Source organism: Sphaerodactylus townsendi, linkage group LG08 (genome assembly GCF_021028975.2).
Source record: "Sphaerodactylus townsendi isolate TG3544 linkage group LG08, MPM_Stown_v2.3, whole genome shotgun sequence".
NCBI lineage: Eukaryota > Metazoa > Chordata > Lepidosauria > Squamata > Sphaerodactylidae > Sphaerodactylus > Sphaerodactylus townsendi.
In genome coordinates this window covers 3068495-3350185 of record NC_059432.1, presented here as the reverse complement: position 1 = coordinate 3350185, position 281691 = coordinate 3068495, and the positions used below count along the sequence as shown (strand labels likewise).

The 281691-nt window shown below is 52.8% G+C and overlaps 1 protein-coding gene across 1 annotated transcript; it reads left to right on the top strand.

Moving 5' to 3' along the window:
* Positions 1-40540: 40540 nt before the first annotated feature.
* ZMIZ1 (zinc finger MIZ-type containing 1) lies at positions 40541-258781 on the top strand. Its single transcript, XM_048505840.1, has 19 exons — positions 40541-40621; positions 46775-46888; positions 66208-66313; positions 165684-165828; positions 188563-188631; positions 196066-196180; positions 198927-199144; positions 212564-212762; positions 216384-216671; positions 232009-232121; positions 236388-236598; positions 240568-240673; positions 241440-241600; positions 242547-242614; positions 245098-245166; positions 247395-247642; positions 251972-252135; positions 254307-254555; positions 256951-258781. The coding sequence occupies exons 1-19, from the start codon at positions 40541-40543 to the stop codon at positions 257200-257202; spliced, it is 2976 nt and encodes a 991-aa protein (XP_048361797.1). The 3' UTR covers positions 257203-258781.
* Positions 258782-281691: the final 22910 nt, after the last annotated feature.

The window sequence follows — 281691 nt, the reverse complement described above, 5'->3', positions numbered from 1 at the left end:
CCCCCCCCCCCCACCCCCCCCCCCCCCCACCCCCCCCCCCCCCCACCCCCCCCCCCCCCCACCCCCCCCCCCCCCCACCCCCCCCCCCCCCCACCCCCCCCCCCCCCCACCCCCCCCCCCCCCCACCCCCCCCCCCCCCCACCCCCCCCCCCCCCCACCCCCCCCCCCCCCCACCCCCCCCCCCCCCCACCCCCCCCCCCCCCCACCCCCCCCCCCCCCCACCCCCCCCCCCCCCCACCCCCCCCCCCCCCCACCCCCCCCCCCCCCCACCCCCCCCCCCCCCCACCCCCCCCCCCCCCCACCCCCCCCCCCCCCCACCCCCCCCCCCCCCCACCCCCCCCCCCCCCCACCCCCCCCCCCCCCCACCCCCCCCCCCCCCCACCCCCCCCCCCCCCCACCCCCCCCCCCCCCCACCCCCCCCCCCCCCCACCCCCCCCCCCCCCCACCCCCCCCCCCCCCCACCCCCCCCCCCCCCCACCCCCCCCCCCCCCCACCCCCCCCCCCCCCCACCCCCCCCCCCCCCCACCCCCCCCCCCCCCCACCCCCCCCCCCCCCCACCCCCCCCCCCCCCCACCCCCCCCCCCCCCCACCCCCCCCCCCCCCCACCCCCCCCCCCCCCCACCCCCCCCCCCCCCCACCCCCCCCCCCCCCCACCCCCCCCCCCCCCCACCCCCCCCCCCCCCCACCCCCCCCCCCCCCCACCCCCCCCCCCCCCCACCCCCCCCCCCCCCCACCCCCCCCCCCCCCCACCCCCCCCCCCCCCCACCCCCCCCCCCCCCCACCCCCCCCCCCCCCCACCCCCCCCCCCCCCCACCCCCCCCCCCCCCCACCCCCCCCCCCCCCCACCCCCCCCCCCCCCCACCCCCCCCCCCCCCCACCCCCCCCCCCCCCCACCCCCCCCCCCCCCCACCCCCCCCCCCCCCCACCCCCCCCCCCCCCCACCCCCCCCCCCCCCCACCCCCCCCCCCCCCCACCCCCCCCCCCCCCCACCCCCCCCCCCCCCCACCCCCCCCCCCCCCCACCCCCCCCCCCCCCCACCCCCCCCCCCCCCCACCCCCCCCCCCCCCCACCCCCCCCCCCCCCCACCCCCCCCCCCCCCCACCCCCCCCCCCCCCCACCCCCCCCCCCCCCCACCCCCCCCCCCCCCCACCCCCCCCCCCCCCCACCCCCCCCCCCCCCCACCCCCCCCCCCCCCCACCCCCCCCCCCCCCCACCCCCCCCCCCCCCCACCCCCCCCCCCCCCCACCCCCCCCCCCCCCCACCCCCCCCCCCCCCCACCCCCCCCCCCCCCCACCCCCCCCCCCCCCCACCCCCCCCCCCCCCCACCCCCCCCCCCCCCCACCCCCCCCCCCCCCCACCCCCCCCCCCCCCCACCCCCCCCCCCCCCCACCCCCCCCCCCCCCCACCCCCCCCCCCCCCCACCCCCCCCCCCCCCCACCCCCCCCCCCCCCCACCCCCCCCCCCCCCCACCCCCCCCCCCCCCCACCCCCCCCCCCCCCCACCCCCCCCCCCCCCCACCCCCCCCCCCCCCCACCCCCCCCCCCCCCCACCCCCCCCCCCCCCCACCCCCCCCCCCCCCCACCCCCCCCCCCCCCCACCCCCCCCCCCCCCCACCCCCCCCCCCCCCCACCCCCCCCCCCCCCCACCCCCCCCCCCCCCCACCCCCCCCCCCCCCCACCCCCCCCCCCCCCCACCCCCCCCCCCCCCCACCCCCCCCCCCCCCCACCCCCCCCCCCCCCCACCCCCCCCCCCCCCCACCCCCCCCCCCCCCCACCCCCCCCCCCCCCCACCCCCCCCCCCCCCCACCCCCCCCCCCCCCCACCCCCCCCCCCCCCCACCCCCCCCCCCCCCCACCCCCCCCCCCCCCCACCCCCCCCCCCCCCCACCCCCCCCCCCCCCCACCCCCCCCCCCCCCCACCCCCCCCCCCCCCCACCCCCCCCCCCCCCCACCCCCCCCCCCCCCCACCCCCCCCCCCCCCCACCCCCCCCCCCCCCCACCCCCCCCCCCCCCCACCCCCCCCCCCCCCCACCCCCCCCCCCCCCCACCCCCCCCCCCCCCCACCCCCCCCCCCCCCCACCCCCCCCCCCCCCCACCCCCCCCCCCCCCCACCCCCCCCCCCCCCCACCCCCCCCCCCCCCCACCCCCCCCCCCCCCCACCCCCCCCCCCCCCCACCCCCCCCCCCCCCCACCCCCCCCCCCCCCCACCCCCCCCCCCCCCCACCCCCCCCCCCCCCCACCCCCCCCCCCCCCCACCCCCCCCCCCCCCCACCCCCCCCCCCCCCCACCCCCCCCCCCCCCCACCCCCCCCCCCCCCCACCCCCCCCCCCCCCCACCCCCCCCCCCCCCCACCCCCCCCCCCCCCCACCCCCCCCCCCCCCCACCCCCCCCCCCCCCCACCCCCCCCCCCCCCCACCCCCCCCCCCCCCCACCCCCCCCCCCCCCCACCCCCCCCCCCCCCCACCCCCCCCCCCCCCCACCCCCCCCCCCCCCCACCCCCCCCCCCCCCCACCCCCCCCCCCCCCCACCCCCCCCCCCCCCCACCCCCCCCCCCCCCCACCCCCCCCCCCCCCCACCCCCCCCCCCCCCCACCCCCCCCCCCCCCCACCCCCCCCCCCCCCCACCCCCCCCCCCCCCCACCCCCCCCCCCCCCCACCCCCCCCCCCCCCCACCCCCCCCCCCCCCCACCCCCCCCCCCCCCCACCCCCCCCCCCCCCCACCCCCCCCCCCCCCCACCCCCCCCCCCCCCCACCCCCCCCCCCCCCCACCCCCCCCCCCCCCCACCCCCCCCCCCCCCCACCCCCCCCCCCCCCCACCCCCCCCCCCCCCCACCCCCCCCCCCCCCCACCCCCCCCCCCCCCCACCCCCCCCCCCCCCCACCCCCCCCCCCCCCCACCCCCCCCCCCCCCCACCCCCCCCCCCCCCCACCCCCCCCCCCCCCCACCCCCCCCCCCCCCCACCCCCCCCCCCCCCCACCCCCCCCCCCCCCCACCCCCCCCCCCCCCCACCCCCCCCCCCCCCCACCCCCCCCCCCCCCCACCCCCCCCCCCCCCCACCCCCCCCCCCCCCCACCCCCCCCCCCCCCCACCCCCCCCCCCCCCCACCCCCCCCCCCCCCCACCCCCCCCCCCCCCCACCCCCCCCCCCCCCCACCCCCCCCCCCCCCCACCCCCCCCCCCCCCCACCCCCCCCCCCCCCCACCCCCCCCCCCCCCCACCCCCCCCCCCCCCCACCCCCCCCCCCCCCCACCCCCCCCCCCCCCCACCCCCCCCCCCCCCCACCCCCCCCCCCCCCCACCCCCCCCCCCCCCCACCCCCCCCCCCCCCCACCCCCCCCCCCCCCCACCCCCCCCCCCCCCCACCCCCCCCCCCCCCCACCCCCCCCCCCCCCCACCCCCCCCCCCCCCCACCCCCCCCCCCCCCCACCCCCCCCCCCCCCCACCCCCCCCCCCCCCCACCCCCCCCCCCCCCCACCCCCCCCCCCCCCCACCCCCCCCCCCCCCCACCCCCCCCCCCCCCCACCCCCCCCCCCCCCCACCCCCCCCCCCCCCCACCCCCCCCCCCCCCCACCCCCCCCCCCCCCCACCCCCCCCCCCCCCCACCCCCCCCCCCCCCCACCCCCCCCCCCCCCCACCCCCCCCCCCCCCCACCCCCCCCCCCCCCCACCCCCCCCCCCCCCCACCCCCCCCCCCCCCCACCCCCCCCCCCCCCCACCCCCCCCCCCCCCCACCCCCCCCCCCCCCCACCCCCCCCCCCCCCCACCCCCCCCCCCCCCCACCCCCCCCCCCCCCCACCCCCCCCCCCCCCCACCCCCCCCCCCCCCCACCCCCCCCCCCCCCCACCCCCCCCCCCCCCCACCCCCCCCCCCCCCCACCCCCCCCCCCCCCCACCCCCCCCCCCCCCCACCCCCCCCCCCCCCCACCCCCCCCCCCCCCCACCCCCCCCCCCCCCCACCCCCCCCCCCCCCCACCCCCCCCCCCCCCCACCCCCCCCCCCCCCCACCCCCCCCCCCCCCCACCCCCCCCCCCCCCCACCCCCCCCCCCCCCCACCCCCCCCCCCCCCCACCCCCCCCCCCCCCCACCCCCCCCCCCCCCCACCCCCCCCCCCCCCCACCCCCCCCCCCCCCCACCCCCCCCCCCCCCCACCCCCCCCCCCCCCCACCCCCCCCCCCCCCCACCCCCCCCCCCCCCCACCCCCCCCCCCCCCCACCCCCCCCCCCCCCCACCCCCCCCCCCCCCCACCCCCCCCCCCCCCCACCCCCCCCCCCCCCCACCCCCCCCCCCCCCCACCCCCCCCCCCCCCCACCCCCCCCCCCCCCCACCCCCCCCCCCCCCCACCCCCCCCCCCCCCCACCCCCCCCCCCCCCCACCCCCCCCCCCCCCCACCCCCCCCCCCCCCCACCCCCCCCCCCCCCCACCCCCCCCCCCCCCCACCCCCCCCCCCCCCCACCCCCCCCCCCCCCCACCCCCCCCCCCCCCCACCCCCCCCCCCCCCCACCCCCCCCCCCCCCCACCCCCCCCCCCCCCCACCCCCCCCCCCCCCCACCCCCCCCCCCCCCCACCCCCCCCCCCCCCCACCCCCCCCCCCCCCCACCCCCCCCCCCCCCCACCCCCCCCCCCCCCCACCCCCCCCCCCCCCCACCCCCCCCCCCCCCCACCCCCCCCCCCCCCCACCCCCCCCCCCCCCCACCCCCCCCCCCCCCCACCCCCCCCCCCCCCCACCCCCCCCCCCCCCCACCCCCCCCCCCCCCCACCCCCCCCCCCCCCCACCCCCCCCCCCCCCCACCCCCCCCCCCCCCCACCCCCCCCCCCCCCCACCCCCCCCCCCCCCCACCCCCCCCCCCCCCCACCCCCCCCCCCCCCCACCCCCCCCCCCCCCCACCCCCCCCCCCCCCCACCCCCCCCCCCCCCCACCCCCCCCCCCCCCCACCCCCCCCCCCCCCCACCCCCCCCCCCCCCCACCCCCCCCCCCCCCCACCCCCCCCCCCCCCCACCCCCCCCCCCCCCCACCCCCCCCCCCCCCCACCCCCCCCCCCCCCCACCCCCCCCCCCCCCCACCCCCCCCCCCCCCCACCCCCCCCCCCCCCCACCCCCCCCCCCCCCCACCCCCCCCCCCCCCCACCCCCCCCCCCCCCCACCCCCCCCCCCCCCCACCCCCCCCCCCCCCCACCCCCCCCCCCCCCCACCCCCCCCCCCCCCCACCCCCCCCCCCCCCCACCCCCCCCCCCCCCCACCCCCCCCCCCCCCCACCCCCCCCCCCCCCCACCCCCCCCCCCCCCCACCCCCCCCCCCCCCCACCCCCCCCCCCCCCCACCCCCCCCCCCCCCCACCCCCCCCCCCCCCCACCCCCCCCCCCCCCCACCCCCCCCCCCCCCCACCCCCCCCCCCCCCCACCCCCCCCCCCCCCCACCCCCCCCCCCCCCCACCCCCCCCCCCCCCCACCCCCCCCCCCCCCCACCCCCCCCCCCCCCCACCCCCCCCCCCCCCCACCCCCCCCCCCCCCCACCCCCCCCCCCCCCCACCCCCCCCCCCCCCCACCCCCCCCCCCCCCCACCCCCCCCCCCCCCCACCCCCCCCCCCCCCCACCCCCCCCCCCCCCCACCCCCCCCCCCCCCCACCCCCCCCCCCCCCCACCCCCCCCCCCCCCCACCCCCCCCCCCCCCCACCCCCCCCCCCCCCCACCCCCCCCCCCCCCCACCCCCCCCCCCCCCCACCCCCCCCCCCCCCCACCCCCCCCCCCCCCCACCCCCCCCCCCCCCCACCCCCCCCCCCCCCCACCCCCCCCCCCCCCCACCCCCCCCCCCCCCCACCCCCCCCCCCCCCCACCCCCCCCCCCCCCCACCCCCCCCCCCCCCCACCCCCCCCCCCCCCCACCCCCCCCCCCCCCCACCCCCCCCCCCCCCCACCCCCCCCCCCCCCCACCCCCCCCCCCCCCCACCCCCCCCCCCCCCCACCCCCCCCCCCCCCCACCCCCCCCCCCCCCCACCCCCCCCCCCCCCCACCCCCCCCCCCCCCCACCCCCCCCCCCCCCCACCCCCCCCCCCCCCCACCCCCCCCCCCCCCCACCCCCCCCCCCCCCCACCCCCCCCCCCCCCCACCCCCCCCCCCCCCCACCCCCCCCCCCCCCCACCCCCCCCCCCCCCCACCCCCCCCCCCCCCCACCCCCCCCCCCCCCCACCCCCCCCCCCCCCCACCCCCCCCCCCCCCCACCCCCCCCCCCCCCCACCCCCCCCCCCCCCCACCCCCCCCCCCCCCCACCCCCCCCCCCCCCCACCCCCCCCCCCCCCCACCCCCCCCCCCCCCCACCCCCCCCCCCCCCCACCCCCCCCCCCCCCCACCCCCCCCCCCCCCCACCCCCCCCCCCCCCCACCCCCCCCCCCCCCCACCCCAAGTAGAATTAGGGTTGCCTACCCTGGGTTGGAAAATTCCTGGAGTTTTGAGGATGGAACATGGGGGAGAGCGGGGTATGGGGAGGGGAGGTATAATACCATAGAGTCTGCTCTCCAAAGCAGCCATTAACTGTTGTCGGCCATCTCTATATCAGTTGTAATTCCAGGAGATCCCCCCTCCCCGAGGTTGACCATCCTAGTTTGAACTGGTCCATGCACAAAGAGCCCCCTGCTGCGAGGCACAATGAGATGGTTACTCCAGACTGGAAATGGAGATGGTTACTCCAGACTGGACTCTGTTGATAGGGTTGTCACCTCCAGCTTGGGACATACTTGGAAATTTTAGGGTTGGAGCCTGAGGAGGGCAGGGTTTGGAGAGGGGGGGACTTCAGCGGGGTATAATGCCATATAGTCCACCTTTCAAGGTTGTTGTTTGCTCCAGGTGAAACAATCTCTGTTGCCTGGAGATCAGTTGTAAAAGCAAGCTATCTCCAGCCACAACCTGGAGGCTGGCAACCCCACCTGTTGAGGCAGCGTTCTGTGGAATGAACAGATTTGGTCTTTCGTGCACCATCTTCTTGTGAGGTTCTCCTGAGCAAACCCATTTGAGGTCAAACAAGAGCTACCCAGGAACAGGTTTTTGTTCCAGGACAGGTCTCATAATTTGTGCTTCAACCCTCAAATGTCCCAGCCAGGTTCTGGATATGAAAATCTGATTTGCAAGACATCGAATTACGCAAGCATTTGCCTTGAAAAAGCCGTCGGCGGTTTCAAATCTTGACTATATGAAAAGTAAAACATGATGAATGCGCAGGCAGGAAATGTGACAGACTCTGAATACGCTGCATTTTTTAACTCGGCGACAAAACTCCGTAATATAATTGCTGAACTTTTAGCAAGGGGATAATGCCCTTCAGGTGTGTATGGAAGCTGAGAACCATTTGGGTTGTTCAAATCCAAATCCAAATCCAAAACCTTTATTAGGCATAAAACCGGTGTCAAGAATTTCAAATACAATAAGAAGATCATTATTGCGCAACTTGCAGTACACAGAGTAAAAATATAGCAACAGCTTCAGAGATTTCAACATTAGAGTTATTTAGAAGCTTAGCCATTTTTATCTTATCAGAAAGGAGCATAAATCCTGTTGGTAATACAGTTCTCAAGTCAGTTCTGATGTTGTTGTATTTTGAACAATGAAGCAGAATGTGAGAAAGTGTATCAGTTGTATCAGGACAAAATCGACAGCAACGCTCATTTTGTGGAACACTAGAGAAGCGACCTTGAAGATGTACTGACGGAAAAGTTGGGTTGTTTCACAGCTGATAACAAATGTTTTGTGAGGTAAATGTTGGCATAGCCGAATTGAGAGTTTCTTTACTCACGATGGCCAGCCACTTCGTAAGTGTACTCTGAAAAAAGAAAGTGTAAACTATAACGATGAAAAACAGGAGTTTTGAAAAGATGTGCCTCATGCATGTACGTTCACCAGGGAGCCGGAGTTTATTTTCCCGTAATGTTGAGGGTTGGTCTAACAACAAACTCATTTCTGGGTTGAATAAACCCCAAGAGTTCATTGATGCTGATTTCTATTGTTTGTTTCATTCCTTGCAATAATGTTCTTGTTAGGTTTGCCAGCCTCCAGGTGGAACTTGGAAATCTCGTGGAATTACCACTGATCTCGAGTTCCCCTGGAGAAAATGGCTGCTTTGAAGGATAAATTCTATGTACTTAAAAACTCCAGAATCAAAGGCCAAGGGCATGCTAGGTTCATGGACAATGAACTCCAAGCAGACACAGGATATGCATTGACTAATACTGCTGCTACTGCAGGGAATGCAAATGTGAATACAAATGTATGTAGACTGAAAACCCCACCTGCAATACAATGCAGTCAATCCCACCTTTGCAAGTTCCACCCAAACACTTACTGATTGGTTCACCACCCTGGGACAGCGGTGAAGCTACCAGGGGGAAGGGGGTGCGCCATGCACCGGGCGCATGGATTTGGGTTACGTGGGGGGTGCAAAATTCCCCCCGGCCCCTTCCCCCCGCGGCACCCCCCCCTTGCGGCGCCCACACCACACTTACTTTAGGAAACTGAGCTAATAAATGCCTAATAAAGGTTTACTGTACTGTACTGTAAACTGAGCTGGCTGGAGAGCAGGCCTGCCTGTTCTGGTGGGAACTACATTTCCCAGGAGACCCTGGGAAATGTAGTTCCCACCAGAACAGGCCTCCAGCTTGCTCGGTTTCCTAAAGTAAGTGGTGGGGGGGTGGGGGTGGCGCCCAGCTACGCCTCTGCCCTGGGATATGGACAATATATACCCCACTAAACATTCCCTTCTCACTGGACACAGTGTGTAACAGACTTCTCTCTGTGATTCACCTCTGAAGATGCCAGCCACAGATGCAATCAGATTTTTTTTTGCCGCTGACAGACTCGCCCAACCTTATCAGAACTTGGAAGGAAAGCAGTGTCAGTACTTTGGAGGGAGACCACCAAGGAAGACCTGACATTGGTATGCAGAGGAAAACAATGGCAAACCACCTCTCTTGGCCTCTTGCTGTGGAAACCTCATGAGGTGGAACTTTATGGGTGCATTCAGCACACGGGCTTTAAAACGTTTGCAAAACGTTTTGAAAACATTTTGAAAATAATCGTTTTAGGGTTTTTGTTCTGCATTGCCAAACCAAAACACTCTGACAACGTTGCAGCTTATGTAAAACATTTTGGCTCCTCCGCACAGCAAATGCTTTTTAAAAAAATACACATGTGAGAATTTGAAGATACAAAGATTTTTCAATCGAATAGTAGGAGAATATAATACTAACAACTGTGAGAATCTGCCCTGTTTCCCTATAAAGCAGCACAACAAGGATCCAGTGATTTGAATAGTGTCTCCGTGGCATTGACTCCTCCACGAACATAAGTAAAAAAATAAATAAGAGGAAAATGGGACTTCCCTGTCACGGGGAGTCGACAATGAGTTTATTACTGTATGTAGGTGAGAAAAATCACAAACAGCCCCTCTGCCAAGAAAACGTGCTTGGAGGACATCACAAAATGGCGGGTGTGCAGAGAATCGCCCTAAAATGGCGGCTGGCAGGAGAATCGGCAGTCTCAGAATAGAAGAGGGGCAAAGGAGACGGCAAAAACGGGCGGGAAAAATGAAGCATTTCGTGCTTCTTCACAGGCATGCAGGGAACGTTTGGAAAACACTTTGGGAAAGAGAAATGTTGTCAGGGAAAAAACAAATACGTTTTCACAAATGACGCTGTGCAGGAAATGTTTTATATTTCAACCTTAAAACATTTCATTTGTGCTTTGCGGAATGGACCATGGGGTCACCATGGCTCATTCAGCACATGCAGAATAATGCACTTTCAAACTGCTTTCAGTGCTCTTTGAAGCTGTGCGGAATAGCAAAATCCACTTGCAAACAGTCGTGAAAGTGGTTTGAAAACGCATTATTTTGCGTATGCGGAAGGGGCCCATGAGTCAGTTGCAATTTGATCGTACACTTCGCTTATTTAAAAAAGGTCAGCCCTTGACTTTACAGAGCTAATGGTAAGCAAATTTGTTGTATGAGGCTGACACACTGATTGCTGGTTTCTAGTCTTTGAATGGAAGAAACTCTCTCTTTTTTTGGTACATTTTTCCTGTTTTTCGATACTCATCCACTGTGTTTTATTTAGAATGCTAAATGGTATGAAAGCATTTCCTAGGGGGAATCAGAAAATCAATCCTTATTACATTTCATAGAACTCCTCATTTATGCAAGAAGTGGATTTGTTTTTGATTTAGTGTGTAACCTGCAAATAGAAAATATGATTGCTGCAGTTTCAAAAACTGTAAATGAAGTGAAGTTCTTTAAGGCACAGAAGATATGGAGTTTTGGTTGCTCTAATTCTCTGCACTTGATTGCCATAGAGCTGATTCTGGCTCACACAACAAAATAGGATTGAGTAAATCCCTTGGGGATTGGGCGGTCTATACATTTAATGAATGAATGAATGAATGAATGAATGAATGAATGAATGAATGAATGAATGAATGAATGAATGAATGAATGAATGAATGGTCGGGGTTGGATTGTGACTGCCTCTCCAGACTCCAGATGCGAAACTGAACCTTAAACAAACATGATACATGTATAATTAGGCTGACCAGCTGACCCGCTTTTGGCGGGACAGTCCCGCCTTTGCACAATTTGTCCCGCGTCCCGCGGATTCCTTCCATTGTCCCGATTTTTGGGAGGCTGCCGCGCTGCCTTCTGGGGCGCAAGGCAGTTCGGCAGCCTCCCGTGCGTGCGGCCGCAGGAGCACGGCCTTCTGGGGCACTGCCATTTCGGCGGGAAACGTCAGCGCCCCAGAAGGCAGTGTGCTCCTGCGTGCCCGCGCATCCACCTACCCCGTCCCTGGTTCACAAGGTGACCATCTGGTCACCTTATGTATAATGAAGAAGAGGAGGAGGAGGAGTTTGGATTTATGCCCCGCCTTTCTCTTCTATAAGGAGAGTTAAGGCGGCTTACAAACTCCTTCCCTTCCTGTCCCCACAACAGACATCTTGTGGGGCTGAGAGAGTTCAGAGAGAACTGTGACTAGCTCAAGGTCACCCAGCAGGCTCCATGTGGAGGAACAGGGAAACAGATCCAATTCCCCAGATTAGAGGCTGCCGCTCACATGGAGGAATGGGGAATCAAACTCCGGATTAGAATCCATTAGGGCCCATTGCTCTTAGCCACTGCGCCACACTGGTGTGTGTGACCCTGAACAGTTGATACAAGGACTGTTGTACGGGTGTAACCTGCAAATATTGTACGGGTGTAACCTGCAAATACTGTTCACAAGCTCCGTTCTCAATTAAAACCATCCTGTTGGAGATATCGGATTGCCAACCCCCTGATGTTTCCTGGAGATTTTATATTCCATTCCATCTTAATTAACAGCTTTGAAGCACCGTAAGTAAAACTAAGCACAGGTTAGCATATAACCGTGGTCGCAAACCTTTGGCACTCCAGATGTTATGGACTAAATTCCCATCAGCCTCTGCCAGCATGGCCAGTTGGCCATGCTGGCAGGGGCTGATGGGAATTGTAGTCCATAACATCTGGTGTGCCAAAGGTTCTCCAGCACTGGCATATAATGTAAGAGGAATAAGTCAATTCCTGTGCTTAGGAGTGAACTTCTGCTTTATGGTTTGCTTGGCATACAGCATAGTTTCTTTCAACACAATCCTGAACGTCAGGTGTCCTAGAAAGGGGTACCTATATTCAGGACTGCCTTGTCTATGTAAGTCCCAATTGGCCATTCTAGCAGGAGCTGATGGGAATTTTAGTCCATGAAATCCGGGGCGCCAGAGTTGGACACCCCTGATGTACGGTTTTCAGAAAAGCTGGTTTCCACTTCAACAAGGATTGTTCCTAGTGTAGCTATGAGCAACGAAGAAAAAAAAGGAAACAGTCCGCAGTAGTTTGCCAAATAAAGGCGTGTGTTTATTAATAATTTCTAATTTATTGATAATTCAGTTTATTGATAATTGCTCGCGCATCTTTGCGTGAAAAGGGGCCATTTATTTTGCTAAAGGCCATTCCCATTTAAGAACTGACAAAGGAGCCGGATCGAAAGGAAAGCCTGAAAAATTATTTGGGGCTTGTTATTTTGTTTTGGCTTTGATTACAAATGCCTATTTGACTGTTATCATAAGCCGTCTTGAACCCTTGAGGAAAGGTGGAGGGTTTAAAACATTTTAAATAACTATCCAGAGAATGATCAGGGCTAAAAGTATCTAATGGATACGGGGAAAAATAACAAACTACTTGCTTGCCGTTCAGTAAAAAGAGAGAGAGAGCGTGCGCATTTGTTTATTGTTTCCTTTTGGAGTGGCGTTAAAAGGTAAGAAATGCAATCCCACAGTTGATTAATCGGACCAGTGCCATAATTGTGGCTAAATGTGGGTGTAGCATTCTCCATCTTTGAGAGCACGCTGCAGTGTAACTAGTACAACAGAAAACCTGATTATATTACTCCTTCTTTCCACGGAGCTGTTTGGCAGAAGTCTCTCCTCTTTTTCCTCTAAAACTCATCTAAATGGAAAACACATTGTCTTCATTATACCCTGGTGTTGAATGAACACAGTTGCCATGGCAACAGTCATCCGAGGCCTTGCTGATTTCGGGCCAGTGAATGAGATAGACCAACACCACGCATGCACACGCGCACACACACACACACACACAAACACACACATAGACGCGCACAGAGTACTGTGGAAATCCAAAAGGGAACACAGTCGCTATTCATTCAAACCAGGTTTCAGATTAACCGATGTCTTCTTACCCGGAGAAGTGTGGATAGGGACAGTTCAGACTTGACCAAAGTCTAAGGAAACGACCCCGGTCTTTAAAATGTTTTCAGACTAGTGGCCTAGTATTAAGGATCCCACTTTTGGGGGACGTGGGAGTAAACATTTGAAGAGCACGGAAACAAATCGGTCAGCTTTGTCTGCAAAAGGCTGTGCGGCTGTTCGGGTTTTCCGTAACTTTGGGTTTTAAATGCACGAAGGCACTGTTGCCGGCTGGCGCATATGAAAGCTGACTGGAGAGCTGTTTGACAGTAGCGCCTCCTCCTCCTCCTTCCTCTCCTCCAAAAGAATATGTTATGAAAGAAGAGGGGATAAGCCGGGGGCATGGTACTGCCCTACTTTCCTAACTGAAGCTATTTCTCTGCTGCGTTCCGTTTGATGGTGATTAATTCTGGAAAAGATTCACCAGGTCTGTCTGTTTGGTTAGCACAAACGCAGCTCTTCCCCCCGCCCCCAGATAAGCAGATTTCCCCGTGCCCTGATTATCCTTCCCTTGGAGACCTCGGTTTTGACGGCAAACACATGTGCAAAGCATATTCTGGATTTCAGACGTACATGCAGAATTAATAGTATCCGGCTATTTGTGCATCTTCTGCGCTGAGGTGCATAAGTCACCAGAGCAAGTGCAAACAAACTGTTTACATGGGTTATTTTCCTTTTTATCTCGTAGGGTTGAGGATGGGGAAATGGGGGGAGTCATCTGGCGTTGGGGATGTTGCTGATGTCACTGTGTTACTTCTGCATGCAGCCAGGGAATCCGTGGGAACTCTGTGGTAAAACCATTGAGTTTCCAGCGATTCCTAGAGCTGTCCATTGCCACTTTCTGGTTGTACCTGGAAGTGACATATGGGGGCAGAGGGCACCAGTGGAAGGTGTCTTGCTGCAGCAACCCTAGTTTATCTGTGGCATGTTCATGTGCCGCATAATTTTAGGAAATCCTTTAAAGATGCATTACTGGCACTCTGAATTTCTGTGGAAAAGGTACTTTCAGGTAGGTCTGCAATAGAAGAGCAAGATTCAAGTTCAGTAGCAACAAGATTTCTGGGGTTTAGGCTTTCGAGAGTCAAATCTCCCTGCATCAAATATCTGACCTAATAGGGAGTTTTCGGGTGCTATTGGACTCCAATCTTGGTTTTTTTTTTGTTGGGTCTATTTATTTACTTGTTTATTTGTTTGTTTGTTTTACTTATTTATTCAATTTAATAAACCACTCTCTCCTGAAGGGCTCAAAGCGGTGTACAAGTCAGTAGATGCAAAGTACCCAAAAAAATAGAATAACATCATTAAAATATTTAAAAACTTGTTTTTTGCATTTGTTTATATTTTAGATTTATATCCCGCCCTGCCCTCACTACAGTGGGGCTTCGGGCAGGTAACAATATTGCAAATTCACTTTTTAAAACAAGAACAGTATAAAATAGATTAAGCTCCATAAAATAATACAAATAATGAGGATGGCGCTCGAAGCTCCCAGCAGAGCTGACTCCAGAGACCCTCCATGAAGTAAGTAGGGAGGGGGACGGAAGGGAGCAGATATAATGGGGAAGAGGCTCTGCCCAGTAACCGGAAGCAACTTGCATATTTTATAATTTTACATGATGAGCTCTGTACCAATTCCATTACGTTAAGCTGACCAGTCGTCCCGCTTTTGGCGGGACATTCACGCCTTGAAAGAACTTGTCCCGCATCCCGCAGGTTTTCCCCAATGTCCCGGGTTTTGGAAGGCTGCCACACTGCCTTCTGGGGCGCAAGGCAGTGCGGCAGCCTCCCGCGCGGCCACAGGAGCACACTGCCTTCTGGGGCGGTGCCGTTTCCCGCCCTGTCACAGGGTGGGAAACGGCAGCGCCGCAGAAGGCTGTGCGCTCCTGTGGCTGCGCGAGTCTGTGTGTGCGTGTGCGGATGTGCGGGGGGGGTGGGGGCGCCCACCCATCCCGGTTCACGAAGGTGACCATCTGGTCACCTTACATTACATGGAAGGACTGGGAGGCATTACGTTGTAGACAACAGCCAAGCCTGGAAACTGCGAGATCTAGGATTGCCCTTTCTGCACAAATCCCCTAAAACATTTCTAAAACCTTTTCTGTCCCCTTCTTTTATGTATATCTGCACTTGACCCCTCAAAACAATAATGTGATTTCCCCCTTTTTTGAGTTCTGTGTTGAATCAGTGCTTCCGTGCTTCACAGCGTCATGCTGCATTCTGTCCTCCTTGTATACTCAATGCCTCGAAGATTCCCCCCCACCCCAAAATAAAAGAAAAAAGAAAGAAATGCTGCAAATAAACAGGCGAGGGTGGGCCAAGTGAGCTCAGAAAATGTTGCCCAGGAGGAAATTCAGGGAAGCAGAGAAGAGTGGGATACGTAGTCAACAGATCGCACAGCAACTGGACGCATTTTCAAAACGTTTCAACCAAACCATCGTTTTTAAAGGACTTTAGTTAAAAAACATTTTTAGGCTGCAAATAACACGTATGGGGGTAAAAACAGTGTGGGCCTCCCTGTTTTATTTCCAGCCTCAAAACGTTTTAAAAGGTTTGTGCGGAAATGGCCGTTGTCTTACCCTGTGTTGCACCGAATGACTCCAGGCCCGAAGACCATGTCCAACTGTGTTTGTTCGGCGTGCTTAATTTAGAAATGCACTGTGAAATGTAGACACAGCCTTTATTATTCAGCAGTGGGACTTTGCAGTCTAAAACCACTGATGGAATTTTAATGCAGAGCAAATAAGCATGTTGGATGATATTTTTCCTGACACCCGGCATTGCAAGCATATTGAGCCAAACGCAGGGTCAGGAAGATTAAGGACACAATCCGCTGGGAAATTGTGCCACGCAAGCCCTGTCTAAATGACTACGAGCCGCGCAAGAGCCCCGCGTTTCATAATATTACTTCCCGAGGGCTTCCAGAGGCAAAATTAAGCAGGCAGGCCGCAAGAAGCAGCAAAGCAAAATCCTTAAGCAATCTGGCGAAAAGGAACACTTTTTTTAAAAAAAAGATGTGTATAAAACCATCATGATGGTTTTAAAGGTGCTTTAAAAATAATTAAAACATTTCCCAAGCAAGTCAGTTTTACAGAATTACAAGAAACCGGAAAGATCTCCTTTCTTTCCTACCCACTTTCCACCCTCCAAGAATAATGGTTTGTGTGATTGTAAGAGAGTTAAAGCTGATGTACAGAAGGAATGATTCTGTTCATTCATAGGAGCAGCAGTGGCGTAGTGGCTAAGAGCAGTGGCTAAGAGCAGGTGCACTCTGATCCGGAGGAACCAGGTTTGATTCCCAGCTCTGCCACTTGAGTTGTGGAGCCTTATCTGGAGAATTCAGATTAGCCTGTACACTCCCACACACGCCAGCTGGGTGACCTTGGGCTAGTCACAGCTTCTCGGAGCTCTCTCAGCCCCACCTACCTCACAGGGTGTTTGTTGTGAGGGGGGAAGGGCAAGGAGATTGTCAGCCCCTTTGAGTCTCCTACAGGAGAAAAAAGGGGGGATATAAGTCCAAACTCCTCCTCCTCCTCCTCCTCCTCCTCCTCCTCCTCCTCCTCCTCTTCTTCTTCTTCTTCTTCTTCATAGTGCATGGATTTACTGCACTTTTGAAAGAGATTCGTGTGCCTCCAGTCTGAGAAGGTAAGGTGGGATAGAAATATTTTAATTAAACTATTTTAATTAAACCAATAAAGCAGGGGTCCCCAATGTGGCACCAATCACCATTTTTTTCTGGCACCTGCCGTGGTTTTAGAAAGTGGATGGGGTTAGCTGGGCCCTTTAACCAATAGGGCTCCTGATCGGCTGTGCAGATGAAAAGGCGTCTTATTGAACAGAACTTCTGCCTGTAATGTTAAAGTTATACATAATCTTGCTCCATGACATTTTGCGGATGGTTTTTTGTTGGTTGTCAGAATTCAGAAGGTACCCAAAGTTTCAAAAAGGTTGAGGACCCCTGAAGTCAGGTGTCTTTTTTCCACGTTTTGTTTTGAAGGGACTAGATATTTTCTGAGTTTTTGCAGGGTCCATAAATACAGCCATCAGATTTCTTTTAGCAACTGTAAATAAGACTTCCGAAAACAGTAAAACAGTATAGGGCAGTGGTGGCGAACCTATGGCACGGGTGCCAGAGGTGGCACTCAGAGCCCTCTTTGTGGGCATGCGCAAACAGAGTCCCCCCCCCCCCCAACATCTAGGCTGGCCTGGGCCGCTGGCCTCGATTATTAGCATTAAACCTAAGATCTAGTTTTGGGGAACCCCACTGATTTTCATTCAAAGAACAAAAACGCAATCCTTTACCTGGGAGTAAGCTCGGTTGCTGGCAATGGGGTTTGCTTCTGAGTAAACCTTCCTAGAGTTTTGATTCACCCGTTGGAAGAGATGCACGGTTGCTTCAAAGCAAAGCCACCAACTACCCCCAAGCTTACTCCTGAGTAACGCACTCCTCAGAGCCAACCGTTTTTTCTAATCTAAAACCTCAGTATTCAGGTTAAATTGCCGTGTTGGCACTTTGCAATAAATAAGTGGGTTTGGGGTTGCAATTTGGCCACTCGGTTTCGAAAAGGTTCGCCATCACTGGTATAGGGACTTCTCCTGTTCCGCACAACATAAATTTCAGTCTCTTCTTCGCCTTGCCAGAGCTTTAGCATTGGTTTCAAAGTCATTGGTTTCAAGAACAGAAAGTCCCCCAGAGCAGTGGAAGGGAAAAGGCGAAACATGTGGAAATCCTTCTACCCATGGAAACTGAGCTGGATTCAAGCTCCACAGTGGACTATCTCTAGTGTTTGGAGTAACTCTGTAGGTCGCAATCACGTCTTGGCTGTTGTCCACGGTGGACATAACAGAATTTATCCATTGTTCCTTATGGCTGACAGACTGTTCTAACTTGCCTCAGAGTTGGACGAAGAGAGGTTCAGAGGCAGGCCAACACATCGGTCATCAGTTGTTTGACAGAGACGAGGAGACGCATTCCATTGGGGGACGGTGTCCTCTCTTATCTAAGGTGCCTGCTCTTGACACGAGGTTATCTGGAGAACTAAACCAGATCCCTGCATCCCACTCCGGAAACTATCCGAGCAATTCCTTTGACTATAGGTAGCTCTTTTTAAAAGGGGACTGGGGTGGGGTGGGTGGGGTGGGGGGAAGTATGAGGAGACGAAGTGAGACTCTCCACTTGGTACTGCCGAGGTAAATCCGCCTGTGTGAGAATAACATAAACCACTTTCCTGTGACAGTTGGGAAGTCGGAGGCAAGGTGCCTTTGTAGGAAGGAGATCCAGCTTCTCCGTAATGATAGGCAAATTGTTATCTTGGGAGATTCATCTGGAAGATGGAATCTGTCAGTTTTTAATTAGTTTGCCTACCATATTTCATGTGGGCTGCATGTGTCGGAGGGTGGGTGGGTGGGTGGGTGGGAATCGTAATGAGTGGATGGCCCCGTTCCATCTCTGCTCCCTGCCATAAACAGTGATCTAATGCTTAACGGCGTTCTAATTGGCAGTGATTTGGGGGGAGCGGGGGGCTTGCGCGGAGCAGCTCAGGTGCAAGCACAGGTGTCGTTTAGGGGCTGAACCGAAGCCACGTCTGTGGAACGTGCCGCGATAATGGGATGTGATCCTTCCTCGGGAACAGGAGTGAAAGGGGAAACATGCGGGTATGGTGGTCACCACAGAGCCTCCATTTTGAAAATGGTTTATGTGTGTGTGTGTATGTGTGTGTGTTCCCACCCCCCCCCCCCCCCACCCCCCCCCCCCCCCACCCCCCCCCCCCCCCACCCCCCCCCCCCCCCACCCCCCCCCCCCCCCACCCCCCCCCCCCCCCACCCCCCCCCCCCCCCACCCCCCCCCCCCCCCACCCCCCCCCCCCCCCACCCCCCCCCCCCCCCACCCCCCCCCCCCCCCACCCCCCCCCCCCCCCACCCCCCCCCCCCCCCACCCCCCCCCCCCCCCACCCCCCCCCCCCCCCACCCCCCCCCCCCCCCACCCCCCCCCCCCCCCACCCCCCCCCCCCCCCACCCCCCCCCCCCCCCACCCCCCCCCCCCCCCACCCCCCCCCCCCCCCACCCCCCCCCCCCCCCACCCCCCCCCCCCCCCACCCCCCCCCCCCCCCACCCCCCCCCCCCCCCACCCCCCCCCCCCCCCACCCCCCCCCCCCCCCACCCCCCCCCCCCCCCACCCCCCCCCCCCCCCACCCCCCCCCCCCCCCACCCCCCCCCCCCCCCACCCCCCCCCCCCCCCACCCCCCCCCCCCCCCACCCCCCCCCCCCCCCACCCCCCCCCCCCCCCACCCCCCCCCCCCCCCACCCCCCCCCCCCCCCACCCCCCCCCCCCCCCACCCCCCCCCCCCCCCACCCCCCCCCCCCCCCACCCCCCCCCCCCCCCACCCCCCCCCCCCCCCACCCCCCCCCCCCCCCACCCCCCCCCCCCCCCACCCCCCCCCCCCCCCACCCCCCCCCCCCCCCACCCCCCCCCCCCCCCACCCCCCCCCCCCCCCACCCCCCCCCCCCCCCACCCCCCCCCCCCCCCACCCCCCCCCCCCCCCACCCCCCCCCCCCCCCACCCCCCCCCCCCCCCACCCCCCCCCCCCCCCACCCCCCCCCCCCCCCACCCCCCCCCCCCCCCACCCCCCCCCCCCCCCACCCCCCCCCCCCCCCACCCCCCCCCCCCCCCACCCCCCCCCCCCCCCACCCCCCCCCCCCCCCACCCCCCCCCCCCCCCACCCCCCCCCCCCCCCACCCCCCCCCCCCCCCACCCCCCCCCCCCCCCACCCCCCCCCCCCCCCACCCCCCCCCCCCCCCACCCCCCCCCCCCCCCACCCCCCCCCCCCCCCACCCCCCCCCCCCCCCACCCCCCCCCCCCCCCACCCCCCCCCCCCCCCACCCCCCCCCCCCCCCACCCCCCCCCCCCCCCACCCCCCCCCCCCCCCACCCCCCCCCCCCCCCACCCCCCCCCCCCCCCACCCCCCCCCCCCCCCACCCCCCCCCCCCCCCACCCCCCCCCCCCCCCACCCCCCCCCCCCCCCACCCCCCCCCCCCCCCACCCCCCCCCCCCCCCACCCCCCCCCCCCCCCACCCCCCCCCCCCCCCACCCCCCCCCCCCCCCACCCCCCCCCCCCCCCACCCCCCCCCCCCCCCACCCCCCCCCCCCCCCACCCCCCCCCCCCCCCACCCCCCCCCCCCCCCACCCCCCCCCCCCCCCACCCCCCCCCCCCCCCACCCCCCCCCCCCCCCACCCCCCCCCCCCCCCACCCCCCCCCCCCCCCACCCCCCCCCCCCCCCACCCCCCCCCCCCCCCACCCCCCCCCCCCCCCACCCCCCCCCCCCCCCACCCCCCCCCCCCCCCACCCCCCCCCCCCCCCACCCCCCCCCCCCCCCACCCCCCCCCCCCCCCACCCCCCCCCCCCCCCACCCCCCCCCCCCCCCACCCCCCCCCCCCCCCACCCCCCCCCCCCCCCACCCCCCCCCCCCCCCACCCCCCCCCCCCCCCACCCCCCCCCCCCCCCACCCCCCCCCCCCCCCACCCCCCCCCCCCCCCACCCCCCCCCCCCCCCACCCCCCCCCCCCCCCACCCCCCCCCCCCCCCACCCCCCCCCCCCCCCACCCCCCCCCCCCCCCACCCCCCCCCCCCCCCACCCCCCCCCCCCCCCACCCCCCCCCCCCCCCACCCCCCCCCCCCCCCACCCCCCCCCCCCCCCACCCCCCCCCCCCCCCACCCCCCCCCCCCCCCACCCCCCCCCCCCCCCACCCCCCCCCCCCCCCACCCCCCCCCCCCCCCACCCCCCCCCCCCCCCACCCCCCCCCCCCCCCACCCCCCCCCCCCCCCACCCCCCCCCCCCCCCACCCCCCCCCCCCCCCACCCCCCCCCCCCCCCACCCCCCCCCCCCCCCACCCCCCCCCCCCCCCACCCCCCCCCCCCCCCACCCCCCCCCCCCCCCACCCCCCCCCCCCCCCACCCCCCCCCCCCCCCACCCCCCCCCCCCCCCACCCCCCCCCCCCCCCACCCCCCCCCCCCCCCACCCCCCCCCCCCCCCACCCCCCCCCCCCCCCACCCCCCCCCCCCCCCACCCCCCCCCCCCCCCACCCCCCCCCCCCCCCACCCCCCCCCCCCCCCACCCCCCCCCCCCCCCACCCCCCCCCCCCCCCACCCCCCCCCCCCCCCACCCCCCCCCCCCCCCACCCCCCCCCCCCCCCACCCCCCCCCCCCCCCACCCCCCCCCCCCCCCACCCCCCCCCCCCCCCACCCCCCCCCCCCCCCACCCCCCCCCCCCCCCACCCCCCCCCCCCCCCACCCCCCCCCCCCCCCACCCCCCCCCCCCCCCACCCCCCCCCCCCCCCACCCCCCCCCCCCCCCACCCCCCCCCCCCCCCACCCCCCCCCCCCCCCACCCCCCCCCCCCCCCACCCCCCCCCCCCCCCACCCCCCCCCCCCCCCACCCCCCCCCCCCCCCACCCCCCCCCCCCCCCACCCCCCCCCCCCCCCACCCCCCCCCCCCCCCACCCCCCCCCCCCCCCACCCCCCCCCCCCCCCACCCCCCCCCCCCCCCACCCCCCCCCCCCCCCACCCCCCCCCCCCCCCACCCCCCCCCCCCCCCACCCCCCCCCCCCCCCACCCCCCCCCCCCCCCACCCCCCCCCCCCCCCACCCCCCCCCCCCCCCACCCCCCCCCCCCCCCACCCCCCCCCCCCCCCACCCCCCCCCCCCCCCACCCCCCCCCCCCCCCACCCCCCCCCCCCCCCACCCCCCCCCCCCCCCACCCCCCCCCCCCCCCACCCCCCCCCCCCCCCACCCCCCCCCCCCCCCACCCCCCCCCCCCCCCACCCCCCCCCCCCCCCACCCCCCCCCCCCCCCACCCCCCCCCCCCCCCACCCCCCCCCCCCCCCACCCCCCCCCCCCCCCACCCCCCCCCCCCCCCACCCCCCCCCCCCCCCACCCCCCCCCCCCCCCACCCCCCCCCCCCCCCACCCCCCCCCCCCCCCACCCCCCCCCCCCCCCACCCCCCCCCCCCCCCACCCCCCCCCCCCCCCACCCCCCCCCCCCCCCACCCCCCCCCCCCCCCACCCCCCCCCCCCCCCACCCCCCCCCCCCCCCACCCCCCCCCCCCCCCACCCCCCCCCCCCCCCACCCCCCCCCCCCCCCACCCCCCCCCCCCCCCACCCCCCCCCCCCCCCACCCCCCCCCCCCCCCACCCCCCCCCCCCCCCACCCCCCCCCCCCCCCACCCCCCCCCCCCCCCACCCCCCCCCCCCCCCACCCCCCCCCCCCCCCACCCCCCCCCCCCCCCACCCCCCCCCCCCCCCACCCCCCCCCCCCCCCACCCCCCCCCCCCCCCACCCCCCCCCCCCCCCACCCCCCCCCCCCCCCACCCCCCCCCCCCCCCACCCCCCCCCCCCCCCACCCCCCCCCCCCCCCACCCCCCCCCCCCCCCACCCCCCCCCCCCCCCACCCCCCCCCCCCCCCACCCCCCCCCCCCCCCACCCCCCCCCCCCCCCACCCCCCCCCCCCCCCACCCCCCCCCCCCCCCACCCCCCCCCCCCCCCACCCCCCCCCCCCCCCACCCCCCCCCCCCCCCACCCCCCCCCCCCCCCACCCCCCCCCCCCCCCACCCCCCCCCCCCCCCACCCCCCCCCCCCCCCACCCCCCCCCCCCCCCACCCCCCCCCCCCCCCACCCCCCCCCCCCCCCACCCCCCCCCCCCCCCACCCCCCCCCCCCCCCACCCCCCCCCCCCCCCACCCCCCCCCCCCCCCACCCCCCCCCCCCCCCACCCCCCCCCCCCCCCACCCCCCCCCCCCCCCACCCCCCCCCCCCCCCACCCCCCCCCCCCCCCACCCCCCCCCCCCCCCACCCCCCCCCCCCCCCACCCCCCCCCCCCCCCACCCCCCCCCCCCCCCACCCCCCCCCCCCCCCACCCCCCCCCCCCCCCACCCCCCCCCCCCCCCACCCCCCCCCCCCCCCACCCCCCCCCCCCCCCACCCCCCCCCCCCCCCACCCCCCCCCCCCCCCACCCCCCCCCCCCCCCACCCCCCCCCCCCCCCACCCCCCCCCCCCCCCACCCCCCCCCCCCCCCACCCCCCCCCCCCCCCACCCCCCCCCCCCCCCACCCCCCCCCCCCCCCACCCCCCCCCCCCCCCACCCCCCCCCCCCCCCACCCCCCCCCCCCCCCACCCCCCCCCCCCCCCACCCCCCCCCCCCCCCACCCCCCCCCCCCCCCACCCCCCCCCCCCCCCACCCCCCCCCCCCCCCACCCCCCCCCCCCCCCACCCCCCCCCCCCCCCACCCCCCCCCCCCCCCACCCCCCCCCCCCCCCACCCCCCCCCCCCCCCACCCCCCCCCCCCCCCACCCCCCCCCCCCCCCACCCCCCCCCCCCCCCACCCCCCCCCCCCCCCACCCCCCCCCCCCCCCACCCCCCCCCCCCCCCACCCCCCCCCCCCCCCACCCCCCCCCCCCCCCACCCCCCCCCCCCCCCACCCCCCCCCCCCCCCACCCCCCCCCCCCCCCACCCCCCCCCCCCCCCACCCCCCCCCCCCCCCACCCCCCCCCCCCCCCACCCCCCCCCCCCCCCACCCCCCCCCCCCCCCACCCCCCCCCCCCCCCACCCCCCCCCCCCCCCACCCCCCCCCCCCCCCACCCCCCCCCCCCCCCACCCCCCCCCCCCCCCACCCCCCCCCCCCCCCACCCCCCCCCCCCCCCACCCCCCCCCCCCCCCACCCCCCCCCCCCCCCACCCCCCCCCCCCCCCACCCCCCCCCCCCCCCACCCCCCCCCCCCCCCACCCCCCCCCCCCCCCACCCCCCCCCCCCCCCACCCCCCCCCCCCCCCACCCCCCCCCCCCCCCACCCCCCCCCCCCCCCACCCCCCCCCCCCCCCACCCCCCCCCCCCCCCACCCCCCCCCCCCCCCACCCCCCCCCCCCCCCACCCCCCCCCCCCCCCACCCCCCCCCCCCCCCACCCCCCCCCCCCCCCACCCCCCCCCCCCCCCACCCCCCCCCCCCCCCACCCCCCCCCCCCCCCACCCCCCCCCCCCCCCACCCCCCCCCCCCCCCACCCCCCCCCCCCCCCACCCCCCCCCCCCCCCACCCCCCCCCCCCCCCACCCCCCCCCCCCCCCACCCCCCCCCCCCCCCACCCCCCCCCCCCCCCACCCCCCCCCCCCCCCACCCCCCCCCCCCCCCACCCCCCCCCCCCCCCACCCCCCCCCCCCCCCACCCCCCCCCCCCCCCACCCCCCCCCCCCCCCACCCCCCCCCCCCCCCACCCCCCCCCCCCCCCACCCCCCCCCCCCCCCACCCCCCCCCCCCCCCACCCCCCCCCCCCCCCACCCCCCCCCCCCCCCACCCCCCCCCCCCCCCACCCCCCCCCCCCCCCACCCCCCCCCCCCCCCACCCCCCCCCCCCCCCACCCCCCCCCCCCCCCACCCCCCCCCCCCCCCACCCCCCCCCCCCCCCACCCCCCCCCCCCCCCACCCCCCCCCCCCCCCACCCCCCCCCCCCCCCACCCCCCCCCCCCCCCACCCCCCCCCCCCCCCACCCCCCCCCCCCCCCACCCCCCCCCCCCCCCACCCCCCCCCCCCCCCACCCCCCCCCCCCCCCACCCCCCCCCCCCCCCACCCCCCCCCCCCCCCACCCCCCCCCCCCCCCACCCCCCCCCCCCCCCACCCCCCCCCCCCCCCACCCCCCCCCCCCCCCACCCCCCCCCCCCCCCACCCCCCCCCCCCCCCACCCCCCCCCCCCCCCACCCCCCCCCCCCCCCACCCCCCCCCCCCCCCACCCCCCCCCCCCCCCACCCCCCCCCCCCCCCACCCCCCCCCCCCCCCACCCCCCCCCCCCCCCACCCCCCCCCCCCCCCACCCCCCCCCCCCCCCACCCCCCCCCCCCCCCACCCCCCCCCCCCCCCACCCCCCCCCCCCCCCACCCCCCCCCCCCCCCACCCCCCCCCCCCCCCACCCCCCCCCCCCCCCACCCCCCCCCCCCCCCACCCCCCCCCCCCCCCACCCCCCCCCCCCCCCACCCCCCCCCCCCCCCACCCCCCCCCCCCCCCACCCCCCCCCCCCCCCACCCCCCCCCCCCCCCACCCCCCCCCCCCCCCACCCCCCCCCCCCCCCACCCCCCCCCCCCCCCACCCCCCCCCCCCCCCACCCCCCCCCCCCCCCACCCCCCCCCCCCCCCACCCCCCCCCCCCCCCACCCCCCCCCCCCCCCACCCCCCCCCCCCCCCACCCCCCCCCCCCCCCACCCCCCCCCCCCCCCACCCCCCCCCCCCCCCACCCCCCCCCCCCCCCACCCCCCCCCCCCCCCACCCCCCCCCCCCCCCACCCCCCCCCCCCCCCACCCCCCCCCCCCCCCACCCCCCCCCCCCCCCACCCCCCCCCCCCCCCACCCCCCCCCCCCCCCACCCCCCCCCCCCCCCACCCCCCCCCCCCCCCACCCCCCCCCCCCCCCACCCCCCCCCCCCCCCACCCCCCCCCCCCCCCACCCCCCCCCCCCCCCACCCCCCCCCCCCCCCACCCCCCCCCCCCCCCACCCCCCCCCCCCCCCACCCCCCCCCCCCCCCACCCCCCCCCCCCCCCACCCCCCCCCCCCCCCACCCCCCCCCCCCCCCACCCCCCCCCCCCCCCACCCCCCCCCCCCCCCACCCCCCCCCCCCCCCACCCCCCCCCCCCCCCACCCCCCCCCCCCCCCACCCCCCCCCCCCCCCACCCCCCCCCCCCCCCACCCCCCCCCCCCCCCACCCCCCCCCCCCCCCACCCCCCCCCCCCCCCACCCCCCCCCCCCCCCACCCCCCCCCCCCCCCACCCCCCCCCCCCCCCACCCCCCCCCCCCCCCACCCCCCCCCCCCCCCACCCCCCCCCCCCCCCACCCCCCCCCCCCCCCACCCCCCCCCCCCCCCACCCCCCCCCCCCCCCACCCCCCCCCCCCCCCACCCCCCCCCCCCCCCACCCCCCCCCCCCCCCACCCCCCCCCCCCCCCACCCCCCCCCCCCCCCACCCCCCCCCCCCCCCACCCCCCCCCCCCCCCACCCCCCCCCCCCCCCACCCCCCCCCCCCCCCACCCCCCCCCCCCCCCACCCCCCCCCCCCCCCACCCCCCCCCCCCCCCACCCCCCCCCCCCCCCACCCCCCCCCCCCCCCACCCCCCCCCCCCCCCACCCCCCCCCCCCCCCACCCCCCCCCCCCCCCACCCCCCCCCCCCCCCACCCCCCCCCCCCCCCACCCCCCCCCCCCCCCACCCCCCCCCCCCCCCACCCCCCCCCCCCCCCACCCCCCCCCCCCCCCACCCCCCCCCCCCCCCACCCCCCCCCCCCCCCACCCCCCCCCCCCCCCACCCCCCCCCCCCCCCACCCCCCCCCCCCCCCACCCCCCCCCCCCCCCACCCCCCCCCCCCCCCACCCCCCCCCCCCCCCACCCCCCCCCCCCCCCACCCCCCCCCCCCCCCACCCCCCCCCCCCCCCACCCCCCCCCCCCCCCACCCCCCCCCCCCCCCACCCCCCCCCCCCCCCACCCCCCCCCCCCCCCACCCCCCCCCCCCCCCACCCCCCCCCCCCCCCACCCCCCCCCCCCCCCACCCCCCCCCCCCCCCACCCCCCCCCCCCCCCACCCCCCCCCCCCCCCACCCCCCCCCCCCCCCACCCCCCCCCCCCCCCACCCCCCCCCCCCCCCACCCCCCCCCCCCCCCACCCCCCCCCCCCCCCACCCCCCCCCCCCCCCACCCCCCCCCCCCCCCACCCCCCCCCCCCCCCACCCCCCCCCCCCCCCACCCCCCCCCCCCCCCACCCCCCCCCCCCCCCACCCCCCCCCCCCCCCACCCCCCCCCCCCCCCACCCCCCCCCCCCCCCACCCCCCCCCCCCCCCACCCCCCCCCCCCCCCACCCCCCCCCCCCCCCACCCCCCCCCCCCCCCACCCCCCCCCCCCCCCACCCCCCCCCCCCCCCACCCCCCCCCCCCCCCACCCCCCCCCCCCCCCACCCCCCCCCCCCCCCACCCCCCCCCCCCCCCACCCCCCCCCCCCCCCACCCCCCCCCCCCCCCACCCCCCCCCCCCCCCACCCCCCCCCCCCCCCACCCCCCCCCCCCCCCACCCCCCCCCCCCCCCACCCCCCCCCCCCCCCACCCCCCCCCCCCCCCACCCCCCCCCCCCCCCACCCCCCCCCCCCCCCACCCCCCCCCCCCCCCACCCCCCCCCCCCCCCACCCCCCCCCCCCCCCACCCCCCCCCCCCCCCACCCCCCCCCCCCCCCACCCCCCCCCCCCCCCACCCCCCCCCCCCCCCACCCCCCCCCCCCCCCACCCCCCCCCCCCCCCACCCCCCCCCCCCCCCACCCCCCCCCCCCCCCACCCCCCCCCCCCCCCACCCCCCCCCCCCCCCACCCCCCCCCCCCCCCACCCCCCCCCCCCCCCACCCCCCCCCCCCCCCACCCCCCCCCCCCCCCACCCCCCCCCCCCCCCACCCCCCCCCCCCCCCACCCCCCCCCCCCCCCACCCCCCCCCCCCCCCACCCCCCCCCCCCCCCACCCCCCCCCCCCCCCACCCCCCCCCCCCCCCACCCCCCCCCCCCCCCACCCCCCCCCCCCCCCACCCCCCCCCCCCCCCACCCCCCCCCCCCCCCACCCCCCCCCCCCCCCACCCCCCCCCCCCCCCACCCCCCCCCCCCCCCACCCCCCCCCCCCCCCACCCCCCCCCCCCCCCACCCCCCCCCCCCCCCACCCCCCCCCCCCCCCACCCCCCCCCCCCCCCACCCCCCCCCCCCCCCACCCCCCCCCCCCCCCACCCCCCCCCCCCCCCACCCCCCCCCCCCCCCACCCCCCCCCCCCCCCACCCCCCCCCCCCCCCACCCCCCCCCCCCCCCACCCCCCCCCCCCCCCACCCCCCCCCCCCCCCACCCCCCCCCCCCCCCACCCCCCCCCCCCCCCACCCCCCCCCCCCCCCACCCCCCCCCCCCCCCACCCCCCCCCCCCCCCACCCCCCCCCCCCCCCACCCCCCCCCCCCCCCACCCCCCCCCCCCCCCACCCCCCCCCCCCCCCACCCCCCCCCCCCCCCACCCCCCCCCCCCCCCACCCCCCCCCCCCCCCACCCCCCCCCCCCCCCACCCCCCCCCCCCCCCACCCCCCCCCCCCCCCACCCCCCCCCCCCCCCACCCCCCCCCCCCCCCACCCCCCCCCCCCCCCACCCCCCCCCCCCCCCACCCCCCCCCCCCCCCACCCCCCCCCCCCCCCACCCCCCCCCCCCCCCACCCCCCCCCCCCCCCACCCCCCCCCCCCCCCACCCCCCCCCCCCCCCACCCCCCCCCCCCCCCACCCCCCCCCCCCCCCACCCCCCCCCCCCCCCACCCCCCCCCCCCCCCACCCCCCCCCCCCCCCACCCCCCCCCCCCCCCACCCCCCCCCCCCCCCACCCCCCCCCCCCCCCACCCCCCCCCCCCCCCACCCCCCCCCCCCCCCACCCCCCCCCCCCCCCACCCCCCCCCCCCCCCACCCCCCCCCCCCCCCACCCCCCCCCCCCCCCACCCCCCCCCCCCCCCACCCCCCCCCCCCCCCACCCCCCCCCCCCCCCACCCCCCCCCCCCCCCACCCCCCCCCCCCCCCACCCCCCCCCCCCCCCACCCCCCCCCCCCCCCACCCCCCCCCCCCCCCACCCCCCCCCCCCCCCACCCCCCCCCCCCCCCACCCCCCCCCCCCCCCACCCCCCCCCCCCCCCACCCCCCCCCCCCCCCACCCCCCCCCCCCCCCACCCCCCCCCCCCCCCACCCCCCCCCCCCCCCACCCCCCCCCCCCCCCACCCCCCCCCCCCCCCACCCCCCCCCCCCCCCACCCCCCCCCCCCCCCACCCCCCCCCCCCCCCACCCCCCCCCCCCCCCACCCCCCCCCCCCCCCACCCCCCCCCCCCCCCACCCCCCCCCCCCCCCACCCCCCCCCCCCCCCACCCCCCCCCCCCCCCACCCCCCCCCCCCCCCACCCCCCCCCCCCCCCACCCCCCCCCCCCCCCACCCCCCCCCCCCCCCACCCCCCCCCCCCCCCACCCCCCCCCCCCCCCACCCCCCCCCCCCCCCACCCCCCCCCCCCCCCACCCCCCCCCCCCCCCACCCCCCCCCCCCCCCACCCCCCCCCCCCCCCACCCCCCCCCCCCCCCACCCCCCCCCCCCCCCACCCCCCCCCCCCCCCACCCCCCCCCCCCCCCACCCCCCCCCCCCCCCACCCCCCCCCCCCCCCACCCCCCCCCCCCCCCACCCCCCCCCCCCCCCACCCCCCCCCCCCCCCACCCCCCCCCCCCCCCACCCCCCCCCCCCCCCACCCCCCCCCCCCCCCACCCCCCCCCCCCCCCACCCCCCCCCCCCCCCACCCCCCCCCCCCCCCACCCCCCCCCCCCCCCACCCCCCCCCCCCCCCACCCCCCCCCCCCCCCACCCCCCCCCCCCCCCACCCCCCCCCCCCCCCACCCCCCCCCCCCCCCACCCCCCCCCCCCCCCACCCCCCCCCCCCCCCACCCCCCCCCCCCCCCACCCCCCCCCCCCCCCACCCCCCCCCCCCCCCACCCCCCCCCCCCCCCACCCCCCCCCCCCCCCACCCCCCCCCCCCCCCACCCCCCCCCCCCCCCACCCCCCCCCCCCCCCACCCCCCCCCCCCCCCACCCCCCCCCCCCCCCACCCCCCCCCCCCCCCACCCCCCCCCCCCCCCACCCCCCCCCCCCCCCACCCCCCCCCCCCCCCACCCCCCCCCCCCCCCACCCCCCCCCCCCCCCACCCCCCCCCCCCCCCACCCCCCCCCCCCCCCACCCCCCCCCCCCCCCACCCCCCCCCCCCCCCACCCCCCCCCCCCCCCACCCCCCCCCCCCCCCACCCCCCCCCCCCCCCACCCCCCCCCCCCCCCACCCCCCCCCCCCCCCACCCCCCCCCCCCCCCACCCCCCCCCCCCCCCACCCCCCCCCCCCCCCACCCCCCCCCCCCCCCACCCCCCCCCCCCCCCACCCCCCCCCCCCCCCACCCCCCCCCCCCCCCACCCCCCCCCCCCCCCACCCCCCCCCCCCCCCACCCCCCCCCCCCCCCACCCCCCCCCCCCCCCACCCCCCCCCCCCCCCACCCCCCCCCCCCCCCACCCCCCCCCCCCCCCACCCCCCCCCCCCCCCACCCCCCCCCCCCCCCACCCCCCCCCCCCCCCACCCCCCCCCCCCCCCACCCCCCCCCCCCCCCACCCCCCCCCCCCCCCACCCCCCCCCCCCCCCACCCCCCCCCCCCCCCACCCCCCCCCCCCCCCACCCCCCCCCCCCCCCACCCCCCCCCCCCCCCACCCCCCCCCCCCCCCACCCCCCCCCCCCCCCACCCCCCCCCCCCCCCACCCCCCCCCCCCCCCACCCCCCCCCCCCCCCACCCCCCCCCCCCCCCACCCCCCCCCCCCCCCACCCCCCCCCCCCCCCACCCCCCCCCCCCCCCACCCCCCCCCCCCCCCACCCCCCCCCCCCCCCACCCCCCCCCCCCCCCACCCCCCCCCCCCCCCACCCCCCCCCCCCCCCACCCCCCCCCCCCCCCACCCCCCCCCCCCCCCACCCCCCCCCCCCCCCACCCCCCCCCCCCCCCACCCCCCCCCCCCCCCACCCCCCCCCCCCCCCACCCCCCCCCCCCCCCACCCCCCCCCCCCCCCACCCCCCCCCCCCCCCACCCCCCCCCCCCCCCACCCCCCCCCCCCCCCACCCCCCCCCCCCCCCACCCCCCCCCCCCCCCACCCCCCCCCCCCCCCACCCCCCCCCCCCCCCACCCCCCCCCCCCCCCACCCCCCCCCCCCCCCACCCCCCCCCCCCCCCACCCCCCCCCCCCCCCACCCCCCCCCCCCCCCACCCCCCCCCCCCCCCACCCCCCCCCCCCCCCACCCCCCCCCCCCCCCACCCCCCCCCCCCCCCACCCCCCCCCCCCCCCACCCCCCCCCCCCCCCACCCCCCCCCCCCCCCACCCCCCCCCCCCCCCACCCCCCCCCCCCCCCACCCCCCCCCCCCCCCACCCCCCCCCCCCCCCACCCCCCCCCCCCCCCACCCCCCCCCCCCCCCACCCCCCCCCCCCCCCACCCCCCCCCCCCCCCACCCCCCCCCCCCCCCACCCCCCCCCCCCCCCACCCCCCCCCCCCCCCACCCCCCCCCCCCCCCACCCCCCCCCCCCCCCACCCCCCCCCCCCCCCACCCCCCCCCCCCCCCACCCCCCCCCCCCCCCACCCCCCCCCCCCCCCACCCCCCCCCCCCCCCACCCCCCCCCCCCCCCACCCCCCCCCCCCCCCACCCCCCCCCCCCCCCACCCCCCCCCCCCCCCACCCCCCCCCCCCCCCACCCCCCCCCCCCCCCACCCCCCCCCCCCCCCACCCCCCCCCCCCCCCACCCCCCCCCCCCCCCACCCCCCCCCCCCCCCACCCCCCCCCCCCCCCACCCCCCCCCCCCCCCACCCCCCCCCCCCCCCACCCCCCCCCCCCCCCACCCCCCCCCCCCCCCACCCCCCCCCCCCCCCACCCCCCCCCCCCCCCACCCCCCCCCCCCCCCACCCCCCCCCCCCCCCACCCCCCCCCCCCCCCACCCCCCCCCCCCCCCACCCCCCCCCCCCCCCACCCCCCCCCCCCCCCACCCCCCCCCCCCCCCACCCCCCCCCCCCCCCACCCCCCCCCCCCCCCACCCCCCCCCCCCCCCACCCCCCCCCCCCCCCACCCCCCCCCCCCCCCACCCCCCCCCCCCCCCACCCCCCCCCCCCCCCACCCCCCCCCCCCCCCACCCCCCCCCCCCCCCACCCCCCCCCCCCCCCACCCCCCCCCCCCCCCACCCCCCCCCCCCCCCACCCCCCCCCCCCCCCACCCCCCCCCCCCCCCACCCCCCCCCCCCCCCACCCCCCCCCCCCCCCACCCCCCCCCCCCCCCACCCCCCCCCCCCCCCACCCCCCCCCCCCCCCACCCCCCCCCCCCCCCACCCCCCCCCCCCCCCACCCCCCCCCCCCCCCACCCCCCCCCCCCCCCACCCCCCCCCCCCCCCACCCCCCCCCCCCCCCACCCCCCCCCCCCCCCACCCCCCCCCCCCCCCACCCCCCCCCCCCCCCACCCCCCCCCCCCCCCACCCCCCCCCCCCCCCACCCCCCCCCCCCCCCACCCCCCCCCCCCCCCACCCCCCCCCCCCCCCACCCCCCCCCCCCCCCACCCCCCCCCCCCCCCACCCCCCCCCCCCCCCACCCCCCCCCCCCCCCACCCCCCCCCCCCCCCACCCCCCCCCCCCCCCACCCCCCCCCCCCCCCACCCCCCCCCCCCCCCACCCCCCCCCCCCCCCACCCCCCCCCCCCCCCACCCCCCCCCCCCCCCACCCCCCCCCCCCCCCACCCCCCCCCCCCCCCACCCCCCCCCCCCCCCACCCCCCCCCCCCCCCACCCCCCCCCCCCCCCACCCCCCCCCCCCCCCACCCCCCCCCCCCCCCACCCCCCCCCCCCCCCACCCCCCCCCCCCCCCACCCCCCCCCCCCCCCACCCCCCCCCCCCCCCACCCCCCCCCCCCCCCACCCCCCCCCCCCCCCACCCCCCCCCCCCCCCACCCCCCCCCCCCCCCACCCCCCCCCCCCCCCACCCCCCCCCCCCCCCACCCCCCCCCCCCCCCACCCCCCCCCCCCCCCACCCCCCCCCCCCCCCACCCCCCCCCCCCCCCACCCCCCCCCCCCCCCACCCCCCCCCCCCCCCACCCCCCCCCCCCCCCACCCCCCCCCCCCCCCACCCCCCCCCCCCCCCACCCCCCCCCCCCCCCACCCCCCCCCCCCCCCACCCCCCCCCCCCCCCACCCCCCCCCCCCCCCACCCCCCCCCCCCCCCACCCCCCCCCCCCCCCACCCCCCCCCCCCCCCACCCCCCCCCCCCCCCACCCCCCCCCCCCCCCACCCCCCCCCCCCCCCACCCCCCCCCCCCCCCACCCCCCCCCCCCCCCACCCCCCCCCCCCCCCACCCCCCCCCCCCCCCACCCCCCCCCCCCCCCACCCCCCCCCCCCCCCACCCCCCCCCCCCCCCACCCCCCCCCCCCCCCACCCCCCCCCCCCCCCACCCCCCCCCCCCCCCACCCCCCCCCCCCCCCACCCCCCCCCCCCCCCACCCCCCCCCCCCCCCACCCCCCCCCCCCCCCACCCCCCCCCCCCCCCACCCCCCCCCCCCCCCACCCCCCCCCCCCCCCACCCCCCCCCCCCCCCACCCCCCCCCCCCCCCACCCCCCCCCCCCCCCACCCCCCCCCCCCCCCACCCCCCCCCCCCCCCACCCCCCCCCCCCCCCACCCCCCCCCCCCCCCACCCCCCCCCCCCCCCACCCCCCCCCCCCCCCACCCCCCCCCCCCCCCACCCCCCCCCCCCCCCACCCCCCCCCCCCCCCACCCCCCCCCCCCCCCACCCCCCCCCCCCCCCACCCCCCCCCCCCCCCACCCCCCCCCCCCCCCACCCCCCCCCCCCCCCACCCCCCCCCCCCCCCACCCCCCCCCCCCCCCACCCCCCCCCCCCCCCACCCCCCCCCCCCCCCACCCCCCCCCCCCCCCACCCCCCCCCCCCCCCACCCCCCCCCCCCCCCACCCCCCCCCCCCCCCACCCCCCCCCCCCCCCACCCCCCCCCCCCCCCACCCCCCCCCCCCCCCACCCCCCCCCCCCCCCACCCCCCCCCCCCCCCACCCCCCCCCCCCCCCACCCCCCCCCCCCCCCACCCCCCCCCCCCCCCACCCCCCCCCCCCCCCACCCCCCCCCCCCCCCACCCCCCCCCCCCCCCACCCCCCCCCCCCCCCACCCCCCCCCCCCCCCACCCCCCCCCCCCCCCACCCCCCCCCCCCCCCACCCCCCCCCCCCCCCACCCCCCCCCCCCCCCACCCCCCCCCCCCCCCACCCCCCCCCCCCCCCACCCCCCCCCCCCCCCACCCCCCCCCCCCCCCACCCCCCCCCCCCCCCACCCCCCCCCCCCCCCACCCCCCCCCCCCCCCACCCCCCCCCCCCCCCACCCCCCCCCCCCCCCACCCCCCCCCCCCCCCACCCCCCCCCCCCCCCACCCCCCCCCCCCCCCACCCCCCCCCCCCCCCACCCCCCCCCCCCCCCACCCCCCCCCCCCCCCACCCCCCCCCCCCCCCACCCCCCCCCCCCCCCACCCCCCCCCCCCCCCACCCCCCCCCCCCCCCACCCCCCCCCCCCCCCACCCCCCCCCCCCCCCACCCCCCCCCCCCCCCACCCCCCCCCCCCCCCACCCCCCCCCCCCCCCACCCCCCCCCCCCCCCACCCCCCCCCCCCCCCACCCCCCCCCCCCCCCACCCCCCCCCCCCCCCACCCCCCCCCCCCCCCACCCCCCCCCCCCCCCACCCCCCCCCCCCCCCACCCCCCCCCCCCCCCACCCCCCCCCCCCCCCACCCCCCCCCCCCCCCACCCCCCCCCCCCCCCACCCCCCCCCCCCCCCACCCCCCCCCCCCCCCACCCCCCCCCCCCCCCACCCCCCCCCCCCCCCACCCCCCCCCCCCCCCACCCCCCCCCCCCCCCACCCCCCCCCCCCCCCACCCCCCCCCCCCCCCACCCCCCCCCCCCCCCACCCCCCCCCCCCCCCACCCCCCCCCCCCCCCACCCCCCCCCCCCCCCACCCCCCCCCCCCCCCACCCCCCCCCCCCCCCACCCCCCCCCCCCCCCACCCCCCCCCCCCCCCACCCCCCCCCCCCCCCACCCCCCCCCCCCCCCACCCCCCCCCCCCCCCACCCCCCCCCCCCCCCACCCCCCCCCCCCCCCACCCCCCCCCCCCCCCACCCCCCCCCCCCCCCACCCCCCCCCCCCCCCACCCCCCCCCCCCCCCACCCCCCCCCCCCCCCACCCCCCCCCCCCCCCACCCCCCCCCCCCCCCACCCCCCCCCCCCCCCACCCCCCCCCCCCCCCACCCCCCCCCCCCCCCACCCCCCCCCCCCCCCACCCCCCCCCCCCCCCACCCCCCCCCCCCCCCACCCCCCCCCCCCCCCACCCCCCCCCCCCCCCACCCCCCCCCCCCCCCACCCCCCCCCCCCCCCACCCCCCCCCCCCCCCACCCCCCCCCCCCCCCACCCCCCCCCCCCCCCACCCCCCCCCCCCCCCACCCCCCCCCCCCCCCACCCCCCCCCCCCCCCACCCCCCCCCCCCCCCACCCCCCCCCCCCCCCACCCCCCCCCCCCCCCACCCCCCCCCCCCCCCACCCCCCCCCCCCCCCACCCCCCCCCCCCCCCACCCCCCCCCCCCCCCACCCCCCCCCCCCCCCACCCCCCCCCCCCCCCACCCCCCCCCCCCCCCACCCCCCCCCCCCCCCACCCCCCCCCCCCCCCACCCCCCCCCCCCCCCACCCCCCCCCCCCCCCACCCCCCCCCCCCCCCACCCCCCCCCCCCCCCACCCCCCCCCCCCCCCACCCCCCCCCCCCCCCACCCCCCCCCCCCCCCACCCCCCCCCCCCCCCACCCCCCCCCCCCCCCACCCCCCCCCCCCCCCACCCCCCCCCCCCCCCACCCCCCCCCCCCCCCACCCCCCCCCCCCCCCACCCCCCCCCCCCCCCACCCCCCCCCCCCCCCACCCCCCCCCCCCCCCACCCCCCCCCCCCCCCACCCCCCCCCCCCCCCACCCCCCCCCCCCCCCACCCCCCCCCCCCCCCACCCCCCCCCCCCCCCACCCCCCCCCCCCCCCACCCCCCCCCCCCCCCACCCCCCCCCCCCCCCACCCCCCCCCCCCCCCACCCCCCCCCCCCCCCACCCCCCCCCCCCCCCACCCCCCCCCCCCCCCACCCCCCCCCCCCCCCACCCCCCCCCCCCCCCACCCCCCCCCCCCCCCACCCCCCCCCCCCCCCACCCCCCCCCCCCCCCACCCCCCCCCCCCCCCACCCCCCCCCCCCCCCACCCCCCCCCCCCCCCACCCCCCCCCCCCCCCACCCCCCCCCCCCCCCACCCCCCCCCCCCCCCACCCCCCCCCCCCCCCACCCCCCCCCCCCCCCACCCCCCCCCCCCCCCACCCCCCCCCCCCCCCACCCCCCCCCCCCCCCACCCCCCCCCCCCCCCACCCCCCCCCCCCCCCACCCCCCCCCCCCCCCACCCCCCCCCCCCCCCACCCCCCCCCCCCCCCACCCCCCCCCCCCCCCACCCCCCCCCCCCCCCACCCCCCCCCCCCCCCACCCCCCCCCCCCCCCACCCCCCCCCCCCCCCACCCCCCCCCCCCCCCACCCCCCCCCCCCCCCACCCCCCCCCCCCCCCACCCCCCCCCCCCCCCACCCCCCCCCCCCCCCACCCCCCCCCCCCCCCACCCCCCCCCCCCCCCACCCCCCCCCCCCCCCACCCCCCCCCCCCCCCACCCCCCCCCCCCCCCACCCCCCCCCCCCCCCACCCCCCCCCCCCCCCACCCCCCCCCCCCCCCACCCCCCCCCCCCCCCACCCCCCCCCCCCCCCACCCCCCCCCCCCCCCACCCCCCCCCCCCCCCACCCCCCCCCCCCCCCACCCCCCCCCCCCCCCACCCCCCCCCCCCCCCACCCCCCCCCCCCCCCACCCCCCCCCCCCCCCACCCCCCCCCCCCCCCACCCCCCCCCCCCCCCACCCCCCCCCCCCCCCACCCCCCCCCCCCCCCACCCCCCCCCCCCCCCACCCCCCCCCCCCCCCACCCCCCCCCCCCCCCACCCCCCCCCCCCCCCACCCCCCCCCCCCCCCACCCCCCCCCCCCCCCACCCCCCCCCCCCCCCACCCCCCCCCCCCCCCACCCCCCCCCCCCCCCACCCCCCCCCCCCCCCACCCCCCCCCCCCCCCACCCCCCCCCCCCCCCACCCCCCCCCCCCCCCACCCCCCCCCCCCCCCACCCCCCCCCCCCCCCACCCCCCCCCCCCCCCACCCCCCCCCCCCCCCACCCCCCCCCCCCCCCACCCCCCCCCCCCCCCACCCCCCCCCCCCCCCACCCCCCCCCCCCCCCACCCCCCCCCCCCCCCACCCCCCCCCCCCCCCACCCCCCCCCCCCCCCACCCCCCCCCCCCCCCACCCCCCCCCCCCCCCACCCCCCCCCCCCCCCACCCCCCCCCCCCCCCACCCCCCCCCCCCCCCACCCCCCCCCCCCCCCACCCCCCCCCCCCCCCACCCCCCCCCCCCCCCACCCCCCCCCCCCCCCACCCCCCCCCCCCCCCACCCCCCCCCCCCCCCACCCCCCCCCCCCCCCACCCCCCCCCCCCCCCACCCCCCCCCCCCCCCACCCCCCCCCCCCCCCACCCCCCCCCCCCCCCACCCCCCCCCCCCCCCACCCCCCCCCCCCCCCACCCCCCCCCCCCCCCACCCCCCCCCCCCCCCACCCCCCCCCCCCCCCACCCCCCCCCCCCCCCACCCCCCCCCCCCCCCACCCCCCCCCCCCCCCACCCCCCCCCCCCCCCACCCCCCCCCCCCCCCACCCCCCCCCCCCCCCACCCCCCCCCCCCCCCACCCCCCCCCCCCCCCACCCCCCCCCCCCCCCACCCCCCCCCCCCCCCACCCCCCCCCCCCCCCACCCCCCCCCCCCCCCACCCCCCCCCCCCCCCACCCCCCCCCCCCCCCACCCCCCCCCCCCCCCACCCCCCCCCCCCCCCACCCCCCCCCCCCCCCACCCCCCCCCCCCCCCACCCCCCCCCCCCCCCACCCCCCCCCCCCCCCACCCCCCCCCCCCCCCACCCCCCCCCCCCCCCACCCCCCCCCCCCCCCACCCCCCCCCCCCCCCACCCCCCCCCCCCCCCACCCCCCCCCCCCCCCACCCCCCCCCCCCCCCACCCCCCCCCCCCCCCACCCCCCCCCCCCCCCACCCCCCCCCCCCCCCACCCCCCCCCCCCCCCACCCCCCCCCCCCCCCACCCCCCCCCCCCCCCACCCCCCCCCCCCCCCACCCCCCCCCCCCCCCACCCCCCCCCCCCCCCACCCCCCCCCCCCCCCACCCCCCCCCCCCCCCACCCCCCCCCCCCCCCACCCCCCCCCCCCCCCACCCCCCCCCCCCCCCACCCCCCCCCCCCCCCACCCCCCCCCCCCCCCACCCCCCCCCCCCCCCACCCCCCCCCCCCCCCACCCCCCCCCCCCCCCACCCCCCCCCCCCCCCACCCCCCCCCCCCCCCACCCCCCCCCCCCCCCACCCCCCCCCCCCCCCACCCCCCCCCCCCCCCACCCCCCCCCCCCCCCACCCCCCCCCCCCCCCACCCCCCCCCCCCCCCACCCCCCCCCCCCCCCACCCCCCCCCCCCCCCACCCCCCCCCCCCCCCACCCCCCCCCCCCCCCACCCCCCCCCCCCCCCACCCCCCCCCCCCCCCACCCCCCCCCCCCCCCACCCCCCCCCCCCCCCACCCCCCCCCCCCCCCACCCCCCCCCCCCCCCACCCCCCCCCCCCCCCACCCCCCCCCCCCCCCACCCCCCCCCCCCCCCACCCCCCCCCCCCCCCACCCCCCCCCCCCCCCACCCCCCCCCCCCCCCACCCCCCCCCCCCCCCACCCCCCCCCCCCCCCACCCCCCCCCCCCCCCACCCCCCCCCCCCCCCACCCCCCCCCCCCCCCACCCCCCCCCCCCCCCACCCCCCCCCCCCCCCACCCCCCCCCCCCCCCACCCCCCCCCCCCCCCACCCCCCCCCCCCCCCACCCCCCCCCCCCCCCACCCCCCCCCCCCCCCACCCCCCCCCCCCCCCACCCCCCCCCCCCCCCACCCCCCCCCCCCCCCACCCCCCCCCCCCCCCACCCCCCCCCCCCCCCACCCCCCCCCCCCCCCACCCCCCCCCCCCCCCACCCCCCCCCCCCCCCACCCCCCCCCCCAATCTGTGTCATCTGGAGACCAGCTGTAATTCCAGGAAGATTTCCAGCAACCGCTTGGAGGTTGGCAACTGCGCAGCATCAAAAAGGCATCCAGGGCAATTGGGCGGCAGCATTCTTCTTCATAGGGTTTTTCTCAGGCCACCTTGCAGACGAAGGCCTGGAGATCTGCCGGATTTGCACCAGAGGCGTTCCGAGAGAAAATGGACCTGTAGGTCTCTGGTTGCCCCCCGCTCATGGGCGTGGCCATGCCCCTGAGGGCCCCCCCCCCACTGGGCTCCCTAGAGCCCGGCTGCTGCTCTTCCCACAGCCTGGGGAAGGAGCACTTGCCGGCCTCCCAGATGTGCTTTTGAAAGCGCAGCATCCGGCATACTCTCTTTTTGAAATGTCACCACCTGGCGGACGATATAGGATGATAAAAACAAGGACAACTAGGCTCAGAGACAGCTTCTGTTCTAGAGCTGTGGCTATGATGAACTCCGTGGTTTTGGGCTGATGTGGTTGGGGCTGTGTAGTGATGGTCAGAGGAAGGGGAATATGAGGATAGGGGGTGAGGTCTGAAATAGTGTGCATCAGGGAATGCTTGTAATTTTCATTGTGCATGCACAATGACAATAAATGCTTATCATAATTATCATCATCATCATCATCATCATCATTATTATCTATATATATAAAAAGCTAACAGTGTTTTTGTTGATGATAGTATACCTCAGTAACTGCTGGGCCAATTCCTCTGAAAATTCCCAGCCACTATAGTCAGCCAAGCGAGAGTGTTTTTAGATGTTCTCATTCCTAAAATTTCACACCTGGCCCTGGTAAACCGCCTTTTTCCTGGCTGTTATAGGGAACAGTCCAAGAATAGGGCTATGGTCAGTTTTAGTTTTCGGGTCTTTGTTACAATTTTGGGAACAATTCATGCCTAAATAAAGCCACAGCAACGCGTGGCCAGGCCACGCTAGTAGTAGTTGTTGTTGTTGTTGTTTTTGTTGTTGTTGTTGTTGTTGTTGTTACAGGAGAAAAAGGCAGGGAATAAATTCAAACTCTTCTTCTTCCTCCTCGAAGTACTCTCTCTGATAAAGGTGGCTTTGATTTGCACTGTTAAAGGTGTTCACGGCCAGAATCAACTAGCTGCAGTGGTTTTTCCAGGCTGTGCAGTTGTGGTCTGGTAGTTTTTGCTCCTATCGTTTTGCCTGCAAATGCAGGCAAAATGTTAGGAGCAAAAACTACCCTCAACGAGCGAGGTTTAAAGCGGTGCCTTCACTCCACTCCCGGGTGGCCAAGGTGGTGTGCGAACAGCGTTTTTGCCGTCCCCGGGCTGCTGTATTTAGCCCGTGCGGAAAGGGCCTGAGTGTTCCTCTTTGTGGTTTCAGCTGGGTTGATCTGCAGTAGAACCTTAGAGGCAAGCAAGATTTTCAGGGCCAAAGCTTTTGTGAGTCAAAGCTCCCTTCTTCAGATCTCCTGCCCTGAAAATCTGCTTGGTTTCTATGTGCCTGGGCTCAAATCTAGCGATACGTCTTTGTCGTCAATCAAGCTGCTTCCAGGGTGCCCTTTGCCAGCCAGCGGGCCGAACACAACAACATCTGCCACTCTTCAGCGGGTGTGTGGTGGGCTTGATAGGAAAGCCTCGGTCTGTATGACATAACAGAGCATTTCCTCTTGAGCAGGTTGGAGTCCGGGCTGGCGGCAATCTTGCCTCACACTCGCTGCGTTAGGATATTGGTTTCTAACTGACACAAAAGTTGAGATAGCAACACCCCCCACTGAAATGCACAGAAACCTGAAGAATTAAATAGTGCTTCTTTGCCGGGGCAGGCCGGGGTAGGGGCTTCCTGTTTGGATAAATTGCTTTCAGAAAAACAGCAAAGAAGAGGTTCTCTTGCTGTTCAGCACTGTATTTTCTTTCTCCTTCCCTGGTTTGAGCTGCTGATTGTTTTGAAAAGGGAAAAGGGGAAAGTATGGCATCAAAGAAGAGAGGTGGTAGGGCTTATCGGCAGCCTGCTCAGCAGGGAACTTTGGCTGCTTGTCCGTGCCCAAAGTTGCCCCTCCAGCTGCCAGAGCAGACTGAGGACATGCCTGGGCTCAGAAGCATGGGGGCTCCAGATTACCGATGCCCCGAAGAGCAGGAAAGTCTGCATGTGATCCATGTTTTGGAGGACAGCCTTGGGCGGGTAAGCTTCGTTCAGGGGGCATTTTCTTTTGCATAGAGAAGACACCAGGAAGGATGGGTGTGAAGCTATGTTTGAAGCAAGGACGTAGGTAAGGGGGGAGGGGTTCTCGGGTTCAACCCCCCATTCATGGCCGAAGCGCCCCCCCCCCCCCCCCCGTTTGTGGGTTTTTAAAACATTTTTAGTGTTTTTTTTTGTTTTTGGCTTGCAGGGGGCGCATTGTTTAGGCTAGCAGCACCAAACTTTCAGGGATTGTTTCGGGTACTCTTCTGATGTGACTACCCAGGTTTGGTGAGGTTTAGTTCAGGGGGTCCAAAGTTATGGACTCCCAAAGGGGGTGCCCCCATCCTCCATTGTTTCCAACGGGAGCTAATAGAAGATGGGGGCTACACCTTTGAGGGTCCATAACTTTGGACCGCCTGAACCAAACTCCACCAAACCTGGGTGGTATCATTAGGAGAGTCTCGTAAAGATACCCTAAAAGTTTGGTGCTTCTAGCTTAACAATTGCACCCTGACAGCAGGCACCCTCCAAATTCCCCCAGATTCTCCTATTAAATCCACCCGCTTCAGCATGGATTTAAAGGGAGAATCTGAGATTGTCAGTTTAGAAGAAGAAGAAGAGTTTGGATTTATATCCCCCCTTAATCTCCTGTAGGAGACTCAAAGGGGCTTACAATCTCCTTGCCCTTCCCCCCTCACAGCAAACACCCTGTAAGGGGCTGAGAGAGCTCCGAGAAGCTGTGACTAGCCCAAGGTCACCCAGCTGGTGTGTGTTGGAGTGCACAGGCTTATCTGAATTCCCCAGATAAGCCTCCACAGCTCAAGCGGCAGAGCAGGGAATCAAACCCGGTCCTCCAGATTAGAATGCACCTGCTCTTAACCATTACGCCACATTGAAAGTGATGCTGTTTCAGCGTGGGGGATAATCCACCCCAAAACAGCATCACTTTCAATGTTGTTTAACCAGGGACCCCAGATTCTCCCTTTAAGGTGGATTTAAAAGGAGAATTTGGGCTCTCTAGTTTAAACACCTTTGAAAGTGATGCTGTTTGGGGGTGGATTCCAGCATCACAGCGGCTGCCGGGGGGGGGGGGGGGGCAAAACTCAGATTTTGCACCGGGCTCCATTTTCCAGGATCCTTTTCCCACTGACAGCAGAATCTAAAAGTGACGGTTTCCATGTAGCATCCTGGGACAGTAGGGGTTCCCTTCGTACGTCACCCCAGCATCCTGAAAAGAGCTTCCCCGGATCATCTTTTAACGCCTTCGCTGTGAATATTTTGAAGGGTGGAGCCACGTGTGTGGGACCAATCATCTGCGCCCTTCCCACCTGACCCCATGTTCTCCACCCCCGTGGTTTCGAATTCCCAAAGCAACCGTATGACTGCGTGGCAGAAAGCCACGGAAAGCCGCTTGTGTGCCTTCGTGGCACTATATGCAGGGGGCCCTAGGCAACCTTTGATTGACGTAAACACAGAGGCGTTCGTTCGGCACCCCCTTCATTAGATGCCTTGCTGTTTAGCAGCCCAATTAAAGCAAGAAGCAGAGCAGATGTAACCGGGCAAAACAAACAGGCAGTTTGAGCCAGCCTTCATAATTTGGCAAGACGTCCCATAAATAAATGCAGTAACTCACTTAGCATAGTCAAGTAGTTTGCTGCTCGGAATGGGCTCCGTTCGCGTGACGTTCCTTTTGAGGAACGGTTAAGATGTGGCAAATTACCTTGACGTCTTTGGATCCTGGCACATTCCAAAGAAGAAGATACATTCTGTTTGTTTTCCACCCCCACCCACCCCCAAATATGCATTATCTTAAATTAAGATCCTGCACTTATTTTCTCTGGCGACATCTCAGACTCAATGGAGAGCCTACACTGAGATGATTTTGTTTCCACCTTGTTAGTGTCAGTCTCGCGTGCTGCAGTGAGACAACCTCAGCCTTGAATGCTCTTCGTTGAGAATCGCTGTTGCTCTTGTGTGGAACCCAAAGCGCACCGGTGTTTAACGATGACATCTACGTTGTCTTCTCGGCTTAGAAAGTCATAGTCTTGGTACCCTTTTTCTCACACAGTATGCAGAGGTTTGAAGGCGAAATCTTTTTCCGTACCCTACATTTCTTGATCCTTTTCACATTGAGAACACTGATGTAAAAGGGCGGCAGTCGGGCTCCTTAAAACAGGGATGTGATTTGATCAGCCCATTAACTCTGCAGGTTTCCAGCATAATTCAGTTTATCCTCCAATGATAATAGGAGATAAAATCTCCTTCCTACCAGGATAGAAGAGTAATGATCTCTCTTGTCTGTACTTTCAGAGGGTAGCTGTGTCGCTCTGCAGTAGAACACCTAGATTCAAGTCCAAGAGCTTCTTAGAGATTGACAGGGGGGGGGGGGATACGTTTTTTGAGAGCCCAGCCTCCCTTTAGCTTTGTTCTCCCCTGTATTCTTCACTGTGTTCAGTTTCAGCACAAACATTTGCATATCTTGGTGTCATAAGAGCCATCTGTGTCATGAGCTGCCCAGTTCTGGTTTGATCGGGCCGCGTCTCCCAGACGGGACGTGGGATCCTCTTTTCCTCCTGCAGTTTGCTTTTGCTTTAGTTTTGTTTTCCAGGCAAAGCTTAATCTGCATATTAGGCACCTGTTTGCTGTTGTTCTCCACAGCATTGAGCAGTGTGGGTTGTTTTGACCTAAGTGAAGGCCGCACTGTCTCTGGATCGTGGGACTGGGGGTGGCCCAACCCCAGTGGTGGGATCCAAAAATTTTAGTAACAGGTTCCCATGGTGGTGGGATTCAAACTGTGGCATAGCGCCAATGGGGCTGGGCGAGGCACGATGGGGCCGGGGCTGGGCATTCCTGGGCGGGGCTGTGGCAAGGACGCAGCCACCGCACTGGTCCTTGGGCGGGAAACGAATGCGCGCAGGCTGCCACGCACGCCGGTGCACCTCCTGCTAGACTGCTTTAAGTTCTGCACGCTACTGCTGAGAGGAGGGGCGTAACTAAGGCAAAAATCGCATGGCAAAGTCACCAATTAGTAACCCCCTCTCGGCACACACAAATAATGAGTAACCTGCTCTCGGGAACCTGTGAGAACCTACTGGATCCCACCTCTGCCCAACCCCCCCTAGTTTCTGACATTCAGGGTGTGTGTGACATGGCGGGGCATGACGTAGGGCATAATAGAAGGTGTTTTGGCCCTTAACCTTTAGTTCTGGCAGTAGAAGTCGAAATGCTTTTCCCTGATGCTATTTCATAATAAAAAACTTTTTGAATACAGAGTCTGGTTATTAAACAGTCCAGGGACACAACACGGTTGTTTTATGGGATTTTCCATTTCTCGCCCCTGGTTGTATCTGTCCCTTATAACATTTCTTCCTGCAAGAAGCTTAAGGCAGCCATGCTGGTAATCTTTTCCCTCACCATTTTATTTTCTCTTCTAAGCCAGGCATGTCAAACATGTGGCCCTGGGGGCAGATTTGGCCTCTTGAGGAGGCTTATTAGACTTGCAAACCAGCTGAGGCACCCCCCACCCCGCTGTGGGTTTGCCAGTCCAGGCACCCCCAGTGCCGTTCTGGGGCCTCCGACCCAGTCTGACCAAGCCACATTTATGTCATATCCAGCCCTCTTAATGAATGAGTTTGGCACTACTGTTCTAAACAGCTTGATTAGTGGGGTGCTGTATGGTTTCCGGGCTGTATGGCCGTGGTCTAGCAGCATTCTCTCCTGACGTTTCGCCTGCATCTGTGGCTGGCATCTTCAGAGGATCTGATGGTGGGAATGGAAAGCAAGTGGAATATATATACTGTGAGGTCAAAAGGTGAGGCCATCTGAATAGAGTAGCCTGGCATGTGAGTCACAGAGAAGTCTGTAGCATGGGAGTAACAATGAAGATAGCAAGGTCAATAGGTGAATGGATCTGAATAGAAGTATCATGGTCTTTGTTTCCTTTGAGTGCTATAGTCTATAGTTGTCCTGTGTTTGTGTGGAGCTGATCAGTCACTGTCTTGATTCTAGAGTTTTTCAACACTGGCAGCCAAATTCTGTTCATTCCAGGCTACTCTATTCAGATGGCCTCACCTTTTGACCTCACAGTATACTCCACTTGCTTTCCATTCCTACCATCAGATCCTCTGAAGATGCCAGCCACAGATGCAGGCGAAACGTCAGGAGAGAATGCTGCTAGAACACGGCCATACAGCCCGGAAACCACACAGCACCCCAGTGATTCCGGCCGTGAAAGCCTTCGACAATAGCTTGATTAGTGTTGGGCTGAGATATAGTGAAAGAGGCCTGAGCTCTTTACCCAGTAAGCGTCACACTCGAGGAGGGATCTCCAGTGAAAGGCCACCACGTTGTGTGGAAGCGAAGCAAATGCTAGTGCTAAACAATGTCACCAGCGGTCAGGGCTGTGCTAGATAAGTACAAGAAGAGAGTGATGTAGAGAAACTTTGTGCCATGGTGTCGTGTACTGCACATAATGTGAATTTCTTCATCTTGACGGGTGATCTGTAGGCACAGTGTAGCAACTGGACATTAGTTTAGCAATCCTAAGGTCTACCAAGGAATAGGTCCCATTTTAGTCAATGGGACTTACTTCCATTCCAAGAAAGTGTCCTTGGATCTAGCAAACCAGTGATGGCGAACCTATGGCACGGGTGCCAGAGGTGGCACTCAGAGCCCTTTCTGTGGGCACACGGGCACAGAGTTCATAGTGGGGGGCGCGAAAAATCACCCCCGCACACACATCTAACCTGACCTGGGCATGATCCTTTACCCAGGAGTAAGCTCGGTTGCTGGCAATGGGGCTTCCTTCTGAGTAAACCCTCCTCGGGTCATGATTCACCCATTTGAAGCGTTGCACGATTGTTCACCAAGCTTACTCCTGAGTAACATGCGCCTCGGAGTCAACCGTTTTTTCTAAACTAAAACCTCAGTATTCAGGTTAAATTGCCGTGTTGGCACTTTGTAATAAATAAGTGGGTCTTGGGTTGCAATTTGGGCACTCGGCCTCAAAAAGGTTCACCATCACTGTAGCAAACTGTCAGCAAAATGCACTAATTTATGTGGATCTTTTCCTTTCTTTCTGGCCCCAAGAACCACGATGGCTGGAGTCACAGGACTAAGAACTGTGCGGAATAGAAACTACTGGGTCAAGAGGCTGTAGCAAGGAGGTGGGATGAGGGCAAAATTGCAGTCCCACTGATGGAACAGGTGGAGTGATTTTCCCCCTGTACCTCCTCCTCAGAGCATCTCCTGATCCCTGTGGCAGAACCTTTACATGGGTCCCAAAACACTGCAATTCACCTTTCCTAGGCTTAGAACAGATTGCTGGGGGCGGGGGAGCAAGGAAGATAAGAAAAAAATCCATCATCCTTTTTTTTTTACCTGTGACTCCCAGATCCCCCTTTATTTGTTTGTTTGTTTGTTTGTTTGTTTGTTCGTTCGTTTATTTATTTATTTATAGTTAAACTTATAGACCGCCCTCCCCCAGAGGGCTCAGCGCGGTTTACAACAACAACAAAACAGTTAATACGGCGGCACATAAGTACCGGTACAAATTAAAACATATTCCTTTTCTTAACTTTGAAAATAAAGAAGTCTAACAAGCATTTTGCAAGTGACATAACTTCTATGCTGCATATGTTCATCCAATAACAATATTCTAATAGTTCCAAGTTTCAATTGCATTCCTCCCTTATGCCCTGTTCAACTATTCTCTCTTACTATCTTCCTTGAGAAATTATCTATTCCAGTACCCAATGAATAGAGTATATCGTTGGTTGAATAGTACCTGCATATTTTTCTTCTTCTTATACATTTGTTTCCATATAGAAATTTTGTCCATGATCATCGACAACCTATATTTATTTATTTTTCACTTGTTTCTTTGTTCCTTAGTTTTGAGACAGAGGGAGGGAGGGAAGGAGGTAGTAGGTTGGTTCTACAAGGGGGAGGGCGGGTTATCAGAGAAGCTCTTAAACTGCCCTTGAATTTGCACGAAAGGCAAGGTTACAGATTTCGGTTCCCAATAGGAAGAGGGAAATTATATACTGTGTATCCATTGCTTATGTCTGCCATGCTTATAAAATGCCCAATAAAAGAACGCACAGCTCAGAGAGCAGGTTGTCAGCTGATTGTGTTTGATTTCCTCTCTTCCAGCACTTACAGAATCCTGCCAACTTCCACAATGCGGCGACAGAACTCTTGGACTGGTGTGGTGACCCAAGAGCGTTCCAGAGGCCCTTTGAACAGAGCCTCATGGGGTGTTTGACGGTACGTCAACCATTTATCCAACTCAGTTTCTCTTTGTAGATACCCCAAGAAACTTGGTGGGTGAAGGTTTTTTTTGTGGAGGGCAGGCAGTGAGAATATGTGAGGGATGTGTCCTTAATGATAACTTTTATCTCTCTCAACAACTAATTACCAGCATGAATTATGATAGAGCTAGGGATCTTGTTAAACTTAGAATCATAGGTGTCGAGAGGCAACATGATCTGAATAAACTTAAACACCCAATTTTCAGTAAAATAATGCTGAATAAACTTTTAATAATGACTTATCTTACTTCTTTGTTTAACGTTAACTATCGAAGAGCCTACAGCCTACTCCGTTACAACGCCCTTTCGTCTAACTATACCAGGGGTAGGGAACCTGCGGACTCCAAGAGTCAAGACGCGCGCTCTTTCCGCTCCTTGCACTGGGCGGCTCCCACGAAGGTCACTGGGAGCTGCCGCCCCCATTGTCTCTTTTGCCCGCCACTCTGCGAGGCAGCGGAGGGTGGGCGCATTCTCATCGGCTCCGTGGCCGGCTGGGCTTCGCCATGGCTTTTCCCCTGCCGTCTGTTCGAGGCAGGGCGAGCATGCCTTCCCAGCAGCTGATGTGAGGCCTGGAGGCCGCTGGTCTCCATCCTTGGTTCCAGCCTCTGCAGGCAGCAGGGCAGACTCATCCATTCACTTCTCAGAATGAGCGGAGTAAAAGGTAAAAAAAAAACCCAATATATATAGTGTTATCTTTATTTTAAATGTCAAAAATTATTTGCGGCTCCAAGTGTTTTCTTTTTCCATGGAAAACAGGGTCCAAATGGCTCTTTGTGAGGTGTTAAAGGTTCCCTACCCCTGAACTATACCAACAGGAGTTTATAGTACAAAGTACCAACCTGAGGGTAGAGATTTGCAGTCATTGTCAAATAGGAGGTGTTGAAAACTCCAAGGAACATATATTATTTGAATGCTCATACTATGATGAGATACGTTGGATGCTTCTGTCCTCTGACCAGATAAACTCTCCTTTGGCTAAGAAAGAAAAGGTTAAAATACTGTTATCAGATACCAATGGTAAAATCCTAAGCGTATTCTGTGTTGCCAAGTTTGCCTGGATATCAGAGTAAAGATCAGGGAAGGCCCGACAGAGCACTACTGGCTCTGCCAGCTAATACTTATTATTAATTATTATTAGACTGACATTCCACTCATGATCTTGAGCTGATGTTCTGAGTTCCTGAGGTCTATTAACGGCATTTTGTTAACTGTTTTAATCTGTATATTTGTAATATCTGTACATTTTATGATTTTAATTCTTTTGGATCTTGCTGGTGAATGACCGTAAATAAACTATGATGATGATATCTTTTATACTCCCCCCCCCTTTCATTTTCCATTCCCTGAAAGTCTGGACTGGGAGATCTTAGAAGGGTGGCCATTATTTTGAAGGGCCAGGCGCTTTCAAAGCTACAGCACATTTTTATTAAAAAGCATCTTAGAGGAGAGAGGCCCTGGTGAAGTAGTCAAACAAATGCTTTGCCTTCAGAAGGCTCCAATGTCTCCAGTTAAAATAGTCAGGTTTCAGGTGATACAGAAGATCTTTTGCCTAGATCCCAGAGAAGCCATTTCTAGCCTGAATAAATACTGCTCTTGATAGATGAATGTTTTGCTCCAATAGAAGGAAACTTCATAAATTAATCTATTTAGAAGAGCATCTTGAGTTTAGAGGAGGGCCGTTTATGTCAAAGGACGTGCTTGGCCTCATGGCTGCTACTGCAGGCCCTCAAAAGAAATGCCTGGTCGTGACAACTTTTGGGTTTATCCAGAGGTGGGATCCAGCAGGTTCTCACAGGTTCCTGAGAGCAGGTTACTAATGATTTGTGTGTGCCGAGAGGTTACTAATGGGTGATTTTGCCACGTGATTTTGGCCTTAGTTACTCCCCTCCTCTCAGCAGTAGCGTGCAGAACTTAAAGCAGTCTAGCAGGAGGTGCACTGGTGTGCGTGGCAGCCTGCGCCTGTGTGCATTCGTTTCCCGCCCAAGGACTGGCGCAGCGGCTGCATCCTTGCCACAGCCCCGCCCCGGAATGCCCGGCCACGCCCCCGTCGTGCTCCGCCCAACACCATTGGCGCCACGCCACAGTTTGAATCCCACCACCATGGGAACCTGTTACTAAAATTTTTGGATCCCACCACTGGGTTTATCTGACCAGCCTGGAAGACGTTCAGAATGTTCACAAAACTGAACAGTGGGATGAAGGGTCAGTAGTAATGGTTTGTCCAATTAATACTGCATCCGGAAGCGTCTTGCTCTGAATTGCAAGGTCAGAAGTAGGAACCCCATGGAGCCCCAATGCCCAAGAGGCCGGCTGAAGAGCATCTGTTGGTCACAGTGCTGCAGGCCGGTGCAGGACTAAGGCCAACCAGAAGATGCCTGAGATAATGGCGGCCCTGGGAGGATGGGCTTCCTCAGGAGGATGGGGCCAGATACCAACCACTGGGTGGACTAATGGGCACCTATCATTCCAGCTGGAGATGGGGAGGGGGGGAGGGTGGCTTTGGCTGCCAGCCAGCAAACAGGCAGGACCAATGACACAGGGGAGATGGAGAGGGCCTGCCTGCTTTCAGTGGGGGGTCCTCCCGCCCTGCAGCGTATCCCAGATGCCTCAGCCACATGGCCGAGTTCTGAGCTCCAGCATCTTGCAGCAGTTAATGTACAGAGGGATTTGCTAACTGGCAGAGAGGACTGAAAATGTAGGAGCATGTTCCTTTGATCGCCGCATCAAAGGACGGCGTGACTTTCTGAGCCTCTAAATGATGGCCATGTGATCACTGAATATATCATTGTTTCTGGCTGGAATCAACCTTTGCCACCCACAAAACCGTTGTTCTCCATTACCTGGATCTGGATCGGGATTCATGATAAAGCTGGAAAGAGCTTCCCACCCAAAGGAGCAGCAGTGGCGTAGTGGCTAAGAGCAGTGGCTAAGAGCAGGTGAACTCTGATCTGGAGGAACCGGGTTTGATTCCCAGCTCTGCCGCTTGAGTTGTGGAGGCTTCTCTGGGGAATCCAGATTAGCCTGTGCACTCCCACACACGCCAGCTGGGTGACCTTGGGCTAGTCACAGCTTCTCGGAGCTCTCTCAGCCCCACCCACCTCACAGGGTGTTTGTTGTGAGGGGGGAAGGGCAAGGAGATTGTCAGCCCCTTTGAGTCTCCTTCAGGAGAGAAAGAGGGGATATAAATCCAAACTCCTCCTCCTCCTCCTCCTCCTCCTCTCCTCCTCCTCTCCTCCTCCTCCTCTTCTTCTTCTTCTTCTTCTTCTTCTTCTTCTTCTTCTTCTTCTTCTTCTTCTTCTTCTTCTTCTTCTTCTTCTTCAGAGCAGCACAGAGTCGTCCCGGGTGTCAGGATGTAGCCGTGGTTCTTAGAACTTGAATTCTCACCCGATGATACCTTTTGTATGTGCTGCTGAAGGCCTATAATTTTCTAGCCAAAGTGTCCCAGAGGAGGAAGCTTTTGAAACTCTCTGATCCCCTGGTTGCGTGTTGCCAGCATGGTATAGTGGTCAAGAGCAGTGGACTCTAATCTGGAGAACCGGGTTTGACTCCCCATTCTTCCACATGAGTGGCTTGACATTTATCAGAAGAACTGGATTTGTTTCCCTGCTCTTTCACGTGATGCTTGCTGCTTGGGCCAGTCACAGTCCTCTCAGAACTCTCTCAGCCCCACCTACCTCACGAGGTGTGGGAAGAGAAAGGGAATGGAGTTTAAGTCTTCTTACAGGAGAGAAAGGTGGGGTATAAATCCAAACTTCTTCTCTTCCTCTCCTCCTCCTCCTCCTCCTCCTCCTCCTCCTCCTCCTCCTCCTCCTCCTCCTCCTCCTCCTCTTCTTCTAGAACCAGCGTGGTGTAGTCAGACTAGAATCTGGTAGATCCAATTTCAAATCCCCACCCTGCCAGCAAAGCTTGCTGGGGGATGTCCAGCCAGCCATACACCCTGAGCTACTTCATAGGATATTTGTGAAGATAAAATGGAGCAGAGGAGAATAATATAAGTCCCTTTGGGGTGCCCATTTAAGCAGAAGAGTGGATTATAAATGAAGTAAATAAATACACTAGTACCAGAACTTTTTTTTTTAATGAAGCATCTCTTGGTAATACTGCAAAATGACCAAGAGATTAAGGGGAATGAGACAGGCTTAGTTTTTTAGCTTTACCCCTGTCCATCCTTTGCTTCTCCGGTATTGTTTGATACTTTCGGGGTGGGGGGAGGGCGGAGAGAGACGTGACTTGTTCGAAGCAGTGTTTGTTTCTTTAATAGATGTTTATACCCTGCATCTGTTTCAAAGGGGGATTCCAAGTGGCCTGCATGGTTCTTCTGTCCTCCAACCTATCCTCACAACAATCCTGTGAGGTAGGCTAGGCTGTGAGCACGTGACCAGCCCAAGGTCACCTGGCAAGCTTCCGTGGCAGAGTGGGGTTTTGAACCTCGGTCTCCCAGATCCCAGCTCGACACGATAACTTCAGCATTATACTGGATTTCCTTTCTCTTTTATTAGAACAGGGAGGCAGCCTTGAATGCTTCGTTAAGAGTTCTTTTTTTAATAACTGAATTGATCTGTTCCTGATTGTGGAGGAGGAGGAGGAAGAGGAAGAGGAGGAGGAGGTATTTGAGGCTTTGAGGAACGGGAAAGTGGGGCTGCAGCCACAACCGTTCTCTCCAAACCTTGTTTAAAACAGAATATGGGCAACTTAACTTCCTTTTCTGCCTCAGCAGCCAAAGCATCCCTGTTAAATCTTCTAACGCTCTAATCGAGTGATGTCCTGACTACTTTCGGGTTACTGATTTCTCTCCCAAGATCGTTTTCTGAAGCAAAGTTCCCCGTTTGCCACTGAGATATAATTATTTTTTTCCTCCTCGTCCATTGCCAAAAGGAAAACGAAATTACCATCCAGTCTGCAGAATTTTAATTGCAAATATTAATGCTCCTATCGACGAGTGCTGTTTGGGGTGATTTCGAGTGTGTGCAAGTGACACAGGACACTCAGAGTTGGCAATCGATGTTGTTTTAGTAACCGAGAAGATAGCAAAATTGAAATGCAGGGAGGGGAGGATGCATTGGGGGGCCAGCCCCCGGCCCAGGGGTGGGGCATGCCCACGTCTCTTTCTGCCAGTTGTGAGATTCCCCAAGGGACATTGCTGTCATTCAAAAGGAATTTTGTAATGAGCAGTTATGGAGCCCTTGATTAGCAGGAGCGTTGGGGTTAAGAGAGCGACGTGGTCCTTGTAATGTCAGACCCCGGCAAAGGATGCTGAGCTAGCAGGAGAAAGTGATCGCTTTGTACAGCTTTCAGGAGGGAAAGAGGAGGAGAGATGGTTATTCAGGGACAAGGGAAAGATAGCAAGTTGAATATTTGGCCCTTTGTTAGTGGCTGTCAGAATGTCCATCCGATCCAGTCTCTGACACATTTTGAGCTTCAGTCTAGGACCGTGGTGGCGAACCTTTGGCACTCCAGATGTTATGGACTACAATTCCCATCAGCCCCTGCCAGCATTGCCAATTGGCCATGCTGGCAGGAAATGAAACGAATCCTGCTATCTGATACCAGAACAAATCACCACTGGTCTAGGATTTCCTTACACAAGGATCAGGCAGAGCATCAACTCCCATTCTCGTCCTTCTGAGATCTGAGCTGGAACCCGGTTCCTGGAATTCTCGCTCCACTTCTTGGCTTATTTATTACTTCATTTATACTCTGGCCCTTTCCCCACTTACCTTGGCAGCTACTCTCCTCAAGTAGCCAGGGTCCCCGGCCTCCCACTACAGGGGCAGCGACAGCCGCCCGGCGGCTGCGCTCTCGGCGCTGGCGCGGCTTCCTGGCTCGGCGGCAGCACGGTATTGCGCAGAAGCGGCGGGGTGGGTAGAGACCGGGCACCCAGCCAGATGACACGCGCTGAGAGTAGCGCGCAGCAAAGGGCAGCAAAGGTAAGTGGGGAAATGCCCTCTGTTTGTCTCCCCAATGGGGACCTAAAGCACCTTCTCATCTCCTCCATTTTTGTCCTATCAGAGCAGTCGGCTAAGAGTGTCTGACTGACCCAAGGGCACCCAGCAGGTTTCCATGGCAGAGAGAGGATTCAAACCTGGGTCTCCCAGATCCTACCCCGGCACTCTAATGACCACACCACGAGGGCTTAGGGACTCTCTTGGGCGCAAGGAGTTTGATCTCATCCCTTTGCTCCATTCATCACTATTCCCAATCATATTGAAGAAGAAGAAGAAGAAGAAGAAGAAGAGGAGGAGGAGGAGGAGGAGTTTGGATTTATATCCCCCCTTTCTCTCCTGCAGGAGACTCAAAGGGCTGACGAAATCTCCTTGCCCTTCCCCCTCACCACAAACACCTGTGTGGTGGGTGGGGCTGAGAGAACTCCGAAGCTGTGACTAGCCCAAGGTCACCCAGCTGGTGTGTGTGGGAGTGTACAGGCTAATCTGAATTCCCCAGATAAGCCTCCACAGCTCAGGCGGCAGAGCTGGGAATCAAACCCGGTTCCTCCAGATTAGATACACGAGCTCTTAACCTCCTACGCCACTGCTGTAGTGGTTTGATTCCCCATTCCTCCACTTGAAAGGTAGACTCTTATCTGGGGAACTGGATTGGTTTCTCCGCTCCTCTGTATGAAGCCTACTGGGTGACCTTGGGCCAGCCACAGTTCTCTCTGAACTCTCCCAGCCCCGCCTGCCTCACAAGGGCTCTGTTGTGGGGAGAGGAAGTGTAAGCCGCCTTGAGAGAGAAAGGTGAAGTATAAATCCAAACTCCTCCTCCTCCTCCTCGTTGTCCTTCTTGTCCCCTCCCCCCTGTGGATTCCTCACACGTACTGCTCACGAATCCCAGCTTTGATTCTCCTTGTCTTTTCTGCCCCCTCTCCTCTTCTTTGCCCTGCAAACCTCTCCTCAACATCACTGGTCCTGCCGTCACGCTCAGTTTCCTAATCACATGCCTCCGCTCAGCCTGCCTTTTCAGCTTCCGACGGTTTTTCTCTGTTTATCCGGACTACCAGGGTTAGAAAGAGAGCATCGTGGTTGCCAGATAATTTTTAATAAGGGCTGTACTCTGAACTGAAAGAGGCTTGGATCACCAGCAGTGCTGACTCTGGTCACTGGCTCACTCCCACTTTCGTGGGGATAAATTGGACCGCGTCTTCTCCGGCACGGACATCAAAAGAAGCGCTTATTTCTTTTGTATTTTGGAACGTTCAGCAGAGGAGCCGATGCTCAGAATGTACAATGAAGAGACAACCTCTGTTGCTGTTCAGACAGAGTGAGCACAGAGAAAGCATCCAAAGAATCTTTTACTGATGTCTTGGCATAGGAGAAAGATGCATTAATCACTTCCTTTTGCTGAAGGGTTCTCCCTAGACCACAGGTGGCATCTCCCTGCCTTACAGGTGTCACCCTCTTTCGACTGCAGAGTCCTCCCTACCATCTCAGGGTGTTCCAAAGGGTTTACACGATCTAGAATTAGTTTCCCCTTACCTGGGTGAGTGTTGCTGCCTTACTCCCAGTAAATCATTTTTTTCTCAAGCGGCGCTCCCAGGCTTCCCCGCGACCCTCTGCGTGGAGTCATCAAAGCGCCCGTTTCAGAGGCCAGGAGTGTAGCCAGCTGGTAGCGACAGCAGCAGTGTCGAGGCGGCGTTGCTGTCGCCGCCCTGTAGTGGGGGGCCGGGGACCCCAGCTACCTGCTTGGGGAAATGGCCAGCGCTTGGCAGCAGGTAAGTGGGGAAACGACCTAGGAAAGCAGCAAGTGGGGCATCCTCTTGTGAGTTGACTCTAGATGTGGTACACCGTGGACTGTTTGTGATATTACCAAAGTAGAGTGGGAGCGACTGCTCTTGATCCCTTCCCTTCATGGCTCTAGTAACATAAGAAGCATCCAGAGCCCATATGAAGATTTCACACCATTACTGGGAAGGGAATGGGAGGGGCCCCGGCAGCTGGTCATGGACCACCCACCTTAGGGGGAAGGTTAGGGAGAGGGAGAAAGGAAGGAGACCGCCATCTGGTCAAGGTGGAGAGGATAGGGACCTGGCATCTGGTCATGGCCCACCCACCCTAGGAGGAGAGGGAGGGGCACTTGTGGCCAGGCTGATATAGAAACCAGCTGCTTTGTGGATTCCTTCATGAAAGGGGGACCTTCTGAACTTACTGGAAAGTGGAGGTTGTTGGTTTTCCCGGCTATGTGGCCGTGGTCTGGTAGTTTTTGCTCCTAACGTTTGGACCGCATCTATGGCTCACATCTTCAGAGGCATGTCATGGTGGGATCCAGCAGGTTCTCACAGGTTCCCGAGAGTAGGTTACTAATTATTTGTGTGTGCCGAGAGGGGGTGACTAATTGGTGACTTTGCCACGTGATTTTTGCCTTAGTGACGCCTCCTCTCAGCAGTAGCGGCGCCAGAACTTGAAGCAGTCCTACAGCAGGAGGTGCACCCGGCATGCGTGGCAGCCTAAGCCTCGTGCATCGTTTCCGTCAGGACCGGTATAGCCGGCTTCGCGTCCTTACCCACAGCCCTTGAGAATGCCCGCCCAGAATACCTGGCCATGCCCCCGTCGTGCCTTGCCCAGCCCCATTGGCGCTACGCCTCAGTTTGAATCCCACCACCATGGGATGGGAACCTGTTACTAAAATTTTTGGATCCCACCACTGGGTAAGATGTACATACATCTTACTTTGACATTCCTTTGAAGATACCAGCCATAGATACAGGTGAAATGTTATGAGCAAAAACTATCAGATCATGGCCACGCATAACCGGCCCTGTACAGTTGATTTTGGCGTGGCTTTGACAATGCATGACTGGACAGTCGCAGGACAAACACGTACAGTATTCACTCCCACATTCGCCCTGTTTGCAGGTTACACTGAATGTACTTACAATCGGCTTATGTTCCACACTCGTTTTATCTTCATGCCAGTGTTGAGCCTTCCTTCTGTTACATTCCATGCATGCGCAGTTCAGCATGTGATTGAAACTCCACACTGACCCACGTGCGCATGCGCGTTTGAAGGGGACAGCCAACAGTTTCATTTGTAAAGCAAATGCATGTTGGCAGTTCCTTGCAAACCCACATATGCGTGCATGTGCAGGTTGTGTTTGTGTTCACAGTAATGTGTGTTCAGGGCTATTGTGAAAGCATTGTTCAGAGGAGGTCTCAAGCTAGAAATGTGTGTGTGAAATACTGTCAATAGATCTTAGAAGTCTGGGCTTTCCTGGGCCATCCAAGTCAAGGCGCCAAAAACGCAGTTGAGTTATAGCAGGGGTGTCCAACTCTGGCGCCCCAGATGTTTATGGACTACGATTCCCATCAGTCCCTGCCAGCAATTGGCCATGCTGGCAGGGGCTGATGGGAATCGTAGTCCATAAACATCTGGGGCGCCAGAGTTGGACACCCCTAGTTATAGGATTGTACTGGAGGAAACGGAGGGCTGATGACTTCATAAACCAAAGATACGCAGAAAACCTAGCGATTGGGATGTTGGACAAACTCATACCTTCTTATGCCAAAAACAAGGGGGAGCTGATCTGGGTAGTGAGGGTCCTGCAGGATTCTGTGGCAAAACTAGCATAAATGGGTAGTATTGCCTGTAGGTGAGACTCAGCACAGCTCATTTGTGCATTGAATGCCGGGCTGTAACTGCTGTGAAAAGATTACTTATTGTCTGGGGCAGCCATGTTGTTGTTCTTTGTGTTGCAACTGGGGGTGGAAATAGTTTCCAGATTTTAACTCCTGGGTGGTTTTAAGTGGAAGTGAGAAGGTTCTCCGGTTTGCTGCGCAAATGGAAATCAATCACAACCGCATGCCTGGTTTTAGTTGTTAAATTCGCCCTCCTATTTTGCTTCGATGCCTCTGACGGGACGTTGCTGCAATTATAGGTCAGGCCTTGGTGGTTTTGTTTCCATGAGTTCAATGTGCAATACTTGCTTCCTAATTGAAAAAGGGTTTCTTCAAAGGCCCTGGATGGGGGACATCTCAAAAGATGCAGGGGATCATTTGCATGAGACTGGGAGGAACATTGTCATGCAAAAACGTTCTGCTGTTACATTTAGTGAGGCGTCCTCACCTTTGTTCCTCTGCAATTTAAAAATGTAATAACGTGAGTAATACGGTGTTGGGTAGCGCAGTTAAGTAAGGTCAAAATAGCAAGAGGGGATCTTGTCTTTATTTTTGTGCAACGCGTATGTGATGCTAAAAGAGATGGTGCCAAAGTTATCTTTGCACATAAGCAGGGTATACTTGGGAACCATTTACGGTTGAATAGAAAGGAAAGAGTGCAGATTTCAGGATAATCCAGAATGTCTCAAAGTCCAAACATGAAGCTCACGCAGAGAGGTCAGGTGGTCCTTTCTATAACTACGTGTATGGAGAGAGAGTCTGAGAAGGAGGAGGAGAAGAAGAAGAAGAAGAAGAAGAAGAAGGAGAAGGAGAAGGAGAAGGAGAAGGAGAGGAGGAGGAGGAGGAGGAGTTTGGATTTATATCCCCCTTTCTCTCCTGCAGGAGACTCAAAGGGGCTTACAATCTCCTTGCCCTTCCCCCCTCACAACAAACACCCTGTGAGGTAGGTGGGGCTGAGAGAGCTCCGAGAAGCTGTGACTAGCCCAAGGTCACCCAGCTGGCGTGTGGGAGTGCCCAGGCTAATCTGAATTCCCCAGATAAGCCTCCACAGCTCAGGCGGCAAAGCGAGGAATCAAACCTGGTTCCTCCAGATTAGAATGTACCTGCTCTTAACCACTTCACCACTGGTGTAGCACCAGGGGGGGCATGATGCACCAGGTGCGGGGCAGGACCGGCGCACAAGGTGCTTGCATGCCTGGGTGCAGCTCCCCCTCGCTCCAGCCATGCATCTAACACTGGAGTCCCCAGTGGTTATTGCCCAGGGGCAATAGGTGGTTATTGCCCAGGGGCATAACGAGGCAAACTGTAGCCCTGGGCAAAACCTGAGTTGGATTGCCCCCCACCCCCACCCCATGTGCGGCCACTCCACCATGACCAATTTTTTTTTTGCACCAGAACATTCGTGCCTGCAGGGGGTGCATTTTTAGACATATCAGCGCCAAAATTTCAGCGTATCATCAAGAGACTGTCCTTATGCTACTCCTCAAGATTGGTGAGGTTTGGTTCAAGGAGTCCAAAGTTATGGACTCCCAAAGGGGGTGCCCCATCCCCCATTGTTTCCAATGGGAGCTAATAGGTGATGGGGGCTACAGTTTTGAAGGTCCATAACTTTGGCCCCCCTGAACCAAACTGCACCAAACCTGGAGGGTATCATCAGGGCAGTCTCCTGATGAAACCCTGAAAGCTTTGAGACTGTGCCTTCAGAAATGTGCCCCCCCCAGCCTGCAACCCCCATTGACAGCAATACAGAAAATTCAATGCAAAACAAAGATTCTTGGGCAAATTTCTGGGATGTTCCTGCAGGGGGCGCATTTTTGGATGTATCAGCACCAAAATTTCAGGGTATCATCTGGAAACTGTCCTGATGGGACCCCCCAAGTTTGGTGCAGTTTGGTTTAGGGGGTCCAAAGTCATGGACCCTAAAAGGGGGTGCCCTATCCCCCATTCTTTACTAAGAAGATGGGGGCTACCCTTTTGCGGGTCCAATAATGAACCCTGCATTTTGATGCCCCCCAGAAGGTGATGCCCTGGGCAGCTGCCCACCTTGCCCAATGGGCATTACGCCCCTGGGTACGCCCATCTGTCATTGTGAATTTTCTAAGTGAGGTATTCCTGAAAGCATTCCTAGGAATGCTTGGAATCACCTCTTGAAGCCCACTGGCAAGGGCTGGCACCCCATTAGCCAAGTTACGTGTCAATCTACAATTGCGTTTTGGCAGGGGCAACTGGCTACTTTGCCTGAAATAGCGTAGGCTAAAGACTAAGTAAATTAATGCCTGAATTGAAGAATGCAAATTATGTCCCTGGGCCACAACCCAACCCACCCAGGAAATTCTCCTCCATGAAATGAAGGGAGAACCAGAGCTCTCTTCCAGTGCCGTTGCTGGAGAGAAATGTCCCAGCTGTTTCTGCTCCAGCGTTCAAGTATGCCTTTATTGCTCTTTGGGGCAGCCATCCTTTATTTTTATCAGAGTTTCCAAGGCAAGTCACATTTGTTTTGCCATTGCCTGCCTCCACAGCATGACCTTCGTATTCCTCGTATGGCTAGAACTCCTGATAACCCAGTCCCCCGTTGGCTGTGGTGGCAGGGGCTGATGGGAAATGTAGTCCATGAACATCTGGAGAGCCGCAGGATGCAGACCACTGGGCTAGCCTAACCCATCCAAGTCAGGGCAGATGAACATAGGTGGTTTGCCGTTGCCTGCCTCTGCTACCTTGGACTTCCATTCCAACCAGAACAGACCCTGCTTACCTTCCATGATTTGACAAGATCAGGAGAGCCTGGGCCATCCAGGTCAAGGCAGTAATTCCTGTGACATCAAGTTCCACCTGACTGATTATGGCCCCCAGACTGTGGGGTTTTCAAGGCAAGAGACATTCAGAGGGGCCTTGCCATTGCCCACCTCTGCACAGCATCCCTGGACTTCATTGGTGGCCTCCCATCCAAGTACTCCTGCTTAGCTCCTGAGATCTCATGAAATCAGGCTAGCACGGTCCTGCCTACCTCTCAGATCTACCACCTGAGGTGACCTCCTCAGCTTTCTTGCTTCATTTTAGAACACTGTGACATCCTTCAACTTGGCAAAGAGCAACTTGGGCTGATAGAAACTATCGAGCTGCAAGAAACGCTTACTGGTGGAACAAGTTGAAGGTCGGCTGGGCCTCATTGGCAGCCTTCCCTCAGCCCTCAATGAGTCGCCGTGACTATTTCAAACATTTAACTGCGACAGCCCTTGTGTCTGAGCTTCTGTTATGCCAGCCATCTCTGCGTCTTTATAACGAAATGCCTGCGGGTTCCCTAATTCCTTTGGAGGAGCGGTGCTGTGAAAATGAAAAGGAGAGAGTTCGCAGATACCTGCCTCCCATTCGATCATCTCAGCTTTTGAAAAGTATTCTTAGGTAGATTTTTTCCAGGAGCTAGAATGTAACGTAGGAGGGCTGAATTGAGCAGTCTTCCTGAAACACTGGAGGGGGGAAATAATTTGGAGGGTAGCTTTCCCAGAGAGTCAGCATGATGTAGCTATTAGGAGCAATGGACTCTAATCTGGATAACCTGGTTCAGTTCCCCAATCCTCCACATGAAGCCTACTGCATGACCCCTGTGGGGGTCCGTTTGCTTGAATCTCTGTGGGTTCCCAGTTCTGTTTGGGATCACAGCACAGGGAAGAGGGGCTCCTTCAATCCCCCCATGTCAAGATCCCACAGAGTTTTGAAAGGACAGTCCCTGGAGCTTCTACATGGCTTCGTGCAAAACCAGATCAGATGTGTTAAAAAACATCTCAATGTCGATGTCGTCAATGGCTTCAGAGAGATGGTGGTGCCAGTCATCTATCAGCTCCTCCAACGAGTCCCTGGAGGGTATCAGGTCCTGCAGAGCATCCTGGAACCCAATCAGACCCATGAGTCTCCATGAGCATGAATCTGCCATCCAAGCAAGGAGGAGCTGGAGATGGGTATTTGGGGCATAGTGGTCTGACCATAGACCACAGAGTGCAGACCAACATCCATGCCCAGCACAAAGATCAGGTCTGGCGTGTGGCCTTCTGGATGTGTGGGTTCGGATACAATCTGGAAGAGTCCCAATAATGAAGACACTAGATGAGAAGCCACTGTAGATGAGGCTATATCAGCATGGACATTCAAGGCCCACTTTGACACAGCCTATATACCTTTTTCATTTTCTATATTTCTTCTTCTGTTTGTGAATTGTATCTGAGAAAATTAATAAAAACATTATTGAAGCAGCAGCAGCAGGAGGTACCTTACTGGACAAAAGCACTACCTGGCTCCACCCACTTCCTAGGGACACTTGGCGGGCTACAGAAAAGGTATCAGCGGGCACCATGGTGCCACGGGCACCACAATGGGTGCCCCTGCAGTATTTACTACATGAACGTATCATTTTTGAGTTGCACTAACATCACGGCAAAGACCAAAGCTGCGGGCAAAGTGATTATTTCCAAGCGGTTATTTTCCAACCCTTTAACACTGAGTCTTGTTTTCCTGTTATGAGCTACCTCAAAGAGCTTACAATTCAATAAATAAATGGGGTTTTGTCACCTTTGCTTCAGTACAAAAGCCTCTTTGATGAATTAAAGACGGCGCCCCATTAGCATGCAATTATCTGTGTGTCCAGCAACAGCTCACCGAAAACAAAAAGGAGCAACGTTACCAAACAGCATTGGAAAGAAAGATATGTGATAACCTATAAATGGTAATGAAATGTTCCAACTCTGCAGTCAGCACAGTTGTGGTGGATCTTATTAATCCTAACTGCCCTCCAGTACCCACTTTTCCTAATTAACAATAAAGAATCACTACGTGAGCAATACAGGGAGCGGCGGATGGCGGGCGTGATGCTGCCGCAGTCTGAAAACCAACAGCACTTCCAGAATCTAGGGGGGAGAAAAGGTAGCCGAGTGAATTCTAATATCACAAGAGAATTATTTTTGGCTTAAGCTTGAACCTTGCTTTGGCAGAAGAGGGAAGGATATAAGTAGCATAATGGGGGCTGGGGGGGGGCTGGAGATCTCAGCGCCACTTGGGCGGGTCACATGGGAGTACGGTGTCGAGCTGCCATCCCTCTCAACTGCACCCCCACCCAAACTCAACTTTGAATGCTGAGCCGACCAGCGCGGGCTCGCCCCGCCCCAAACTCCACAGGATGTTCAAAGCGGGGCGGGTCTGTTTGATGCTTCAAGCCTTCAGTTTAAAGCTCAGGCCAAGCTGAGCCCAGGATCGAACTGAACCTTTGGGCTGTCTGGCTCCAGTTTTATACTGTTGGCTCCGACCCACCCAAACTCCACCTGACTGATGCGATTGTCCCGGGCGGACGCCATTTTAGGCAGAAATGCCCCTGGATATAAATGAGGCAAACAAACAAGCAAGCTGCTTCTGGTGGGTTTTCCGGGCTGTGTGGCCGTGGTCTGGTGGGTCTTGCTCCTAACGTTTCGCCTGCATCTGTGGCTGGCATCATCAGAGGTGTATCACAGAGGGAAGTCTGTTACACACTGTGTCCACAGATGCAGGCAAAACGTTAGGAACAAGATCCACCAGACCACGGCCACACAGCCCGGAAAACCCACCACAACCAGTTGAATCCGGCCGTGAAAGCCTTCGACAAGCAAGCAAGCAAGCAAGCAACCGCTGGTGGCCTCCGTGGCCCTGTAGCATTCCCAACGGTTGGTTCGAGGTCAAATTGGATGGAGAAAAGGGAATTCCTTTTGCTAGCAGCCTGAACTGCCCAGACTAGTCTGAGCTTGCCAGAGCTTGAAAGCTAAGCAGGCCCTGGTTAGTGCTTGGGTGGGAGACCAACAAGGAAGACCAGGTTGCTCTGCAATGAAGTCCCGTGGAGTCCCATGAAGCTGCTTTACCCTGAATCAGACCATTAGTCCCCCGAGGCCAGTACTGCCTACTCAGACAGGCAGCTGCTCTCCAGGGTCCCAGGGTCTTTCCCATCAGCTACCACCTGAACCTTTTAACTGGGGTTGCTGGGGACTGAACTGGGACCTTCTGTGTGCCGGGCAGATGTTCCATCACTGAACCAGGACCTCTCCAGTCCAGAGGTGGTGAACCTCTGCCTTGAAAACCCTATAAGGGGTTGCCATGTTAGTTGAGACTTGATGACAATTATTATTATAACGTCTGCTAGAACCAGTCAAAACTTGAAGTTCTATGTAACCCAAAACTTGAAGTGGGCAGGTGGGGGGAGACAATAAACTGTTTCAGGGCATGACAAAGTCTGCAGTTGTTGCCCGGAAAGTGGAAAACTGGATGCACTGCAGACGAAATTGGATCAGTTAAAAGGGTTATCAGGAGATCCAGCCACCTTCCAGAGCATCTTGGTAGAAACCACATAAAAGGAGCAGCACGTCCATTTCTTCATCACAGCCTAGCTCAGTGGTGGCGAACCTTTGGTACGTGTGCCAGAGGTGGCACTCAGAGGCCTTTTTGTGGGCACGCGCACCATCGCCCCAGTTTGGGCACTCGGCAGTGGCATAGTGTCAAGGGGGCGAGGGGTACATAACGCACTGGGCGCGTGCCCTTGTAGGGGCATGGTGAGGACATTCCAGGGGTGTGACGGGGGTGTTTTGGGGCATTCCAGTGCAGGGCGGGGGGCAGACTTGGGCATGGCAAGGGCGCGGGGGGCATGCGTGCCCCGGACGCAGTTTCCCCTTGCTCTGTCCCTGACACTCGGTTTCTAAAAGGTTCGCCATCACTGGCTTAGCTTCTGCTGCCCTCCTACATCGGTTAGAACGCCTTTGACTCGGCAAAGGTGTACCAACATAGTTCATGCACCTTAGGCAAACCGAGGGAGGGGAGGGAGCCAGATTTCAGGTTTCAGGAAGTGACACTACAAAACAGGATGGCTATAACATTAAAAGAACTGGGTATGCCTCATCAGGGGGACACAGCCTGTCTCTCAATCGTTTCTGCGACTCCAGTCACCAAAAGCAAAGCCCCACCTCAAAACGTACTTGCTTGCCTGTGTGTGTGTATAAAATGCTATCCAGTCACAGACAATTCAGGAGATCCCGACAAGGGGATTTCAAGGCAAACGATTAAGCTGAGGTGGTTTGCCACTGCCTTCCTCTGCAGAGCTTCTTGGCTTCTGAAATCTGACAAGGTCGGGCCACACCCTTCTATCTTCCCTCCCTGCTTGCCTGCTTATGCAGGGCCAATGCTAATACCTGTATGCACCCCCTCGCCCAGCTGGTTTGGAATTTTGCGCTGGGTGTTACCAATATGTGGACGACACCCAGCTATACCTGATGATTGATAACCGGCTGGGTATCGTTCCGGATACGTTAGCCAGGCGTCTGGAGGCTGCAGTAAGGCGATTGAACCAAGTCAGACGAAATTGAATCTATCGAAAATTGAGGTTCTGTGGCCGGGTCGGGGAGGCCCGGATCAGTGGCTTTGTCTCCCAGCTCTGGACGGGGCTCTTCTTATACCAGCTCCCCTGTCAGGAGTTTGTTTGTGGTCCTACATGCCTACCTTTCATTGGAGGCCCAGGTCCCAGAGACTGCCAGGAAGGCATTTTACCATCTTCACCAGACCAGACAACTGATGCCCTATCTCAATGGTGGCGAACCTATGGCACGGGTGCCAGAGGTGGCACTCAGAGCCCTCTCTGTGGGCACTCACGCACAGAGTTCATCATGTGGGAGGGTGGTGGAAAATCACACACACACACACCCACACACACACACACATCTAGGCTGGCCTGGGTATGATCCTTTATCTAGGAGTAAGCTCGGCTGCTGGCAATGGGGCTTGCTTCTGAATAAACCCTCCTAGGATCGTGATTCACCCATTTGAAGCGTTGTGCGGTTGCTTCATTAAGCTTACTCCTGAGTAATGCGTGCCTCGGAGCCAACCGTTTTTTTAAAACTAAAACCTCAGTATTCAGGTTAAATTGCCGTGTTGGCACTTTGCAATAAATAAACGGGTTTTGGGTTGCAATTTGGGCACTCGGTCTCGAAAAGGTTCGCCATCACTGCCCTATCTGTTCCATCCTATCTTAGTCACCCCCGGACTAGACTACTGGGTTCCTGCTGCACAGGGCGACCCTTGAATCTTCTAGAAATTGCAATTGGTTCGGAGTGTGGCGGCACAGGTTCTCACAGGAGGCTCTAGGAGAGCGCATTAAAAGCCAGTGTTCCACAGCTGCCCTGGCTCCAGATTGAGTTCAGGGCATTTATGTTGACCTTCAACCTTTAAACGGTCTGACCACTCATTCACATGATAGGGACATTTCTTTTGTTTATTACGTCGAGGTTTCAATGGTTTTGGTTTGAGTTTTAATACTCTATTCCAGGGGTAGGGAACCTGCGGCTCTCCAGATGTTCAGGAACTACAATTCCCATCAGCCCCTGCCAGCATGGCCAATTGGCCATGCTGACAGAGGCTGATGGGAATTGTAGTTCCTGAACATCTGGAGAGCCGCAGGTTCCCTACCCCTGCTCTATTCCATGGATGTCTGTGTTTCTGATGTTAGCCACCCTGAACCTGACCCTGGTGGAGACAAGAATGGGCAGAGTAAAAATTGAATCAAATAAATAAATGAACATAGCAGCAATATGGCTCTCGCCCCCACAGGACAGGCAAAGTCCCAGCCGTCTGCCCTGTGCTTACTGTGACTCTTCGGGCCCCAGTTTGCTCCTCGCGAGGGAACGGGGTTTTGCTGGGGTGCTACTCCATCTGGTCGGTGTGGGTGGGGAGCATCTCCTGGGGTTGGCCCGGCAGTGTTAGCTCTGTGCCTTGATCAAGCGAATCTCAGTTTCACCTGCTCTCCGGTACCACCCCGCCAGTGTTGAGGGGCGTCGCCGCCCACCGTACCCCATTGCGCAATCTCCAAATCCAGCGCCTCCTTATAGAAGTGGATCAGGACTGACTTGAGAGATAGAGGAATATAGAAAGATTTAAAAATTAATAAATGAACGTGATTTACCTAGCGAGGGCCGTTGCAGGCACGTTGGGGAAAGCATTCGTCCCAGTGTGGTTTGCAACATAATTCTGCATTTTCAAGGTGCTGGTATTGACCTTTAAGGCCTTACGCGGCATGGGGCCCTCATACCTACGGGACCGCATCACCCCTTATGTCCCACATAGGCCGCTGCGTTCGGCGGCGGCAGAACTGCTGGTGACCCCTGGCCCTGCGATGATACGGCTGGCCTCGACCTGGGCCAGAGCCTTTACGGCTCTGGCCCCTACCTGGTGGAATGGTCTACCTCCAGCTTTCCGAGCCCGAGCCCTGCGGGACCTTGGTGAGTTCCGCAGGGCCTGTAAGACGGAGCTATTCCACCGGGCTTTTGGAGGGGCCGGCCGTGGTCCTACTGCCCCCCACCGAATCTGAGGCTGCCTGTCTCCATCTTTTTTATTCTGGTTGGGCCTGATCCACTGATAACATCGCGGGCCCTACCTATTTCCTCCCTTCCTTGGCCTTGGTTCGGGCGCCTGTTTAAACAATTTTGTCTTAATATACTTCTGCTGTTTTAATTTATTGCTGCATAGGTTTTAAGGGATTTAAGTTTTTACGTTGTTGATTTGCTGCTCGTTAGAACAGCCATGTTGTGAGCCGCCTCGAGCCCTTCGGGGATGAGGCGGCCTATAAGTTTAATAAATAAATAAATAAACGACTTGCCTTCTTTTCCCCCCTTTTCAGGTTGTCAGCCGCGTGGCAGCGCAGCAGGGCTTCGACCTGGACCTGGGATACAGGCTGCTGGCCGTTTGTGCGGCAAACAGGGACAAGTTCACGCCAAAATCAGCTGGTAGGAAATGCTGGTTTTCTTTCTAACACTGGCTTTTTGGTAATAAGACTCTGGGCATGGTTTGCAATGGATTTTTCAGTCGGGATGGATAGACTCCTGCTATATATTTTAGCATGAAACGGTACCTAATACCCATCGTCGTCGTCTTTTCCATTTATTTGCCAAACGGGCAGTTCAGTGAAGTTCTGTGCAGAGGTAGTTTTGAAAGAGAATGTTGGACCCGGCCAAAAGGAGAGAAAGGGAGGCCCCTTCCGCACAGGCAAAATAATGCGTTTTCAAACCACTTTCACAACGGTTTGCAAGTGGATTTTGCTATTCCGCACAGCTTCAAAGAGCACTGAAAGCAGTTTGAAAGTGCATTATTCTGCATGTGCGGAATGAGCCGGAGATAGTTGACTCCACCAGTTTTTCTCCCCTAATGCTGTGATGCATTTTGGTCAAGGGAGTGTGGCATACCCTCTTTTCCAGTGCGAACAGACGGCTTGTAAGAGGAGAACTACCCTCTCCCTGAATTTGGGTTGCAGGCTTTTTTGCAACACGCAACTCACTGATTTGGATTTCTGCATAGCCAAAGCTGCATGCGTCCGTTTTTGTAGGTGAGCGTCTTGAACGTGCAATGCCAGCATGCGGGAAGATGGAAATACCTGCAGAAGTAGGATGGTGTGTCTTTTGTTCCCAAAGAAAAGGCAATTATAAAACAATAACTTTGGGTCAGCAGTGGGAGAAGCTGAGAAGGGACTGTCATGTGAACCTGCCATTGGGCATGTCTAGTTCTCCTGTGTTCACAGGTATAACATCTTTCAGTGACCTGGCAATGGTTTGGCAGAAAAGACTCTGGGAAATTAAGGACTGGCTGCGATTGTCTTCAAATGCATATTTTTGTTCGGAACTGATGAGCTCAGCTGGAGCTTGGCCTTTTTCCATTCGACTGAATCTCCTTGGCAAATCCCTGTTAATTGTTTTTCTCCGTAGTTATAGGCTAAGTGTAGCGTTGCCAACTCTGGGTTAGGAAATTCCTGGAGATTTCCAAGGAGGGTGCCGGGGGTGTGTGTGTTTGGGGAGGTAGCTCAGCAGGGTTTTGATCCCATAAAGCAGAGGTCCGCACTGGGATGTCCGAGGGCACCACAGTGCCTGTCAACACCTTTTCTTGCACCTGCAAATATTTTTAGAGGGGGGGGGTCATATAGGGCTTTTGAAGAAGGGTTGCGGTTTTTAAGCCCTCTTTTTTCTACCTTTAAGGGGACTCAAAGCAGCTCCTTCCCTTTCCCTCCCCACACCAGACTCCTTATGAAGGAAGCGGGTCTGAGAGAGTTCTGAGAGAACTGGAACTGGCCCAAGGTCACCCAGCAGGCTTCATGTGGAGGAGCGAGGAAACAAATCCAGTCCACCAGACTAGGATCTTCCACTCTTAACTCCTATACTGGCATGCTAATTGGCTATGCAGATGTTTTTAAAATGTTGCTTTGACAGTAGCTGCCAGCACAGCACAGGGATTGGCTTTGAGTTGCTGAAGTTGCCGTGGCAGTCATTTTGTGACATGTCAGAACGCCAGATGTCCTCACCGGTTCAAAAAGGCTGGGGACCCATCATCAAGTTTGTCTTCCAAAGCTGCCAATTTCTCTCACAGGGGTCTGCAGCCTGCGGCTCTCCAGATGTTCATGGACTACAATTCCCATGAGCCCCAATTGGCCGTGCTGGCAGGGGCTGATGGGAATTGCAGTCCATGAACATCTGGAGAGCCGCAGGTTGCAGACCCCTGCTCCAGGGGAACTGATTCCTATAGACTGGAGATCAGTTGTGATTCTGGACAACCACCTGGCCCCATGTAGAGATCAGCACCAGTGTTTTGGAGCCATCAAGGAGGAGTGGTCAAGTGAGGGGGCTGTGGTTGGTGTCATGGCCCTGGGGTAGGTTAGTCAGGGCTCTGCCATATTTATTTCGGGATCACTCTTAGAGGGCAGCCTTGGGAATTGTTTGCTCTGATTCCAGCTTGTCCCAGCCTGTCTCTTATCTTACTTGTTAACGGTTTCTGCAGCTGGGAGCAGGGGTAGGTAGCCTGTTTCTCCCTGTCTGAGGAATTTGTGTGAACGTGACTTCCCGCCCAGAGGTGGAGTAGAGTGCGTGCGAGAATGACGTTGCCACTGTGAGGGATATAATGGTTTGCCTGTTTTATTGTATCCAGTTCTGATAATAAAAAGTCATCAACTTTCCTGTGCTTGTAATCAATAAATAAGGCTCTTGTTTTCAAAGTACCGATTCGTTTATCGGACAAGTCTGTGGTTGTGACCGCTGGTTTGTTTCTTACTGTCCGGAATGCCTTGCAGTTCCTTCCTTCAATTACTCGCGTGGGGTTTTGGGGTTATACCTTGTATTTGCAATACAGGGAAACCTCCCCTGAAGTTCATATATTTTGTGGTTCATATTACCAGCAAACTCTTATTCTCTGACATAAGTAATGGTGTGAATTTATTTCAATTCTTGTCGCACTTGGAATTTTATAACTCAAAACAGACAGGGCTGCAAATGAAAGGTCAGTGAAAACCTCGAGAGGGTTTTCCTTTCCAAAGGGATCTGTGATAAAATTGTTGGTCAGCTTTTGTGTATCCCTTCTTCTATGGCTCGACAAAGGCCAATTGGCCATGCAGGTAGGGGTTGATGGGAATTGTAGTCCATAACATCTGGAGTGCCAAAGGTTCGTCACCACGGACGTAGAAGAATCCACTCTGCTTGTCTCAAAGTCCCTGTTGCTGCTACTGTGACTTTGCTTTCTCAGTTTGCCCTGCAAAACTGGAATGCAGAATTCTCCCCCACGTCGCCCCACCTCCTCGAAGGAGGGATAAAAGCATTCCGGGGTGGCCTTTCCCCACAAGAAATTGACCCTGGCGGAATAAATGGTTGCAGTCTTCCTTTCCCCCTCCCCTCCTTGCACCTATTCTCAATAAAGCAGTCCTGGAAGCAGCATTTGCAAAAGAGATATAAGTCATTTAATGGAAGAAACTACTCCGTGTGGTTGAGCTCTCAGTTCTCTAAGGAAGAACAAGTTAGGTTGCATTCAAGTCGTCCGTCGTCGTAACTACTAAGTTTCTCCTCTTATTTTCATAGAGGATATGCAATTGTCCTGAGTTCAGTTACGTACCCATGGTTGCCAGGAGGGTGGGGGTGGGGAGGGGAAACCAATGAGAATTTAAACCAAGATCTTTAAATGTGGACACCACTGAAATTAAACAGGGTTGCTCAAATTTTTTAGAGCTGTTTCCCAGTTCTCTGACATCTTAATTATTTATCATCTGGTACTCTAGATAGCAAAAGTCTAACCTTGAACGTTTTTTTCCCTTCACTGACTTAGCAAAAACTGTATTCTTACTTCACCATCTGGTTCTCATGATTAGACACAGTTTCTGTTTTATGGATACAAGTCTTCGCTGTCATTTGTGAAAACTCATCCTCCTCCGTTGAAGGTGCATCGTGCTTCCAGTAACCACACCACCCTGGATTTAGCACAGTGATGGCGAACCTTTTTGAAACCGAGTGCCCAAATTGCAACCCAAAACCCGCTTATTTATCACAAAGTGCCAACACGGCAATTTAACCTGAATACTGAGGTTTTAGTTTAGAAAAACCGGTTGGCTCCGAGGTGCACGTTACTCAGGAGTAAGCTTGGTGAAGCAACCATGCAACGCTTCGAATGGGTGAATCATGACCCTAGTAGGGTTTACTCTAAAGCAAGCCCCATTGCCAGCAACTGAGCTTACTCCCAGGTAAAGGATTGTGCCAGGCCAGCCTAGATGTGAGTGTGTGGGGGTGATTGTCTGCCCCCCCCCCACATGATGAACTCTGGGTGCGCATGCCCACAGAGAGGGTTCTGAGTGCCACCTCTGGCACCCGTGCCATAGGTTCGCCACCACTGATTTAGCGTGTCGGAAACTTCAGGGAACCTCAGCTGAAAACAAAATATTGGAAAGTGAATCCATCCTGTGTAACTTCTGCGCCACTTAAAAAGATTAGTTTTTCTTGGGCATTCTGGTAATTTTTTAAGCAAAAGTTGGTTAGAAGAGGATGCCACAATCACAATAAAATTAATTTACCATCAATGGTGTCCTTCCATTGTAGATTTCAAAGCTCTTTGTGAAACACAAGCTATCAAAACGGTTGATATCTTTTGTAAATTGTCACAGGTGCAAGAACAGTCTTTAAGAGAGCAGAGATCTCGCTGTTGATTCTAGTAATCACATTTTTAATTAATTGGGTGTATTGGTGTTTGTGTTTGCTGGAAAAGCAGGCAAACTTCCTTCATGTGTTTATTTAGGCGCTCTTTACAACTTGAAGACGGAGCGGTTGGGTGACTTTTAACTTACCATTTCCCATTTAAGTAGTTACGCATCTAGAGTTGCAACCACAAAGGGTGCTATTAATAAGTTGGTTGCAAATTGCGAATGATGAATTGTAGAGATACAAAATAAGCAATGAAGAATTTGCAAGATGGGGGACTGCGTTATGGTAGTAGCGAGAGTTGGCCTTCCGTTGCTAGTGTTCGCTTCCTCAAGACCCGCACCTGAGAAAGGCAATTGAAAAAGAAAGCCTTCGACAATACAGTTTAAAAAGAGTTTAACATTATTTTTTGAGTAGGATGTGGAATAGGTACTTTGGAATGGGTAGTACTGTATTGGTAGGATATGATGGTGGCGAATCAAACTATGATTTTATGGGCTAGGTCTCTGTCTGGGTTGCCACTGAAGTGCAAAATCAATTTAGATCAGGATCGTGACGTTTTTGCATTTTGTAGACCTCTCTTTCAGGCCGAAGGCTCAGCCTGATTGTTGGTATGTCTCTGGTGAGCTTTGAGTGCGAGTCTCATTGATCCTTATATTTGGTCATTGACCGTAAATAAAGTCGTGCCGTCAATCGTTGTCGCACGCTGTCCGTCTGCCGGGCCGCTGCCCTTCTTTCTTCTCTTTCTTTCTCTCTTTCTCTCTCTCTTTCTCTTTCTTCTTCTTCTTCTTCTTCTTCTTCTTCTTCTTCTTCTTCTTCTTCTTCTTCTTCTTCTTCTTCTTCATCATCATCATTGATCCTTGAAACTTGATAAAGTGGGTCGGGATTACCCTCACCACATTTGAGAATATAGGCCTGAGAGACAGAAACCTGCTACAGTCATCTGGTGGGTTCATGGCTGAGGCAAGATTTGAACCAGGTTCTTCCCACCTCCCACTGCACCAATAATAGTTCTCTCAACTTTGGACCCTACCTGTCTAGTTATTTGTCAGGGAGTTATTTGCCTGGCGCCACTTTTCATGTTGATGCGGGGCAAGAGCTAGTCAGCCTGTGTGCGTCAGCGTGGCTTCAGGCCCCTTCTTCAGGTCCTGTCATTTGGAGCAAGCTTCCGAGGTGTGCTTTGGGAGGTGGTTCCCACCGCCCTGCAGTGTAGGTGCACTGGACTCCTGCTTGTCTGGCTGGCCCCTGAAACCCCGCTAACTCCCTTTCTGTAGGAGCAGCAGTGGCGTAGGAGGTTAAGAGCTCGTGTATCTAATCTGGAGGAACCGGGTTTGATTCCCAGCTCTGCCGCCTGAGCTGTGGAGGCTTATCTGAGGAATTCAGATTAGCCTGTGCACTCCCACACACGCCAGCTGGGTGACCTTGGGCTAGTCACAGCTTCTCGGAGCTCTCTCAGCCCCACCTACCTCACAGGGTGTTTGTTGTGAGGGGGGAAGGGCAAGGAGATTCTAAGCCCCTTTGAGTCTCCTGCAGGAGAGAAAGGGGGGGATATGAATCCAAACTCTTCTTCTTCTTCTTCTTCTTCTTCTTCTTCTTCTTCTTCTTCTTCTTCTTCTTCTTCTTCTTCTTTCTTTCTCCTCCTCCTCCTCCCTCCTCCTCCTCCCTCCTCCTCCCTCCTCCTCCTCCCTCCCTCCCTCCTCTCTCCTCCCCTCCTCCTCCCTCCCTCCCTCCCTCCTCCCTCCCTCCCTCCTCCTCCTCCTCCAACCACATCTGAAAAAGTTGCAGACCTCTTTAGGGAATCTAAAGTCCTTAGTTAGAACCCATTATCTTCTCCAGGGCAGGGATCTTCTCATCAAGGTCTGTGTTATGGTTTAGATTTGTACAGGTATTTGCAGGGGTGTGTGTGTGTGTGTGTGTGTGAGAGAGAGAGAGAGAGAGAGAGAGAGAGAGAGAGAGAGAGAGAGAGAGCCGGATAAGTGCTTTTAAAATGTACCTGACACCAATATGACAACCTGACACAGGTCTGTGTGTGTGCCCAATTACAGATGGGTCTCCAGGTGCACACTGGGAGCTGAAGCACATCGGGGCAGGATTTCTTGTCCTGACACACTTGCTCCTTGCCACACACCAGGAGCGGAAGCAAGATTTTTTTACCCCTACACACTTGCTCCCTGCCGTGCCACAAGAGAGGAGGAACGCTAGGGCAAGACTTTTTGTCCTGATGTACCCCCTCTTGCCCCACTGGTGCTTCTCGCTTTCCCACGCTGGAGCGGGGCAAGAGCTGGCTGTGGGGAATCCGCCTATGTGTGTCGTTTATTTTTAAGAAGCAAGCCTTTATTGGCATAGACAACAGTGCAACAGTAATAAAAAACAGATTAAAACAGATTAAAAAGCGTATGCAATACAGGTCAAAGGAAATCTACTGGCGTTTGGTAATTTCCAGGAGAAAGTCTGCCACTATCATACAGAGAGAAGGATCAGGGTTGTCCAACAAGTAGTGTAATCTAATTAAATCGGGGAGATCGGGTAAATGTAAAGGAGTAAGATTCACATACTTGGATCTGATTTCCTTGAATCGCCTGTGTGTGTCCAGGTGGCTTCAGGCCTCTCCTGAATAATCCCTTCTCCCACCTGTTGATTGAAGGACCTTCCTATTTTATGGTGCTGGGCTTTTTCCTATCTCCTCAGAGCAACAATTCCCTTCTGAGGCCATCTGTGCTGCTAATGGGGCATTTGAAGTGATGCTTTTAAAGTCTTCTTTGTTTAGCCTAGCTAATCCTCTGCTCTCCCTGCGGTTCACTTGGATTGTTTTTAAGAGACGGTAGAAGGGGAGTCAAGTGGTGTGACCAGGCCTTTGGATCTTGGAGAGCAATCTCGTCCTAAGGAGCAGTGAGTAACGTTGCACCCCTATTTTTCTGTCCTGTATAACCTGTTGTTTTGATCATGCATTATTGTCTCTGACATTGCTAATAATGCACAATCAAAACAACAGGTTACAGAGGGCAGAAAAATGGCGCCACAAAGTTGCACACTCGTCCTTAGGACGAGATTGCTCTCCAGCCTCCAAACGCCTGGTATAATCCTTAAAATATAATCCTTAAAATAATTCAGTGAGACAGGGTTTGACCAATCCCATATTGCACAGTTTGCAAGACCGGAGCGAGACTATTAGTAGTAAGATACTTAGGAGGACACTGATTCATAGGGTCACCATGAGTCAAAAGTGACTTGACAGCACTTCACACACACGCACGCACACACACACACACACACACACACACACACACACACACACACATTGTACGCAGCGGTGTAAAGTGCCAAGCATAATGTCTTGCTTGGGTGAGGTCAGAGGTGAAATTGATTGGGGACTTCCCAGCAAAGTTGTTGAAACCCACTTGGCACGCACACCCACACCCGACACCTGCTCGGAATCAACCTAGCCATCCAAATCCCTTGACTATCACACAGCTGGCTATTCGCATAAATAAGAGAAGACTCTTTTCCCTGGCTTCTTGGCCTATGGCAAAGTTTAGCCCCGATACAGCACTGACTGCTGTATTAGGATCTGGAAGACACTCTCTCTCTCTCTCTCTCTCTCTCTCTCTCTCTCTCTCTCTCTCTCTCTCTCTCTCTCTCTCTCTCTCTCTTTCTCTGTCCCCTTCCTGTAGGGCAGTGGTGGCGAACCTTTGGCACTCCAGATGTTATGGACTACAATTCCCATCAGCCCCTGTCAGCATGGCCAATTGTCCATGCTGGCAGGGGCTGATGGGAATTGTAGTCCATAACGTCTGGAGTGCCAAAGGTTCGCCACCACGGCTGCAGGGCATAGGTGTCAAACTCACGGCCCTCCAGATGTTATGACTGTAGTCCATAACATCTGTAGGGGATCAGATGCACCGTCCTCCAACCTGGAGACTAGGGAGGCGCAGTTGGTTTTCATTTTTGACTGCAACACAGCATCCACTCCCAGAACCTTTGTGAGGAAGGGCTCGCTGTAACTTTTCAAGTAGGTCAGGGTCTTGTTTGCTTCTGTCCCCCTCTCCCCTCTATGGTGCAGGCTGAGACTCCCTGGCGCTGATGATTTCTGAGGCTTGGCCAACCAGGGCATTCAGATCCTCTGAAGATGCCAGCCCCAGATGCAGGCGAAACGTCAGGAGAGAATGCTGCTAGAACACGGCCATACAGCCCGGAAACCACACAGCAAACCAGGGCATTTTTCAGCAGTTCCAAATTGGAACGCTGGCTGGAACCTCTCGGCCTGAGCCGGCGGCATCTTGAGATAAGCCCCCACTGAGCAGAGCGAGTGCGGAGGGTGTCGGTCGGCAACAGGGCAGAAGGAAGATCAAGGGGAGGGGACATTGTCCTCTCCCATTGATCTTCCTTCTGCCCTGTTGCCGACTGACACCCTCCGCACTGGCTAGAAAGGTTCCTGGCTTAGATTTGGGTCTTTGCCTGGGTAGTTGCTGAGCTCTAGCCCAGTTCTTGGTGTCTCTGGCTCGGAAGCCTGTCCCTGGCTCCTGCCTTCCTCAGTCTGCTGGCTTCTCTCCCAGCAAAGCAGTGTCTCTGTTGCTCCCCCGCCTGCAACCGTTGCCCGTGTCCTCAGTGTCAGACTCTCAAACGTGGAAATAACAGAGACCGTAGGAAAGTCCTAAAGCAGTTTATTTCTACAACGTGAAGAGTAACAGAGAAAGCTGAATCTAAGCTCTCCCGCTTAGATCCAGCGATTACATCCTTCAGTTCCCCCCCCCCATTTGATCCCCACCAAATGTGTTTCACAAAGTGTATAACATTTGCACTACAGAGCCTCAAGAAACCTGGGAACGTTCGCACCTTCCCGCAGGAGGGCTGGCGCCAGGGAATTGCCGGGGCGGGGGGGGGGGGAGGGAAACAGGAAAGCATTTACAGGAAACATTTGCAATTCCCACACAGCAAGACATCTAAGCACTGACAGGCATGGACCTGACAATCAGGCCTTAGGCTGCCACTGGGCAGGGAGCGTGGCTCAGTGGTAAGACATCTTCTTGGCATGAAGGAGGTCCTGGGCTCAATTCCTGGCATCTGTAAGGAATTCCATAGACGCAGAAATAAAAGGCTTTGGGAGTAAAAGTCCATTTATTAAGACATCTTAGAAAGCTCAAGTACACGCAGTGGCAGGAATGACACTTCCCGCCAGAAGCACAGGTTATAATACCAGTCACCCCATCCCCCCTTCCTGCTTCCCATGGGAACAGAGGCTTCATCTCCCGCGCAAAGATAAAGTCTCCGCCGATGCATCTGGCCCATCGCCCGGGCTGTGGAATGCACTCAAGGTTACTACACCATCAACCCCATTGAATCCCTCACACCCTGCCTCCCCTAAAGAAGACCCTTCCCCCCAGGTTTGTGTGGAAAGGCACGGTGGAAAGCAGAAATAAGGGTGGGGGCTTCAATATTTTCGGAATAAACCCATTGATTATACCCAGAGGAATAATATCCCACCCAAGAAACTAAAATATTGCAAGCGGTTCGCGATTAAAGCGAGAGTCCAGGATAGCGTCAATTTACGTAGTGCTTGTGGCCATCAATAATAGTCGATTAGGGGCCTCTCCGGCGGAGTCGTGCCAGGACATCGGAAGCGGGAGCCTCCTTGGAGGCAAGCTGGAATGGAAGACAGGATGGATGTTACTAAGAGAGTTGGGCAAATCTAAAGCGAGGGCAGTAACATCATTAATCACTTTAGTAATCTGGAAAGGTCCCACAAATCTCTTGCCAAGTTTGGAATATTTATGCACGTCTCTGGATGATTTTTTTGTAGATAAAGTACACCCAGGAGCCCACACGCGATGAGAGAAAATCGGAGCGGTGTTTATCCGCTTACAGTTTTGGGAGTCCTTTGCTTGTTGTGGTGCGGAAATCTGGACCGACTTCCATCCCTCGGCTAGGGATGAAATCCATTTGTTGGAAATTCTGGGGGGTCCAGCTGCTGCGTGGTAGTTGTGGCAACGGCGGAAAGCGAAGCGAATTCAGACACAATTCCAAAGGGGGTTTTCTTTGTACTACTATGAACCGCATTGTTGTAGGCGTGCTCCATAAACGGAATAGCTTCGCACCAATTGTCTTGGTGGTAGTTGGTGTAACAAGCGTAAATACTTCGCTCCTAGGGTTCTGTTCGTTCTCTCCGTCTACCCGTCACTTTGAACGTGGTAGGGCGGCGATGGCCGGGCTGCGGCTCCCAACAACCCCAAAAACGCTTTCCAGAACTTCTGAGATGAATTGGGGGGGTCATGGGTTGAGGAGACCACCTTAACGGGGGGGGAATGGACGCGGGAAACGCGTTGAATAAACAGCCGTGCCAACTTGGGAGCGGAGGAGGGATGGAAGCACATGGAATAAAATGGGCTTGCTTAAGGAGAATAAGTCTACCACCACCCATAAAACCGTGTTGCCATGACTTTTCCGAGGGCAAGTCTGTAATAAAATCCCATGGAGATGACTTCCCAAGGGCGGGAGGCTACCGGGAGAGGTTTCAATAGTCCATGGGGCTTTCCCGGGATGGTTTTGGCAGCTTCTGCACACACCGAAAGGCAGCCTTTAATGTATGCCTCAATGTCTTTGCAGACGTGCAGCGCCACCAGAACTGCCCGGGCGAGGGCTAAAATGCAGAGTTTTCAAAAAAAGCCAAACTGTCCAGCCGAACGGGCATCGCGGCAAGCTTCAAGAACCGTGCTTGCTACGGAGGGGGGGAGGCACGTACCAACATTCCCCCCCTCCGCCAAACTCCATTCTCCCCAAAGCGCCAGTGGGAGTCTCCCCTCTCGGCCGCTGGAGGCTTTCGTGCAGCCCCGCCTCCTCCAGTTCCCCGCAGGGAAAGGAGAGACGGAGACTGGGAATGGGGGGGGTGGAGGGAGAAGTGGACGTTTGAGACCGGGTGACAGCCAACCCCAACTGGGAGGGGGAAAGAACAGGCAGCGTGGAATGTCTCGCGTAAGGCAGCTCCACTCCTCCTCCTCGGGTAGGCGCGAGAGCGCGTCAGCCAGTTTGTTGGTTTTTCCCAGGGAAAAAATGGACTGTAAAAGAGAAACGAGAAAAGAAATCGGCCCAACGAAGTTGTTTTTGCGGACATCCTGGGGGAGGGGGGGGTGGGAAAGAGCTGCCAGGTTTTTATGATCCGACCAAACTTGGAAAGGGGGTGCTTAGCCCTCCAGCCAGTGGTGGCGCTAAGTGGAGAGTGCTACTTTGATGGCCGCCCAGTCTCTTTGTCCCCCACAGTCCAGTTGAGTCTTCGGCACCAGAGAAATTTTTTAGGACAAATAAGCACCACGGAACCAGCCTCTTACCATCTCTTATTTTTTTCTGCTGCAACAGGGCTGCCCCAAGTGCTTTGTCCGAGGCATCCCACGCCGGAACCACAAACGGGAGATCCGGGTCAGGGTGCTTTTAGGATAGGTTCGGTGGTAAACGCCAGATTTTAATAGTTGAAAGGCTGTTTGACATTCCTCAGACTCAGAAAAGTGGGGGCCCACGGGCTTGGCCGGACAGTGGATCTTTACCCGCTTAAGTGCAGTAAGAGGTCTGTGAGAGGAGAGTCAGTTCAGCAGAATTGGGGTATAAAAAATCCACGATAGAAATTAGCAAAACCAAAGGAACGACTGGAGTTCTTTATGCGGTTGGTGGGGGCAGGCCATTGGAGGACTGCATCAATTTTAGCAGGATTCATTTTTGGGCTCCTCGGGCGAGATCCGGTAACCCGCAAATAGTCAATGGAGGTCTGATGAAAACAGCATTTGCAGAGCTTGGCAAAGAGAGAGTTGTCGGCTAAGCGCTTTCAATACCTCTCGAACCAATATTTCATGCTCTTCTATAGTTTGGCGAGTAAAATTAAAACGCCATCTAAGTATACAACCAATTCCCTTGTACAGTAAATCATGGAGAACTTCGCTGATAAGGGCTATGAAAGCTCCTGGGGCCCCACTTAACCGGTAATGCAGCATTATTAAATATTCAAACTGTCCAAACTTTGTGTTGAACGCGAGTCAGCAAGTTCTGCTAACCTTCAGCAATTCTGACTCTGTAGTAAGCTTCTCTCAAGTCCAATTTAGTAAAAATGCCGCCCTTTGGTTTGTGCGCATCTAAAAGGTCCTTGATCAAAAGCCAAGTAAAGGATATTTATTGGACAGGGAGACCGCATTGAGACCTCGATAATCTGTGCAAAGTCGCACATCCATCTTTCTTTTTGACAAAACAAAACGGGAGCAGTGTGTGTGTGTTTGGTAGTCCGTATAAACCTCAAGCGAGCAAGGTTCTTGTCTAAGAAGGCACGAAGTTCCTTCTCCTCATTGGGACTCATGCGGTAGATTCTACCCTTGGGCAGTTGTGCCCCTGGTTGTATGACAATTTTACAGTCAGTGTCTCTGTGGGTGGGCAACTGATCGCGATTCCTGCTCCTGAAAAACTCTGGCTAGATCCTGATATGCAGGTGGGATGCCAATAGAATCGGGAGCAATCACTGAGGAAGCCAGAGAGGGTGGTGTGGTGAGGAGACGCGGTTTTCTTCCCAATTCATGTGTTCACCGCAGGGAGGGTCAGTGAATTCCCAGGGATCCTTTTCTTTCCAAAATGAATTTTGGTTCATGTAACAACAACCAAGGCATGCCCAAAACTATGGAGTGTTTAGACACTGGCTTCAAAATGAAACTAATTTTCTCCCAATGGCCGGCGCTAACGGAGGAGAACCGGGCTGTGTTTTGTACTGGGCAATGGTCCTTCGCCCGAGGGGGCTGCCATTCATTTGGGTGAATGGTATGGGCTTAGCCAGGGGAATTCGGTCTAGACCTAGCTCCTCTGGGCTGACTCCAAATGAGGCCGCATTAAGCAGTGGGAGCAGCCGGAATCCACAAGGGCCGAGGCTATAATGCGAAAGTGTAACGAAGCGGGGTTGGCCAGAAATGCTTGAACAGTAATGGGAGCTGCTGCCTTCACTCACCGCATCAGGAGTCGGGCCCATGTCCATGGGGGCTGAAGAAAGGCAAACAGCTGCTTCCCCCCTCCTCTGGGTCGCCTTCGGTCACCGCTTTAGACGAGCCAGTGGGAGGCGGCCCTGACGTGGGCGTAGGTTTGGCAGACGGAGTGCGCTGAGCTGGAGCTGTTGTTGGTTTTTGCTTCTTGGGACAGTTGGCGGCTAGATGACCTGGCCCCTCCCCAGGTAAAGACACAATCCAAGTCGGGCGACGGCGTTCAGAGAGGTGGTTTCGGGTAGGAGCGGCTGGGCTACAATTATGGACACAGTAGTGGTTTTAGGGCGTGGGTGGCCTCCTTGACGAGCTTATTCCAAATCCAGACGCCCACCTGAGACCCCAACTGGATCCAACCCGTAATGGTAACGAGGAACCCGAATTAAAAACACCGCTTTCAATGAAGTTTGCTGTCCACAGCATCCGGAGAAGTATTCGCGATTTCATGCGTTCAGGCTAATTAGGAGGAAGTCGAGCAGTCACGCGCACCAAATTCATTAATGGACAAATTCTGCAAACGGGCGGTTGCCTTGTTGGATGGTTTTGATGGTGTTTAATAGCTTCGGCCTCGGCGCTTGGATCTTGAAAGCGCGCTCTTAAGGCTTGGAGGAATGCGGGCACTCGGTATCGAGAGTCCTCATCCTGCAAATCCAAAACAGTCATCAACCAGTCGGCTAGCTGCACCATCCAGGACTGAGCCAATGTCCTGTATTTTCTCGCTGCTCAGACCGGGTATATAGATCATCATAGTCTTCCGGCGGGCATTGAGTTGTAAGATGAAGCAGGGAAGTTTGGTGCCGTCCCATCAAAACGGGCTGGTATCGGGGGCCGGTAGTAGCCCCGCTCGACTGCTCTTGGCTCCTGCTGGGGAGGTGGTTGCGCTGGCTGAGCAGGTTGGGCAGGCGGCTGTTGGTAACGGGAGGGGCCGGAATCGGGGGCGTTGGCGGTGCCGCTTGGCGCTTGGGTGGCAGGACTCCAGGCACGCGGCCGCCCTGGCACCGGCCTGATCAGTAACATACAGACTCCAACTTGGGGCTTCCTGGTCTGCTGCCTCCTTAGTTCCCTCTCCAACGCAGCCAGCTCCCTCTCCCTTGGCGAGTCAATGCATCCTGGCAGGCGCATGCAAAGCAGCTTTTACTCGCTCCAACTTAGCCAGTTCAACCTGCTTTAAGGGCTTCAGAGAGCCTTCATGGCGTAGCGCAGTATCTTTGAACGCTTTCGCGTTGCCGCTGTAAATCCAGTCAAACGTTCCAGGACTTTATCATGGACTGACAGATTCTGGGCATATTGTCGTTGGAGCGCGTCTTTGGCACGGTCCAACTCGAGCTGGACTTCTTTGGCGCTGTTGTTCCCGGTCCCTCTGCAGGGTTTCGCGCTCTCGCTAAATCCGTGCCCGTTCCTCCTCCCATAGCTTGCATGCCACGGGTTCCATGCCGCTAAGGCATCTCGAAGTCGCCCCACTTCCCTCATCCCAGTCTTCTCTCGATGGGAGAGGAAACCGGTCCGGCTGGGAATGCAGGCTTTCTTCAGACTCTTCGCCATCAGGAAAGCGAGCCCTCGGAGGCAGCTGTGAAGTCAGCTGTAGCCACCGGGTGGCTCCCCGAGGCACCTCAGGTGCGGTCGCCGGATCTGGATAGTCCCACAAAGCCGTACGGACACCCCTCCCAATCCCAGGTTGAGTCCCGGGTGTCCTTTGGATCGGGCCCCAGTGCTGTGCGCCACGGTGGTTCCTTTGGGAGCTACTCACCAAAACACGAGTCCAGGAACGGCTCTAATCTAATTCCTGGGTTGCCGCATGAAAGGTGGTCAACCCCGTCTCCTCCATGACACAGGTTGCATCTGAGGTTTGTAATCCACACGCAGGAATCGGAGTGAGAGAGATCCGATCCACAGGTATGCCATCCATGGACAGCCCCAAAATCGACTCATGGAAGTCCCCATTGTTAATGCGTCATCACGTCCCTACGTTCCAACGGAGATAAAGGGAAGACTTCGTTAGCTGATCACGAGGGACGGGGAAAAGAGCCACCAGCGAGGCCCGCTTCTCCCTGCCCGGTTTCTCCAGATCCAGAAGGGAAAGGTCGGAGACCCTTTCTTTGGGGCTACCGCGACTCTTCCGCGAAAGTAACATTCAACCTCTCCATCGCAAGACAAAGAGGTCCACTGGACAGGAATGTAGGTGAAGGAAGATTCCTGCCACAATGTAAGGAATTCCATATAGACACAGAAATAAAAGGCTTTGGGAGTAAAAGTCCATTTATTAAGACATCTTAGAAAGCTCAAGTACACGCAGTGGCAGGAATGACACTTCCCGCCAGAAGCACAGGTTATAATACCAGTCACCCCATCCCCCCTTCCTGCTTCCCATGGGAACAGAGGCTTCATCTCCCGCGCAAAGATAAAGTCTCCGCCGATGCATCTGGCCCATCGCCCGGGCTGTGGAATGCACTCAAGGTTACTACACCATCAACACCATTGAATCCTTTACAGCATCTCCAGTTTAAAGGAGAAGGTGGTCGGTGATTTGGGAGCGGCTACCAACACTGTCAAAAAATACTGTAAGAGATGGACCAGTAAAGGCGATCTGGAGCTGGTGGACGGAAAACAATGATTGAAAAGACTTCGTGGTGGTTTTTCTGATACTATTAGAGTGTCCCATTGGGATCCATTATGTTATGATTTTATTAATGTAGTCTTGAGTAGATGTACTGCGGCCATGCCAGCAGGGTCTGATGGACATTGTAGTCCATGAACATCTGAAGCACCACAGTTGGACACCCCTGCTTTAGCAGCTCTGGAGCTGCTCGGCCGAGCACCAAGAACATGGTAAGTGCAAGGCACGCCTGCCAAAACACAGGTTGCTCACGTGCCTGCAGTTTTCTCCTTCCTGGCAGAAGGGGAAATGCCTGCATTTCTGGCCCAATCAAATGAGCTTTGCTGTCGCTCAGAACTGCTGATCTCAGGCCTCAGTGCAAGGGGTCAAGGACTACAAGAACTGGCTGCCACCCCTAGCCTTGCTGTGCAGCGAGTGGAGCTCCTTAAACACACGGAGGCTTTCTGTGGATAGAAAACCTGCCCGTATCCATAGATCCATCTTCCTTTGGGCACCTGTCAGAGGTGTGAATTTTACAGCAAAGGTGTCAAACTCGGTGGCCCTCCAGATGTTATGGACTACAGTTCCCATCATCCCCTGCCAGCATCATGCTGGCAGGGGATGATGGGAACTGTAGTCCATAACATCTGGAGGGCTGCAAGTTTGACCCCTGTGTTTTAGAGCATTATGGGAATGGAAAGCCCTTGGAAAAAGTGGCGTGTCAGTACAAAATAGTTGAATGGGGGGGGGGGGTGCTCTGCCGGGCACTTCTTTGCTCTCAGCAGGAGACCAAGTGGGGGCCGGGAGGAGGGGAGGGACTCTTGGATGAGATCATAGAGAGTGCTTAGTCAGGGAAAAGGCACCGTTCGATATCTCTGCAGGCAGAAAGGTGAAGGGGGGCAAAGGAGGGCCGTGACCGGGGGATGAGGATGAGCAGAGAGAAAGTCCCTTTGCCGAGACTGCAGTAAATCGATCTTTCAGCCCACCTGGGCGGGCGATTCAGCGTGAAATCTTCAGCGGTGGGAATCGCTGCAGTTCTCTGCTTCCTCCGGGCCTAACCTCGATATCAGCCTAGTTTATTTCTATGTGAATCACTTGACGTTGCTTCTTTTGCCGTAGATTTAAGGATGAGAAAATGACCGGCTGATTAAAATGTGTGTAGGTGGTAGTGGTACAGCTCGGGTTGCCAGCTCCGAGTTGGGAAATACCCAGAAATTTAGGGGGGTGGGGCCCAGGAAGGGGAAGCTTTGGGAAGTTGAGGGCAGGGACCTCAACAGGATAAAATGCCACAGGGTCAACCCTCCACAGCAGCCAATTTTTTCCACAGGAATTGATCTCGGTCGTCTGGAGACCAGTTTCAATTGCACGAGATCTGCAGGCATCACCTAGAACACAGGTGTCAAATTCGCGGCCCTCCAGATGTTATGGACTACAGTTCCCATCATCCCCTGCCAGCTTCATGACGGCAGGGGATGGTGGGAACTGTAGTCCATAACATCTGGAGGGCCGTGAGTTTGACACCTGTGACCTAGAAATTGGCCCTTCTCAGACTGTACTACTCTTAAGCGAGAGAGGGGGAATCGCCTGTTTGCATTTCGTGCCCCTTCAATGCTGTACCTCTTCTCTCTGCTTAGAAGTGTTTTAGTCTTGCTTTCTCTCCAGTGCAAGGGTTTTCTATGTGCCCAAGAATCACTGTTTGCTTTCAAATGTGTGACACTCCCTCCACCCGTAATATGAAACGGCAAACTCCAGGAACAAACCGTTATTATTTCAGACGTAAATCAGACACCGATGTGCGATACGTCACGGCTTCTTGTTGCTCCTTCAGTGTATCGAGTATGTTCTCAGTAGAATGAAACCCAAGGTTGTTTTTAAATATATATATAAATAGATATCAAATATTGCAACTGGGTTGCTTTTTGTGCTCAAGTTATTTGTTTCCTAAGCGACTTTGAGCATGTCTGGGGATGCGGCGTGAAGAGAAGTATTTCTTGTTTTTGTGCTTGACTGAATCTCTGCAGGTTTTATGCTTTTGTTTGGCATATTAATTTTCTAGCACATCCCAGTGTAATATGCCAAGATACGTTGGCGGCAAAATGGGAGAGGATGTCTACCCTGAACGCAGCATTCAGACGGAGGAAAAGGTGAAGGAAACCGCACTGTTCTCCAACTGAAATTTGATTCAGTACAGAGGTGCCCAAGGATTGTCTGATTCCAAATCTGAATTCTGTGCTTGTTACTGGAGGGTCTGTTCTGCACTAGAGGTGGAACAATCACAGTTTAAACGTTGCCCCTCTCTGAGCATTGACTTGAAACCCACAGATGTTGTCTGGGAAAAGACCAGGCATCAAGTCCTGAAGGACAGAAAGCCGTAAAGCCGGTAACTGCTGAGATCTATTGGCTCTCTTCCCTTTTGGCCCATGGTAACCATTCTGACGTCATTTAACCCCTTTGTGCCTCTTTCAACATTAGGAAACAAATGTTATTAAATGGCTACAGGAGGTGTCCTGTGAAGACTAATTGCCCCCACTGAATATGAAAAAAACCAGGTTTCATTTAACATTTTTATAGTTGTCGTATTATTCCTCAGTTCGGTTCAGTCCTCATTTTGCAGCAATTTATGCCCTGGCTGTCTGTTTTGAAGGATGGCCGGAGCTAGCCCCATCTGATCAGATCTGGTAGGCTAAGCAAGTTCCACCCTGTTAGTACTTGGATGGGCGACCGCCAAGGAAGGCAGCTGCAAACCACGTCAGTTCATCTGGCTTGGCCTAAATGAACCCTCTGAAGCCCAGTTCCAGGAAGCAACCGCAAAAAATTGTGGTGAGGAGAAAATGGATGACAGGAAAACAATGTAAGTTTGCTGTGGTTCCCTATATGGGAGAAAGGTGAGATATAAATAAAGTGACTTAAATAAACAAATACCTCCCATGGTCTCTCGTAACTCTGAGCAGGCTTGTAACTCTAAGCCAGGTCGGCCGCAGTCAGTACTCAGACTGGAGACCACCATGAAAGACTGTACACATAGAAGAAGCCAGGCCGGGGATGGGGGTCGCTTGCCTTGGCAGAAAAAAATTCAGGCATTATTATTATTATTATTATTATTATTATTATTATTATTATTATTATTATTATTATTATTATTAAGATTTTTATATCGCCCTAACCCCGAGGGGCTCCAGGCGGTGCACAACAATAAACATAATACAACATAAAATGGCCAAATCTTTAAAAACAGTGATAAAACAGCAAAAGCTAAATCCTATAAATACAATACAATAAAATACAATAAAAATACAATAATAAATATAAATGGCATCCCGCAGCTCCATTAGATGGACACTAAATAATTTGGATGGCAGCAGTCAAAGCAAATGCATCCAAATTTCACAGGATCCCTATCAATCAGTCATTTTATATTTCATCATAGGCCAGCATAAGATAAATGCAATAAATGGACAAAACCAGAGGTGGGATCCAGGTTCTCACAGGTTCCCGAGAGCAGGTTACTAATTGTTTGTGTGTGCCGAGAGGGGGTTACTAATTGGTGATTTTGCCCCGTGATTTTTGCCTTAGTTACGCCCCTCCTCTCAGCAGGAGCGCGCAAAACTTGAAGCAGTCTAGCAGGAGGTGCACCGGCGTGCGTGGCAGCCTGCGCCTGCGTGCATTCGTTTCCCGCCCAAGGACTGGCGCAGTGGCTGCGTCCTTGCCACAGCCCCGCCCAGGCATGCCCCGCCCCGGAATGCCCGGCCACGCCTCCATCATGCCCCGCCCAGCCCCATTGGCGCTACGCCACAGTTTGAATCCCACCACCATGGGAACCTGTTACTAAAATTTTTGGATCCCACCACTGGATAAAACATGTTTAAAACAGTGGAAGGGTATATCTGAAAGGTGCTCCTTTAGAAAACCTTACTCCGTTCAGTAAAACTGGGAAGACGTGTCCCAGCTCTCGATCAACAAATCCATTGCTTCACTCAAGCGCCACAAAACATACGAACGAGCCAGGGAGGCGTGTACAAAAATGCTTTTCCTTTTTTCCAAAAACAAAATTGCTGGGTTAATTTCACGTAAGAGGATATAAGTTTCTCGCGGAACGTTTTCCAGAGCCGGATGTGTCAGTGTTTTCAAGCCACCACCGTGAATTTCCATCAGTTAATCTGAGGCCTAGTTTAAAGAACCGGTTGATCTAATGCATGCAGGGTCCCAGCAGCCTCCGTGCATCTAAAATGTATAAGAACCCATTTTTTATTCATTTCCGACTTCATTTTGGAACGGCTTCCGTGTACCAGGCGGCTCCTTGGGGACGTTATCCTGCATATTGAGTACCTGAGCAAAATAGTGAGACAGTTTGCTTTCCTGCATGATGAGCTCTCTGAAATCAAATTTGTCTGATTCTCTTCAGATATCCTGGCCTCTCTGTCATAGGGGAGGGGGAAAAACAAATTGTATTATTTAATGTGTTCACTGCAGAAGCAATTTCATTAAGACTTTTTTTAAAAAAAAAAACTATAGCAGCAGCTTCTAGGATCCCTGAATGAACAAAATGATTTGCTGCTGGTCTGAAATGAGATCGGTAGATGTAAATTGTTGGGAATTTGTAACGGTTGTTGCTTCCCACTGGGAAATATCGAACGGGCTGCGTGGCCTTGAAATTCTAGATGGCAATGTGAAAAGAATATTTTTAAAAGGCAGCTGGGGTTTCTCTGCAATATTGCTGCTCAAAATGGAATTTTCTCCACAATAATGAGCGCTTGTGAAAACTCCGTAGCTTCCAGAGTGGCGCACCATATGCCATGCATCACTCTGACAGGCCCCGTTGCTGCTGAGTCAGGGAAGACGTGGTTGGGCCTTGGAGACAGATCGCCAAAGTAGTGGGGGCTCTCTAAGGCCCCTTCCGCACATAAGAACGAGCCTGCTGGATCAGACCAGAGTCCATCTAGTCCAGCACTCTGCTACTCGCAGTGGCCCACCAGGTGCCTTTGGGAGCTCACGTGCAGTATGTGAAAGCAATGGCCTTCTGCTGCTGCTGCTGCTCCCGAGCACCTGGTCTGCTAAGGCATTTGCAATCTCAGATCAAGGAGGATCAAGATTGGTAGCCATAGATCGACTTCCCCTCCTCCACATGCAGAATAATGCACTTTCAATCCACTTTCAATGCACCTTGAAGCTGGATTTTACTGCAAACAATTGTGAAAGTGGATTGAAAGTGCATTATCTCGCACGTGCAGGTCTAGGCTTGCCAAGACTTCGGCCAGCAATCCCCGAGAAGAATTGGGAGGCATTTCTGGAAATTTGGCGGGGAGGGATGCATTTTGGCATTGTGCCGGCACATTCATGACACTCTAGCATTCTGAAAAAGCTCTATAGGTTTACCACTGGATTTCGTGAAATGCTGGAGCGACCTCTGTGTCATTTCTAGTTTTAGCATGAAGCAACATGAATGTGCCGGCGCAGTGCTGGCATTAATTCCCCCCTCCAATTTCCTCTCATCAGCCCCCAACAGGTTGGTGGGCATGAAAGTTATTGTCTCCCATTGTAGTAGAAGGCTCGGCATCCAAAAGGAGGCTTAGATCGTGGGGATAACCTGAATCACATAGGTGTTCTCAGATGAGTAAACCCCCTGCCCCCAATTATCATCCAAACCACATCATTCTCCTTGATTGGTTTTTGTCCTCTATTAAATGATGGAGGCCTACATACAATAATAGAATTGTATTTATTGTTTCAATCCATCGTGACTCTTACGTAATAGTTGACATAACAGATTGCTGAGTGGGACCTCTTCTTGCTGTGATCTGCCATCTGCCCTGTTCCTAAACCGGGGAAGCTTAACGAAAGGCCCCTCCCCACAATACCCTGGTGTAAATTCATGCTGCAGTATTGGAACTTCCACAGCTGTTGACTGCGAGGGGTTTGGCATCCATTTACTGAAACAATCTCATTACGTTGGGATGTTTCTAAACATTATAACTGCTTTAAAAAAACCCAAGCCAACCGTAGACCTAAAGTGAGAAGGGACACAGAAAACAGAGGTAACAGCACTACAACAGCTGCTAGTAAACTAAGCGGAACATGACTGTCGTTGTGTGAGCAGTATGTATTTTTAATGTTGCATGTTACACAGTCATTGGGAAACAGATAGCAAGAAGGTATCCCAAACCGAACATATACATCTCCGGGTTTTGCAGTCTTCTTCTTATTCATACCTAATTATGACAGACTTAGTAGAGCAGGGGTGTCCAATTCTGGTGCCCCAGGTGCTCATGGACTACAATTCCCATCAGCACCTGCCAGCATGGCCAATTGGACCCCCCCTGTAGTAAAGCATTAGCTTTGTGTGTAGGAGATCAAACTTGAGTCCCTGTTATCTCCGGTTAAAATGACCTGGTAGGAAGTAAAGTGAAAGACCTCCCCTGGAGATGCCAGATAGTTGCTCCAAATCTAGGTAACCAGGAGGCCACCTGCCCCAGAGCCTGTCCTCCCCACTTCCACTGAACAGGAAAAAAACCTGACAGGGGATGGGACATCAAGTTGAGGCGGTGACATCATTTCCTGCATGAACAGGAAGTGATGTCATTGTGCTGGCACAGTACTCTCGTTAAACCAGGGGTAGGGAACCTGCGGCTCTCCAGATGTTCAGGAACTACAATTCCCATCAGCCCCTACCAGCATGGCCAATTGGCCAACCTGACAGAGGCTGATGGGAATTGTAGTTCCTGAACATCTGGAGAGCCGCAGGTTCCCTACCCCTGCGTTAAACTATAGAGCTTCTCAACCTTCCTAATGCTGCGACCCTTTAATACAGTTCCTCATGTTGTGGTGACCCCCAACCCTAACATTTATCCATTTTACAGATGGAGAACACTGATGCAGAGAGTCTTAGGCGACCCTTGTGAAAGGGTCGTTCGACCCCCCAAAGGGGTTGCGGCTCCCAGGTTGAGAACCACTGAGCTAAAACGTAAAGTTTTCAGTGAACCCTAGAGATGCATGATGATGCCTCTTTCGGTCAGCTCTGACTCAGAGGGGTGCAATCAGGCACAGCCTGTCCCCACCCGTTAGTTTTACACTCGGTGACCTTGATAGACCAATATGAGTGATAATTGCTTTTCTAGCCAATGGGTTGCACATTCTAGGGTTACCTCCTTCCTCGTGGGGTAATATCTGAACTGTGGGCATTGGTGAGAGAAGCCAGCACTTCGCGCCTCTGTCTCCCTAACAGCTACAGACAGGAGGAAGGAAAATATAAAAGAAAAATGATGTAGAGAGGCCTGACCACCTTAAAAAAGAAGCGTTTACCTTGCGATTCCTCTTTTAATATTGCATAAATAAATAAATTGAGCGTTCCCCAGCTCAAGCTTGTTAAGGAACCAGTAGTAATTTTTCCCCCTCAAGGGGAAGATGCGAAGGACAATGTGATCATCTCCATACGCGAGAATTCTTCTCATGGGGTTTTCTGTAAGACCTCCTAAATGAGTTGGGGCTGACGGTTAAGCTTTTAAGCATCGTTCGCTGCTTAAATAATACTGTAAATTTGCCCTGATGTAGTAGCTGCGGGGTGGGGGCTTAGGCAGAAGAGGAACTCTGCAAACTATCGGATTTCTTCCGCTTTGTAAAATTCATGCTGGCGGGATTGCCAGGCTGTTGAGGAAGCTAATAAAGTTATCAACGGCAATTAATTCAAGTGGGGGAAACCAGGTAAGGACGCTAAATAAAGCATGACTTTTATGTTAAACAGAACATCTTTAACATCTTGATCATTTACACAGGTCCTCTGATCTTTGCCTGGCAGGTGCCCAAGCTATGAGTGAAATACTTCAGGACTCTAAAAGGAAGTGGAAATTAAATGGGATCTGAGGAGGGCCAGTGTGCAAAGGATGTGTGCATGTTTAAGGAAATCACATACAGGATGTTCACCTCTGGCTTTGGATGTTGCAGTGGAATAGTGGCTCATGTGCAAATGCGCTTAGGGTAGGGTGGGCCGCACAGGGTGTGCAATAGAACACACATTTGTTTGCATAAGGCTCCGTCCCTCATGTCAGCAGATAAAAGGATAACTTGGAAAGACCAATGCTGTGTTGCGCTAGATGAATTACTGGTCTTGACCTTTCACCAATCTGTAAATAATAATTTGCCTAATCTTGGCAGTCAGTGTCGGGGTTCTGTATCCAAAATAACCTGGTGTCACCCACAATTGTGGCTCCTTCACTGTCCCCCAACTCTAGATAATTCATAAAGAAGTTTAAGCACCATTCCCACTATAGATATCTAATGGCCCCAACTATGTACTTGGTCAAAAGATCATAAGAACATAAGAACTAGCCTGCTGGATCAGACCAGAGTCCATCTAGTCCAGCACTCTGCTACTCGCAGTGTCCCACCAGGTGCCTTTGGGAGCTCACGTGCAGGACGTGAAAGCAATGGCCTTCTGCTGCTGCTGCTCCCGAGCACCTGGTCTGATCGACCCATTTACTTCTGCACTCTGCTTCTTGTTCATACACGGGTCTATTCTCTTACTTATGACTGTTAAATTTACTCAGGTACGTTTCTTGAAGGTCTTTACAAGAGTTTTTTTTAGATGTCCAAAACTTCTAAATGTCTCCTGGATCATGACATCTTGCCTGTTTATTAATCTTTTGAAGATGTTTGAAAGATTGGTAAGAAGAAAGGTCCTTTTCAGAGGCCATGCTCATTCTCCCTCTGTAAGGCTTGTTCTTCATAGTTCTGTTTTTAACCATACATCCCACCTGTTTGCCTGGAATGCACACCAGGCAAACTGGTCCGTAATTTATTAGAATTGTCCTGGATTTTTAAAAAGATTTTTAAATTAGTTGATGTCAAATTCTGAAGTAATGACACCATTGTTAGTAACAGTGCATATTTTTATGAGGTCAGCAATTTTACACTTGAGGATACAGAACCCACAAGTATATCATGCCATCCAGAGCTGTTGATTTGTTTTGTGTGTGTTTTTTCATTTATCCACATACTTGTAGAACTTTATGTGGTGCCTGTACCATTTGTTGTGCAGACTAAAGATATAATGTACTATTTAAGAATGTACCATTTGCACACTTGTGGCTTCCTTCGCATTGTGTGTATATTCCCTTGGAGTTGGATTCTTGGGTTATGCACACATTTTCCCCTCTTCAGAATTCACCGTGTTCTCAGTTCAAAGAATCCCTGTGGTGTCCAAAAACTCTCAAAGTGTGACCTTTTCTCTGTTTGCAAGAAAAGTGAAAGAGATCCGTACGTTTTAAGCTTCCTTCGGGTTTTCTCACTCCTCCCAACTTTTCCTCGCCTACAGCATAGCAGTTCCTCCCTCTTTTCGTGTAACCATTTCACAATAATCAGAAGGTCTTTCTTGTTTGCTTGTTTTAACACTGAAGGTTGACATGAAATTGATCAGGTCTCGCAAAAAGAAAAAGCAGCAGGAAACAATCAAGTGGAGGTTGCAAAGAAGCAGGCAGCTGGCAAAACGATGGACTGAATTGGGCAGTAGTACTTTGCAGGAGGAAAATCCTTGTGCAAACAAAAAAACCAAGGGAAAACCAAACAGCTGCCTTCGAAAATGCTTTCTGATCCAAAATCTGCTTCTGATCCAAAATCAGGGTGTTTCTGATCCAAAATCTGACTCACCAATGGCTGCCTCTGTGAATTGGTTCCCCTCCGCCTACAACTTGGGGATGATAATAATATTGATCTCCTTTACCAGACTGTTTTGTTATGAAGCTCAATGGGGGTGTTTTGCCACTTTCCCCTTTCCTGCAACAGCTCATCCCCTGCTGGTCTCCCAATCATCAGCATCATCTTTTCAGCTCTTATAGGTGACTGCTGAGGAAACAAGGAGGCAAGAAACTACCTTCCGCAGCACCATATAAGATTCCAGTCACAGCCAATACCTATCTTCGCCAAAACTCCCATGGCCCTCAAGAGGTACTGCTGTTCGCCCTTTGATGAAATTACCAGGAAGTCCAGAGGTACCATGAGAAGCTCTTCCTGTCTATATTCCTACCACTTTCAAGATAAGGATGCTTACTGAACATACCTCTTGATCCAAGGACCACCCTCTCCCCCAATCCTGGATCCAGGAATATAGATATGCCCCAGGCTTCTAGTGATGTAGAGTCAATTTCAATAAGCCTTTATTGGCATACAGAACATACAATATAAATACAATTAAAATTACTAGATAAAACTTCACACTGGATCATAAGTTCAGTTCGCAAACCTCAGCCAGAAACTTTGCCACTGCGAGACAACAGTCAAGGTCATTACAGTTTAAGAGCATATTTACTTTATCAAGCTCTGTCAGGGTTTTCATAGAGTCAATGATTTGTAATAATAAGCTGCATCTTGGATTCTGGTAAAGTGGGCAGTGGAGGAGAATGTGCGCAATGGAATCCAACTGCCCTGGACTGCAGGGGCAAAGCCTCTTATCGTTTGGTAGACCCTTGAGTCTTCCTCTATGGAGCGGGGATGGCATAATGTTAAATCTAACCAGCATGTAGGCTCTCCTATATATAGGGTTGGTCAGCGCTGCAATATAGTAGGCTGGGTTTCCCTGCACAAATGGAATGGCCACGTTCATTGGCGAGCAGGATTTGTTGGCCAAGCTCTGCAGTTGTTGATAATCCCTTGCTAGTAGCCGCTCTTTGATGAGGGCAAATGTCTCAGTAAGGGTTAGCATGTTCAGAGAGGCACGATCATAGCCCAATTCCCCTTAATGTAGAGTCAAGCAAGCACAATTTCACATGGTAGATATCTGTTTCAGTATAAAAGCTTCCCCTATCACTTAGCAGCTTTCAAGTGATGGATCCTTCCAGCAAGGTTTATTCATTCATTCATTCATTCATTCATTCATTCATTCATTCATTCATTAAAATAGTAGCTACTCCTTTCCATCAAGTTTAATGTCTTCCTCCGGACTAAGGAAGTTTCCTCCAATTTAAGTGGATCTTTCGTTGGAGATGCTTAAGTTGGATGAGGAGACACTTAAGAAGAGAAGAAGAAGAGTTTGGATTTATATCCCCCCTTTCTCTCCTGCAGGAGACTCAAAGGGGCTGACAATCTCCTTGCCCTTCCCCCCTCACAACAAACACCCTGTGAGGTGGGTGGGGCTGAGAGAGCTCCGAGAAGCTGTGACTAGCCCAAGGTCACCCAGCTGGCGTGTGTGGGAGTGCACAGGCTAATCTGAATTCCCCAGATAAGCCTCCACAGCTCAGGCAGCAGAGCTGGGAATCAACCCCGGTTCCTCCAGATTAGATACACGAGCTCTTAACCTCCTACGCCACTGCTGCTCCTTGGAGGAAAGCTGTTTAGAGATGGTTGGATCCTGCCCTGCAACTCCAGCTGAAATTCTGGTGAAAGACAGACTTTTAAAGTGAGATTCGCTCACGTGTCTTCCATCAGTCAGTGGTTGGCTGCAAAGGCTTTTGTCTATATTGCTTAAGTAGACACATTTTCCTTTTGTTAACTGAGAGTGGGGTACAGGGGACAGTAGATGGTTTGTCGCTGAGTCGCTTTTCTATTGTCTTCCTGCCTCCTAAATGCCCAGCCTCGAATGTGACATTATTGCGAGCCTTTTCATTTCCTTTGTGGCTCCGTGTGGTCTTCAAGCAACTTTCTTGTGTGTTGTCTGCAGATGTTCAAAACTGCTTCCTCTCGGTGAAACATCTGCTGAGAAATGACAAAGCGTTGGGTGGCAGATGTCTGAAGGGCCAATAATGTGCGCGAGGCTTTTTCCTTGGCGTGGGCAGGCTTACGAGCTCAAATGGAAACTTTCCCTTCTGTCTTGCTGCTAAATGCGCAGATGATGAGAAATTGCTTCAATTTATTGGACTCTGCAGGAGAGAAATGGCGGAGTGACTTCGACAACATCTTTAAAGATATTCTCTTTTGGCTTTCTTCTGTAACCTGTTGATTCAGTCGCTCTCTCTGTTTCCTTTGCTTTCCCAGGGCTACGCTGGCTAGAACTATCCATTAAGCAATCAGGTCGTGTTGTGGCCTGATCCTTCACTACTAAGTGATGTTAGGAATTCTATTTAGAGGATATGTGCTAAGGGGGTGGGGGGCACTCTTGCTTAGTCTCTCTTCACCCCCCCCCCCCCAGCCATTGGGTTCTCAGCTGGAGTTTCGGACCCAAGCTTCCATAGCAAACACTGAATTAGGTCTCTTCCGCACATGCAAAATAATGCACTTTCAATCCATTTTCAATGCACTTGAATTTTACTATGCAAAATAGCAACATCCACTTTCAGACAATTGTGAAAGCAGATTGAATGTGCATTATTCTGCATGTGCGGAAGGGCGGGGGGGGGGAGAAGAAGAAGAAGAAGAAGAAGAAGAAGAAGAAGAAGAAGAAGAAGAAGAAGAAGAAGAAGAAGAAGAAGAAGAAGAAGAAGAAGAAGAAGAAGAAGAAGAAGAAGAAGAAGAAGAAGAAGAAGAAGAAGAAGAAGAAGAAGAAGAAGAAGGCTTTATTTACGGTCAATGACCAAATATAAGGATCAATGAGACTCGCACTCAAAGCTCACCAGAGACATACCAACAACCAGAGACATGCCAACAACCATACCCCACTTTTCTCCACTTAGGGAATCTCAAAGCAGCGTGTAATTGCCTTCCCTTAGCCTCCCCTCCCCACAACAACCTTGAGAGGTAGGGGGGGCTGAGAGAGTTCTGAGAGAACTGTGACTGTCACCTAGCAGGCTTTATGTGCAGGAGTGGGGAAACAAATCCGGTCAACCAGGTAAGAGCCTGCTGCTCATGTGGAGGAGTGGGGAATCAAACTTGGTTCTCCACATTAGAGACCGCTTCTCTTAACCACTACGCCACATGGGTGAACTGGACTTGATTCCCCACTCCTCTGCAAATAGCCTGCTGGGTGAGCTTGGGCCAGTCACAGTTCTCTCAGAACTCTCTTAGCCCCACCTACCTCACAAGCTGTCTGTGGTGAGGAGGGGAGGGGAAAGCGATTTCAAGCTGCTTTGAGATTCCTTTAAAGGTAGAGAAAAGCAGCGTATAAAAAGCAACTCTTTTTCTGGATTAGAAGCACAATTGGTTTGATAGAGCGAATATACAGCAGCAGCAGTGTGCAAGGAACAAGACCCCCGAAGAAATTCCAGACCAGGTTTCCCACTACACTCGGGAACATCTTTTCCTCTCCCCCCCCCCTTTTTTTGCGCAAAAACCATCCAGCCCCGAGGAGCTCACAAGCTCATTCACTGCTCTTCCCCAACACACAATATTTTTTTTCCAACAGCCGTAAGGAAAGAGAAAAGATTTCAAAGAGAGAGAGAGAGAGAGAAACTCCCTAATCTCCATCTGTCCACAAAGGTTGTGTTGGCACGTCTGCTATTTCAGATTGGGACTAGACATTTGGACCTGAACAGAAATGCAATTGGCGTCTGGTTAAGTTAGAAACCTATAGATTGTGAGATTTGACAAGCCCCTTTTTTTTTTGGGGGGGGGGGGGTAGCTTGCTTACTGGAAAGCAAAGAGTTAAAACACAGAGGTCTGATAAAGTGGAGTTAAATGCTGACACAAGGCGTTCCGTCCTGCCTTTAATTTGCGTGTCCCTTTGCCCGTATAACATTGTACATCTGCCCTTGAAAAGAGCTCTAGCAAGCACTCGGTAGCCAGGGAAGTCAATTTAGCCAAAGTTCCTGTCTCTGTCTTTGTGCTGCCGGCAGACAGCCTGGAGCTAGGAGTTATTATCGGCTAAACAGGTATATGAATAATTACTGACAAGTGAGGCCAGGGTTAATTGCCATTTTTAATCTTGTTCTCATAAATTCTCAGATAATGGGTGGAGGGAGTTAAGACCCAAAAAGGGTTCAGTCAGTATCTTTTCTAGATTCTGAAGGATGTCATTTTTGTTAATTACATTGTATGTGTCATCCGCATTATATGTGGGGCTGCTGTGTATTATGGCTGCGTGTTGCTCACTTATATCCTCACAGTCCTTCCATCAGCTTTGAGACGTTTGCGTGAGGTTATCTCATTTCCCCCCCATGCTGCAATCCTGTGTGATTGGCTGGGTGAACAGACGACAACTGCCCCAGAATCCCCCAGCTTTGTGGTTGAACGGGGTTAGCTGACAGGCGCGGCCAACCAATTGGCCATGCTGGCAGGGGCTGATGGGAATTGTAGTTCATGAACAACTGGAGCACCATAGGTTGGCCATCCCTAGGTTAGTATCTAGGGCCCTTTCCGCACAGGTCTTTTACAGCGCCCTAGGGACTGCAAAAACACCGTCCCTAGGGAGCTGTTCACATGGGGGGCGCAGCTGCATCGCAACCGCGCTGCCCTCGCTCCCCCCCAGTGGCGCGAAGCCACTGTTTCCAAACCTCGCTCCCCAAGCGAGGTTTTCTGGAAACAGCGGCTTCTAGCCGCTGCCGTGCGAACGGCAGCAGCTGGAAGGCGCCATCCCCCCCCCTTTTCCGATCGACTTACCTTCCCTGCAACCTTCCGGCGCGTCGCTGAGGCCTGGGGACACGCCCCCCTGCCCTGCGACTCCGGAGCGATCGCGCAGCGCAGGGGGGCATGTCCCCTGGCCTCGGCGACGCGCCCAAAGGTCAGAGAGAAGGTAAGTCGATCGGGCGACAGCGCATGAATGGTCCCGGGGTGTGTGTGTCGGCGTCATATATGCCGACACCACCACCACCACCACCACCCCGCGTGGCCGTGCGGAAGCGGCCTAGGATTGCCGAATGTCTTCACCAGATTCCGCCCCCAAATCTTCAGGAATTTCCCAAATTGGAGTTGGCAACTCTAGTTTGTATGACTGTTTCAGACCCAAGACATCTAGGCACGAACGAGGCCCCAAACAAAATGTAAAGTTAAGTGCAGTTTTTCAAAAACGATTTTTGCAAAAGCCTTTTGTCTTTCATCTCCCCCAGAACAGTTTACTTTTCAGAATCCAGCAGAAAAACACAAACACCGGCACATGGAGAAATGTCAGCTGTTTCCTGGAACTGGTTCGTGGTGCCTTATCCAATCGCTCAACAAAGTTACTTTCTTAAGGTGCCCCACAGAGTTAATAGCTGCCCCTTTTGTTTCTTCCTCACGCTATTTTTGGAGTGCTTCTGAGTCTCACCTTTTTAAATCGTGGAAACAATTCAAAACTTCGCTCATTCGGCCCGGCTGTTGCTAAGGCCGCTTTGCGTGTGACTTTTTTTCCTGTTCCCTCATACGGAGCTCATAAAGCCCAAACGTTGTTATGCAGGAAACGTAATATGAGGATGTGTTCCAAGCATTCCTGCAACCGGCAACCCACTGCAGCTCTTCAGCTGCATGTCAGGATCTGGAAAACAGGATGGGTGCAGAGGTGGGATCCAGCAGGTTCTCACAGATTCCCGAGAGCAGGTTATTAATTATTTGTGTGTGCCGAGAGGGGGTCACTAATTGGTGATTTTGCCGCGTGATTTTTGCCTTAGTTACGCCCCTCCTCTCAGCAGTGGCGCGCAGAACTTGAAGCAGTCTAGCAGGAGGTGCACCGGCGTGTGTGGCAGCCTGCGCCTGCGTGCATTCGTTTCCCGCCCAAGGACCGGTGCAGCGGCTGCATCTTTGCCACAGCCCCGCCCAGGAATGCCCCGCCCCCGGAATGCCCGGCCACGCCCCCGCCGTGCCCCGCCCAACCCCATTGGCACTGCGCCACAGTTTGAATCCCACCACCATGGGAACCTGTTACTAAAATGTTTGGATCCCACCACTGGATGGGTGTCAACCACCTGCCAGCTGCGTTGCTGATCTCCAGGAGGGGCCTGGAGGTCTCCCAGAGTTCTAGCTGACCCCCAGAGGACAGAGATCAGTTCTCCTGGAGACAGCGGGTAGGCTCTGTGGTATTATTCCCCTCTGAGGTCCTTCCCATTCCTCCATGACCTCTGAAACATCCAGGAATTTCCCAACCCAGAATTCACAGTCCTTCGGGCCAAGGGGGTGCCTGGTTATATTCAGCTCAGAGACTTGCAAACCTGGTTTATATTGGGGTGCTGTGTGGTTTCCGGGCTGTATGGCCGTGTTCTAGCAGCATTCTCTCCTGACGTTTCACCTGCATCTGTGGCTGGCATCTTCAGAGGATCTGATAGTAGGAATGGAAAGCAAGTGGAATTTCAAGCACATGGACAACTTCAACAGGAAGGAAGAAACCATGAAAATGAACAGAATTTGGCTACCAGTGTTGAAAAACTCTAGAATCAAGACAGTGAAAAATCAGCTCCACACAAACACCGGACAACTATAGACAATATCAATCAAAGGAAACAAAGACCAGGATACTTCTATTCAGATCCATTCACCTATTGACCTTGCTATCTTCATTGTTACTCCCAGGCTACAGACTTCTTTGTGACTCACATACCAGGCTACTCTATTCAGAGGGCCTCACCTTTTGACCTCACAGTATATATGCTCCACTTGCTTTCCATTCCTACTATCAGATCCTCTGAAGATGCCAGCCAGAGATGCAGGCGAAACGTCAGGTGAGAATGCTGCTAGAACAGGGCCATACAGCCCGGAAACCACACAGCACCCCAGTGATTCCGGCCATGAAAGCCTTCGACAATACACTGGTTATATTGCAGATTAGAGAAACAGCACGGTCAAGCAGTTGAATCAACTCTTCTTATGTGACAGCCAATATTCTTTCCTTTTCAATTAGGGTCATGTCCACTTAGGGGAAAATGTCATGCATGAATCGGCCCTCTGGTTGCCGCTTTCCCAGCCAAGGTGGAAGGGACGCTGATAAACATTTGGATCTTGTCACAAGGCCTCTCAATCGACTTCAGAATTTTTTAGTTTGCTTATTAGAATGTGTGGTTTGCGTATTGCTTTTCTTTTAACTGATTAATTTTCATATTGCTCAACCCTCAAGGAAAGATTTTTGCCGGCCTCATCAAAGGCAGTGCTGCATAACTTTCTTCAATAAAAACGGATGTATGTTGATGGGAACGAAGACCATCTTCGATGCCGTCTTTTTTCTTTCCTCTAACAGTATTACAACAGAGAATGAAATAGGGCTCTAAATCCAAATTTGCCTTCAACTGATCGTAGTTGGACCCCTAAGGGTTAATTAGTTAACATGTTCATTGGTGAATTTACTGTCCAAAAGTAGCTGCACTAAAGTGGACTTTATTCGTCCTCTGGTTTCGCTATTGGTACTAATAAAATATTTTTCATGGCTACAAAAAGCTGCTATGGATCTTTGGCATCTACAGTGAAAGGAAAATCATGTACAGCCGTTGACCAAGCCTATAACGTTGATCATGCAATCTTCCATATCAGTACAAAATATTGTTCTCTAATAGTTCTTGCTTTTAGGATAGAAAGTAGATTACATATCTTACTTATGCTGCTGCTTTTGACTTAACAGATAGAAATGTTGTGGTGGGTTTTCCGGGCTGTGTGGCCATGGTCTGGTGGATCTTGTTCCTAACGTTTCGCCTGCATCTGTTCCTAACGTTCCTAACATTTCGCCTGCAATATTTCTACTATACATCAAGGGAATCACTGATCAAATAGGGAAACTGATGAAAAAACATAACCTACAAACCATCTTCAAACCAGGAAAATACAGCAGATGCTACGCTCAGCAAAGGACAAAAGAGACCCCCTCACTTCTGCAGGAGTCTATCGCATACCCTGCAGCTGTGGAAAGGTTTACATAGGAACCACAAAACACAGCATTCAAACTCGTATTAAGGAGCACGAAAGACACTGTCGGCTTAACCATCCTGAAAAATCTGCAGTTGCAGAACATATCTTAAACAAAACTGGTCATAACATTTTATTTGGAAACACTGAAATTCTAGACAATTCAGAAGGTTACTGTGTCAGACTGCACAGGGAGGCCATTGAAATTCACAAACACCAAGACAACTTCAACAGGAAAGAAGAGACTCTGAGAATTAACAAAGCTTGGCTACCAGTACTTAAAAACACCAAAAGCAAACCCCAAGGGCATGCTAAGTTCATGAACAATGGATTCCACTTAAACACAGGATTTGCATTCGGCAATACTGCTGCTGCTGCAGGGCATGTAAATGTGAATTACTCCCTGGACTGATGAGCCCCACCCGCAATACAATCCTATCAACCACATCTTTGCATAACAAGTTCCACCCAAACACTTACTGATTGGTTCCCCACCCTGGGACATGGGGTGCATGGGCCCGCTCCAGGGGCGCATGGACCCGCAGCATGCCAAGTTGCTGGGACCCGGCACCAGCAACTTGGAAAGCATACCCCACCCCGCAGTTTGCCAAGTCGCCAGGACCTGGCTCTGGCTGCTGCTGCCCTCACCTCCATCAGAGCGGAGGTCGCACCTGCCTCGCTCCAGGGCCGGGGCAGCGGGTCTACAGCTTGCCAAGTTATTGAAGCCGGGTCCCAGTGACTTTGCAAGCCATGGGGCCACAGGCCCAGGTGTCCCTGGAGCAAGACAGGTGCAGCCTCCGCTCCGATGGGTCCCTGCAACTTGGGTAAGTGGGGCGCGGGGGTGCGGGCGCTGGAGCAGGTTTTGCCCTAAATGCCATTTTCCCCGGTACACCGCTGGTGGGGGGGCCCAGTTGCCATAAGGTAGCTTCCAGAAATTGACAACAGACTTATTCAAGCTTTGGAGAACACTGGCTAAAACCAAAGCTAACACCTGCATTGCCTTGGCTATTATGGTGGCCGGGCCTTATTTTATCTAACCGGTTTATCTACCCCCTGTCCAGAGACTTCTCTGGGTTGACTATTCTACTGAATAGTCCCAATAGATCCCTGTGTCTGGATCTTCGGCACCTTCATGCGGATGGCCCAGCTTGTGGAAGAGAGAGATCCTGTGGCAGGCCTCTCCGTATCCAATTTTATGCCTTTGATCCCGAGATGAAGGCAGCGGAACGAGGAGGAGAAGTTGGTCCGGCCTTTGATAAAAGAGGACTGGAAGAATGTTTGAGCAAGATGAACTGCCAGTGCGCGAAGGCTAATCTGCGCTGGCCATGCTTTCCTGAAGCTTTTTATCTTCTGCAAGCATTAAGAGCATGCCACAGATAACAGTCAAAAGAAAACCCCAACCAGACACACACACACACACACACACATCGGTATGTTTCCAGTCTCATTCGCCACAGAGCCAGGTGCGTTTTTCATTCCAAGGGTTTCTCCTTTCTCTGTCCCCCGGCTCCGCCGTCCATTTGTTACGTGGGTTCCCAATCGGTCCTTCCATTAGCGGAGTCTGAATAATTGTCTGTCTCTAGAGCTGTCTCTCTCTGGTCACCTCAAGCCAGGTGGTCGTAAAGGAGGGGAAATTTCACGGGCTTTTTTTCCTTGGCTGCTGATAAAAGAGGTCTGTGCTCCTTTTTGGCAGAGCCTCAATTCCAAGAAGGTCTACGGAATCCAAGATAGGCAACTAGACCCCACGGGAAGTACTCAGACATGCATATCGCTGTTTCCCTTTGAAAATATTTTATACAGACCTCTTTCAGTGTTAGGTATAAGTGGTGGCGAACCTTTGGCACTCCAGAGGTTATGGACTACAATTCCCATCAGCCCCTGGCATGGGAATTGTAGTCCATAACCTCTGGAGTGCCAAAGGTTCGCCACCACGGCGCTAGACTCTTACCCTCTCAGTCTATCACACACGCCTGTACCCATTCCAGTTTTTAACGTTTAACGTTTGTTATTTATATCCATTACTTTTCATGTCTGGTTTTGCCTTAAAAAGTGTGGGGAAAGGGGTTCATTTTAGCAAACTGGTTCGAGATGGGGGTGCCAATTCGAGGTTGAGAACTTCTTGGAGATTTGGGAGGTGGAGCCCAGGCGGGGTATTGGGAAGAATGCCATAGAGTCAATCCTCCAAAGCTGCCCTTTTCTCCAGAAGAACTGATCTCTGTGGTCAGGAGATTATCATAATTCTAGGAGAGCGCTAGGCCTACTTGGAAGTTGGCTGGCTTCCTTAGAGAAGAGACAGCATATTTGTCCGGTGGCTGTGGCGTAGGAGGTTAAGAGCTCGTGTATCTAATCTGGAGGAACCGGGTTTGATTCCCAGCTCTGCCGCCTGTGGAGGCTTATCTGGGGAAATTCAGATTAGCCTGTGCACTCCCACACACGCCAGCTGGGTGACCTTGGGCTAGTCACAGCTTCTCGGAGCTCTCTCAGCCCCACCTACCTCACAGGGTGTTTGTTGTGAGAGGGGAAGGGCAAGGAGATTGTAAGCCCCTTTGAGTCTCCTTACAGGAGAGAAAGCGGGGATATAAATCCAAAACTCTTCTCTTCTTCTCTCTCTGAGGCTAGAATGGGCTCTGAATTGGATACCTCAGTGGTTCCAGAGGGAAAGGTTTTGCCTGCGTTGATGGTGGAAAGTCCACCAGGTTGCAGTCTACTTATAGCGACCCCAAAGGATGTCCCAAGGTGGTTTGCCATCTCCTGCATCTGCATAGCAACCTTTTGCTTCCTTGGTGGTCTCCCGTCCAAATAGGGCAAACTCTCCTTAGCTTCTGAGATCTGTCGAGGTTGGGCTGGCCTATGTTGGCTCCAGCCAAAAAGAGGTCAACTTGGGAGACCTGTTAAAGTTTGTTTGCTCAATGGTCGCAACTATAAAGAGCACTCTGGGGCCCAGTGAGTAGAAACTAAACTGGAGTGGATCCAATGAGAGAGTCATAGGAGCTTTATGTAAAAGCCGTGTACAAATGCAATATTTTTTTAAAAAAAATAAGGTTTGTGCTGTTCATCCCATCTAAAGACCATTTCAGTTCCTACTCTTTAGTTTGGAGAGGAGACGTCTGAGGGGGGATAGGATTGAAGTCTATAAAATTATGCATGGAGTAGAAAATGTTGACAGAGACAAATTTCTCTCTTTCTCACAATACTAGAACCAGGGGGCATTCATTGAAAATGCTGGGGGGAAGAATTAGGACTAATAAAAGGAAACACTTCTTCACGCAACGTGTGATTGGTGTTTGGAATATGCTGCCTCAGGAGGTGGTGATGGACACTAACCAGGGCTTGGACAGATTTATGGAGGAGAAGTCGATCTATGGCTACCAATCTTGATCCTCCTTGATCTCAGATTGCAAATACCTTAGCAGACCAGGTGTTCAGGAGCAGCAGCAGCAGAAGGCCATTGCTTTCACATCCTGCACGTGAGCTCCCAAAGGCACCTGGTGGGCCACTGCGAGTAGCAGAGTGCTGGACTAGATGGACTCTGGTCTGATCCAGCAGGCTTGTTCTTATGTTCTTATGTTCTTACCTTATTCTTCCATGTTCCTCAGCTGACAAGAACTGGGACTGAAAATACTTCCTCTTTGAGAGGTCACCATAAGTGTCCACACGTGTCTCCACAACACTTAGAACCTCTCAGGAAGTGCTGCTCTGTAACCTGTCTTTTGGAGAGATGTGGTTCATGAAAATTCAGGGCACGAGCGGAGTGGGAGTCCAAAATGGCCCTGGAGCAGCCCCCCCCCCCCCCCCCCGACATAAGAAGGAGTCAGCTGGAAGAAAGAAGGTGCTGTGGTATCCTTCTCGCAACCCCGCTCCACAACTCAGCGGGGGCACACCTTCCCCGTACAACGCGTGACTTGGCTGGGTGGTGCTGTCCATGGCTCTGGGCTGAGCAGACCCCAAAAAGGGGGTGCTGAGGAGAAGCAGCCCCACTAGTGCCATTACTGTACCAGGAAATGTCCTGGTGTCTATAAGGGCCAACCTTCCCCTGCCTCAGGCATGGCCAGCAAGAAGTACATTCTTTGAGAGGTTTGGCAGAATGGTTGGCTTCACCTTTGAAATTTTAGCACATTTATTATTATTATTATTATTATTATTATTATTATTATTATTATTATTATTATTATTATTTTGATACAAAAACAGTTAGACGCAGCAAACAAGATCAATATGCTGGATTTTGTATTACATCACACGTCGGACACTTCCCAAGCATCTAGGACTGTGTGATGTATCGACGAATAACGCGTGCAGAGCCGAGTAGGGTGGCCTTTTGCAGCTGACATAGGGTGATTTTGTCAGCGCCGATTGTTTTTAAGTGCCGTCCAAGGTCTTTAGGCACTGCACCCAGTGTGCCGATCACTATTGGGACCACCTTTACTGGTTTGTGCCAGAGTATTTGTAGTTCAATCCTTAAATCCTTGTATCGTGTATTATTATTATTATTATTATTATTATTATTATTATTATTATTATTATTATTATTATTATTTAAACTTATAGGCCGCCTCATCCTCGAAGGGCTCGGGCGGCTCACAGTATGGCTGTTCTCCAAGACAGCAAATCAAAACAACATAAAACTTAAACCCATTAAAACTTAAGCAGCAGTTACTCACGACAAATATAGATTAAAACAACAGGAGTTGTTTAACAAAAGTTGTTTAAAACAGGCATCCGATCTAAAGGCCAAAAAGAAAGGGAGGGAGTAGGCAGGGACCGTGATGGAATCGGGGAATCAGGCCCAACCGAGATGGCTTCAGTTTCAGCGACGCAGACACAGCGACACGGACTAAAAACATAATTCGAGCGGCTGTGAGTTTGTGGTTTTGTGTAGGTACTTTTCGGTCTAACGTGGTCTGGCGTGGTTACTTCTATGTGCCCTTTGCAATAAAAAGCGAATGCAACGCTGCTTACCTTTCCCTTTCTGTGGCTTTCATCTTATATGTAGAAATGCTGAATATTCAGGCACAGCTTTAAGAACTCGGGAAGTATTCCAGCCAGTGGTCTCTAAGCAGGCGCAGGGGTCTGCAACCTGCGGCTCTCCAGATGTTCATGGACTACAATTCCCATCAGCCATCAGATTATCATAATTCTAGGACCGTGGTGGCGAACCTTTGGCACTCCAGATGTTATGGACTACAATTCCCATCAGCCCCTGCCAGCATGGCCAATTGGCCATGCTGGCAGGGGCTGATGGGAATTGTAGTCCATAACATCTGGAGTGCCAAAGGTTCGCCACCACTGTTCTAGGACAATGGTGGCAAACCTATAGCACCCCAATCGGCCATGCTGGCAGGGGCTGATGGGAATTGTAGTCCATGAACATCTGGAGAGCCGCAGGTTGCAGACCGCTAGAGAAACAACAGGGACTTTTGTAGTCATGTGCTATGTCACAATGAGGGGGCCCTTACAGCCGAGGGGAGGAGCCAGTTGCCAGGGGAAATGAGTGGTGGTAGTCAAGGGGAAATATGACATTTATGATGCAGCCAACATGGGGGTGCCTTTTTGAGGCTGTGTTTATCTTTTCCAAAAAAAAATTGGTTCCTCGTGAAGATTTCAGACAGTGCGGCTTTGATCTAACACATCTTGCATGATGGTAAGTTTGTATCTTTGTTTTATTGGGTTTGCGTGCATTTCATGTTTTGCCTCACGCACAAAGAAGGAAACAAAGGGAATGTTTATTTTCGAGAGGTTAAGCCAGAATGGTACAGTGGTTAAGAGCAGGTGGGCTCTAATCTGGAGAACGGGGTTTGGTTCCCTACTCTTTCACATGAGTGGCAGAGGCTTATCTGGTGAACTGGGTTTGTTTTTCCACTCCTCCACATGAAGCCTGCTGGGTAACGTTGGGCCAGTCACAGTTCTGTCCCTCCCTCGCAAAGTAGCTGCTGTGGGGAGAGGAAGGGAAAGGAGTTTGTGAGCCACTTTGAGATCCTTGCAGGAGACAAAGGTGGGGTATAAATCCAAACCTCTCTTCTTAATTGTACATTAATAGATACCCTGATCAGAATGGCCCAGCCGAGTCCGGTCTCATCAGATCTCATAAACTAATAATTCATTGCTTAGAAGAGTTAATCCACTCTAAGCCCATTCATTTCAATTGACTTAGACTGAGGAAGAAGAAGAGTTGAATTTATATCCCCCCTCTCTCTCCTGTATGGAGACTCAAAGGGGCTTACAATCTCCTTTCCCTTCCCCCCTCACAACAAACACCCTGTGAGGTGGGTGGGGCTGAGAGAGCTCCGAAGAACTGTGACTAGCCCAAGGTCACCCAGCTGGCGTGTTTTGGGGTGCACAGGCTAATCTGAATTCCCCAGATAAGTCACCACGTCTCAACCGGTAGAGCGGGGAATCAAACCCAGTTTGATTCTCCAGATTAGAGTACACCTGCTCTTAACCACTACACCACTGCTGCTCCTAGAGTAACCCTGCATAGTATTTCGCTGTAAACATGGTTGGCCCCAGTTAGTACTTGAAAGAAAGACCCCCCTAGGGAGTCTAGGGCTGTTACACAGAGGTCGGCAATGGCAAACCACCTCTGAACGTCTCTTGCCTTGAAAAATTTGTGCCTTGACGGCGCTTTCCACCAACACCACATGAAAAGATAAGCCACTAAGCAAACATTCCCATAGTTAGACCCAGAGGTGGGATCCAGCAGGTTCTCACAGGTTCCCGAGAGTAGGTCACTAATTATTTGTGTGTGCCGAGAGGGGGTTACTAATTGGTGATTTTGCCACGTGATTTTTGCCTTAGTTACGCCCCTCCTCTCAGCAGTAGCGCGCAGAACTGGAAGCAGTCTAGCAGGAGGTGCACTGGCATGCGTGGCAGCCTGCGCCTGCGTGCATTCGTTTCCCACCCAAGGACCGGCACAGCGGCTGCGTCCTTGCCACAGCCCCGCCCCCGTCATGCCCCGCCCAGCCCCATTGGCGCTACGCCACAGTTTGAATCCCACCACCATGGGAACCTGTTACTAAAATTTTTGGATCCCACCACTGGTTAGACCATTTCAGAAAAACAACAATTCTTAGAAGTTGCAAATAAATGTTCAGTGTTCAAGGTGCTTTGCATGTAGTATCTCAATACAACAGTATCATGAGGTAAGCCAGTATTTATAGCTATGTATTCCAGACTTGGAGGGAGTTTAGTTGAGAGACTTGGCAGCTTCCCCCCCCCCCCACCCCCGCACCCCGAGCCAACAACAAATGCGCACCTGGGCCAGATACTGGACGGCCACACCAACGCCGTGTGCTGGGCTGCCGAGAGCACTATTTTCCGTAGATATGCCCCTGCCGGACTAAAGGGCTTTTGGGGAGACCAGCTGTTGAGGGTGCCGTCCTCTGTACCTCCGTATTCCATCTTTGGAGCCCACACTTGTTGTGTAGCCGCCCTGATGAGTTCTGACGTGGAATCTGAAATGTTTTTAGAGTTAAGGTTGGAGTGTTTGGTTTGGAGTGGTTTTAACTGAGACTTAAATTTAAATGGTGTTTTTGTTGACTTGTACACCGCCCAGAGCCCTTCGGGGATGGGGCGGTGTATCAAAACCAACCAACCAACAAACAAACAAACAAACAAATAAATAAAGGTCTCCGTCCTGCTCCTGTTGTCCGTTTTGACCTGGCAGGTGAGGGCCTCTTTTGAAGGCTTAGGTATACCTAAGGAGGGATCCTTTTTCTTTTACTGAAAAAGTAGAAATTTCAAACCTGAAATCTCACCAAAGTCCGGTTGTTGTGGGCTTTCCGGGCTGTATGGCCGTGGTCTGGCAGATCATGCATTAGCAAACGTTAGGAACAAGATCTACCAGACCGCAACCGCACAGCCCAGAAAGACCACGACTACCAGTTGAGTGCGACTGTGAAAGCCTTCGACAATACAGTCACCAAAGTCCCTTAAAGACTGTCTCAATAGAAATGGATAAAAAATAAATAAGTAGCACATGGTTAACATTATGGCCGCAGTGAGGATGCATTCTTAACATTTGAAAAGACTGAAAATAACAGAACTGTCATAGCAACATGGCCTGATGTGTACTATAGCATACAAAAAAGGCACATGTTTTTAAAAGTTATAAGAGGGGGGAAAATAAATGACAAGGTGGATCTTGCCGAATGTTCGACGTAGTCCGTTCGTCTTGATTTTGCCAGCTGCAAGACTGGCGGACTCTCCCCATCTCCACCCCGATATGAAAAGATTCCAGAGGGCATTTTAAATAGCTATCCCCATGAAGCAACCTATCCTGTGATATAATTTGAAGCACAGCCATCATCGGGGCTTAAACATAATAATCTTTGAAAATGATTGGGAATTTGCCCCAGATGGGGGCTGGGGCGGAAAGGCCAAGTACGATTAATTTTCCCCCAATGATAAACCACACCTTGTCCCAAACGCAACGTGCTATGAAGTGTGATTGAATCCATTTAACTGCAGCGCTTAACAACTGTGACTCAAATGTCACCACAGAAAGTGATATTTCAAGTGGCATGGTGGGATTGGAAACCTGCGGAAGGTTTGTCAAAGGGAAAAGTAAGTACATAATTTCTACATAAGTGATTTGTCTAGTCTAAACCACTTCTGCTCAAAGAGAGAGGGGGAGCGAGTTTAAAAATGAAACCCCCATAACTCTCGCCCAGGAGAGAGGATCGAATTGCAGTGCTGCATGAGGAAAGACCTTTGACAATAATCCTCAAAAGGGTAAATAACACCCAAGTGGAAATTGCATATGCTGGATATGTATTTAACCAGAAATACACATGATCTATGGAAATGCACGGGATTTGTGCAAAAACACAAGGGTTTATTTGTGTTGTTAAAGCGAAGTAGAAGAGTGCCCAAACGTGTACAAGGTTTGGTACAGAGTTGCCCACCAAGCCGTGGCTGCCAAACCCCTGGTGGGCAGTGAGGGATTCTTTATCCCCAGTGGAGGGGGGGGGGGCAGCATTGCCGCCATGGCAGTGTCACTTCAGAGTTTCCTGATAGTGGGAAACTCCTAGCAGCAGTGGCGTAGGAGGTTAAGAGCTCGTGTATCTAATCTGGAGGAACCGGGTTTGATTCCCAGCTCTGCCGCCTGAGCTGTGGAGGCTTCTCTGGGGAATTCAGATTAGCCTGTGCACTCCCACACACGCCAGCTGGGTGACCTTGGGCTAGTCACAGCTTCTCGGAGCTCTCTCAGCCCCACCTGCCTCACAGGTTGTTTGTTGTGAGGGGGGAAGGGCAAGGAGATTGTCAGCCCCTTTGAGTCTCCTGCAGGAGAGAAAGGGGGGATATAAATCCAAACTCCTCCTCCTCCTCCTCTTCTTCTTCTTCTTCTTCTTCTTCTTCTTCTTCTTCTTCTTCTTCTTCTTCTTCTTCTTCTTCTTCTTCTTCTTCTTCTTCTTCTTCTTCTTCTTCTTCTTCTTCTTCTTCTTCTTCTATTATTTTACCATAAGAGTTGCTCATGATTCCTAGAGCTACATGTTGACACTTCCAGATTTTCCCCAGAAGTGATGGTGTCATGCTGTTGGCACAATCCACCCAAGATGTCCCCACCATCAGCCCTCCATACATCCAATGCTGATTTCTACCCCCCAACAAACACTTCTGCCGTTGACAGTGAGAGCCAGTGGTTAGGAGCAGGTGGACTTTAATCGGGTGGTTCTTCTTCTCTATGAATTTGAGAACATGGAGCAAAGAATCACAGGTGTTTCCTGAGGCAGTTTGCTTGAAGAAGAGTTTGGATTTATACCCCACCTGTAAGGAGACTCAAGGCGGCTTATAAACGCCTTTTCCCTTCCTCTCTCCATAACAGACCCCTTGTGAGGCAGGTGTGGCTGAGAGAGTTCAGAGAGAACTGCAACTAACCCAAGATCACCCAGCAGGAAGTTGTATTTGTTCTGTTTTAAACTGTGCTCTACTTCGATTTATATGTTGTGCACCGCCCAGAGCCCTTCAGTGGAGGGTGGTATATAAAGCTAATGAATGAATGAATGAATGAATGAATGAATGAATGAATGAATGAATGAATGAATGAATGAATGAATGAATGAATGAATGAATGAATGAATGAATGAATGAATGAAAGACAGAGGTTATAAAACTAAGTAAAACAATATTAACCTTAACCTTAGCCTCGTCTCCTAAAAGATATGCCCCAATCCTGCAAGGGAGATCTGTGCATGAAAGCAGCCTTCAGTGCAATGGCAGAACATGTGTGATGTTCTTCTGACTTTTGCTGAACTGGTTTTGACGTGACTATTATGGACATGATCCCTGACTGGGATGGGCCAGGCTCACTTGACCTTGCCACGTCTTGGAAGCTAAATGAAATCGGCCCTGGTTAGTGCTTGGATGGGAGACCACCAAGGAAGTCCAGGACTGTTATGCAGAGGCAGGCAAGGGGGACATGACCTCTTAGGCTCTTTCTTTGATAACCCTACCTGGTTGCCCTCAATCGGCTGTGACTTGACAGCACTTTGAGCACACAATATACTCATGGAGGAACAGTGGCATTTTATAGCCCAATCTTGTCTGATTTTGGAGGGTTGCTTCTGATGTTTCTTGGGTCCAGGCTGCAGAGAGCTTGATGCGGGTTCTCCCTGTCGAGAACAAGTGGGATTGTTCGGGTACACCCATGAGACGTAGCAGTCAGGGCCCCAGATATATCCATAGACTATTTATCAAAGTATCTAGGAAGAGCTGCCCTGACTTGGGTAGCCCGGATTAGCCCGACCTCTCTTGGAAACTAAGCTGGGTTGGCCCTGGTTAGTGTTTGGACTAGAGGAGGTCCAAGGTCCTTATTTGGAGGGAGATGAATGATGTCTCTTCCCTTGAAAACCCTACGGAGTTAGCACTTTTCACCACATAGGAAAATCTTAACACAGGGGTCTCCATCCAGCTTAAGCCTGAAAGCAACTTTGGAATTCTGACGCACTGTGATGCGTGCAGCAGAGGCAGAGGCTGGTACAAGATGGCTGCCACCCAGAGGTGGGATCCAGCAGGTTCTCACAGGTTCCCGAGAGTAGGTTACTAATTATTTGTGTGTGCCGAGAGGGGGTTACTGTAAGGAATCAGCAAGGTCCAGTCCAAAAGTAACCGTAATAGTTCTTTAATGAGCTGGCTTTCATGATCGACTCTACAGGCAATGCAGAATCTACCCCCCCCCCCCCCCCTTGTCGGGTGGCCGCTTTTACGGGCCTCTCTTCCTGCCAAGAACTGAACATAAACAATTACTCATTCCCACAAACCAGCAGAAGTTTCACACAGACAGAAAGCAAGGTTAAGCAAGCGATAACACCTGCGCTGGGCAATTAGCCCAACACGCCGGAGGAATCTCCTCCAAGGCCGAACCAACAACTCTAACTAAATCACAACCTTACAGTTACTAATTGGTGATTTTGCCATGTGATTTTTGCCTTAGTTACGCCCCTCCTCTCAGCAGTAGTGCACAGAACTTGAAGCAGTCTAGCAGGAGGTGCACCGGCGTGCGTGGCAGCCTGCGCCTGCGTGCATTCGTTTCCCGCCCAAGGACCGGCACAGCGGCTGCATCCTTACCACAGCCCCGCCCAGGAATGCCACACCCCCGGAATGCCCGGCCACGCCCCCAGAATGCCCCGCCCAGCCCCATTGGCGCTACGCCACAGTTTGAATCCCACCACCATGGGAACCTGTTACTAAAATTTTTGGATCCCACCACTGCTGCCACCGCTTCCTTTCCCTGCTTGTGCTGTGGTGGCGATGCTGCCAACGAAATAAATAAACAAAAACTACCCGGCGAGTCCAATCTTCAGCAGCCATTCAAAAGTCTCGCTGACCTCACTTGCTTTCCAAAAATTCTCGGCAGACTCCAGGAGCAATCACTGTGGCACCCAAGGGGTCACGCTGGGGACCCTGGCGTTGGGGGTGGAGATTGCTCAACATATAGGTTTGGGCAGGGTTCTAATTCGGGCCAAAAGTTCCCAGAGGTCTACCTCACCCTCCTGTTTGCAGTGTAGGCCTGCAGCTGCACATCCTCACGTGTAGACGTTGCGAAAGATGCACATCTTCTCAGTTCTAGGGGTTGCTAGGGAACCAGAGCCTCATTTGGACAAAAAAAGCTATAGCCTGAAATGCCAGGCCTTTACAGTGTCACATTGTGGATGTTGTCTTTTTTGCAAATGATAGCCGGTTTTCTTTCGTAGTGAATATCCACATTGTGTAACGTACGCTAACCCCTGGGCAGTTACCTTTTTGTGACACTCCCCTCTTCTTTTTTAAATGGAAGTCAGCCAGACAAAACCCCTGGCGGATTTCTCTGTAGCTTTTTATGAAGGTTGTGCTTGCAAAGGAAGTGGCTTTTTACCACACGATGCCGTCAGGAAAAAGCTGGGTTTTGTTTGGCCACAATTTAAACGGCCACTTTTCCCTCAGAGAAGAGAGAAAGAGTCACGGCTTCCTGTTTTGGATGGTATCATTATTAATTCAATACCGAAAACATGACTTCCTTTAATCTGAACATCCCTTTTAAGACCCGATGAATTTTAAAACAGCCCCGGAAAAAAAAATGTTCATAAATCCCAACTTCAGTTCAGAATACGCTGCTCACAGAGAAACGTCTGCTGTGTTTTTCCTGAGTGTGCCAAGAATTTCTTGCATGTTGTTTCAGTGATTCTAACCACATCCCTACAGCAGTATTATCGCTTATATCAGTAGAGTTCCCATTTGTCTGCTATGGTGAGAGACCTCCAAGTAACCAAGTTCCTTGCCATCCAGTGCTCACCCGACCAGGAGTTGGAAACTGCGCCCGGAGAGAAGTTAAAAAAGAAAAATAGGGCCTCATCTACTTACAGGCAGAGGTGGGATCCAGCAGGTTCTCACAGGTTCCTAAGAGGAGGTTACTAATTGTTTGTGTGTGCCGAGAGGGGGTTACTAATTGGTGATTTTGCCACGTGATTTTGGCCTTAGTTACGTCCCTCCTCTCAGCAGTAGCGCGCAGAACTTGAAGCAGTCTAGCAGGAGGTGCACCGGCGTGCGTGGCAGCCTGCGCCTGCGTGCATTCGTTTCCTGCCCAAGGACTGGCGCAGCGGCTGCGTCCTTGCCACAGCCCCGCCCAGGAATGCCCGGCCACGCCCCCATCGTGCCCCGCCCAGCCCCATTGGCGCTACGCCACAGTTTGAATCCCACCACCAGGGGAACCTGTTACTAAAATTTTTGGATCCCACCACTGCTTACAGGACATTCTGACAGTAGAGTTCCTGGCAATTCCTAGAGCGATCCAGAAATGACACAGCTCTAGCAATCTCCCTGAACTCTTTGGTCAAAACTTTCTGTAAGTTTTTTTCTTTTTGTTTTTCCCCTGGGATGCTGCCCCCACAACCCTCCTGTGGCCCTGCCTGGCAACTCTGCATGGAGGGTGGTGGCCAGGTTTGAAAGAGGCTGTGTGGTCGCAGAGCCAGCCTTCCCATGAAGTCTGCCAGGTCTTCCGCTCTGGCAGTAGACCTCCAGTCCAGAAGCCCTGGTCCGCCACCACTGTTCAGTAAGGCAACCAATCAGTGAGGAGGGGGAACTGCACCCGGGCCATGAACCTCTCAACCCCCGACACCCCGCCCTGCCCCTGCCTCGCCCCTGCCCCCGTTTCCCCACATGACTGCGATGGCGCCGCCTGGGACAAGCCGCCCAGATGTCCCCATCGCAGCTTCGTGCCTGCAGCCAATGAAAAATGGAGATATCACCGGTGGGGGAAGCAGTTGACACTCCAACAGTGCAATGTCATTTCTGGCACGAACCCAGAAGTGACACCGTCACATCAAGGTGTTACTGTGGGATTCTCAACTGGAGTAGGTGTCTGAAAACAATTATTGCTGGTGCAGAGGCACTTTGGGCCAATGCTGGGGAGCCGTGCGGTAGCGTAACGCTCAAGCGCCGGCACCACCGCAGCGACAACGTTCCTCCACTGCCAGTGCTGAAGGAGGCATTCCTGGGGGCAGGGGTGGCTTCAACCAGCTTCCCAAGCCCTTTCAGCCTGGGAAATCCCCCCATTTGCCAGTGTAGACTTACGCTAGCAAAATCTGTGGCCCAGCCCATTGAGCCGGGCCCCTTCTCCTCTCCCCCCGCCTTCCCCTTCTCCCCAGGGTGGGTGGGCCACAACCATATGATAGGCCCCTTTCCCCTCCTTACCCTTCTCTTGAGGTGGGTGGGCCTTGACCAGATGACAGCTCCCTCCCCCTCCCTAACACTCTCCCCCAGGGTGGGTGGGCCTCAACTAGATGATGGGCCCCTCCCCCTCCCCCAGGATGGTTGGCCCACAACCAAATGACAGGCCTCCTGCCTCCTCCCCCTTGGCTGGGCTGCAGGGGATACTTTAATTGGGGAAGGGGCAGCATCAGCTGCCCAAGGTGTAGGACGCCTCCTTGGGGACAGCTCAGCCGTTCCATCCCCAGCCAAGACTCAACTGCTGCCCTTTCCAGATGCCATGGCCCATCAGACTCTGTCCACTACCATGCCACCCTACGCTATGCTACCATGCCACCCTACGCTACGCTACCATACTACCATGCCACCCTACGCTACGCTACCATACTACCATGCCACCCTACGCTACGCTACCATACTACCATGCCACCCTACGCTACGCTACCATACTACCATGCCACCCTACGCTACGCTACCATACTACCATGCCACCCTACGCTACGCTACCACACTACCGTGCCACCCTACGCTACGCTACCACACTACCGTGCCACCCTACGCTACGCTACCATACTACCGTGCCACCCTACGCTACGCTACCATACTACCGTGCCACCCTACGCTACGCTACCACACTACCGTGCCACCCTACGCTACGCTACCAGACTACCGAGCCACCCTACGCTACGCTACCATACTACCGTGCCACCCTACGCTACGCTACCACACTACCGTGCCACCCTACGCTACGCTACCACCGTGCCACCCTACGCTACGCTACCACACTACCGTGCCACCCTACGCTACGCTACCACACTACCGTGCCACCCTACGCTACGCTACCATACTACCGTGCCACCCTACGCTACGCTACCATACTACCGTGCCACCCTACGCTACGCTACCATACTACCGTGCCACCCTACGCTACGCTACCATACTACCGTGCCACCCTACGCTACGCTACCATACTACCGTGCCACCCTATGCTACCAAGTTTGCAACCCTAAGGGTGAGAAAGTTGCCCTGTTGTGCAGTATAATAAAATGTCTCTGGAAACGGAATTCCATGTTTGGTCCCACATTCTTCCTTTCCCCTTCATCCCCCCCTAGAATTGCAACACGGACACAACCTGGCCTGCATCCCTTGGAGCCCCCTTCTGAGGTTGGTTCCCACCTTACAGTCAGCCAGTCTGAGAACACGGGGAGGATAATCGAGTCAGGCAAAAGCACAACTGCGTGCAGTTCGGCTGTACAGCAGCGACATGTTTCTGCAGCCTAGTTGTGCATTTCCAAAGGTGCATGAATGACGAGCTAATCATTAGGCTGCGAGTGCTTCCCTTTTGTGTTTATTTGTTTTTGTGCTCAGCCTCCGCTACATAAAAGCTTGCAAAAAAGAAAAAGCGTATTCCCACCAGGTTTACCTGCCGGATGCGAGGAAGAAAGCCGAATTAAACCTCAGCCCCAGATTCACCCACCCTGACATAATATTCTGCTGTAGCCATCGATCGCATGGGAGGAAGGTGCAGCTTTCCTTTTTTGTTTGGTTCTCGCCGCTAGTGATTTGTGACAAAATTGTGCCAACGTGCATTTCGCATTCTGGGTATAGGTGGTTCTGTTCACTCCCTCCTCTCCGCCCTTTTTTGGAGTGGGGGGGGGGGGAGCTCAAGCAAGATGCCACCAAGGCTGCCAAGACCACCCGTCAAGCGAAACCTTCTTTCATTCCAGACTCTTTGTCAGTGCGATTACTAACATGGGTGTAGCCGGCACTATTTCCAAACCGGGGAAGGAAGAGAAATCCCACCCGTCGACTTCCCCGCCTGGAAAAAGCCCCTTTCCCTTTTCCTATTCCTTTTTTCCACCCAGCCACCTGTAAAGGTTTGCTAGACGCACTCAGACAGGTGTTATTTCTGATTCACTGATGATGGAAGGGGGGTGGGTGTGAGCTTTTCGGCAGCGCCCCCCGAAACAGAACCCCCTTTTTCTGATATTCCCGGTCCCCCCCCTCCCCGCTCCTTGGCAGTGTGAAACGCGAGATGCCTGTATTTTCTCTCTAACCGTCCCCCCTCCTCTTTTTTCTCTTCCTTCTGGCAAAGTGGCTGTCTTGGCTTGTGTGTGTGTGTGTATCTGTGTGTGTGTGTGTGTACATGCGTGCTCACGTGAGTGATAGATGGATATGATGGGAGAGCCGAAGGGATGGACCCACTAGAGACCGCGAAAGAAAACCAATCATCCCCGTGAACGTACGGCAGAGGTGAGAATTTTCCTTCGTGTTCGATTATTCCCTCCCACCTGCCCCCTCAGTCTCTTATTTAGTGTGTGTGTGGGGGGGTGTATGTCAAAGGTGCCACCTTTCGTAAGGATGCTGTTGCCACACGCTCCCATGCACAGATGCTCTCGCAGCCGTGCCACGCCGCTGCACGCCCCATCTCTGGCTCGTTCCAGGTCTATAGTGTGAAGTTCTAAAGCTGATTCTGTGTGTGTGTGTGTGTGTGTGTGTGTGTGTGTGTGTCTCCCTTTCTCTCTCTTTTATTGTCTCTGGAGGGTTGTCGCTGGGAGCACAAATAGCCTGCTGGCGTGTACGGCAGGAGCCCATTAGCAAAGGCTCCATCTGTGATTGGTTTTGCCTGGAAACGGAGAGACAAGCGATGAATAATTGATGTGTGTGTTGTGCAGCAGCCGGACAAGCAAAGGAAAAGAGAGAGGGAGAAAGAGAGAGAGAGAAAGAACAAGATACCCTCAGAGGAGGGGAGAGGACCAGCTGGAAAATAGCTCCTGGCTGCCTTGTGCCGAGATTAAGGTAGCCGGGCTTTTTCTTTGTTCTGCCCTCCATGGTTTCTGCCTAGCAGTGCTTTTTAGTTCCATGGGGCCTTTATGCCCCCCCCCCCCCGCCACAGAAGAGAGGGGGGGGAGCCCGCCCTCCCCTGGCTGAGATGGTGGTGGGGAGGGGGAGCAGAGGACGTCTAGTTGTGAATGAAACATAACTTGTGGGTAAGTTGACTTCCTTGGGAGGGGAGGGGGGGTGTCAGGGAGGGGGAGTCTTTGCTCCCAGCCCTGTGTGTGTGTATGTGTGTTCGTGTGTGCGTGCCTGCTTGGCTATGTGTTCGTGCATGCGCGTGCGTGAGAGAGAGAGAGAGAGAGAGAGCATTGTGGGTAGCAGTGTGTTGTCAGATGGCAAAAGCAAAGCATGGGAATGAAAGAGGCGCATTCACCAGCAAAGTGGGGCAGGGCTCTGCGTAGTTTGCGCTCGACTGCACTGCCATTTTTTTGGTGAGTGCATTTTTTCCCCTGGGGGGGTGGGGGGGTCCTGCCATCTGGTTGCGGGATCATTTTTGTCCTAAGGAGAGAAATCTCGTCCTAGGTAGCCCCCAAAGGTTTGAGCTGACATTTAGACTTCTCCTCTTCGTTCTTTGTTGATTTACCTGTGTAGTTTGCCAGCAACTGTGGGGAACTGGTGTGTGTGAGCGTGGGCGAAGTCACAGTGCCCTTTTCCCTGAACTGCTGGCACGCCTGCGTTGCCCCAAATGTCTCCATCACCCAAAGCTGTTACCCACTGTAACGGCGCGTTGACAATGTTACGTTCCTTCGCGTCCTTTCGGAACGAAATCCTTCACTTCAGGAAATCTGTCCTTTGCCCAGAGATTCTGGTTGGTGGTGATGACATGAACCGTCTTTGGTGCCAATCTAGACTGGAACGTTTCTTCGTAAAGTTGCGTACGGTTGGGTAGATCACTTTTCAAGCCTGCGTTTGGTGAGCCCCAGGAATCTCGGCTGGAATGCCTGCCAGTCCCTATTAGTTGACTTACTCCGGTTGTTTGTTTGCATATTGGGTAAATGGCAACAAGGCTAAAGAAATTAGTCTTTGTTCAGTGGGATCTGAAAACGGCCCTTGTGGATTCTGCAGTGGGAGCTCAGCAAGCAGAATCCTTGGCTGCCAGCACGTGGCTAGAGATGGCCCTGCGAGGGTGGCCAGCTGGGGACTGGGGAATTCCTGGAGATCTAAGGGAGAGGGAGGTTTGGCTGGGCTGTGAGTCTTGGTCAGGTAGAGTCTATTCTCCAAAGTTATCATCTTCTCCGGGGGGACTAATCTCGGTAGTATAAAGATTAGTTGAATTCTGGGAGATCTTTAGGCCCCACTTGGAGGTTAACCATACTATGGGGTAGGTGCCCACAAGTCAGTCAAATATACATACATGCACCTTAATGGCTCCCAGTACGGCAGCCCTTGCATCTTCAAATAAATTCACCAGAGATTTTATTTGTGAGTCTAAATCACAGGTGTCAAACTCGCGGCCCTCCCGATGTTATGGACTACAGTCCCCATCATCCCCTGCCAGCATCATGCTGGCAGGGGATGATGGGGACTGTAGTCCATAACATCGGGAGGGCCGCGAGTTTGACACCTGTGGTCTAAATTATTCAGCTTTTATCACTACCCAAACATGGGCCCATAAAACATCATGAGAAAAACAATGAAGTAGTCTCAATATTGGGCTCACTGGGGTGCCAGGAGCCATTCAGCTGCATGTCTCTGAATGTGGCTGCCCCTACGCCCAGTCTGTGTTTTGTGGCACGCCTCTTAGTGACTTTCTGTCGTCGTGGTTCATACCAAGGGGGAATTTGACCTCTGCCTCCATTTTATCCATCACTTCACTGAGTGGAACCTGTGTGGCATGGAAGTTGGCGCATTTCGGCAGCAGAGTGGGACCCTGCTTTTGCGTTCACCCTGCGGCCTGATTCTTATGCATTGCTGGCAGAGACCGTTCCAAAGTTGCCAGGGAAGCCAGACCTTTAGGAGCCTCCAATCCATAGTTGAACAGAAGCCATTCGGGGCCTTGATCCCAAACCTATTCCCCTGAATGCACCTTGGCTGAGCCGCTTATCCAAAGTCGCCTTTAGCAGAACTTCAGAGGATACGTTCTAGGGGTGATCCCCATCCTGTTTGGCTCCAGGAGGAAGAAGCCTAGAAAAATGTGGATTTTGTGACTGAGTGCGAGAGAGATCTTAGCCCTGCGTTCCTCTGGCGTGGGGGCATCCCCTCCCCTACTTTCTGTTCTGATAGAATGGAAGAAGAGAATGCTTGGCTTCACATATGGGCCTACCCAGAAACCACACTGTGGGTCAGGAAATAATGTCTCACCTGTGGCCTATCTGGGAGGGGAAGTGGTGGTACTATTTTGATCTCACCCATTTTTTTTTTTTTTTGCGTTGCCTTCTGGCATGTAACTGTAATCACTTACTTGAAATATCTACGCTCTCTGAATCCCACAAACACTAATTTATTTGGCCCCGGTGCTTGCACCTGGGTCATAATAACGTGGGTGACGCAGGGCAACCCAACCCCTCAGGATCCATTAGTGCAGGGAATTAGTGGTATCGCTATGGGTTTTCTAGATGTTCATGGACTACAATTCCCATCAGCCCCTGCCAGCATGGCCAACTGGCATGGGATTTGTAGTCCATGAACATCTGGAGAGCCGCAGGTTGCAGACCCCTGCATTAGTGGCTGGTCATGTCTGCAGACAGAACCACCACTATTCAGGTATGGTGGCGGTTCTTGGTATCTCCAGATAAAGCAGTGGGATTCGATACTTCTGTCAGTTTCCTTCGCCAGCATGGCCAATTGGCCATGCTGGCAGGGGCTGATGGGAATTGTAGTCCATAACATCTGGAGTGCCAAAGGTTCGCCACCACGGACCTGGGCTGTCCCTCTTTTAGGTCGGATGGTGGGACTTGGAACTGTCCTAGAATTACAAGTGATCTCCAAACTGCAGGAACTGAATCCGCTGGAGGCAATGGCAGCTGCAGCTGGTAGATTCTGCCACCTCACATTTCCCGTGATCTCCCTCTGCATTCCCCAGGCGCTGCCCCTAAATCTCCAAGAATTTCCCAAGCCATAATGGTCCCACAGCTCACAGACTTGACTGACATTTGCAGGAGTCTGAGATTGCTGTAAAACAGATAGCTCCTCTTTAGACTATTTCCGTGGATTACAAAAAAAAACCCCAAACAAAACTCCACGCAGATAGAAAACCTCCACACTCTCGCTTCAGTGTTTCTAGTTTCAGGGAATAGGATCGCTCAGAAATGGAATCCACCCCTTGTAGTCTGAAGTGGAGTTTCAACCACCTCTGCCTTTTAGCAGCTCAGTCTCCGTGGCATTTCAACCAGGCACTATTGGTCAGTTTTTCTGCATTCCATTAAGAGGAAGGGTTTTTCATACCAGTTTGCCAAGCCCAATTGCTCTCCAGCCCCTCTCTAATAGCAGCACAATGTTTTTCAGAAGACAGCCAGATGGCTGTTTTCATCCATGTGCAATTTTATACTTCTCTTGTTAATCTCCTTGATTTGGGGGGGGGGGGGGGGCTGGCTCTGAATAAAACAAAATAGCAGTCAATAAAGGAGGTGTTTGTGTGATGTAAACATGGGTTGGTGTGTGGCGATCCTATGAATCAGTGCCCTCCAAAACACGTTGTGAGTAAAGCAGTTTTTTCAAGGATTGTCTGCAGAATAGGTCATAAAATTATTTGTTTCCCAGTTAATTCGGCTGTGCAACGTGGGTCTGACGCACTTTATAAATTATTGGACCACCAGACTTAGCAACCTAGCTGGAAAAAAATGGACATTTTGCGGAACAGGTCTTTAAATTACTAGCGTGATGGGGGCAAAATTTTCCAGAAAAATTTGAACTGGAAAATTTTCCAGAAAATGTTCCAGTTCCAATTTAAATGAATAATAGCGTTAATTCAAAAAAATGTTATCTTTGTTTGCTTGTTTGTTTGTTTGGATCTTGATTTATCCCCCCTCACTACAGCAGGGCTTCTCATTGGAAAAAGGTGAGACAGCCTGATTCAAGTCCAGTCATCCCTTAGTGACCAGACAGATTTTCATGGTATTCAAGCTGCATTCTTCAGACAGTCTCACTGGGATTCAGGTAGTGCCCTATAAACCTTGTTCTCTAAGGGGCTTTCCGCACTACAGAAGGGAGCTAAGGTCGACTCGGTTCCCTTCAGTGGGGGGCGATTCCAGGCTGTCCGCACAGCAACTTACTTGGCCCCCTGGAACCGAGCTAAATGGGCAGGATCATCTTGGTGCCTGTTTCGCTCCTCGATCGTGATTGGAGCTTGGTTACCATGGGAAACGGGAGCTTTCTTTTTTTTTACAGTTTTTACAGTTTACAGTTACATGCGCGCCACTGCGCATGCCACAAAAGTAGCTCCTGATTGGTTGAATGGATGAGGTGTCGTTTCGATTCGTCTGCACTTCGAAGCTTCGAAGCGGTATTGACCTTGTTCCAGCAGAAAGGTGCAGTTCATAACTGCGACAGGGATGTCGCAGTTCTGAGCGGGGGGGCGGGGAACTGAGACAAAACAACGTTGAGCTCAGTTGCAGTGCGGATACACTGAGGTGAACCTAGATAGAAACCAGTACAACTCTGTCAGTGCGGAAAGCCCCTAAGGTACAACTGCACTCAAATCTTCCTGTTCTACTGCCGACCTGCAAAGCTATCTTCTAGAACTATAAGAAGGCAAATATGCGCAGTACAAGCACTGTGGGTCTGTCCGTGCTTCATACCCCATGTTTAGTGTGCCTCACGTCATTGATTTGTGGCACAGCAGCCCTGACAAACTAGAGATAAACAAACTGTATCTATGTGGGGCAAAATATTTTCCATAGGAAAAACACAGCACTGGGAAAATGTTCTGGCCCTCATCACTGATAAAGCCCATCGCTGTGAGGGGAGTATGTGTAGGTAGGGGAAGATTATACATGGGGAAAGCTCTGAGGAGCCGTCCCATCTTTGTGTGCCCTGTTAACAAGAGTTCTATGAACCCCACACACAAGGCATGCCATGGGGCCGAGCCCCCACAGCATCAGGATAGGCGGGTTTGGTTCCTGGCCGGCTGAGTCTGGGCCACCGGGACTTACTTCCAGAAGTTTGCGAAGGGGAAATAGGTGACTCCCCTCCAGGGGCATAATGCCCATTGGGCAAGGTGGGCAGCTGCCCAGGGCCCCACCTTGTGGGGGGCATCAAAATGCAGGGTTCGTTTTTGGGTATTTTTAGTGGTTTTCCATTTTTGGCCTGCAGGGGGGCGCAGTTTTTAGGCTAGCAGCACCAAAATTTCAGCGTATCATCAGGAGACTGTTCTTATGCTACCCCCCAAGTTTGGTGAGGTTTGGTTCAGGGAGTCCAAAGTTATGGACTTCCAAAGGGGGTGCCCCTATCCCCCATTGTTTCCAATGGGAGCTAATAGGAGATAGGGGCTACAGTTTTGAGGGTCCATAACTTTGGCCCCCCTGAACCAAACTGCACCAAACCTGGGGGGTATCATTAGGGCAGTCTCCTGATGAGACCATGAAAGTTTTGAGACTGTGCCTTCAGAAATGTGCCCTCCCCCAGTCTGCAACCCCCATTGACAGCAATGTAGAAAACTCAATGCAGAACAAAGATTATTGGGCAAATTTCTGGGATGTTCTTACAGGGGGTGCATTTTTGGACGTATCAGCACCAAAATTTCAGGGTATCATCTGGAGACTGTCATGATGGCACCCCCCAAGTTGCTGTCAATGGGGGGGGGGCATCTAACTCAGGTTTTGCCCAGGGCTACAGTTTGCCTCGTTATGCCTTCTCCCCTCCCCTCCGAACCGGTAGTTAACCAGCTAAATTCCACCATGGCACCACCCCAGGGCGGCTTCCTTGTTCCTCCACATGAAGCCTTCTGGGTAATCTTGGGCTAGTCACAGTTCTCTCTGACCTCTCTCAGCCCCACCTACCTCGCAAGGTGTGGGGAGAGGAAGGGAAGGAGTTTGTAAGCCGCTTTGAGTCTGCTGATGAAAGCGCAATATAAATCCAAATTCTTCAGGCTAGATGCGGAGAAGGAGGGAATCGAACCCGGTTCTCTTTACACATGTTCATGTGGCGGAATGGGAAATGAAACCTGGTCCTCCAGATTAGAGTGTACCGCTCTTATACTGTACACCGCCCTTTGGGGGTGGGCGGAATATTAAATTGAATAAATAAGTAGAATAACCACTACACCATACTGCCTCCCATCATGGGAGGTCTTACTAGCAGCGAATTGAAGCCTAGGCCTCTGTGATGTGTGGAACAGCACTAACTGGTGGCAGACCTACTGCTGTTGTGTTAAGGTCCAGCAGTCTGTTGTTACAGCGTTTCCTCCTTATCTACATGCCATGTGGGGTCTTCCCCAGACCTGAGCAGAGAAAGCGGCATCATTGAGGAACCAGGTTTGATTCCCAGCTCTGCCGCCTGAGCAGTGAAGGCTTATCTGGGGAATTCAGATTAGCCTGTGCACTCCCACACACGCCAGCTGGGTGACCTTGGGCTAGTCACAGCTTCTCGGAGCTCTCTCAGCCCCACCCACCTCACAGGGTGTTTGTTGTGAGGGGTGTTTGTTGTGAGGGGGGGAGGGCAAGGAGATTGTCAGCCCCTTTGAGTCTCCTGCAGGAGAGAAAGGGGGGATATAAATCCAAAACTCTTCTCTTCTTCTCTACTTTTTCAACATCTTGTGTGATTTTTTTTGCAACCTAAGAAAAGGCCCTCCTAGTCAGAGTGCCAAAACTTTGGAACAGCCTCCCCTGCGAACTTCATCTGTCTCCCTCTATGGCACAAATAGGTGACGACATCTCTGTTCTCTTTGGCCCTATTGAACACCCATGGCCTTCCTCTTTGGCTTTTGGTATTGGGTGTTTATATAGTTTTATTGAATTGTTTTGTATGTGTTGTTGGAGCTGTTTTAATGTTGGAATGTTGGAATGTTCGCTTCTGTGGAGGTGCAGTCAGAGTGGAAAGGGGGCATAGAAATGTTTGGAAGAAATAAATGAACCTCTTGCTAGTGTAGTGCCGTCTTTGTTGTGGGTAGCACATTTTGGTAGAATGCTAGACTTCCCAAATACCGGTTCTGTAAATAAATCAGTAATACGGGCCTCAAGCCAGTAGGTATAAGGTACAGTTCAGCAAGGTAACAGGTCCCTAGAAAGGCTGTACGTGTGATCAGGAGAATGATTTCTTTTTTGAAGGTGTGCACTAAAGAATAATCTGTTTCTTTTGGTTTTCTGAGATGGATGGCTAGTGGCTACAGAACTGTGGCATCATCTCTGTGGCTCATGGAGTGTCCATAGAATCAACCTTGGGCCGTTGGGCCGTTCCTTCTGTGTAGCTAGACCTGGGGTCTGCAACCTGCGGCTCTCCAGATGTTCATGGACAACAATTCCCATCAGACCCAATTGGCCATGGTGGCAAGGTCTGATGGGAATTGTAATCCATGAACATCTGGAGAGCCGCAGGTTGCAGACCCCTGAGCTAGACAGTGTTTCTCCCGCTCAGGTCAAAATGAAATGTTTCCACAGGTCACCCTGGAAGGGGTTCAGACAGGCCGGCCAAGGACTGCCGGGATACGTCAACATCTGCTGAAAGCTGGCTGCGTCTCAAAAGTCATCAAATGAGCTGAGCCAGAAAATGCACATAACCTTAATAGATGGCTGGGCTCTCGTGAAATGAAAACATTATCAAGTGGCAACAGGGATGCGAGCATGCCTTAAAATAATGCAGTGATCACTGTTAAGTTGCGGTGAGGGGGGAGTGTCGTTCAGCCACCATAGAAGCGGCCAGATGGTGTGGCACACACCTAGGCTCATTTGAAGGGCTAAACCAGTGGTGGCGAACCTATGGCACGGGTGCCAGAGGTGGCACTCTGAGCCCTCTCTGTGGGCATGCCCCCCCCCCACATATCTAGGCTGGCCTGGGCCACTGGGCTCAATTATTAGCATTAAACCTAAAACCTAGTTTTGGGGAAGCAGCATAGGTAACCCTGATAAGCGCTGATAAACCCCACTGATTTTCATGCGAAGAACTAAAGTGTGATCCTTTACCTGGGAGTAAGCTTGGTTGCTGGCAATGGGGTTTGTTCTGAGTAAACGCTCCTAGGGTCGTGATTCACCCATTGGAAGAGTTGCACGGTTGCTTCAAAGCCAAGCCACCAACTACCACCAAGCTTACTCCCGAGTAACACATGCCTCGGAGCCAACCAGTTTTTCTAAACGAAAACCTCAGTATTCAGGTTAAACTGCCGTGCTGGCACTTCACGATAAATAAGTGGGTTTTGGGTTGCAATTTGGGCACTCGGTCTCGAAAAGGTTCGCCATCGCTGGGCTAAACCCACAACTCTCAACTTGGATCTGGCAACCCTATGCCTTCGCCCGCCCCCCCATCCACCACCAGTGGCCAAGGGGGACCTGACAACCCCAGTTGCACAGGGTTCGACTCATAGGATTTCCAACTCCGGGTTCAACAAATCATGGAAATTGGGGAGGTTGAGCTGAAGAGGGTGGGATTGTGGGAAGCATTGCCGCACAGCTGGATGTAATGCCACGGAGTCCACCCTTTAAAGTAGCTACTTTCTCCAGGGGAAGTGAAGTAGTCTGGACATCGGCTGCAATTCCAGCTCCCGTTTAGAGTCAGGCACCACCACTGTCTAGAGCAGGGGTCTTCAAACTATGGCCCCCCCCAGATGTTCATGAACTACAATTCCCATCAGCCCTGCCACTTAGCCATGCTGGCAGGGGCTGATGGGAATTGTAGTCCATGAACATCTGGAGGGCCATAGTTTGAAGACCCCTGGTCTAGAGAGAAGAAAACCAAAGGGGGATTCGAGTGCTCGATTGTCTGTAGGGACGTCTAATTGCCTCACGGGATTCCTCTTGTATTTCTGGTTGCAGTTCTAACAGTGTGTTTCGGTCGTAGCATCGCACCTTTTGTTCTCTCGCAGAGAAGCGCATTGCCAAGACTTCCTGGTTGACTTATTCATGCAAACTCTTCTGCCTTGTGGAGTCTTGATATTGCTTGCGCTGTCAGCAGCATTTGATTCTATTGATCACGGGGACGTTATTCGTCTGCCTGGAGCACCTTGCCGGTCTCCAAGGCCCCGTTAATGGAGTTTACTTCTGATATGTTTCTGCTTTCTCATTTTGTTACTGTCAATAGCTCTGGCTCTGATCCTCTCCCGTTCAAGCGGGAATCGGGGGTGTGGGTGGAGGGCCAGCAGGAGAATTTGTGCCATTTAGTAAATATAATGATAGGTAGAGTAAGAATCAGAGCTGTAATCTGGGATTGATGGCTAGCTTTGTCTGTGAATCTACACCCCCACACACACCAGTTTAGAGAATACTTGCTCTTATCTTGGAGCTCTTATCTAGGAGCAGCAGTGGCGTGGGAGGTTAAGAGCTCGTGTATCTAATCTGGAGAAACCGGGTTTGATTCCCAGCTCTGCCGCCTGAGCTGTGGAGGCTTATCTGGGGAATTCAGATTAGCCTGTACACTCCCACACACGCCAGCTGGGTGACCTTGGGCTAGTTACAGCTTCTCGGAGCTCTCTCAGCCCCACCTACCTCACAGGGTGTTTGTTGTGAGGGTGGAAGGGCAAGGAGATTGTAAGCCCCTTTGAGTCTCCTGCAGGAGAGAAAGGGGGGATACAAATCCAAACTACTACTACTACTACTCTTCTTCTTCTTCTTTTTCTTCTTCTTCTTCTTCTTCTTCTTCTTCTTCTTCTTCTTCTTCTTCTTCTTCTTCTTCTTCTTCTTCTTCTTCTTCTTCTTCTTCTTCTTCTTCTTCTTCTTCTTCTTCTTCTTCTTCTTCTTCTTCTTCTTCTTCTTCTTCTTCTTCTTCTCCTTCTTCTCCTTCTTCTTATCTGCAGATAGATATATACCTGCTCTTAAATGTTTTATGACCTTTTAATTGTTTTCATTCTTGGCTTGAGGCTTTGGGTTTCTTGTTGCTTTAAGTGGCCTTGAGGGTAATAAGAGGGGGAATGCTGCCCTTCAACCCACATGTCAGGCCTTGGGTGAGAACTGTCATATCTCTGTCCGACTCAGCAAGGCCCACTGCACTCAGTTGGTGTCATCGTAATATCCTTTGCATGGTTGAATCGCCCATTCCAAAAGCTGGATTATTTACCTCTACAAATGTTCATCCAGTTTGCCCAAACTGTCCAACTATCTGTGTCTGAAACGTGAAGGATTGTGCACGTGGAGTGACTCTTTCCTTGTACGTGTGATTTGCCTGGTTTACACCAGATGCCAGATGGGCATACTTATGAGAACCCTGACTATGTAAAAATACTTTGGACCAGGCTTGAATGACTGGTGATATAAATAGTTCTATAGAGTTATATTCTAGGAGGGAAGGCAGCATGGCCTAGCCCAGGGGTCTGCAACCTGCGGCTCTCCAGATGTTCATCCCCCCCCACCCCCCCCACCCCACCCATGGCCCAACCCCCCCCCCCCCCCCACCCCCCAACACCCCCCCCCCCCCCCCCCCCCCCCCCCCCCGCCCCCCCCCCCCCCCCCCCCCCCCCCCCCCCCCACCCCCCCCCCCCCCCACCCCCCCCCCCCCCCACCCGGCCCCCCCCCTACCCCCCCCCCCCCCCACCCCCCCCCCCCCCCACCCCCCCCCCCCCCCACCCCCCCCCCCCCCCACCCCCCCCCCCCCCCACCCCCCCCCCCCCCCACCCCCCCCCCCCCCCACCCCCCCCCCCCCCCACCCCCCCCCCCCCCCACCCCCCCCCCCCCCCACCCCCCCCCCCCCCCACCCCCCCCCCCCCCCACCCCCCCCCCCCCCCACCCCCCCCCCCCCCCACCCCCCCCCCCCCCCACCCCCCCCCCCCCCCACCCCCCCCCCCCCCCACCCCCCCCCCCCCCCACCCCCCCCCCCCCCCACCCCCCCCCCCCCCCACCCCCCCCCCCCCCCACCCCCCCCCCCCCCCACCCCCCCCCCCCCCCACCCCCCCCCCCCCCCACCCCCCCCCCCCCCCACCCCCCCCCCCCCCCACCCCCCCCCCCCCCCACCCCCCCCCCCCCCCACCCCCCCCCCCCCCCACCCCCCCCCCCCCCCACCCCCCCCCCCCCCCACCCCCCCCCCCCCCCACCCCCCCCCCCCCCCACCCCCCCCCCCCCCCACCCCCCCCCCCCCCCACCCCCCCCCCCCCCCACCCCCCCCCCCCCCCACCCCCCCCCCCCCCCACCCCCCCCCCCCCCCACCCCCCCCCCCCCCCACCCCCCCCCCCCCCCACCCCCCCCCCCCCCCACCCCCCCCCCCCCCCACCCCCCCCCCCCCCCACCCCCCCCCCCCCCCACCCCCCCCCCCCCCCACCCCCCCCCCCCCCCACCCCCCCCCCCCCCCACCCCCCCCCCCCCCCACCCCCCCCCCCCCCCACCCCCCCCCCCCCCCACCCCCCCCCCCCCCCACCCCCCCCCCCCCCCACCCCCCCCCCCCCCCACCCCCCCCCCCCCCCACCCCCCCCCCCCCCCACCCCCCCCCCCCCCCACCCCCCCCCCCCCCCACCCCCCCCCCCCCCCACCCCCCCCCCCCCCCACCCCCCCCCCCCCCCACCCCCCCCCCCCCCCACCCCCCCCCCCCCCCACCCCCCCCCCCCCCCACCCCCCCCCCCCCCCACCCCCCCCCCCCCCCACCCCCCCCCCCCCCCACCCCCCCCCCCCCCCACCCCCCCCCCCCCCCACCCCCCCCCCCCCCCACCCCCCCCCCCCCCCACCCCCCCCCCCCCCCACCCCCCCCCCCCCCCACCCCCCCCCCCCCCCACCCCCCCCCCCCCCCACCCCCCCCCCCCCCCACCCCCCCCCCCCCCCACCCCCCCCCCCCCCCACCCCCCCCCCCCCCCACCCCCCCCCCCCCCCACCCCCCCCCCCCCCCACCCCCCCCCCCCCCCACCCCCCCCCCCCCCCACCCCCCCCCCCCCCCACCCCCCCCCCCCCCCACCCCCCCCCCCCCCCACCCCCCCCCCCCCCCACCCCCCCCCCCCCCCACCCCCCCCCCCCCCCACCCCCCCCCCCCCCCACCCCCCCCCCCCCCCACCCCCCCCCCCCCCCACCCCCCCCCCCCCCCACCCCCCCCCCCCCCCACCCCCCCCCCCCCCCACCCCCCCCCCCCCCCACCCCCCCCCCCCCCCACCCCCCCCCCCCCCCACCCCCCCCCCCCCCCACCCCCCCCCCCCCCCACCCCCCCCCCCCCCCACCCCCCCCCCCCCCCACCCCCCCCCCCCCCCACCCCCCCCCCCCCCCACCCCCCCCCCCCCCCACCCCCCCCCCCCCCCACCCCCCCCCCCCCCCACCCCCCCCCCCCCCCACCCCCCCCCCCCCCCACCCCCCCCCCCCCCCACCCCCCCCCCCCCCCACCCCCCCCCCCCCCCACCCCCCCCCCCCCCCACCCCCCCCCCCCCCCACCCCCCCCCCCCCCCACCCCCCCCCCCCCCCACCCCCCCCCCCCCCCACCCCCCCCCCCCCCCACCCCCCCCCCCCCCCACCCCCCCCCCCCCCCACCCCCCCCCCCCCCCACCCCCCCCCCCCCCCACCCCCCCCCCCCCCCACCCCCCCCCCCCCCCACCCCCCCCCCCCCCCACCCCCCCCCCCCCCCACCCCCCCCCCCCCCCACCCCCCCCCCCCCCCACCCCCCCCCCCCCCCACCCCCCCCCCCCCCCACCCCCCCCCCCCCCCACCCCCCCCCCCCCCCACCCCCCCCCCCCCCCACCCCCCCCCCCCCCCACCCCCCCCCCCCCCCACCCCCCCCCCCCCCCACCCCCCCCCCCCCCCACCCCCCCCCCCCCCCACCCCCCCCCCCCCCCACCCCCCCCCCCCCCCACCCCCCCCCCCCCCCACCCCCCCCCCCCCCCACCCCCCCCCCCCCCCACCCCCCCCCCCCCCCACCCCCCCCCCCCCCCACCCCCCCCCCCCCCCACCCCCCCCCCCCCCCACCCCCCCCCCCCCCCACCCCCCCCCCCCCCCACCCCCCCCCCCCCCCACCCCCCCCCCCCCCCACCCCCCCCCCCCCCCACCCCCCCCCCCCCCCACCCCCCCCCCCCCCCACCCCCCCCCCCCCCCACCCCCCCCCCCCCCCACCCCCCCCCCCCCCCACCCCCCCCCCCCCCCACCCCCCCCCCCCCCCACCCCCCCCCCCCCCCACCCCCCCCCCCCCCCACCCCCCCCCCCCCCCACCCCCCCCCCCCCCCACCCCCCCCCCCCCCCACCCCCCCCCCCCCCCACCCCCCCCCCCCCCCACCCCCCCCCCCCCCCACCCCCCCCCCCCCCCACCCCCCCCCCCCCCCACCCCCCCCCCCCCCCACCCCCCCCCCCCCCCACCCCCCCCCCCCCCCACCCCCCCCCCCCCCCACCCCCCCCCCCCCCCACCCCCCCCCCCCCCCACCCCCCCCCCCCCCCACCCCCCCCCCCCCCATGAGTCTCCTGTAGGAGACTCAAAGGGGCTTACAATCTCCTTGCCCTTCCCCCGTCACAACAAACACCCTGTGAGGTAGGTGGGGCTGAGAGAGCTCTGAGAAGCTGTGACTAGCCCAAGGTCACCCAGCTGGCGTGTGTGGTAGTGTACAGGCTAATCTGAATTCCCCAGATAAGCATCCACAGCTCAGGCGGCCGAGCTGGGAATCAAACCCGGTTCCTCCAGATTAGATACACGAGCTCTTAACCTCCTACGCCACTGCTTAACCTCCTACGCCACTGTTGAAGAACTAGAACACACAAAGGAAACATTTAAAACTGTGGAGGTAGAGGAAGCCATGGAGACAGCCAAATTTTTTCAATTGAGGTTCTTCAACCACATGCATAAATCCACGCAGCTGCCTTTTGCTGAGCCAGATCTTTGGTCTGTCAAGATGCTCGTTGTCTGCTGAGGCCGGCAGCAGGTCCCAAACGGAGGCCTTTCATATCCCTTACTCTCTGATTCTTCCAACTGGAGAAGCCAGCCATCGAACCTGCATGTCGAACAGACGATCTGCCGCTGAGCTGTAACAGATCTTTGGCTGCAGGCCTTCAATAGGTGTTGTTCGCAGCTGTCCACATAGAAGGAAAGGGGGGGGCCTTCCCATCTGGCCATTTTGCATTTTAAGAGGCCAACTGTGGCTGCTTTAGCTTGTCATTTTCCGTTAAGCCGATCCTCTGCAGGACCCTCCAAATCCACATTTTGAAAACAACACCCAAATCAGTCTGGAAGCCGATGTTTGAAAGTGCCCACAAAAAGCATGGTTGTCTATGCATAAGCATAAGCATAAGCATTTTTATTGTCATTGTGCACGCACAACGAAATTTACAGCAGCATTCCTCAATGCACACAATTTCAGACTCATACCCCACCCTCACTTTCCCCTTCCTCCACCCATCCCTACACAGCCCCAAACACATCAACACGAAGCCGCGGAGTTCAGCATAGCCACAGCTCTAGAGTAGAAGCTGTCTCTAAGCCTCTTTGTCCTAGTTTTGATAGATTTGTATCGTCTGCCGGATGGTAACAGTTCAAAAAGAGAGTGTGCTGGATGAGGCGGGTCTCTCAGAATATTTTGGGCTTTCTTTAGGCTTCGGGAATTATAGAGTTCTTCCAAGGAGGGGAGAGGGCAGCCGATAATCCTCTGTGCAGTGGTGATCACCCTTTGGAGCGCCTTCCTATCTGCCACTGTGCAACTGGAGAACCATACCCAGATGCAGTAGGTTAAGACACTCTCTATAGCACAGCGGTAAAAGGACACCAGGAGTATTCCATTCAGTTGTTGTTTCCTTAAAAGTCTCAGATAGTACAGTCTTTGCTGGGCCTTCTTAACCACCGCGGCAGTCTGAACGCCCCAGGTCAAGTCCTCTTTAATCATAACGCCCAGAAATTTAAAACTAGCCACCCGCTCTACTTGATCTCCATTTATAGTCAAGGGCTGAATTTGGAGAGGGAAAGAAGGCCTTGCGGAGTGAGCACGGAGGATAGCATCTTCTGCCGCTGCCATCTCTGTCTTTGTTTCCCCTTCTACAAAAGATTCCTGGCACAATAAGAAGGAAGTGGAGCTTTCGCTAAGAGCCTCCTCTGCCTCCATCACCCTGCTAAACATCTTGTAATTGGCTGTGTTGGGCAGACCTAACAAAGTGATTTTTCCCCCAGGTTCTCTTTTGGGCATTTCGACATGATCACCTTTCCATTTGTTTCGCTTAACTGGCAGAGGGACAAGCCCCATTCTATGTTTTTTAGGAGCAGCAGTGGCGTAGCGGTTAAGAGCAGGTGTACTCTAATCTGGAGAAACCGCGTTTGATTCCTTGCTCTGCCGCTTGAGCTGCGGAGGCTTATCTGGCAAACCAGATTAGCTTCTGCACTCCAACACACGCCAGCTGGGTGACCTTGGGCTAGTCACAGTTCTTCTGAACTCTCTCAGCCCCACCTACCTCACAGGATGTTTGTTGTAAGGGGGGAAGGGAAAGGAGTTTGTCAGCCCCTTTGAGTCTCCTTACAGGAGAGAAAGGGGGGGATATAAATCCAGCTCTTCTTCTTAAATCCAGCTTTTCTTCTTCTACTACTACTTCTTCTTCTTCTTCTTCTTCTTCTTCTTCTTCTTCTTCTTCTTCTTCTTCTTCGTCTTCTTCGCACACTTGTTTTGCAGCATCTTTGAATCTCATTGATTTTGAAGGAGGTGAATTAATGTATTGGATTAGTTCTTGTCTACGATTGTAATTTGGCCCGGGGGGGGCGGGGTAGGGGTGGTCAGCCTTTGTGTTTCACTTTAACTGAGTGTATGTAAAGTGCCACCAAGCCACTGTTGACTTTTGGTGACCCCAGTAAGGGACTTTCAAGGCAAGGGAGAAGCAGAGGTGGTTGGGCATCTCCTTCCTCTGCAGAGTCTTCCTTGGTGGTCTCCCTTCCAAGGACTGACCCGACTTAGTTTCTGAGATCTGATGAAATCGGGCAATACAAATAAAGTGCAGTCAAGGGAAGGGAGAGAAGGTGTTCTTTCCCTTCCCTTGACTGCACTGTACTTTATTTGTCTGTGCTCTTGGCTTATGAATGTACAACCCGCAGGTTGTTTGCAGAGACTGCAGGGTTGCCAAGTTGTGGAGTGGCTCAGAGTGGGCAGGTGGTGGGCAAAAGGCTGGAATCAGAGCCATCTCAAGCCGAGTTGCATCCTTCTGAACCACTGGGTATAACTTTGTTGAGGACAGTGATGGCAAACCCATGACGGGCATTCAAAAGCATCAGACCACAACATATAGGGCAGTGGTGGCGAACCTTTGGCACTTTGGCCAATTGGCCATGCTGGAAGGGGCTGATGGGAATTGTAGTCCATAACATCTGGAGTGCCAAAGGTTCGCCACCACGGATATAGGGTGACGCACCACCGTGCACCAGGTTGTTGTGGGTTTTCCGGGCTGTGTAGCCGTGGCCTGGTTGTTCTTGTTCCTAGCATTTCGCCTGCATCTGTGGCTGGCATCTTCAGAGATGTATCACAGAGAGGAGTGTGTTACACTCTGTCTAGACAGTGTGTAACAGACTTCTCTCTGTGATACCCCTCTGAAGATGCCAGCCACAGATGCAGGCAAAACGTTAGGAACAAGATCTACCAGACCACGGCCACACAGCCCGGAAAACCCACAACAACCAGATGAATCCGGATGTGAAAGCCTTCGACAGCTATTCTCCATGTTTGCGTTTGAGTCATTTTTGTAATTATTTGACTTGGTCAATATAATCCATAGCACCGCACATTATTGGACTGCATTTTTAAAACAGATGAATATGTGAAGAATTGTTTCACGTTTGTTCGAGGGGAGGAGGTGACGTGCCTACAGAGTCAAATTAGGCATTTTCTGACTTTTTGACACGCCGAACCCAAAAGGTTCGCCATCGCTGGTTCAGCCTGGAGGAGTCATTCTGTCATTATTGTGCAAACGGGGTTCGTTTTGTCTGTACAGCTTGCTAAGAATGTATGTCGGCAGCAAATAAAACAGTGAGGAATGCTTTATGTTTAGCCCGCACGTTCTCATTCATTGTAGGCAAAAGTGAACTCCTCCCAGCCTCTGAGAATTTCGCAGGGGAAGACCTCAGCCTCGGAGCCTGCCTCCGATTAATCCTTTGTTATTTACCAAATGAGCCACGGGCTTCTTTCCTCTGCGTTTAAGTGGGATCACTGGAAATGGCACGCGCTGGGCTGTGTTTAAGGTTGTGCCAAAGCCATCCTTTCAATTTGTATACTAGCCTGTACTGAGCATCTCCACAAATCCTTGCGGGGGGGGGGGGCGAGGGGGGCTGCCAGTTTTACGTTTGCTGGCTTGCAAAGGAGCCATGCAGGAGTGCTTTTGCCAGCTGAACGTCCACTCTCAGCCGCGCAGCAGCAGGAAATATGTTATGACCTTGCATCTATTTAACCTTTAATGTTTTTTATCAAGATCTTCATGCCCTCCCAACCTGCAGTTAGTAAAATGTCTCTTTGCCTGCTGCCAGAAATGGAATTAGGGTTTCAAAAATAATCAGGCCTGCCAAAGGGACTTGGGAGCCCTCTACAGAGGCGTATGGCCTATAAGGACACGGGGTCACCCATGTCTCCGGGCCCACGCCTTTGGGTCATGTGGGAGGCCCCCAGCCACACGCTTTGACCACCGAGCCCTGCCTCCCCGACCTCCATGCAGGCTGGCTTTTGCCTTCCCCAGGCCCTGGATAGGCAGGAGCCAACCTGCAGAGAGGTGGGGGGCAGGCTTGGTCCGAGCTCTGCCCCCAAGTCCTGCCCCCATAAGCTGTGGTCCTGGTCCAGATTGGACTGCCATGTACCTGGGAACCTAGCTTTGCCAGGAACGTGCAATTGTTGTGTCTGATTGAAAGTCCTCATGGCTAAGACTAAAGTTGTTAGGTTCTGAATTTAAACCTGGAGTCCGGTTCTTGCCCAGATGATGGACCTGGGAGTTTGGGACCAGGACTTGTACCAGATGGGGCCGGGGATCTCCCAGAAATATAAGTCATCCCTGGATGAGAGAGGTTGATTCCAGAGGTGGGATCCAGCAGGTTCTCACAGGTTCCCGAGAGGAGGTTACTAATTGGTGATTTTGCCACGTGATTTTTGCCTTAGTTACGCCCCTCCTCTCAGCAGTAGCGCGCAGAACTTGAAGCAGTCTAGCAGGAGGTGCATCGCCGTGCGTGGCGACCTAAACACTAGCGTGCATTCGTTTCCCGATCCAAGGGAGAGAGCACCATGGCGCAGGGCTTGTTACCTAAAATTTTTTGGATCCCACTGCTGGGAATTAACTCCTCAGGAGAAGAATGTCAGCTTTGGAGGGTGGATTGATACGCATCTGAGGTTCCTTCTCTTTTTATGCTCCACCTCCAAACCTCCAGGAATTTCCCACCCCAGAGATGGCAGCGACTTGTTCCGCTTGCTGTGCCCTATCGGTTTTCTCAGAATGCAACTCATTTCTGTCGGTGGAGCTTAATCCTAGACGAGCGTTCTTAGAATTGCGCTGTTCGTTTGCAGTGCAGATTTAAGACTGTCGGGCTGTCCACTGAAGCAAGATATAATTGTGACAAAAGATTTTTTTTTTTTAATTGCGTCTCTCAGATTTACATTTTTTTTGATGTTTGAAAGGTCAATTGTGTTACATTTTAACTTTCCACCTACTGGTTTGTGCTTTGTTTATTTTATTGTGTCCTTTTTTTAAAAAAAAGAAACCAATGAATTATATTCTTATTTGTTAAACAACACTGCCTTGGAAAACAAAGATGTTATAAGCACCAGTCATAAACACAGGGAATTACCATGCAATTACAGCTTAGCAGCGATATAATCATGTAGACAAGAAAAATACAGCCATAAATTTCAGAACAATTGTTACGATTTGCTGCGGAATTATATACCAAATTCATCCGAGACGTGTTAGAACGGCAAGGGCAGGTGACTTCGAAAACGTTACGAGAGTGTCTTCAACATACACATCATACTTACTGGGGAAAGCACAATAGTGTAAGTGTCTAACACAGGGGTCTCCAACCTTTTTAAGCCTGTGGGTGTCTTTGTAATTCTCCTGCAGGGTGGTAGGCTGAATTTGAAGGAGCCACAGAGGAGTCCCAAAAAGGACAGTTTACATGGGGAATGGGGAGAGGGAATACAACCAACTCTTGGGGGCAACACCTGTTGAAGCAACATTATTTTAATCTGCACAGCCACGTAACAGTGTAGGGGTGCGTTAGCGAACCCAGTAGAGCTTCAGAAAGTGCACAGGAATGCCTGCGCCATCTGTCCCCTCCTGGGCTCACACGTACGCACATCACGAGATCTCCCAGACACCCAGGTCACAAGATACCTGAATGTGGATTCGACCCAGACAGGAACGTTTCCCGCCGCACGTACGCAGCCCTCCGATGAGTCATGAATTGCGCAACTTTCTCCCGCTCTCCCGCCTTCCCCAAACCCTTAATAAAGGTGCCAGGGACCCCCCAGCTCGGCAGATTGGCTTGGCAGAGTAGCCAGATCAGCCAGACCTGCCGCTGGCCTCTCTCCACCAGCTTCCTGATATCGCTGCGTCTCGTCTCATTCATTGCGTCGTCCGTAACGACCTCATGACAGACCTGCCGGACAAGAGCCCCATGTAGCCACACCCTCTTTCTAAAACCCCAGGAAAGGTATCGTTGGCACCAGGGCACCCAAGGCACCGTGTGATTTTTCATAGCAGTTGGAGGACAGAGTTCTGGAACGCCTAAGCTGTGTCCTTTTGAGTAGTAATGCGAGGGCGTTACGAGGAACCGTGTTCCCTTATGGCTGCCCTGTTTGAGTCTGTCTTGAACACCCTCTCGACTACCTGACGACCTAGGAAAAGATCCACTCTGTGCACTTCAAAGCACCCCTCCCCTTTTCCTACTGCCAACGACTGACAGATTGGTGAGGTTTCAGGCGGTGTTTTATGTATTGACCCTGAGCATAATCACATTTTGAAATGGGTCATCTATGACCGGCATACCATCACAGCGAGCAATTAATTAATACGTCTACACTTTTAAAAAGAGACAGAGTTAGCAATCCAAAACTGTAAGGCTGTATAAAATGCTGATCTAATGGGCGATGCTCTACTTTCAGTGTCTTACTCCCCTCTCTGGTTCTTTCTGTCTGTTGCCACCTTCAGTTATGGCTGTGCTCTTATGCCTGGCATCCATGTGCCAGCCACAATCGGATATGCCAGCGCCTGAAAATAGCACAGAACCCAGAAGGTCAGGTTCGTAAGCCGCCTTGAGTCTCCCGACAGGAGAGAAAGGCAAGGTATAAATCCAAACTCTTCTTTTCTTTGTGTTGTCGAAGGCTTTCATGGCCGGAATCACTGGGGTGCTGTGTGGTTTCCGGGCTGTATGGCCGTGTTCTAGCAGCATTCTCTCCTGACGTTTTGCCTGCATCTGTGGCTGGCATCTTCAGAGGATCTGATAGTAGGAATGGAAAGCAAGTGGAGTATATATACTGTGAGGTCAAAAGGTGAGGCCCTCTGAATAGAGTAGCCTGGCATGTGAGTCACAAAGAAGTCTGTAGCCTGGGAGTAACAATGAAGATAGCAAGGTCAATAGGTGAATGCATCTGAATAGAAGTATCCTGGTCTTTGTTTCCTTGGTTGCTATTGTCTATAGTTAAGAACATAAGAACCAGCCTGCTGGATCAGACCAGAGGCCATCTAGTTCAGCTCTCTGCTACTCACAGTGGCCCACCAGGTGCCTTTGGGAGCTCACATGCAGGAGGTGAAAGCAATGGCCTTAAGAACATAAGAACTAGCCTGCTGGATCAGACCAGAGTCCATCTAGTCCAGCACTCTGCTACTCGCAGTGGCTCACCAGGTGCCTTTGGGAGCTCACATGCAGGAGGTGAAAGCAATGGCCTTAAGAACATAAGAACTAGCCTGCTGGATCAGACCAGAGTCCATCTAGTCCAGCTCTCTGCTACTCGCAGTGGCCCACCAGGTGCCTTTGGGAGCTCACATGCAGGAGGTGAAAGCAATGGCCTTCTGCAGCTGTTGCTCCCGATCACCTGTTCTGTTAAGGCATTTGCAATCTCAGATCAAAGAGGATCAAGATTGGTAGTGTTCCCTGCCTCTCTAGGGCTGCTCCGGTCAAGGTTTGGGCCACAGGCAACACAATCACAGTTGTCCTGTGTTTGTGTGGAGCTGATTAGTCACTGTCTTGATTCCAGAGTTTTCTTCTTTGAATAGTTCCCTATGCAAGCACCGGGTCATTACTGATCCATGGGGTGACATCACATCACAATGTTCGCTAGGCAAACTGTTTACGAGGTGGTTTGCCATCGCCTTCCCTAGTCTTCTATCCTTTACCCACAGCCAACTGGGTACTTATTTTCCTGACTCTGGAAGGCTGAGTCAACCTTGAACCAGGCACCTGAACCCAACTTCCATCAGGATTGAATTCAGGTTTTGAGAAGAGTTTTGATTGCTGCCTGGCAACTTGCCATCCTGCGCCACAGGACTCATTGAGGGAGAAGGCTTGGGATATAAATAAGTGCCAATAAATTCATTCCCGCCGACTCCTGGAAGACCTGGGAGCTTCGCCGGGCAGGTCAGAAGGAATCAATGACCTGCTGGGGGAAATGCTGAACCTCGGAAGAACAAAACGCCACCCCCTTCTTCCAAAGCACATCCGTTACCAGCACACAGGCCAGAGAGCTCCTGATCTTGAATCCCAGCCAAGCCTGAGCGGAACAAAAGGGAGCCAGGCAGAGACTGTGGCTACTGAGCCCTCTAGTGACCAACCAGCAAAATATCTCTCGCCCCAAGAATTACATCATGAATTACATCATGCAGACAAGAAAAAATACAGTGTGTGATGCGCACTGTAGTATGTGATGCAACAATCGCACGCGAGAAAATCAACGTAGGATGCTACCAAGCAATTATGTGATCCCCATGAGCTGAAACTCTTCAATATCCTATTCCGGAAGAGTAGGCGTGTCAGTCAGTTGTCCCAAAACTCAAGAGTCCTGTGGCTAACCATTTCATTTTGGCCAGAGGTCGTGTAGGAAAGGGACAACATTGTCACGGTCTGCTTCCCCAGAATGGCTAATTTTCTTGTAAAGAAGAGAAATGGGATTGAAAATTTAGGGCCCCTGTTCATCAACTGTGGAAAAATGGACAGGCATGCGGTCGCGCGCCCCCCGACCTGGGCACGTTGGCCTCGTCTGCCTTATTAACAGTTTGATTGCTGATATATTAGGTTTCCCTTTTGATCATTTTTTTTTAGTTCTGCTAAATTGTTTAAGCATAAGCATAAGCATTTTGTTGTCATGGTGCACGCACAACGAAATTTACAGCAGCATTCCTCGATGCACACCATTTCAGACTCATGCCCCATCCTCACTTTCCCCTTCCCCCACCCATCCCTACACAGCCCCAAACACATCAACATGAAGCCACGGAGTTCAGCATAGCCACAGCTCTAGGGTAGAAGCTGTCTCTAAGCCTCTTTGTCCTAGTTTTGATAGACCTGTATCGTCTGCCAGATGGTAACAGTTCAAAAAGAGAGTGTGCTGGATGAGACGGGTCCCTCAGAATATTTTGGGCTTTTTTTAGGCTTCGGGAATTATAGAGTTCTTCCCAGGAGGGGAGAGGGCAGCCGATAATCCTCTGTGCAGTAGTGATCACCCTTTGGAGCGCCTTCCTATCTGCCACTGTGCAACTGGAGAACCATACACACATGCAGTAGGTTAAGACTTCTCAACAGTGATGGGTTTCCCCAGTTTGTCCTTCCGTTGTGTAATTGGGTGAACATGAAAGGCCAATTTACCTTTTTGCGCAATGATTTTGCGCCTCATTATAGCCTCATTCTTCCAGCCTTGGAATTAAATAGCCCTGTTCTGTTTCTTCTCTTCTCTTTCGAGGCCTCTGTTTTGGCCTTCCTCCCACTGTACTCCTTTTACATTTGAGGTATCTTTCTGGGAAACAGGGACAGATAACCTAATATATTTCTTTCTCTCGATATGTTTCCTTTTGCATCTGAAAGTGTGCCCGTCCTTTTAGCAGTTCTTGGCAACATTGGCAGTTGCAGAAAATCTGGGTCTAAAATAATACGTGTGTGCCACTAAGTTTGTTCTTTGAGCAGACCTTGATTTCTAAAATACAAATGCGGGTGCTGTCAAGTCACAATGGGCTCATGGTAACTCCAGCAAGGGATTTGCAAGACAAGTGAGAAGCAGAGATGATTTGTTACTGACTTCCTCTGCAGCGCCTTCCTTGGTGAGCAGCAGTGGCGTAGTGGTTAAGAGCGCGTGTACTCTAATCTGGAGTGAACCTCTGCCTCTTGAGCTGTGGAAGCTTATTTGGGAAATTCAGATTAGCCTGTGCACTCCCACATATGCCGACTGGGTGACCTTGGACTAGTCGCAGTTCTTTGGTGCTCTCTCAACCCCACCCACCTCACAGGGTGTTTGTTGTGAGGGGGGAAGGGAAAGGAGTATGTAAGCCCCTTTGAGTCTCCTTACAGGAGAGAAAAGGGGGGTATAAATCCAACTCTCCTCCTCCTCCTCCTCCTCCTCCTCCTCCTCCTCCTTCTTCTTCTTCTTCTTCTTCCCATCCAAGTACTGACCCTGCTCAGCCTCTGAGATCTGACAAGATCAGGTTGTACCATGCTGCCTTCCATTTTTGCTTTTGTAAGACATGTTTGTTTGTTGACCAGATGTGATTGCTGCTGCATTCCACTGTCTTGTTTCTGGTCGCTGACTGCTCTACCCCTCTGTAGACCCTGCTGATTTAAAACCCCTGACAGGTTATGGGCCCAGCCTTTTCAGACTACTCCTGAGTAGCTGTGGGGTGTGTGCTGTGCAGTGTGTCCAGGGTTCTGAAATAGCAGCCTCTTATGCCGGTTTGCCATTCGAAAGACTGAATGAGCACAACTGTGTGGCTTGGAGTCTTAAAATGAAAGCTTATCTGCTTCAGGAATATTCAGGGACTATTGTCTATGACTGCAACTGAGATACAAGCGGAGCCCAGAGGGGCTTATACCATCCTACTTTCTCTATTTTATCATCACAACAACCCTTGGAGGTAGGTGCGGCTGACTCTGTGTGACTGGCCCAAGGTCACTCAGCAAGCTGCCATGGCAGAGTGGAAATTCGAACCTGGGTCTCCCAGATCTTAATGCCACTACACAACTCTGTAAAGGATCCTGTTGATGTTATTTCTTGTCACGGGAGGAACCTGAAGGAAAGGCTGTTGTTCAGCTTTATTAGGTCTCCAGAACACCCTAATAGACTGCATAGCCTGTCCTTAGGAAATTTGCCCCATCTGGTCTAGGCAGGTGGTTGGTTTATAGCACACATCCTTTTCTTAGCATGGTTTTCATAGCTGCAGATTTGGTGATGTGAATGCGGACTTTTAATATCAGTAAGATTTTGCCTCTTTTATTTGCAACCATATTGTTGCAAATTTGTTTATAGCACACATCCTTTTCTTAGCATGGTTTTCATAGCTGCAGATTTGGTGATGTGAATGCGGACTTTTAATATCAGTAAGATTTTGCCTCTTTTATTTGCAACCATATTGTTGCAAATTTGTTGGTTTTCATAGCTGCAGATTTGGTGATGTGAATGCGGACTTTTAATATCAGTAAGATTTTGCCTCTTTTATTTGCAACCATATTGTTGCAAATTTGTTTATAGCACACATCCTTTTCTTAGCATGGTTTTCATAGCTGCAGATTTGGTGATGTGAATGCAGACTTTTAATATCAGTAAGATTTTGTCTCTTTTATTTGCAACCATATTGTTGCCCACCCCAAGTCTTCTAGAGGTGAGCGGTAAATCCAAAAAATAAATGAAACATCAGTTCCAGAACACAGCTTGGGAACAAATCATGATGATCTTTGCCAGACCTGAAGACCTCTGGTCACGTTCTTCGCATGCCTAGTTTTGTAGCTGTTAAGCAATTTCTCATCCTCAATCACAATTCCGGTCTTGTTCTTAAATTAAGGAGAGAATACTCATGATAAGCACCTAATATGTCCTCTCGATTTGTTCAAGGGGTTCCAGAAATATAGACTATTATATCTGCATGGTACTGTAGTTCATAAAGCAAGCCTATGTATTAGTATCATCCTTAACACCTTGCTCTGTGTGTGTGTATTTATGATCAGTACTCTATATTTTATTAAAATGTGTGCATGAATAATTATAGACTGCTTAAAATACCAATACCTCACTCTTCTCCTGATCGGTGGAAACTTATGGCAAGGAAAAAAACCCCTTAAACCTAAAAACCGCAGACCAAGAAATACAACACAGGTTTTTTTAAAAAGAAGTAGCCATTAATCTGATTATCGTTCTGTCAAGGGTCACAAAAAGCCCGTCACGAGAACGAGACAGCCGTCAAGTTCTTTCTCAAGTGAAGGAGCAGACAGCAACGCCAGTCTGAACTATCCTACGGACACACATGGGAAGAGATGGCTCCATAGATCCGAGGCTTCCGGGCCATGAAGGGCTTTGAAGGTTAATTCCAGAGCTTTGGAAGCAAACAGGCAGTAAATGTGCGGATACTGAACTCGGGGTGATCTTTGCAGCACCCTTCAACCCTGCCAACGGTCTAGATGCCACATTCTTGGCCAACTGATCCAGTCTTGCATTTGAGTAAACACTGGAGCATTTGAGTAAACACTGGAGCAGCAGTGTCGTAGGAGGTTAAGAGCTCGTGTGTCTAATCTGGAGGAACCGGGTTTGATTCCCAGCTCTGCCGCCTGAGCTGTGGAGGTTTATCTGGGGAATTCAGATTAGCCTGTACACGCCCACACACGCCAGCTGGGTGACCTTGGGCTAGTCACAGCTTCTCGGAGCTCTCTCAGCCCCACCTACCTCACAGGGTGTTTGTTGTGAGGAGGGAAGGGCAAGGAGATTGTAAACCCCTTTGAGTCTCCTACAGGAGAGAAAGGGGGGATATAAATCCAAACTCTTCTTCCTCTTCTTTTGCATCTTTTTTAGTATGCCACAGAGATCAAGGAGGATCTTTCTTCCCCACGCCCAAAAGGAGCATTGCATTCAGCTCGTGCCATTAACTCCCTCAAATCCCATCCATCATTTGGTTCCTGAAGATGCCAAACAGTAGCAAGGGTTGAATATTTGTTTGCAGCGCTAGGTCAGACTGCGGCTACCCTCTGCAAGGTGGCCTCCTTGAATCAAGCTTCCAAATTGCTATATTAATTCTGTGTCGTACTTGTAAAGTTTGGGAGAGAAATATTAACCTGTGGGGGGTCTGGGTCTTTTATTCAATGTGTCCAGTTTTAATGAGAAACTGAAACTGGTTATAGACCACATTGGTTGAAATGGAGCCTCTTCTGGACTATCTAGTACAGAGGTGTCCAACTCTGGTGCTCCGGATGTTCATGGACTACAATTCCCATCAGCCCCTGCCAGCATGGCCAAATTCCATGCTGGCGACAATTCAACAAGGAATTGAGAATCAAACTGCTGCTATCATGCTGCCCTCATACAAAGTTATGGTGAAACCACACTTGGAATATTGTGTACCGTTCTGGTCACTACACCTAAAGGATACTGCAGAGCTTGAGAAGGTGCAGAAAAGAGCAACCAAAATGATCTAGAGCGACTGCCCTGTGAGAAGCAGTGAAAATACTTGAAGCTGTTTCGCTTCAGAAAAAGGCAAGTTAAAGGCAGACATGATAGAGGTTTATAAAATGATGCGTGATGTGGAGAAAGGGGCAGGGGTAAGGTTTTCTCAGAATGCTCGAACGCAGGGTCATCTGCTAAAGCTGAGGGGTCAGAGACAAAAGGAAGCTTTTCTTCTCGCAGTGCGTAGTTAAACTGTGGAACTCCCTGCCCCAAGATGTGGTGATAGATGCCAACGAGAGGCTTTAAGAGAGGAGTGGACGTGTTCAGGGAGGGCAGGGTTATCTGTGACTATTAGTCAAAATGGACACTTGTCACAATGCATACCTATTATCTCCGGTATCAGAGGAGCGTGCCTATCATATTTGGAGCTGACCTTATAAGACCTCGCTTGTGGGCTTCTTTGAAGCACCTGCTTGGCCACAGCATGAGCAGGTGGCTGGAATTGAAAGGCCTTATTTATTTATTTATTTATTTATTTATTTATTTATTTATTTATTTATTTATTTATTTATTTAACGTATAGGCCGCCTCATCCCCGAAGGGCTCGAGGCTGCTCACAACATGGCTGTTCCAACAAACAGCAAATCAGCAAATCAACAAATCAGCAACATAAAACTTAATCCCTTAAAACCTATGCAGCAATAAATTAAAACAGCAAAAGTATTGTAAAACAACATTGTTTAAAACAGGCGCCCGAACCAAGGCCAAGGAAGGGAGGAGATAGGTAGGGCCAGCGATGTTATCAGTGGATCAGGCCCAACCAAAATAAAAAGATGGAGACAGGCAGCCTCAGTTTCGGTGGGGGGCAGTAGGACCACGGCCGGCCTCTCCAAAAGCCCGGTGGAATAGCTCCATCTTACAGGCCCTGCGGAACTCACCAAGGTCCCGCAGGGCCCGGGCAGCTGGAGGTAGAGCATTCCACCAGGCAGGGGCCAGAGCCATAATCCAGTGTAGCTTTTCTTATGCCCTGATGAGCCCTCTGCAGATGATCATTTGGCGATCTGTTCAGACTGTGGGAACTCATCCATGTCATCTCTGTATTGTGTGAAAAGGCCGATGCAGGGATTTTCCAAATGGGTACAGCTTGTTCATGGCATGTTCCATGGAGATCTGTCCTCCCCGTCCGTGCACCTCCTGCTAGACTGCTTCAAGTTCTGCGCGCTACTGCTGAGAGGAGGGCCGTAACTAAGGCAAAAATCACGTGGCAAAATCACCAATTAGCAACCCCCTGTCGGTACACACAAATAATTAGTAACCTACTCTCAGGAACCTGTGAGAACCTGCTGGATCCCACATCTGGTGACAAGTATTGCTGGTTGTAGGATGGCAGGGAGTGGCACTCTCACCCCTGCTGTCTGACAGCCACAGGACTGAAATACTGCCTCCAAAGAGGAGTTCCTTTACTTAGCTCTGTGGTCTTGAAGGACACTTTATGTTTGATATCCTTCTTCTGGAGCAGAGGTCTGCAACCTGCGGCTCTCCAGATGTTCATGGAGTACAATTTCCATCAGCCCTTGCCACCACCAGCCCCTGCCAATTGGCCATGGTGGCAGGGGCTGATGGGAATTGTAGTCCATGAACATCTGGAGAGCCGCAGGTTGCAGACCCCTGCTCTGGAGCAACAGGCAGCAGCAAGGAAGTCACTGAAGCTGCTAGAGCAGGGGTCTGCAACCTGCGACTCTCCAGATGTTCATGGACTACAAATCCTATCAGCCCCTGCCAGCATGGCCAATTGACTAGAGACTTGAGTCTGCTCAGGTTGCTGGAGATCAGTTGCCTGCTTTGCCTGTTCCAAGGAGACGGCCATTGTGACGATGCTCCCGGCTTCTGGAACACAGAGCGTGGCTCCTGTTGCCAGGGAGAGACCATCAACAGAAGGGGGGCAGAACAAGCATGAAAACTGTCATTTGGGGAAGGCTGGGGGAGGCCACGGAATCTGGCTGCTTCTCTCTGAGAAGGCGACTTGCACCCTGACTCAGTCCTGCGACGAGAAGATGTTTCAGGACAGAAAATGCTTGGATCCTGACCGGGAGAGGGGAATTCTCCAGGTGAGCAGCTGTAAATGGGGGCACTTTGAATTTGGGCTGGAACCCTTTGACCTGAGTGGTCACTGGAACTAAGGGATCAGCTGGGATGGTTTCCTAGAGCCTTCCTCTGCATAGCGGCCTTGGTGGTCTCCCATCTGTGTAATGACTACCACTGATCCTGCTTCCAGGATGGGTTGCTGGCCAAGTGAGCTATTAAGAAGAAAAAGAAGAAGAAGAAGAAGAAGAAGAAGAAGAAGAAGAAGAAGAAGAAGAAGAAGAAGAAGAAGAAGAAGAAGAAGAAGAAGAAGAAGAAGAAGAAGAAGAAGAAGAAGAAGAAGAAGAAGAGAGAAGAAGAGGGAAGGAGGGAGGGGGGGAGGAGGGAGGGAGAGAGGGAGGGAGGAGGAGGAGGAGGAGGAGGAGGAGGAGGAGGAGGAGGAGGAGGAGGAGGAGTTTGGATTTATACCCCACCTTTCTGTCCTGTAAGGAGACTCAAGGTGACTTACAAGCACCTTTCCCTTCCTCTCCCCACAACAGACACCTTGTGAGGCAGGTGGGGCTGAGAGAAGTCCAAAGAACTGTGACTAGCCCAAGGGTCACCCAGCAGCAGGAATGTAGGAGTGTGGAAACACATCTGGTTCACCAGATAAGCCCCTGCCATTCAGGTGGAGGAGTGGGGAATCAAACTCGGTTTTCCAGATTAGAATCCACCTGCTCTTAACCACTACACTCTGGCTCTGGATTAACACCTCCGGATGAAATCCTTAAATTAACAGCTATCCATTCTTCCCGTGCCCTGGTTTCACCATTTTACATTTGTTTTAGCTGTTCATGCCCCTCCCACTGGCACGGTGGGTAGCCTTCTGAATGAAGACCGAGCATTAGCTCTGTTATTGGCACCATGGCACCTCTCTGAGCAAAGAACGGGCTTTTTACTGACTGTTCTTACTAGTCACAATTTGCAGGTTTTCTTTCTTACAACTACAGCAGAAACCAACGCATCTATATCTGTTGTCTCCATTCAATTGGTTGCCTCTTTTGTTAGATCAAATAATTATCTAAGATCCTGTTCTTGGCTGGGTTGCGTCTCTCATTATCTGCTCTGCCTCCTAATTAGGCATGCTTTGGAACAGTATGTGTGCCGCATTCGCTGCCAGCAGCCTGTCTGTTTCTAAAAATTCAACCTGGCTCATTTGGACACTGTATGTACCACGCTGAGCAGAGCGCCCGAGTCCTAATGCCAATTGCCAGGCAGCACCGCCAGTGAAGAATGGCACCCATTTCCTGCAGCTTGCCTTTCTTTGAATGATGGAAGTGCACTTTCTGTGGCTGTGTAGTGGTGTAGGAGGTTAAGAGCTCGTGTATCTAATCTGGAGGAACCGGGTTTGATTCCCAGCTCTGCCGCCTGAGCTGTGGAGGCTTATCTGGCGAACCAGATTAGCTTATGCACTCCAACACATGCCAGTTGGGTGATCTTGGGCTAGTCACAGCTTCTCGGAGCTCTCTCAGCCCCACCTGCCTCACAGGGTGTTTGTTGTGAGGGGGGAAGGGAAAGGAGATTGTAAGCCCCTTTGAGTCTCCTGTAGGAGAGAAAGGGGGGATATAAATCCAAACTGTTCTTCTTCTTGACTTCAGCCATTTGGGGTGCGTTAAACGTTTTCGCGAAGGACCGCAGATCAATGGTGCAGCCCGTGCTTTGCGTGCATAAAGTACCAGGATCAGTTGCTGGCATCTGCGATGGAAAAGGAGCTTGGGAAACAGGGACAGAAAGCATTGTCAAAGGCTTTCACGGCCGGATTCAACTGGTTGCGGTGGGTTTTCCAGGCTGTGTGGCCGTGGTCTGGTGGATCTTGTTCCTAACCTTTCGCCTGATCTGTGGCTGCCATCTTCAGAGGTGTATCACAGAGAAAAGTCTGTGTCCAGTCCAGGAAGCATTTCAGCCTGTATTGTTAAACATAGCACTTTGATAAAGAAGCAGAACAGTTTGGATTTATATCCCCCCTTTCTCTCCTGCAGGAGACTCAAAGGGGCTGACAATCTCCTTGCCCTTCCCCCCTCACAACAAACACCCTGTGAGGTGGGTGGGGCTGAGAGAGCTCCGAGAAGCTGTGACTAGCCCAAGCTCACCCAGCTGGCGTGTGTGGGAGTGCACAGGCTAATCTTAGTTCCCCAGATAAGCCTCCACAGCTCAAGCGGCAGAGCGGGGAATCAAACCCGGTTCCCCAGATTAGAGTGCACCCGCTCTTAACCACTATGCCACTGCAGGCAATGCAAACGGTCTTGGCAGGACTCTTTCCACAAAAACCATAGAGTTGCTGTAAGTGAGCTGTGACTTGGCGGCAAAAATAATGGGGTTTTCAGGGAAGGAATGGAGGAAATAATGGGTTAGAGGGGAAAAAAGTCCTTGCACATTTAAAAATATATATGTGCAAAGAGAGCCATATGTTCTTCAGCGTAAACGAACATCTCCAGGACTTCTTCAGCGGGAGGGGATGGATGGTGGTGGACGAGCCACTCTTCAGCCGCTTGACAATATCTTCTGCACCATCCAGAGGGGCACGTTCACTCATGGGTGCTTATTTCTAGGGTGGTTAATCTGTGGGATTACGCCTCCTCCCCAGGGAAAGTGTAAACAGACCTCAGGGGAGGTGTGGGTTTCCTCTCAACTGTACGTTGTTGTATCTATTTTCCATACACAAAATTCACAACCTTTCTTTCCATGAAACGGTTTCGTCGCTTGTGCTTGTGTTCATTTCAGTAAGTGCGCATTTTGAGTCCGTTCCAGATTTTAAAAAACAAGTTTGAATGTTTAGGCCCCTCAAAATGCAAACTCACCCTGCCTAAAGCTGAGGCCAGATTCAGGGGAGGTGCAGGTCAGGAGATCTGTCCCCGGGGGAGGTGTGATGGCAAAAAAGTTGAAGAACCACGGGCTTCGTCATCGCCGGCAACGGGCCCCTTGTGACTCGAGTGGCTCTTCTTGAAAGCACCTCGGAAACATCTGTGCAGGGAAATTCCTCTGCCAACAAATCAATGTGAATCGGCTTCGGCAAAAAGAGGAAGTTTGTAAACCACTGGTGTAAACAAGCCCTGCAATGCTGTTACAGATACAACCACAGGGTGTATCTGTCAGTAAGCATCTAAATGGCAAATCACCTCTCCGGGGGGCAGGTGTACCTCTTGCGCTCCCTCCCACGCCTCCAGCCACTGGTGGACTCCACACCCTTCAAAGAGAAATGTCAGCCGCTTGAACGCACAAGGCACTTATTTTTCAAGCGTGTGCTGTCCGATATCATTTTACTTCTCCAAGTGTAGTAGGTAAGGTTGACCCTTGCATTGATAAATCAAATCTCCTAGTTTCATGGGGTGGGGGGGTTTGAGAACAAAGAAGCGTCTGGAGCTCTTCTTGCAGTGTAAAAAAAATACAAAAATGAATTGACAATGAAAAAGAAAGAGGAGGGAGGGAGGGAAATAGATAAAGAGAGAGAGTACGCAAGTAAGTATCTGGGGTGCTGTGTGGTTTCCGGGCTGTATGGCCGTGTTCTAGCAGCATTCTCTCCTGACGTTTCGCCTGCATCTGTGGCTGGCATCTTCAGAGGATGCCAGCCACAGATCCCACAACGTCAGGAAAACTGCTACTGACATACACTGGCTCCCTACACCTTTCAGTGATTCTGGCCATGAAAGCCTTCGACAATACAAGTAAGTATCCGTTATCAAACATACTATAGCAGGAGAATGAAACGCTTATTTTTCTCCATGTTTTGTTTCCTTAAATCAGACTTTGATTCTTCTCTTCAGCTATCTTGATGCCAATGGAATGTAAACTGCTCCGCCCGTGGAATGATTTGCCGCGATGAATATTTCATTATTTCTGGGGGTTGCCCTTGTTTCCGTGTTTTGTTGGCACCCCTTCCCCCTCCCCAAACTCAGAAGAAGAAGGGAAATGTCAGTGCCTCCGTTTCCTATGGGGCAACAGAATGGGGCAACAGGAGCAGCAGTGGCGTAGGAGGTTAAGAGCTCATGTATCTAATCTGGAGGAACCGGGTTTGATTCCCAGCTCTGCCGCCTGAGCTGTGGAGGCTTCTCTGGGGAATTCAGATTAGCCTGTGCACTCCCACACATGCCAGGCTGGGTGACCCTGGGCTAGTCACAGCTTCTCGGAGCTCTCTCAGCCCCACCTACCTCACAGGGTGTTTGTTGGGAGGTTGGAAGGGCAAGGAGATTGTAAGCCCCTTTGAGTCTCCTGCAGGAGAGAAAGGGGGGATATAAATCCAAACTCTTCTTCTTCTTCTTCTTCTTACTGTACAGCATCCCTTCCGGTTTCCCCGGGGGCCCCGTCGCCCAACGCCCCCGCTTTCCCCACCTCTTTACTCTCTCGTTCACTCTCTCTCTCTCTCTCTCTGTAAGTGCAGCTTCCTTTTACAACGATTGAAATGCCCCGTTAATTAGAGGGGAGGGAGCCTTCAGAGAGCTGCCCGAGAAATCGATTCTTGTCTTCCTTTCTGTTCCAGCTGTGTGCGAAGCGGCGCGTGATGAGGTTTTGCACAATGCCCGGCTTAGTGCTCTCGTCAGCAGCTTCAAAGGGAAGGAATCAGAAATAAGGCCGTCTTTCCGCAGGGATCCCCAGTGAAATCTGTAACACGGCAGCCAATCTTTTGGCAAGATTTGTTGCGTTTATTTGCTCGTCCAAATGCTGCCTCGCTTATCCCGTTTGTTGGACCCTGTTGTTTAAAACCAACAAGGGGATAGTGTTATATTTTGGCACAAAACTGGCCTTATTAAAATACCCTTGTTGTCGAGGACCAACTAATCGGCTTTGTTCCTCAGCGTACCAGTTTTCAAGAAAGAGACGGTGAACATCCCCCAAACCAGCCATCCGAACGGGGAATAGCTTAGTGTTCCTTTTAAAAACTAAGTTACCGGGTTCTGTCCTTCAGGAACGTTGCAGGCAGAGGTGGGATCCAGCAGGTTCTCACAGGTTCCCGAGAGTAGGTTACTAATTATTTGTGTGTGCCGAGAGGGGGTGACTAATTGGTGACTTTGCCACGTGATTTTTGCCTTAGTGACGCCCCTCCTCTCAGCAGTAGCGCGCAGAACTTGAAGCAGTCTAGCAGGAGGTGCACCGACGTGCGTGGCAGCCTGCGCCTGCGTGCATTCGTTTCCCGCCCAAGGAGCGGCGCAGCGGCTGCGTCCTTGCCACAGCCCCACCCAGGAATGCCCCGCCCCTGGAATGCCGGGCCATGCCCCCGTCGTGCCCCACTCAGCCCCATTGGCGCTACGCCACAGTTTGAATCCCACCACCATGGGAACCTGTTATTAAAATTTTTGGATCCCACCACTGGTTGTAGGACAGGGGTATCAAACTCGCAGCCCTCCAGATGTTCATGAACTACAATTCCCATCAGTCCCTCCCAACATGAGCGTTGGCTATACTGGCAAGGGCTGATGGAAATTGTAGTTCATGAACATCTGGAGAGCCTCAAGTTTGACACCTGTGCTGTAGGACGTGACTAGGAGAAAGGAAAATCTCTCTCGAGGTTGCTTGTATTTTTAGCAGGATCTGAGGCCCAGGTTTGTTTGGGGATGGAGACTCAGGTGATTCAGAAACTGAGCTGTCAGTGGCCAGTGTGGATATTTAGCCCCCTGACGTTCATTGTATATCCCCACGTTATAAAAGCAAAACCACTGTTAAAAGAAACTGTTCCAGCTCAGTTCACACCAGTCCACACTGGACACCGTGTGTAACAGACTTCTCTCTGTGATACACCTCTGAAGAAGGCAGCCACAGGCGAAACGCTAGGAACAAGATCAACCAGACCACGGCCACGCAGCCCGGAAAGCCCACCAGAACCAGTTCAGTTTGCTTACTGACTGCTTCTCCAGCTATGTGTCTCAAAAGCCAAGTTCCTTCTTCCCACCCTCCTTTCCCCCTTCGCCACCCGGCCTGTTTTTTTTACTGCTGCAATAAATATAAGTAATCCACTGGAGTCAGAGAGCAAACATTCAAATCCAAGTGTTTGCAGTTAAGCTCTTAAATCCTCATTAGCGCTGGCCTGCGGTTGAAAGGTGCTGAGCACCTGCCATTCGTTCACTTCAAGCGTGGTAGGAGTTCGGGCTGTTTGGTGACTCTTGAAGATGCCTCCGACAGTGATCTACTTAAAGGTCCACATGTAGGCTTCGGAATCAGACTTTAGACGCTGAATTCTGGCCAGGGTAGCCGGACATCAACTCACTTGGATAGCAGCTACTTGGATAGAGCCTACCAGGGATGGAAGGAAAATCTAGATCGGGGGTCTGCAACCTGCGGCTCTCCAGATGTTCATGGACTACAATTCCCATCAGCCCCGTACTGGCAGAAAATGGCACCCAGGGCAAGACCATAGTTTTCGGGGGGGGGGGCATAGCGCCTGGGGTTTTTCCACACACACGCCCTGTCCAGCCCCACTTTCGGCCTCCCTGTCAGCCTTAGCTGGAGGGGTTGCTAGAAACTGGGGTGGACCTGGGGGGGGGGGGAGCAGCAAAGCAGGCCTGGGGGGGCAGAGGGGCTGCAGCAGCCCGAGCGTGAAGCTTTGAGAGCAGGGGGCGCCCTTTTGGCCGGGGGAGAGGAGTCAACCCGAGTGCATCCCCATGGGCCCCCCCCAGCGCCCCAAGGAGGAGAGGGAGGGAGCCCCTCAGCCCAGCATTCCTCCCCCCGCTTCCCCCCGGCGGCTCCAGCCCACAGACAGCTTCAATTAAGCCTTGTTCCGCTCCGGGAAGATGGATGAGCTGGCTGGAGCCCACACTTTCCACCACCCGCCTGATAACCCTCTTGGGATGGGGGGTGACCTCAAGGTGTCACGTGCCCTCTGCCCGCCTTTGCAGGAGATTATGGTGGGAGTTTCAGAATTTGGAGTGCTCTATCGTTTTAGGGTTTTTATAGGGGTACTGAATGAGATTTTATCATGAGATTTTTTATTGTAACCCACCCTGTGGCTGTTGCAAAGGGTGGGGAATAAATCAAAATAATAATAACATCAGCAACAATCATCTCCAGGTTGGAATGCAGTAAAAGAGGCGTGAACTTCTTCTGTTGGTAAATATCTCCTAACATCATGACCAGTTGTGGGCTGTGGTTAAGCATAAGCCTAAGCATTTTGTTGTCATTGTTCACGCACAACGAAATTTACAGCAGCGTTCCTCGATGCACACAGTTTCAGACTCATACCCCATCCTCACTTTCCCCTTCCTCCACCCATCCCTACACAGCCCCAAACACATCAACACAAAGCCACAGAGTTCAGCATAGCCACAGCTCTAGAGTAGAAGCTGTCTCTAAGCCTCTTTGTCCTAGTTTTGATAGACCTGTATCGTCTGCCAGATGGTAACAGTTCAAAAAGAGAGTGTGCTGGATGAGACGGGTCTCTCAGAATATTTTGGGCTTTCTTTAGGCTTCGGGAATTATAGAGTTCTTCCCAGGAGGGGAGAGGGCAGCCGATAATCCTCTGTGCAGTAGTGATCACCCTTTGGAGCGCCTTCCTATCTGCCACTGTGCAACTGGAGAACCATACACAGATGCAGTAGGTTAAGACACTCTCTATAGCACAGCGGTAAAAGGACACCAGGAGTTTTCCATTCAGTTGTTGTTTCCTTAAAAGTCTCAAATAGTTCAGTCTTTGCTGGGCCTTCTTAACCACCACGGCAGTCTGTACGCCCCAGGTCAAATCCTCTTTAATCATAACGCCCAGAAATTTAAAACTAGCCACCCGCTCTACTTGATTTCCATTTATAGTCAAGGTTGACGGTTCTTATATTCCAGTGCTTGCAAATATTGAATTGTCTGGTAGACAATCCTAGTTTTCTAGCTGGAGTGCACGGAATTTTCACTGACTATATTTTCTGCCAAAAGCTGCAACACATTTGTGCCTTCCCTGCGCCTCTTAAGGATAGAGAAGGACAGAAGCTGTTGAAATTATCTAACACGGTTTGCTGTTAAGTAATTGCATTTGGTCTCCAGAGCTCCCAGATCTTCCTATAGTAGAAGAAATTAGAGGGGAAATGGCACGGGAGATGCTTTCAAGAGTAACAAGGAATTGGCCCAGTCTGGAGGAATTTTACATTTGGAAATGGAAAGGGAGGCAACCAAGACGGAGTGGGGAGCGGTAAATAGGTAACTGTTGCAGACAAACCTTCGATTTGCACACACGAGCCGTCGTAAAGGTTTTTAGGTAGTTCAGCAACGCTTGCTTTGAATGAGAGAAAACCACTCCCATTGTTTTATTATGGAATTGGTCAGGCAAGGTGCACAAGTCTAAAAACTCAGATCTTAAAAATGGTTCATGTGCCTTTGTTAAGCATGTGTGTCATTTATGCGTCTTTGAGAGCTGGAGTGTCATTCATTCATTCATTCATTCATTCATTCATTCATTCATTCATTCATTCATTCATTCATTCATTCATTCATTCATTCATTCATTTATTGCATTTATAAACCACCACCCCCATCCCCTAAGGGCTCTCTATGTCATAGGACATAGAAGATAGAAACGGAATGCTGAAAGGGACCTCAGTGGTCATCTAGTCCACACACCCCCGCACAACACAGGAAATTCTCAATTAGTTCCTTCCCCTCCTTCAGTCACCCCTGCTGTATGCCCAGAGGAAAACCAAAAAGCCTCCAGGATCCCTGGCCAATGTGGCCTGGAAGAAAATTCCTTCCTGGCCCCAAAGACGTAAAAGAAATATTGCATGTGAATTTACCCAAAGCAAAACTCCAAAATGTGCGGCCCTCCGGAGAACTAGAGTTAAACTCTTGCTCAGGTGTGAATCTCACCAGATTTGGAGCAACGTGTGTCCCTTAGCTTCACTACCTCAAAAGACTGTTGTGAAGGGAAAGTAAATAATCCCATTTGTGTCAATCTGGATCTTTGGAGAGAACAGTAGGGCACTTAATGAGACAGGATGAGGTCTTACTCTGCAGTGGTTTAAAAGTGTGGCCGACTATCTTGCAAATGTCCCCACTGTCGCATTTAATACACGGCTTAGGAAATGCCCCTTTATCCCAAAGAAACAGCTTTTCTTTTTTTGCTCATCGGATTCCCCATAAATAGGATTTGAGCTTCGGCCGCGATTCAGAAACCTCCCAGTGAACCACTCCACACCTTGTCCCCTTAACAAAGTACAGTGTGCAGCACTGTCTCGGAAGGACTTTTAAAACAAAACGAAGGGGCAGGTACCCGTTTGCTTCTGCACAAAGCCCTCCGTTTCGGACAGAGTTGGACCACCCTTCTTGATGCCACTAAAAAGCGCTCAGGGGACAGGTGCCTCCCTACAAGCTGAAACCTTGCATTGGGGTTGGATGGTTTATTTATTTATTTATTTTATTAAATTTCTATACCGCCCTTCCCCGAAGGGCTCAGGGCGGTGTCCATCATTCATATAAACAATTAAAATCCATTTCACCCCCCAATCCCAGTTAAAACCATATACAAATTATAAAATTCAAAGTTGAGATGGCGATTAAAATTGTCTCCCCTTCCCCATTCCTACCCCCCACAGGAGGCCAGATTTTTTCACAGAAGTGAGGTGTTATCCCGGCTGGCCAAACGCCTGGCGGAACAGGTCCGTTTTACAGGCCCTGCGAAAACTCTGTATGTCCTGCAGGGCCCTGATCTCACTTGGGAGCCTGTTCCACCAGGTAAGGGCCCGGGCCGTAAAAGCCCTGGCCCTTGTGGAGGCCAGCCGGATCACTTGGGGGCCAGGGATCACCAGAAGGTCCGCCTCCGAGGAGTGGAGGGGCCTAGCAGGGCGATATAGGGAGAGACGGTCCCGTAGGTATGCTGGTCCAAGGCCACGAATAGCTTTAAAGGTCAAAACCAGAACCTTAAACATGACCCGGTATTCGATCGGCAGCCAGTGTAGTTGGTACAGGACCGGAGTAATCCGGTCCCTAATAGATGTTCCCGCCAGCAACCTGGCTGCCGCATTTTGCACGAGCTTCAATTTCCGGGTCATGGCTAAAGGTAAGCCCACGTAGAGCGAGTTACAGTAGTGTAACCTAGAGGTGACCGTGGCATGGATCACTGTGGCCAGATCAGAGTGGGAGAGGTAGGGGGCCAGTTTAAAGATTCCTCATCGCGGTTTGGAGGAAACGGGGCTCTGTCATTTCCTGATCTCCCGCTGCAGCGAGGTGCCGTAATCCTATTGTGCTTTTCCGGTCGTCTCCCGGGAGGCAGGCGGCATCGAAATGACGGAGCTGTTGTCCTGCCCCTTTCTCGCCTGCTGTTTTCGCTGTAAATATAGCGCCTGCCAATAAATAACAGCGTGCCGCACCTTGAAGCGCGGTTCTTAACAAGAGGGAGTGATTTACCGAGGTGATAAACTGTAACTAATACTAGGGTATCATAATGGGTAAACAGATTAGCACCAAGAATCTCCTTGCCTTGCATTTAGCCTCTCGTTAGATGCTTCCCGCTGCATTTTGCAGTGCGGCGCCGGGTCTGTGTGGAATCGACAGCAGCAACCATTGCATGCCCTGACTGCGCGTTAGCGAATTTAGTCATTAACATTGATGACTGAGCCCGGCCGCCTTTCATCTCGGGTCCTGGCCCCATCCCCCCCCCCCCCCACGAGGGATGCCTGTGCATCCAATCGGTTATTAATTCCCCCAATTAGATTCCGTGCCCTGTTGTTTTATCTTGGCGATGGAAAATAATGAGGAAACGGTAACAGGAGTCTGGTCTTGATTTTGAATCGTACTCCGGGGAGCCACGCCCTTTCCTGCGGATCCATACAAGCCCATTCTTCTACACTTTAATCCGGAAATGAATCAAGTCAGGATTGAATTGATGAATCAGTGGGGACTTGATCTTTAATTGGCGAGATTGTGCGCTAGGGGCACCTTTGATTGTGTTTTACTTCGGGTGTGTTGCTGCAGCGGTGTATGAAAAAGCAATTATTAGGGATGTCCCAATGACGGGGAATTTATTTACCAAACACAAACTTCCTTTCACAGATCAAAAAACCACCCACGTTGCACGTTTTTGACAAGCCCTGCTTTCAGATGTAACGGCTTGAGCTTTAAACTGGTTAAAATAGATTATAAAACCAACTAAAATGTTTTTAATCACTTGGCAGACCAACAAAAAGACAGTGTTCGAGTTATTATACAGGTGCTTGTGTGTGGCGAGAGGGAACAGACACACGCAACTTTTGAAGAATCTCTTGGAAATTTCTCCTCTGCTTGTCTTTTGCCCCGTGAAAGATGGGCACACTTTTTCTTAGAGCTTTGGATGTAGCTGCTACTTCTGAACATGCTAAACAACAAGAGGATGCAAATTCTCCCAAGAGGTGACAAACCCATATTGATCTTGTATGTTATTTGCATTGCCCGTTACCTCAGGAACTAGTTTTTGTTCCCTATTTGCTAATCCTTGTGAAAGCTGCCATTTGGGGAGCTTTTTTTCTAGACTGGTAATGAAGACAAATTCTAAGCAATACAAATAAAAATCTGGATTTTTCAGATTTGGAAGGACCTGAACACCAGTGTTCAGGGGTATATTGATTCCCCTATGCAGGGGTGGCCAACCTATGGTGCTCCAGATGTTCATGGACTACAATTCTCATCAGCCCCTGCCACCATAGGTTGGCCACCCCCGCATACAGTTTTTTTTCCTCTGAAATCAAACTCAAAAGGATAGTAAAAAAAATGATCCTCGAATGCCCAGCAAGGGACCAGTTGGCATCTGGAGTTACGACCTGTCCTTTTTTCTGTCAAGCAAAGAAACGTTCGTAACTTGTACAGACCAACTTTGTATGCTGTTCGTCAGTGGTGCAGCACCAAGGGAGCGGGAGAGGGTAGTGCATGCGCCGGTGCGGGGGCGTGGCAGGGCGCAGGGCATATGCGTGCCCTGGGTGCAGTCCCCCCTCGCTCCGACCCTGCTGTTCATCTTGTGCCTGTTTAGACATTTCCAGCCTTTTCAGCTCAGCTGCTGTAGCTGCTGTAGTGTGCCCAGAGTCAAAGGAGTGGTAGTCAAAGGAGTCGTGACTCAGGGGCCGAGCGACTGATTGGCGCGCAGAAGGTCCCATGTTCAATTCCCGGCATCTCCAGCTAAAAAGTCTTTACCTGAGACTCTAGAGAGCGAACTGCCAGTCTGATGGTATAAATCTGAACTTGCAGGCCTGATGGTCTGATTGAGAATAAGCAAAGCAAAGCAAAGCCTTTATTGGCATACATAGAACAACAGCAACAAAACACAACAAACATAAACATTTTAAAAGGCAAAAAAGGATAACCTCAGATAAATACATATTATTACTGGCTCTGAATTATTTCCGTAACAAAGCTTGCAACCTCTTCACAAAAAAACAGAATCAGGATTGTTCAACAAGAGAAATAATCTAATCGAATCTGTTAACTCAGATTGGAAGAGAGGGTGTAGATTGACGTATTTAGATCTAATTTTAGCAAATTTGGTGCAATGTAATGTTTCGACTACCTTAGAATTACAGCTACACAACCTTTTAAATTTTTCCAGGTTATTAAACCTGCCATGTAGTAGCAGGTTTGGTCCCCTAATATGGCGACTATGCTTGAGGATCTGTTTAGTTCCCACAGTCTATGTAGACTTGTCTCGCTTGTCATTAAAGCTGACTCAGCATATGAGACGATCTCCAACTTTGAATCACTAATTGAGTATATAGTCGATTCTCTATTGAACTTTTCCATGAGGAAACCCAAACTAAATAGTAATAAGGTCCCCTGGTTTGAAAAGGAATGTGTGAAATGTAATAGAAATGTTCGATATCTTTACCAATGTTACAAAAACTCTCGATCTTCTGTTCTTTGGAATCAGTTATCACAATGTAAAAATAACCTTCGCCAGCTAATGGAAGTAAGACAGCTTGAACATGTTTATTTACAATGGGAGCACTTGTATTCTGCTGTGATTTCCAATGATACCAGGAAGTTTTCGGCTATGGTCAATAATATGATTGAGAATAAGGCCGCCCGATGCGTGGATCGTCTCTGCGTGTCTGAGCCCAAAGGACAACTGTCTTCACTTGGTGGGGAGGAAGGACACAGCAAGGATGGTTGTATTCTTAATTCCCCATTCTGCGGTGGCACAAGCCGTGGCGGCACAGAGACGTGGCTGAAATCCAAACGTTCAACTGCGGCAGAAAGCAGGTCTGAGATGGTCCATCTGCGGAATCGGTGTTCGTGGGGGGTGGGCCGAGGGGGGGGGGACGCAGCTGCGTGGCTGCTCGGCGCGAGAAAGAGAGGCTGACTGTTGGCACCAGCTGTGGCCGTCTTTTGTGCGCGCTGCTTTATCTGTTCATTATCGGGTGATGCTGAGTTTCTCGTGCTCGGCGTTTCAATGAGTCGAGATGGGGCTAAACGCGGCCAAGGTCTAAAAAGCGGCAGCGAAGCACGCGGGAAGATGAATAGCGTAATCTGTAAATTACTTTTCAGTCAGTTTCGTCGTCGTTGAATGGGCAGGAGGAGGGTGGCGTTCTTCAGAATCCAGCTGCTGCAGATGGGTTGGTGGGTGGGCCGCGCTCAGCCTCCCTGGGCCACGTGCAGATCGGGTGGAGGAAAAGCAGGCTGGGGCAGCACTTGGGACGGAAGCCTTGATTTCCTCTTTGCCATTTTGTTGATTTTGGCAGGAACTTGAATGGCCCTGTCTCTGGCTCTTGTTTGTCACCATTACATGCTCAAACACAGTTACTGTGCATGTAGGGAGAGATCGGCACAGCATGAAAACAGGGGCACCATTTCAGATTTCACTCAGTGGCGGGAGGGAGATGTTTATAAAATTTGAAAGGCAGTCTGTTACATCTGTTTAAGACCAGATTGCTGCATCATCATCATCACCATCATCACCATCGTCATCATGTATTTTAAGAGTATTAGGTGTGTATATGTGTGTGGCAAACCACCTCTGTTTATCTCTTCTCTGACCTGGATGTCTCAGGTTACTCAGGTCTCATCGGGATCTCAGAAGCTAAGCAAGGTTGGCCCTGGATGGGAGACCACCAAGGAATTCCAGGGTCGCTATGCAGAGGCAAACAATGGCAAACCACCTCTGTTTATCTCTTCCCTGACCTGGATGTTTCAAGCTAGCCAGGTCTCATCAGATCTCAGAAGCTAAGCAGGGTTGGCCCTGGATGGGAGACCACCAAGGAATTCCTGGGTCGCTATTCAGAGGCAGACAATGGCAAACCACATCTTTTTCTCTTCCCTCAAAAACCGCTAAGGGGTTGCCATCAGCCAGCTGTAACTTTATGGCATTTTCTATCAACAATTATGGCAATTGGTCTTAAGTATTTAAAATCCACGCATCCTTCTTTTTCGGACTCCTCAGTAATATTATCAGCGCTTTTGAAAAAGCGGTTCCCCTCCTGCCCGGTGCCATCTGCATTTCATACGGCCATCCATTACATTGTTTATAATAGTCAACACGGGACTCGGCCAGAGCAGGTCAGGCTCCTGAGGAATAAGCTTGCGGGGTCTGTATTGTGGGAGAAGCAATGCCCCCCCCCCCCCAGTGGTGGGATTCAGCCGGTTCGCACCACTTCGGCAGAACCGATTGTCAAAATGGTGCTTGTAAACAACCAGTTGTTAAATTATTTAAATCCCACCACCGGAACTGGTTGTTAAATGATTTGAATCCCACCACTTCTCCCCCCCCCCCCATAAATGATTTGTTTAATGAGATTGTTATTATGAGATTGTTATTATGCATTTTATGGATTGTTGGTGTATAGTATGTTGTGAGCCGCCTCGAGCCCTTCGGGGATGAGGCGGCCTATAAATCCAGCCAACCAACCAACCAACCAACCAACCAACCAATCAATCAATGGCACTTGCTCTTTGTCAAATCCTGGATGCTTGGCAGGGTCAGACCACCAGAGAAGGCCAGGATAGTTCCACAGACTGGGCAGGCCGTGGCAAACTCCCTCTGAACGTCCCTTGTCTTCAAAACCCCACAAGGGGTCACCCTAAATCAGCTGCAACTTTGTGTGCCTATAAATCCAGCCAACCAACCAACCAACCAACCAACCAATCAATCAATGGCACTTGCTCTTTGTCAAATCCTGGATGCTTGGCAGGGTCAGACCACCAGAGAAGGCCAGGATAGTTCCACAGACTGGGCAGGCCGTGGCAAACTCCCTCTGAACGTCCCTTGTCTTCAAAACCCCACAAGGGGTCACCCTAAATCAGCTGCAACTTTGTGTGCCTATAAATCCAGCCAACCAACCAACCAACCAACCAACCAACCAACCAACCAACCAACCAACCAACCAACCAACCAACCAATCAATCAATGGCACTTGCTCTTTGTCAAATCCTGGATTCTTGGCAGGGTCAGACCACCAGAGAAGGCCAGGATAGTTCCACAGACTGGGCAGGCCATGGCAAACTCCCTCTGAACGCCCCTTGTCTTCAAAACCCCACAAGGGGTCACCCTAAATCAGCTGCAACTTTGTGTGCCTATAAATCCAGCCAACCAACCAACCAACCAACCAACCAACTAACCAACCAACCAACCAATCAATCAATGGCACTTGCTCTTTGTCAAATCCTGGATGCTTGGCAGGGTCAGACCACCAGAGAAGGCCAGGATAGTTCCACAGACTGGGCAGGCCGTGGCAAACTCCCTCTGAATGTCCCTTGTCTTCAAAACCCCACAAGGGGTCACCCTAAATCAGCTGCAACTTTGTGTGCCTCATCGACTCGTCGCCGTTGCTTGTGAAAGTAAAATGGCAGTGGGAGGAATTTTTGAAACATAACAGTTGGCATCTTGAGGCGAGGTGAACGGCAGGTGCTTCAGGTGGCCAATGGCGGTTGTCATCAGAAGCAGCAAGATGGGAGACCGGCAGATTCTGCCTATGTAGGGCCAGTCCGCTGGCAGCTCTAGGCCGGTTCTGGACAAAACATGCTCTTGTGCAGTTTCCCATTCACTTCAGCGAGGCTTCCACAGGAGATGAGGTTGCCAAATTCCTGGAGATTTGGAGGCGGTGCTTGTGGAGGGGGAAATTGGCAGAGGGGTTTTATGTGGAGTCTACGATATTCCATAGAGTTTGCCCTCTGGAGCAGCTATTTTATCTGTGGAGAACTGATCTTTGGGATCTGGAAATCAACTGTAATTCAGGACGAACTCCAGGCCCCACCTGGAGGTTGGCAGCCGTAGCAGGAAAGCATCTGCAGATGTACATACACAGGTTGATTTGTGTGTAGAACTCTGCCTGTGGGACTCTTTTATTAGAGACACCAAAAGATCTTCGGCCAGTCTTGTCAATGTCAAATAAGACAAATTCAGATAAGACGAATGTCAAAACGTCTTACAGGAGAAAAGTGTCCCACTTTCTTTGATTAACATACAGCAGACAAATTGGTCCTTCCTGAAATTCTTCCTCTCTTTTTTTAAAAAAAGCATCTTCCAGAAATATTACTCATCTCTCAAAAAGTGGGCTACCTTTTGCCGCCTCTTCTTCCTCTTCTTCTTCTCCTATTTCGTCTTCTCCTCCTCCTCCTCCTTCTTCTTCCTCTCCTTCTCCTTCTTCCTCTTCTTCTTCTCTCCTTCTTCTTCTTCTTCTTCTTCTTCTTCTTCTTCTTCTCCTTCTTCTTCTTCTCTCCTTCTTCTCTCCTTCTTCTTCTTCTCCTCCTCCTCCTCCTTCCTCTTCTCCTTCTTCCTCTTCTCCTTCTTCTTCTTCTCCTTCTTCTTCTTCCTCTACTTCTTCTTCTTCCTCTTCTTCTCTCCTTCTTCCTCTCCTCCTCCTCCCCCTTCTTCCTCCTCTTCTTCTTTTCTTCTTCTTCTTCTTCCTCTTCTTCTTCTTCTTCTTCTTCTTCTTCTTTTCTTCTTCTTCCTCTTCTTCTCCTTCTTCTTCTTCTTCTTCCTCCTCCTCTCCTTTTTCTTCTTGTTTGTTGTTATTTAATTTTGCTCAGTATTACAGCTGCCAGTTCTCTAGCTGGTTGTTGGCCTTCATTACAATTTGAGCCTCACCCAAGGGCCTAGATGTTGTAATGTATCGGCGTAGTATTCGTGCGGATCCCAGAAGGGCTGCCTTCTAAATCCGACCGATGTTGATTTTGTTGATTCAAAGATGCTTCAAGTGCTGCCCTAGTGTTTTCAGAATGGCTCCTGGGGTGCCGATTACCACTGAGGCGACCTCAGCTGATTTGTGCCATAGACGCTGGATCTCGACTTTCCAATCATGGTATTTTATTAATTACTATTATTCATTTAATAAAACCACTCCCCTGTATTGAGCAGGGCTCAGAGTGGTGAGCAAGAAGCCGACACAGAATGTGTGAATAGGCTCATCAGCAGAGGTGATCTTACCTGGTTTCCCTTGACCTCCCCCACCCCCACCCCCTGTTCTGCTGTGGTCCTTTCCTTTTCCCCTTGCCCTCCATGCTGTTCACTTGCAGACTCATTAGTCTGCTCCCTCCTCCTGTCATTGTGCATGGAGAGAATTCTGCGCTGGCAGGTCGGTCGGAGCCGCTCCCTCCTTAGCATCAAAGCCCCGCTTAAGATGGACGCTTTCCATTCGAGGCTGCGTAATGATGTTCAGCGCGAGCCGAGGGGCTCCGCATCCGCTATTATTCCAGCCAGCTCCATTTGCGGTTTTGCCCGAACACTTTGTTCCTCCCCCGCCCCCCCCAGCCCCATCCCTCTTCCCTCCCGAGAACTCAAGTGGCCACCCTGTAATGTCAAGCAGTGATTTTTATCTCCGGGCAACATAAAAGAGCAGAGGAAGGAGGGAGGGGGGCGAATATCCTTTTGTGCCGGGTGCATTAGTAGCAATATGCCCGGGATGAAAAAAGGTGAGTGTGGCTTGATCAAAGGCTTGACGACAGATTCCTCGGCTAACAAGGAAGCTGCTCGCCGCGAGAGGGCCGGGCGCCCAGAATGTATTAGCCCAAAGCCTCGCAGGGACGGTGTCCTTTCGGCAGGCAAAGGGCTAGCAAATTCAGAGGGACCTCGATTGATTGTTTAACATAATTGTCACAATTTTTCAGCTTGGAGACAGTTTTTGGAAATGTCCCTAAATGAGCATCCCCTGACCTGGACGGCAAGGCTACCCCAGTCTTGTCGGTTCTTGGAGGCTACGCTGGGGTGGCCTGTGGTGGGTGCTTGGATGGGAGACTACCAAAAGAAGTTGAGGGGCCCAACGCAGAGGCAGGCGAGGACAAACCACCTCTGAATGGCTAGCCCAGGGGTCTGCAACCTGCGGCTCTCCAGATGTTCATGGACGACAATTCCCATCAGCCAATTGGCCATGCTGGCAGGGGCTGATGGGATTTGTAGTCCATGAACATCTGGAGAGCCACAAGTTGCAGACCCCTGGGCTAGCCCAATCTTGTCAGATCTTGGAAGTTGAGCAGGGTCCGCCCTGGTTAGTGCTTGGATGGGAGACCATTAAGAATACCAGGGTCGTGACCCAATGCAAGCAGTGGCAAACCACCTCTGATAGTTTCTCACCTTGAAAACCCTGCAATAGGGGTGGCCAACCTATGGTGCTCCAGATGTTCATGGACTACAATTTCCATCAGCCAATTGACCATGCTGGCAGGTCTCTGCATGCCAACCCTGGAATACCTTGGAATACCTTGATGGTCTCCCATCCAAGGACTGACCAGGGCTGACCCTGCGTAGCCCCACACCCCTCCTCCTTCCCCCATACGGGGGGGAAGAGCGGAAAACTCAGATTTTGCACCGGGCATTTTCCCTAGATATGCCTCTGTGTAGCCACTAGGAGGTTGGAGCAGGGAGCCCCCAAGAGGGAGAGAACCTCCTGAGAGGGATAAAACAGAGTCAGGGAAAGAGGGATGTTGGTTGGTTTGATACAGGGGCTTAATCTTGCAGGGTTAGGGTTGTCTTGTTTGATCCAAAAGAGTAGCTGAACTCCTACAAGGTCAAGGTGGCCTCCCCTGCAGGGGTGGCCAGCAGAAGGGGCTCTCACACACTGGCAATTTTTGCTGTCTTTTTACCTCTACTGGAAATAGTCAAACAGCTGCAAGTGCAGTGGCGTAGCTATAATGGGGACATCAGGGACAAACGCCCCAGGCTCCCCCCAGTGAGTCACATGGGGGTGGAAAATTGCCTCCCACATCCCCCTCGCCCCGCCCCTCAAGAAGCTTTGCAGCCGGTTGAACTATGGTAAGCGGGGGGTGGGGCGCCATGGGGGGCGGGGTGCTGTTTTGCCCCAGGCATCATTTCCTCCCCTATGCCTCTGTACCAGTGGGAGAACGCCCACTGCAGCGGGAAACCTGGCAACCCTAGTTTTACGGGGGACTTCCATGAGGAGATGGACTTATTCCATTCCTCCCATCCCTGGAAGAGATCTACCTGCAAGGCCTGTGGCTAGCCACTGTTCCCTTCATTCACCTCTCACTCCTAGAGTGGCAGCAAAGGTGGCCTGTTGATAATTCTTGGAAAGCTGTCCCCCCCCCCCACCGACCCCCCGTGGTTTCTTGCTGATGTTCCTTAACACTGTGTCTCAGAGTGTCATCTCTGTTAAGACACAAGAAACAAAGTGATTAATAAACTCTACAGGCATTGTGAATACTGAACATTTGATCAATCTTTTATTGGACATTGATCCATATGTATCGGAATAAGTTGTGCTATTCATGCTGCAAGAAAAAATTAGGTTACATTTTGCAATCTGCATGTTACGTTATCTCATTGTTACAGCAGTCTCTTTTATCATTTTCGTAAGTTTAACTTAGGCATATTTTAGCCTATTTAGTTGCTGATTTTTTAATAGAATTTTAGCCATTAAGGTGTATCTGTTGTTTTGTTTTCATTCTTGTTAAATCTATATGACTGTATTGCCTTCAGAGGGAAAGACTGTGAAATCTAATGGCCATTACAATAAAACTCTTGCTTGCTATCCCTTAGCCCAGAGGTGTCCAACTCTGGCACCCCAGATGTTCATGGACTACAATCCCCATCAGCCCTTGCCTATGTGTGCAATCTCTTCTAAGTGTTAGAACAGAGGTCTTCAAACTATGGCCCTCCAGATGTTCATAGACTACAATTCCCATGAGCCCTACCACTTGGCCATGCTGGCAGAGGCTGATGGGAATTGTAGTCCATGAACATCTGGAGGGCCATAGTTTGAAGACCCCTGTGTTAGAATCAGGAGAATTAGACACTGGATTTATAAGGAGCATAACCCATCCAGCTAGTTGTGCATTTGTATATGGGGGGGCAGCAGCGGAGGGGGAACTGACCTTTATTCCTTCTTTCATTTCCTTTCCCCACTGCTCGAATTACCTTTTGTTTTCCTGTTTCTTTTCCAGCACTGCTCTCGTCGTGGTGTGAGGAGCTGGGACGGCTCTTACTGCTGCGCCACCAGAAAAGCCGGCAAAACGACCCTCCAGGGAAACTCCCTATGCAGCCGCCCATGAACTCCATGAGCTCCATGAAACCTTCCCTTTCTCATAGGTGAGTCTTACGCTGGCATTTGCCCTTCACCAATTAGCGCCCGCAGCCCCGCCCCCAAAAAACCACAATACCCCCGTAACTGGAATGCTCGCAACCGAATAAGGTAATAGGTATTCATGTTTTGTTTAATTAAAGAGAAGTGTAGGCATCACTGCACGCCTTTGGTAGCTAAGCTATGATTCCATTCCCTTGACCTCAGACACTGATATGGCGTACGAAATGTCTGTGTATGAGTTCCTCTTAAACCCAGACCAGTCTCATTAAATCCAGCACTGCTAACTTGCTTTTACCCAATCAATTCTCACCCTTCAAATCTTCTGAAGATTAGTTGACACCGGGGACTTTTCCACACTGTCATTTGCCTTGCTTGCAATTTTCTGTTCGTTCAGGGTGCGGTGGTGGTGTTTCTGTTCTGCACGTTTTGCTCCCTCTAGTGGTCAATTCAGTATTACATCTGTTTGTGTCCACTGTATCTCCCTTGCAGATTTAAACTGCAGGTTTTTATTCTGGACTTAAACTGGTACAATATTAATTTGACCACTAGAGGAAGCAAAACGTGTGCAGAACAGAAAAACAACCCTGAAGAAACAGGAACATACAAGCAAGGAAAACAACAATGCAAAGAAGTGCCAGGTCTTTAGATTTAGCCAAGATAAGTGTCATTATGGGAAGGATAAAATGGGCCCTGTGAACTTAAGGTAGTTCTGCCTCATCACCCTTTGTGTGTCTTATCCTGTGAGCAAGTGTGGAGCCTCAGAAGTTCCTTTTGGGGGGGATCAGGGGAAGAGTTCTCAGGATCCTTTCCAGACATACATTTGACTGTGAGAATAATAGGAAGACAGCTGGAGATGAGCTCTGTAAACCTGGAACATTGGAAGGCTCTTGTCAATTTTGGGGGCTGGGCTGTACGATATTTCTCCAGGCTGTGCCCCATTCATTATCTGCTGCATCCGCTGCTCGGGGAGAGCAGTATTGGAAATTAGGACGTTCCCCTCCCCCAAGGGAGAAGCGGAAGCAGCTCGGTAGGATGGTGGCCTGATGGAGCCTTCTTCTTCTGCCTGATCACCATTTTTGGGTTCCATTCAGTACAACTTATTTCTCTAGAATAGTTCTCGGAATCTCCTCCCCACGTTCTGGATTGCACAAGGGCAACACAGTTTGCTATAAGGTATTTTTTAGGGCCGTGGTGGCGAACCTTTGGCACTCCAGATGTTATGGACTACAATTCCCATCAGCCTCTGGCAGGGGCTGATGGGAATTGTAGTCCATAACATCTGGAGTGCCAAAGGTTCGCCACCACTGTTCTAGGGTTTCTGCATTGTCAGTTTCTCAGCGGGACAGTCTAAAGGTCCTGAGTCACGGTAGCTGGTCAGGGTGATTTCCAGGGAATCTGTGCTCCGAGGGCATTTCTCCACAAAGAGAGACCTTCTCCCCGACTTCCTACCATAAACAACCGGCTTGTTTCCTCACTAACTCCTCCATCCTCTCCATACCTTTAGCTGTTCATTTTTCCCTCCCTCCCTGTTCCAGTCCTCCTTCCAGTTGGTTTTCTGCCACGTCTCCTGATATCTCTCCCACGGTCCTAAGCTGACGTGGCCCCTTCCTGGTCATCCCCAGTCACTCGGCACACTTCACCCTGCCCCTTGGCATAAGCTTGCGCAGCCATGCCACAAGGTGGGGGAGGGGTAAGACCGCCAGCCCCGAGTTGCGACCTGAAATTCACCTGGATATACACCTGATCTCTAGACTACAGTTCAGTTAGTTCCCTTGGAGAAAATGGAAGTTTTGAAGGGTGGACTGTATGGCGTTATTGTCCTGTGAAAGTCTCCCAAACTTCAATGAGCAGGAGTGGCGTAGGAGGTTAAGAGCTCGTGTATCTAATCTGGAGGAACTGGTTTGATTCCCAGCTCTGCCGCCTGAGCTGTGTGGAGAGCTTATCTGGGAATTCAGATTAGCCTGTGCGCCTCCCCACACACTGCCAAGTGACTCCTTGGGCTAGTCACAGCTTCTCGAGCTCTCTCAGCCCACCCACCTCACAGGGTGTTTGTGGTGAGGGGGAAGTGGTAAGTGGGAGATTGTAAGCTCCAGCCTTTGAGTCTCCTGCAGGAGAGAAAGGGGGGATATAAATCCAAACTCCTCTTCTTCTTCTTCATCTTCTTCTTCCTCTGGCTCCACCCCATTCTTTCAGGAATTTCCCAATCCTGAGGTAATCCTGAAGAATTTCCCAATCCTGGTGTCATTTTAATTTCTTATACATGCTGAGAGTCACTTAACCCAAAACTCTACAATTTTCCTCTCACAACCAAGATTACAAAAAATCTTCATTGTAAGATTTTTCTTGAAAATGTTTGTGATGTGCCCTTACCACAGTTCCAGAAGAAGGACCAGAGCATAGTGCTTCTTTTATCTCAAGGGTAGTCGAAGGCTTCCCAGTCCCGTCCCATTCCCCCCCCACACACACACACACTGCTTTTTGCCCCCTTTCCTGTGTGGTTTGCCATTTTTGGTGGTGAATGAAAAGCATTAAAGCATAACTGAAGACCCAGGGGGATTCTTCTTCTGTTTTTTCATTGAATGTGAAAAGGAAGGTACCTGGGACCCGCAAAAAGGTGTTGTGACGTGTGATTGTAGGCCCAAGATCAGGAAGGCATGAGAACAGGGCAGATACAGGCCAGCAAGAAGAAGGACAGGAGGACAAGAAGAAGGACAGTAGGGTCTGGAGAGGTCTTTGGTGGCCTGAAAGTAAAACCACTGGGGACATAGCGAAGCTAGACGAGATGTTACCAATTTGCATTTTTATTGTACATTGGAAGTGTCCCAAATATTTCACATCCATGGTCGGAGTTAGGTGTCCTCAACATGGTGCGTTGTGGGTGCCATGGCAGCTGCCCACACTTTTTCTACTGCCCACACCTTTCCTACCTTTCCTACTGTTGTGCTTTTGCCCTGCAGTCTTCTTATTGGCCATGGGAAATTTTATTGACAGTCCAGATTTTTCCCAAGTATGTTTGGCAGCAGCTGCTACCGCACCACAAGGATCCTTCATAATTGAGTGTAGGTTGTGGCAGCCATTGCGTAGCTGGTTCCACCTGTGACGGCGGCCATTTTGTGGCACCCGGGTGGGTCCAAGGAATTCCACATGTTCCCTACAGCGTCTCAAAAGGTTGGGGACCCCTGGTTCTAGGTAACACTTGCTGTTAGCATCTCTACATGCACCCTGCCAAGCGAGGTAGGCCAGTCCTAAATGGTAGGTTTGCAAGCCTAAAGTCAAGAGAATGTGTTTATAGCTGAGATTTGAATGAGGTGACTTGACCGCTCACCATGTGCACAGTGAACCCCCTAATGTAGGCGCAGAAGGCATAAGAGGGATATACTCTGTTAAAAAGCAAAGGTTTTCTTCTTGCCCCCTATTACTTTCTGTAATGGGGAGTTGGCAACCATAATGCAGCTGAACAAAGAAAAGATGCAGGCCTGAAAGTCTATTCTCTTCCTGTTACGAGGCAAGCTTGATAGTAGCCCAGCAGAATGAATGCCCTTTGTTCAGAGTTATACAGAATGTGCAAACTAAACTGTTTTAAGGTCTTACTGTTCTCAAACAGATAATTTGACTTGCCCCTTCTTCTAGAGACAGAAGAGAAAGTTGCGCGAAAATGTTTAGGCTCTTTGTCTAAGAAGAAGGGCAACAAAAGACAATACAGATAAGAAAGAAACAGGCCCTAGTTCATCTTGGCGCCAAAGAATCAGGTGCTGACATCTTCCAATAAGGGTCTTGTGACAACCCCAAATGTTTTGGGGAAAGGGAAAAATCTCCACCTTTCTGTATGATTGATTGATGATGTGGCCTTTTGGGGTGTATTCTTTCCTCGCCATCTTGATGTAACCTTGCTATAATGCTATAAAAGTAAGGACATCGCTGCCATTTTGTGGAGGCTTCTCACTCCATCACCATGGTTACTGAATAAAAAATCAATTCGATTTTATTCTGTATCGGCTTGAGCTTTCTTGAGCTTCTTTTACTTTTTTGGTTAACCCGCGTTAACACAAAGAAACCCCAACTTGCCACATTTTGCCCTGGGTATGTAATCGTGGGAGTGAAGATACAAGAGAGGTTCTGTACCACCGCTCTGGGGAAAGAGTAGCGTGGCCGCAGAGGTCTGAGCGGTGATATGGTGATATGGAATTGGTGGCTAGCTGGTCATTATCGCAGAATGCTTTGATGGAGTCCAGGTTTTAAGAATGGTCATTTCAACAGATGAGATTTTAATCTGCTCGGGCTTCCTCGATTTTGAAATTCACGTACTCCCTTCATTAAAAGTGCTTGCTGCAGCTTGCTTACGCGATGCGTAACGCTTTTGCCGCGTCAATAATAAATAATGTCTGCAAACACACAGCTGCTCTTTATGCGCTTCTTTTGTATCGGTAGACTTTTTTTCGGCCATCCCCGTTTCTTTGGTCTTCAATACTAATTAAGCCGCAATTTCCTTCCCGCTTGTGATTGTTCTGGAATGCTTTCTTCCAGCAATCAAAATTGATTAAAATCGAGAGACGAAGCTTTTTAAAAAAATAATAATAGAAGTGTTTGGGTTCCAGAGGTTTGATAAAATTAAACAGAAGATCAAATTAGCCAGTAATTCAATTAGGTAAATGGTGCTTTGTTATTAATTAGCGTTATTAGTATTGTTTGACGTTCAAGCAGTTACCCCGAACAGCGCTTGGGAAGAGGGGGGCTGTTTACAACCTTTGAGAACAGAGTAATTTGGTTGCTTATTTTATTTTATTTTATTTTGCGTCTGAGAGAAAAAAAATGTATCCCAAAGATTACGAGATACTGGATTCAATTGGAACATAATAATACATTAAAATCCCACAAACATTATACAACAATTAGAGGAGTTTGAGGCAGTTGTTCTGATTTAGAGTTGGATGTTAATTTTGGTACCCGGGCCGGAACCCATTGGCACACTATGCTGCTAAGATGAAAAGGCTGCATTGGAATAAAGAAGGAAAGCCTTGATTTACAGATTTTTACAGTGTATTAGGGAAACCAGCCTCCAGGAGGTATCTGCGAATGTGCTAGAACTGCAACACATCTTGAGGCTAATGGAAGCTTATGAGGGTAGGCTCTATGGGGCTCCACCACCATTGGGCTACATGCTGGAAGGGAGCTTTGATGGGAATCTGTGAGTCCATAACATCTGGAGTGCTGCAAAAGGTTCGGCCACCACTGGCTCTATGGGGCTGTATCCTACTGAGGTCCCTTGAGCCTAGCATCATTAGCCACAGCTGAACCAGCTGCCTAGAAGGGATATCATTAGTTCCTTATCATTACCCCTGCCAGCATCAGGGCTGGCAGGGGATGATGGGAACTGTAGTCCGTAACATCTGGAGGGCCGCGAGTTTGACACCTGTGCTCTACAGGGTCCACCTTCAAATATCCAGGAATTTCCCCTTCTGGACCTGGCAACCATAAACCTTCTCCAGTTTCTGAGGACCCTACGCAGTGAACATGCTATAGAACTATCTGATTTCTAGAGGGATTCCTGATTGTCTGGGAATTGGCCCTGTGACCAGTACAGGAAGTCTTGCTCTTCTGTTGGGTTCTAGTTACTGTTACTCAAAATGGTGGGACGCAACGACCCTCTTTGGTTTGGGGAAATTAGCTGCAGAGCACAAGGTCACTTAGCGTCGCTGAGGAGCGTTGGGTAACTTGATCGATAGATAGATAGGTCGGTCGGTCGGTCGGTCGGTCGGTTGATTGATTGCCTATGTATATGGGTTTCAGCTCACTATAAGAAACCAGCAAACAAATTTCTTTTTCAGTGATTTTATTGGGAAAATAACAAATGGAATAAAATAAATTCTCACTCAATAATCACCACAAGTTACTGGGGTAAAACACACACATACAAGGCTTTCCTAGGATATACCTCTAGAGGTGAAAGACATTGCCTTTGTGTATAGAGAGAGGGGATGGGATATCAAAAGATTATATTTACCAGTCTTTTAGTGGATGTCCAGGAAGCAGAGACCAGCACTAGGCTCCTGGATGATCAGCGTGGATGGAACAATATTACTGACTACCATGGTGGTGTGATAATATTGAACAACTGACTGGGCTCTGAGACATGCTTTTATAGGGCAAACCATATCCTGGGTCAAGGAAATCCTTTTCAGAAAGGATTTTTCCTGCTGTTCCAAGATGAGGTAATGGTCTTGAGTGTCAGACCATTTGACATGATGGCTGACCCATTATCTTAATGGGTTTTGCTGGCTGTTGGACAAAACAGGTAACAACCCTTAATGGGTGTTGCAACATATATGGTCACAGGGAGACTCTTGAGTAGAAGAAGAAGAGAAGAGTTTATTATTATTATTATTATTATTATTATTATTATTATTATTATTATTACTATTACTATTTATATTTATAAACCGCCCTCCCCCGAAGGGCTCAGGGCGCTAACAAACAAATAGATAGAGCACAAATAAAAATCAAATTTTTTTAAATAGCTGATTTATTAAATATGGCTCTATATGCTTAAAATCGACCCCCATTAAAATTCAAAGCATCTATCAAATTCTCACAATGGCTGCTCCTACTCAGAAGGTCCCCTAAGAAAAAGAGGTGAGGAGGAAAGAAGAGGAAGGGGGTGGAAATCTTTTAGGCAGGGTCCACAGATTTTTTAGAAAGAGGGATTTATAATCCCTTTCTCTTCTGTAGAAAGGAGACTCAAAGTTGGGCTTATAATCTCCTTGCACCTTCCCCTCACAACAAACAACACTCCTGTGAGGTAGGTGGGGCTGAGAGGCTCTTGTGAAGCTGTGACTAGCCTGCGGAGTCAGCCCTGCCATGGGCGCAGTGGAGTGCACAGGCTAATCTTGAATTCCCCAGATAAGCCTCCAGCTGTCAGGCGGCAGAGCTGGGAATCAAAACCTCGGTTCCTCCCAGATTAGATAGTATCGAAGTTTTAACCTCCTCCTACTACTGCTAGGGAGGTTAAGAGAGCTAGACAAAAGAGAACTGGTCTCACCCTGGTATGCTATTGCCCATATTCAAATGTTATTTCCTGAGTATGTGCCAGGCATGAGGTGGAGGGGGGTGTCCTTTAGGCGTTCTTGCTCACAAGGTCAGATACAGTCCCAATATGGAGTTTCTGAATCAAAACAGACTTCAGGGCTCTGTTCTCCTAGGTCTGACAGGGCAGCATTCCGGGAGAAAGACTCTCTCTCACCCTCCGCACTGCTATAGGTCAGGTTGGCTACATTACCCCCATTGACATCAGCGTATAACTAGATCTGATTGACTTTGTAGTGTTGTTACCGCGCTGCCTGGGTAACTTTTATTCTCTCAGATCTACCAGCTCTGCAGCTAGAGGAACAGAGAAACAAGGACCCGGCCACTTGCAAGCCAGTATAGGTAAGAAATGGCAAAAGAGTTTATTGAGGATGCTGAGCCACGCGGTCAGCCACCCTCCACACCACGGCAACTGCAACTGCCTTACAGGCAGCTGTACGACAACTTTTATACACCAGTCTCCCGCCCGGAAATCCTGGAGAATTACAGGTATCAACTCCTACAATCATTCATTCCACAAATACATGGGGAACCAATCAATATTCATCTACAAACACATAGGAACCAATTAGGAGTCCAGAGGGCAGTCCCTTCTCGACTTTCGCTTGGCAGAAGCAGAGGCTTGCAGGAGCAATGACGAGGCACAGGCGTGAAAACATTAAAAGAGTGGGTGTAGCTTTGGTTCCAGGAAACTTAAACCTTAACGACAACCGAACCCTTTAATCTCTGCCTGCTGGTGGGGATTAAGGCGAGGTGGATGTGCTTCTTCCGGGGTCCCCACTTTTTTTGTCCAACGCCCATTTCATGGTTTTTGCAAATGAAAGGGACATGCCCAGGTGGGAGCAGGGTGGATTCCTGCCTCATTGGAGCCAAGGAGGTTACATGCAGATACAAATACAAATATAGCTACAATTCCTACTTTTCACTACCTAAATCACAATTTGTTCCTACCTAACTTATACAGAAATAAAACATACGCTCCATCTTTTATTTAAAAGCAAGATCTGTGAAATGGAATAAAATCATTTCTGACTCCGCTTATCAGTGTTGTGGATAAGTTTACCATGTCTAATAACACGCGGATCGATCCCTGATTTGGAAGGACCCGGTGATTGGAGGGCATGGCAATCAGATCTAGTTATGGGCTCATAATTTTATCAGTTTTCCTTCCAGCATGGCCCAATAGGCCATGCCGGGGCAGGCCGATGGGAAGTAATGTAGTCCATAACATCTGGAGTGCCAAAGTTTCGCACCTACTGGGCTAGGATCATTTGAGAAGAAATAGACAAGAAAAAAAAGCAATTTATAACAATTCCCCCCCCCCCTCCACACACATGGACAATCCTGGTCATTTGTGTTGAAAAACTTCAAACCACAGGAGCTAGGCATATCCATCTGGAAGGGAGAGTGTGGCTTCATTTGTTTATTACATTAACATTAGTGGTTAATGCAGGGTTGTCGTACTCATTTGTTACAAAGGCAGCATAAGATATGAATGAGGCTTGGTTGGGCCTGGGAGGAGGGATGACATCGGAGTGAGACTACATACGGACTCAGTCACGGATAAGAAGTATAAATACACATCTTGAGAATAACAATTCGAAAATATATTCTACATTTGGAACCAATTGACATGATGAAAATGTACAAGGAGTAAAGGACAACAGTGAAGATCAGATCCTTATATGACTAAACTGAGTTATTGGCCCAGCCATGCATCGGACTAATATCGCTGTGGCTCTTCCAAAGGAGTTTACCTGTAATGAAAGTGAAAAAAGCATTATTTAAAATTGTGTTTTATGTATATTTGTAATTATTAGAGTATATAATACACGGAAGCCACTTATTTATTTTTATTTATTCTTTCGATTTATAAACCGCCCCATCCCCTAGGGGCTTTGGGCGGGGTACAACATCCACACATACACAATTGATTAAAAATCCAATAACAATCAATATAATACTAAAATCCGTGCATCTATTTGTTTTTTCGGTCCGATTCTTGCTAGCTCTTAAAGGGCGCACGCTATTCATTCATAAGAAGGGATGACATCCTCAGATGGTGAGCTCCCAGCATGCTCTCCAGACCAGATCAGAACCCCTTGAGTGGGCTTACCGGGCCCATGAGTCAGCTCCCAACAGATCCCTTGATCTCAATCGATCAGGAGCAGGGGTTTTCAGCTGGCTCCCCAGGCTTGGTAGGCCCTGTCAAGAGGAGGCCATTCGAATTTTATGATTGCCAACTCCCCTGGTGAACAACAGGCTATTGAATCTTCCGCTTTCTCCCAAGGAACCTTGCTGTGTGACTTTGATCATCACTTGCTTCCAGCATAGCCTGCTTCACAAGGTTGTTGTGAGAATAAAACGGAAGAGAGGAAAATGATGTCAACCACTTTGAATCTGCAGTGCAGAGAAAGGCGGGGTATAAATGGAACTCATCTCCATTTTTGGAAGGGATGTCTTTTTTCCCCCTTCTTTGGACCGTTGCGTGAGGGTGATCTTGTGTGGCCTCCATGAGCACCTCATTTCCTTTCACGCACACTTTCTGAGACTCCCCCTGCTGACGACTGACCTGCTGATCCCTTCCTTTCCTCTTCTTTCCCCGGTTTTAAGGTAAGGTGACCAGATTGTCACCTTTGTAAGCCGGGACCCAGGCGGGAAACCGGGGAGCACCCCAGAAGGCAGTGGCGCTTCCCGCGCTGTGTGCGCGAGGGAGGCTGCTGCACTGCTCTAGCGCTATCCGGGTTTCCTTAACACCCTGTGACGTCGCTGGAGGTTAAATGCGACGGGCCTTCTGAGGCGCGCCACAGAAGGCCGGGCGGTAGCCTTCCAAAAACCGGGACAGTTCAAAAAACCCGCAGGACGCGGGACAAATTGTTTTAAGGTGGGACTGTCCCGCCAAAAGCGGGACGTCTGGTCACCATATTTCAAGGGGAAAAAAGAAACCACAGGCAGGCACCTCTAAGTCAGCCCTAGAATCTGTTTCAGAGGCTCCTTCTCTGACTGTTGTAGCAACCGCAACCTCCGGGCACTATGAATAAACAGCAAATCTGGAAACAAAAGGTTTCCCCCTGCTGCCAGTACCTCCCATTAACATAGCGGAGGCACTGCGGAGTGAACAGAGCCAATTTCGTTCACTGATAACCAGCCGAGTTCCCAGGCATTTGGATTACCAAGGCAACAGGCAAGGGTGGATATACTGGGTGGGTGTCTTGGGGTCTTTTTTAAAAAAAATCTTATCAGTATCATCATTATTGAAAGATCAGTCAGATGTGGGATCCGCGGTATCACAAGAAGTACAAGGTTTTTTTTTAAAAAAAGAAATTAATGTCTTGCTACTTTAATAGGGAGGGAATAAATGGAGAAATGGTGTTTCCGATGCTGGCACCTGGGTTACGATAGGTCATGGGTGCAGGGCAATAAAGATGAAATTGCCTCTGTTCCCAGCTGTGAAATGTGCCAGACATCTCAAAGGCAGGTAGCAGGTGGGATGTTGGTAACAGGTGGGCTTTGTGGGTGTGACAGCGTATTCGTGTGCCTGGCTTTGTTTGTGTGAAGATAACCAGAATCTCGTGGGATGTCTGTCTTTAAATTGTTAGCAGCGGTGAATAGTCTCTGCCCCCTATACAGAGGTGGGATCCAGCAGGTTCTCACAGGTTCCTGAGAGTAGGTTACTAATTATTTGTGGGTGCCAAGAGGGGGTTACTCATTGGTGATTTTGCCACGTGATTTTTGCCTTAGCTATGCCCCTCTTCTCAGCAGTAGCATGCAGAACTTGAAGCAGTCTAGCAGGTGAGTGCACCATCGCGTGGCAGCCTGCATTCATTTCCTTGCCCATGGACGACACAGCAGGCCGCCCTGCCACGCCCCGCTTCCAGGAATGCCTCACTGAATGCCCGCCACGCCCCTGTCAGGTTCTACCAGCCCAGCCGATGCTTACACCACAGTTTGAATCCCACCACCATGGGAACCTGTTACTAAAATTTTTGGATCCCACCACTGCCCATATAGGAACAATTTAATAATCCCGCCAAACCTCTGTGGTTGGAGTGCATTTCAGCTCACTGCACTCCTCTTTTCCAGCACAGCTTCGGTGACGTTTTCCAGGCACCGAATGTGTGTTTACATGTGCGTAGTTTCCAACAGCATATAACGTGTAAAATTGCCTTCTGCGGCACGTTCAGCCTGGAATCCAAAGAGATAGTTCAGGCTCACCAAAAGATTTGGGCAGGCTCGATGGGATTTATAACATTCCCCTCCCCACCCCATGCCGTGTGACAAACTGTTTTTGAGATGCTGCTTTTTGCCCAGTTTCCGACTCTGTGGCCGCTGTTCCAAAAGAACAAGCCCATTGTGCCGTTCTGTGGGGTTCCGGTCGTTTTGTTTTCGAACTCAGACGCAACCCGACTGAGCTTCAGATGAAAACTTTGCACCTGATTCGTAATCTCGGTTGGGCAGGGGGGCACGCTTTGCGTCAATCCCAGCACCGTCCCAGGGTGCCCACCACGGGTTTGTAGAAAGCGGGAAGGACCCAGCAGTGCTGCTGACTGGCCACTGAAGATTAAAATAACACAATTTCAGTGGCTGCTGGAGACCAGGGCGATTGTTTCATTCTGCATCACCCGTCTTCCCCCGTGTATTCTTAAATAACTGCTCTCGTCCCCAGCGTTTCGGCTTCCCCTGGCGGCTGTTTAGACAAAAAGCATCAAATGCATAAGTAAAATATTCTGCCCTTGTGATGGATAATTGATGATATCTTATTCTGCGAGTCGCTTCTCTGATATTATTCAAATGCCTAGTGGGACGTTTGCAGGTATATCACACGAGATGTTTAGTGCTTTTTCGCTCAGCATTGCGACTGAACTTTGTAGACTTTGCCCGAGTTGAAGAAACTTGCCTGAGTTGAAGAAAAAGAGTATACAACTTCTTTTAGACCAGGAAATAACTCGCGAGTTTAGCAGGACTATATCTTTATCATCCCCTGCCAGCATGATGCTGGCAGGGGATGCTGGGAACTATAGTCCATAACATCTGGAGGGCCGCGAGTTTGACACCTGTGTTTTAGACCTTCTATGGGTTTTTTTGGACATCTGGATCCTGCTTTTCCTCCAGGGAACACATTGTGAAGTACATATTTCTCTCCCACTGTTTTATTACTGTTTTATTATAAGGACCCTGCAAGATAGGCTGATGTGGTAAGGAGGGGTCTTCCCATCTTCTGCCATTCACTGGCTTCTCACTGGAATGGTTTTGAGCAAGTGATTTGACCCAGTGAGATTTCCGAGGACTGCAGCGGCAATAAAAGAAGCAGGAATTGTAATTTTATAAAGCACCAAAGGCAATAGAAATACCTTATATACTCGAGTATAAGTCTGCTTTTTCAGCACTTTTTTTGTGCTGAAAAAGCCCCCCTCGACTTATACGCGAGTGAGGGTCCCACTTAATTCTTGTGTGGCATTCCTCCTCTCCCGTCTTCGCTCTCTTCTGCCTTCTTCTCTGCCTCCCCCCTTTCGGCCACTTTATCAGCCTCCTTCTCTGCTTCACTCTCCTCTGCCTTCTTCTCTGCCTCCCCCTTTCAGCCGCTTTCTCAGCCTCCTTCTCTGCCTCGCTCTCCTCTGTTTTCTCTGCCTCCTCCCTCTCTGCCTCTGCCTTTTTCTTGGCGGCGGCCAACCCCTGGCTCTCTGCGGGTAACAGCCAGTCGACCTGGGTGAGCTGGACAAGCTGCGGGATGGAGAGGTCGGTGGCAGAGACCTTGAGATTGGTGAGATGGGGGGTCAGTGGCAGAGACCCCCAAATAGCGCCCGACCGTATCTATTTTTATTTTTGAAATTTATCAGTAGCTGCTGCATTTCCCACCCTAGACTTATACTCGAGTCAATAAGTTTTCCCAGTTTTTTTGTGGTAAAATTAGGTGCCTCAACTAATATTCGGGTCGACTTATACACATGTATATACGGTAATGAATTTAGACCCAAGATGTATAAAAATTGTTGTTCCATGAAGATTGAAATTAAATGTGAAAGAAGTATGCAGGAATACTGCTGTAATTATGCTTTATGAATTTTCATTTATGTGCTCTTGCCCCACCCTCATAAATTAAAGATTTCCCATTTTTTCCCAGTTGTCAAGTTGCTAGATTGCCTTCATGCGTATTTGCCTCTTGCTTCCAGTTCATGTTCAGGCAATCGATAGCATCAGGTCTTGCAGTGGAGTCAACAGAAAAGCTAAGCACTGCCAGCTGTCTTTTGAGTTTCACAGTCTTTTCGGAAGCTGGTTTATAAGAGCTCACAGGAGAGGGAAAATGGGTACTGGTAAAAGGCATGGCTTCGAGAGCTGTCACTTAGGGGTGTTTAGAGTAAGGTGACCAGATGGTCACCTTTGTTGGTGGGACGGGCAGCGGGAAACGGGAGTTTCCAGAAGGTTTGGCGCTCCTGCGTCGCGACGCTGAGGTCACAAGACACTGCCTTGTGCCCCAGAAGGCAGTGCGGCAGCCTTCCAAAAACCGGGACACTTGGAAAAAACCTGCGGGACGCGGGACAAGTTGTTTTAAGGCGGGACTGTCCCGCCAAAAGCGGGACGTCTGGTCAGCCTAGTTTAGAGACACTCTCTTAACTTCTCTGCCCAGTTTCTCCCTGAAATCCAACTATCCATGCCTTTTCTGCTTTTTTTAGGAATTTTGAGTCAATTTCTAATCAAAATGTATTTCTACTTTCGAATGAATGCAGGGCGAGGGGAGCAGGGTTAGGTAGGCACTAGGTCCCAGGCAGAATAATCGACAACAAAGAAGGTCCAGCGTCTTGAGTTTTGTGGAGGAGGAATATTCAACAGCACTAACATCTTTTTCTGAGATGAACTGTAGAAAAGAGAAATAACAGAGAAATCCCTCTTTGCAAGAGAAGAAAAGAGGAATCACTAGCAATATCTAAAAAAGTGAATTTTGGAAAAGGAAATCACGTTCCCCGTAACAAAAGTACCACCAACCCTGTATAATGGCAAGTATGGGAGCGTGGTCATTACTTCTGTGCCCCAGTCTGTATTTGATGTGACCAGAGATTTTTTGTGGTTGGCATTGACTGAGATAATATCTGCAAACCTTTCTCCCCTGCTCGAATCAAGCTGTTTCTATTCCGCATTCTGACTCCTTTTCAACATCTTTCCCATCTTCGAATCTGGAGGAACCGGGTTTGATTCCCTGCTCTGCCGCCTGAGCTGTGGAGGCTTATCTGGGACATTCAGATTACCGGTAACCTGTGCACTCCAACACACGCCAGCTGGGTGACCTTGGGATAGTCGCAGTTCTTCTGAGCTCTCTCAGCCCCACCTACCTCTGCTGGTGGGTGTTTGTTGGTCAGAGGGCGGAGTTTATAAGCCCCTTTGAGTCTTCTTGCAAGAGAGAAAGGCAGGATATAAATCCAACTCTTCTTCTTTTAATTGGGACATAAGGGCTCAGAGGTATCCATTCCAACTTGTATCTGACAGAAAAAGTTTTGACTCCTCAAAGTAAGTGTGTGTGTGTGTGTGTGTGTGTGTGTGTGTGTGTGTGTGTGTGTGTGTGTGTGTGTGTGTGTGTGTGTGTGTAACAGAGAGAGAGAGAGAGAGAGAGAGGTGCCATCAATTCACTTCCAACTTATGGCAATCCTATGAATTAATGACCTCCCAAACTTCCTGTGGTTAGCAGCCTTGCCCAGGTCCTGCCGACTGTGGCTTCCTTGATTGAATCAATCCATTTCATGTTGGGTCTTCTTCTTTTCCGGCCTCTTCAACTTTTCCTACCGTTATTGTCCTTTCCAGTGACTTATCTTCTCATGATGTGACCCAAGTACCATGGCCTCATTTTAGCTTCCAAGGAAAGTTCAGGCTTGATTTGATCTAGAACCCACTGATTTGTCTTTTGGGGAAGTCCAGAGTGTCGGTAAAATTCTCATCCAACAGCACATTTCAAACAAAACAACTTCCTTCCTGCCATCTGATTTCATTGTCCAGCTTTCACACCCATACATCGTCATGGAGAGACAGAGTGGTGTAGTGGTTAAGAGTGGTGGACTCTAATCTGGTGAACTGGGTTGTTTCTTCTCTAACTCTGTGGCCCTTTCCATTTTGCCATAAACAGCCCTGGGGACGGCAAAACATCGTCCCTCGAGCCTGTTGCCTCGTGATAGCTGCATCAAGAGTTGCCTCGCCAGCCTCCCCTTGAAGCGGCGCGCAAAGCTGCTGTTAAAGCTCACCGCTTCCCCAGCGAGGTTTTTGGGAAACAGCTGTGTGAACGGCAGCAGCTGGAAGGTGCCATTCCCCCTCCCCTTTCCCAAATGCCTCACCGTGTCCTCCGGCCTCCGCCGCGTCGCACAGGTCAGGGGACATGCCCCCCCTGCCCTGCGACTTCTGAGCTGTCGCGCAGGGCGGGGGGGGGGCGCGGTCTCCTGGCCACCAATGGTGACGCGACCTCGTGTCTCCCTGGCCTGTGCGACGCACCAGAGGCCAGAGGACCCGGTGAGGCATTTGGGGGACGGCGCAGCCTGTGCGGATGCTGCGCCGTCCTCCCCGTCACAACCAGGACCGTTCATGGTCTCAGCTGGTCGGGCATTATGTACGCCGACCCAACCCCCATCGTGGCCGTGCGGAAACGGCCTCTCACACATGAAGTCTACTGGGTGACCTTCAGCTCATTACAGTTCCTTAAAGGTAGAGAAAAGCAGGGCCTGAAAGCCAACTCTTCTTCTTCATGGAGAATATTGTGGGATGCATTATCCTGATCTTGGTTGCCAGCCACACATCTTTACGCTTAAGGATCCTCTTTAGTTCCTTCATGACTGCCCGTCCCTGTCTCAGTCTCCTTCTGACTTCTTGGGCGCATTCTCCATTTTGGTTGCCAATTGAGCCAAGAAATAGAACATCTGTAACCGTTTCAGTTTCTTCATCATCAAAAATGTATACCCCGATAACCTTGTTGGTCTCTTAAGGTGCTACTGGGCCAGAATCTGGCTCCGCCAGCGTTCAAAGACCTTTCCAAATAATCATTTAAGTCGAAGGCTTTCACGGCCGGAATCACTTGGGTGCTGTGTGGTTTCCGGGCTGTATGGCTCCTAGCATTCTCTCCTGACGTTTCGCCTGCATCTGTGGCTGGCATCTTCGGATGCCAGCCACAGATGCAGGCGAAACGTCAGGAGAGAATGCTGCTAGAACACGGCCATACAGCCCGGAAACCACACAGCACCCAAATCATTTAAGATTTGTCACGCATTAGAAACCAGCCTCCATCAGATCTTTTACCAGCACCATCTTGCTAATTCACTGCACCTTGACTTTCAGTAGGTCTTAGTAGAGGTCTTCTACTGTTTAGCAATTCCATCATTCAGAGGTCACAATGGTAAGCCAACTGAGAACGTGATGGCCACATTAAGCAATAGACTGGGAGAATGGGCATATTTTCGGCAGAAGGCACCACAGTCCAATGGAGAAGTTCTGTTTGTTTCAATGAAGCACGCTCCAGAGAACTTCTCTGCACCATGTGAGTTGCCTGGAGGAAGGCGGAGGTGTTTGGATTGTTGAGCTTGGACATTAAAATATTTTTGGGGTGCCTGGAGCTGACCAAACCTGCCAAAACAGGGCTAGTCATGTCAGCTCCCTGCTGAACCATCTGCGATTTGCAGACCTGTAGGAGCAACAAATAATTTGTGCAGAGAAACCAAACCATGTGGGTCAAGAGAAGATCATTCTCTCACCTCTGGTCACCTCCAATCTGTTCTGGGAGACAGGGGAGGAGTCTGTGGTAAAACCTCTGCACAAATGGAAGGAAGGAACTCTCCAGGGTACCAGGAGAGACACTTCATTGTTCTGTCTCTTCATCATTCCATCTTTGTTCTAAAATGCTCCGTTTGGGTCCCGGTGCCTACCTAGTTCTGTCCCCAAGGCACTAGGAAGAAGAAGAAGAGTTTGGATTTATATCCCCCCCTTACAATTTCCTTTCTCTCCCCACCCCATCCCCACAACAAACACCCTGTGGGGCTGAGAGCTCTGTAGAGCTGTGACTAGCCCAAGGTCACCCAGTTGGCATGTGTTGGAGCGCACAGGCTAACCTTAGTTCCCCAGATAACCCTACACAGCTCAAGTGGCAGAGCAGGGAATCAAACCCAGTTCTTCAGATTAGAGTGCACCTGCTCTTAACCATTACGCCACTAGGACCCAAGGGTAGCCTTCTAGAACAAAGACGGTCCAGGAAATGGCAGATCTATTCTCAAATCTGGTGTCATCTTTATCCTGAAATGGGTATAGCCGCTGGAGATTTCATTGGCTGTACAGAGTTTCCAAAATGTTGCTTCAGCACGGTACAAAGATCTTTACTGTGGGACTGAAGGTGAGCTGCTGCAGACATTTTGTGGCTTGTCTCCGTCTCCTCTGGCAACCATTTTACGGTTGAGACCACAATGCTGTTAGAGTTCTAAACATGCCTATTGGCTGAAATGTCTTGAAGATCCCAGACATATGGTGAGATCCTCCAATGACTGTTCACACTGCACATTCACTAGAACTATCTAAGCGGATCTGATCACTGTGTGGCCTTCTCATCGTTACCCCCCTGCCATTTTTCATATCGATCGCTGCTATCATTAATAAAAGCAAATCACAAAATGTCCCATGTGAGTCTCTCATTGGTTGTTGTTGTTGTTTTTTTTGGGGGGTATCAGATTTGCATTTTGTAGTAAATTGACTGTGCCCAGAATAAAATTAATCATGTATTTAAGACTTCAAATTGCTCCAGTCTGGGCAGCGATTTTCAAGTTGGCAGCACAGTTTGCGCGTGTAGGTTGTGAAAAATCGGCCATACTTTTTAAAAAATGCTATTAGTTCATTTGGCTGTATGGTCGCTCCCATCGTTTTCATGTCCCAAACAAGCTATGGCAAACTGCACATGCCAAACTCTTCCACAAATAAGTGGTCCTTAAAAAGCTCCCTTCCAGTATTACTAGCACTATTTGGGTCCTTCCTGAATTGTTCACACAGTGGAAGTCCTGGGTTTGTTGCTGTGTAATTTATGAAGCAGCCCGCAGTTGAAATCATTGCATTATATTGCTGCATCTAAAGAGAGCTTGACAATATAGGCTTCAAAATTTTCAGTCCCTTTGAAACCATCTTTAGAAACACCTTACATAACAGAGGTCGTATTTGTTGGACTTTGTGATTTAAAGATGTTTTTATCAGTCAGTCACTCCATAGTGTTCTTTTTTAGCCACCAAAGTTTAGAACAGTTTTTTATTGGCTGTTGTGGGTTTCCTAGGCTGCGTTGCCACGATCTTGTAGTTTGAGCTCCTATGGCTGGCATCTTCTCCACACACGGTGGTTCTCCACACACGGAGAGAAACGCAACTCACTGTGAAATGCCTCTGAAGATGCCAGCCGTAGAGCAAAAACAACCGGACCACAGCCACTCAACCCAGGAAATCCACAACACCCGGTTGATTCTGGCTGCTAAAGCCTTTGACAATACGACAACTTTTATCTTGGCAATTTGACGCATGGTTGCTTGGATAACAAAATAAGGTTGTACGATGGGCTGTGTTAACTGGATTACAGCTGGTTTCTTCTGATCCTGACTGGAGGCAGTTTAGAAAATCAGCATCTTTTAAGGGTTTTTTAGATACCGTATATACTCGTGTATAAGTCGACCCGCATATAAGTCGAGGCACTTAATTTTACCACAAAAAGCTGGGAAAACTTATTGACTCGCGTATAAGTCGAGGGTGGGAAATGCAGCAGCTGCTGGTAAATTTCAAAAATAAAAATAGATACCAATACAATTACATCAATTGAGGCATCAGTAGGTTAAATGTTTTTGAATATTTATTTCAAAGAAAAACAGTAAACTGGCTCTGTAAGTGGAAAAGAGGGTCAACAAGAACAATATGGTATCAACAATAACTTTAAAAGTACAAAAACCTTAGCTCAACCAGCAACCAAGCTAAAACACAGGAGTTAAAATCCTTCAAAACTGGATTCCTCATCATCATCTGTATGTCCAAATGTAACCCAACTTAGATTTTAAGAGGGATATGATCAGAAATGGAAAACCTACTATTAGCTTCCATTGTAAACAATGGGGGATGGGGCACCCCTTTGGGAATCAATAACTTTGGATCCCCTGACCCAAACTTCACCAAACCTGGCTGGTATCCTAAAGAGACTCTCCCGATGAGACCAGCCAGGTTTGGTGAATTTTGGTTCAGAGGGTCCAAAGTTATGGACCCTCAAAAGGGTAGCCCCATCTACTAATAGCTCCCATTGAAAACAAGGGGGAATGGGGCACCTCCTTTGGGGGTCCATAACTTTGGACCCCCAAAACCAAACTTTACCAAACTTGGCTGGTATCATAAAGAGACTCTCCCGATGAGACCAGCCAGGTTTGGTGAATTTTGGTTCAGAGGGTCCAAAGTTATGGACCCTCAAAAGGGTAGCCCCATCTACTAATAGCTCCCATTGAAAACAAGGGGGAATGGGGCACCTCCTTTGGGGGTCCATAACTTTGGACCCCCTGAACCAAACTTTACCAAACTTGGCTGGTATCATCAGGAGTGTCTTTTGAGGGTACCCTGAAATTTTGGTGTTGCTAGCATAAAAACTGCGCCCCCTGCTGGCCGGCAAAGTAAAAACACACAAAAATTTAATGACCCGCATATAAGTCGAGGGGAGCTTTTTCAGCATTAAAAATGTGCTGAAAAATTCGACTTATACATGAGTATATACGGTATTATTGGGGATATCCAGCCACACTTACAACTGTAGGAGCATGGACTTCCTACTGCCTTCCCAGGATGTATACACATCAGGGTGGTATATACATCTAATAAATCAAATCAGTATATATGGCTACATTTCATCTGAAATAGGGCACCTTGTACATCAGGGGGGCCACTCCCAGTACGTGTCGTTGGATACCCCAAACATAATGTCTGAAAAAAGTCTTGTGGAAAAAAGTCTTGTGCTGCCCTTCAGGGTCCATCTCGAATAGTTTGGTCTGTTTAAAGATTAACGTGCTAGTTTTGATGTCTGCCCAGTGGTTTGTTCTCTCTGGTAGCCCTGTGGACGTAGTTCATGACTTTGGAGCCGACAGACAAAGAGGCCTGTCATTGGCCAGGGAGGGGGAGGCAGGGCGTATAAACCAGGGGGGGGGAGGCCTTCCAAGCCCCTTCCTCAGTCCTTTCTCCAACCCAGTGCTCATTTGGTTCTCCCTCTCCTTGCCTCTGATCTCTCCTGGCTGTGTCTTCCTTTAGAGTTGCCCACCCTGTTCTTCCCTCCAGTCAGTGCCTACCAGATCCCATCACGTCCTATGTGGCATCCACCATTTCTCCCTTTGCTCCTGAGACTCATTTTGCTTCCAAACTTCCCGGGCACCCCAACCAGAGTGCCAATGGTTGTATAGTTGTCTTACCGTACCGCAGGGGTGTTTAACTCTGGCGTGCCCAGATGTTCGTGGGCTACAATTCCCATCAGCCCCTGCCAGCATGGCCAATCCTGGCAGGGGCTGGTGGGAATCGTAGTCCATGAACATCTGGAGCACCAGAGTTGGACACCCCTGTCTTAACAGGCCTGGGACCATCGTATCTTAGAGACCGCATCACCCCATATGTCCCTGTACGGCCTCTCCGATCCGTGGAGGCCAATCTACTAGTGGTCCCTGGTCCTTCGGTGATGCGGCTGGCCTCCACACGGGCCAGGGCCTTTACGGCTCTGGCCCCTGCCTGGTGGAACACTCTCTCTCCAGCTGTCCGGGCCCTGCGGGACCCTGGTGAGTTCCGCAGGGCCTGTAAGACGGAGCTGTTCCGCCGGGCCTTTGGAGGAACCGGCTGCTGATGGTGCCCCCCTCCTGTGGCCCTTGACATCTGGGCCATTTGTCATCTAACGAGACTCGCCATGCCTCCCTTTTTGGGGGGGAGGGAATTTTAAAACTGGAATGCTGGACGCCACTCTATTTTATTGAGATTTATTGTATAATCCTTGGATTAGTTTTTTATCGCTGCTTTTAAATGTTTAACTATTTTATATTGTTACCCCTATGCTGTACACCGCCCAGAGCCCTTCGGGGATGGGGCGGTATAAAAGCCTAATAAAATAAACAAACAAACAAACAAACAAACAGTATTTTGGACTCCCTGCCCAGCTGAACTAATTTTTGACACTGGTCATGGAGTTGAACTTCCACAGAGTTACGGATCTAATTGTTGCCACCTGCTTTTCAGTGGTTCTATTGCCTGAATTAGTCTAGAGCAGGAGTTCCCCAACATGGTGCATGCGGGTATTAAGGTGCTAGCCAACACCTTTCCTAGCACCTGCCAAGTGTTTTTAAGAAGTAGTTGTGGCAAGGTGGAGCTTTTGCCCAGAAGGGCCATAGCTGCCACCACAGCACAAGGGCCTTGACTGCATTAGTGTGTATGTATGCAAAAAAAACCAACCCTTTTCTAAAAAGAAATCTTCATTCTGAATTGCAACATATCAGATAGAGCTTCTGCCCTGAAAATGATGAAATTACTTAGATTTGTGCATAACTTCACTCCCTGACGTTTTGTGGTTGGCTCCGCCTCTTGTAGTCACCATTTCCGTGGCTGTACCCAGCCCCCCGTGTCATAATTCCAAAGGTGCCCATGGACCCGAAAAGGTTGGGGATTGTGGCAGAAACCGGCATGAAGAAAATGTTTTCTGTGGTATCCTTGTGTCACGTATAACTTGAAGTTCCTCCATTAGGCCATAGCGAGACGCTCCGTCGCGTTTTCTTCACCATTATTGATTATGCCATAAAATAGTAGCCATTTAATTACCTCCGCGATCAGACAATGTGATTATTTTCATCCCTGGCGATGCAATCATGGAGTTCCACTAACCGATTCTGCCATTTTCCTGTTTTGAAAATCGGGATGTAGTAGCCTATAGTGCAGTGGTGGCGAACCTATGGCATGGGTGCCAGAGGTGGCACTCAGAGCCCTCTCTGTGGGCACGCGCAAATAGAGTCCCCCCCCCCCATCTAGGCTGGCCTGGGCCGCTGGGCTCAATTATTAGCATTAAACCTAAGACCTAGTTTTGGGGAAGCAGTATAGGTAAACCTGTTAAGCGCTGTTAAACCCCGCTGAGTTTCATACAAAGAACTAAAGCGCAATCCTTTACCTGGGAGTAAGTTCGGTTGCTGGCTATGGGGCTTGCTTCTGAGTAAACCCTCCTAGGGTTGTGATTCACCCGTTGGAAGAGTTGCACAGTTGCTTCAAAACAAAGCCACCGACTACCACCAAGCTTACTCCCGAGTAACGCACTCCTTGGAGTCAACCGTTTTTTTTCTAAACTAAAACCTCAGTATTCAGGTTAAATTGGCACGTTGGCACTTGGTGATAAATGCGTGGGTTTTGGGTTGCAATTTGGGCACTCGGTCTTGAAAAGGTTTGCCACCACTGCTATAGTGGATAACACAGATTCCAAGTGAGGAGAGCCAGGCTGCGTGCGTGGCCCTGTGTATGCCTACGTGTTGCTGGTCATTCGCCTGGATGAGTCATTAAGCCTCACTTAGCCTTAGGAGCTGAAAACAATGTAATTGTAAAGGCCAGGTATCGAGCAGGGTAATCTGTGTATGTTGTCAGGGCTTTCGATTTTGATTCTGGACCTACACTTTCCCTTCTAATTCATAGGTGCATATGTGACGGCTGCCATCTTGACAGACCCCAGAGGTTGAAACGGGGACCACCCGAGCTGAAAGCGTGAGTCTCTGCAGCTTGCGCTAAAGAGCCAGGCTCTGAAATAGGCTGTGACAGGCTCCCTTGTCCTCTGTGGGCCAGCCACGGAGAGGGACGCTTCCTAAATACAGAGGTTCGCTTGTAACCCAACGTCAACAGCTTCACCCCACCCCCCTTGTCTTCAGTAGATCAGCGATTGTGTCTGTGGTGCAGTGCCACCGGCTATTTTCACCATGAGCCCAATTTCTGTCCTTCGGCCACTCTCTCTTGGTCACCGCATCCCAGCCTCCTGTTTTGGCGCTGAGGAAACTCACAAACAAAAACTGTTTTTGTTCCTTCACCTGAGAGAGAGAGGTGTAGATTAGTTGAGGGCAGCGGAAAAACAGTGTCTTGGGTCAAGGGAAATGGCCAATGGGGGGACAAGGTGGAGAACTTTGGAGAACAGGAAATGGAGAACAGGAAAGAACTTCAGTGTTTGTAACAAAGCTGAGAGGAAAGATCCCAGGGACATTTCAGGTGGAGCGAGGGAACAAATCAATCGTTTAGATTTCCCACCTTCCCTGTTGCTAAGGCTGTGTAGAATTGCTTTTCATACCCAATCACCCAGTAACTCAGTGATGAGATGCATCCACATTATTTATACTTCACTGAAATGGAACCCAAGAGCAGGGGAGACTTGCCCAAGCTCTCCATCCAACCCAGATCTGACCAGGGTATGAGTCACAGGAATCTTCCTGGTGGATTTTTGAAAGCAGTAGGAAGCGTGGCTCCTCCCCACCTGCGGTGTTATCGTGTTGGTGTTTGAGATCCTACCAAAGCACCCTTTGGCAAGATGCTATCCAATGAGGTACAACAGGATTTGAGATATTGAGGAACAAAGCAGCTAGATTTGACTCTAGTAGTAGAAGAAGAGTTTGGATTCATACCCCGCCTTTCTCTCCTGTAAGGAGACTCAAGGCAGCTTACAAACTCCTTTCCCTTCCTCTCCCCACAGTAGTCCGGTTGTGAGGTAGGTGGGGCTGACAGAGTTCAGAGCCCAAGGTCACCCAGCAGGAATGGCAGAGTGGGGAAAATAAATCTGGTTGACCAGATAAGAGTCCACCGCTCATTGGGCTAGTCACAGCTTTTCGGAGCTCTCTCAGCCCCACCCCCCTCACAGGGTGTTTGTTGTGAGTGGGGGAGGGCAAGGAGATTGTCAGCCCCTTTGAGTCTCCTGCAGGAGAGAAAGGGGGGATATAAATCCAAACTCTTCTCATATGGAGGAGTGGGGAATCAAACTTAGTTCTCCAGATTAGAGTCCACCTGCTCTTAACCACTACACCACACTGAGCCACACTCGCTCTGTAGCACTTCAGTGACCAACAAAGTGTTCAGGGCATGAACATTCAAGACTCAAAACTCTCTTTGGCGGTATCTGATGAAGGGAACGTTGACTCTCAGCAGTTCATACCATGAAAATCTTGTTGGTCTCTTAGGTGCTCCTGAACTCAAATCTTTCTGTTCCGCTGCAGACCAATATGGCTGCTCTCCTAAAACCTAGGAACAGAATATTCAAGAAACACACCCCTGAAGGGAGGGACAGCGGAGACTGGAAAAATATATTGATAATATGGAATACATTAATTGGGAAACCCAAGTAACGCAGCCACGAGGTCCAATCTTGAAGTTAGTGTGAATCCTACTCTTATCCTAACACCCCACGGAGCAAAGTTGGAAGTCTTCCTGCAGCCTGCCTCCAGCTTAAGTGGTTCTTCCTTTGGACCAGGGGTCTTCAAACTATGGTCCTCCAGATGTTCATAGACTACAATTCCCATGAGCCCTACCACTTGGCCATGCTGGCAGGGGCTGATGGGAATTGTAGTCCATGAACATCTGGAGGGCCATAGTTTGAAGACCCCTGCTTTGGAGAAACAGTCACATAATTCGTAGGATGGCTTCGTAAGCTGGCTGAAGGCTACTTGGAAGATGAATGGATCCACTCCATCAGTTGGGTCGGGGCAATGTCTCGCAAGGTGTGGATGTAGCCCCTGTCTGGGCAAAAGGAGAAGGGGCGGGAGAAGGCAAGGAAGGTCACACCACCCTGTCCCCTTGTCTCCTGTGTGATCTGTCACCATCACCCCCATCTAAGACCTGTTCATTGCAGCAAAGGAGTTGAGGTTGAAAATTGAGTGCGTTCTCTGTGGGTTTCCAGCCAACAACGGAAAGCAGAATCCCAGCATACTTGCAGTTACAGGAAGGGCTTTGTCATTCATGTTTCCATTATATCTCACTGTCCTCTGAAGGCGGCATCCTGATTCTCTGTGTGGCTCAATATTCACAGTGGGATTTATTTCCTTGCCTTGTGCCAAGGATCACAGCTCCAGAGTTTAGTTCACTCTTTAAAGGAAGGGTGATAGTTAGGAATCGTTAGGACCATTTTTAGGTCTTGGGATCGTGAGTCAGTGTATTGTCATTAGACCTAATTATATATCCCAGGATGCATTTGGCCTTTTAGACTCGCCCTTAGCTCTAGGTTTAATGGGGGCCTTTGATACCCCCCTTTTCTCTTTCTTTTTGGCATCTTTACCTTATCTCTTAAAAACAAATCTCCTACATAGTAACAAATACCCTGTTTCCCCAAATATAAGACATCCCCAGAAAAAGATGTAGTACAGGTTTTGCTGAAGTGCAAAATATAAGGCATCCTCTGAAAGTAAGACATAGCAAAGTTTTTGTTTGGAAGCATGCCCGACGAACCGAACACAGAAAAATAAGACATCCCCTGAAAATAAGACATAGCGCATCTTTGGGAGCAAAAATTAATATAAGACACTGTCTTGTTTTCGGGGAAACACGGTAGTTGGTGGTTGGGTCATGGTGCCGTTCAGCAGTTGAAGCCAAAACATTCATGCTTAACCAGTTGTCTAAGGAAATTCCTTTAGAACATTGCCCTCCTAAGCTAGAAATTCATTGTTGCTCTTGAATAACCTTTTCCGTTCACTGCAAGGTGACTAGTTTGGGAGGAAAGTCTTCAGAGCGCCCTTTAGATTGCGATTCTCTTCCCACAACATTTCACAGAGCATTTCCCTCCAATCACATTGCAGATAGATGCCACCCCAGTGACCATCTCTGGTTCAAAGGATGTGGGTGTCTCATTTGTACTGTTGTTAACATTTTTGTATGTCACTCATTGTCAACATGAAAATGAAGAAAACTTGTACCAGCAGGCTACAATAATGACTTCAAAAAAAATTAGTTCTGCAATGGGAGAATGTAAACAATTTTTCCAAAACATTTGGTTACTGTTGGTAAAATTATAAAATTACTTTGGTTACTTAAAAGCAAATTGCTACTCCAGTGGGAGAACTAATTTTTTTGAAGTCATTATTGCAGCCTGTTGGTACTTCTTCATTTTCACCTTGGTGTGTACCTTCCCCTCTTGCTTAGCATGGAGGAAACTCATTGTCAACAGGCATGACCTGTGGGTGGTTTTGGTTTTGGCCTGTTGTTACAGTTGGATACCCTTTGCAATGCCATTTTTAAGCGATGCCCCTACCCCCCACCTCATCCCCATGTTTTAAAGCAGTGCTCAAAAGAGACCTTTTGAGCTTCAGGCATTTCCATTGTGTGTATCCCTTTGTCACAGTCTTGAATGAAATGAACAGGACAAGCGCCCTCAGATGCTTCAGCGTTGAAAATCGTAGTCACCAAAGTTAGCCCAAATCAAATGTTTCGACAAGGCTGTGCCGCCCTCTCTTTAGCACCCAGTTTCCATGTGTCCAGATCCTTGCCTATTTCTTGTCCAGGTTAGCCCGGTATTGTCAGATCTCAGCTGCTAAACAGGGTCGGCCCTGGTTAGTACTTAGATGGAAGACCACAAAGGAAGTCCAGGGTTGCTATGCGGAGGTAGGCAACGGCAAACCACCTCTGAATGTCTCTTGCCTTGAAAACCACATGAAGAGTGGGCAGAAGTCATCTCTGACTTGACTTTACTGGCATCTATTTGCTACCATTCGTTACAATTTTGTCCCATCCACAGATAATTGACATTCACTGGGGTGCTGTGTGGTTTCCGGGCTGTATGGCCATGTTCTAGCAGCATTCTCTCCTGACGTTTCGCCTGCATCTGTGGCTGGCATCTTCCAGAGAGAATCCTGCTATGAAGATGCCAGCCTGGCCAATGCGTCCGGAAAAAGCCAACACTAAGCTTCTGGCAGCCTTAACCAGTATTCCCTCGGTCTAACCGATGAAAGCCTTCGACAGTACAATTGCCATTCAATCTGTAGTGATTCTCAGGATCGAGTTTTGTTTTTATATTCCTAGATGGGTACCTTGTGTCTGGGTTTTTTTCTCTCATCAAAAAAATGCAGCATCCCAGTTTATCATTTTAGGACAGACACACGGGAGAAAATGTACATTCAGGAGGAATTGAGGCTGGAGATTAAACGACACCTTTGCAAACGGGCAGTTGCTATGGGCAAGATGTGCTTCCACCAGTGATGCAGGGTTCATGTATGGAGTTTTCCGACTGAGCGCACCAGAGCCAAACTTTTCCCCTACTTCACCTCCAGTATCTATGGCTCATTCCGCACATGCAGAATAATGCACTTTCAAACTGCTTTCAGTGCTCTTTGAAGCTGTGCGGAACAGCAAAATCCACTTGCAAACAGTTGTGAAAGTGGTTTGAAAACTCATTATTTTGCGTGTCCGGAAGGGACTTATGAGTAGGGATCAGGATGCAACAGTAGAGGGAAAGAAAGATCCAGGTGTCTCTCTGTCCAACCAAGGGTAGCCAGGTGTGTCTTTGAGGCTGGTAGACTGGCAAGCCAGAAGTAGAATGGGTAGAGGCAGACAAACTGGTGGGTACCCAGAAGTCTGGAATGCCAATGGAGGGTTTTCCTCATGATAGGTTGTCTGGTTTGAGCAGAAACGTTGACTGCCCACAACTGTTAGTTTTCTGGACCAGAAGGGTCATGGGATGTTCAGCCAACCTTCTGGCAGGAATGGCTGGTAGATCCCGCCTCTGACAAGTACAGTGAGCCAGCGCCTGACCCATTCGGCCCTTGCTTTAAGCCCCATGGCATCTATTAGTCCCACATACCCCAACCAGTCCAGGCTTTCTGTCTGAGATCAGATATCTTGTATGCAAAGGATATGTATGTGAGAGGTGGCCCAGACCAGCTGGAGACCTGCAAGCTCTTTTGAGTCCTACCACAGTCCTCCACACAGAAGAGCTTCAGTGTGTGTGTGGATCATGCCCATCATTTGCATATTCTTCCACCCTATTTGCCATCTTCTTCTCTCTTTTTTAACCATCAGTGGCAGCCAAAGGGTTTTCACAGCAAGAGACATTCATAGGTGGTTGGCCATTATCTGCCTCTACACCAGGGGTCTGCAACCTGTGGCTCTCCAGACATTCATGGACTACAACTCCCATGGCCATACTGACAGGGGCTGATGGGATTTGTAGTCCATGAACATCTGGAGAGCCACAGGTTGCAGACCCCTGCTCTACACCATGACCCTGGACTTCCTTGGAGGTCTCCCATCCAAATACTAACCAGAAGTGGCGTAGGAGCTTAAGAGCTCGTGTATCTAATCTGGAAGAACCGGGTTTGATTCCCATCTCTGCCGCCTGAAATGTGGAGGCTTATCTGGGGAATTCAGATTAGCCTGTACACTCCCACACACGCCAGCTGGGTGACCTTGGGCTAGTCATAGCTTCTCGGAGCTCTCTCAGCCCCACCCACCTCACAGGGTGTTTGTTGTGAGGGGGGAAGGTCAAGGAGATTGTAAGCCCCTTTGAGTCTCCTGCAGGAGAGAAAGGGGGGATATAAATCCAAACTTCTTCTTCCTCTTCCTCTTCCTCTTCCTCTTCCTCTTCTTCTTCTTCTTCTTCTTCCTCTTCTTCTTCTTCTTCTTCTTCTTCTTCTTCTAACCAGAGTTGACCCTGCTTAGCTTCTGAGATCTGACAAGAGCAGGCTCACAGTAGCTATCTTGATCACGGTGATCATTGTCTAGCCAGGTGCTTTTTGATTGATGTCTGAATCAGTATCATCTATGAGCAAGAGATGTAGAGGTGGGATTGGATTGTGTTTTTGTGAGTGTATGGACATTATCACGGGAGGGGAGGAACAGTCAGAATACATCAAGTTCTATTTCATCGGTGTTGAAGAAGGAGAGAGAAACACGTAGCCACCATGTGGGTGCAAGTCTTCTACGTGCTTGACTTTAGGACACTGTCAACAATCTTGTGGGGCAGGTCTCTGCAATTGTCCCCATATGTCAGGTACAGGAGCCATGGGGTGAGAAAGAGCAACTTCCTCAAGGCCACTGCCTAATTTTGGTGCAGAGAGGCAACTTGAACATGTTGTTTGCTACTTCCCAGTCAAGCTATAGTTGTTGGTGAGGGGCTGTGGCTCAGTGGGAGAGCATCTGCCTGGTGTGCAGAAGTTCCCAAGTTCAATCCTGGGCATCTTCAGTTAAAAGGACCAGGACGGTGGTGGTGTGAAAGATGTCTCCCTGAGACCCCGAAGAGCCGCTGGCAGTCTTCAGTAGCGAAGCCTGTCCTTGATGGACCAAGAGCCTAATGCAGGGGTCTTCAAACTATGGCCCTCCAGATGTTCATGGACTACAATTCCCATCAGCCCCTGCCAGCATGGCCAAGTGGTAGGGCTCATGGGAATTGTAGTCGGCGAACATCTGGAGGGCCATAGTTTGAAGACCCCTGGCCTAATGCAATAAAAGGCCCATGCCTACTAACACAACATTCACTCCCAAACGCTGAATGGCGGATGGTGTTTTCAGTGCATTCTTCCTCTGATATGCATTAGGATCCCTCCTAAATTTGAATTCAAGTGACTGGTCATTGCAGTCCCTTCAAAGGATCCTTTAGCTGTGTCATTTGCCAGAAGGGCAAGAGCCAAGTCTGGATTGCACAGCAGAGGAGCATAAAAGCCACTATGGGTCCAGAACAGGGGTCTGCAACCTGAGGCTCTCCAGTTGTTCATGGACTACAAATCCCATCAGCCCCTGCCAGCATGGACAATTGGCCATGCTGGCAGGGGCTGATGGGATTTGTAGTCCATGAACACCTGGAGAGCTGCAGGTTGCAGACCCCTGGTCCAGAACATAGATATGGAGAGACAGCATTGATCAAGCAGAAGTTCTGCAAGCTTCCACTTCACTTCATCTGTTCTCTCTGTTACCAAATATATATATATATATTGTTCCCCTCCATCATCATCACAGCCTTTGTGCTTCACCCACAAACATGCTTCTTTTCTTGGCTGATGCGAAAAGCAATTGTTCTGCTCACAATCAGACAGAAAATGATTCGTTCCACGGATGTTACCGCTTGTTGGGGGGTTTGCCGAGCGAGTGTGTTTGTGGTGATTCCGTGTGCTCCTCCTCGAGCTCATTTAAATGGTGTGGTATGACTTGATCTCCTATGCCGATCTCTTCTTTTTCTTCCCGCAGTGATGGGTCTTTCCCTTATGATTCTGTTCCGTGGCAGCAAAACACCAATCAACCACCAGGTTCCCTGTCGGTGGTCACTACAGTATGGGGCGTGACTAATACTTCCCAAAGCCAGGTAAGGTCCGCGGGCTGGCCGCTATCTCTCGTCGCCCTCTTTCAAGTCAGAGCTGGTGGCCAGAGCAGAAGGCTTCTTGAAAACAAGTCAGTAGAAGACGGAGAAGACAAACGACCCCAGATATCTTTATATGTGCTTGAAATTTGCATGTTCAACGCAGCCAAACAAATTACTCTTTTTAAAAGAAAAGTTCACCTTGGTGAACACTGTTTCTGTTCCTTCAGGCTCTTTGGCTTGTCTGTGTTGCCTTGTGATTGGCTGTGGTGGGCCCGGTAACTTTGGGTATGTGGGATCTCTGCCTGTTATGGGGGCCAGTGAGGCCCAGGATGGGGAGGGCCAAAGATGGGGGAAGCAGCACTGAAGAGAATGACATGAAAGCAAAGATAATATGTTCATAAGTGCTGCAAATTGGTCATTTCCCACTTGATTGTACGGAGTTTCATCTCAGCCCTGTTTATTACCTGGTGGGACTTCAGTGAATATCCTGCTGAAATGAGATGGAGATTTTCAAGGGCTTACACTACAGTGGGGTTAATACAAAGGAAGCCCAATGTATTTGCAAGATCTGTTTATTTAAAAATGTTTTGCCTGTTAGTTCTCTCTCTTGGGCAGAAAACTGGCACGTACCTGTTCCCTCCTTAAAGAAGCTGTGAGAAATTATTTTGTTAATATAATTCAGTCATGCGCACGTTTGTATCTTCAGGCCGTCTTTTGTAGGCACGAACCCTGAGGTTTCCACCCCCAGCAGTCGTTATAGTAGCATGGCAATACAATTTTTAAAAATGCTCAATTTCGGGTTGTAAAAACCCACAAATTTTCGATAAAGCCGAATACGACTGATAATCATTGGCTTTATTCGGCTTTTTACTGTTCGGTTCAGTTTTTAAAACCCGAACGTGAAATGTACCTAATTTAAAAAAACTCCCCCCTCCTCGGCCTTCCGCCACTCGTTCTTCAATTCCACATGTGGGATCTGGGAAACAGCGACAAGTGAGCTTCATCTGTAGCTGCTCCCCTGCCACCATTTCCAGTGGTATCTACACCAGGATTGCCTGTATGCTGTCAGCTCTCCAGATACCATGTGACTACAATTCCCATCTGCCTTCTGCCAGCATGGCCACAATGTAGCCCATGCTGGCGAGGCTAGATGAAGGGAATTAGCCAGTCCACTGAACATCTGGAAGAAACGCAGATGCAGACCAATCCTGGACCTGGCAAGGGACTCCGCAGCACAGAGCACAGAGGCCCCTTCCGCACATGCAGAATAATGTGTTTTCAAACCACTTTCACAACTGTTTGCAAGTGGATTTTGCTATTCCGCACAGCTTCAAAGAGCATTGAAAGCAGTTTGAAAGTGCATTATTCTGCACGTGCAGAAGGAGCCAGAGAGTCTCTCCGCCACCAGAGTTTTCCTGGCCTTCACCCTCCTAATTCTCTCTCTGCAAGAATTTGGGGGGTTGTTGTTGTTTAACATGCGAGCCTTGAGCCCCATCCCCTCCTCTAGCAGGTTTTCTTTTTTGCTGTCAGATCTCTGATGGCTTATGGGGAGCTCCACAGGGTTTTCGTTTGGGGGTCGTTTCCCATTGCCTGCGTCCATGTCACGTCCCTGGTATTCCTTGGAGGTCTCCCATCCAGATGCTAGACAGGGTCAGAGCACAGAGTGGATGACTGACTCAAGGTCACCCAGCAAGTTTGTACAGCACAAGTGGAGATTTGATCCTGGGTCCTAGTCCAGCACCTTAACCACTTAATTCCTTTCCCCCAAACCTGCACATAATAAACCTTCTCCTGATGGGTACACTAAACTGTGGTGGTTTGTCTCTGCTTTTTAAACCTTAGAAGCACAATTATGGAAACAGATTACGAATTTCTTTTAGAGTCCCCGATGCAATAAAAACTGCAAATCATGGTGGGTTGCAGGATACTACCCTGTTTCCCCGAATATAAGACATCCCCAGAAAATGAGATGTAGTAGAGGTTTTGCTGAAGTACGAAATATAAGGCATCCCCCAAAAGTAAGACGTAGCAAAGTTTTTGTATACGATCTGAAGAGAAACCAGAGAAACAAGTTTTTGTTTGGAAGCATGCCCGACGAACAGAACACAGAAAAATAAGACATCCCCTGAAAATAAGACATAGCGCATCTTTGGGAGCAAAAATTAATATAAGACACTGTCTTATTTTCGGGGAAACACGGTACTAATGGAAGCCTTATCTGCACTTAAAATTCTGGCTGTGTTTGATGGTTCTCCGTTGTGCCCGATTTTCCCACTGGACTACAGTTGACATTAGGAAAACATGGTATACATGGGCAGGTTTCAGAAACCTGCTATAGAGCCCTAGAATTTGATCGTATTTATGGATCATCAGTGCAGCTGAAGGGTGCATTTCAATCAATAGTGAGAGTTTATTTATTTCTGGAACTTATACCCCGCTGTATACAGAGGTTTTGGGGCAGCTTACAAAATTGAAAGCTACGGAGCTGAATGTGGATGCCCCCTTTCACAACAACCCCACTGTTTTCACTGGGTCCTTGCTGACCAACCAGTCTGTATTCCTCCAGGGAGGCCAATAGCATTATCAAGAGCTTTTCAAACCTCTCCCCACCTCTAACGAATTCCTTCCCACTAAGACGTGTGTGGCTAGTGTGTGAAGTGGCCCTCCTTCTTGAAGCCACATCTTTGCCTGTGTAAAAGTTGTCATCTCTGCTTTTTTTTCCCCCTTCCTTTCTGCGTCCCCTACTCAGGTGCTGGGCAACCCCATGGCAAATGCAAACAATCCCATGAACCCGGGAGGAAACCCCATGGCTTCCGGGATGACAACCAGCAACCCTGGCATGAATTCGCCGCAGTTTGCTGGGCAGCAGCAGCAATTCTCGGCCAAGGCGGGCTCCAACCAGCCGTACATACAGCAGAGCATGTACGGGCGCCCCAACTATCCGGGGAGTGGAGGTTTCGGGGGAAGGTAAGACCGGAACAGGCTCTCTTGTTCTCGTCAGCCGAGAAATCCTCAAGTTGGTACATTGCAGGTAGAAGAAACTTGTAGGACAGAGACCAGGTCACGTGATCCCGTTTCAGCAATTCATGGCATGTTCTGTCTCTAACGGCGCGTGTGCATAAGGGCTGCTCTACTGGATTCAGACCAAGGCCCAGCTAGTCGAATGTTCTGTTTGTAATAACAGCCATCCAAATAATTGAGAAGTTCGCATACATGACATAATGGCCTTCCTCTGTTGTTTGTCCCTATTATCTGGAATTCAGTGGTATACTTTCTCTGTCCCTGGAGGGTTCGCAAATCTGTAGTTGGTAATAGCCAGGGACAGACCTATCCGTTGGATTTGTTTAATGTCCTCTTCAGCCTAATTAAAATCACAGCTTGTTTCCTCATCTTACATAATGACACCCATACGCAAGTAGACGTCTACAGAATCAGCCAGTGCTGCCTCTTAGCCTGTTCAGGAGGTCAACAACAACAACAACCTTTATTTGGCATTTAAAAATAGGTTCTAGAGCATTCAAAGCGCAGACAGGAAGACTGTATATCGCAGTATACATTACTTAGAAAGTTCTGTCGCTTGTAAAAAAGAAATTTTGCTACTTACTTTTTCCAAGAGCACCCATATCTGTGTTGTTTTAACAGAAGCTCCTACAACAGAACAGTCATTCAGAGTCACTTTCAACGCGATGATGTCTAGAGGCCAGCCTGGGAGAGAAATTCCTGATGCCCACATATCTCGGACAGTCCAAGCAATAATGTGAGCAAGAGTCTCCAATTGATTTTTTACAGTGTGGACAAACCCTCGATCCTGGAGAGGGATGGATAAGTAAATCTACCCTTGTAATGGCCGATGGGAAGCGTATTGGATCTGGCCCTTCAGATAATCCATCTCTGTTGGGGGTTCAGTTAATAATTCAAGATATTTGGCTATGTGCCCCTGTTCCTCGCATTATTCCAACAGAGGGTGAGCATGATTTCTATTTGCTTTTGCCCCAACAAGATATGATATTCCCTGCCTCTAGAAGTCTACTTTTTCGAGGGTTTGGGAAAATCTCTCTACGGAAAGTCAGCATACAAGAGATCTTCCAGTAATAAACCTATTGAGTAAATTCCTCCTCCTTGATTTGAAAAGTTGATACTCATTCCAGAGGCAATAGGTTTGGGCGCCAAGCAGTGTATACTGTCCAGTACATCTGTGATTCGTTAAAACATAATTTGATCCAATACTTGAATGTATTCAGCCATGCTCTTGTTTCAAGTAGGTTCTGACCAGTTTCTAAGCATAGTACATCATATGGTACAGAGCTGTTCAGGAGGTATTCTGTATCATGGGAGGACTGAAAACACGTGGTGGGTTCATGCTGTCTCCTCACTTTGGGGCGAGAAAGCACTTAAGCAAGGAAGAACCCACCTTTGTTTGAGTTGTATCCTTACAAGACAACACTCCATTCTGTAGCCAGTCCGATTTTGTAAGGCCAAGTAGATCCTGTCTGAATCTACTGTGAAATTTCTGCATCATTTGACATGGTCATGTTTAAGTCTTATGCTTTGTTATCTGTTTGTTTCAGATATCTGCTCATGTTTTTATTTTATTTTATTATTGCTGCAATCCAAACCCTCTTTCACTGCTTATTGGATGTCCCAACCCTTCTGACTGCATTTGACTCCAATTATGTAATCTGCCTGGAATCTCTGTGAAAAAGGCAGACTAGCATTAATGTAAATAGATAGATTACAAAGAGAGCCAGCGTGGTGCGGCGGATAAAGCCACAGATTCTAATCTGGAGAACTGCAACCGAATGGTAGTGGTTAAGAGTGGTGAACTCTAACCTGGTGAACAACAAGGCTTGTTTCCCACTCCTCCACATGAAAGCAATGCTGGGCCAGTCACCTTGGGCCAGTCACAGATTTGTTCAGAACTCTCCTCTCAGCCCCACCTCCTACCTCAACACCACCTTACTAACCAACCAACACTGAATATGTTATATATAATATTCCATAAAATATACTATACTTTGTATTTTTATATCTTTATATATCTCTTATATTTGTATTAAGATAAAGCTTGGCTAGTTAATACTTTGTATTTCATATCGCTATGGTCAAACAATAAACTCTGGTTATTAGACACTAATTATTTATCCTAGGCTATATCCTATGCTTTAAATCTAGAGTGGGTGGGTGGGAATTACATTCACACCTCCTTAATACATTTATTTTTATTTCTTCTGACTAACTATCTTTTATATGAGATAGTTTTATTTTATTTCTACTTTATAATGATAGTTAGTTAGTAGAAATAAAATTGTATGGAAATGTATGGAATTCCCGCCCACCCTAGATTTAAAGCATATAGATATGCCTAGGATATTTGTATTTTATATCTTTATATATATTCTTATATTTGTATTAAGATAATTTTGGTTAGTTAATACTTGTATTTTTTATATCTTTTATATATACTCTGTAAGAACATAAGAATCCAGCCTCGCTGATCAGACCAGAGTCCATCTAGTCCAGCATTCTGCTACCGCAGTGGCCCACCAGGTGCCTTTTGGGAGCTCACATGCAGGGATGTGAAAGCAATGGCCTTCTGCTGCTGCTGCTCCTGAGCACCTGGTCTGCTAATGCGTTTGCAATCTGGAGATCAAGGGGAGGATCCAAGATTGGTAGCCATAGATCGACTTCTCCTCCATAAATCTGTCCAAGCCCCTTTTAAAGCTATCCAGGTTAGTGGCCATAACCACCTCCTGTGGCAGCATATTCCAAACACCAATCACACGCTGTGTGAAGAAGTGTTATTTCCTTTTATTAGTCCCAATTCTCCCCCCCCCTCTTATATTTGTGGCTACTCTGCCCATACACCTCAATATATATCTTGCCTGGCTTCTGCAAATTCACAGCTTCTGTCCCTCTTAGCAGGGGTGTCCTCTACTACCACCTCTGGGGCTTTTCGCGTGACATTCCATGGGTTGATCCTTCTGTCCCTTGTGCACTCTCTGGAGAGCTGAGAGTGTGTTCCTTTCGGGTTCCCATGCTTCGTTCCTTTATCCTCACTGAGAAGGGTAGAACCCCAAAACAATTCTGTAGTTTTCAAATTCACAGAATGCTCCAAGTGGTCCTTCTGCATTTCTCCAGTTGCCCCTCCTCCTCTGTTTTGAGATCTGCCATTTTCTCAGAGATGTCCCCTCGTGTCTTCTCTACCCAGCACCGCCTGCTCCATTCTGGCCAGGAAAGTCTCGCTCTTCTTAATAAAAAAGTGCAGGGCGTAGCTACTTGTGTTTCAAAGCCGCTCTTCTAACAAAGTAACCAACTTGCACTTCTGCTGCAGGTGATACCCATGCCCTCTGGCAGAAAAACACACATTCCACAGCTGTGGCAGGTAACAACAGCAGCTCCCCTGATGATCCATATTTAGGTGTCTTTAAATTCTGCAGAACAGATTTCTGGAGGCCTCCCTGTCTACACCTGTAGATTACCCAAAATCCAAGTTAGTCTCTTGCTTCTTTATATAGCTCAGCTCCCCTTGTTCACTGAAGCTCCATAGACCGCACCTTTACTCCCCTGTCTGTTTCCCCTTCTGGTCTCAGAGAGAGGCCAGTCTACAGTGCTGCTGCTTCTGAATAAAGTCATATATTTTCAGCAGAAAAAGATGGCCCCCCGTGATGTTAATGTAAGGGAATAACAAATTTAGCTTCAGCTTCAGAGCATAAGCAAAGGGAGGATGATCAGGACATACAAGGAAGGGCACTAATCAGGAAGTAGGATCCAGCAGGTTCTCTCACCAGTTCCCTTCGAGAGTGGGTTACCACTATTTGTGTGTCACGAGGAGTTACTAATCTGCTTTTCCATTAGAAATTCCATTAGGATGTCCAAAAAAATCATAAAAGTCTCTGTTGCTCTATGTGGCCAGTTAGCTGCTGTATGAAGTGAAACAGGATAATTCTCCCTGTTGGGCTGTTTTAAAAAAAACATGTTTTTGTGGAAATATGGTAAGAAGTTCCTTGTTTAAGGAAAGTATCCTTCTTTGATTTCCAGAAACAAAATTAGAGAGCATTTGAAAGTATGAAGCATTTGACAGGCAGTCAATTAGAGGAGAAGAAGTTGTTTCCTGCTGGCAGTGGACATGGACTTGCTATAATGAGTTTAAATTATGGACAGAAAGATACCAGCTGGAAATTAGGAACTTTTTTTTTTACAGTAAGAGTTTTATAGAAACAGAGAAAATGCCCTCACTCGAATGCCCATGCCAATGCTCATTATGCCCCACCCAGCCCCATTGGCTTAATGTACCACCGTTTGAATCCCACCCCATGGGGAACCCCGCAGAGCACAAAATTTTGGATCCCACCCACTGGCCTAAAGAGGGACGGCACTTTGTCTGGGAGCTCACAGCATAGCATGCTCGGCTTAATCAGGCCGTCTTTGCAAGCTTTTTCCTGAGTATCTAAAAAAACATGCCTAGCAAAATTACATCATTGATGTGAAAAAAAAAGGCTACCCAGGCTTAAAGGAAATTAGTCACAGGAGCAGGAAATGATTTGCAAATGACTTAGGGTCAATCAATTAGCTCTAATAAACACCTAAAATAAAGTTTTAATTAACACTGAAAACTGTGACACAAACCGCGGGGTTAAGCATGATTAGCATTGTGCTGGAGTTGGTTGGCGTGAAGGATATTGGACAGATCAAAGGGCTGCCGTCTTGCGTGGGAGAACAAACCTCAGCGGGCATGGCTCGATTGCGCCATTGTGACGCTTGCTATGAGCAGAGCTGGGTCACCATGGAAATTTTAAGACATGTGCAAGTGAAATTATATGATAGACTCTCGCAGGTAACCTTTTGGGCCCTCGTGCCCCCCCTCCCCAAGAATCATTCACCTGGGACGATTGTAAAGGATTCAATGGTGTTGATGGTGAAGTAACCTTGAGTGCATTCCACAGCCCGGGCGATGGGCCAGATGCATCGGCGGAGACTTTATCTTGCTTGCTGAGATGGGAAGTCTCCGCTTCCATACGGGAACTGTGGAAGGAGAGGATGGTGGGCGAATGGTATTATAACCTGTGCTTCTACGGAAGTGTCATTCCTGCTACTCGCGTTCTGAGGCTTTCTAACATGTCTTAATAAATGGACTCTTCATTACCAAAAGCCTTCTTTTATTTCTTACGCCTATGGAGATTCCTCTTGGCATTGTGGCAGGAATCTTAATTCATCTATATTCTTGTGCAGTGGACCTCTTTGTCTTGCGATGGAGAGGTTGAATGTTACTCGCTTTGGAAGTGCGGTAAGCCCCCCAAAGAGGGTCTGACCTTTCCCTTCTGGATCCAGAGACTCCGGCACGACAACGGGCCTCGCTGGTGCCTCTTCCCCGCCCTGAAATTATCGACGCGCACGAAGTCTTCCTTTACCTCACGTTGGAACGGTGGGACGTGACGCACTAATTTTATGGGGACTTCCATGAGTCGCTTGGGGCGCTTCGTCCATGGATCGAGCGCCTGCGGAACGGATCTCTACCCGTTTCCTGTGGATTACAAACCTCAGATGCAACCTGTCATGGAGGAGAGACGGCTTCACCACCTTTCATCGGCAACCCAGGAATCCATTGAATCCATCTCCTGGACTTCAGATTTTGGTGATGCTCCCTAAGGAACCACCGCGGGCACAGCACTGGGGCCTCGCCCAAAGGACACCGACTCAACCTGGAATTGGGAGGTGCATCCGCGGTCAGCTTCCCAATCCGGACTCCCCTATCCCGGTCAGCGGCACCGCGACCTGAGGTGCCTGCGAGGGGAGCCACCGGGTGGCTACGGGCGACTACGGTGTCTCCTCGGTGGCTCGCCTCTGATGACTTAAGAGTCTGAAGAAAGCCTGCATTCCTGTGCCGGACCGGGTTCCTCTCCCATCGAGAGAAGACTGGAGATGGCTGAAGTAGGCGGCAGAATCTTCGGTGATGCCCAAGCTGCATGGAACCGCGGAACGCCAGCTATGGGAGGAGGAACGGGCACAGTTGCAGCAAGAGTCGCGAAAACCCTGCAGAGGGACCGAACAGCAAATCTAAAGAAGTTCAGCTCGAAGTTGGACCGCGCCAAAAGACGCTTCCAACGGCAATATGCCCAGAATCTGTCAGTCCATGATAAAGTCCTGGAACAACAGTCCAGACTGGATTTTCCATAACGCAACGCCGAAGCTGCCTTCCGTACGGCGCGACGCGAAAGTGAACTCACTGAAGCCCTTAAACGGGACGAACTGCTTAAATTAGGGCGAGAAAGCTGCTTTGCATGCGCGACTCAAGATGCATTGGCTCTAAGGAGAGGGAGCTGGCTGGAGAGAGGGAACTAAGGAGTGCAGCAGACCAGAGGGGTCAAGTTGAACTCCATGTTGTTACTGGATCATGCCGGTGCCAGGGGCCACCATCTGGGTCCTGCCACCCAAATGCCAGCTGCACCGCCAGCGCCTCGGATTCCAGAGCCCCTGCACAACAGCCGCCGCCCAACCTGCTCAGCCAGCAACCACCTCCCCAGCAGGCGCCATAAGAGTCAGTTTAACGGGCTACTGCCCTCGGCTACCAGCCCGCTTTGATGGGACCGCCTTCCAAACTTCCTACTTCATCTTCCCTGGAGGGTTCGCAAATCTGTAGTTGGTAATAGCCAGGGACAGACCTATCCGTTGGATTTGTTTAATGTCCTCTTCAGCCTAATTAAAATCACAGCTTGTTTCCTCATCTTACATAATGACACCCATACGCAAGTAGACGTCTACAGAATCAGCCAGTGCTGCCTCTTAGCCTGTTCAGGAGGTCAACAACAACAACAACCTTTATTTGGCATTTAAAAATAGGTTCTAGAGCATTCAAAGCGCAGACAGGAAGACTGTATATCGCAGTATACATTACTTAGAAAGTTCTGTCGCTTGTAAAAGAAATTTTGCTACTTTTTCCAAGAGCACGACATCTGTGTTGTTTAACAGAAGCTCCACAACAGAACAGTCAGAGTCACTTTCAGATGTGTCTAGGGCCAGCCTGGGAGAGAAATTCCTGATGCCCACATATCTCGGACAGTCAAGAATAATGTGAGCAAGAGTCTCCAATTGATTTTTACAGTGTGGACAAACCCGATCCTGGAGAGGGATGGATAAGTAACGACCCTTTGTAATGGCCGATGGGAAGGTATTGGATCTGGCCCTTGTGATAATCCATCTCTGTTGGGGTTCAGTTAATAATTCAAGATATTTGGCTATGTGCCCCTGTTCCGGTATTATTCCAACAGAGAGGGGTGAGCATGATTTATTTGCTTGCCCCAACAAGATATGATATTCCTGTTCTAGAAGTCTACTTTTCGAGGTTTGGAAAATCTCTCTGGGTGTCAGCATACAGAGATCTTCCAGTAATAAACCTATTGAGTAAATTTTTGATTTGAAAAGTTGATACCATTCAGAGGCAAATAGGTCTGGGCGCGCAGTGTATATTAAACTGTGCACATCAGAGTTAAAACATAATTTGATCCAATACTTGAATGTATTCAGCCATGCTCTTGTTTCAAGTAGGTTCTGACCAGTTTCTAAGCATAGTACATCATATGGTACAGAGCTGTTCAGGAGGTATTCTGTATCATGGGAGGACTGAAAACACGTGTGGTGGGTTCATGCTGTCTCCTCACTTTGGGGCAGAAAAAAGTACCAAGCAAGGAAGAACCCACCTTTGTTTGAGTTGTATCCTTACAAGACAACACTCCATTCTGTAGCCAGTCCGATTTTGTAAGGCCAAGTAGATCCTGTCTGAATCTACTGTGAAATTTCTGCATCATTTGACATGGTCATGTTTAAGTCTTATGCTTTGTTATCTGTTTGTTTCAGATATCTGCTCATGTTTTTATTTTATTTTATTATTGCTGCAATCCAAACCCTCTTTCACTGCTTATTGGATGTCCCAACCCTTCTGACTGCATTTGACTCCAATTATGTAATCTGCCTGGAATCTCTGTGAAAAAGGCAGACTAGCATTAATGTAAATAGATAGATTACAAAGAGCCAGCGTGGTGCGGCGGATAAAGCCACAGATTCTAATCTGGAGAACTGTGGTGTAGTGGTTAAGAGTGGTGAACTCTAACCTGGTGAACAAGGCTTGTTTCCCACTCCTCCACATGAAGCCTGCTGGGCCAGTCACCTTGGGCCAGTCACAGTTTGTTCAGAACTCTCTCAGCCCCACCTACCTCACCACCTTACTAACCAACCAACTGAATATGTTATATATAATATTCATAAAATATACTATACTTGTATTTTATATCTTTATATATCTCTTATATTTGTATTAAGATGCTTGGCTAGTTAATACTTGTATTTTATATCGTTATGGTCAAACAATAAACTCTGGTTATTAGACACCAACCATCTATCCTAGGCATATCCTTATGCTTTAAATCTAGAGTGGGTGGGTGGGAATTACATACAATTCCCTTAATACATTTATTTTATTTCTTCTGACTAACTATCTTTATAGAGATAGTTTATTTTATTTCTACTTTATAATGATAGTTAGTTAGTAGAAATAAAATTGTATGGAAATGTATGGAATTCCCGCCCACCCTAGATTTAAAGCATATAGATATGCCTAGGATATTTGTATTTTATATCTTTATATATATTCTTATATTTGTATTAAGATACTTGGTTAGTTAATACTTGTATTTTATATCTTTATATATACTCTTAAGAACATAAGAACTAGCCTGCTGGATCAGACCAGAGTCCATCTAGTCCAGCATTCTGCTACTCGCAGTGGCCCACCAGGTGCCTTTGGGAGCTCACATGCAGGATGTGAAAGCAATGGCCTTCTGCTGCTGCTGCTCCTGAGCACCTGGTCTGCTAAGGCATTTGCAATCTGAGATCAAGGAGGATCAAGATTGGTAGCCATAGATCGACTTCTCCTCCATAAATCTGTCCAAGCCCTTTTTAAAGCTATCCAGGTTAGTGGCCATAACCACCTCCTGTGGCAGCATATTCCAAACACCAATCACACGTTGTGTGAAGAAGTGTTTCCTTTTATTAGTCCTAATTCTCCCCCCCCCCCCTCTTATATTTGTATACTCTTATACACCTCACGATATATCTTGCCTGGCCTGCAAATTGCTGCTTCTGTCCCCCTTAGCAGGGTGTCCCCTACCACCACCTCTGGGGTTTTGCCGGTGACATTCCATGGGTTGAACCTTCTGTCACTTGTGCATTCTCTGAGAGCTGAGTGTGTTCGTCCTGCGCCTGTTCCTTATCCTCACTGAGAAGGGAGAGAACCTCAAAACAATTCTGTAGTTTCAAATTCACAGAATGCTCCGTGGTCCTTCTGCATTTCTCCAGTTGCCCTCCTCCTCTGTTTGAGATCTGCCATTTTTCTCAGAGATGTCCCCGGTGTCTTCTCTACCCAGCACCGTCTGCTCCATTCTGGCCAGGAAAGTCTCGTTCTTCTTAATGTGCCGAAGTGTAGCTACTTGTGTTTCAAGCTGCTCTTCTAACAAAGTAACCAACTTGCACTTGCTGCAGGTGTAGCTACCCATGCCCTCTGGCAGAAAAACACACATTCCACAGCTGTTGCAGGTAACAACAGCAACTCCCTGATGATCCATATTTAGGTGTCTTAAATTCTGCAGAACAGATTTCTGGGCCTCCCCGTCTACACTAGACCACCCAAAATCCAAGTTAGCCCTGCTTCTTTATAGCTCAGCCCTGTTCACTGAGCTCCAGACCGTGACCTTTTACTCCCTGTCTGTTTCCCTGGTCTCAGAGAGTACAGTCTGTGCTGCTGCTTCTGAATAAGTCATATTTTCCAGCAGAAAAGATGGCCCCCGTATGTTGTAAGGGAATAACAAATTTAGCTTCAGCTTCAGAGCATAAGCAAAGGAGGATGATCAGACATACAAGGAAGGGCACTAATCAGAGGTGGGATCCAGCAGGTTCTCACCAGTTCCCGAGAGTGGGTTACTAATTATTTGTGTGTGCCGAGAGGGAGTTACTAATCTGCTTTTCCATTAGAAATTCCATTAGGTCCAAAAATCATAAAGCCCTGTTGTTTCCTATGTGGCCAGTTAGCGAAGGTAGAAAACAGGATAATTCTCCCTGTTGGGCTGTTTTAAAAACATGTTTTAGAAATATGGTAAAGTTCCTTGTTTAAGGAAAGTATCCTTCTTTTGATTTCCAGAAACAAAATTAAGTATTTGAAAGTATGAAGTATTTGACAGGCAGTCAATTAGAGGAGAAGTAGTTGTTTCTGTTGGCAGTAGACAGGACTTGCTATAATGAGTTTAAATTATGGACAGAAAGATACCAGCTGGAAATTAGGAACTTTTTTTTTACAGTAAGAGTTTTTTATAGAAACAGAGAAATGCCCCGCCCCCGGAATGCCCAGCCACGCCCCCGTCATGCCCCACCCAGCCCCATTGGCGCTACGCCACTGTTTGAATCCCACCCCCATGGGAACCTGTTACCAAAATTTTTGGATCCCACCACTGGCCTAAAGAGGGACGGCACTTTGTCTGGGAGCTCACAGCATAGCATGCTCGGCTTAATCAGGCCGTCTTTGCAAGCTTTTTCCTGAGTATCTAAAAAAACATGCCTAGCAAAATTACATCATTGATGTGAAAAAAAAAGGCTACCCAGGCTTAAAGGAAATTAGTCACAGGAGCAGGAAATGATTTGCAAATGACTTAGGGTCAATCAATTAGCTCTAATAAACACCTAAAATAAAGTTTTAATTAACACTGAAAACTGTGACACAAACCGCGGGGTTAACCATGATTAGCATTTTGCTGAGCTGGTGCGTGAAGGATATTGACAGATCAAAGGGCTGCCGTCTTGCGTGGGAGAACAAACCTCAGCGGGCATGGCTCGATTGCGCCATTGTGACGCTTGCTATGAGCAGAGCTGGGTCACCATGGAAATTTTAAGACATGTGCAAGTGAAATTATATGATAGACTCTCGCAGGTAACCTTTTGGGCCCTCGTGCCCCCCCTCCCCAAGAATCATTCACCTGGGACGATGCTGGCACGTTGGGGGGCAGAGGAGGAGACTGGGGGAGCGATTGGCCAAATGCTGAGCCTCTGCAATGTCGCGAGCACGTTGGTGGCAGGTGGCAGCTGCGATCTGGAAAACAATGGCACGCACAAGCCTTATAAGAGCATAAGAACATAAGAACGAGCCTGCTGGATCAGACCAGAGTCCATCTAGTCCAGCACTCTGCTACTCGCAGTGGCCCACCAGGTGCATTTGGGAGCTCACGTGCAGGATGTGAAAGCAATGGCCTTCTGCTGCTGCTGCTGCTCCTGAGCACCTGGTCTGCTAAGGCATTTGCAATCTGAGATCAAGGAGGATCAAGATTGGTAGCCATAGATCGACTTCTCCTCCATAAATCTGTCCAAGCCCCTTTTAAAGCTATCCAGGTTAGTGGCCATCACCCCCTCCTGTGGCAGCATATTCCGAACACCAATCACACGTTGTGTGAAGAAGTGTTTCCTTAATTCTTCCCCCCAGCATTTTCAATGAATGCCCCCTGGTTCTAGTATTGTGAGAATACGAAAGGTAAACAACACCTTAAAGGTACTGTCAGAGGCTTTCACGGCCAGAATCAGCTGGGTGTTGTGGCCATGCAACCCGGAAAGCCCTCAACACCCATTACCTTAAAGGCTCAACATGAACTTTAGTGGAGTCAAAGCTCACTTTTTCACGTACGTGAAGAGGAGATCGTTTTGGGAATTCCTAAATGCCAGCTTTGTCACCCACGATTGTCCACTTTTATGACCACGGTTTGTACATCAGCTGTTTGCTTGCTTGCTTGTATGTATATCATACCTTTCTCCTCACACAGCAGCATCCATCATTTTCTTCCTCTTCCATTTTATCCTCAAAACAACCCTGCAAGGTAGATCAGGCTGTGAGAGAGTGAATGGCCCAAGTTCACTTAGCAACTTCCAAGGCAACTGGGATTGGAACCTGTATCTTCCAGATCCTACCGCAATATGTGAACTGCTGCATCACACCGGCTTTCGTGTAGAAATAGCATGAACTAAGTAGATGAATCAAGAATGTTTGCCACTGAAAGAGGATGAGCAAAAAAGGTTTACGGCAACACCAAAAACCAAGAGGAGTAGATATGCACGTCATACAAGCAGAGGCATAAAGTATAAGTAATGTGTGCACAGAGAACGGACTTGAATCTGCTGAGGATTTTTTTTGTAAATGGGAGAACATTTCTGTCCACAGAATGCCGCTTCTTTGCTTTCCCCCTCCCGCTGAGACACAAAATGCCTCCTGAGGAAAGGAATCACACCCACACCCCCACAAACGGGTCTGCGGTGGAAGTGGATATTGAAATGCACCCCCACGCTTTCATCTGTGGAAATCCCGCAGTGGATCTTAGCCAGTGTGTTCAAATGCGCCCCAAGCTGTTTAGGAGTTTTTGGTGTTCCCTGAATCACATATTGACAAAAAGGACAGCTTTCTTTCTTTTTTTCATAATACTTTTTTATTAATTTCCTTCTTTAAAAAACACATTGAACATAAAACATACATTAAACCATTAAAACACATAAGACATCAACAAATATTAACATGTAACAAATGACCCACATTTACAGTTACCCAAATCTATCCTACCCCAACTACCTATAACAATAACACATAATTCAATACATCTAAATCAAATCAGTTACTTCACTATTCTGTGGTAATTTATTCTTTAGCTTTAATAAACTTAAATATCTATAATATACTACCTTATTTTTCATTCCATATTTTTAATATTTAACCTACAAATATACCTTGTATTTCATAATGCTATATGTCCTTCATATTTTAATTTAAATAAATTTATTTTCTCATCTAGGCCCTTTCAATATCCCATAATCATGATTTTATCCCTTTTATTGTGATGTAACTGCCCAGTACTTATTGCTTTGGACTTCCCCTGTTAAGTAACTGAATCCATGTTTATTTTTCCCTTAATAAAGGTATACAATTTATTTTGTGATACAACTTTTTTGCAGATTAACTTATTGCAATATAATTTCGTAAACCATTTCATATTATATATTCTTCAATCATTTTATCCTTTGAACTCTTTCCCAGATATATAATTAGCTTCCCCCAAGTTTTCAAAAACTTTTCTTGTGGGAGTTCTTTCAATCTCGTCGATAATCTGTCCATATTTAGGTATTCTATAACTTGGGTCATCCATTCTACTTTTGTTGGTGAAGCTTCGTTCTTCCATACTTTCTCGAAACGTTGCTAAATGTATAACCTCTCACTTCTGTTCTCCGCATCGTCATTCCACACACTAGCAATGGTAGACCTGAATGGCTCCAATGGTGCTTGACCTGTTTTCCCCCTTCTTTCTTATCTCTTAGCTACCCAGGAGGTCCCAATAACCCTGCAGGAATGGGGATCCCGCCCCACACCAGGCCGCCGGCTGATTTCACTCAGCCAGCTGCCGCTGCTGCCGCTGCAGCGGTCGCCGCAGCAGCAGCTACCGCCACGGCCACAGCCACGGCAACCGTAGCAGCCCTTCAAGAAACGCAGAACAAGGAAATGAACCAGTATGGACCGGTAAGGAAATCTGTTCTTCCCCCTCACAAGTCTCCTCTCCTTTCTATATGATATATTTTTGTGAAGTAGTCTCTACACCGGGGTGCTGTGTGGTTTCCGGGCTGTCTGGCCGTGTTCTGGCAGCATTCTCTCCTGACGTTTCGCCTGCATCTGTGGCTGGCCTCTTCAGAGGATCCGATAGTAGGAATGGAAAGCAAGTGGAATATAATTTCTGCTCCAAACCTTTTTATGTAGTTCGAGGAAGGAATGGACAGGACTGGACTCCCTAACTGATTCTGAAGACTAGTCATGTCCCTCACCCTAGAGATGTTAGGCCAGAGTTTCAGATGGCCAGCCTTCGCCACCCGGTACCCTTGGGTTGTGCTTGCTCAGCCATTTGGCTAACCCAGAGGAAAGGCCTGGTGTATCAACTGCCTGACTTAGCCTTTGAATCACCTGCAAAATGTACAACGCTGTCCTTCTTCGGAGACAGAAGGGGACCACCTTCTGTATCTTGCGTGTCAGACTTTAAAGGGCTAGAAAAGAGGCCCGAGAAATAAAAAAGCTCCACGCCTTGAGTTCAGGGCAAGGCGGATTCAATGGCTGACCTGCGTTCATCTGCTCTTTCAAACCACCTCGGGGGATCTGTTTCTTCTAGTAAGCCAATCTCAGACCTTTGCTCCTCAGTTTTTGGTTACAAAGTACAACACCTGTACTTTGATGAGGAACAGTAGCATTCATTCCCTTTCCGCTGTAATCACAGACCTCAATATTGAGGGTTGTCCATCTGAAAAACGTCCAGTGTTCTACACAAGGTGTTGTTTGAAAACCTTGGGGCGAATGGCCGTAGCTGAAGCCATTCAGACCAACGGAAGTTGCTCACAGGGTCTTGAAATGTAGATTCTCTAGCTTCCAGAATGCCCAGTTATTGGATCCTAGGCTGGCAAACCCTTCTGTGACCTCAGAGCAGGCAAGCCAGTGAGGGCCAGAGGGTGGGGGGGCATAAAAACCTGCCTACAAAAGGACTTCTGTGACATCAGAGCCAATCTGCCAAAGCCTGAAAAGAGGGTTTTGAGGATGCAAACATTTCAAAGGTTCAGTCGGAAACTGAGAAAGAGGAACGGTTAGAGGACCTTTTAGGGAGAAGTTTTGAATGACACTCATCACCTGTTGTACCTTTTGCTGCATTTGAGAAACATCTGTTTGTCTTGCTGTCTTTGAATGAGATTAATCTGTGGGCTTTGGGGCAATAGTTCTAAATTTGATTCAGACACGAAGAATTGAAGCTGGTGTCTTTAAGCTAAGACTCAATCCCAGGGTTCATTGCAGCGTAAACAAGTGTTGACTTAGTTGTGGCTTAGTTGTGTGATCCCTGCTCTCGCTCTCCCCACCCTCCCCCTCCCGGGGCATTCCTATTCTGAGCTAATTTTTGCTTCTGCTTCCATGGCAAGCATTCATTTCCTGCTGCAGCGATTAGCAACAGACCGGGTTTCATCATTGGGTTGGTCCTTGGTTTGAACTGCACAAATTATTGATCCAAAACCTTGTCCACCCTTCTGGTGAAATCATAATCAAGGCAACATTTGAACCAGGGACTTCTTTGCTCACTCTTGGGCCGTTTCCGCACTGCCATGCCGCGGGGGTGCGTCGGCATAAACGACGCCAACACACACCCCGGGACCGTTCACACGGACGGTCCTGGTAGGGGTGGGGAAGATGGCACAGCCTGCGCAGAGGCTGTGCCATCCCCCAAACGCCTTACTCTGGAGTCGCAGGGCAGGGGGGCATGTCCCCTGGCCTGTGCAATGCGCCGGAAGGCCAGAGGGGATGGTAAGGCGTTCGGGAAAGGGGGGGAAATGGCGCCTTCCAGCTGCTGCCGTTTGCACGGCAGCGGTTGGAAGACGCTGCTTCCAAAAAACCTCGCTCAGGGAGTGAGGTTCAAAAGCAGCGTCTTCGTGCCACTGGAGGGGAGCGAGGACGAACATGCGAACAGCTCCCTAGGGACGGCGTTTTTGCCATCCCTAGGACGCTGTTTATGGCCCGTGCGGAAAGGGCACACCACACCAGCTTCATCTGATTGACAGTGCAGTCCAAAATAGAGTTAGACCCATCTGAGCCCATTGAATGGGCGTAGAAGGGTGTATCTCTGTTAAGGTCTGCATTGCACATTGTCTGCTCCGTGGTGGTTTACATCCATTTCAAATAATTGGAGCAGTGCTGTCAAGCTTTTTTACTTCTACAAAGTTGATATTTTTGTGCTAAGGCTGATTGCTGGCGACGCTTCATGTAAGCGCTATTACTGCCCACAACTTCTGGAATAGGTTCTGCTTTCTTTATACGTATTCATTTTAAACAGGGAAACGGCAGTGTCTGCTTCATCTGTGTGTGTGTGTGTGTGTGTGTGTGTGTTTTGTGCATGCACACATGCGCTCATAAACAAATTTACCTTACCAGTTAGTCAGTAAATCTCTCTTGACCAGTCCCTGCTGCCTGCACTTCTCAAGGAAATTTGCCGTTTAAAGAGGTCACTCTGCAGTTGCGGGCCATTTTGACTGAAATTATGGCCGTGTCAAGCAATCAGCTTGTACTTCAGCCTACAGCAAGCTGGAGCGAACCTTGTACGGCTTTTGTGGAATATCTCAGTGCCTCGTTCACCCGGCCTTGCTCTTAGCAATAGACCGGCTTCTGATTTTAGAGAGATTATTCCAATGTAATTTAGACTTCATGGACAAGGACAGAATAGTTCTAGAAAAACATTAAGACATAAATCAACTGGGCCACTTTATGAGTCCCCCCCCCCCCTTCTAAGTCTCCAACTGGGAAGAAAACACATTTATACTCTTGGTCCCACCGAGGGATGAGACCCTCCAGGTGGGAACTGGGGATCCCCCGAAATGACAGCTCATCTACAGATTAAAGAAGAAATTGATGCTTTGGAGGGTTAGGGCTAGGAAAGCGGCATCTTCCTGCCGGCGCCGTGCAAAGCGCACTGGTGTGAGGGTGCCGCTTTTAGGTGCTTCCGGTTTGTTGTGTGAACCTACCTACCTTTGTTTTGTGAACCTACCTCCGGGGGTCAGAGGGCAGCATTGGCGTGACTCTTTCTCCATCCAGAGCTTTGCAGGAAGAAAAGGTAGGTACACACAACAAACCATGTAGAGCCCCCCCTGCAGTCCTCAGCCATGGTTTGAAACCGGCTTATTTGGTATGATGTCGATAGCAGAAGTTCTTACGGTTTGGCAGTGCCGTCCCCCTCAGCGGTTTGCATACAGAAACGGAAGCACAGAGCACTTGCCTTGAAAACCGACGGTGTCACAGAAAGTCCATGAGTGTTTGCAACACGTGAGTTATTTGGGCCCGTTGTTGTTCAGCCGATTCAACCACTTGTTTAATTTCAGGACTCCCTAAAAAACAGTTAACTTAAAAATTTTCTAATTTTTCCATTGCTTTTTTCATGTAAGCCAATGTAAAGAGAGAGAGAGAGAGAGAGAGAGAGAGAGAGAGAGAGAGAGAGGAGGGGAAAACCCCTACAGGTGGTTCCAGGCTCGTATTTGAAACGGGGACCCGTCTGAACCCTATCAACTTGGTCCCCCCTCCCATTTAAATGCATGTCGCATTTTATTCTTTTTTCTTCTTCTGTTGAAGGTTTGTTCCTCTTTCCAGATGGGTCCAACTCAAGCGTACAACAGCCAGTTCATGAACCAACCTGGCCCTCGGGGGCCAACCTCCATGCCGGGCAGCATGAACCCAGCCACCATGGGAGCGGGCATGACGCCTTCCAACATGAGCGGGCCCCCTATGGGCATGAACCAGCCCAGGCCGCCTGGAATGAGTCCCTTCAACCACGGGCAGCGGATGCCCCAGCAAGCTTACCCTGGTCCACGCCCCCAGTCTTTACCCATGCAAGGCATGAAGAGACCGTATCCAGGAGAGGTGAGTAGCGGCAGAATTCCTTCTGGTTCTTCTGCTAATGAGAATGGCCATCGTCTTTGTGAAGCAGGGGTGTGACAATCAGCCGCGGCTTCGCCGTTGAACATTTGCTTGATATGCAGAAGTTCCCAGGTTCAATTCCCGGTGCCACGTACGCACTCTCGCTGCCACCACTTATATAATAACAGTCACTAAACACCGCCGAGCCATGAGCCACCAATATATATATATACTAGCGGGCCTGGCCATGCGTTGCTGTGGTTGAGTCTGGTGAAGTGGAAAAGAAAGAAAAGGGGAAGCGAACGGTTCGAACATGTGTCATTGCACAATGCTTGCAAGGGAGGGGAGGGGCAAGGGGCCTCTCGCTCCCCTCCCTCTCTCCCGTTCCCTTGCATGGCAACCTGGCCAGTCCCTCCCTAACGTTCCCCTTCCTCTGCTAGGGTGGGTGGGCCATGTGCAGGTGGCTGGTCCTGTCCCTTTCACTCCCTTTCCTTGCAGACGAATTATCTAGCGTAAAAAACGCTGGGAGGTATGAGCCTGGGAGGCATGAGTTGGTTTAGAGAGGTTTTAACCCCCGGACCCTCCCTCACCTTCCCTTTCCTCCGCTAGGGTGGGTGGGTCATGTCCAGATGGCCCGCCCCATTCCTTTCACTCCATAAGGCAGTGGTTTTCAAGGAAGGCATGGTTGGTTTCCTTGTATCAGAGGGTGTTGCTTTGACGGCCAGCAGATGGCGCTGTTGCGGAACAGAACTGTGGTTCCAACTGTCACAGGTGTGGCATGTACACAATAACTGGCACAGTTGTGACATGTACACAACAGGAGGTGTGGAAACAGTATGGAAACCTGGCCGCACGCGAATGTGACATTGTGTGAAAATTTCAAAGCAATCGGTCCAGTAGTTTGGGGGATTACCTGTCAGCAGAAAAACGCACTGATAGATTTTTATATATATAGATGGGTCACTGGCCCACCCTTCTACACTCCCAAGGACTGAGGGAGTAAACACCAGAGCCTCTGACAAAAATGGAGGGAAACTCTGTCAGAGAGGGTTTTGGCTTGAACGCAGACAGGCACTACCCCTTTTAGGCTCACAGACACAGACTGGCACTTTTGGTAACATGAAATCAGGTTTTAAGTTTGTTGAACAGAAAGGAAAGCTTCTCAGTTGGTTTAGAGAGGTTTTAACGCTCGCGGCAACAGAAAGTTAGAGCTTATTCTTGAATGGTTGTTTCAGTCAGTTTCTTTACAAAACTTGGTCACGCGCAGGTGGCCACTTCACTCTCTCTCTTAAAGAGTTTTCAGATACTTAAGCTTCACACACACAGGTTTCTGGCTTCTTAGCTGTTAAACATACAGTTTCCAGCTTCTGTAGCTTTTCCACATACAGACACTAGTTCCTCAACTGAACCACACACCCTACCCTTCAGGGTGGGCAAACCCCCGGCATCCCCAGTTAAAGAACAGATTGCAGGTGATATGAAAGAGCTCAGCCTGAGAACCCGGACAGCTGCTCCCAGTCTGAGTAGGCAACATCGGCTCAGGTGGATTGAGGGTCTAATTCAGGACCACGTGTGTTAATTGCTGACCCACATACCACAAAATGTCCTTTGTCCAAGTCAGCCCTCTGTCAAAGTCAGCTAGCCCTTTAATAGCTAGAAGAAGAGTTTGGAAGAAGAGTTTGGATTTATATCCCCCCTTTCTCTCCTGCAGGAGACTCAAAGGGGCTTACAATCTCCTTGCCCTTCCCCCCCCCTCCACACAACAAACACCCTGTGAGGTAGGTGGGGCTGAGAGAGCTCCGAGAAGCTGTGACTAGCCCAAGGTCACCCAGCTGGCGTGTGTGAGAGTGTACAGGCTAATCTGAATTCCCCAGATAAGCCTCCACAGCTCAGGCGGCAGAGCGGGGAATCAAACCCAGTTCCTCCAGATTAGATACACGAGCTCTTAACCTCCTACGCCACTGCTGCTCTGTTAGAAGAAGAGAAACTGAAGCTTTCAAGATATCATAGACTGCCAGAAATTTCAACAGAAGTGAATTCAGGAAATTTTGATTGGCGCGCAGGCAGAACTGGGTAACTCCTACCCAGAGACTTTACATTTTTAGCTTGAACCGTGTTTTGTGGATTACTGACAGCGCCGTCCTAAGAACAGTTTCTAGGGGATAAGCCCCACAGAATCAACGTGGGTAGAATTCTGTGTGCACCTGTTTAGAATAACACTGGAATCATAATAGCGAATACCACAGCTCTTTGGGTCTTCAGTGTGTGATCTGCTGTTAAGAGGTGCCTGCATTTTTACGGTGGAAATCTGGGTTCCTGCCATGTTTGAAAATCTGTAATGGATGCTGAGTAATTCTGCTTGCTTGTTTCTAATGGGAACATTACATTCAGAGGGGTGCTGTGTGGTTTCTGGGCTGTCTGGCCGTGTTCTAGCAGCATTCTCTCCTGACGTTTCGCCTGCATCTGTGGCTGGCATCTTCAGAGGATCCTCTGAAGATGCCAGTTGCGATCCCTAGAGCTTCCTTAGTGGACTCCCCACTAAATACCTACCTAGGCTGACACATTTCCAGATTCCAAGAGCTGTTGAGATCCTGGGTCATCCAGGTCAGGGCAAAAGACATGCAGAGGTGGTTTGCCATTTTCTGCCTCTGGGCTTCCTGGTGGTCTCCCCTCCAAATACCAACCTGGGCTGACTTGTTCAGATTCCAAGAGCTGTTGAGATCGGGCTAGCCTGGGTCATCCAGGTCAGGGCAAAAGACATGCGGAGGTGGTTTGTCATTTTTTGCCTCTGGGCTTCTTGGTGGTCTCCCTTCAAATACCAACCTGGGATGACCTGTTCAGGAATTCTAAGGGCTGTTGAGATCAGGTTAGCCTGGGTCATCCAGGTCAGGGCAGAAGACATGCAGGGGTGGTTTGCCATTTTCTGCCTCGAGCTACTTGGTGATACCCACTGAAAATACCAACCCACTAAACTGAAACCTGTTCAGGAATTCTAAGGGCTGTTGAGATCAGGCTAGCCTGGGTCATCCAGGTCAGGGCAGAAGACATGCAGGGGTGGTTTGCCATTTTCTTCCTCTGGGCTTCTTGGTGGACTCCCCTCCAAATACCAACCTGGGATGACCTGTTCAGGAATTCTAAGGGGCTTCTGATGTTGAGATCGGGCTGTTGCTTATAGATTAAATCCAGGTCAGGGCAGAAGACATGCAGGGGTGGTTTGCCATTTGCTGCCTCTGAGTTTCCTTGGTGGTCTCCCATCCACAGACCAACCTGGGCTAATGTGTTCAGATTCGAAGAGCTGTTCAGATTCCAAGAGATTGGGCTAGGCTGGGCTATTCAGCTTAGCCATTTCTGCCAACAACATTTCACAGCTTGAAAGAGAGATGTGTTTGCAACCTTCCCACTCTCTGCCGAGCATGAATGCATCAGCTTCCCCGACACATTGCTCTTAACACACCACTGGCTGCATCCTTTCCTCTGTAACCACCTTTCCTCCATTGATGGAAAAAGCCAAGGTGGTGTGAACAGTTCTTGAATTTAAGGCAGATCATTCACTGTGATGTATGGGAGATTGGCTGGTTGGCACAGCTACTGCATTTCAATGGTCATCAGCACACTGATCTGGATACAGCAGTTCCACACCGATGCTTCCCCTCTGGAGCCTCTAGAAGAGTCCCCAAACCCTGTATCGTGACAATGTCAGGGAGGGGTGGCATGCTAGGGAATGGGAGGGGTCCCAGCATCTGGACATGGGCCAACCACCCTAGGGAGGAGGGAGGGAGGTGGCATGCAAGGGGAGTGGAGGGAGGGAGGGTGGCCTGGCGGGGGGAGGGGGAGGAGGTGAGGGGTGGCATGCAAGGGGGAGGAGGAGGGAGGGGTGGCATGCAAGGGGGAGGGGGAGGGGAGGAGGTGAGGGGTGGCATGCAAGGGAGGTGAGGGGTGGCATGCAAGGGGGAGGAGGAGGGAGGGGTGGCATGCAAGGGAGGGGAGGGGTGGCATGCAAGGGGGAGGGGGAGGGGAGGGGAGGGGAGGGGTGGCATGCAAGGACCCATCACCCCTTACAATGCAGGGAGCCTTACATAATCAAAGCACTCCTGACAGATGGCCATCCAGCCTCTCTTAGAAAAACCTCTCCCGAAGGAGACTCCACCACACACTCAGTGAGTGCATTCCATGGTTGAACAGCCCTGACTGTCGAATCTCTTTCCACGTCATGAATTATGACTCCCTGGTCCTGGTCTCTGGAGCAACAGAAAACAAGCTTGCTCCCTCATAACATGACATCCTTCAGATATCTGAACATGGCTATCATGTCTATGGCCTTCTCTTCACCAAACTAAACACCCCCAGTTCCCTAAGTCTTTCCTTGTAGGGCATGGATTCAAGACCTTTGACGGTTTTGATTGCCCTCCTCTGGACCCGGTGACTTGTCAGTATCCTTCTTGGGTGAATCTCAGAACTAGATGGTAAACACCATCTAAATAAAAATACCTTCACCTGGCTTGGGGCTTCTGTGGGAAGAGCATTCCAGAAGTCTGGTACCCGTCTCCCAAATTTCTCCCAAATGAACCAACGGAGAGCCCTCCCCGGGTGATCTTTGCGAACGAGCAGGTTTACACGGTTTCCATGTAGCGCCGCCAGCGTGTAACCCTGGAGCTTCATCGGCTGTCAGGACTGCGACCTTGAGCGATTGAGAGAACCAGACCCCGGCGTATAAAACCGACAGTGGCTGAATCTACATGGCTGAGATGTTTCCATGTCAACGTTAACTGCTTTCAGAGATGTGGGCCTTGCCTGCTAAATGGAATGCTCGGGTTCATGGAACATTCTTTCCTTGATCTTCTCTTCCCCCCTTTTCGCACTCTGCTAAGTGGATAACTCGGCTTATCCCTGACCCTCTTTCACTCCTGTGGGAAGCAGGATGTTTCTGACGCTCCAACGGGGAAGGCCAGATGGGTCCCTATCTCTTTCTGGCAGCTGACAGAATTAAGCTCCAGTAACTCTTTACATCCTTTCTTACATTCTTTTGGAAAATGGGAGACGGGGATAGTTTCTGGATAAAGGGGGTTGCAAAAGCCGGCTTCTTGCAAGCTGGGTGCAAGCAGTGGCGTAGGAGGTTAAGAGCTCGTGTATCTAATCTGGAGGAACCGGATTTGATTCCAGCTCTAACCATGAGCTGTGGAGCTTATCTGGGGAATTCAGATTAACCGCGCACTCCCACACATGCCAGTTGGGTGACCCTTGGGCTAGTACAGCTTCTTGGAGCTCTCTAGCCCACCCACCTCACAGAGGTGTTTGTTGTGAAGTGAGGGGAGGGCAAGGAAGATGTAAACCCCTTTAGTCTCCTACGGGGAGAGGGGATAAATCCAAACTCTTCTTCTTCTTCTCTTCGTTGCCTTTCCAGTAAACCAGGGCTCTACAACCTGTGGTTCTCCAGAGGTGCATGGACTACAATTCCCATCAGCCCTTGCCAGCATGGCCACAGGTTGCAGACCCCTGCAATAAATGACTCTGATAGAGTAATCTGGGAGGCCTGTATTTTTTGATTGCGAACTGCAGGAGTAAATAAAAAATTGCATGCCAGTCTGAGTCACACTGTCCAATAAAAGAGTACACACAGTTGCCATCTAGCATTAAAATCACCAACCAAAATTATTTCAATAGAGGAAAGGGATTGTTTTCCAGCTCTTCAATGTAAGTCATGAATTTTTCCCAAGTTCTCAACAGCATACCATGAATTAAGCCTGTGGGGATATAAGAAGAAGAAGAAGAAGAGTTTGGATTTATATCCCCCCTTTCTCTCCTGTAGGAGACTCAAAGGGGCTTACAATCTCCTTGCCCTTCACAACAAACACCCTGTGAGGTAGGTGGGGCTGAGCGAGCTCCAGTGACTTCATGGAGTCACCCAGCTGGCGTGTGTGGGAGTGCACAGGCTATCTGAATTCCCCAAGAAGCCTCCCACAGCTCAGGCGGCAGGCTGATCAAGCCAGTTCCTCCAGATTAGAATGCACCTGCTCTTAGCCACTGTTCTTAGCCACTACACCACTGCTAAACATTTACTACAAGACTTTCCTAGGTGAATTTTAATGGCTTGTGCTATAGGGGGACAGCTTGGTAAAACTGTGAAGTTGATATATTTGGAAACTAGAATAGTTAAACCACCAGGAGGAAATCCATATTTTTTTGACTCTAGAAGCTAAGGCAGTGTGGCTGATAACCATGAAGGGGTTATAACATTAGATACTTATGTTTCCTGAAGTAGGATCAAATCAAAATTTTCTCAAATAGGAAATAAAGCCAGGATTGATACTCCTCTTGCACCAACCAGCAACATTCCAGGAGAGGAATTCAAGCCTGTTTATGGTTTCAAGGATCAAGACCTCCTATAGAACGCAGGGCAACGCCGCTTAGCTTCCAAGATCTGACGGGATCGGGGTGGCCTGGGCCATCCGGGTCAAAGCCAGAATATGCCACATTCGCAACAACAACAAAACCCAACAAAATATCTGTGTCTGTGCGACCGGCTGGCCGAATACTGAGATCCATATGAAAACTGGTCCGTTCTGAATCTGGCGATGGGGCAGGCATCGCACTAGCAAAACAAACGGCTCACAATCCAGCCACCTGTATCCGCTCTCCGCCCTTTCTCCCCCCCCCCAGCCCACCCCCCACCCCGTTGCAAGGACATCCACTCCCAGGCCCGCAACGATGGCAGCACTTCTCGTCTGCTGAGCATATCGGAATGGGATCTGAATGTGGTGTCCATGGCAACCGTCCAACACGAACCTTTTTCGAGGGAGAAGGTGGTATGTGAGCGTGTCTATCTGAACCCCTGAGACTGTGTGAGTTTGGAGAGGTTGGGAAATACATTCCTCTCCCCTCCCCCCAAAAACACAGAAGCTGAAGGCAGGATTCAATTCTGCCTGAATGTAACCTAGCCTTAGGAGTTACCAACATCTAGAGTGAGACCCGAGGCCTCCCAAATTACAGCTATTTCCAGATGGAAATCAGATCTCAGGCGATGGCTGCTTTTGGGGACAGTTTTCACTAACTTTATAGCTTCCCTAGGCTCCGCCCAAATTATCCAAGAATGGGTTAGCCACACCATACAGTGCGTCCCATTTCACGGTGTGGCTGAGGTGGTACTGGTGTGGTGGTTAAGAGCAAGTGGACTACAGTCTGGAGAACCGAGTTCGATTCCCGGCTCCTCCACATGAAGCCTGCTGGGTGACCTGTGGCAGACCAGAGGTGGGATCAACAGGTTCTCTGGGTTCAGTAGGTTCTCATTATTTGTGTGTGCGAGGGTAGCTAATGGTGATTTTGCCACGTGATTTTTTGCCTTAGTTGCGCCCTCCCCTCTCAGCAGTAGCAGCATGAGAACTTGAAGCAGTCTAGCAGGAGGGGCACCGGCGTGCGTGGCAGCCTGCCCTGCGTGCATTCGTTCCCACCCAGGGAACCCGGCGCGAGGTAGCTGCGTCCTTGCCAGCCCGCCCGGGAATGCCCCGCCCCAGATACCCCGCTTGTGAGGAGTTCCCGCCCAGCCCCATTGGCCTTCATACAGTTGAATCCACCATATGGAACCTGTTACTAAAATTTTTGGATCCCACCCACTGGGCCCAGACCAGTTCTCCGAACTCTCTGAGCCTCCCCACCATGAGGTATCTGTTGTAGGAAAAGGAGGAAGGGATTTTTGTAAACCACTTGGAGACTCAGCAGGGTGGAGAAAAAAAGCAGGGTGTAAATCCAAACTCCTCCTAGTCTTCTACCATAGCTAATTGGGCTTTTTTTTCAAGGGAAGGCCCATGACCAGAAAAGCTGACTGCTCTATTCTGCAACACCAATCACAGTTTCCAAACAGTCTTCAAGGGCAGCCCTGCAGAAAGCACATTACAGCAGTCAAGCTTGAAGGTTTGCTGCACCAGTGAGGCCGGAACAGCTCTCAAAGTAGGGAAAGCGCTTAAAGGGCCAGATGTAGTTGATTAAAAAGCACAGTTGCTAGAAATCTTCCATTTTCTCAGCTGGAACTTCCTAATTCCTTAACCAACTTCTAACTTGGCTCTGGGGTGAGATTTACACCCCTAAATCCCAGAATTCCTGTGTAGCTTTACCAACCCTGAGAAGAGACCGCTCACTGTGTTTTGCAAGGATTAGAACAGTGACTCCTGCAGAGTCTCATCAGACAGCCTCCTTTCAGGGGTGATGGCCCTGTTGTATTTCTGCCTCAGGAATGACTGAACAATCCAATTGCTTGTGATGCAGAGTTATTACATGCTCCGGCTGAGAATTTCTAGAAAAAAAACAGTGACTCATGCAGAGATAAACGAGGCTGCCTCCTCTTCAGGCTTAGCAAAGCCTGCATTCTACACTGAAACAAGTGGACCCAATGCAGGCCTAAGCCTAATTAATGGACACTTGACACACGGAGGCCTTGAGGCCAGAGCAGAGACTCACGAAGAGCTGCAACAGGCAGACTCTTAAGGGAATCAACAATTCCATGCGCATCATGTTATCGGGGCAATTGGACACTTCGGTCTAGAAATATGGCAGAGCTATCCGTTGCGTCTTTCCACCCGTTCCCATTCTGGCATTGCAACAGATGCAGCTAACCGGGATTCACCTCAGCTAGGTACTAAGCATCAGCTATGACGGGCTGCGCCGCCCCTCTCAGGACTGCCAGCAGCCTAGCAGGATTGGTACGCTCCAGGTGACATTTTGGCACGATGCGACATCCTCATGATATCTCTTGGAGACCTGCCGAGGTCACCCATGTGCCAATTCTCGGCAACTTCTTTATCCGGTAGGTGATACTTTTGCCTAATTCTCGGGTCTTAACGAGGCTGGACGCTTGGATACCAAGGCTGGGCTCTGGGGCTGATGAAACCGAGCTGTTCCAACAGAACATGAGTTTTTGTTTGGAAGTGAAAGGCAGAGATTCCCTGGGGATTACAGAGCTGTGTCCTTTCTCTCTGGTTCACGGGCAGGGCATTAGAGCCAAGATTTGGGATGTAATTGTCCCTCTCTATTTCTGCATCGGTCAGACCTGCATACAGGTCATTGTCCAGTTCTGGGCACCACAATTCAAGAAGGAATAATGAACCAGGCTGGAGGCAGATTGCAGAGGGAGACGTAAAATGGTCAAAGGTCTGGAGTCCGTGCCCTGTGAGGGAGACTTAGGGAGCTGGGGTGTTTAGTTTGGTGAAGAGAAGGTTACGAGGTGACATGATAGCCATGTTTAGATATTTGAAGGGATGTAACAGAGAGCTGGACTAGATGGACTGGTCTGATCAGCCTGTAGCTTGTTCTTATGTTCTTATGTCATCGGTGAGGTGGGATCAAAATTGTAATAACGAGTTCGATGGTGGTGGGATTCAAACGGTGAGCCGCCCTTTGCGTACCTCAGTCCCTATCCCGGGCAGGAGGTTGCTTTAGTAACCTTCGGTACTCAGAAAAATTAATGTAGCCACTACAGAAGTGGAGAACTGGTGGATCACCTCTGGATGTCATGTTGGTTGGGAGCAAACTTGTTTTCTTCTGCTCGGGGCTGGGACCAGGGAGGCCGGGTTCAGGTGAAGGAAGGGAGATTCCACCTAAACATCGGGAAAAACTGCCTGACCGTCCAGAGCTGTTCAACAGTGGAATGCACTCCCTCAGTGTGGTGGAAGTCTCCTTCTGTGGATGTTTTTCAACGAAACTGGTTGGCCATCTGTCGGGAGTTCTTTGATTCTGTGTTCCTGCTTTGCGGGGTTGGACTTGATGGATCTTGAGGTCTTTCCAACTCTCTCATTCTATGATTCATCTGGCTGGGGCAACCTGTTTCTGAATCCCTGATGCACCAAGGCAAGCTGAAATTTTGCCAGTGCCAGGGGCGGTACACTCAAACATGCTCCAGTACTTACATTGTGGCCGACCGCAATTCCAGTCTGGGCGATTTGTTTGTCCAGCTGCCTGAAGAAAAATCTCTTGCCCTTTTGTAGAGATTTCATGGGGTTCTTGGTTACCAAGGTGATGTATTTATTGCCCCTTGCGTGAAAACCGTCAGCTGTCCATTGCTGTGCCGTAGGAGACCAAGAATTTTCCTCAACCCTTCCAGCAACCTCCATTTTGTGACTGTCCACGAAGACAGGGAATGATTAGTCGTCTCAGCATCGAACCAAATATGGCGTTTCCAACAAAGTGGTAAAAACATAAACATTACTGACGTTTACTGTTCTGGAATGATACGGTGTAACCTCAGCTTGTGGGTTCTAATGGGGTGCAGAACTTTAGATGGAGTTTGCAACAGCAATTTTAAAAAACAAAATGGTTTACTTTTCTTAACATATAACATCAACATTTAACATCCACTACAAGGTCCTGTTCAGGTTTCATTTCCAAAATCCTTCTAGTTACAGTCTTCTGATATTTGCCAAGTCCAATTCTTCCTGCAAGTGGGTTGGCTCCTGAAGACTCCAAGGGCTTGGTGAACAGGATTCAACATGATGAAGGTTTCCAGGAGAACTCTCACCCATTACAACCCTAAAAAGAGAGCGCAACAAGGTGTTGGGGGCTTATACAAATCAAAGGTCCTGAGTCTGGTAACCTTGTCTCCTCAAATGAAGCTCTGCAACCTTTTGCTGCTTTGAGTCTCCACCCTTACTGGGTCAACCATTCCTGAGCATGGGGTTTACATCGGGTTTATGTTATCCCTGTATCTCTGGGCTGTATTTCTATACCTCTCTTGCTCCTTCGAGAGGGCTCGTCGAGTGTCTTCCTTGCACATGTTATCTTCCCACAACCACTTACCCTGTGAAGTAGGTTGGGCTGAAGGGTGTGACAGGCAGTGGAGTTTATTTATTGGCAGTGGAGGGATCTGAACCCGTTTCCCAGATTCGGATAGCCTGCTACTTGGCTACTGTTTTGATTCACACTGGTACATAACCTGTGAATTTGTATCTGGTGAAGGACAGATAGTTGGCCTTTCATTACCCCAGAATCTCAGCTATCCTGCTGTACTTACATGATCTACGGAGAGCCAGCGTGGTGTGGATGTTAAGAGCAGGTGGATTCTAATCTGGAGAACTGGGTTTGATTCCCGACTCCTCTGCGTGAGCAGAGGCTTATATAGTGAACCAGATTCGCTTGTGCCCTCAACACATACCAGCTGGGTGACCTTAGATAAGATCCCGCAGTTCTTCAGAGCTCTCTCAGCCCCACCCATCTCACAGGGTATTTGTTGTGGGGCAGGTGAAAGGAAAGGAGATTAAGTCCCTTTGAGAAGACTTCTTCTTCTTCTTCTTCTTCTTCTTCTTCTTCTTCTTCTTCTTCTTCTTCTTCTTCTTCTTCTTCTTCTTCTTCTTCTTCTTCTTCTTGACTCATAATCAACCTTTCTACCAGATTCTTTGTGGCTGGGGCGTTGTGTGGTTTCCAGGCTGTATGGCCGTGTTCCCGTAGCATTGTCTCCTGACGTTTCATCTGCATCCGTGGCTGGCATCTTGGAGAGGATCTCGGCTATCATTACTATTTTTGTTCTGTATCAAATTACTGTTTATGTGATATCAGCACGACCTCTGAAAAGAGACCCGTCAGGAGAAGCGTCTGGTCACTTCAAGTAATAAGTTGCCTGCCATCGATCTGGCGTTTAGGTGTTGCTGGAGAACAATGTTGTCGTCCTGAGTTTCTATTGAGAGTTATTATGGTGAGAGGGTGTTTAACATTTGTGACATTTTATTTCTTTTGGCTGTGTAATAGGACTTTTATATAATATGATTCATTATAATTACTACCTTCTGCTTTTCTCAAGCATTGCGGGTTCTTGACATCTAACTGCTACACCACATTGCTTTGGGGTTATATTACTTTGGGGTTATATGTGAATGTTGATGGCCCTGTTAAAAGGTTCTGAAAATCTCTGGAAAAAACAGTGCCCGATTGCAGAGATCAGAGAGCTATCTGGGACACACCAGCTTCAAATCCTGTTCTGCCCACCTCACAGGGTTGTTGGGAGAGGAACCCAGGACTGTAGGATCAAAGAGACCCTGGGCCAGTCAGCTTCTCCTCAGCCTACCTCACTTTGGACTGTTGTGAGGAGGTCAAGATCTTGGGCTAGTCGTGTTTTCTCATTACCTCTCAGGGCTGTTGTGAAGATCAGGACTCTATGGTCCAAGACTCTAACTCAGGGTGGCCAGCCTATGGTGCTCCAGATGTTCATGGACTAAAATTCCTCCAGCCCTGCAACCTACTCTAACTGATGCAGAGATGCCACAGTGGCTGTCAAGGACTAATTGTGATGGCCATGCTGGCGAGCTGATGGGAATTGTAGTCCGTGTGAACATCTGGGCGCCATGGGTTATCCTAACTGATACAGAGATGCCACAGTGGCTGTCCAAGGGACAAAATTGGCCGAATTGGCCATGCTGGCGAGGCTGATGGTGGAATTGTAGTCCGTGAACATCTAGAGCATGGGTATGGAACCTGCGGCTCTCCAGATGTTGCAGGGCTTCTAATTCCCATCAATAACCAATGTCTCACTAATGAGAGCTGATGGGAATTGTAGTTCCTGAACATCTGGAGAGCCGCAGGTTCCCTACCCCTGATCTAGAGCACCATAGGTTGGCCATGCCTACTCTAACTGATACAGAGATGCCACAGTGGCTGTCAAGGATGAATTGGCCAATTGGCCATGCTGGCAGGGGCTGATGGGAATTGTAGCCCATGAACATCTAGAGCACCATAGGTTGGCCATGCCTACTCTAACTGATACAGAGATTCCACAGTGGCTGTCAAGGACTAATTGGCCAATTGGCCATGCTGGCAGGGGCTGATGGGTTGCTGAACATCTGGAGGGACCATGGAGTTGGCTGTGCCTACTCTAACTGATACAGAGATAGCCCAGGTCCTTGAGGAACAAAGTTCAAAGAGGCAAATGGGTCTAAAATTATCTTAACTGTGATGGGCTGGATTTCCCACCAGCATGGCTTCAGGGGAAATGTTGGCTTGTGAAGTGGTGTAAAATCAATCGTTCTCCTGGGTAATTTTCAGAGAGTTCTTAGGTCGGGTCCAAAGCCTGGTCGGACTTCTAAGTCACCCCACTTCACCTTAGGTGGCTGAACTCAGGTGGTGACTGTCAACGCTCCCCCAAGTCCCTTGCCTCGCTTGTGGCCTTCTCTGCCACACCGGCGTGGCATGCCCGGCTTGGCGTGCCACGTGCCATGTATTTCTGCCCTGTGGCCTGCCACGACCTCTACACCTCAGAGGTCAGATTTTTTTAAGACCCACGCGGAGTCACGAGCAACACAATAAAGTTCTCAACTCCCTTTCTCCAAGTGGCGGAGCCAGCTGGAGCGACATTGAGGCATGTGAAATAATTAAGACACTTTTAGAAATGCCCCGTCCTGCTGAGGAAGCAATTGTGCCAGCAATGAGGAGGTGTAAGGTTACAAATAGCATTGTCCGATGAAATAAAGAACCCCTGTTCCATTCGATGGCTAATGCCAGGCAGATGAATAGTTTATCAATACCTGCATGTGAGAACCCAATTTTCAAAGCCCACTGGCTGCAAAGCGTGGCTTTCCTGTTTGGGGGTGGGGCCAGGTTCGAGTTTTCCTATGGGACACCCCACAACAGCACCAAGTTACAAGGTTCTTTCCCTTTTTTTTTATGATAATTATATAGGGAGAGGGGCGTTGCATGTGAATTGAAAACAAGAATACAGCTTCAGACTGCAGGGAAACTTGGGGGTGTGAGGGAATGGCGAGAGCAGCTGGAATTAACTAGCATTTCTTTGATTGACATATTTTGGTTACTGCATTGCCCTCAGGTTGAAGAAGAAGAAGAGAAAGAAGGAGGAGGAGGGAGGGAGGAGGGAGGAGGAGGAGGAAGGAAGAGGAAGGGAGGAGACTGAATTGCCTCATCCCCTTTCTCTCCTGGGAGAGACAAAGGAGACTGACAATCTCCTTGCCCTTCCCCCTCACAGCAAACACCCTGTCAGGTAGATGGGCTGAGAGAGCTCAAGAAGCTGTGTGACTAGCCAAGGTCACCCAGCTGGCGTGTGTGGGAGTGTACAGGTTAATCTGAATTCCCAGGCCAGCCTCCACAGCAGCTCAGGTGGCAGAGCGGGGAATCAAACCTGGTTCCTCTAGATTAGATACATGAGCTCTTAACCTTCTACGCCACTGCTGTTAGGTGAAGAGGGCCAGCGGATGAGCTAGGGCAGTGATAGCAAACCTTTTTGAGATCGAGTGCCCAAATTGCAACCCAAAACCCACTTATTTATTGCAAAGTGCCAAGATGGCAATTTAACCTGAATACTGAGGTTTTAGTTTAGAATCGCTTGGTTGGCTCCAGTGCATTACTAAGGTAAGCTTGGTGGTAGTGGGTGGCTTTGCTTTGGAAGCAACCATGCAACTCTTCAACTAGTTGAATCACAACCCTTGGAGGGTTTACTCAAGAAGCATGCCCATTGCCAGCAACCGAGCTCCTCCCAGGTAGGGATCGCTTTAGTTCTTGACAGGGGAAAATCAGTGGGGTTTAACAGCTGAACAGGGGTTACCTACAGCTTCCCAAAACTAGGTCTTGGGTTTAATGCTAATCATGGGAGCCAGCTGACCCAGCCAGCCTAGATGTGGGGGGAAGGGGACGACTCTGTGTGTGCCCACAGAGAGGGGCTCTGGGAGTGCCACCTCTGGCACCAGGTGCCCATGGAGTTCACCACCACTGAGTTAGGGGAAGAAATAGAGCTGGCAACTCTTAGGTGGGGAATACTTGGCGATTTGGGGGATAGAAACTGGGAAGGGCAGAGTCGGATTGGGAAGGGCCATAAGAGAATGCCATGCCATAGAATTCAATCTCCATGGGAAGTTTCCCTCCAAAGCGGAACTGATATCTGTTGTCTGTTGTGGGGAGAGGAGGAGTAGGAGTAGGAGTAGGAGTAGGAGGAGGAGGAGGAGGAGGAGGAGGAGTTTGGATTTATATCCTGCCTTTCTGTCTTGGGAGGAGACTCAAGGTGGCTTATAAACTACTTCACCTTCCCCTCACCATGTAAGACACCTTGTGAGACAGGTGGCTCTGAGAGTTCAGAGAACTGCGATTAGCTCAAGGTCACCCAGCTGTCATGCGCAAGAGCGGGTAAACAAATCCAGTTCGGAAGATTAAGAAGAGAAGAAGAGTTTGGATTTATACTGCTCCTTTCTCTCCTGTGAGATGACTCAAAGCGGCTTACAAACTCTGTTCCTTCCTTTCCCCAGCACAGACCTTTTGGGGCTTTCCCCACTGACAGAGTTGAACTGGTTTCCACCCTAGGCAGCCTCAGTGAATCCCACTGCCACCGAGCTCAACATTGTTTTGTCTCAGTTCCTCTCCACCCCAGAACTTCGACATCCTTGTGCCAGTTACAGACACTTTTCTGCTGAACAAGGAGTCGTGCAGCTTCAAAGTGGGAAGCATCGAGCTTGACACCTCATCCGTTCCAACCAATCACAGGCAGCTGTGGCGTCATGAAGCAGGGAGAATGGCTGGCGAACCAGGCTTCTTAAAAAAAAAAAAAAAGAAGCAGCTCCGTTTCCCTTGCGTAACCTGGCGCCAATCCTGTCCCGAGGCCGAAACAGGCACAAAGATGATCCCAGCCCACTTAGCTGGGTTCCAGGGGGCCAACTCAGTTGCTGTGGGGACAGCCTGGAATAAATAGCCCTCCCACTATGAAGGAAACTACTTGAGTTGACCAGCTCCTCTGTAGTGGGGAAAGCCACGACACTTGCTGCGGCATTACATCATTTCTAGCGCATGCCCCAAAGTGACATAGGGAAGGCCTAGGAATCAGAAACTCTACGGAATTATCAGAAACCATACATGTTCTTGTGTTTCCCAGAGCTAACCTGTGCCACTGCTCGATTTTCCCCATAAATGTCCTAGCAGCACACATGACGTTATGGCCCTGTGGCTCCACCCTTGAACTTCCCACCAGTTGCCAGGCTTGGGACTGTAGCCCTCACTGTGAAACTACATTCTGCCTCCCCTAGAGCAGCAGTGTTGTATTGGTTAAGAGCAGGTGTACTCTAATCTGGAGGAACCGGGTTTGATTCCCCGCTCTGCTCCCTGAGCTGTGGAGGCTTATCTGGGGAATTCAGATTAGCCTGTACACTCCCACACACACCAGCTGGGTGACCTTGGACTAGTCACAGTTCTTCTGAGCTCTCTCAGCCCCACCTATCTCACAGGGTGTTCGTTGTGAGGGGGGAAGGGAAAGGAGTTTATAAGCCCCTTTGAGTCTCCTACAGGAGAGAAAGGGGGGATATAAATCCAACTCTTTTCTTCTTCTTCTTCTTCTTCTTCTTCTTCTTCTTCTTCTTCTTCTTCTTCTTCTTCTTCTTCTTCTTCTTCTAATCTCTTTCTAGTTGCAGGTTCTTTCCATCCTTACCCAATTCGCATTAACTGTGGTTAACAGGGACACCCCAACTGACTTTTGTGCAATTTGTATGATCCCAGGGCCCCTTAGCATGACCAAAGCACAAGCAGCTGTTAGACTGCACCAGTCTGCGCGCACGGTTCATGGAGCCACTTGAGTGCTGTGGCATTGGCCAGGGGACATTGGCAAATTGGCCACTTTGGCCCTTTCCCCACTTACCATTTGCTGCGCGCTACTCTCCCCAAATAGCTCGTGGTCCAGCGGCGCTCCCCACGAGTCCGGGCGGCGACAACGCAGCCGCCCCGACTCTGCGCTCTCACGTCCCCTCAGTGCGCGTCATTTCTGGCGCTGAAGAAATGGCACCTTCTGACCGCGGGGCAGTGGGGAACACGACCCCGCGGCAGAAATCGCTCGCGCTGAAAGTAGCGCGCCGCAAACGGTAAGTGGGGAAAGGCCCCAAGTCTCCTTTCATTTGAAATGGAGATCAGTTTTCCACAGGTCACGTCCGAGAGTCAATGCTCTAAATTTCCGATCCTTATATAGCTGACTTGTTTTTCATTATCTCGGAGTAACAACAGCAGAGGGAGCCTGTGTGGTTATTTGCTGATTCCTATTAATAAGTAGTCACCCCTGGGACCGCACAGACTCATTCTGCAGATTTATAGAGCCGCACTCAGGCACTGGGCTGTTCCTTAACGCCCACAGCTTTTTGAGACAACCAAACAAAAAAGCTTGGCACACCAACGTTTGCGGACATATATTTAAATTAATTTTAAGTGCATCACAACATAAAGCACCCTCAAGTATTTTCCTTCAAAATGTGCAATTTATGAGAACAATCTTTATGCTATGGAAATAGCTCCCACTGTCAGTGTTTGTTGGTGGTTGCTTTCGAGAAGCAAAAGAAGGCAGAGAGATTGCTCAGACATAATGCTTCACTTGTGGTTCGCTTTCCTGAACCAGGGTGGAGTAAGCGTCACATCTGAATGCCTAAACATGGGTCGTTTCCCCACTTACCTCGACCAAAGGTTGCTGAGCGCTACTCCCAACGCGCGTCATTTCTGGTGCGCTCCCGGGCTTCCCCACGACATCAAAAGGTGCCGTTTTGAGGAGCGCCAGAAATGACGCGCGCTGAGGGGGCGCAACAGTGGCAGTGTCGGGGCGGCTGCGTTGTCGCCGCCGCTGTAGTGGGGAGTCCCGGGGGACCCCGCGCTACTTGGGGAGAGTAGTGCGCAGCAGCAGGTAAGTGGGGAAACGACCATGGTTAAGGAGTGGCTGCAAGCTGAGATGCTTTGAAATGGGTTTCCAGAACTGCTGTGAAGTGTTGTGATCTGCAGTGGAGAAAATATAATTAATTGTTCCCAGTTTAACCTCTTCCGCTTGCAAGGCCTGGTCTTAAAGGCATCTCGGTGCACTTCCTATCTTGAAAAAGGGGGTTCAGGGTCAGTTGACAAGCAGAAAGCAGGAGAGTGAGAACAGGCCCACTGATCCCACTGAGGTTGCTGCCTCAGAGGTGTCCAACTCTGGTGCTTCAGATGTTCATGGACTACAATTCCCATCAGCCCCTGCTGATAAGCATAAGCATAAGCATTTTATTGTCATTGTGCACGCACAACGAAATTTACAGCAGCATCCCTCGATGCACACAATTTCAGACTCATACCCCATCCTCACTTTCCCCTTCCTCCACCCATCCCTACACAGCCCCAAACACATCAACACGAAACCGCAGAGTTCAGCATCGCCACAGCTCTAGAGTAGAAGCTGTCTCTAAACCTCTTTGCCCTAGTGTTGATAGACCTGTATCGTCTGCCAGGTGGTAACAGTTCAAAAAGAGAGTGTGCTGATGGGAATTGTAGTCCATGAACATCTGAAGCACCAGAGTTGGACACCCCTGCTCTAGTTCCAGTGTATTATATGGCTGTCTGTAGCCAAGAAGATCTGGGCAGCAGAAACAAGGAGAAAATGCAGGTTAGGGAAATGTACCATGTTTTTTGTTGGCATTTTTTGGATTCAGGTTTAATGAACCCGAAAAGGTTCTGAAAATCTGACAAAAGTCAAATCCCCACAGTGATATGGGTTTTCTTTCAGTGCATTGTCAAATATTTTCATGGTTAGAATTAACTGGGTTGGAGGGGGGTGCGTGTTGTGTGGTGTGATATGGCAGTTTTTGGCCTTTGCGTTATGCCTGCATCTATGGCTGGCACCTTCAGATATTTCGGGTGAGTATCCCGGGATTAATCGGCAGTGGGGATTCGGCCTCTGTGTACATAGCAACCCTGGACTTCCCTCAGTGGTCTTCCATCCAAGTACTAACCATGGCTGACCCTACTTAGCTTCTGAGATCTGACAAGACCAGGCTAGCCTTGGGGTAGAAAATGTGGACAGAGAGAAATTTTTCTCTCTTTCTCACAATACTAGAACCAGGGGGCATCCACTGAGAATGCTGGGGGGAAGAATTAGGACTAATAAAAGGAAACACTTCTTCACGCAACGTGTGATTGGTGTTTGGAATATGCTGCCACAGGAGGGGGTGATGGCCACTAACCTGGATAGCTTTAAAAGGGGCTTGGACAGATTGATGGAGGAGAAGTCGATCTATGGCTACCAATCCTGCCTCCTTGATCTCAGATTGCAAATGCCTTAGCAGACCAGGTGCTCGGGGGGAGCAGCAGCAGCAGCAGAAGGCCATTGCTTTCACCTCCTGCACGTGAGCTCCCAATGGCACCTGGTGGGCCACTGCGAGTAGCAGAGAGCTGGACTAGATGGACTCTGGTCTGATCCAGCTGGCTTGTTCTTATGTCTATCCTGGTCAAGGAACTAACTGTGTGATCAAGTCAACCCCAACTCATGGTGATCCCAGCACCACAGGGTTTTCAAGGCAAGAGACAAGCAGAGGTGTTTTGCCATTGCCTCTCGTTGCGTAGCGAACCTGGACTTCCTCTGAAAGGACTAACCAGGCCAGCCCTTCTTAGCTTCAGAAATCTGACTCAACTGGACTTGCCCCTACTGCTTGACAAAGCAGGCTCTTTTATGGAATTTGCTGCCACAGGACCTGGATAGCTTTAAAAAGGGCTTGGACAGATTTATGGAGAAGTCGATCTATGACTACCAATCTTGATCTGCCTTGATCTGAGATTGCAAATGCCTTAGCAGACCAGGTGCTCAGGAGCAGCAGCAGCAGAAGGCCATTGCTTTCACCTCCTGCCTGTGAGCTCCCAAAGGCACCTGGTGGGCCACTGCGAGTAGCAGAGTGCTGGACTAGATGGACTCTGGTCTGATCCAGCAGGCTAGTTCTTATGTTCTTATGTTCTTATGCCAACAAAAAGTGGTTTGCTTGACAGGTCAGACTTGGAGCTTCAGTTCAAGTGTTACCACCATGAAGACCGGCAGATGAACACCAACTGGCCAGCCTCGGTCCAGGTCAGCGTCAATGCTACACCGCTCACCATCGAACGAGGCGACAACAAGACATCGCATAAACCCCTGCACCTCAAGCACGTCTGCCAGCCGGGAAGAAACACAATTCAAATCACCGTCACCGCATGCTGTTGTGTAAGTATGTGGGGCCTTCTGCAGCAGCCGGCTCTGAGGTCTTGGCTGATTTAAGAAAAAACGGCCTTGGCATTTCTGAAGGCGTCCTGTCAAACACTCTCCGTTTCACCAGACTTCTCCCCTGTCTTGGTTGACCTTTTCAAGGCTCTGCTTTTAAACCAGAAACACAATTTGGAAGCCAATGAACTTTACCTCAGTTCAATTTCTAGCCTGAGGCACTGTCAGAGCCCCGTCGTCTATGCAGAAGGGGTGAAAAGATGGTCCAGTAGCACAGCTGTCAGGTGGGATGAGACCGCCAACCTCAGGTGGCAGATTTCGACATTCCGTTAGAAGTCAGGAAGTGGTTCATCTTTTAGGTTAGCACTATATTTCTTCTGCCTTAGTTAGGCTCATTCCGCACATGCAGAATAAGGCACTTTCAAACTGCTTTCAGTGCTCTTTAAAGCTGTGCGGAATAGCAAAATCCACTTGCAAACAGTTGTGAAAGTGGTTTGAAAACGCATTATTTTGCGTGTACGGAAGGGGCCTTTGATACCTTCTGAAGGATTGTCTTCTCCCATATGTTCCTGCTCAGGAATTTACATCACAGGGAAGGTCTCCTGACTGCCCCATCAATCAAAGATGTTTGTCTGCTGGGTGCACTAACAAGGGCCTTTTCAGTGGCAGCCCCCTGATTATGGAACAACCTCCCCAGGGAGGTGCACCTGACCCCCTCACCTTTGATCTTTAGAAGGCAGATGAAGACAGTTTTATTTAGGACTACGTTTTGTTAATTTACAGCCCAGTCCAGAGGGGGGTGGGATCAGTCCCCTCTCTAGAGCTGGTGCAGCCCTGTGCCAGTGAGGGAGGGGTCACCCTGCCAGCACAAAGGGCAAATGCACCAGCGGAGGGGCAACCTCCCTGGGCTGCCAGGCACTGCGCAGCTCTGCAGCACCCAACCCAGTAATCACTGCTTGTCCCTGGCGCAAAAAGCTGTGCCGGCGTGGCCGGGGGGTGGTACTGGCCTTAGTTGACATCCACTGCCCACCCACCCCCGTGCACAAGCAAAGTCAGCATCAGAGATACACAGCATTTTTGTGGCATATCTCCATTATCCCTTTTGGAGGATTCTTGGAAGGTTCTTTTTTTTTGGGGGGGGGGGTCTTGCATCATGGGAAAACCCTTTGGAGAGGGCAGTGCAGCCCCAGAGCGGCGCTGTCCCCCCCGTCCCCCCGCAGCCCACTCTGGATTGGGCTGCTGGCATCCTAAATTGCAATTTTAAAATTTCGGTTTTTATGTATTTTATTTTATGTATTTTACCTATATTGTAAGTTGCCTTGAGCTAAGTAAGGAAGAAAGGCAGCAGATAAATGTCTTATGTCAAGGGTGTCCAACTCTGGTGCCCCAGCTGTTTATGGACTACAATTCCCATCAGCCCCTGCCAGCATGATGGGAGTTGTGGTCCATGAACATCTGGGTGCCAGAGTTGGACACCCCTGTCTTAAATAAATAGGTATACATTTTCTGCCTTGGACACTGAAGTGTTTTTGCTCCATCTCTCTGGGGGGTTCTACTTCCCAGCACTGCAACCACAGTCCTGTAGTTTGCAGCATCCAAGGAAATGTTTAAAGGTGCCGGCTCCCTGTTTTCATGCATTAATAGCCCCAAACTCCAGAGCTGTTGTACAAGGCATTGAATTAGGTTTGGAATTCAGTTTGGAATTTGGATAATCCACCTTTATAAAATTAGTGATTGAATGTAATTTTTCCTAGACTGATAACCTAACGGTTGACCTACGCCAATCAGATCAGCTGAGAAAAGCATTTTACCTCTTCTCAAATTATCTGGGGATTTTTACATGGCAGATCAACCACATACCCTAAAAACCATTCTATCGGCACGAAAGAGAATAGTTTCTTCTAGTTCTTTCCCAGAGTCCTAGATTGCACTACAGTTGGGCTGCAAATGCAGAGACAGGTTTTGCTCCATTCTCTTGTTACGAAGATCCTTTATATAAGACGAGAAAAATGATTTTGCTCAGATTAGTGACTATCCCAAAAAGTCTGATTTCTAAAAACACGCTTCCTTTCAGTTAATTATTCTTCTCATTCCTGGCTCCAGGAAACACAGGGTGATTCTGCACAGGTCAAACATAACAGGCTCAGACCCCTTTTTAAATTGTTATGGGGGAGAGATTTCCATAAAACTCGCCCCCAAATGCTTTTAACCCGTTACATTTGCCTGAACCCGTGTTGAATGAAAGTTGCTAAATCAGCACTTCCTGCTTGCCTGTGAGAACTATGGCAAGCAGGAAGCATTCTATTCCCGCCCCCTTCTGTCCACCATTATGGTGGATTCCCCAGGTGGCTGCCATTAGGATTCTCTAACAAGCGGCCATCATGTTGTGCCAGTAAGTGCATGGGTGGGATTCTTGAGTGGAGGGATTCTCGGCTGCACAGTTTGCAGGGAAATCCCATGTCAACTGTGCAACCTCCTGCCGCCACGATCCCAGCTGGCCCCTGCACTTGGCATGCAAACGGTGGCACGGGCCGCACGGGTTCATTTAACCTGTTAGCGTTGCCTGTGCAGAATCAGCCCAACAGAATTTTGACCTTCTTTCCTAAACTCTGTCTGTGCTAGGATTTGGAGACCCAGATTCAAATTCCCCACCCTGCCATGAGAGCTTGCTGGGTAACTTTGGGCCAGTCACAAACACTCAGCCTAACCCAGTGGTGGCGAACCTATGGCACGGGTGCCAGAGGTGGCACTCAGAGCTCTCTCTGTGGGCACGTGCAAACAGAGTTGCCCCCCCCCCCCATCTAGGCTGGCCTGGGCCGCTGGGCTCTATTAGCATTAAACCTAAGACCTAGTTTTGGGGAAGCAGTGTAGGGAACCCTGTTAAGCGCTGTTAAACCCCACTGATTTTCATGTGAAGAACTAAAGCGAGATCCTTTACCTGGGAGTAAGCTTGGTTGCTGGCAATGGGGCTTGCTTCTGAGTAAACCCTCCTACGGTCATGATTCACCCATTGGAAGAGTTGCCGGTTGCTTCAAAGCAAAGCCATCGACTACCACCAAGCTTATTCCCGAGTAACGCACGCCTCGGAGCCAACCATTTTTTCTAAACTGAAACCTCAGTATTCAGGTTAAATTGCCGTGTTGGCACATTGCGATAAATAAGTGGATTTGGGTTGCAATTTGGGCACTTGGTTCGCTATCACTGGCCTAACCTATCTCACAGGCTTGTTGATTTCCCACTGGGAAGGAAGGCAGGGTATAATTGAAGCAAAGAAATAAATGAAACAAATGGAAGGCATAAATTGCAGCTAAAAGCCTCCTCAATCAACTCCTACCTTATTGAGTGATTTAGAAAATGTCTTAAATTGAAGTTAAGGGGACAGAGAAGGTCACTTCTGCCCCGTGCCTTTCCCATGGCATCTCTTGCCATGAAATCAATGAACGTGTTAAAACAAGTCAATAAATAAAAACCTCCTACGAATTCTAGCTGCCGTTGCTCCGGCTGGCACGGCAAATTACCACAGGATTCCCCAGCCCTGCCTAAACAAATCTACTTGTACAAAAAGCACCTTTTCAAAGACTTGTTGGCCGTATTTATGCAAACAGTAGGAGCTTTGTTTGCCTGCCAGTTCTCCAGCCAAAACACCGTGTCAGCCTTTCAGCTAGCAGAACCCAAGCTTTTTAAAAAGCAGCCAGGGACAGTCCTGGAGAAGGAGGTTCCGGAAAACTGGTGTCACCACAGTGCAGGCCCTGCTCCTTACCTCTGCTGCTGATGCTTTGCAAATGACTTGCACATAGAGAAGTGACTCTAATACTTTTAGGAAGACAGATGCCCTGTGGACTGGGTATGTCTGTGTAACCAGCTCTGTAGCATAGAAAACCCAAAGAGCAAATACATTCTTTTTAATGGCTAATGTGCCCTGCTGGGATGAGTAGATTTGTTCTGACGTCTTTTCTTCTTCTTCTGTTCCAGTCACACCTGTTCGTGTTGCAGCTCGTACACCGGCCATCAGTCCGTTCTGTCCTACAGGGCTTGCTAAAGAAACGTCTCCTTCCGGCTGAGCACTGCATCACCAAAAGTGAGTCAAGCAACACATGTAATTTCTATGGCCGTGCTCACATGAAGCTGCCTGATCTAGCTACTTATTATTCTCCCTACAGACCTCTTCTTTGCACAACATGCACCTTGTTGTGCGGGGGGGGGGGAATCCATCAAACAAACAAAAAACCCCAGCTAGATTTCAGGAGCAAAGAAGTTAGCAAGTTTCCTTTCATGCACACTGCTGTGCTCCTATGTTGTATGATCCAGAGCAATGAGTCCAACTGCTAGCTCCCATGGTCTCAGATAGAGACTTCCCGAGCTTATTTAGATGGTTACAGTTGAAGATGCCAGGGCTAGAACCCAGAGCCTTTGCCATGTAAATAAGACTCTCTGTTACTTGTCTGTGGCCCCTCTCTGTTTTGTCTTGTTTCTTCTGGGAATTTTCTGTTGTACCTACTGTTGTTGAGATGGCACTCTTAGCACGTTTCCCCACTTACCTTTGCTGCTCTTTGCTGCGCGCTTTACCTTCCCTCAGCGTCAGGCGGCATCTGCTTGGCGCTACGCCTGGCATCTCCTTTAACAACGCCAGAGCCGGGGTCACCGTGCGCCGTTTTGAGGTGCGCCAGGGATGCCTCGCGCTGAGGGGGCGCGGCAGCGTCAGCGGCAGGGCAGCTGCGCTGTCGCCGCCCCTGTCATGGGGAGTGCCAGGGGACCCCGCGCTACTTGAGGAGAGTAGCGCGGGGCTTAAGGTAAGTGGGGAAAGGACCTTAGTCACGCACTCCTGTGTCTATTTTCCGGAACAGTAAAGAGGAATTTCAGCAGCGTGGCAGCCTCCTCGGGCAACGCGACCCTCAATGGCGAGGATGGGGTGGAGCAGACAGCCATTAAAGTGTCTCTGAAGTGTCCAATCACATTCCGACGGATCCAGCTACCAGCAAGAGGCCACGACTGCAAACATGTACAGGTGAGGGTTCCTGTGTGTCCTGTGAACACCGGGACTGAAAGCGCCCTACCAAGAACTTGTCAACTCTTCTGTTTCGGGCAGCAGTTGGCAGGTCTGCGGGTTTACTCTGCTCTTCGTTAGCAAAATTGGGGGAGGGGGAATAATACTTCTGTTTCTGTGGCATCCAGACAGGGGCTTGGGTTCAGGATCAGGAGTTTTAGCTATTCACTCTACTCAGTCAAGCTCAGAACCTTCTTCCAGTACTAGCAAATTTCCTGCAGAGGAATTTTAGCAGCTGTCTTTCTTCCCAGCAAGGCACTAACAACTAACATACACAATAAAATCACATTTCAAAACCACTAAACCAACCCCCCCCCCCACCACCCACAAGAACAATACATCCTTAACAGTGTGATCCTAAAGAGAGTTACTCCAGGCTCAGCTCATTCATCTTGGTGGGCTTAGATTGGAGCAATTCTGCTTTGAATTATACTGTAAAGCAATTACGTAACAACAATTAAAACATTTGCAATAATTAAAACGGTCAGGCGGTTGAGTGGAATGATGGAACAGGCATATGTTTCTGAACATTCAGGGAAAATGTTGACAGATAGACAGGCAGATACAGATGGACAGACTCCGCCTCCTTCCGCACATGCAGAATAATGCACATTCAGTCCACTTTCACAATTGTTTGCAAGTGGATTTTGCTATTCCTCACAGTAAAATCCAGCTGCAAAGTTCATTGAAAGTGAATTACTCTGTAGGTGCAGAAGGGGACAGACAGACAGAGAGAGAGAGAGAGAGAGAGAGAGAGAGAGAGAGAGAGAGAGAGAGATGAGAGAGAGAGAGAGAGATTCAGCAAGGGAGGGATAGTTTTCATCAGCCACTTCTTTCATGTTCTTTGTTATGATCTCTAACTATTTTAAATAATGTGATTTTGTGCCCCCCCCCCTTTTGCCTACAGTGCTTTGATCTGGAATCCTACTTGCAGCTGAACTGCGAACGGGGGACGTGGCGTTGTCCTGTATGCAAGTGAGTCTAACACTTTCCTGGGTGAGGGCTGCCACCAAATGTCTTGAAAGTTTAAAATCTGCACCAGCAGATTTGTTTTACTTTGAACGACAAAAGTTAAAGACCATACGAAAATGTAATGTGAAAAGGAGAGTGTTCACTTTGGATGTTCAGTTTCTTTTATTGTTTAAAGGGAAGTCCCAGGATCTTTACAGAGCCCATGAATTGGAATTGATATTTTTTTTCCCTCTTCTTTTTGGCGAGTCATAATTGGTAGGAAATGGCTGCAAAATAAGGAGGAGGCAAAAAAGTATAATAAATATAAAGTATAGTAATATCCAAAAGAGAGCCAGTATGGCATAAGGGCCAGAGTGATGGACTAGAGCACAGGTGTCAAACTCGGGGCCCTCCAGATGTTATGGACTACAGCTCCCATCATCCCCTGCCAGAATGATGCTGGCGGGGGATGATGGGAACTGTAGTCCATAACATCTGGAGGGCCGCGAGTTTGACACCTATGGACTAGAGTCTAGGAGATGCAGGTTTGAATCTCTGCTGTGCCATGAAAACCTGCTGGGTGCCCTTGGGCCAATCACAAGCTCTCACCCTAATCTAGCTCACAGGGTTGTTGTGAGAATGAAACGGAGGACAGGAGGATGCTGTAAAGCCGCTTTGGGTGCCCACTGGGGAGAAAGGCAGGGTTGGGATAGAGTAAACAAAAGGAGTAAATAAATAAAAAGACAACATGAATTGTACATCAAAGCCCCCTCTGGCTACTCCTGCCTTATCAAGTGATTTAAGCAAAAAATATTAGCAGGCTCTTGTGTTTCCTGTCCCTATTGAAAGAATAAGTTTTCATATTAATTCAAAAGAAATGTAGCTATCAATGCAATAAGGGGTTACAAAGGAATCAACAGCCCTTCCTAAGCCAGTGGTTTTACAGAGCAAAAATTCTGCTCCAGAGCAATTCTGTGCAGAATTACTCTGAGCTAACCCCCATGATTTCAGTTAATGTAAACATGGCGTAAGGAGCCGCGTGGCGTAGTGGTTAAGTGCTTGCGCTGCCACTCACACGGTCAGGAGTTCGAGCCCCCTGTGGGTCAGATATCCTGGCAGCTGGCTCATGGTCAACTCAGCCATCCATCCATTCCTTGGTCGGTAAATGAGTTCCTAGCACATAATTAGGGAGTAAAGAATAGCCGGGGAAAGCAATGGCAAACTACCCCACAAAAACAACTTGCCTATGAAATCACTTTATCTTTATTAACCTTTAATAGGCATAGATAGATCAAGATTTACACAGACACAATCTGCAGTCTCAAATATAGGGCCTTTCCCCATCTTTTCAGTGAAGCCCCGCCGCTTACTCCGAGAGGAGAGTAGCCAGCGGGGTTCCTCCCTCCCTCCTCATGGCAGGGGCGGCCACAAGCAGCAGCCCAGACGCTGCCGCTGTCGCCCCCCCTATAGTTGCTGCGCTTGCTGTGGTATCCCAGGCGCTCTTCCGAACGGCGCCTTTTGACGACCCCGCACAGAGCGCAGGGTCGTGGGGACGCCTGGGCACGCGCCTGGGATGCCGCGCGCTGAGAGCAGTGCACGGCATAGGGGGGATGGAAGGGAGTGGGGAAAGTCCCATAGTTCAATAGCAAGAAAATAGTCCACATAACTTGATGGTTGACTTCAGGGATTCAGATCACTTCAGATTTTTTTTTTAAGAAGAAATAGCCAGAGCAAATGACAGCAAATACGCCTACACAGCAATGTAAAAATACAATCTAATATAAAATTGCAATATAAATAGATCTGTTTAGCAAGTTAAAAGCAAAATAATACAGCAATAGATATCCTACCATGCCTAAATATTAGACAGTGTTAAATTGGAGAAGATACCTATCTTTTATAAGAAGTTCTACATTTGTTTTATGTATCATATTTGATATTAAAAGATTTGATTCTGTGCCAAATAATAATGAACCAATTTGGTTTAGTGTACTGGTATGTTATATTTAAAAAACACACAGTTAAAAGTAATAAAATAGGAATAAGTTAGCACTTTAAAATGGTCATCAGGTATAGAGCTACCATACGTGTTGTATGAGCATTGTAATCTCCCAGAAGAAAACGTATGGCAACAGTAGGGTTAGAAATTTTCCTCACCACTAATAAAGGGTGGATTAATCTGAGACGCGCATCTGCATTTATTTGGCACTCTAGGAGGACATGAAATCACTTCTTGCAGTGGTATCCCAGGGTCGGACATGACTGAAGGGGAAACTTTACTTTTTAACCATGATGTGATTCTGCATAGGGCTCTCCTGCTAGAAACCTGCAGAAGTTTCTCGGCAGAGAAAACTGGTAGTGACACCCATTGGCAATGTTGAGATTCAGGCTGCTCCTCCCAACACCAAATTGTGAACTCCTCAGAGCACAGACCCACCCTTTGCTCTGTAAAGGGCCACGTAGTTCATTCGTAATAATAATAATTCACTTATACCTCTTTCTTCCAGTAAAACAGCTCTGCTGGAAGGTCTTGAAGTTGACCAGTTCATGTGGGGCATTCTGAACGCCATACAGAAGTAAGTGAACGTTGCTGTTAAGAAAGGAAGAGCGCCTTTGTGTCTTCTACACGAGAGTTGGATGTCTGTTCATATTTTAGTATGGGGTGGGGAAGGGTTCTCTGAGCTGTACTTTGGTAGCGAGGAGCGGGAGGGGGATAAAACAGCTCAAGGAAACAGTAGCAGGTGCCAGTTTAAAGCCGTCTACCATACAGTATGCTTATTGCTAATTTTTAGACACCAGCCAAATCAGCTGGTCTTCGCCCTGTCACTCAACAGGCTCGATCTAGGTTTTCACCCTTTGACCGGTCAAATCAGCAAGGTGAAAACAGGCTTCCAGGTGAAAGTATCCATCTTCATGATGGGAAGCCTGCACTGCTATGGGTCTGGAGCAGTGGTAGGATCCAAAAATTTTAGTAACAGGTTCCCATGGTGGTGGGATTCAAACTTGTCGTGCTGGGCGGGGCACGACAAGGGCGGGGGCGGGCATTCCGGGGGCGGGGCATTGCTGGGCAGGGCTGTGGCAAGGACCAGCCACTACGCCGGTCCTTGGACGGGAAACGAATGCACGCAGGTGCAAGCTGCCACGCACGCCGGTGCACCTCCTGCTAGACTGCTTCAAGTTCTGCGCGCTACTGCTGAGGAGCGGAGGAGGGGCGTAACTAAGGCAAAAATCACGTGGCAAAATCACCAATTAGTAACCCCCTCTCGGCACACACAAATAATTAGTAACCTACTCTTGGGAACCTGTGAGAACCTGCTGGATCCCACCTCTGGTCTGGAGTTGCTGAATAAGTAAGACCATTCTAGTCTGACATTTCCCAAGTTGAAGCTTTCAAGGAGACCTTTAAAAAAGATTGTGAGCCCGCTCTAACAAAAGACAGCAGAAGCAAAGTCAAGACCTAATAGGTACAAAAGGCAGAATAATTACCCAACTGTGTCTTAAAAATGTGGTCTGAGACAGTACAACATCTTGAAATAGAAAGAACGTCGGGCTGGAAATAAAACATTTCCAAAACCAAAGGGTGTGAAAACAATGCAGAGCTCCACAGAGGAAACATTTTATTTCCAGCCTGAAAATGTTTCAAGTTTCGTTCTATGCTTTTCCCCGGAGTAAAATGAGCAAAGTGTATTGGCAAATACGCTATCCCAATATATTCAAAATAAGAAGCGGTACAGACAAATGCTCTTTCCACATTTGGGCAAGAGTTAAATCATAAGAAATTAAGGAGTGACCAGGTTCCAGGTTCCAACTCATTCTAATCTTCAAATTACATGGCAAATATATAGAGCATACTGGAATTTTCCCTTTATACACTGGAAAAGATAATCATGCTAGGAAAGGTTGAAGGCAGCCCATGTCAGGATCTTTTGGAGGTCACTGATTCCCAGAGGCGAGGGGAGGTATAGCCTGATCTTGTCAGATCTCAGAAGCTAAGCTTGGAAGGGAAACGGTGGTTTCCCTTGGTGGTTTCGCAGAAGAAGACCATGGCAAACCACCTTTGCACTTTGCACTTGCCTTGAAAGCTTCTTGCTGGGGTCGCCATAAGTCAGGTGCAACTTGACTGTATATGCGTACAATTCAAAGAGTTGGGATAAGCTGGAAGTGACTTGATGATACATAACACATACCCCTGATAGGTCTTGGGTTCACCTGTGTTGTTTTGGAGGACCTCTTCCTCCTTTGTGACTTTGGCCCTTTCCGCACGGGCCATTTACAGCGCCCTAGGGATGGCAAAAACGCCGTCCCTAGGGAACAGTTCGCATGGGGGTGCAGCTGCATCGCAGCCGCGCCGCCCTCGCTCCCCCCAGCAGCACGAAGCTGCTGTTGCCAAACCTTGCTCCCTGAGCGAGGTTTTCTGGAAGCAGCGGCTAGAAGGCGGCACCCCCCCCCCTTTCCCGATCGACGTATCTTCCCTGCGACCTTCCGGCGCGTCACCCAGGCCTGGGGACATGCCCCCCCTGCCCTGCAACTCCAGATCTGTTGCGCAGGGCAGGGGGGGCATGTCCCCTGGCCTGGGCAACGTGCCGGGAGGTCGCAGGGAAGGTACGTCGATCGGGCGACGGTGCAGTGCTGCGCTGTCTTCCCTGCCCCTACTGGGAATGGTCGTGCGAACGGTCCCGGGGGGGTGCGTCAGTGTTGTATACACCAACGCACCCCCCAGCGTGGCCGTGCGGAAACGGCCTTTGATTGGGTAAAAGAAAGGCAGACCAAATGACACTGTGGAACTTTTTTTTTCTTTTAACAGCTCAGAGTTTGAGGAAGTCACAATCGACCCGACGTGCAGCTGGCGGCCGGTGCCAATCAAGTCTGACATTCACATCAAAGACGATCCCGATGGGATGCCTTCCAAGAGGTTCAAGACCATGAGTCCAAGCCAGATGATCATGCCCAATGTGGTGGAAATGATTGCAGCGCTGGGCCCTGGCCCATCACCTTACCCATCAATCCCACCTCCGCCAGGGAGCACCAATTCCAGCGAATACAGTAACCAAGGTAGGTTGAAACGTTTAAAAAAAGCAAACACAAAGCAACAACACTGCAAAAAAGACAGATTTTGTGTTATGGTTCAGGCATAATAGCAAACTGGGGCATACTCTTGCAATTTGAAATGAGGCTGACAAATTCTCTGCTGCCACTTATGCCAACGCAGTTGTAAGGCAGAACACACTCAAACCAGTCGACTTTATATTAAAGGAACGAACTTTATTGATTTGTGTAGCCCTAGGTACAGGGTGCTGGAACTGAGGGATCTTGCCCTCAGTTCCAGTATATATGGGGTGTGCAGTAGGCGGTCCTTAGTGGTGGCGGGAATGGGAGTTGCTGGGGAAAAGAAAACTGAAACTTACTGGAAAGGCCTTGGCCCTGACATCCTGCTCCCCTTAAGCCCCCCTCCCACCCGGTTTGTTGGGGTAAGCCCAGTGGAAAGCCCGGAGGAGGCCCGGGGCGGCGATGTGTTGGACTGCCACCCACTCGTTGTAACTGGAGGGAAGGTTCTTCCACTCGACTAAGTATTGTAAAGTCCCCCTGTGCATATGCAAGTCCACAATAGCAGTGACCTCCTGGTGGATCTCACAATTGACCACAAGAACTTCCGGTGGGGGGGGCGTCCGGGTGCCAGTTGTCGCAGGGGGCAGCCTTCTTCAGAAGGCTGATGTGGAACACCGGGTGTACTCGGGCGAGGGTTTTTGGGAGCTCAAGTTCAACCACGACCGGGTTGATAACTCGGGTGACGCAGAAGGGTCCGATGAACTGAGCCCCGAGTTTGCGGGTCCCCGGCAGGTCCCGCAGGTTCCTTGTAGATAGGTATGCACAGTCACCCACCTTGTAATCCACCGAGCGACGCTTGCGGTCCGCAAAGCTCTTGTAATCCACTTTAGCTTTATTCAAAGAGTCCAGTGCAGTATTCCAAGTCTCGCGCAGGGAAGTGACCCAGTCTTGTAGGTCCAGCGGCCCGTCCATCGGCGGAAAGGGGGAAAGGGGAATTGTCATGTCCATAGATTACCTTGAAAGGGCTTTGGCCCGTGTTCGAGTGAACCGCATTGTTATAGGCATATTCCGCGAACGGGAGCAGGGAAGCCCAGTCATCGTTATGTTGATTCACTGCTCCAGAATTCCGTTTACGCGTTCGGTCTGGCCGTCCGTTGCCGTGTGGTACGCCAATGAAAGTCCTAATTCTACCCCCAAAAGTTTCATGAACGCTCGCCAGAATCGGGAAATAAACTGTGGGCCCTGGTTGGAGATGATTTTGCAGGGGGGCCCGTGGAGGCGGTAGACGTGGGTGAGGAACATGTGGGCCATCTTCTGAGCTGACAGTGTTCCCTGGCAGGGGACGAAGTGAGCCTGTTTAGAGAAAAGATCCACTACTACCCAGATGCCCGACTTCCCGCCACTGACTGGGAGGTCCTTAAAAAAGTCCATCGAGATGTGCCGCCACGGGGCCTCGGGGCTGGGAAGTGGCTGCAACAGGCCAGGCTGCTTCCCCGTTACATTCTTTGTGGCAGCACAGATCGGGCACCCCGCCACGTAGTCAGCCACATCCTTGCAGAGGAATGGCCACCAGAACTGTCTCCTGGTCAGGTGGAGTGTTTTCACGAATCCACCATGCCCAGCCGACTTGGCATCGTGGCAGCCTGCCAGGACCCTCCCCCCTCCACCAAAGACCTCCCTGCTCGGTGAGGACACCAGCTGCCCGATCCCCATTGGGAACGTGGATCGAGTGTGTGCGGAGGTCCAATTCGAGAGCCAGGGGGAGGGCTGGGGAGACGCCAGTAGTCGTACCTTGCGCCCAAGTGCTAGAACTGGTGACCGCTTGCAAGCCCAGCTGGGAGGAGGAAAACACAGTCCCTACGGGTCGCTCCTCAACCGGAGAGGAGTCAGGGAGGCGGGAGAGTGCGTCCGCCAGCGGGTTGCTTTTCCCCGGGGAAAAGTTCAGTGTAAAATTGAATCTGGCAAAGAAATCGGCCCACCGTAGTTGCTTGGCGGAGAGCCGGCTGGGGGATTTAAGGAAGGCAAGGTTCTTGTGATCCGTCCAGACCTCGAAAGGAAGGAGGGCTCCCTCTCACCAATGCCGCCAGGCGGTCAGTGCGTGGCGAATGGCACTCGTTTCCTTATCACCCAACGTCCAATTCCGCTCGGCCCCCGTGAACTTGCGGGATAAGAAGGCGCAGGCATGGAGTTTCTCGTCCTCCCCCCTCTGGAGCAGGGCAGCCCCCAGGGCCACGTCCAAGGTGTCGACGTGCACAATGAACTGCTTGTTGGGGTCTGCGCGGGTCAGAATTGGTTCAGAGGTAAAAGCAGCCTTTAGGGTCTGGAATGCAGTCTGGCAGGCAGGAGACCAAACGATGGGAGCCCCCGGCCGACCCCCGCCTGGCCCTGACCTTTTCGTGCGGAGGAGGTCGGTGAGAGGGAGTGTGATGGATGCAAAGTCCGGAATGAAATCTCTGTAAAAGTTGGCAAAACCGAGGAACGATTGTACGTGTTCGCGGGTGCAGCCTTTCAGATTGTGGGACGATCAGCATGACTGTGGGGGTTCGTTTCTGGATGCCTGCACAGCTACACATGTGTTGCAGGGAAAATGTTTAAAGAGAGAGAGAAGTGTCTCCGTGCGATATCCCGGCTTGAGCTGCCAGGTAGAGACATCAGGTTACAGCACGGAGCTGTCCAGTCCAAGAGTCAGGTTTCAGCATCAGAAGTCCAGTCCGAGGGTCAGAATGCACAAGTCAGAGGAAGCATTGCAGCAGTCACGTGCTTTGTTGCGTCCAGGCCCTGCTTGATATAGGGTCTTCCACCAGCACGTTCGGCTTCATCCTGCGAAGACTCTGCTTCCCCCTGCTGCAGAAGGTGTCTTCTCTGATCTAGCAGATGTACACTTTTCCTTTTTATTTCCAATCGCTCCCAGCGTCTCTGCCTTGGTTGACACCTGGGCTCAGGTGAGCATGGGACTGGAGTCTCTGCAGCTGGAGCAAGGCTGGATGCACGGCCTGCTTCTGCAGGCACTTCCGGCTCTGAGTTTTGACCTGCCTGTTGCTACCCCTGTAAAGCATGCAGGGGCCCTGGCTGCACCAAGCCCAGCTCTCGTTGATTCTAGAAAAATATCTAGAAAAATGGCAATTATGGATAGATTATTTAAGTAAGGAAACTGGTGCGAAGTCTTACCCGGTCATGTATTAATTAGTCTTTTGTTTTTGTTTTTTCTTCTTCCTTACAATAGAAAATCATTTTATAATGTGTTACAACTATAGATAAGGAGGTAAATAGATATTTAAATGCAAGCAGAATCAGAATGTAACAACTTCAAAGTTAGCTATCTTATCAGAATGTAAACTATTTCTTTCTGTCAAAATTTTTGACTGATTATAGGTGAAGAAGTCTACTTTAGGATTTTGGAAAGAGAATGCAGAAGGGTGGATATACACCCACTATAGAGACTGTTAGGTCAACGAGACCGCTACTGGTCTTATATGTTGGTGCATATGTGTTGTCTGATTTGTCCTGGTTTGTCCTCTAGTTTGTCTTTTGTATGTTTTTACTAATGTAAACCATACAGTTTGTTTATTGTAAATATATTATCCGAAACTTCAAAAAAATTTATTATACAAAAAAAACCCTGGAATCTGCAGCTGGAGCAAGGCGGGATGCACGGCCTGCTTCTGCAGGCACTTCCGGCTCTGAGTCTTGACCTGCCTGTTGCTACCCCTGGAAAGCTTGCAGGGACCCTGGCTGCCCCAAGCTCAGCTCTCGTGGTCTAGGCTTACTGGGCTCTGCTCATCCCCTGAAGACTCATCGCTCTCCAGGGAATGGCCCTTGTCACCTGCATTGTTTCCATGGGCTCCAATCGTTTCCATGGGCTCCAATCGTTGCCCAGTGAGAACTGGGAAAAGGAAAAGGGGTTCCTTTATAACAGTGGTGGCGAACCTATAGCACAGGTGCCAGAGGTGGCACTCAGAGTCCTCTCTGTGGGCACGTGCGCACAGAGTTTGTCATGTGGGGCGGCTTGCTTCTGAGTAAACCCTCCTAGGGTCGTGATTCACCCGTTGGAAGAGTTGCACGGTTGCTTCAAAGCAGAGCCACCGACGACCACCAAGCTTACTCCCGAGTAATGCATGCCTCGGAGCCAACCATTTCCCCTAAACTGAACCCTCAGTATTCAGGTTAAAATGCCGTGTTGGCACTTTGCGATAAATAGATGGGTTTTGGGTTGCAGTTTGGGCACTCGGTCTCAGAAAGGTTCGCCATCATTGCTTTATAACGACTGGAAAGGTGTTTTTTTTTAAAATCATGCATTCTGAATAACGCCTCCTTTCTTTTTCTCCGGCCGCCCAGGCAACAGTTACCAAGGTCACAGCAATTTTGATTTTCCGCACGGGAATCCCGGTGGAACTTCTATGAACGACTTCATGCACGGGCCCCAGCTGTCGCACCCTCCTGACATGCCCAGCAGCATAGCGGCCCTCGACAAACCCCTCAGCCACCCCATGCAAGACCCCGTAAGTTGATCTGTGTCTCCGTTTCATCTTCATTTTTTTCTGGACAACACTTGCTTACTAGTGATATTATAGCACTGTTAGAGGTGAGAATATTGTTCAGTAATAAACTGCTGAAAATCTCATCACCAGCCTTGGATGTAGGAACAAGGTGTTACTGGACTCAAATCTATTTGTTCTGTTGCAGTCCAACACGGCTCTCCTCTGAGAGAATCACGACTAACCGTCACGGTTTTCTCTTCACTGTTTCCTGTTCCCATATGCAGAACAGTACAGCCCATAAATATGGCAGAACAGGGGGGGAAACAAAAAAACTGTACCCTGATAGCTAAAATCTTTCACAGATATTGACAACTAGAAGATGATGATAAGATAAGATTTATTGTTGCGGTCAACTGACCCATAAAACGTGCATACAGCAGAAACAGTATCCGGTCAACAATAATGAACAGGTCCATAGATTAAAGGAACGGAAGGGGTAAAGTTATAGAGACTTAGGAGACTTAGGTGTTATATAGACGGGAACAGCTGCTTGAGATCTCGGGTTTTTAATTCTGGAAACCTCTGCCAGAAATTGTAAAGTCTCTAATGTGATCCTAAAGTTTTTGTCTTCTTACAAAAAATATATGCGGGATTGTTCTATAGTGCCTCTGAATTTCGACAGTAGAGGGAAAATCCTCTGTTCATACTCATAATGATGAACCTTGCAAAAAAAAAAAGAAAATATGGTAAGGTTTCCATATCCTGAGAGTTACAAGGGTACAGTCTGTAACAATAAGGGACACCTGTGAGCTTACCGCGAAGGTTTTGAGGTGGAAATACATTGAGCCTTGCTTTTATAAACAACTAATGAATCAGGGGTCTGCAACCTGCGGCTCTCCAGATGTTCATGGACTACAATTCCCATCAGCCCCTGCCAGCATGCCATGCTGGCAGGGGCTGATGGGAATTGTAGTCCATGAACATCTGGAGAGCCGCAGGTTGCAGACCCCTGGGCTAAATGTACCTAAGGTAAATTTTAAGCAATGATAAAACAGATGTCCGTAACAGTAAAATGATGTAGCATGCAAGTCACTTCACAATATGTAACCTAACTTTCCTTGCAGCGTGTGCGAGAAGCGCGACTCAGATACCTATGGATCAGTGTCTGACAATAAATAAATCCCATTTTCAGCATTCACAGGAACCGCAGCAATTAGCAAGAGCTTCTTAATAACTTAGTTCTCAGTTCGTCATAGCAAGGGCACTCCAGGTCATAGCTTAAAATGTCCTCAATTCCCTTGTTGCCACACGTATGCATCCAACTGGATCCTGGAACATGTCTTGTATAGATGGTCTGTCCATAGTACAAACGACAGTGCTGTTGCTCCGCCTTTACTTATTGAGATTTTATTGCTTTGCAGACCGCTGGCATCTTCATGTGTATGATCAGCAAATGACCGCCCTGGGACGAATATGGCCCCTGGAGCGGTTTGATGCCTGGCTCCTCAGTTGCCCAACCAACTAAGGAGAACAATCTTTTTTTTTTCAAAAAAAATGTTCATGTTTCCTTATATCATTTGCCAAATTAAGCAGGGGATATCTATGGCACCCGGGTCAGTTCGTAAGGCGCGTTCCAACACTGAAAGGGTGATACAAATGACAAAAATTCTAGTGGCCAATTTGGCCAAACAGAACCTCCGCCACCTAACCTGAGGGGGTTTAGAAATAAGAACATAAGAAGACAAGAAAGAGCCTGCTGGATCAGACCAGAGTCCATCTAGTCCAGCACTCTGCTACTCACAGTGGCCCACCAGGTGCCTTTGGGAGCTCACAGGCAGGAGATGAAAGCAGTGGCCTTCTGCTGCTGCTGCTGCTCCCGAGCACCTGGTCTGCTAAGGCATTTGCAATCTGAGATCAAGGAGGATCAAGATTGGTAGCCATAAATCGACTTCTCCATAAATCTGTCCAATATATATCTGTTGCCTGGTTTTTAAGCCTCGTGGCTCGAAAGCCAGCGTTTTTGTCTCCCCTGTGTTCTTTTTCCCTGGCAGCTCAGGACCGTGCAGGCGGATGCTTTTGCAACACCCTTTTCATATCATGATGGCTTTCTGAATAATTCACGCCGCCGTGCGCCAGCTCCGTACCGCCGCGCGGCCTCACTCTTCCTTTCCTGCTTCTTTCCTCCTCCGCAGATCCCTCATCCCGGCAGCGCTGATCAGTCCCATAGCTCCATGCAGCAAGGTTTGCACGTACCTCATCCCAGCAGCCAGTCAGGGCAGCCATTGCATCACAGCGGTCCACCCACCCAGCAGAGCCGGCAGCCGCCACAGGCCGCTCCTAGCAACCATCCACACAATGACCTTGCCTTTAATCCCGCCTCAGCCTTAGAGGGCCAGGCTGCTGGGCAGGGTGCGTCCGACATGCCGGAGCCTTCGCTGGATGTAAGTTTGGCCACGTGCCGGCTCGAGCTTTCCACAGGGGTGGGAGAAGCGGCCGCCCTCGTTGTTTGGGGCATGGCTGGCTTGGAACCACTGGAGCAAATGAGGCAGGACTCTGCCCATGCCGAGGAAAGACCTTTCTGCGGGCGGCAGCAATATGTTGGATTGAGGCTGCCCTGAGGGAGGAGAACGGGGCATAAGGGGGACGCTTCGAACATTGTCATTCATTGATTACGTATTGATATTTGTTGAGCAATCCTTTGTTTTGTGACTGGCCCTTCACAAGTTGCTAAAAACTTGACGATGTGAGTGTTAAGGTAGCCTTCCTCAGAAGAGAATTAAAAGAAGCACAAGGTACCTGCAATTGAAATATTTGGATATACCTCCTGAGGTTGGCTAGCTTAGTTTGGGAGCAAGTCAAGGGGAGACTCTTTTTTTACACGTTCTGGATGGGATCAGGTGAGCTGTTTTCCCTTATCTTCCAAGGGACACATGAAGAATGCTTTGAATCTTTGTTCCCGGGCAGTGCTGTCACGCAACGCCTAGTGACAAAATGCGTGCATTTGCTCATCTCACAAGGAAACCATTCCTTGTAGCATTGTCCATGGGTGGAACGGGTCCATCTATTTCAAGAGTGTGGGACAAGAGTGAAAAAATATATATATCCCCGAGGGGCTCCGGGCAGTGTACAACATAAAATATAATTATAAATAAGTTGCTAAAACCTTTAAAACAGCAATAAGAGTAATAAAAGGCGTCCAACCAGCCCCCTTTTTAAAATCCTCCCCAGGAGGGAGGGACGGCGAGTCCCATTAGATGAAAGGGCCAGATGTAAGAGCCAACCGGGGGGAGGGGGGGGGAGACCATTTCAGTGGCTGGTCCCTCCAAAAAAGAAAGTGTGGGAGAAAGTCCAGTTATGTAAGAGAACCTCCCCCACCCGACCCCATCCTGAAAATTCTCCAAAATCCGAACAGTGAGAATCGACGAGGGAATGCCAGGCAACACCCAAAAGTTGCTGGCGGAAGTCAGTGATAAAAGCACACAGATGAATTTCCTAATTCCACAGTGCCACAACCGAGAAGGCCCTTCCTTGGAGTTGCCACCAGTCTAGACTCACGTGGCAGGAGCACCCAAAGCAGGGCTTCCCAAACTTGAGTAGGTTTATGATCAGCAGAAGTTACTACCGTTTCATACGCTTCTGCCACATATGCGGGGAATGCAACATTAGCGTGGCAAGAACGGGATGTAGGCCTTTCACTTTTACTTGTCAACTACTTTGATTACCTTGATTGGGCAGAAAGGCGAGGTAATGCATTTTGTAAATAAATAAAGAAGTAACAAATGCTCCACTGTAAACATCAAAGGTTTTCGTGGCTGGAATCAACTGGCTGTTGTGGTTTGTCTGGGCTATGTGGCCATGGGCTGGTAGTTTTTGATCCTAACATTTCACCTCTGAAGATCCCGGCCATGAATCCAGGTGTAGCATTCGGAGCAAGAACTACCAGACTACGGCCACACGGCCCAGAAAGCCCACAACGGCCAGTTCCATTGTAATTTTATTTTCCTATGTCTCCTCTTTCACCAGATTCTGTATGGCCTACAGGAGTTAGAAAGCATTTTATTTGGCTGGTGGGGGCGGCTTCTAGATCCTCAAACAACTTTCAACAGTGGACTGGCCCTTTATTCACTGAGGAAGTTCCCAGCAGGACCTCGTCTGTGGAGTGTCACTGATTGGGATTCTGGCCCTTTCCCCACTCACTGTTTGCCGCGCGCTACTCTCGCCGAGTAGCACAGGGTCCAACTGCACTCCCCACTACAGGGGCGGCCACAACGCAGCTGCCCCGACTCTGCTGCTCTTGCGCCCCCTCAGCACGGGTCATTCTGGCACTGCTCAAAACGGCGCCTTTTGATGCCCGCGCGGGGCAGTGGGGAAGCCCAGGGAACACGACCCTCGCGCTAAAAAGGTCCTGGACCAGACGAAACGGACGTCATTTTAAAAGTGGGGAAACGGCCTTCGACACCCAGAGCGAGCTAAGCAGAATAACCCCCACAATGCCTACAGGTTCCCCAGGGTTGAGGGTAGCACTCTCCTGGACCTCTTTAGCACTCCGACCCATCCTGATTGCTGTGGTGTAACAGTTTCAACCACAAATATCAGTGCTTCAGAATTTGAACTCTTGGTTGAACTTGGTCACATCTCCATTTCAAAGACCATTTATAGTTGCAATGGAGATATTCCTGGGCTGCCTTTAATGTATGCTGGGGTCCTTTCTCTACCCACAAGGGTACCTTCAGATGCATGTATATTCTGCAACAAATGTCCTTACACCTAAATTCCCAATGGTTTTGCCAGCATGTTTTTACCATTTTCAGATTTTCCTCTGTCTTTATTCTACAGCTGCTTCCTGAACTCACGAATCCAGACGAGCTCCTTTCGTACCTGGATCCTCCTGACTTACCAAGCAATAGCAACGATGACCTTCTCTCTCTTTTTGAGAACCAACCTCAGCCTTCTCGCGTGTTCCTATTGTCCACTTCCATTACACCTTTTCTCACGCCAGCTTTTGACACGCCTGTAGCTTCTTCACATTGGTGCGAGGAATCCTTAACACCGCCTTCTTTTCCTCACTTGCGAGGACGAGCCTCGTAGCTGGAGGGAACGATGCACACTTTCTTCGTCTCGGAACTGGCTTGCTTGCGTCAAGCTTTGCAAATTGTGCAGTGGAAAGAGAGAGGGTGAGATGGGGGCAGACCTCCAGGCCCCGCCATTCTACATCACAGACCGTTTGCACGGATGCAAAAAAACCTCACCGGTTAGGTCTGCAGAAAAATAGTGAACGAGGTTTGGAGATGTGCAGCATGAAGTATACTGGTCGAAGCCAGTCTCACCAAGGGAAGAAAAGGCAACAGAACTATTCTAAAATATCCCGTTTCGGAATGTCCTTCCAACTGTGTTCTTCCGTGTGTTTTCTTTCTCCCCACCCCCCACCCCCGCTTTATGGTGTGGTGTTTGTTCCACTGTTTCCCTCCTCTCCCTCCTCCAATCTGTGCATTTGGGTCAGGCAGAATGAGAAAAGAATCGATTTAGCAAAGTGTTCAGACTAGCCAAACAAGCTTAAACCACAAAACACATACCAAAAAAAAGCACAAAAGAATCCATAAAGATGTCACAACTATGATAAAAAAACACAAAACTCACCAACGGGAGGTGTCTATTCCTTAGGCGGTCATTTCTATGGGATGGAAGAGTCCTCTGGATCTCTGGGCTGCAGCAACGGTGGTTTTTCTAAATTGTAGCAATTTTTTAAACAAAAACTAATCTCCCGGGCCTTTGCTCGAACACAGAGACTTGGAAACGGGCTTTCTTCTGTCTTTCTCTTTTTCCTTTTCTTAATGGGGTTTGGCTTCAAAGGACAAACCATTTTGTCATCACGTTAGCAGGTCAACCATCGAACGGGAGGGAGGGGGTTGAATCATATCCCCATAGGAAAGAGAATAAACTTATACCAAACGTTGGATCTTACCAAGTGTTTTTGTCACCGGTGTAGTAAGACAGCCCTAGCTGGGGAGCATGGAAGGTATGACAGGAGATCAGCAAGATGGTAATAATAACTGCTCCCAGTAGGATTTGATGTGGGTGGCTTGAAAGAGGCATTTGCAATGATAAGTTTATTCCTCTGAAAGTCTCTCAAAACTCTCAAAAGTTTATTCCTCTGAAAGTCTTGTTGGTCTGTAAGGTGCTACTGGACTCCACTCTAGCTGTCCGATACCTCCCCGGAGTTTTTTTTTCTTCCTATCTGTTGTTCAGATGGTGACATGGCATTTGGACTTTTCATTTTCTTTCTTCCAAGTTGGTTGAAATTTTTTAGCTGCCAGGACTGTTTTCTAAATATATATATATATATATATTATTTTTCCAAGGACAATAGGCATGAGAAATATAAGTCCCTTTGGTACAAACCGTACCGCGGCCTCTCCTGCCACAGTTCTTCTGTGGTCTTTGTGCTTCTCACGTGGTTGTCTCCCTCCTGCACGAGCTTCCCGTCCCTCCCAGGGCTGTTTCCGAGCTCTCGGTCAGTCTCTCGTATCAATGATGTAAAGTATCTGTATGTCAAGACGTGCGTGCGTGCGTGCCAACTCTGCCCTGGCGGGCCAGCATTTCGTCTTCTGCCCAGTGTGTGAAAATCTTGCTTCTTTGTGAATAATTAAAAACAAAAAACAAACCTTAATGGCTTCCTTTCCCGTCCAGAAATCAGATCAAATATATCCCATGTTTGATTTTCAGCCGTAAGCGTTCAACTTCATGCCCTTCCGGGTGGGAATTTTTTTTTGCCTCACACGGCTTGCTTCTGTGTAAGGCCCACCCCCGCCTCCCCCCTCTCTGAATGGTGCGGCCCGGGCATTCCATTCCCAATTTGCTCTCTTCACCAAAGTCATGCTTGTAAATCTTTGCGTATTTTGTTTTTCGCGTCTACCGCCACTGCTGTATATGCATCTTGTTTTATATATATATATACTAGTCCACAGCACTTTGCTGTAGATACTACAGAAAATGGCAGTTTTAGTTCCTCTATTTTCCGGTAGGAGTGTTGAATTTGTAAAACATTTTATGTAGAGACGTCTCAACACTTATTTTCTCCCTGTTTCCCTTTTTATTGAGGTTTCGTTTTGTTTGTTTCAAAAGAAGCGCTGTTCGTTATGCAAAAATCAATTATTTTAAGAATTGCTATTGTAAATACCTTTTGTGAATATTTTAGTATTGTCTTTGATAATAATATTCAACATTTTCCTGATCTGGTTATACTTGTGTTTTAAAATACACAGTCTTTGTGGGGGGAGAATAGGTCCTCTTCTGGGTTGTTGGTTTTTTGTTTGTTTGTTTGTTTTGTTGCTTAAGGGTTCTTGGATTGAGGGAGCATTTTTTTCCTTTGATAAAATCCCCCCCCCCCTCCAATTTCTTAATCCAGTTTATTGGGTCTGGCCCATCTCCTGCACAGACCTGAAAAGAAATGGTTACAACTGAGGATATCACCTCGTGATTCTTTTCGTTAACCAGACGACAAAATAGCCACAAAAACGGTCTCTTTTTAAAACTCCTCTGAAAGTGACGTTGTCCCGTACATACGTGAAGAGTCGGCAGTCCGGTGTATGATTTTTCTGGCTTTGTCTACACCGCAAAGGATCTTGGTTACTGAACTCCTGGGGAATAACATGATGGAATAGCAATGGTGCCACTGATGTTTAGAGCTTCCTCCTATTTCAAGTGCATTCCGGTGTCATAAGAACATAAGAACAAGCCAGCTGGATAAGTCCAGAGTCCATCTAGTCTTTTTTTTTTTTTCAATGCGGATGGTATATACTGGTGGCCCACAGTGAAAAAGAAACGCTGAATTGCTAGGGCACTGTTGTTAGCTGCAGCGAGTGCTAGTTTCCTATGTACTGCCCAATTAAGGTTGCTAGTAAGAGTTATGCCCAAATATTTGAACTGGTTAACTTGTTCTATGGGTCTGTTATTGATGGTCCATGTATGACTAGGGGGTCTTCTAGCGAAGACCATTATTTTGGTTTTTTCATAGTTAATTACCAGTTCGTTCCTCTTACAATATTCAGCACAGCAATTTAAGAGACGAGTGAGACCAACTTTAGTGTGGGAAAGAAGAACGGTGTCGTCAGCATACAGTAACGCGGGCACGTGTTTAGTGCTTAGTTTGGGAACATGCCCATTGGCCTTCTGGAGGGTTGGCACTAGATCACTAAGGAATATATTGAACAAAGTGGGGGCCAATGTACAGCCTTGTTTGACCCCTCTGGTTGTGATGATATTTTCTGTGAGCGGTCCTTTTGTTGCGGCTCTTATTCTGCAGCTAGTGCAAGTGTGTAGCTGTTTTATAAGAAACAGTGAGTCCATCTAGTCCAGCTCTCTGCTACTCGCAGTGGCCCACCAGGTGCCTTTGGGAGCTCACGTGCAGGAGGTGAAAGCAAGGGCCTTCTGCTACTGCTGCTGCTGCTGCTGCTCCTGAGCACCTGGTCTGCTAAGGCATTTGCAGTCTCAGATCAAGGAGGATCAAGATTGGTAGCCAGAGATCGACTTCTCCTTCATAAATCTGCCCAAGCCCTTTTTAAAGCTATCCAGGTTAGTGCCCCGCCCCCTTCCCACAGTAGCTGATGCCTGCATTATTTTGTCTCCATCACATAAACATCGCATGGGCAGCTACAAGTTCGTTGATCAGGAGTCACTGGAAACAGTCCATTACTCTCATTGGTTTTAAGCCTGTGTTGCACAACGGGCAACCAGCTAAACCAACCACAGCACTCGGGGGCTCAAAACCCAGCGGTTTTTCCACTACCTGCCTCTCCAAAAGCAGACAGATTATCAAGTGTCATCGATGCAAGTTACTCAGTCCCATCTTCAACATAAGAACATAAGAACAAGCCAGCTGGATCAGACCAAAGTCCATCTAGTCCAGCTCTCTGCTACTCGCAGCGGCCCACCAGGTGCCTTTGGGAGCTCACATGTAGGATGTGAACGCAATGGCCTTCTGCGGCTGTTGCTCCCGATCACCTGGTCTGTTAAGGCATTTGCAATCTCAGATCAAAGAGGATCAAGATTGCAGCTATAGATTGACTTCTCCTCCATAACCTGTCCGGGCTTCCTAGCTATCCAGGTGAGTGGCCATCACCACCTCCTGTGGCAGCATATTCCAAACACCAATCACACGTTGCGTGAAGAAGTGTTTCCTTTTATTAGTCCTAATTCTTCCCCCCAGCATTTTCAATGAATGCCCCCTGGTTCTAGTATTGTGAGAAAGAGAGAAACATTTCTCTCTGTCAACATTTTCTACCCCATGCATAATTTTGTAGACTTCAATCATATCCCCCCTCAGACGTCTCCTCTCCAAACTAAAGAGTCCCAAACGCTGCAGCCTCTCCTCATAGGGAAGGTACTCCAGTCCCTGTTTAAGATTTTATCACCCATTTTTTATTTAAAAAAAACCCAGCTCCTCTGCTAGTGAGCAAGAAATCCAGATTAGTGATTTGATTTAAAAAAAAGAAAGAAATTGAACTGGAAACAGAACCATTTAAAACCCGATGCAGTGAATTCCGGTGTTCTGCTGGTAGCAATCTGAGCAGGCCGTGGGCACGTCCCTGCTGAGGAGGAGGAGGCAGAAAAGGAGATGCCCCCACTTGAGCAGGTTTGTCTGATATCTATTGTAAATCCTGACCCAGGTGAACCAGGCTCGCCTAACCTCAATCTCAGTCCAGGGTTGCTATACAGACAGGCCATGGCAAACCACTTCTGAATGACTCTTGCCTTGAAAACTCCATGAGAGGTTACCAGAGGCATATGACCTATAGGCCAGTGGTGGCGAACCTATGACACTCCAGATGTTCATGGACTACAATTCCCATCGGCCTCTGCCAGCATGGCCAATTGGGGGCTGATGGGAATTGTAGTCCATGAGCATCTGGAGTGTCATAGGTTCGCCACCACTGGCCTATAGAGACATGGGGCCACCCCTGTCCCTGGGCGCATGCCGTTCTGTCACGTGGAGGGGCGCCCGGCTTAGCGGCTGTTGGCCGTTGTGCCCGCCTGGGCCGCACACTGCTGCCAAACCCCACCATCATCACCCTTGGCCTCTGTGCAGGCTGCCTTTTGCCCTCCACAGGCCCTGGGGACGGCAGGAGCCGGCCTCTCTGCAGGCCAGCTTCTGCCGTCCCCAGGGCCTGGGGAGGGCAAAAGCCGGCCTGCACAGAGGCCGCGGGTGCCCAGAGGAGGTGTTGCCCCCGGGCACCATTTCCCCTCAATACTCTTCTGGGGGTTACCATATGCTGGCTGCCACTTGACAGCTCTTTCCACCACTATGGTTGTTAGCTTTGTGTGTTTGATCCTGCCAGTCCTCCACAAGACTCAAGAGCGGCATGCGTGTTCTTTCATCCAGCTGACATGGCAGAACGGGTAATGCAGCTGTGGTCTCCTCAGCCCTGGCCAGAGACCTGAATACTTCACCACACCGACTCTCTATGACATCCCATCATTGGGAGTAAGGTTTTTTTAAAAATCATGGTAACCAAATGCAGCACTCGTTTTGTCGATTATACATATAACAATTAGATCTGTAGAAAGGGGGGGCATGATCATTGACCGAACTTAAGGGCTATCTTAGCTGGGTTAGTGTCAAGGAAGAGCAGGTGCCGAGATCGAGCTGTGCACTTCCACCACGTTTTATTAAAGGGTACACTTATCTATATTTTGGAGGCAGGCAATGGCAAACCACCTCTGAAAGACTCTTGCCTTGAAAACACCACCAGGAGTCGCCGTAAGTCAGATTGTGACTTGATGGCAAAAGAAAATTATCCAAGGGACAACATTACAAAATCAGCCTCGCCATAAGCAGTTACGCATCGTACGGTCATTCAAATTCCAAGATCTGTTTCAGAGAAATAGACCTAGTTCATTTGTAATCCGCTCGCTCCAATTACCTTACAATGAGGTGAAACCCTATTTGACAACGTGGGGTTCTCTTATGTTGGGTGGGAGAATTCTATTCCCAAAGTGGGTTTGTTTATTATTGTTCTTGTTATTCCTTTGTTTTGGAGGCATTTTCATTTGGGTTTCTTTGTTTCCCCATCGCGGCCCACCTGGAAAAGAACCCTCAGAGACTTATAGTTCTACTGCCAAGACCTAATGTTACTATTATTATTATTATTAGGTGATAATGAAACACACAAATGTCTGCAGTGGAGACTCCAAGGACATCTGTACATATGTAAATGGCAAATAGAGACATGTTAACAGAAATGCATTCATTTTCCTTGGAATGTGCATTTGTTTTTATTTCACGGGGGGGAAAAATGAAGCTTGAAGATCCATCTTATGTGGGAAATGAATCCTGTTTGTTAGCGTTCGTGAAGTCTCCACATTTCTTTCACTTCTTGTAATATACTCTGGAATCCTTTGTGGAAAGAATTTTTTTCCCTTGCATTTTTGTTTGTTTTTTTGTTTTACTTTCATGTAATAATTAGCTTAATGTGTATTAGTCTTATCACCTGTGTATTTTTAGGGTGCTACAAAAAATAATGAAGAAAATAAGGGGATTAAATAATAAAAAAATAAAAAGGATTGTAACCAAATTCATACTTTGTACAATTTTTTGATATTGTGATCAGAGGATAATTTTAAAAAAGTACAATCTGACGTTAACCATGCAAAAATAGCCATTGTCCTTGTTTGTACATTGTATGTACAGTACAATGCAATCATTTCATACTTTAAAACTGGTCAGAAAAAAATAATTGTGATTTTTAGTCTTGCAAAACTGTATGTAGTTAGATGATGTGACAACCTAATATTTATCTAATAAATATGTATTCAAATGAAACCTGTATATTAGGTGTTCATGTGGTTATTTTGTATTTAAAAAAAATAAATCAGATTGACTATTGCTAGACATTTATATACTTTCTTGTAACACTGAAAGTACTCTCGTTTTTGCTCATGTTATTATTTTTTTTCCTAAATAAATTTGGAAAAATTACAGATGGACTAATGGACAGCTCTTTTGTAAATCTGAATTTTCTACTTACTCAAAGGAGAGAGTGGGGAAGGCCCTGGACTTGGGATCAGAGGATCAGAGCCTGTTAGTGTATGTACTGGTGTACTTAGCTGAGCTAGGCAGTCAGTACCAAATCAAGGACAATATGGAAGGCTTCCCAACAAGTAGTAAGATTGCATAAAATCACAGGAGACGAGCAATCGCATAACTGATCTCTCTTGTCCTTATCACTTAAGGGAAAATAGGCACCATTTTCTAACAGCTGGTAAGATGGCTCGCAGTGCAATCCTGAGGAGGGGCAGAAACCCCTTCGGAGGCGGCATGACCCAGCACCAGCGTGAAGGGCATTTACGCTGGCACAGAGGAACTTGTGCCCATATTAGGAAGCCACCATAATAATCAAGGCAGGTGTTCAACAGGTACTGTCACAAATATTACACCCATGCGTACTCCAACTCACTAGGGCCGTTTCCGCACGGCCCCCCAGGCGCCCCCACGCAGACAAGAATTCTGCCGGCGTGGGGGCGGAGGCCGGCGGACGACAGGCGGCTCCGCATGGAGCCGCCTCTGCCCCCTTCCCTTTCCCACTCACCTTGTCCCCGTCGTCGGCCTGCTGGCCTCCGAAGCCCCGCCCACGCTGCCCTCCGACCTCCAGGGTTGTGCTTTCCATGAAAGAATGGTTGTGCTTTCCATGAAAGAATTTTGTAATAACATTCTAATCACCAGTGACAGTAGAAAACAGGAAGATACTACACAGAACCTCACAGAGGACGGGCCTGACCACACCTTTCGCCGGCAACCCAGGAATCCATTGAACGATTCCTGGACTCGTATTTTGGTGATGCTCCCAAAGAACCACCGTGGCACAGCACTGGGGCCCGTCCGAAGGACACCTGGGACTAAACCTGGGATTGGGAGGGTATCCATTCATCTTCAATCGGACCCCCCCTGATCCCGGTGCTGACCGCGCAGGGGAGTGCCCGAGGGGAGCCACGGTGGCTCACAGTGTCTCCGATGTCGCTTCCAGGCGGCGAAGAAGTCCGAAGAAAGCCTGCATTCCAGCGGATCTGTTCCCTCTCCCATGAGAGGACTGGGATGAGGAAGTGGGGGGGGCGACTTCGCGAGATGCCAAACGACATGGAACCCGTGAGCGCCAACTATGGGGAGGAGGAGCGGGCACAGTTGCGAAAGCAAGGCGCGAAACCTGCAGAGGGACGGGACCAGCAGCATAAAGAAGTCCAGCTTCGAGTTGGACCGATGCCAAATCGCTCAAGCGGCAATATCGCCCAGAATCTGTCCAGTCCATGGTAAGGTCCTGGAACACTCCAGACTGGATTTACAGCGGCAGCGAAAGCGTTCAGACGCTAACGCCGCGCAAAGTGGAAGCTTACTGCAGCTTTTAACGGGGCCGAACTGGCTAAATTGGAGCGAGAAAAGCTGCTCTGCATCGCACCAGGATGCATTGACGCAGAGGAGAGGGAGCTGGCTGCGTTAGAGAGGGAGCCCTACGGGCAGCAGACCAGGAAGCCCAAGTTGCAGGTCTATGCTGTTACTGATAATGCGGCAGAGGCCAGAATATCTGGGTCCTGCCACCCCAGCGTAATACCCTTAAGCGCCCGATTCCGGCCCCCGTGCAACAGCTGCCTGCCCAACCTGCTCAACCCAGCAACCGCCCGCCCCAGCAGGCGCCAAGAGCCCGTGGAGCGAGGTTACTAGGCCCCGATACCCGGCCCGTTTTGATGGGACGCTTCCAAACTTCCCTACTTCGTTTTGCAACTCAATGCCCGCTTGGAAGACTATTGCCAGTTTATGCCCGGTCTGGCCGAGAAAGGGAAATGCGGGACATGGGCTCAGTCCGCACGGATGGGGCAACAGCGACTGGTTAAGTGACTCTTTTGGTTGCAAGATGAGGCTCGCCGCGGTGCCCGCATTCCTCAAGCCTTAAGGCACCAAGATCCGAAGCGAGAATGAAGCTATCGCACCATCAAAACTTATCCAGCAAGGCAACGCCCGTTTGCAGAATTTGCCCGTGAATTTAGATGCGGCTGCTGGAACTTCCTCCTGGGTAGCCTGAGCAGCATGAAATCACGAATACTTCTCGGCGGATGCTGTGGGCGGCAAGCTGCGTGAAGCGGTGTTTTGGTACCTGTTACTATTGCAGATTGAATCAGTTGGGATCCCAGGTGGCGTCGTTGGAATGCGGCTGCGTGCGAGGCCTTGCATGTAAAACCTGCCCTAAGCCCGCAGAAGCCAAGCCCAGCCCGCCCCTGAAACCACCTCTGAGCGCCGTGGCTGACTGGGATTGTGTCTTTACTCTAGGAGGCCAGGTCTAGCCAAACTTATCCCAAGAGAGCAAAACCAACGCTCCAGCTGGCACTCCATCTGCCAAGCCACCACGCGGATCGGGGCCATGCCTCCGGCGGGCTTCGTCTAAAGCGGTCATCGAAGAAGCTGACAGAGGAGGAAGCAGCTGTTTGCCTAACTTCAGCCCCATGGGCGACTCCTGACGGTGAGTAAGAAGGCCAAGCTCCCATTACTGTCCAGCGTTTCTGGCCAACCGCTAAACACACTTTCGCATTATAGCCTCGGCCCTTGTGGATTGGCTGCTCCCATTGCTTAATCATTTGGGTGGCAGAGGGCTAAGGTCTGGACAAATTCCCCTGGCTAAGCCCATACCATTCACCCAAATGGGCTGACAGCCCCTGGGGAGCAGAGGACCCGGCCAGTTCAAAACACAACCCGGTTCTCCTCCGTTCGCCGACCGGTGGGAGAAGAATGGATTTTATTTTAGGCGCCAGTGGAAACCTCCATAGTTTTGGGCATGCCATGGTTGATACATGAACCAAAGTTCATTTGGAAAGAAGCGGATCTTAAGGTCACTGACCCTCCCTGCGGTGAACACATGAATTGGGTGGAAAACCCAACTTCTCCTGACACACCCCTCCCTGGCCTATCAGCGGTGCTCGATTCATGGCATCCCGCGGTACGTAGTCTAGCCAGAGTTTTCAGAATTGAAGTCACGATCAGTTGCCACCATAGAGACACTGACTGCAAATGGATTATACAACCAGGTAACTGCCCAAGGTTAGAATCCTACCGTATGAGTCCCAATGAGGGAGAAGGAACCCGTGCCTTCTTGGATAAGAACCACCTGCTTCGGCGGGTTCATCTGACGAACTGCAAACACACACGCTGCTCCGTTTGTTTGTGAAGAAAAAAGATGGAGTCTTCTGACTTGCACCAGATTATCGAGGTCTCGATGCAGTCTCCCTGTCCAATAAATATCCTTTGCCTTTGATCAAAGACCTTTTAGATGCACTGGGCAAAGGATGCGTTACTAAATTGGACTTGAGAAGCTTACTACAGGGTCAAATTGCTGGGAAGGCTATGAACACTTGACTCGCGTTTAACACAAAATTTGGACAGTTTGAATACTTGATAATGCCATTCGGGTTAAGTGGGGCCCGGGGCTTTTATGGCCCTTATCAGCAGAAGTTCTCCATGATTTATTATACAAAGTCGTGGTATACTTAGATGGCGTTTTAATTTATTCCTACAAACCATAGAAGAACATGAAACATTGGTTGGAGGTATTGGCAACGCTTTCGACAACTCTCTCTTGCCAAACTCTCAAATGCTGTTTTTTCACCAGACCTCCATTGACTATTTGGGTTACGGATCTGCGCCCGAGGCTTGAAAATGGATCCTGCTAAAATTATTGTGGTCCTCCAATGGCCTGCCCCCCCACCAGCCATAAAGAACTCCAATCTTTTTTCTTGGTTTTGCTAATTTCTATGATGACTTTATACCCCAATTAGCTGAACTGACCCTCCCCTCTCACAGACCTCTGCAGCACTAAGGTAAAGATCCACTGTCCACCAAGCCAGGGCCCCTTTCCTGGTCTGAGGGTGACCAAGCAGCCTTTCAACTCTTAAAGTCTGCTTTTTTACCACGAACCTATCCTAAAACATCCAGACCCAGATCTCAGTGCTATCGTCTCAGTGTCATCAAAGTAGCACTCTCCCACTTGGCCACTGGCTGGAGGGGCTAAACACCTTCAGGTTTGGTGGGATCACGATCTGGCCTCTTTCCACCCCTCAAGATGTCCATAAAACAACTCCGTTGGGCGATTTCTTTTCTAGTTTCTCTTTTACAGTCCATTTTTCCCGGAAAACCAATAAACTAGCTGGCGTGCTCTGCGCCTACCGGGGAGGGGGTGGAGCTGCACGAGGAACATTCCATACTGTTACTCTCCCCTCCCAGTTGGGGCTAGCTGTCACCCGATCTCAAGCATCCCTCCTCCTCCACCGCCCATTCCCTAGTCACCGTCTCTCCTTTCCTGGGAACTTCGAGGGAGGCGGGGCTGCCGCGAGGCTCCAGCCGGAGAGAAGTGACTCCCAATTGCGTTTGGAGGAATGGGTTTGGCAGAGGGAATGTTGGTACGATGCCTCCCCTCCATAAAGCAGGTTCTTGAAGCCTGCCGATGCCCTTCGGCTGGACATTTTGGCTTTCTGAAAACTCTGCATTTAGCCGCCCGTCAGTTCTGGTGGCCATAATGTATGGAACGTGGTATATTAAAAGGTTTGCTTCGGTTTAGCGCCAGAAGCCAAAAACCATTCAGGAAAACCCCATGGACTGTTGAAACCTCTCGGTGACCTCCATGCCAGGAAGTCATCTCCATGGATTTTATTACAGATTTGCCCGACAGTCATGGCAACCACGGTTTGTGGGTGGTGGTGGACTTATTTCCAAACAAGCCCATTTTATTCCGTGTGCTTCCATCCCCTCCGGCTCTAAGTTGTACGGCTGTTCATTCAACATGTTTACGTCTACATTCCGCCCCGTTAAGGTGGTCTCGACCCAATTCATTTCAAAGTTCTGGAAGGCGTTTTGGGGTTGTTAGGGGGGGCGCCCGGCTCGCCGCCCTACCGTTCAAAGTGGCGGTGAGGCGGAGAAACGAACAAGAACCCTAGAGCAGTATTCACGTTGTTACACCAACTACCACCAGGACAATTAGTGCGAGCTCATTCCGTTTGCGGAATAAGCCTATAACAATGCGGTTCCTTAGCGGTACAAAGTACTTTGAAATTGTGTCTGGTGCGGCTCCTTCCCTTAGTTGCCACAACTACCCGCGACAGCTTTGGACCCTCCAGAGTTTCAACAATGGATTTCATCCTGGCGAGGGGTGGAAATCGGTCAGACCGCCCACAACGATGGATTCCCAAAAGCTGCAAGCGGATAAAACACGCTTCAGTTTCCCTCTGCGTGTGGAAGCAGGTGTATTGTCTACTAAAAATCTCAGAGGCGTGCATAAATTCTCAAACTTAGCCAAGATTCGTGGGACCTTTTTCAGATTACTAAAGTGATTAATGATGTCACTGCCCGATTGGATTTGCCCTAACTCTCTCTTAGTAACATTCATCCTGTCTTCCATTTCCAGCTTGCTCAAGGAAATTAACTTCCGATGCCTGCTTACGACCAGCCGGAGGAGGCCCCACCGACTATTATTGATGGCCACAAGCACTCTGAAATTGATGCCATCCTGGACTCTACGCTTTAATCATGGCGGCTTGCAATATTTGAGTCTCTTGGGTGGGATATTCCTGGGTATAATCAATGGGTTTATTCCGAGAAAATATTGAGGCCCCCACCCTTATTTCTGCTTTCCACAGCGCCTTTCATAAACCTGGGGGGGAGGGGTCTTCTTTAAGGAGGCAGAGTGTAAGGGTTTCAATGGTGTGATGGTAAAGTAACCTTGAGTGCATTCCACAGCCGGTGATGGGCCAGCTTCATCGGAGACCTTATCTCTTGGCGGAGATAGGGTCTCCGTTCCCATGGAAACAGGAAGGGGATGGGATGAATAGAGTTATAACCTGTGCTTCTGGCGGAAGTGTCATTCCTGCCACTCGTTAATATGAGCTTTCTAAGATGTCTGAATAAAGCGGGTCTTTTTTCACCAAAGAGCCTTTTATTTCTGCTTCTATGGAATTCCTTACACATGCACTGTGTATTTGTATATCTTGTTCTGAAGCAGATTAAAACATTAATGTAATCTTTCTGGTATACTAGCAGCTGTCTTTCACAACTAGTAATCTAGTATAACTAGTACAACTAGTATAAAGCTTGTTCTTTTCTGTAAATTTGCTTCCTTCCGCTAGAATCTTGGGGGAGAGTCTACTCATTCCAATCTGCTGCAGAATAAAACCTTTCCCCTTATTTATTATTTATAATCTTGTCTGTGAAGTCTTATTGGCATCTTTTGACTTTGGGGTTCAAGTTGTGTCCCAAAAGCTGCCGCAACAGATTCAATCCCAAAATGCCATAAAATCTGGGTGACTGTAGGCCTGTCACTCTCTCTCACCCTAACCAACCTTCAGTGTTGTTGACAGGTTAAGATGGATGAGAAAAACAACCTTGCCATCCTGAACTCTCTATAGAAAGTGATATAGGAGATAATAGCAACTGTTTGCTCTAGGTATTAACCTGAAATATGAGCCTACATGTTTTGTTATACATATGTGTATAATCAGTGGTGGGATTCAAACATTTTGACAACAGGTTCCGATGGTGGTGGGATTCAAATAAGGATTGTTAAAAAGTATTAAAAATATTTTAATATCACTTTTTTATTTTAAGTATTAAAATATTCATGTTTCATAAAAATATTTTAAGTATTCAAAAAGTGATATTTTAAATTTTGTAACAGGTTCTAGAACGTCCGGAACCCTGGATCCACCTCTGTGTGCATAATGTACTGTTATATATAAGTAAATGTCTGAAACTGAGTTTGAGGCATCCTAGTCGGATGCAGTCTCAGTTAGGTTCAAAGAAGTTAAAAGAATTGTAATAAGAGTTCTTCCATATCTGATATAATGGGATTCTTTGCATTTCTGCCTTCCAGCTGAAAATTTTTTTGAAACTATGTGAGCTATGTCACCAAACCTGTAACACCAAAACTTTATATAAAATAGAAAACCGAGGGATGAATATTATAACAATGAGGAGGGCATAAGATGGCAACATATGAGAAAATTCGGAAAAGATGTGCAAGATCAGACAGACATAAAGGCAACCAGTCCAATGGGAAAATAGTACAATGGTGTGCAGTACTTATAAGAAAGCGGGAAACCTATTTTTTCCCTCTTCACAGAATTGAACAAGTATATATTAGTGAAGACAGTACATCAGGGTATAGAAATGTGCCAAAAAAAATCATCAAGATTTCAGAGTTGTATGTTTCCATTATTTTTTTCTCCCACATCTGAAGTTTTCTTACCGAGTACTAAGAATAATAATTTAGGTGCTGTGGTTTCGGGCTGTATGAAATAGCGTGTTCTAGCAGCATTCTCTCCTGACGTTTACATACTGGATCTGTGGCTGAAAAGCATCTTCAGGATCATGATCCTCTGAAGATGCCAACCCTAGGCAGGCTAAAATCTGGAGAAATGCTGCTAGAATTTCGCGACCATAACATCTAACAAATCGGCCGTGAAAGCCGACAATACTAAGAATAATTGTTTCCAAATCTTGCAGTGTGTGACTTTGAATCAGGACAAGAATCATCCTGGAACACTATTTTAGTTTGATGAATTCCAAAAGAGTACTTGAGTCCAGGAACTCTGAAGAGTTACTGGCATTTTGAGAAAATCTGGGATAAGAGATTTTTGATCTTTCAAATCCTCTATTTTTGGACAGTAAACCACACAGCACCAAAGTGATTCCGGCCGTGAAAGCCTTCGACAATACATTGCTAGAACACGGCCATACAGCCCGGAAACCACACAGCACCCAAGTGATTCCGGCCGTGAAAGCCTTCGACAATACATTGCTAGAACACGGCCATACAGCCCGGAAACCACACAGCACCCAAGTGATTCCGGCCGTGAAAGCCTTCGACAAAACAAATTTCAAGATTCATATCAAATGTTGCCTTTAACATTTTCGAACTAAATTATGAATTATTCGCCAATACTTCTGTATCTTTTTATAAGACCACCATGTATGAAAATAAGTACCTTTTTTCATTTCCAACACCTTAGGTTCCCCTTGATGAGACAACATGCATCTTGATCCTCAGACGAACCCAGAAGTGTCTAGCATTTAGTTGTAACCGTTAGTAGTGCTTGAAGGATGAGTCGATGGATGTGGTTTAACTCAAGGAGGGCTGAACAAACTTGAAAGTGGTATCTTGCCTCTCTAGGAATTGCTGGAAACTGTATGGTTTTACCCAATCTTCTCTTCTCTTCCTCCCCAGCGCTGTGAATCAAAAGATGGCGCCAGTCAGCACAGCATACGGAGAAGGTGGCCAGGCAAACCACAGCAGGAGCATAACTGGATTCCCTTGGCCAGTGGTGGGATCCAAACATTTTAGTAACAGGTTCCCATGGTGGTGGGATTCAAACTGTGGCGTAGCCCGAATGGGGCTGGGCGGGGCACGATGGGGGCGGGGGCGGGCATTCAGGGGGCGGGGCATTCCTGGGCGGTGCTGTGGCAAGGACGCAACTGCTGCACCGGTCCTTGGGCGGGAAACGAATGCACGCAGGCGCAGGCTGCCACGCACACCGGTGCACCTCCTGCTAGACTGCTTCAAGTTCTGCGCGCTACGGCTGAGAGGAGGGGCGTAACTAAGGCAAAAATCACGTGGCAAAATCACCAATTAGTAACCCCCTCTCGGCACACACAAATAATTAGTAACCTACTCTCGGGAACCTGTGAGAACCTGCTGGATCCCACCTCTGCCCTTGGCTCTCCTGTTATGCCTGTTTCAACATGCGTCTCTCTCTGCGCGTATAGAAAATTGTGTCTGCATCCCCGTTCTGCCGTATGGTGTAGAATCCCAGATTCCCAGGAGGCTCTCCAGTAGAAAAAGGCAGAGGACTGGGTCTGCTCTTATTTCCCTAACACGGTCAGTCAGTTCCCACAGAGAACTGTGGGATGCATGCCATAGCTGTGACGGTATCCAGAAAACTGCTAGACTGAAGTGTTAGAATTGCCACGGGGTTACGTTGGAGTTTCACCAGATACCTGGAGGCAGCCACATCATAAGCGAAAAAAGATAATTGCATTAATGACCTTCTCTGGAGGAACTGCACCTCTGCTTGCCTGACCGGCATTCCTCCTCATCCCTTCCTGCCCTACATAAGTATCCTCTTCACCTGCTTTTCTTTAATTGCATCTGTATCTCTAGCAAAGGCAAAATCAGGGCCAGTGTCCATCGCATCATAACAATGTTTTGAAGTTATGAGAGAATGGGGGTAGCTGGGTGAGTTTGCTGCAGAACAAATAAACAGGAATCACTCAGCACCTCAAAGACAAACTGGGCTGTATTCCAGCATCAATATTTTCCTGGCAAGAGCTCCCTGCATCAGCTTCAAATCCTTTGTGTGCTAGAAGAAGGAGGAGGAGGAGGAGGAGGAGGAGGAGGAGGAGGAGTTTGGATTTATATCCCCCCTTTCTCTCCTGTAGGAGACTCAAAGGGGCTTACAATCTCCTTGCCCTTCCCATCTCACAACAAACACCCTGTGAGGTGGGTGGGGCTGAGAGAGCTCCGAAAAGCTGATACTAGCCCAAGGTCACCCAGCTGGCGTGTGTGGAAGTGCACAGGCTTATCTGAATTCCCCAGATAAGCCTCCACAGCTCAGGCGGCAGAGCTGCCGTCGCCGGTTCCTCCAGATTAGATACACGAACTCTTAACCTCCTACGCCACTGCTGCTATACCATCACCTCCTTCACTAAAGTCATCATAATTCTGTTCCTAAATACACCGCCCTGTTAAGACATTGATTCGTGTAATGGGGAGTTCAAATAGTTCATAAATAACGCAGAAAATGGAAACGCTGTTTTAAAGATAAACTGGTCTTGACAACGGCAATTTTGTTATGAATCGAAAACTGCTTTTCATAAATGTACTTTATTTTACTTTATTTATACCTCAACTTGCTCCCCCAGGATGAACCAAAATGGCATACATCACTGTATTCTCCATTTTAACTGGACGACAACCCTGTTAGGTAGGTTGAGCGCTGGTCCAGCATCACCTATGTCAGAGTGGGGATTTATTTGAGCCTGGGGCTTCTAGACCTTAGTCTAACACTCTAACTTAAGGGTGGCCAACCTATGGTGCTCCAGATGTTCATGGACTACAGTTCCCATCTGCCCCTGCCAGCATGGCCAATAGGAATTGTAGTCCATGAACATCTGGAGCACCATAGGTTGGCCGCCCCTGCTCTAAGTGCTATACTGCACTAGCTTACAAGATAACTTAAAAAAACCACAACTTTTTGTAAAGGAGCATAGAATCAGTTTTTTAAAAAAAAATAACATCTGGCTTTTCAGACATGTGGGAGGAATGTCTTCAGGTGCTCTGCAGCTGACCTCTTCAACGCATTTTTAAAATACTAATAAGTTAACTGCTTGTGGCATAGGAGGTTAAGAGCTCGTGCATCTAATCTGGAGGAACCGGGTTTGATTCCCAGCTCTGCCGCCTGAGCTGAGGAGGCTTATCTGGGGAATTCAGATTAGCCTGTGCACTCCCACACACGCCAGCTGGGTGACCTTGGGCTAGTCACAGCTTCTCGGAGCTCTCTCAGCCCCACCTACCTCACAGGGTGTTTGTTGTGAGGGGGGAAGGGAAAGGAGATTGTAAGCCCCTTTGAGTCTCCTGCAGGAGAGAAAAGGGGGATATAAATCTAAACTCTTCTTCTTCTTCTTGTGGCCCTGAATTTCCAACAGAAGATTGTAACAGGAACCAGGGATCACTAGCGACTAACTGGAAACTCAACTTTCCATTACAACACAGCTAACAATTATTGCGTGATAATGATTCTCCGCTGCATAGCTCATCATAGATAATTACTTGCAAAAATTGCTGGAGGATTATGAAAGATCCTTCAGCGCTGCAGACACCTTGTGAAGTATTCTGGGATGGCATGAAGTCACAGGTTGCTGTGTCACAAACAATCAGGTCTGACACCTTATTTCTATTTTTAGACACCGTGTCACGGCTATTGTTACACATCATGGGATGCTCAGAAACACTGGCTTGGGAAAGTCACAAACGTGATAACGGATGATATTTCCCCTACGTGTCTTGGGTATGAATGTTTGTCTCTGATCCAGAGATCTCTGTGCACAGCAGGGGTTTGAGTAAGGAGGCATCCCTGTACGCACAAACACACACACACGACAGCTAATACTCTGATAGAGCGCACATTCTGAAGGTGGGAACTAGAATAGAATAACTTTAATGTCATTGTGCACACACATTGTGCCTTGTGTCCACACAACGAAAAGACAAAACAGCAAAAATACAAAAATACAAAACATCCCACGATGAACATCTCTACAATCCACACTAGGCATTCTACAGCTCTTTCTCTCTCACACAATCTTCTAAGATTAGGAAATGCTTGTAGATTTGGGAAGTGGAGCGTGCAAAGAGCAAGTTTGGGGGAGGGAAAGGACCTCAGAGGGGTGTAATACCATAGAGTCCACCCTCCAAAGCAGCCATTTGCTCCAAGGGAGATCTATGTAGTTTGAAAATCAGTTGTAATGCTGGGAGATTTCCAGATCCCACCTGGCTGATTCCGCACAGCACACGTATAATGGGTTGCAGTCATGATAAAGGAACACATTTTCCTGTTCACCTGTTCACATGCGTCCACGCAAGCAGTGATTGGAGCCCACAGAAACAATCCAGGTTGCTGCCACGCTTTCGCACGGAGAGGCCAGCGTGGTGTGGTGGTTAAGAGCAGGTGCAGTCTAATCTGGAGAACCAGGTTTGATTCCCCACTCTGCCACTTGAGCTGTGGAAGTTTATCTGGTGAGCTAGATTAGCTTGTGCACTCCCAACACATGCCAGCTGGGTGACCTTGGGCTAGTCACAGTTCTTCTGAGTTCTCTCAGCCCCACCTACCTCATAGGGTGTGAGGGATGAAGGGAAAGGATTTGTAAGCCCCTTATAGGAGAGAAAGGGGGGATATAAATCCAACTCTTCTTCTTTTAAATTTCCTGCTTCACATGCATAGCTGCACAGGCACGCAGAGGTAAGCCCCCACAGCCACGCCGATTGTCCCACAATATGACCAGCTGTACCTGCGTAGCTATGCAGATTCAGCCTGCAAAATAAAAATAAAGGGAAAGGGGCCTCCCTGGAACAGGCAGGCAATGGCAGGCATCTTCTCCCTATGGAAGGTGTGGTGGAAGGGAGGGAAATAAAACTCCTCCCACCTGACCATTCGCTTGGGAGCGGCTCCGACTCTGGATTTTTCAAAAGAATCACTAGTTTAGTAATTTTCAAAAATTCCAGGTTGGGGAAAATAAAATGAGACAGACTCTTTTTGGGGTGGGACCTTTGTGAAGCCCCCCCCCCCTGCCGCCCAGGTTTTATAGTGTCCTACACCCATGTTTGTTTGCTCGTGCGGAATCAGCCACAGAGAGGTTTGGATCTTATGAACAAGTTCTGTGCACCTGAGTCTCTATTGCAGAGACCCTTCCTCCTCTATGAGAACGTCTGTTTGCCTTAGATCAGGGAGTTCCAGCACAAGCAAAAGTGCTAGCGGAAAAAGAAGCACACGCTGCAGTAGAGATTATTTGACGCACATGGAACTCATTCATAGGATCCAAGCCACACCCCTCAGGTGGTGATTGGCCAGGAACTTTTCCAGTCCAGGGTTTGGAACCCTAGCCCCTCGGGTCAAACTAGGCAAGACAGTTTTTCACGGGTTAGATCAGGTTTGCCAAATTGACTTTCAGATCATCAGCCATTGGTTCCACTGCTGGAAACTGATTTCCCATGACTGTTGAGCTGAAGACTATTAAGTTTTACCTTATGCTGGTCTATGACCATAATAAATATTGGTTGATGACACAGTTTTGCAAGCCCTGAGGAATTGTATCACTCACACACACAAGTCAGAAGAAGAAGAAGAAGAAGAAGAAGAAGAAGAAGAAGAAGAAGAAGAAGAAGAAGAAGAAGAAGAAGAAGAAGAAGAAGAAGAGGAGGAGGAGGAGGAGGAGGAGGAGGAGGAGGAGCAGTAGTTTGGATTTATACTGCCCCCCCTTTTCTCAACCGTAAAGAGTCTCAAAGCAGGTTACAAGCTCCTTTCCCTTCCTCTCCCCACAACAGACACCTGGTGAGGCAGGTGGGGCTGAGAGAGTCCTGAGAGAACCGTGACTAACACAAGGTCCCCCAGCAAGCTTCATGTGTAGGAGCAGGCAGAGGCATATCTAGGGAAAATGGAGCCCGGGACAAAATCTGAGTTTTCCGCCCCCCGTCCCATTTTCCCTAGATTTTGCCTTGGCCTCCATTTTTCCTAGATACACCTCTGCCCCTCACCAAAAAGACTCCCCGCTGTTTTTGATGCTGGCCTCCCCAACCAACACAGGCAGCTTGTGTGTGTGGGGGGGAAGGAGGCGCACCCCAAGAGGACGCCCGAAGCGACTCTCCCCACCGCAGCTGCTGCAAGTGCCAGACACAAAAGCAGGTTGCGAAGGGACAGGTCAGGAGGAGCTGCCAGGATCGCAGTCGAGCCAGTGAAGGGAGGAGAGATGGGTGGCTGCAAGAACACCAGGCAGCGCTTGCCTTCCTTTCGCTCCCCTGTTCTATCCAAGTGGGGCCCAAGAACCCCCCCTTCACTGCCTTTTGCAACTGGCACCCAGGCAGGCAGGCAGGGCAAGTTTCCGAGCATGGGCGCCCTCCCCTGCCAAACCATCAAGGCGCCATTCCGAGCGCTAGTCTTGCTTGCCAGATGGGGCTGCAGGCTTTGCGGGGCGGTGAGGGTGAGAGGCAGACCCATTGAGAAGGTACCCAGCTCGGGCTTGTCTCTGGGCGGCAACTCTTCTCAGGCACAGGCAGCCCCCAGTCACCCTTTGGGGGTGCCTCCTCAATGGGTTGCTTGGCCCATCCCGCCTCCACCGCTTCTTCGATGGGCATCGCAGCCCAGATAGCCAAGCCAGCCAGCAGGCGCAGCACAGGCTAGTGGGGGGGATGATTTTCTGCCCCCCCCCCCCACATGACCAAATGGCAGCCACCCAGGGACATATATCCGCAAAAGCACTTTTAGGTCAATTCCACATTTGGGTTATCGACCTAAGTTCGAGCTGCGTTCGACCTAAGTGCTCTGCACAACCACTGGGATCGACGTGGTTTTGTACCAGCTTCGCCCCGTGTAACGGTCAAATTTCCAACTCCAGTTGGGAACTACTACTTTTTCAGGGAACCACGCTTGAACTCAGCTCGATTCCAGTAAAGTGCGGAATCTCTGGTGCCAGGAGTCCCCCATTCAGCCAATCACAGCTGAGTGTTTCGGGCATGCGTACAGCTGGCCAATCAAAAAACGCCACCTTCGTCCCTCCATTCCTGTGGCAGTTTTTTTTTTATAACGTGTGTGGGGATAGACGGAACATGGCCGTAGAACAGTAGCCAATTGGAACGGAGCGGTGAAGAGGCACAGGATGATTCCGCCCTCCGAGCTGGGGTCAAGCTGGTTGCAGTGGGGAACAACAATGGCTTCAACCTAGGTCAGTACCCTTCTCAGGGAACTGGGTCGAACCTATTTTATTCGTGTGCGGAATCGCCCTCAGTGAGGAAATGAAGAATCCAACTGAGGAAAGGGTGACAGGTTACACAATAGCGGCGCCTGATGTGTGGTGCTTTCACTGCATAGTTGTGTGGAATTGCTTGTTGTGGTTGGTGCAAAAGCCACACAGTTGTTGTTATGGCATTTACAGCATGTCAGCTTCATTGTCTAGCCACAGTGCCACTTGTGGCTGAGCAGAGATTACAGGTACCCAGGCTTTTTTGAGCCCATGGGTACCTCTGGAATTCTGGCACACGGTTTTGGATTTCTGGGCACAATCACAAAATGGCTGCAATAGGCGTTTTCCCAGCAGACATAATATCTTGAGGGAAAACCGAGATCAAACCTACCAGGTTGTTTGTATCTCGGTTTCTCCCTTCACACAGCTGCCCGTCAGCATGTTCAGGCCAGGAGGAATAACTCCAGTGAATTATGCATGAGTCCCCGGTTTATTTTCATTTTCCACATGAACATTTACGTTTACTTCGGCTTAATGATGTTTGCATAGATTCCCGCGCGATGTGCTTAACATCTCTACTTTTCCGGACGCTCTGATTGGCTGTAAGCCGAAGCAGGGAGAGCAGGCGGCGAGGCAGGAAAAATAAACTGGTCTGTCTCCTGTGGTGTTTGCACGGGAGCGGGAGCGGCCCAGGCTTTTTAAGAAGAACCTCCAATTTAATTGGTGGGGTGCTGTGCGGTTTCCAGACTGTATGGCCATGTTCTAGCAGCATTCTCTTCTGATGTTTCGCTGGCATCTGTGGCTGGCATCTTCAGAGAATCTGATAGTAGGAAAGCAAGTGGAGTATATATACCTGTATCCCGGGTGGGGGAAAGAACCATTGTCTGTTAACAAGTAAAGGGTGCAATTACTAAGCTAGATTTACATGTGTTTAGTGAGATCCACCCATTAGCATGTGAGTAACAATGAAGATAGCAAGGTCAATGGGTGAGGGCATCTGAATAGGAGTAGCCTGGCCTTTGTTCCCTTTGATTGTATTACTGTCTATAGTCATCTAATTGTATCGTTTTTTGAAAGCCACAGGATAAAGGAAATCTTGTGGGATGGGCCCGATTTAGGCCCGAAAGCCAAGTGGAAGTCATGGTCGAACTGGGATGTTTCACCTCCTTATCCCAGGATATATTGACCGTGCGGAAAACACCACTGAATCTAACCACACAATGGCTGCCGAAAGGAAACACAGAGAGAGGAAGCCCCAGTGCAGGTGAAAAGGGTGGTCACTTTACAAATGTATTAGGGAAGAGGCGTGAGAGAGGATTAAACCAACACTGGTGGCACCTGCCATTGAAACATTATGTTTACTTGCCCAGCCAATCAAATCTCCAGTGACCAATCAAAACCCACAGCAGGCAAGTGCCCACCCTGGACCCTCCACTTTCTCAAAACGTTTGTGCAGAAAAATTGTTGGCACCCACAATCACTATATTGGGGACCCCGGACTAGTTTGTAGCAATCTAAAGTCAAGGCGGCAGTGGAGAATCAGCCATTTTAGCTGGACTCTCATTTGAACAGGGCCACTTGGCACACTACCTGTATTGCTTAATAAACCCTGTTCAAAGGAGAGCCATAATGCTCGCCAGGTTTAATGTTATGCCTTCTGCCTTGTTACATGGCAGATTTAATAAACAAGAAAAGGCTAAAAGATTGTGCCCATGTAACGATGGCTCAGTTGAATCTCTGGCCCACCAATTACTTCACTGTCTCAGATTCAAGGAAATCAGATCCAAGTATGTGAATCTCACTCCTTTACATTTACCCCATCTCCCCGATTGAATTAGATTACACTACTTGTTGGACAACCCTGATCCTTCTCTCTGTATGATAGTGGCAGACTTTCTCCTGGAAATTACTAAATGCCAGTAGATTTCCTTTATCCTAACATGTATATCCTGTATTGTATATGCTTTTTAATCTGTTTTTATTACTGTTGTACAGCTGTCTATGCCAATAAAGGCTTGCTTCACATTTTAGCTGGACTGGGAGAGGGAATTGAGGGGGGAGCCTGTTTTACCAAGTGGGCCTCTGGGTAGAAATCTAGGGAATCTACAGGAACATCTGCCCATATTTCGACAAAACATGTGTTCTTGACACACATGCCTACCTATTAAACAGATGACTCTTTTTAACAAAATCCTTCCACCTTCCTTCTTTGCACACTGCTGCTAGTGCTTTCAGAGATTTTTTTCCCACCCTGACCCACTTTTAGCATCAGAGGTGAGATAGAAGCGGAAGCAAAAGAATATGGTGAAGTTCGGAAGGGAGGAAGGGCAGAGTTTAGCTGTCCCTGTCCAAATGCTCTGTTTTTGTTTTTTAAAAACCCTCTTTTTCTGCCATAATCAAAGCTGACTTATGTGTGATGAAAATGCTATCATGCTGAAGCCAACTTACAGCTGCAGGTGGGGTTTTCAAGGCAAGTGAGAAGCAGAAGTGGTTTGCCATCACCTGCCTCTAGCAAGAGGGCATAGAAAATATGGCCTTGATGCACCATGTCCGAACTAGCCTCAAGTCCAACCCTCCAGGAAATGTCACCACCTGGAGTTGGCACCTTGTGCCTGAGCAAGGCATGCAAGCCCAGCTTCTTTCGACCTAGAAAAACCTGGCAGGAGATGCCTCCCAAGAGAACAAGTCCATGGTGGCCTTTGGGGAGGGTGGGAGCACAAGTGTCTGTCACAACTCAGCCCTAAAAGCGTTAACTGTTTCCCTATTTGATCTGTATTTCCCTTGATGTACAGTAGAAATATTTTTCCTCTGGTGGGCTTGATGCACCATGTCCCAACGAGGCCATGCAGGACAGCACACAAATGGAACTAGATTTTTTATGCCATCTTGTTATTAAGTGGTTCTAATGTTTGTACTTTGTATTGCTTTTATAATTTTATATTTTTACATATAATGTAAACTGCCTTGAGTCCCTCGGGAGATTGGCAGGATATAAGTGTAATTAATAAACAAACAAACAAATAAATAAACAAATGAATGAATGAATG

Bases quoted from the DNA above. Each gene is read 5' to 3' on its own strand.
- ZMIZ1 (XM_048505840.1), top strand. From the start codon at position 40,541: ATGGGGGCTCCAGATTACCGATGCCCCGAAGAGCAGGAAAGTCTGCAT. The intron at 240,674-241,439 runs GTGAGTCAAGCA...TTTCCGGAACAG, and splicing joins TGAGCACTGCATCACCAAAA to TAAAGAGGAATTTCAGCAGC. The intron at 247,643-251,971 runs GTAGGTTGAAAC...CCGGCCGCCCAG, and splicing joins CAGCGAATACAGTAACCAAG to GCAACAGTTACCAAGGTCAC.